The following is a 288,358-nucleotide window of genomic DNA, read 5'->3' as shown; positions in this document are numbered from 1 at the left end:
CCAGCGACGCAAACCCAGAAGGAGCTCCGAAACGGAGCCCCTTCCGGGGTTGCAGAATGGGTGCCCTAGGCGCCCTGTCGCGGCCCCAATACGTCATAACCACGCCACCTCATTTGGAGGTGGTGCGGTCATGACATAGTGATGGCGGCGGCCGTGTGGAACGGCCGCTGCCATTTTCTATGCGCAGAGCACGTACTAGGGTTAGGGGGGTGCGGAAGCACCGCCCCTTCCTAACCCTAGTACGCGCTGGTCGCGTACTTTAAGGCCCGTTTGTAACAGTCCTTAATCACAGACAGTAGAATAAATAATGGCATTAAGAGTCTCATGCACTCCAGCCCAGCATTTTTCATGTTTTCTGGAAATTTTATTTTCCTGTAGAAAATCCCTGTGGCTGCAACAACCAGAGCTTTGTTAAGACACAAAAATGTAAACTTGCAATGTTATTCATTCTTTTGTATTTATGCTTAAAGTACTACATAATGTTGTGATTGACAAAGCCAGACCGCATTTATGTACACATTGTGAAAAGTGAATTGTGTCCCTTTGTACCAGAAATTATACAGGAACACTCACAGATATGCACACTCTTAAATTCAGGTCTGGCAGCTACTGAAAGGCACTGTTTATGTACAACAAACTGGCTTTCTAAATAATGATTCAATCAGTGCATTTTAAGAGACAAATAAGTAAAGTATATTAAATATCAACAGGTATGTGGGATTTCACTCTCTAGAGACAGGGTGCATCTATACAGTAGAAATAAAGCAGTTTGATACCACTTTAACTGCCATGGCTTCATTCTACAGAATGGCAGAGAAGGCTAAAGACCTAAGTCAGAATCCCAAGATTCTGTAGAATGGAGCTACAGTACTTAATCCACAATCCTATGAACTCTTATTCAGATAAAAATCTTAATGTCCACAGAAATCTGCATTTGGATAAAATGATACAAGACACCTAGATCCTGCCTACATGACTATTAACAAAATAATAGTATCTACGAAGTTTAAGTACACATTTAAGCAATCCTGAGGTCTGAAATCTGTTAATTAATACATTCATGCAAACTGTATCTTGCTTTTCCACCCATAGTAGGGAAGTGATGTGCAAAAGTAGTTACTTTTCAAGGCAGCCAAAACAAAATCTAGCAGCAATAATCCCAATTTAAACCCACAGTGCTAGCATTCATGGGGTGGGTCACAAGTGTGATGGAGCTAAGAACATTTAGTAGTCCATCCTGATCACTCAGTCATGGATCTTCAACTGTTTGAAAGCCAGAGAGTTACAAACATTCAGTACTGCCTATGTCATAGCATACACATTTTCTATCACTGTTTGCATACTGATGCTAGTACAAATGTTGTATAATTTGGGCTATCTTTTGGTTTTTCTCTCTTGATACATAGTTATACTTTCCAATTACTGTATCTTTGTAGATCTTTCCTCTTCCAAGTTTAACATTTCTGGAACCTCATTTTCTTATATTTCATTCAAATATTTCAGCCACAATGCTAAATGCTGGTCATTGCCTTATATATATATTTAAAAATATGTTGGAAAATCTTCTCCATACATATGAAAATCATGAAGCACCTTGGAAAGAGATGTTTTACATCTAATGGCTGCATATGAAAAATAATGTTTTATATATACTGTTGTATCCATGAACACAAATATTATATCTTTTCAAGATAGGCTGGTAGTCATGTAGTTATCAACTATATTAAGAATAATAAACAGTGTTCTGGGGAATACAAAAAAATTGTTCAGAAGTAGAGAAAGCAAAAATCAACACCAGAAATGCTAGCCAGAGATAACACAAATATTTTTATTAATGGCATACAATCTCTTTTTTTTTCCCTTATTAAAACCATTACTGTGCACATTCTTTCATGTTGTTTGAATCTGTACTGTGGTCACATCCAAGACATTAATTTTCTCTCACAAGACAAGATGTCCTTTGTAGATATTTGATTCCCACTCACAGACTTTGCTTCTCTTTTCTTTAACGTGTGCCTTAAGATCAAATACAAAATGTGCAAAAGACATCAGCAAGATCTAAAAAGCTGGCCTTATTACTTTCAGCAACAGATTTGACTGTATTATAGGATAACGTCTCTCTTTCTTTTCCTGTATGTGAGAAGGAATTGGATGACCTTTGTAACAATTAAATAAAACTTAAGTGTAGTCCAGCAAAAGTTCAGCAATTTTAATTCCTATTGAATTTCCAATTTAAATCAACAGAACACTCAACACTTATAACTCTTGGGTCATCTCTATTAGTTTTACAGAAAATAGATTCTCCCAAATTTCTTTCATAAATTTAACCAAACTATCATAAGGCAGCAACTGGTTCAAAATCCAATATTATTGATTTCAGTACATATTCAAAATATAGGTTGAGTCTCCCTTATCCAAAATGCTTGCAACCAGAAGTGTTTTGGATTTTGGGGGGGGGGGTTGGCTACATTTGCATATGCAGAATGAGATATCTTGGAGAAAGGACCCAAGTCTAAATAGGGAATTCATTTATGTTTTGTATATAGCTTATAAGAGAGCCAGCTTGGCATAGTGGTTTGAGCGTTGGATTACGACTCTGGAGACCAGGGTTTGATTCCCAGCTTGCCCATGAAACTCACTGTGTGACCATAGACAAGTCATATTCTCTCAGCCTCAGGGGAAGCAATAGCAAACTTCCTCTGAACAAATCTTGTCAAGAAAACTCCATGATAGGTTTGCTTTATATATAAAAAGTAAAAAATGTAAAATCCTTAAAAATACTAAGTTAAAAATATAAAACCATTAAAAACCTACCAAAGCAATGCCCACTAAGACGCCTCTCTGGGTGCAATTACATATTGAAAGCCTACTTGAAAGAAACGTTTTCATCTGCCAGCAAAATGATTTGTAAAGTATAATTTAGAGGTGAGAAGAGATTTCATACAAGGCTTACCCTTACTAATTGCAATAGGATTCTCAAAGTTAGAAAAGGTCAATCTAAAGTAAAAAAGAAGAGTGGATACATTTCCTTTGTACAAACAGTGAAAGTGAGTCTTAAGCCTTATGGAACTCACTTTCAATAAAGTTCCTCTGTTATCATAAACAAGCTGCAAACAACTCTTTAGTAATATGAATGCTGTTGAATGCAGTATTTCTTTCCTATTTGGCCTGTTTCAAAATCTCAGCTTTGTCTGCTTGGATATCACCCCATGGTTTGCAAAAACAATGAAATTTAAAGTCCACACAGCAAAACCCATCGACATCATAGGGATATATGAGGATGCAAGCTAAGCAAATGTTCCTGCGCATATCTATTTAGTGAAGTACATTGGGTCATGAACCTATCACAAGGAGTGGGCTGCATGAGTTCACTGGTATCTATAAAAACGATGAGTAATTTCTTGGATGGAACCCATGTATTGTCCAAAAGGGGAAAAATGAACTTAGTGGGAGATCTCTTTGGATACTGTTAACTAGAATCAGACATGATCAGATTAATTACTCAGAATAATAAAATAGAAATCATGATGGGTAAACTATTGGGAATGAAATGAGGGAAAACAATAGAAAGGTTTCCACATCGTCTCTTTCGATTTATTATAACAAACAGAGAGAGATTTCTACCTACTTCACTTAAGTATCGGATTATTAATAAAGTTCATATGCGCTGAGGACCCTCCACATATCTTGCTGAAGTATAAATACAGCAGTTCCTTCTACAATTCATCTTCTGTGAGAGTGATAGATATACCACATGGAGTGGTGGTGTCCTAGCAACAACATGTTCTCACTAAGCTAGAAGTACAGAAATCAGTCAAATACAAGACAGTGAGAAGATTAAATGTCATAACGGACAGCATGCGAATAATACTAAACAGTTTGCCAATTTAGTTTACTTTTTTAGTATAATCACAAACACTTCATATCTTTTGGAAGTGATTAATGTAGTGGCAATTGATGGTAACCAGGAAGATAGTGTGGATATTTTGTTGTTGTTCAAATTTTTGTCTGTGTCTTTGGAGTAACACTGAACACCTATTAAATTCCGACAAGCTAGATGAAAAAGTATATTTTTCTCTAATGATGTCTCCTTACAATGTGTTGCATGATAGTTATGAAATGAGTCATGAATGTTTAGACATTTGGGTTCTATTTGTCACAACTATGGAAAATGCCTAGAGACAGTTACTTCACTCTTGCTCATCCAGTTGCATTTTGACAAGCACTTAGGCTTAGGGCTTGATTACCAAATACAAGGAGTAATGATTCTAGCACTCAGCCATACATTTGTACATTACTGTACTGTTTGCATGGCAGCCATGCTGTAGATTAGATGTGGTGCAACAGGCATTTTAGAAGAAAGATGTTCTTAGTTTATGGCCCTTTATACAAGTCTGTTGCAGAGTTTCTTCATGTTGAAATGTCCATTTCTCCCAAAATTGCTTTCTTATCTTTTTTTTCTCTCACTTTGCTATTGACCAAACCATCCTAGGTTTGTTAATGATTTTTTCCCCTGCTTGGGTGGGTGAGGCAGTCAGTCCACATTTTAATCTGTAGTTTAAAGAACTGTTCAAAGTGATGAACCCAAGGTCCCAAACATGTTCATCACCTTGGGTAGTTTAATGTTTGATCTAACACCCAGATTCAATATCCGACTGACATGCATGGTCATATCATGACACAACATGATTCAGTAGCAAAGGCAATAAAAGTAAGCAAAGTTGAAGGCAATAGCAAAAGAAGAAGACACTACAGTTGCATAGACTTAAGGATGCCACAGCCCTGACTTAGCAAGATCTCAAAAGATCTGTTAATAACAGAGTGTGTTGGAGGTCTCTCATTTATGGAGTCACCACAAGTCAGAGGCAACTTGGCCCAGGAGCAGATGGAGGGAAGAAGCCAGCTTACCTCCAGGATTCCTGATTTGTGGGGAGAGTGCACTGACAGCACCACTAGCTCCAACAATGACCTGACAACTGACTGGCAGACAGCACCACCACCCTCCCACTGTAAGGAAGGACCCACCATAATGTGGCATTCAGATTACAAACTACAACACACCATTATTTTTTTACCACTCCACTGCAAATGCATGTGCATGAGTGCATGGATGCTTCACCACCAACTGCCCCTTATCCCACCCAGTCACCAGCTCATTGGATGCCTCACATGATTGGCTGCTTAACTGCACGATTGATCAACCATACAGTGCATCAGTGACACATTGGCACAGCACAATCATGGTGCCCCCCTGTACATACTTCCTTTCTCCCCCATCCCCCACCCCCTTTTGGATTGAGCAGTTCGTTAATGCATTAATTACCAGTAAATCTGTTGTGTTTTTGGTAACCTGACATGTTTGTCTTCATTTTGCTCCACTTGATATGCAATGGTTCAACATTGCAGCTGATCACTCATGCACTTATGTGATTGATTCGAAGGTGAATAACTAGCAATGGCATCAGTAGGTCACCTGATCCAGGGCACCTGCTCATTATCACTTCCACTGCACCTCCCCTGTTTCCGTATTGCCATGCCATCCGACACTGATGCAACAGTTCAGTTTTTCCTGAAGCAAACCGGGATTTATTTTATTCCAGTGTCAAACCCTGGAGCATGACTTGATTCCATTTTCCTCTCATTTTGGCCATGTGTCTTGTCTAACAAATAATTCTGAAACAGGACATTTCTTTCAAACCATGTGAACAGTCCCTTGATAGTCATTAACAACAACAAGGGATATTTTTCTTTCTGCATGTCAGGAACAACAGATCTCAGGTTTGCCTTTGCTGCATACAGTAAAAATTACCAAATTAATATTTCTGTATTGCTTGTGACAAATTTCTCAAGAATTATTTGGACCCGTATCATATCTAAGAGTGAAAAGACATCATAACTGGTCATTGCTTCTCTTGCAAAGAATCTGGAAAAAGGCCCATGATCCCCATATGTCATTTATTTAATATCACATGTGAGATCTTACATGGTTGCTTTGATGTTGGGTTGAATTTCTAAACTTCTAAGAGATGTGTGAACAAAGGAAACGAAGGACCATCCACCCTGAGAATGGCAGCTGGTGTTACAATGATTAAATATATAACAGCAATGGCAGTTGAGGGTTTTGTCTTAGCATGTAAAGGAAATTTACAGTGGCACAGTGAATAGAATATTATAACTCCTTCCATTTCTCTCTGGCAACATAACTGGATAAATGGCTTCTGAAGCACAATGCTGCAGCATCTTTATTTTTGTTATAATTAAATAACTTCAATCATTCCTAAAGTTAACACACAGAACTGAATAACTCAAAACAGCTTCCAGTATTTTACTGTATGGCAGTATTTTTTTAAGTCTATAATAATATTTTCAGACTGACTGCACCCCTTTTCCACAGGGTTCTGTAGTAACTGCAACAATTTGTGGTGACTTACTAAATTTGCTCTTCAGAGGACATACATAAAATGCATTAAGCCCAACATTCATTAGGCAACTTTGTTAAGGTCAGATCAATTGCTGATTACTAAATCTATCATTCTACTCCTCTGTGAAAATTGTTAGCTAAAGGCCAGCTCACATTATAATTGAGGGGCTTTCTTTTGTGTCCCATAGCAATGTAACATTAGACTCTCATTCTTACAGGGGAGGATGAATAATTCCCACAGTTGTTTTCCTGCCACAGAGAAGACTAATATTTCTATACAGTTCTTATCTAGTATTCGTACATCCCAACGACTTTCAGGAAATAATACTGCACATAAATATAATGTGTTCTATAGTTTTCTGTGAGTTTTTCGGGCTATGTGGCCATGTTCTATAAGAGTTTATTCCTGATGTTTCGCCAGTATCTGTGGCTGGCATCTTCAGAGATTGCTAACCTGAAAGAGAGTAGGTATATATATACTGCGTGGCTCTGGGTGAAGAGTGATTCCCATGTTAAATCTGTATATTGTTCTGTTGTTGGTGGCCTCCTCGGGGTAGGAGGATAATGTGTTTTGTTTGTTTGTTTTTGGGCATGAGAATGGTACATAAAATGAAACAAAACATTATTGCTCACCATGTGTTTTTTGTAGGGAAAATGTTGCTGCTTTTTGCACAAAATGTTGTATTTATTTTTTGGGTTGGTTCTGACATCAGTTTCTTTCCAGCATCAGGTTAAAACATGGTTCATTATTAAAGCCTTTGGATTCATTAGGCTATTTCAACTTGTTAACTTATTTTCATATGGTTTCTTACTATTCAAATTCAAATTATTTTATCTTTTAAAATCTGGAATTATTTTAAATTGTTTTAAACTGTTCACATTGTTTTATTGTTTTACTCATGATAAACGGCAGGATGTAAATATTAAAATTAAAATTAATAAATCAATGACTGAAGACCCTATGCATGTGGTGGATACCTTGTTTGTATATTGTTACCACTGCATCCTCAGCATCTTAAATCTACTATCTCTGTAGGGCTAATGAAGGGATTCTCTGTCCTCTCTCCTTCCAAATCCCTCCAGGCTACCTAAAAGCACGCTTTAGAGCAAAGTGAGGCCCATGAGGTGTTTTTGTGTCCACCTACCCAGCAGTTACAATATGTTTTGTTTTTTTTGCTCCAGGTCCTTTATTGTTTTGTTCCAGAAAGCCACCAAATGCACTCTAGGGGATATGGATGACAATTCTACTACATTTGGCATGGGATGCATTTTCACTACATCCTGCAGCACTTCATTTGCCCCTAATCTCCAAACTATTATGGGGCATGGGGAGCATTTCCACCATATTTTGCAGCCTTCTTGGTGAATTTAGTTACAGTAAAGTCCAGGAACCGCAGCAGCCAAACGGCGCATTTCCCGGACACTGCAAAGAAGGAGCGTGAAAATCACACTCCTTCCTGCGCCCCAGAAGCGACGCCGCAAGTGCCAAAGCACGCACTCATGGCGTCATTTCCGGGGCGCGACATGCGGACGCAGCGCCTCCGCTATGTCAAGATGGCGGCGGCCATGTGGAACAGCCGCCGCCATTTCATATGGACTCAGTCCGTACAAGGGTTAGGGACGTCTGGAAGAGACACCCCTTTCTAACCCTAGTACGGACTGAGTCCGTGCTAGGGTGCCCGTTTGTAACGGGCCTTTAACATGATAAAAAGGCCACATATCCTTATTTTATATTTGGTTGTTTGAGAGAGAGAAAAAGAGGGGGGGCAGGGAGCAGGTGCAACACTCCATATTCTCCCTGGGGGTTAATGAGACCATGTAGCCTTCCACAGTTGCCCACCCCTGCTCTAGAGCAATGGCTCCCAATCTTTGATCCTCCAGATCATTTTGGAATTCAGCCACCATAATTCCTGACTGTTAGCCAAGTTGGGTGGGGCTCCCGGGACTTGAAGTCCCAAACAAATGTTGGAAACCACTACTCTAGAAGATCATTCTTCACAATGGAGTACTATACATGGGTTTCCAGCTAACCCAACAATTATGTGAAGCAGGCCTGGGCAGCTGGGACCAAATGTCCTTCTCCAAGTCACTTTCTGTCTGCCTCTTGTTTTCCAAAATAGAGGTTAAATTATGTTTCTCCCATTCCTCTCCTACTTACCCATAGAAGCCTTTTATTTGGTGTTTTTTTCATATATACAGTGAAAAACACATAGATCTACAGCATTACAAGTTCTTCTTCCAATTTACTATGTTCATTATAACATCTGCAAAGGAACCTGCTTGTATGATTCAAAAACAGGATATTCAGCATATGGAAAGAGTTCTCATGCTGTACACACCCTTTTCAGACCTTCCAAGAAACACAAACTATACTACCATCCCCACCATCTCACTTCATGAACACATGAAGAACATTTGCAAAGGCCTATAGTGAAACTAATTATAATTTTTATTGAATTCAAAAGCCTTGTTGTTTTTATTCCCAAACCCAACTGTATTCCAAAGCAGATTTGAACCAAGTGTTTACAAGACAGCAAGCATATTAACTTTACTAGAACTGTAAGTGGAGTAGGATGGTATATGTCTCAAACAGCATTTACAACATCAGCTGTTGATAGAAATAAAGTTAGGAACAATGAGGTAACTGGATTGAGGTTTTCCAGGAAAATGTGCTGATGGAGCAGATCTTGTTAACAGGGTGGGCTCCTCTTCTCCCTGGTGTGCTTCCCACAGATTTCATATGGCTTCTTTAGTGACCCCCTTTTTTAAACTGAAATCTGAAGTCTAAAACTCTTATTGTGGAGGATGAGAATTCCATGTTCTTAGATTTATGCTATGTATTAAGTACTTAAGCAAACATATGAGTAGAGTCATGTTTTGAAAGGATACTATAAGCATAAAGGCTTTTAAGAAATAAGAACTGTAAAACAGCAGTATCCTTCCCATGTCCTTTTCTACACATTATTTATTTGCTTCATTTTGAAGTTTATTGCTGGTGTTTTTACAGTCCTTTCACCTGGTGTTTAAGCTTACAGGCAATACCTTGAGGAATTTTCTTTCATGTGTATTGCCAGTATGAAAAGACAGGCAGCCAAATTCCTATATGGCCAGAACTTCCATCTAAGGTAACCCCCAGATGTAGTGAGTTTGGCGCTAGTATACTCTCTCAGGCTTTACTTCGTGAATGAAGATTCAGGAAGGACTCATCCTGCGCTTTCTACTAGCGCGTTGATGACTAAAAAGGCCAATCTGAGATCAACACGTCCGGTTGCAGAAAGCACAGCAGAAAGTCTCCTTGGGTGATGCTTCCGGGATGCAGTTCTTTCTGCGTTGTCATTTCTCTTTGAGACTCGTTCGGCGTGAGCTTTCAAAAAAGGCTGCAGCATCGTGGATAGTGTATCTCCATGCCTCCCGATGTGAGGCCAGGGCGGACCATTGCTGGTGATCAATTTGGCTGAGCCTGAGATGTTGTTTCAGGGAGTCTTTGCATCTCTTCTTTTGAGCACCCCTCTTACGCTGACTTGTGGCGAGGTCACCGTAGAATACTATTTTTGGGAGGTGATGATCCTTCATCCTAGAAACATGTCCTGCCCAGCACAGCTGTGTCCTCAATAGCATGGCTTCAATGCTGGTGATCCCTGCTTGCTCAAGGACAGCAACATTTGTCACATAGTCAGTCCAGTGTATATTTAGAATTGTGCATAAACAGCGCTGATAAAAGCATTCAAGGAGTCGTATGTGTTGGCGATAGGTGACCCATGTTTCAGACCCATAGAGGAAAATAGACAGTACAATGGCTCTATACACACTGATTTTTGTGCTTCGGCTCAAGTGTTTGTTACTCCAGACTCTTTTGTGAAGCCTTCCGAATGCACTATAAGCCTTTGCTAGTCTGTGATCGATCTCTTTATCAATCTTGGCGTCTGAGGAGATGATGCTTCCAAGGTAGGTGAACTGCTGGATGGACTTAAGCACAGATGTGCCTACAGTGATGTGAGGATGGTAGTGTTCTTCCTGTGGTGACGGCTGGTAGAGAACTTCCGTTTTCTTCAGACTGACTTCCAGCCCAAAGAGCTCTGCAGCTGTTGCAAAACAAGATGTTAGGCGCTGCAGAGCTGCTTCCGTATGGGCAATGAGGGAAGCATCGTCAGCAAAAAGCAGCTCACAGACTAGATAGTTTAGAGTCTTAGTGCGAGCCCTCAGACGGTTTAAGTTAAACAGGCTATCGTCAATACGGTAACGTATATAAATGCCATCTTCTTCTTTGAGATCTGCCGTAGCCCTTTGGAACGTCATGCTGAAGAAGATTGTAAATAGAGCTGGAGCGAGAACACAACCTTGTTTCACACCATTAGTTATTAGAAAGGGCTCCAAGAGAGTGTCGCCATATCTGACTTGACCCTGCTGGCCTTCATGTAGCGGCTAATCATTTGGAGGATTTGGGGGGGGGGGGCACCTAGTATCCAGGATCTGCCACAGACCTTTCACTCACAGTGTGAAGACTTTGGTGAGGTCAACAAATGTTACATAGAATTCTTTGTTCTGCTCTCTACATTTCTCTTGCAGTTGTCTAAGGGCAAATAACATGTCTGTAGTGCTCCTATTAGCTCTAAAGCCACATTGGCTTTCAGGGAGAAGTTCTTCTGCAATCGCAGGAACTAATCTGTTCAGCAGTATCCTTGCGAGGATTTTTCCAACGATGGAGAGTAGTGTTATACCTCGATAGTTTGAGCAATTGGATTTTGCTCCTGTTTTCTTATACAGGGTGATGATGACTGCATCTCGGAGATCTGATGGCAGTTCACCTTATTCCCAGCAACTCACAAGGAGCTTGTGGAGTTTAGCATGGAGTACATGACCTCCATGTTTCCAAGCTTCAGGTAGAATTCCATCAATCCTGGCTGCCTTGCCATTTTTCATCTGTTGTATGGCCTTAAGGGTCTCTTCCAAAGTGGGAGCTATGTCCAATTCATTTTTCATCAGTTGTTGTGTCATATGTTGAATAGTTGAGTCTTCGACTACTCAGTTGGCACTAAAGAGGCTTTGGAAATGTTCAGCCCATTGGTTCAGAATGGAAGCTTTATCTGTGATTAGTGTTTGACCATCTGTACTGTATAGGGAGCTTTGGATCTGATACGTAGGTCCAAACACTGCTTTAAGAGCTTCGTAAAATCCTCTGGAATCACCCAAATCTGCACAACATTGTGTCTTTTCTGCTAAATTGATCCACCACTTGTTCTGAAGGTCTCTGAGTTTTTGTTGGAGTTGACTACATGCGAGGCGAAAGGCTGCTTTTTTACATGGCAGGATGGCTGGGTGAGGTGTGCCTGGTGAGCAGTTCTCTTCTTTGCCAACAGCTCCTGGATCTCTTGGTTGTTTTCATCAAACCAGTCTTGATTTTTCTTGAATGAGAATCCTAAGGATTCTTCTGCAGATTGCAGGATGCTATTTTTGATATGTGGCCAAAGCGCTGTAGGAGAAGGGTCTACAGGATGGTCTTCACGTTTCGTTTGCAAATTTGCCTGGAAGTTGTCTCTCATGGCAGCTTGTTGAAGATTGTTGACTTAAACTTAAAATGAAGATTTAGTTTACATCTTACGAGGCAATAATGTTTGACATTCTGCACTGGGCATCACTCGGGTATGACGGACATCGCGAATATTTCTCTGGCGCACTAGGATATAGTCAATGAGATGCCAGTGTTTGGATTGGGGATGCATCCAGGTTGTCTTCAAGCTATCTTTCTGCTGAAAGATGGTGTTTGTAATAGTCAGCTGCTGTTCTGCACAAAACTCTAGCAGGAGGAGTCCGTTATCATTACAGTTTCCAACACCATGCTTGCCTAAAACACCTTTCCAGGCTTCGAAGTTCTTTCCTACTCTGGCATTGAAGTCACCAAGGATAATGATTTTGTCTTCTGCAGGGACTTTTTGTATAAGGTGGCATCGGTCTCAGTAGAATTTGTCTTTCTCTACAGGGTCAGCTTACATAGTTGGGGCATATATACTGAAGAGAACAACATGTGGGAGGTGTAAGGAGATAATGTGATCAGTGTCCTGTTGGCAAGGTTTAGAGTTTGAAAAGTACGCATATCCAGGTAGATTTATTTTTAATCAAAAATGCTCTCTATTGAAAGAGAAATAGGTCACTTTATGAAAATATATAACCAATTATGGCTTCTCTGATGCACTATAACACTACCAGAATAAAATGATTAAGGCAAATGTTCTACAACCTTAATGTAGTCTGCTTTCATTTAATGAGCAACAGCTTGTTCAAGCCTCAACACAGACATGGAGGACAGAGAAGCTAAAAGGAGAAGGGTCACTTGGTATGAAGCTGGAGGCTTTCACAGACAGAATCCATAATTATTTGTGGGGTTTTGGGGCTATATGGCCATGTTCTGGAAGAGTTTATTCCTGATGTTTCACCAGCATCTGTGGCTGACATCTTTAGAGAATGCTGGCATGGGAGTGAGTGGTGTGTTTGTGTGTGCGCGCGCGCACTGTGTGACCCTTGGTTGAGAGGAAATGGTTTATATGTTAATCTTTGGAGTTTATCGCACAGAGCTTGTAGAACAGGACCGGAGTGGAATGAGAGGGGGTAGGAAGGGAACGGAATGGAGAAAGAATGCATTTTACCACATGGGAGAACACCGCCAATGCCGCCGGAAGTCCCCAAACTGTTCCCCACCCATCTCACAGCCACCGATTTTCAAGAACTGTTCAGAATCGTTCTTGAAAATTGGCTGCCGTGGGATGGATGGGGAACGGATTGGAGACTTCCGGCAGCATTGGTGACATTCTCCCGTGCAGTACAGCACACCCGCGCCATACGCGGCTTGAGTATATGCGCCCATGTTTCCAATGGGGCTCCAGCATAGGCGGAATTCGCCTTACGCGGCGGGATCCGGAACGGATCCCCTGCGTAAGGCGAGGACCGACTGTAATATGCGTTCTTTCCTTGTTCCATTCTCTTCCCGCCCCCTTTCGTTCTGCTCCGGTCCCGTTCTACAAGTCCCACGCAATAAACCCCTCTGTGTTGGTTTTTTGTTGAATGATACCCTGAGGCCTTGCCATTCAACAACAGACCAACACAGAGATTAACATGTAAATAATTCCTCTCAGCCACGGGTCACACAGAATATATATACCCCACTCACTTCCATGCCAGCATTCTCTGAAGATGCCAGCCACAGATGCTGGTGAAACATCAGGAATAAACTCTTCCAGAACACAGCTACATATCCCAAAAGCCACACAAAAAAACTATCACTTGGGTATTTTTCGGAGAACCAATCTCTAGTGTTCCAGTATGGACCAACAACATGAAACAGAGTGTCTCATTTTCTAAATATAGGTTGCTGCCACAGTGCAAACTTAATGCAGTTTGACAACTCTTTAACTCTCATGACTCCATCTTATGAAATCCTAGGATTTGTAGATTGTTGTAGCACCAGAAGTCTATAACAGAGATGGCTAAATGTCTCACCAACATTACAAATCTCAGAATTCCATAGCATTGAGTGATGGCAGTTAAGGTGGTATCAAATTGCATTAATTCTGCAGTGCATATGCAGCTCTAGATGTCTGTTGTGGAATTGATGTCTTCTATCAACTCACATAGGGGTTTTTTTAACAATAGAAAGTTAACTGCAGTTGCAACTAGTATTATTCCTTTTAAATGAAGTTTGAACTAGTGAAATGCTGGAATCTCCATTTAGAACTGACATCAGATAAGGTTTGTTGAAGTATACACTGTTTCATTGGTTGAAGTGTACACTGTTTCACATCCACTGGTTTCAATTTATCCTAAATTAGTGGATTATAGCCATAGACCTTGCTGGACTGGATGGCCCTTGCGGTCTCTTCCAACTCTATGATTCTATGATTCAATGAGGAATCAAATGTTCTTTTAAAAAAAACGAACACTGTTCAAGCAGGCCTGTAGCTGTTGTGGAGGACTAGGTGCCCCTTTAATCCCACAGCTTTTACATGCAGCAATTAAATTTAGTACATATTTTTAAAGAAACCAATAGCAAGATCTTTGTTTCTGTTCTTAAACAATAGTGGTGCTGCAGTGGACTCTGCCTATTAAATCATGTGACATGGGTCAGGAAGCACAATATAAAATGTAAGGAAGCACAGATGAAATCATATAACTTTGTGGAGAAATAAAAGTGAACTTTAACAGGATAAACTATTCAAAAATATGTAGAAAAGTGATAGAAAATAGTATATACTATATGAAATATCTTGCTATAAAAGTTGCAATGTAAAGATATCCATTTTTCCATACTCAAATTAATTTGTGTATTTCCCTCTTGTGAAAATATTTGGTCCTACAAAACCTGAAGCTATACCTAAGCCTAAACTACATTTACATGAAGTTTTACATTTACATGAAGTTTTTTAAAATTGTTTCTTACTAAAATTCTGCTAAAAGAACTGAGAATTGCAGCAAAAGAATTGTGACAACATTGAACATTTGTAACCACAACCCAACACCAAAGAATATTATTTTTGGAGTAAGAGATTTAAAAAATTAGACATGCCGATTTCATCCACGTTCTCACACTGCCTTGGGAGGCAACGTGCACAATAAAATCCCATGTTATTATAATATAAGCAGTCCCGTCCATCTGTGCCTACACAGAGTTCAGTCTGGTGTAGGATTGCAGCTGAACTGACATTATATATGCTTGGTCTACTAAAGCTAAAACAGTTTTGCTCTAAAAGAGCATTTTAAGGATTGCAATTATTTTAACCTAAATTTTCTATTCACCAATTCATCACTGCACAGATTGGTAAGATTTTATTCTCTCCTCTGTTTAGCTCATTAATAAATATGATATAAAACAAGACACACACCGTAAAGCATTCAGTTCAGTGAAAAGTATTTTAGAGCCACTTCATAAAAATATGTTTATTCCTAGTTAATCAGTCTCTGGTATTACTAATATCTACTTCTTTAATCAGCAGATTGGTTTATTTCCCCTATATCACTCATAAGAATCTTAATTTTGTGCTTCAACAACAAAGAGGTTAAATAAACATAATTTGCTCAAATAATTCAGTACAGTGGGCCCTTGGGAGCCACTGGGGTTTGGTTCCAGGATACAAAAATCCGTGGGTGCTAAAATCCCATTAAATACAATGGCATAGTGAAATGGCACCCCTTATATAAAACGGCAAAATCAAGGTTTCCTTTTTGGAATGTATGTATGTTTAAAATAATTTCAAGCCTTGGATGGTTGAATGCATAGATTAAAAAAATCCATGGATATGGAGGGCTGGTTGTATTACTTGATATGTACACTGCGCCCTTGCTTTACGCATTCCGGACTCCCCTGTGTAAAGCAATTACCACCTATGCTCAAGCCCCATTTAAATGAATGGGACTCATGCACGCAACAGCGTGGCGGTGTGCGTGTGCCACAGGCACACACCCCATTAGTCCCTATGAGATGTGCTGCCCCTTTTCCCTGCGCAGGCGCACTGTAATATAATGCAATTCAATGCTATAGCAGGTAAAAAAAATCATTCAATAAAAATGAGTCTTTTATGCTACTTTTCTGTAACAAAATACTAACTTCTATAAAAGTTTGTACATAATAAATTGCAAATTCAATGTCTACAAAAGGAGGACTAAACAAGGCAGACTGCTGTGCATATGTATTTTTCCATTGAGAATTTCACTTTAAACTGTGAAGGGTGCACTGTTATACAAAAAATAGGCAAGCATCTGCCACACTCAAAGACAATATGTCTAATTCTACATGTGTATGACAGTCATACTAACTCACATGTACATCTCGCCCTAGTTGTGTATGCTTCAAATTAACAAAAAGAAATGATAAATATAAATACTCCGGGAGGTGGGGGGAACCACAGAGACTGTGAAACAACCAGCTCCGGATGCCTTTTTTGTGACAGTGATTTGAACATACACAATGATGGTATTTCTTTCACTAGCCAATCAGTGAAAATGATGTCTTTTGAAGAAGACTATCACTCCAACAATGTTGTTTCTGAACTCTGACTCAGGAAAACATAAAAAGAATAGGAAACACACCATCCTGTCCCCAATTGAACGCCAAGTATTTATGTAGCCATGTCATAGTTTAGGGCTGCATGATTGCACTATACTTTGGCATTTACTCAGTTTTTATAAATGGCAGATACTTGAATTCCATGCACGATCCCAAAGGACACCTGAATGAGACCATTCTTTTCCAATTAAACTAAACCAAGCAAACACATAGTAAGTAATTCAGGGGTGTTGTCTGATATAATTTTTTCCAGACCACAGTGAACTCCACAGTCTGTTAACTATGTCATTATTATTCCTTTTCATTATTTGTTCTTTAAACCTTCTCCTGTGACATAGTCAAGGATTGGAAGTAGTAATGGATAGGCAATGGCATGATTACAAAAATATGATGTTATACTGGTGCTGCAGTTTGAACCATCATGTTCATTTAAAGCCAAATTCATTAATACAGCTATATAATTTCTGTATCCTAGATTAAGGGTATGAAATTGCTAGAGAGGAATAAATATCAAGAAGCGCTAAGAGTGAGTTTCTCATTATGAAGCACAATGCCATTGCTGAAACCTAAATAATGCTGAGTGACAGAGTCTTCCTCAAGAGCATGAAATGTGTTCAGTTTTAAGCAAAAAGCTACATTTGATACCATCTCCTAGAGGTTTTTAGTAATTCCAGAGGTTATCTTCTTACTTCTTGAGTAATATTGACTTCCAGTGAAGTTATGATTCAAGCCCAAGACAGATCCAGAATGGCAATAGCAAATCTCCTCTGAAGAAACCTGCCAGGAGAACCCCATGATAGGGTCGCCTTAGGGTCTCTGTAAATTGGAAATGAGTTGAAAGCACAACAACACAAATTAAATAAATTTAAAAGATTAATAGCAAAACTTAGCATAAACAAACAAGCTATATAAAAATACCCCAAAGAAAACCTTCTCCCAATCAAGCCATAATTGGCTATTGCTGCTGCTGCTGCTGCTGCTGTTACTACCACCCTATGACAGAAGAAATGTTTCAGTCAGTAAAGGAAAGATGAGAAGCAAAAGAAAAGAGAGAATTACTGCAACAATCAGTGCAGAGAAACAGAAGCTGGCAATGAAAAAGGAAGACCAAGAGACCTCTTCTGAAAAATCTATAAATTCCAAGGGAAATTTAAAGCAAGGGAAGGCATGCTCCATGATCAAAATAGGAATATAATACGCAGCCATGATGAAATAAAGACAATGAAAACAATACACAGAATAGCTATATAAAAAATGTGAAAGAATAAATGACACATGGGAAGAAGAAACATACAAAGATGAACCCCAAATTTTGGAAAGAGAAGTGAAAGCTGCACTAAAAGTAATTGGGAAGAATAAATCACCAGGAACAGATGACATACTAATGGAATTGCTACAGTCTAAGGAGACAGAATCAGAATCAATTTCAGTCCCAGTTAAAATCTGCCAAGAAATATGGAAAACAAAAGAGTGGCCCACAGATTGGAAGTGATCAGTATACATTCCCATCCACAAAAAAAGGAGATACAGAAGATTGCAATGATTATAGGACCAGTGTACTATTTCCCCATGAAGGCAAAGTCATACTGACAATTCTGCAGCAAAGACTCCTCCCATATATGGAGTGAGAAATCCAAGAGGTGCAAGCTGGTTTCAAGAAAGGAAGAGACACTAGGAATCACATTGTAAACATAGAATGGATAATGGAGTTCACAAGGGAATTCCAGAAGAAAATGTGGAATAAAACATGCACTTTATTGATTACAACAAAGCCTTTGACTGCATAGATCATAAAAAAGTTATGGAATGGTCTTAAAAGGAAGGGGAGTGTTGCCACATCTGACTGTGCTGATGCATAACCTGTACTTAGAACAAGAGTCTGCCATTAGAATACGGAGAAACAGAATGGTTCTCAGTCAGCAAATGGGTAATGCAAGGCTGCACTTTATCACCCTATTTGTTCAACATGTATGCAGAAAATATTCTATGCAGAGCAGACTTAGACTCAGAGGAATGGAGACTAAAGATCAGAGGAAGGAACATCAACAACCTAAGATATGTAGGAGACACCATACTACTATCAGAAAACAACAAGACTTGGGAAGTGCTAAGTTAAACTTAATGTTGAAACTAAGAAAACAAAACTATGACCACTGCAGATCTACATGAATTTATTATACATGAAGAGGGAATTGAAATAATCAAAGATTTCCCATACCATGGATCAAACATTGATCAGAATGGAGATTGCAATCAAGAAATCAGAAGAAGACTAGGAATGGGAAGGGCATCTATGAAAGAACTAGACAAGATCCTGAAGTGCAAAGATAAAACTGAACACCAAAGTTAGCATCATCTGAGCCACTGTATTCCCCTCACCATGTATGAGTGTGAAAGCTGGACAGTGAAGAAAGTGTATATAAAGAAAACTCATTTGAGATGTGGTGCTTGAGAAGAGTGCTGAGATACTGTGGATGGCCAAAAAGACAAACAAATAGTTTCAACAACAGATCTAGCCTGAAATCTCCCTAGAACCAAGAAAACCGTGCTGTGAATGTTATACTTTGACCACATCACAAGAAGGCAGGTCTCATTAAAAATACAATAATACTAACAAAGGTGGAAGACGGTAGAAAGAGAGGAAGACTACATGTCTAAATGTTAGACTCAATCAAGGAAGTCATAGTCCTGGACCTGCAGGACCTGAGTAGAGTGGTTTATGATGGGGGACTTGGAGATGTCTCATTCATAGGGGCACTATGAGTCCAAATCAACTGGAAGGCAGTTAACAACAACAACAGCAACATATTGGCTCATAATATTTTGGAGGAGTTCTATGATTAAAATAACACTTGGAAATTGTAGTGCATGAATAGTCTGGAAGCCTTTGTATAAGTAACTGCACACTAGCTTTGTTCATTATGGGGCATTCTGGCCTCTATTTGGCTTCTGGAATGTAAAGGAGGAAAGGTTCTTATCCATTCCAGTGGCTTTGCTCATCAAATGGTTGTCAATCTGTCTGTTTCTCTGTCTGTCTGTTCAGTTAGGATTCCCATTGTTGTGGACCAGACAAGGCAGTATTTAACACACTCTCTCTTTAATTTATATCAAATGGAAAGCAGGATTAGACTCAGAAGAAAAAGGCATGAAAACTGAGGGAAGGAACATCAACAATTTGAGATATGCAGATGGCACTATATATTATTTGCAATAAAATAAAATAAAATAGCAGAACTTTTGAATGAAAATTAAGGAAGAAAGTACAAAAGCAGAGTTACTGCTGAATATGAAGAAAACAAAAATAATGATGATAGATGATTTACATAACTTTAGAGCGAGTATCAAAGACACTGAAAAAGTTAAAGTTTTCCTATCCCTTGGCTCAGTCATTAATCAAAACAGAGACTGTAGTCAAGAAGTCAGAAAATGACTAAGACCTGGGAAGGCAGACATGAAGGAACTCGATAAGATCCTCAAGTGTAAAGTTTTATCACTAAAATATCAGTGTCTGATGCATCCAGGCCATACTATTTCCAATTACTGTCTATGAGTGTGAAAGATGAGCAGTGAAGAAAGCTAATAGGAAGAGAATCAACTCCTTTGAATCATGGTGCTAGAGGAGCTAAAAAAACCAAATCAATGGGTCTCAGAGGAAATCAAGCCTGAACTCCCACTAAAAACCAAGGCCCATTATAAACGGGCACCCTAGGACGGATTCAGTCCGTGCTAGGGTTAGAAAGGGGCGTCTCTTCCAGACGCCCCTAACCCTAGCACGGACTGAGTCCATAACAAATGGCGGCAGCCGTTCCACACGGCCGACGCCATCTTGACGTAACGGACGCTCTGCGTCTGCACGTCACGCCCCGGAAATGACGCTGCGAGTGCGCGACTAGCGCCTTGTGGCGTCTCTTCCGGGGAGCAAGAAGGAGCGCGATTTTCGCACTCCTTCTTGGCAGTGTCCGGGAACCGCGCCATTTGGCTGCTGCGGTTCTCAGATGCTGCAACCGCCGGCGGCACGAGACGGCCCCTTCTGGGCCATCTGTAACACGCCCAAGTTGATTAAACTGAGGCAGTTGCACTTTGGACATATTATGGAAAAACATGACTTACTAGAAGAGACAATAATACTTGGTAAAGTAGAAGGCTGTTGGAAAAGAGGAAGACCACTCTACAAGTAGATTGACTCATTCAAGAAAGCAATGGCCCTGATTTTGCAAGACCTGAGCAAGGCAGTTGATGACAGGGATCTTGGAGGTGTCTCATTTATAGAGTCACCATAAGTTGAAGTCAGCTTGACAGAAAATGACAACAACTCTATTTAATTTGTTTGTTAACTACTCCCCCTTCCAGACACTTATCCACACACTTCTTGCTTGTACTTGGAAACCACAGTTCCATAATCTGTGTGGAATATAAATCATTTATTGGTAGTGTGGGTTCCCATTACAATCAGAAATTGTGTGGATGGTTGGCAAGAGCTGGTGCTTCAGAGACTGGAGCTGCTGCCACACTGTACAAACAAAGCACTTTGACACCACTTTAACTGTTTTGACTTAAGGCTATCGAATTCTGGGATTTGTAAATCTGTGAGATATTTAGCTTTTCCTCTCAAAGTACTCTTGTGCCCCCCAGGTTCCAAATTTCAGACTCCCATAGCACTGAGCCATGGGAGTTAAAGTGGTATCAAACTGCTTTATTTCTGCAGTGTGGCAGCAGTCCCCAAAGTCTTATACTGTTCATCCATAGTTACTGAGACTGTACAAAATGTATACTTTGGAGAAGTTTTTTTCAATTATAACCAAGTAAGGGTTTGAAGTAATTAAGTTCAGAGCAGATGTCTGGTCTGGTCTGGTCTGATGAATACTGACCTCACTGGTATAAAAATCGGACATGAGCTCAACCTACATCTCATTATTAATTATAAGTGGTATAAGAGTTTCCTTAAGAATGCCCAACTCATAATAAAAATGAATCTTAAGAGAAATGAAATGAAAAATATTGTATTTGCTGAAGGGAAGTGAAATTGGTGAACCTGAATTTATCAGCCCGGATTCTCTTGAATTCAGTCTTAATTGAAATCATGGGTTATTTTCCCATTTCAGCCATTACAGAAGAATACCATAGCTAGAAAGGTAAGTTGTCCTCCAGTTATTGTTACCATGAATGGAGCCCCATGTACCTGCTTTGTATACATTTTAACTTTGCAAGGAAATATGAGACAACCACTGCTCTTAGATTTTTACAGCCTTTTGACCTTGGTTTTTAGATTTTTTCTTCTCCTTAAGCATGTTGTGTGTATACACATACACCAGGGGTAGGCAACCTGCGGCCCGCGGGCCGGATGTGGCCCAGCAAGGCCTTGGGACCGGCCCCAGCCCGGTCCTGCCGCCGATTGCCGCCGGGGCCTTTGGCATCTTGCGCGAGGGGCATGGTGGGGCAATTGTCTATAGAAGCCTCAGAAACATGCATTTATATTAACATTTTTTTAAAAATGGGCAAATTTTTTCCCGTGTCCTCCATTTTTTATTTAAAAAGTGCCCTCCATTTGAAAATTTTGTCCTACATTTGTCCCAGCTTATTTATTTAATTTTCTAAAAAATTATTTAATTATTTATTTTTTGGCTTCGGCCCCCCAGTTGTCTGAGGGACAGCAACCCGGCCCCCGGCTCAAAAGGGTTGCCTACCCCTGACATACACCTATATCAAGCTATACAGACTGACAGATACAAAAATCTGTAAGCACGCATGCATGCATGCATGCATACTCATACCTCTGCAAAAATATGAATTACAATTAATGGATGTGAGACAGTAGATTCTCATCTCCAAAAGCCTATGTCACAACAAGTTACAAATTGCAGTTGGTCCATCTGGAAAATGCAGGAAATGTATATCTATTGGCAATATAAATGGCACTGAAACACTAACATTACAGCCTTGATTATTCAGATGTAAAAATAATGACAATTTTCCAGTACAATAGAGGGTATGTGGAACACATTTTCTTTCTAGCTTTTGATAGCTGTTCAGCTCTGGTGTCATATTAATATTTGTTGCCAATGTTTTTCAAAGTATCTCTTCAAAGTCAACCTCTGACTGAGGGGAGGGGGGGACATCCAGCACAGGAAATGTTGTTTCACTAAGCTTGACATTTACTGCAAAGTAACAAATGTATGCACTAAATTTATGAGTCATCATGAGCCATCCATTAAACATTAAGGTTATGCTTTTACAACTGGCCTTCATCAAGATTTTTCATCTTGTAGCCAAAGTGTCATCTTTTCTAATGACTCATGATGAAGAATCATTCCAGTTAACTCAATTTTGCTGGGTCAGGTGAATTTTCTTGTTTCTTCTTAGCACTCTTAAAAGAGTGTCTATTAGCAGCCTATTTTCTTTTTGTATACATCAACTATATCAGTGCTGTCCAAGAAATGACCGATTTTATGATGAAAGAAAAAGAGGACACATCTGCTTAAAATTACCCAGATTGCTAGTACAAAGCTGATAAGGTGTTTGTTTGCCCTAATGTTAAGAGTATAACAAGCATAAATTATCTTTCTCTTTTTCTAGAGATGTGAAGAGTTCTTTATCACAAAGGAGTGATATGCATCTTACTTGTTGTAGGTGATATTAACTCTTACTTGTAGCAACTATTACTAAACACAATATTTAAATTATTAGGATCCGGGAGTGAATAAAGAAAGTAAAAAAAATTCATACAACATTCCTCCTGGTAAATGTTCTTGTAGCATTCATAGTAATAAAGAAGACAACCAAACATATGGTTCATCATATCTCAAGATATTCTCTTGGATCTGAGACTCTATACATAGACTGCATTCAGATGATCAGACAAGAATCCAACATGTAATAAGCTTTGTGTATCTGAATTGAGTTGTTTCAAATTCTTCCTTTATATGAACAGAGAAATAAGCTCAGAAGATACATTTAAATCTGAAATCTAAAGTACAGGTTGAGTTTTCCTTATCTGAAATGTTTGGGACCAGAAGTGTTTTATGTTTCAGCTTTTTAAAAAAATTATTTTGGAATATCTACAAAATGAGATATCGTGGAGATGAAACCCAAGACTAAACATGGAATTCATTTATGATTTGTATACACCTTGTATACATACATTGAAGGTAATTTTATACATGGTATTTTTAAATAATTATGTACATGAAACAAGGTCTGTGTATACTTAATCATCAGGAAGCCAGGGCATCAATCTCAGCTGGGTATGTGGACAATTTTGGATTTTGGAGTATTCTGAATCCAGAATTCCAGATAAGGGATACTCAACCTGTATGCTCAAGAGCTTTAAAACAAGCCAAGAGAAGGAAGGCAATTTAAAAATATGATATTATGGTATCTCTGGAAGGGCAGCTTTGAAAAATCTTAAAGAGTAAAGATACACAACTGAGCACTAAAGTTAGAAACGTCTAACCCACTGTATTCCCCATCACCATGTAGCTATGAAAGCTGGGCAGAAAATCAATTCGTTTGACATGTGGTGCTGGAGAAGAGTGCCGAGGATACTATGGACAACCAAAAAGACAAACAAATAGGTCCCTGAATGGATCAAGCCTAAACTCTTCCTGGAGGCCAAGATGATTAAACTGAGGCTGTTGTACTTTGGCCACATCATGAAAAGGCACGATTCATTAGAAAAGACAATAATACTGGGAAAGGTAGAGGGTGAGAAAGAGATGAAGGCTACATGCTAGATGGATAGACTCAAACAGGGAAGCCATAGGTCTGAATCTACAGGACCTAAGCAGAGAAGTGGAGGACAGGGAGGTTTGGAGATGTCTCATCCACAGGATCAACTCAAGGGCAGTTAAGAACAACATACAACAACAACCATTGTTTTCCTGCTGAAACATAATATGAACTTTTGATTAATCTGTTTTCTGTAATGTTTCCCCATTCACACAAAGGGGGAAGCAAAATAACTGCAAACAAAAATAGAAGACTCATTCTTATATAAGTTTAATAAGCAAAGGTTTGATCACCTGAAACTGGTTGTAGTCTTGGTTTCATACTTTATCAGTTCAATAAATTGTGGGATTGTAATTATATTAAGACCATCCAATGTTTCCTAGTCTTAAGTGCAAGGTCCCAACTTAAATGGATGTTAGTAATGGACCCATATTTATTGTCACAAACTAGCAAACTAGAAGGATCTATGGGGCCACAAGATTGTTTTAATACGTATGTGTCTTGTTCTTTTAAATTGATGTATGTTTTAACTGATGTTGTGTTTTTAACTGAAAAATATTTGTTGATCTGTTGTTGTTCCCCACCTCAATCCATGGGGATAAGTGGATAAGAAAGTGTTGTTGCTGCTGTTGTTGCTGTTGTTGTTAGGCTATAGCATCTTAAGGGTAATAAGGGAAAAGACTGTTCACTATGTGCAAAGGTTTTCCTTTCTTCCAGTTTACCAGTCTTGAGGAGACAGCATAACCATGAGAAGGCTGTTTCCAGATGCACACCTCCAAAAGCTGCTGGAAGTGGCTGAAAAAACCACTTTTTAAAAAGGGCTGGGCAATCCGTAGCTCTCCAAATGTTGTTGGTCTATAACTCTCACATTTGGTGATCTCTCACCTTTGGCTATTTCAGTTAGGACTGATGAATGTTTCAGTCCAATAATAACTTGAAAAAAGGTAAAGGTAGTCCCTTGACATGAATGTCTAGCAGTAACCAACTGTAGGGGGCGGTGTGCATCTCTGTTAGCTGAAGAGCCAGCATTGTCTGAGGACTGCTCTGGTGGTCATGTGGCGAGCATGACTGCACCAAATGCTGTTACTGTCCCATCAAAGTGGTACCTATTTATCTACTTGCATATGTATGCTTTCAAATTGCTAGGTTGACAGAAACTGGGACTAGTGACAGGAGCTCACCATCATGCAGCACTTGGACCTCAAACTGCCAACCTTCCAATCTTCCGATCACCAGAATTGATATCTTAACACTAAGCCACCACATCCCACAATATCTTGAAAGCCAGACACTATCCACTCCAACTTTAAAGTTATGTTTTCCAGCTTTTTAATAAATGGTTGCCAAAAAGCAGTCCAATTACTTCTTTTTGCTTTGCATGGTTATAAGCTATTTTTTTGTTTGATATGTTATTTTCTTGCCTGACTAATGTTTAGAGGGCATGCTAACCTTTCAATATATATAATACATTCATAGGGAAAACAACAGTATTACACTGGAGAATTTTAGTCAAATGCAGGTATAGCTTGTTTACTATGGGCCTTTAAATTTCAAGGACAAAGCTGAATACTGAAAAAGGATAATTAAATAGTTGATGTCTATCCCTATCAAATTTGTTATCCAGGCAACATGATTCACTCTCTTCTACAGAGCCTTCAGGAGGGGCTAAAAGCCTTATTAAAAATAAAATAAAAACCCTGAATGTGAGCCAAAGGGCTGTCACTATGAGTATGGAGAAAGGGAGAAATTTTTAGAGGCCATTGCACATACTGTCATCTATCCTGCTCTTATTCAACAAAATTAGACCCAAGGGACTATGTATCAAACTGAAAATATCCAGCAGATAATTAATGAAGAGCAGGTTCAGCCCCAGTTTCAAAAACATGTTTACAATTCTAGTTGCTTTTTCAGAGTCATTATGGAGAACCTGTCAACTTTTTAGAAGAAGCAGAGTGAGAAAATCCACATCGTTTCTGGGTTCTGCCACAATATAAGATATTAAATCTTATATTGTTTCTGGCAGACATTATACCCAGTTAACTTTCTAAAGAAACCACCACAACCTGTGCTATATGTCTGAAAGAAAATTGTGGATAAAAACTCATTTTCAGCATTATACCTTAGATGCTTTCCACATTAGGACATATTCCCTCCTCCTGATTTAACTCTTTAAAATTTGCTGATTGTGGTAATAATGGTCAGAGTAGGCAAGGAATTAACAGACTGGTATCTTTAAATGCGAGTTTGAAAGATATCTTTAAACCTCCCATATGAGCCTGCTCAAACCACTGGGATTCTCAGTGAACGCCTTATAAAGCTAGGTCAGTGTGTAAACATAACAGCAGTGGAATTGCTGAATTTGGTGTCACCCGATGTGTGTGTGTGTATGGGGAGGGGGTGAACTATCTTGCCTAGCTGCTAGGTCACCCAGACTGCTGCTGAGGGGGTCAGCAGCCTCTGGAGCACCCATTCAGGGCCTGGTGCGACTGCTATCTGAGCAGCCACTCTTGACCCTGAAGGCAGTCCCTCCAGAAAAGTCTTCAGGGTCTAGCACAGTTGCTCCAAGATCAGCTATAAATAATAAATATAAAACTTTTATTTGTATACCGCTTTTCCTTCTAATCAAAGCGGTTCACACTGTGCTGGTTATGTGACATATGTCACAATACAAAGCAATACAGTACATTAGTAATTTCATCAACAATTTTACACAATTCAATATAAAATCTGGAGCCACATATAAAACTATTAGAGGCTATCAGTTGTGGTTGGACATCCTGATCTTGATAAGGGTATTCTATCTTTAAAGAGAATCAGGAGGGTATGCTTTCTGAAAAAGATAGATTTTCAGTGCCTTCTTGAAGGCTTCCAATGTGGAACAAAGTCGGATCTTTTCGGGAAGGGCATTCCAATGAGTGGGGGCTGTCGTCGTATAGGCTCTCTGATGAGTTGCTACTAATTTTACCCTGGGGTACTCAAGTAAATATGTCCCCATTGTTCTGAGGGTGCGGAGCGGATTATGTAGGGAGAGGCGCTCCCTCAAGTAACTCGGGCCCAGGCCATGTAGGGCTTTATAGGTAATAACCAACACTTTGTATTGCGCCCGGAAGCTAATAGGCAGCCAGTGGAGAGATTTTAATGTAGGTGTTATATGGTCCGATCTTGAAGTACCCATGACCAATCTGGCTGCAGCATTCTGAACTAATTGAAGCTTCCGAACCTGGTACAAAGGTAGCCCCATGTAGAGCACATTACAGAAATCCAAGTGAGAGGCTACCAGTGCATGTACTACCGTTTCAAGGTCCTTTCGATCCAGACAGGGACGCAGTTGGCATATCAGCCGAAGCTGGTACCAAGCACTCCTGGCCATCGCATCTACTTGAGATGGCAACTGTAGAGATGAGTCCAGGAGTACTCTCAAACTGCGAACTTTATCCTTTAGGGAAAGCATAAGCCCATCAAGGATAGGGTGGCAAATTTCCCTATCTGTATTAGGGGCACCTATCACAAGTACCTCTGTTTTCTCTGGATTCAGCTTGAGTTTGTTTTTCCTCATCCAGCCCATTACTGACTCAAGGCAGGCATCCAGAGGGGAGGTGCCATCCTTAGTCACTGTATCAGTCGGAGACATGGAGAGATAGATCTGGGTGTCATCAGCATACTGATACCACCGTGCTCCATGCTTCCAGATGATCTCTCCCAGCGGCTTCATGTAAATGTTAAATAGCGTGGGGGATAGGATGGCGCCCTGAGGAATGCCAGATGTCAGCTCCCTTTTACGAAAGCAACTATCCCCCAGCCTCACCGACTGGAACCTTCCCGAGAGGTAGGACCGGAACCACTGGAGCGCAGTGCCCCCGATACCCAACTCTCCCAGGCGTTCCAGAAGGATACCATGGTCGATGGTATCGAAGGCCGCTGAGATGTCCAAAAGCACTAACAGGGACACATTTCCCCTGTCAATGCCTAGATGGAGACCATCGACTAAGACGACCATGGCAGTCTCGACTCCATGTCCCGCTCTGAAGCCAGTTTGAAATGGACCCTGAAGAGAGCTTCCCCCAAGCAGCTGCTGCTATTGGGAGGGGTGGCACTGTGGCCTATGGGGGCCTAGTTAGGGTCTGGTTTGACTGCTTGACACACTCATGCAGTAGCCATGCAGTCCTTTAGGTGCACCACTCCACTGGGTGATACCCCCCTCTGGGGTATCACCCAGTGTGGTCTGTACCCCTTGCGCCCATCTCATGACACTTCTGTGTTACAGAGCTTTCTTGGTAGCAATACCCTAACTGTGGAAGCTGGGCTGATTCCATCACATCTGAGCTTCCAGGAGGCCACTAAAACAGTGCTGATCCTTTGTCTTTTAAACTCTTCTGGCTGTTTTAATGGATTGGTTTAAAATTATTTTAAAGGTGGTTTTTTATTTTGTTTTGAAAGTTTTGTCTATGATTTTTTTTAAATGTTTTTATCTATTGTGAATCCCCTTGAGAACTGTGATGAGGTGATATTTTAGTGCAATAGACAGACAGACAGATAACCAAATCTAGGTCAGCCATAGTCAAGAATAAGCAGTGGCAGAGCTCTAATTTAGAAAGCAAAAGGATCAAACAAGTGTGGATGCTGAATTATTCTCCAGATCCTCTTTCCCAGCTGCTTTGCTTCCAGCTGATAGCTATCCTGTGGACAAAATGTTTACCCAGGGGACAAATAACAAGGATGTCTACTCTAGGCAGAAATAGTTCAGCATTCCTCCCCCCACCTCCATTTCATTTGCTTATTAAATCAGATCACCACCACTCTACCACCCACATTCATATCTTATACATAAGATTCACACTTTCATACCCACTTTGGCTGTAATTACCAAAAGGCAGCCTTGTTTTTTCAGACACTTTTACTATTCAAAAATGTGCATTTGTAGCTCATTGGGCTAAAAGATAAACTTTAAAAATGGTAAACCTTAGTCCTAAACAAGAAGTCTGTCTTTTTTGTGAGGTACATTTGTCTACACACTGTTCAATGACCATCAGACTGGACTGGACTGGAATGACTGGTTCAAAAATTTAGACACATGCACACATATACATGCATGTACACACAATGAGAGATTGAGTGAGAGGGACAGCAATAACAGAAACATGATATATGATTAGTTTTAACTCTCATGTGCAACTTGGTGATACAATATGACTGTCAGAAATCTAAGTAAAAGTGTCAAAACCAGAAATAAGATAATTGTGTACAGTGCTGCCTCAGTTATGATGGAATTGGTTATGACACATTTTGGTTAAGCCTTTAGGAAAAGAAGGTCCAATCTAGGCTAATGTCGGGATGTTTCATAATTTCATTTAGGCCCCATACAGACTGCCAAAATAAAGCTGCTTCAGGTCACTTTGGAGGTATGCTGTTTAAATGATACAAGCGTCCTAAGAGTCCAGAAGCTGTGCCAAAGCCATGCTCCAGTTATTAGGACCGGAACGTGGCTTTGGCGTGGTTTACAGCCCCTTAGGCCACTTGTGTCATTTGAACAGCATACCTCCAAAGTGACCTGAAGCAGCTTTATTTTGGCCTGTCTGTATGGGGCCTTAGAGTACAGTTCAAAAGAAGCTGACTTGCTCAGATGCTCCACTTCTAAAGTACCCATGATAATGCAGTCATTCTTCATAGTCCACAATTCTCCAAATGTTGTCATGCAGTCAACAATGTATATAAAAATAAACAGTGTAAAGTAAAATATGCTTAGAAAAGCATACTTTGAGAGAAAATATGTTTAGAAATGCATACTTTGTGAAAAATACATTAAATACCAATATTTATGCAGATGTGTTGCTGTTAAAAGAAGAATTAAACAAGATTAATGCAGAAATGGAAGAGGAGAAATTTATGACTGAGCTCATGAAACTGATTCATTCATATCCCAATATGCTAAGCCAAAGAAATAATTATAACACTTTGAAGAACAAACCTCAGGTACAAATAAGTGCTTCCAGATTGAAACTACTGGTATGTTTCCTACACAAATGGACCTAGAAGATAGGGATCTAGAAACCCCAAGTTGCCATGTTAGACATACTTGTGGTTGCAGTAAGGTTGACAGATCTCAGGGCCTGACCCTGAGGGTCCAGTTCTCACAGTTATCTCCAGGCCTGAGATGAAGGTGCAAATTCTCCAGTTTTGAGGAGCACAGGGCAAGGGGAAAGGACTGTTTTCACATCTCCAGATCAGCTGGTAGAATAGCAGCTTGGTACAATTTGCAAGCCTTATTTGATTTATTGCTGCAACTTGCATAGACCATCCAATGCATTCATGTATTTAGTTAGTTTTCTTTTTCTTTTCCAGTTGCTGTGGCACAAGGGCTCGCCCTGCCCGCTCCCCCAATCTGCTCTGCATCCATATTTTGGAAAAAAGCAAACAGATTAAATGTCCCTTTTCTTGTCGCCTTGAATAAGTGAGGAGGCATAGCTCCCTCATTTTACTTTGATCTGGGAACATCCGCTTTAGTTAAAATTTCTGTCTTAATTTCCAGACAGGAAAATCTGTTCTTTCTGTGTGTCTCTCTGTGTTTGACAAGCTGTGAGCAATAATAATAATAATAATAATAATAATAATAATAATATGTTTTATTTATATACCGCTATTCCAAAGATCATAGCGGTGAACAGCAAGTAAGCTAATTAGCAAGTAAGCTAATGGTAGTTGGTACTTAATGCATAAAAAGGTAAAGGTATTCCTCATTGACAAGGTTGTCTAGCCGTGTCTGACCATAGGGGGCAGTGCTCATCTCTGTTATTAAGCCAAAGAGTCAGCATTATCAGAGAGTACTTTAATCATGTGGCCAGCATGATTGCACATAATGCTGTTTAATGCATAAAGTTTAATAAAATCATCATAGGCCATCCTTAGGTCTCAGGTTTTGGCCTGGAAACCTCAGATCTTGGGGCAATCCTTAACTAGCAACCCCAGTTATGACTAGCATACAGCTAATGGTGCTGCTTTCTCAAGAAGTGGGCCAAAATGCCAGAAACAATGGATGATGGACAAAAACTGGCAGAGTTGAGGCACAGTTGTCCCTTTCTTGGTTTTGTTGACCAGAATCTGACATTATAAGAGTGTAACGTGGCTGTTGGCTCATCAGGATTCCAGCACGTGTTTTTTAAAAGATGGCAATCCAAGATTATAATTGGTTTCTGTGAAAGAATGAAAGAATTAATGTGGTCGTGACCTATAGAAAAGAAGTTGTTTTCTTTAATCATTTATTTTATATCCATAAATCATTATGTTAGATTTGCTATAGATTCTTGTTAATATTTCATTCAACATAGTATCCAGATAAGCCAAAAAAGAGAAGAAGCGAGCTCCACTTGGCCAATTACGCTTTCCCCTCAAAGTAAATAAAGTTATCTGAATACCTGACAGTCTGCTGTTGCAATTATAGATAGGGCGCTGTAATTTAAAGTGAGAATTTCTTTAATATGTTAATTGCATATGCCAGAACACCTTCTCTATTACGTTTTCTATATTTAATTAGCTGGTACAGTTTCACTGTGCCCCAGTGCTTGTTTTAGATACTTTCTGTGAGACAATGGGCTCATGTAGTTGTTTTTCAAAGTCACAAAAATGAGCTGAATCTAATTATGCTGGCAGAAGAAGGCATCTCTTAATCCCCAAATTTCTCTTTCATCCTAATTATGGGATTAAGTGCATATGATCTGGGGCTTTGCTACAAATTCATTATGGTTTTCAGTAATTTTGTTCCTGCACCAAAATTGGAGAAACAGGAAGCAACAGGAGGAGTCTAATTATCTTGGTAAGAGGTAATGGAAGATATAGAAGGAAGGGACCAATATAATAGCTCCCTAGCTGTTCCTAATGGTCTGTCAAAGACAATCAAACTTCACAGTATGACTCCCAGTTAGATATATACTACTGACCAAGCTTCTGCTTGATCATGAAAGAAAATATAGGAGCTTGGTGTTTTATAGTAAGAGCTGTAATTTCACTTTTGTATGCCTTAGAGACTAATTGATTCATTGTGGCTGAACTTGACAAGGACATGAACTAGTGACCGCTGCATCTGATGCCTGGATTGAGTCTGGGATAATACAAACCAGAAATATCAGTAACATTAAATTACCCCCACCACCACTGTTTATTGGTATGAAACAAACAATAACAAAATATAAATATGATTAAGGCTACGATTATTCATGGGATGTAAGTTACATTTTTTTAAAAAAACATACTTGTACTTCTATCAACAGAGAACTTTTTGTGTATCATTAGCTAAGTTACAGAGAAACTCTTAGTTGTCAGGAAAGCTTTCCAGCCTCAAATCTATATAGCCCTGGAGAACCCTCTAAAGGGACACTCATGTTGACCAGCACTAGAACTAGTCATTGAGTTAAACTTTGAGAGTCAAGTTTAGGTAAAATTTCCACCCACCAGGAGGGGAAAAAAAGACTTGTGTAAACCTATCTAATGAGCTAGACCAAAGGCCCACATCTGAAGAATGGAAGAAAAAGAATGAGACTGTAAAGGTATTGGAAATCTAGATCACCTTTGGCTTAGACCAACACTTCTGTAATAACTTGAGTTATGATATTGGTTGAAATTTCTGAGCCTTTTCAAAGCTTCCTGGGTGTTTTTTAGTCCATGCTTTGTTCCATTGTTGGATGTTTTCCTTGAGATTACTCCAACCATAACATTTGTAATTTTTGAGAGGGCATGCCCTCACAAAAAAAGATTTGTTTTTAACTTAAGCTTGAAGGGTTGTTTTTTGGGGTCTTCTTTAGCTATTGCTAACCCTTTCTTGCCTGTCAAACTGCAGGGGCAAGGGGGGGAAAAGTATCCAAGCAATGATCAGTCCATTACATTCAGAAAATATTTGGGTCAATATATAAACATATACAGCTAAATTTCTCAAATTAGACTTTTCTGAAGCAATAAAATAGTGACTATATTGTTCATAATACTGACAAAGAAATGTCCTTTATGGGATATCCAGTGGATGGAAATGGCAAGCTCTATATTTTTACTACTTTCAATGCATTCATTTAATTCATTTATTTTTATTCATTATTCATTGTCCACATAGAATGCCTCTAAAATTAGTATCCGGGAGGATTTTGGCTCAAGATGAAGATTCTAAGTGATCTCCGAACTATACCTACACTGGTTAACGGTAGTTTTCAAAGAAGTAGCTGTGTTAATCTCTTGCAGTATAAAAAAGAGGGAAGTAAGAAAAGAAAAAAAATGTGGTAGCACCTTCGAGACTAACTGGTTTTTAAAAACCATTTAGTCTTAAAGGTGCTGCTAAATGTCTTTCTTTCTCTCTCTCCTCCATTTTAATACTTGTTACAACTGTTTGCTATATTTATTACAGAAGATTACACAAGCCTGAAAGACTGAGAGTCATTAAAATTTTAAAATATATGCTGGTTTTATAGGAATTTGGCATTCTAATCCAAAAATGATGTTAGATTGGCTCCATTATGTATAGTTTTTCCTCTGCAATTTGCTTTGGTATTTTTGTGATGTAATATGTGACTCAATGTAATGATCCTACAAAGAGTAAGAAAGGGGTTAAAGTCTTCTAATAGACTTTCGAAACACTTTAATTTTATAATTTGAAACATAAAAATCTGTTCAAAAGCACTAAAAAAAATTGTTCTGGAACATCAACGTCTGCAATTAATCAAAGCTGAGTAACAAATTGATAAAAATATCAAAGTTGTGAAAGAACTGTATGTGGTATGACATTTGTATTTTTTTTTAATCTAGTGCCCAAAATTACATTAAAAACAGCTACAATATTGAAAAGAAGTTTTTTCATTGCAGGCCTGAATTATTGGTTTGACAGAAACATTTCTTCATAAACCAGAATACAGAATATTCACAAAGATAATTGATTTACTGCAGTTAAATAGAAGTATGTCTCAAAACAATCAAATTGTCACTTTCAGACATATCTAATAAATAACCAACCTCCTCTTTTAAAAAAGCAAACATTTAGAATGGTCAATGTTATATAAGTTCTCTGTTTACCACTGCATATAATAACACCCTATAATAAAGGATTGTGCAGATGTAAAACAATAAGTCATTGACAAAGAGACTTCTTGCAGTGTTCTCAACTGGAACTTGTTTAGATTTTCCCCCCAATTTGCACAGTAATACAATAAATAAAAACAACCTTAAAATTGTGCAAAAAATGCTGTAATAGGGGACCTTTCTGTGCACAATCTGAATGTGGTTGATTGGCACATAAAACAGCCTTTTCTGCACAGAAAACATTTTTTTTCTGTGCAGAAAATAGTATATGAAAATTTTGTACAGAATGAGTACCGAACTATGAATAGGCATGGTTTTTGAATAGCATGGTTTTCAAAGACTTTCTTGTGGTGGAAAGAAAATTGCTAAAATTAATCTCTGGTCTAATCTACACCTCAGAAATAATGCAGTTTGGCACCTCTTTAACTGCCATGGCTCAATGCTATGTTATTCTGGGATTTGTAGTTTTGTTAGATATTTAGCCTTCTGTGTAAACCTATAATGTTTAACACTATCTAGTTTTTCACCCATTTTTTCCAAAAGTGAATTATCAAATTATCAGAATTTGCAGAATTAGTTTCCAAATTGCACACTTACAAAATAAACACCACCATCACCTAAGCCTCACCCAAACACAGCAAGGCTGACTAACTGTATTTGGAAGTAAATGAAATAATATCCATTAGGGTTCCTAGGGGAGATGGGGAGGAGGAGGACTGTTAGATCTTTACATCCACCATCTAATATTACCCACCTGCATGAATTCAACACCATTTCATGTCTTTTATATAAGACATCCATACAAAAGAACTCTCAACACTGACCTTACCAAATTAAACAAATGGGTGACATGGATAGTGACACAAACACTAACTGAATGTGGTTGACTCTACTTGTAATGTATTGGCACTGATGTAACAAATGAAGTTCAGCATCTGAAAAAGAACTTTCTTTTAATTAAAGGGCAACTCCAGCTGTCAGCTTTCTCAGAAACACTACAGTACAGCTGCTGATGCTGGGCTCTGAGATAAAACAGCTCATTCAGCAGTACAGGGGGTGATTTATAATATTCTGTTACTAGATTAGAGCAATAAATTATAACAGCAGTATACTTCTGGGAGGTCCTATTTTTCAACAGAGTTTTTGTTTGTTTGTTTCAACTATTCTTTTATTCATTTTTCAAACCAATGATAATAAGCATGTCATGTTATTAACAAAGATTGTGACAGGACATGGATGATCCTTTATTCTAGTTAACAATGTCCTGCTGAAAGCAATCTGATTAACGAAAATATCATCTTAAGAGAAACTGGGTGGATAAAATACTTTGAGAAGGACTAATACAAAAAATTTTAGGAGTCATGAAATCATTTTATGGAAATGTCTCCTTTTCAGCTCTGAAAGACTAGCGTATATGGGCTGGATCCAACTATTCAGCTGTAACTGCTTTCACAATTACTTGAGCAGGAACTGAAATAAAAGTATAATCCTATGGATGTTTACTTCTCAGCAAGTCCAGTGGAGCATATTCCTAGTAAATCCAATGGATATTCCCAAATAAATCTCCATTAGAATTCAGGATCACAGCATAATGCTACTAAGATTGAGTGCAAAGCAAGTCCCATGGTTTATACTAGGGATCACTCATGAGAAAGTGTGCATATGATGGCACTGGCAGTCTGCATCTAGAAGAATGGTGTGGTCCTCCCTCCCACTATGGAGAGCCCCGCATTGCTACTTGCTTGCAGATCCATTTCATAGAAGCACAGATACATTTCTGGGTGCTAGTCCAATGAGTTTATTTTAGTAACTGAAGTAATAAATTTCTGGCTCATAGTGAAGGTTCTAATCCTCCCTAATTCCAATTAAACAGCTGTCCCATCTGGGGATAACAAAAAGCTTTAAGGCTTTGGGCTTATATGCTCTAGGCTCTGTCTTTATACCAGAAACCTTCTTCTAGGTTTCCCAGTGAGCTTTCCCATTCTTCACCCCTTCCCACTGGCCCAGCCACCTCCTGGTTATTCTCTGATAAGGTGTCTCTCCTACAATGCTCTTGCTCCCACTCTGGTCTCTTCTGCCTCCCCCACCTGGCCCTTCTCCTACAGATTTCTCAGTAGCCTCTGCTCCTGTCCAGCACCATTCCATGGAGGCTTCCTCTTCTTTCTTCTTCTGTCCATTAACACCCACTCCTGTTTCCAACATTGCCATACTGACAACTCCTTCTTCACTTCTCTTGCTAGCAGTATAGCTCCATCTCTCCCCTTCTTCTGCTCGGCCTGCCCCTCTTGGTCTCATCCTGTCTGTAGCTACCTTGCTCAATGCTTTCCGCATCCACCTCCTTGCTCTTTACCTGTCACCTGGATGGTGTTAGAGTCCTGCTTCCATTACTGCAGATGGCAAGGTCAAAGACTGGAGACAGAGGGACTTGTCCAACAATAGGTGGAGGGCTACAGATTTGCTCACCACTGCAACAGAAAAATGGAGTGTTCGCATACACACACACACACACACACACACACACACACAGTGATCTTGTAATTTTTGAAATCATTTTCAGTGAGCCACATAAAACAACAAATTTCATAAAATTCATAACAGTAACAAATGTAAAAACATTTGTAACTCACCAGGAGGATTCTAAACCATGTCTAAAGAGCCCCGAACAAAGGTATATGCTACCCAAAGGCTTCAATCTTATACTTGATTACCTGAAAGCAAGCCCAACTAAACACAACAGAATGTATCTCTGAGTAGCCTGGTCTAGAACTGTACTGAAATCTGTATGTACAATTGCATAGCCTTCATAAATTTCAGTTGGTAAAGATTATACCCTACACTAAAACATTTACTTTAGAGAATATGTTCTCTTACTTAGAAAAAGGTAGAAAGCTGGCTTATAATGACTTAGACCATTGGTCCATCTAGGTTCCCTGGCTTTAGGTAAGATTTTTTTTCTACCTTAGAAGTACACAGAGATTCCTGATATTCCATAGTGGTCTCCCATCCAAGTGATAACCAGACCTTGTTTAGCTTCTGAAATACCATGAGGCTATCCGTTCAGAGTCATATGATGCTTTAAAGTCACCCTGGCCCAGTATAGCAACAGTTTATTGCTGTATTGAATTTATTATGTGCTGTCTTAGAAGCCCAGAAGAATATGGAAGAGATATGCAGCAATTGGTATCTTTATTTATTATTATGAATATCTAAAGAACTGAAGGGAATTAAATCTTTCCTATTTGACTTATTCTCTTTAGTTTTACTCTATAGTTCTATATAATTCTACACTCTACTTGTTGTTCTTATTTTGTACCCTGGATATTTCCTGTATCAGTGCATCTAAAGGAAAATAAATCAAGACTGTGCATATACGATTAGTTTTGTTATTAACTGCTGTCAAGTCAACTTCAATTTATGGGATCCCAATGAATGACAGACTTCCAAGTCACCCTGTTATCAACAACGCTGCTCATTTAAATCAATTTAAATGCACCAAAAGAAAACTATATTAGTAAAAGAGGGGAATTATTCCTTTGACCCACATACACAATTCCTATCATGACATTTATGAGGAAAAATTTGGGTGATTTGCTTAATAACAGCCCATAATCATTATTTTATGCAATACAGTTAAGTAGAGAGAAGGTCAGCATGAGCAAACATCTGTGTTTCATAACAGATAAGTACAGATTTTGAAAGACTGTCTGTAAGGCAAAGTTCCCAACACAATTTAAACTACTGCAAGACTTTCACACTTTTTTGATGATCCATAAACTAGTTCAAAATTAGTGTATAAATTCTCTTGATAGTGTTCTAGACATCTGCACCCAAAACACTACCTATTTTCAAAAATTAGTAAGAGTTTTGCTAATCATCCTCATTTCAGTTAACAAATGTAAACAAACGGTGATCTAAATTCTTCACTTTGATCCTTCTAAAGCTTTCAGTAAAATGATTTTAAAACTAAAAATCAGTTGTATTGGACCAAAAACATATAAATATATTAACATTCATTGTAATGATCCAACAGGCAAAAAAAAAAAAAAAATCAAGTTATAAATGTTTTTTCTTTGGTTTATACAAGTGGGCCAATGCTTTTATGTAAAGACCGGACAATAAGCATGCAGACCTTGAATCCCTGTGTTTTGATTTCAGTGTATTTGCTCAGAAATTTGAAAGGTGTTTGTACATTACAGTCTATTCTCATCTGAAACACCCTTATTCAACAGTCATTTCAACATCTCTATAAGAATCCATTTAAAATTCTTCTGTGAAAATGCATTCTTCAAAAAGCCATTATCTCATGCTCCATTACGAAAGAAGAAAGCACACGTTATGAGTTCACAAACCCTGAATCCATTTTAACCATTTATGGAGGAGTTTTCAGGAGCATTTTATTGAAAACCATGCAGATTTCCTACTGAATAAACAGGTACATTCCATAGGAACTGCAATTGTATATGCGTTCTTTTATTTATTTGACTTTTACCCCACATTTTTACAAGAACCAATCTGATTTACAACATATGGAAGAAACATGCAGTTTGCAAAACAAGGCAGTTTACAACACAATTAACAAACAAACAGAAATAAAAACATAGTAAGTTATACTGTATTGTTTAACTACAATTCAATAAGGTATTGTGTAAAACACAACTGATTCACAGTCAACTGATCAGTTGTCAATTAGTTCAGTCCTGACTTTGTACAATAGTGTTTCCCCTCAGATCTCCACATCTCCACAGGTTATATCTCAGTTGCTGTCCTCCATCTAATCTCATAGGGTCACTTTCCCACAACACTCTCAACTGTGGCATTTTGCCATTCTTTTCAATGGGCTGGACATTTGTCCTTTCACCGTTTGTATTTGTTGTTGTTGTAAGCCCTCAAGTCCTTTCTGACTTATGATGGCTTTAAGGCATTTTTTTGGCAAGATTTGTTCAGAGAGGATTTGGCATTACCTTCCTCTGAGACACTGACTTGTTCCAGTAGGTTTTTACGCACAAGTGGAGATGGGAACTCTGCTCTCCAGTGCCATAGCTCAGTTCTCAAACCACTACTTCATGCTGGCTCTCTAGACAAGTAACACCAGGAAAAACCAAGAAAGTGACATCTTTCATATAGCTTCACACAATACATGCACTGAACCACATGGTTTGCAGTTGCAAGTTGTCTGTCTGATTTTTGCTTCCCAGGGTTCTTTAGACTGACTCTTTCCACAGATTTTAAAGACAAGATAAGTTTTTATGGGACAGTACAGCCTTTCAGATAGTCTGGTCTCCAATAGTATAGGTCTTTATAGGACATAGCCAGCACCTTGGATTGTTCCTGAAAAGAAGACTGTTCAGTTGTTGTCACTATGCCTTCTGCCACTGAAAGCAAACTCCTGAGATCTTATCAGTAATTCAACAAATTTATTTTAAAAACCCAGGCAGAATTTCCAACTCCTTTACAGTTGTGATGATTTCAGCACTCTGGATAGGTCCCAGCATGAACCTGTGTAGACTAGATACTCTCAAGGATTAATTCTCTGTAGATCACATCCACTGAAGAAACTTTCCATTTAAAGGATCATGACCCTGAAATCTGTAGTGAACCAAAGTAAAGCCATATTGCCAATAGATTAGAGCCAGTAGAGACTAGAAGCTACTTTGGCTAGTTTAGTATATAAGAAATACCATTGCAGCGGTGAGAATGTGAGGATCTGCTATTCCCACCATGAAATGTATCATTTTCTGTTGCATTTGTGCAACTTGGACTAACCAGTGCTAATGAAATGAATACCCTAATGTTGACTGTTAAAACTAACTCTGAATAGATACTTTCATTTATTCAAATCATAGGAACCTTACTACCAAACACATTTAGCCTTCTCTATCATCACTATGCAAGTTTATACATCCTTGATCTATGCTAATGAAGTTGTTCTTGTTTGCTCCTTTTGCATACTGCAAGGACTGACTGCTCTGGAGGAAGAGGAGATTATTTGACCAAAGGTATTATCTTTCCACACAAATTAAGGGTTTGACACACTGTCCAAATTAATTTGGGGTTGGTATGGGGTTGAGATCTCATTTTCTCCCTCCTGTTAGCACCACTAGTCCTGATCATCAGTCTGGTTGCAGCATTTTGGATCAGCTGGAGTTTTTGAGCTTTCTTTGACAGCAGACCAATACAGTAATCTAAATTATGGTACACTTCACCATAGTCAAATCAGAAATCTCTACAAATGGCGATAGCTGGTGCACTGGCTTTAATCATGCAGACGGCTGCTTGGCCACTGAAGAAAATGGGAAAACCAGGCTCAGCGCTAAACCAAGAAGCACACCCAAATTACAAACACATGTCATCAAGGGTAGATTCCTGTCTTAATTCTGCTTGACTTGAACATGAAGCTTATACATGACTAATCAACTGATGAACAGAAGTTAGCTGCATAGAATAGTGTCCCAAAGTTTGTTAAAAGTATCTCAAACAATATAACATGATCCTACACAACAAGCTGACAGAACACCATTTAATCATCAGAAAGGTGTATGACTATTTTACAATATTATTAATAGCCTCCAAGGGCACATAAGGAAGTATTGGCACAGATACAAGACTGCCAGGATAAGCCTGCGATTTTATTTTAAAGACAAAGGAACATGAGGGATTGCCAGCGATGCCTAAATTTAAAGAGCAGACAGAATCATTTTACTGGTTACATCTTTGCCCGAGGGACACCATCCATTGCATTTGGCATTGTTTTTGTTGCAGGTACTCTTTTTAAAAATGACAGAAATTTGTACATCATCTGAACCACAAAATATATTTTTGCACTGTTTTACCACCTGCAATAACAATTTTGTCATTTATGCTATTCAGTGTAAAGGTCAAAAAGTCTATTTGGGAAGATAACAAGGTATATTTTTAAAAAATAGGGGAACAGCTTTGTAAATACAGAACCATAGAGTAGGAGCCCCTTTAGTGGCTCATTTGTGGAACACAATCACTGTGCAGTAGACCTATGATTTTGGCTATTTGAGTGGATAACTACCAAATGATGATAGGATTTTGCTGTATTTCTGTTTTGAACACATAACCTCAGCACAGCACTTATCCTTCAGCTGAGCTCTCTCATACCATGATTGGGTACCTACATGGGTTAAAGAAGTCTCATCCAATTTATTTTGTTGCAGCAGTTTGCTACATGTCTACTCAGAAATAAGTTTCATAGAGTTCTGTGAAGCTTACCTTCAGGTTAAATTTGTACAGGACTGAAGCCTTTATAACTTGGAAGTTATTTACTTATTTATTGAATTTTTACCCCACCTTTCTCCCAGTATGTAATCCAAGTTGGCTATTTGAAGTGGTTCTCATATTAAAGGACAAAAAGATAAACTAGCAAGTCACAGTTGGCCCCTGGTAGCCACTGGGATTTGATTCCAGGACGGACACACACACACCCATGGATACCATAATCCATGGATGCTCAAATCACATTAAATACAATGCTGTCCCTTTTATAAAATGGCAAAATCAAAGTTTGCTTTTCAGAATTTTCTTTTTGAATATTTTTCATCCATAGATGAATCCCTGAGTATGGAGGGCCAACTGTACTAAGATTTCAGTCCCATACATGTACAATCCCAATGAAGAAAGTAGGACTTAGCTCAGGTTTGCACAGTATTGCACAGTAAATCATACATAGCATTCAGGCATAAACTATTATTTCACTCAGGGATAAGCAACTCTATTTCTGGATTAAAATATTATTGCCCATGCAGTGTTTTCTAAGCAGAAAAATGCTGTTATCTGTGCAAAACAATCATGTGCAAATTTTGCGCGGAATAAGACCTGTACTGCATTGATTCTTCTCAGTTCAGGATTCTTCTCATCAGGGTTTCTCAACACTTGATACACATGTTTTCAACCATTTCCCAAATATTTTTGAATATTCTTCCATCCCTATTATATGTAGGCGGCTGAGGCTGAAACAATAAGATCATTACACTGCCAAGCTTGGAATGGGGGAGACTGCAGGAAATATTTTGGCTGATATACCTTATTGGTTCTCTGGCAGTTTCCCCTCCCTCCAGATAATCAGAAGGTGAACAAAAACCCAGGGCTACTTTATCTGTAGCTCAGCTGGAGTAACTAGCCAACTAACCAGTGACTGTACCATAGGAAGACCCCAAACTATCTGTTGCCAATGTAAAGCAGTAAAATGAAAAAGAAGCAGTAAATATATAAAGACTGTCATGTTCTTTATAGTGTGAATGGAGTTACAACTGTGGTGGGAAAGTAAACCTGGTTTAATGCAAAACAGATGTGTGTGTTATATATTTACTTTCACAAAATAACTATCTTTTTTTAAAAGGGGGGGACCCCTAGAAATCAGGTTACATGAGTCTGTTTTTCCCTAAAGATAAATAACAGACTAGTTCACTGTTCCTCATGCATTACTAACCTAGCCCATCAATTTTATTTACCTTTGTAATCTACTCACTACTACTACTAGATGGAGAAGAATACAAATTAGGACCACTTACTCATTTCTCTCCAAAATGACGACAAGTTGCTCTCTCTCAGCATGTATAAGAAATTTCAGTCTTGCTGGGTGAATCTGAAAAAAAGAAATGGAAGAGTACTTCTCTTATTGAAAAATTAAAAAAAATGTAGACACCACTGCTTTATAACAGGTAACAAAAACCACAAGTCCATCCCTTCTGTAAGAATGCAAACTATAACTGGATCATCAGGAGAATGAGTTTTAAAGTCAAATTAACAGCAAAGGAAATAAAGTAATAGTGGGGTTTGATTTCCTTCTGCTTTTCAACAGTGTGTGGCATCGTGGCAATATTTCTTTTCTTTGGCAACTATTTTAAATTTGTGGTGGACAGTCACAGAAACACTTGAATATGTTAATTTTATTGATTTAGCATTTCACAGATGAACTGATATGTGCCTGAAGTACAGACTGAGGGACTAATAACTTTATATTGCTTCAGAGCTCAGAATGACTGATTGACAGGATACTCGTGAACTATGAAAAACAATTTACAAAATTGGAATTGGTGTTTGTGTGCCTTCCAGTCATTTCCAACTTATGGCAACCTTAAGGCAACTTAAGGGTTTTCTTGGAAAGATTTGTTCAGAGGAGGAGATTTGCCATTGCTAACTGGTACCTGTAATAACAACAATAATAAAAAAGATTTGTTAGAGAATGGTGCATCTACATTTCTGTGTCTACACACATGATGAAACAAACCTGAAAGTATTTGACAGTTTCAGATACTGGTCCTGGTCCAGAGAGACTGAAAGTGAGTTTTAAAAGTGACTGCATGCTTGTAGAGAACCAGTTTGTTGTTGTACGTCTTCAAGTCATTTCCAACATATTGTGACCTTAGCACAGGGCTTTCATGGCAAATTTAATCAAAGGGGCTTTGCCATTGCCATCCTTTGAGGCTGAAAGAATGTGACTGGCCCAAAGTCACTCAATAGGTTTACATGGCCGAGCTCAGATTTGAACCCTGGTTTCCAGAGTCATAGTCCAACACTCAAACCACTACATCTACACTTACCACTACACTTGAAAGACCCAATGCTTATGTCTAAACTTATATATGTAAGTAAACATGGTCTCTGGATCAATACAAAACACAGTTTTACTTTCCTCTTTTTGTAAAACTAGCCTATCATGAGCAGAAATTGTACACGGCAAAGACACAGTAGAAGGCTGTTTTTTATGTCATGTATTCTTTTCCTCTCTAAAATAGGCATCTTTTGGTTTGAACTGCTTTTGGTTCTATATTATAGTTTTATATTAAGGATATCCCATGACTCTGGAAATGAGGTTTCCCTGGAGAAAGACATATGGGACTGAGAATTTCTGATGATTCATATGTACTAATATCTTTGTCTTCATTGCTCTCTTCATGAGATAATTACACCACAACTGGGAATGGGAACCAAGAGTTTGTTTACTCAGCACTTCCTATGACCTTGTTTTCCAGAGGAAGCTGCATTTTGAAAGATCCATAAGCACTGGGCTCCACAGGTTTCCATTCACACAGTTAAAGCATTAGCATCATGAGATGAGGGGGAGGATCTCATTCTTTTATATTTTGGGTAATTATCTTCCCTAGGGCTGTGTGGGAGAAGACAAGAAGAGCAGGTTCTCCTAGTTGAATGAGAGTTTGGGGGAAACAGTTATCAGAAGTCAAGATTTCCCATGAACTTTTTAAAAAATGGCAATCTAGCAAAAATGCAGATGTATCTGGGAGACAATTAACATTGCTTAGGCTTAAAAAAAAGAATTATGGCTATATCTACACCTCTATTTTTTACAGTTGTGCATATTCAGAAACACCTTTTATTAGCCATGAACTGCTAGGTTAAGCTAGGCTACAGCATTTGAGTGATCCAAGAAAAAATTGGATCCTTCTATCATGCTAAATAAATACTTTAAGCCATTCACTAGGCATTCACCAGTGATGTAGACTCAAGCCAAATGATTGGGACTCAAATCGGACTCAGCTTCAGTTACTTGATTTGGATTCGACTCAGTAATAAATGGCACATTGACTCAACTCAGTGTGCAACTTGTATATTTTTAGTGACTTACTTGCTGACATCATTCACTTGAAGCATCAGGCAAGACCTGTCCCCAAAACTGAGGCACATTTCTCAGAAAGGAACAGCAAGTGCATTAGGCAATGGGCCTGAGGCAGAAGGAGCCTTTTAAAGTTTTTGAAAAGTTTTAGTAGGCTCCTCTGATATGTCATGGGGACAGGCTTCTGAATAAAGCCCCTTTCTCAAGCTCATTGCTTAAGACATTTGCTGTTCCCGTCCAAGACACACCCTGCCTCCATTTTTTTTTTCTTTAAAAAGCTGCCTCACAGACATGAGACTCAACTTGAGACTTAACTTGAAAGTAACTTGCAAGGACTTGAGACTCAACTTGAGACTTGAAGGTAGAGACTTGAGACTTGACTTGAGACTTTGGCTAAAAGACTTGAATATATCACTGGCATTAATTAGGCACTACTTGTTTCCAGAGGCAATTTCTGAGCATCAGTTTAATATTAGGTAAATGGTTCCAAGACCGCAAAGATATAAATATTGTACGCCTTAGAAGAGATAAAGGAATTAATCTAATGCACTAGCATAATAAATTTTTACAGGTTGGAGACACTCAATCTAACATGAAGAGTGACAAGAATGGTTATTCATGAGTTCTTAAGAAATATTCAGAGTAAAATAATAATTATTAAGTTCCATTAAATATTGTAATATGCTTCCACACTCCCATAAGAAAAGGCATATTGTCTTTGATGAGAAACCAGTATGTTGAAGGTACTTTAAGATATTAGACTGCTTTATATCAGCTTACCAACAGCAGAGGTCATTCTGAAGAACAACGTGCTGAATATGTACACATTTCAGAGGTTCCACATAGGTCATTAGAATAAGCCATGAAATCCAGGACAGTACAACATACACAAGACAAGAGATTGTGCTGACCTTAAAAGGACATGATACGCAAGTCACAAACAATTACATCAGGATCAGAGTGCTGAACCTTCTGCATAGAATGTTTCAAATTATATATCATATTAATTATCTTGCAAAAAGAATGCAAACTGAAAACTTTTAAAACATTTTGCCAAACACAGATTAGTTTTGACTCAGAAAATATATGTATCTTTTTCTGCTTTAAATGCTAAAAGCTTCACCTTATACTCAAAATAAGTATATGCACTGCTAGTTCATGCAAAAGATTGGAAACATTTTGAGATCATGGATTAATTTAGGCCTGGTACAGATTGGCACTTTGCACCAGTCTGGAGCCTAAATTAGGGTTATGTAGTGCTGGGCGTCCACACATGTCCAGCCCTACTGTCGGCGCACTAGCACCATCATTCCACACGCTCGTCCATATGGGGCACGCAACAATGCCATCCATGCAGTGCAGCGTGGCATCATTGTTGCATGCAAGCATGCCAATGGCATCCCTGGGACCAGGTTCTTTTTAGGGATCCCAGAGGCCACAGTGTTTGTCTGCTGTGGCCTCCATCCAGGGGAGAAAGGAGTGGTGTCCAATCTGTACAGCCCCTTAATTATCAAAGGGCTCAGCTGGTTTGACTGGATATTGGCAGGCAGAATAGTCATGGGTCAAGTCTTAATTGGAAACTCCCATACGTACCTCCAAGCACATGCAGAGCATCAGTAAGACATTTGCAATGCCACTAACTTCAAACAGATATAGATCTGTTCTCTTGTGCATGGTGGAATTGCAGTGAATCAAACCAGGGAATGACTGGTTTCTAGTGGATTTAGGCTTTTCCCACATGGAAAATTTTCTACACCACTAATAATTTTGGTTTCCCCGACCTGCAACTTTTCAAGCTCTACAGTTTCTTTCTTGAGATATGCAACAAGGACTGGTTGGTCCATTACAACTGTAGCTGATTTGTACAACACACTGTTAGTGGCTACATTAATATTAATAATCCCTAGCATGATGTTGCCCTTTACAATGCCACCACCCCTTGAGCTGATCTTTGCATTGATCTGCCCATGACAGCCACAAGTTCTCAAGCTCAGTTTTTAATTTAAGAAAGGGTTGATATAGTCCTATCCTCATTAATTCATTTGATTTCTTGACAGCACTGGAACAGCAAAGGGTTGATTGCAATCAATTTGTACTATGACCCCAAAATAATAAGGTAGCCAAATATAACTCAGTTCTGTTCATCTGATTTCATATTCTAATCCAAGCTGAATTTGTTTCAACAGCTTTTGAATGAGTAATAGAGACAGTTTGCTTCTCTGAATGAACTCTCAAGGTCAGGCAGCTGAATGCATTGTTAAGTTGCTTATTTGGCTTTATTCACCTGGTATTCTCTCCTCCTAGACATTCACCCTTTACTCCAAGCCAATTACTAGGTTCCATCACACAGGTTTCATGGCACAATCACTTCAAAAATAATCCTGCCTTTCTAAATATCTCTCTGTAAAACTGTGAAGAATGTCTCTTACATAAACCAATACATACTCTGAGATCACGGATGAAATCTCATTTCTCCTTATTTTAAAAAATAACAACATTGCTTTATCTGTTTTTCTACTTATCTCATTTATCACCTTCACCAAAGACAATGCAAATTTAAAAGAGAGAAAGGTTAGTTGCTTCAATGTAGCCTAAATTCTAGCCAATGCAAATGTAGAGTGCCCATCCAGCCTGACTCCATAACTGTAGTTACACATCAGAAAAGGAAATTTTGTTTTCAAGACTGTGGTTCTGAGGTGCATTATGTTTACATGTGGTAGATGGATGGTCCACTGGAAATATTGATTTTGACAGCTTTCTAGTAACAAATAAAGTAAAGACAATCTTTATCAGCTCGAGGACAGAAATACACAATTTCAAGTAATTATCCAAAAGGATAAAGAAAGAAAAAACATGTTTGCTTGCTGAACTGACCACATGTTGAAAGTGAAAAAGTTTTAATCGCCTGGATGAAATTCTTTACAAAATTCACAATATTTTCTAATTCACTTTCTAAACAATATTTCCTTTACATTTGTATGCATGGAAATGTCACTTTATAAGCTATGATTCCACATTTAAAAACAGCCAGTTTTTTTCTTGCTGGCTGCTTTGTAAAATCTTTCTTTAAAAAAAATTAATTGGACTATAAAATCACTTATAATGTTGTAAATACTAAATTACTGTAAAAATATAGCTAGGTTAAAATTAGTTAATAATTCCATATTACCCAGTATGTTAATACTCTCATCCTTCCTCTTAAGTCTCCAAACGGAACCCACAGGGGAAGAACAGGTTGCTTGCCTGTAATTGTCTTTCTTTGAGTGGTCATCTGTGAACTTACACATGTTTAAAATTTAAAAGCTTAAAATTCACTTGCTTGTGTTACAACATTTAAAATAGGATGTGCCTCTTGTGAGGCACTGCAGAATACAGTTCCATGAGCAACTCTTGTCAACCCATGTTATGGATATACTACATAGACATCCTGAATATTCAAAGGACATCTGGTAGTCTACATTTGCTAAGCAGTTCTGGAGCTTGCTTACATTTTTATTTTTGGGTTCTCACTAAGACAAGCTGCCAGTGCTTTATAGGTTACAACGGAGGAACAAAATAACATTTAATGGGAAATTCCACAACTAGTTTTTTAAAAAAAAGAACCACCAAAAACCAAATTTTAGCCATCATTTTACTGCTTATCACATTTTGATTACTTCAGTACCATGAAGATTTGCTATTTGTTATAGCCCCACCAAAATCAAAATGCAGATAACGCATGCTGCAAAATCCCAGCAAATGAGCTCAGGGACAGAATATCTCTCCATGTGAGCACTTCAAATTAAACCCAAATAAGAAGCCATCCACGTCTTGGCTCACTGCTAATTGAAAATAAAACAGTTAAGCAACATAGCCTGTGTGATCTACCAGAAGGCTTTTACAGCCCAGATGTCCCAAAATGTGTTTTGAATTACCTCTTGCTCATTGTAAACAGTCAGATCGTCATTGTAGTATTTGTGTATTTATGAGGCACCATATTAGACCTCTTTTTACCTCCTGAATACCACTCGGAGCTTGGATTTGTTTTGCCAGTAAGCAGGTGATACAAATACTGTCTCTATATTTTATTGATACTCTGCAAATTATTTCTGTCCTGCAGTGCTATACATAAATCAAGATGCAATTGCAAAACAGATGTAGTATGAGTAACATACTGTTCTAAGTGTCCCAGAGTATCACAGTGAGAAAAGCTACACAGACTATATACACTCCAACATTTCACAGATGGAAAATAGGACACATGTGACCACTTTAGAGTGTAGTCAAGAAGGCAAAAGTTATTAATGAGGAAGAACAGGCAGGGGGTAAGAGAGGCTACAGCAGTTTACTTTTGCCTGAACCTATTGGGAAGGCCAAGAATCTATCTCCTGTTTCCCCTCCCCCCCCTGCTGAGTAAATAAATTGCAAATTATTTTTAAAGTCTGAACTCAGTAGGCAGCAGCTGAAATAAGCTGAGGACAAAGGGAGGAAGTGGGAGGAGGAAGAGAGAAATTGGGACATTTTAAAAGCAACTGAGGAATTTGACAGGGACAGTCCCAATTAATCCTCTGTCATTCCAATTTCTCAGCTGCTTTTAAAATGTCCCAATTTTGGTGTGTGTGTGTGTGGGAGAGGAATCCCATCGCTATATAATTTTGTAAAGAATGCTACTTGCATAGCAATATGATTAGCCAGTGGCACATGAAATACAATTGCTATCTTTTTATCGCCATGCTGCTATTGCCTGATAAGTGTGCAGAGAACCTTTCAATATTTTGGAAACCCTCTTCTGGATATGCCCTAGCTTGTCCACATCCTTCTTGAATTGTGCTGCCCAGAACTAGACACAGTACTCCAGGAAAGTCCTGACTAAAGCAGAATAGAGTGCAACTGTCTTTCCTAAATCGAGACACTATCTAGACACTATACAGTTGGCCTTCCACATTTGTGGCTTTGACTTTTGTGGACTTGATTATTCACGACTTGATTAATATGTTCTCTGTAGGAATCTCTAGGTCCTCCAGTGCGACTCTCTTGACCATAGAGTTACATGGGAGGACCTAGAAATTCCTTGACAAAACACTTCTCTAGGCATTTGTAGGTCCACCAGTATGATTCTATGGCCAATTTCTGCCACACGTTGACCACAGAGTTGTGCTGGGGGACCTAGTTTCCTAGAGAGAAGTTATCTCAATTAAACAAAAATAGGTTTGTTTTTTTAATTTCAGGTTTTTTCCTGTGCCCCTAGCCCTAGCAAATGTGAAGGGCCTACTGTACATTGATGCAGCCTAGACTGCATTGGCTTTTTTAGCCGCTGTATTACACTGCTGACTCATATTCAGCTTGTGGTCAACTAAGACTCCTAGATTCTTTTTACATGTACTGCTGTCAAGTCAGATATCCCCCATCCTATATCTATGCATTTCATCTTTTTTTCTGCCCCAGTGTACTACCTCTGGCCACTCCTTCTGGGCTATCTGTTTTGGCCCATTGATAAAGATGTTGAATAACACTGGGCCCAGGACAGAACCCCGTGGCACTGCACTGGTCACTTCTCTCCAGAATGGTGAAGAGCCATTGTTGAACACCCTTTGGGTTCTGTTGGTCAACCAGTTACAAATACACCTATAGTCTAGCCTACATTTTGCTAGCTTTTTTGCAAGAATATCACAGGGACTTTGTTGAAGACTTTACTGAAATTAGAGAAACACTATCTCCACAGCATTCCCAGGTGATAATTGCAGTCACTTAGTAACAATTGGGCACTTGGCTCCTTTGCATACAGTCAGACTCTTGAGATAATCAAATGATATATGATAGGGCACCTTTTCTATTGTGTCAGCATTGTCCGTGTGTGTGTGTGTGTGTGTGTGTGTGTGTGTGTGTGTGTGTTGTATTGCTGTTATTGTTATTTTTAAATCTGGACTTCAGGGACTGAAAAACTGGTTCTCTTTTTAACCATTCTCCTCTTGAGCAGTACATCAAAGCCTGGGCAGAGGAGAGAGAAAAAAAACTAAGAGTAACCAAATGTGGCATCATATGTGGGGAAGCAATCTGTTTTTTTCCTGTGACAGAAGGACAAGCCAGGATCAGGACAGAGCTAAAGACAATCAAAGGCTAAACTGACAGGCAATAAATACAGGTTAGTGATGGCGGCTCAGATGGCTGATCTGCAGAAGCCAAACAGTAGGTAGTGTGTGTGTGTGTGTGTATGGGAGGTTAATTTGTGACAAAACAACAGTACAGCAGACAGCACTGTGGAACTGAGGTCCAAGTAATGTCTCAATATTACCCAAGACAGTAGCTCCATTCTGGCCTCAGTATGGTGCTTTTATGTGAGACAACAGCCTCATTCTTCTCCATATGAGTGCCAAGCCTGGCTGTTAACAGATGTTTTAGGTGTCTATTTTAAGTCAGTGAGTTCATAATCCTCATGACCCTGTTTTAGCTGACTCTTCAGCTTGTGAAGATTAGCTCAAAATTTGAGAATGACAAGGTTCTGCTATTCTATGGCTTGAAGAAAGTCTGCTATCCTAAAAGAGAGGGTTCAAATCTCCAATACGTATTTTGGGGGAAATGGTACAGTGGCTCAGTTTTCAGCAAAAGACTATAGGAAAACGGGTGAAACAAATTTCTAATTCAATTTACCACATTCTCTCAGAAGTAACATGGAGCAGTAGGTTTTTGTTTTTAAAAGAAGAAGCACTGAGACAATTTCCCCATGGTCAGCTATTAGAAATTCCTAGGGAACAAGCGTGTTTCATTTGTTGCAGCACTGGTGGTGGGATACTGCTTTTACCTGAGAGCAGAGAGAAAAGAGAAAGAGAGGCATTTCTTAATCTGTTAGTCAACCTTTCTGAATTATTGAAAACTATGTTTAACCCATCACTGGCGTGTTACAGACCGCGGCCTGCACCCTCCCCTTTCCCTGGAGGATTGGGGCCAGAGAAGCCAAACTGGCAGCGCAGAAGCCCCAGTCTGGCTCTTCTCCAGGTCATGGAGAAGCAGCAAAATGCCGCTTCCCCATGGCCTGGAAAAGTGTTGTCCTTGAGGCTTCATGCCCCTGGACACCCTGGGAGCCAGAGCCAGGAGAGAAAGGGGCCGCTCAGCCCCTTTCTCCCTGGCATCATTCCCACAGCTATTTGGTGGTTGAAGTAATGAGGTGTGCCCACAGAAGGAGCTCCGTTTCGGAGCTCCTTCGTGCACCATGCCCAGGCCGCCCTAAGCAGCCTGGGGCGGCACGAAGATGTCATGCCCACGCCACCCCATTTGGATATGGCATGGCCGTGATGTCAGAATGGGGGCACCTGTGTACACAGGGCGCCTCCATTATGCCACCGCCAGCACGTATTAGGGCTAGGGAGCATGTACATGGTGCACACTCCCTAACCCTAATACTGGCACTGGTACACCGCTTTTTGGTGGTCTGTACCACGCCATTGATTCCTATGATTTTACTAGGCATTGTTCATACGCTTTATCTTCACAGTTAAACTTTATTAAAATCTGGAAAATTCATTTTGTGCTTCTAAAGAAAAATTGAGATTATTAGGAAACTGAATCCTGGCTGCAGTTCAGCCTTTTATGTTTTTCCTTTGGTTATGCAGAATCATTGAAAACATAAAGTTACTATTAATTGTAGGGTCTGGGGAGATGTTAATGTTAAAATTTTACTAAGAACAGGAACATTTGTTGCCTTTTAGGCCATTTGCTGGACCAGATATAAGAGAGAGAATGAGAGAGAGAGAGAAGATTACACAGCTTCTGTATTTTACACTAGGAGGGAAAACCAAAACCAAAACCCTAATGTGTCTTTCACTGCCAACATTCCTGGCCATGTCTTTCTACAAAATCCCCAGAAATGCAAAAAGTTTTCAATTTTAAATAATTTTCCAGCCTATTACTAGTAAAAATAGCTTAATAATTGCATTATTTTCTGCAAAATTATCAAGACTGAAGATGAGTGTTTCCATTATATGTAGAGTTTTGAAGAGGGCAGAACAGGACCAAATAATTCTGAGAGTTATTACTGCCTTCATTCCTAGAAATAATTTTCCAGTTTTGAAAAGGCAGAACTCAGTGTTAGCCAATGAAAGACAACCCTCTGAGAGGGAAGACTTCACTAAGGGCATTTGGCAAAATGAATCAAAAGAACCTTTGTTTCATTTACCAGATCCCTTCATATTTCCCTTTGCTGCTAGAAAGCAGTGTTTTCAAATGTGTAAAAATAGCTAGCCTATTTCAGTCATTGAGATTCTTTGTAATAGAATGTTCCACATCTTAAAGATTATGAATTTAAGAGTTAAACAGCATTTAATAAATAAAGGAGGAAATTTCTAAATTCATAATCTCTAAGACCCCAAACATCCTGTTTTAAAGAACTTTGTGTTTAAAAAAATAAGAAAGCTTTGGAGGTGAAGGACCTCAATTATGTTCTCTGTGGAAGCAAGACTCAGATTTCTATGTTGAACACATTGTTTGAGTAGGGAAAGTCCTTCTGTTTCTTGTCACTAGAGCATTAGGAAGCAGACATGGCATTCAGACAATAACCAGACAAAACTATGGGAAGACTCAAAATTGCAGAGATGCAAAATGACTGGTCATTAAATGCCCTTGTTGAAATATTTACTCAAGGCCTACTGAGCCTGAGATAAATATTGACACATACTCTCATTTTACAGGGGATACCTCTGGCCTTCCCAGTCCCCCATACCTCCATATCACTGGCTGCTTTATTTTACAAAATAAGGAACAACCAGGAAACTAAACAGTCAAATCACACTTGCTTTTGAAACTTCAAGGGTCAATTGCCTCCATCCCAGTAAAAATCAACATGGGAGTGGGATTTGGTTTGTTAAGACTGCAATCCTGTACCCACATAAAGCAATGAACTCAGTATGACTTGCTTCTAAGTAGAAGCTATAAATTTGCACTAGAAATCACTTAAGCACTTGTAAAAGTCTTTTAGACTCTTTTAGCTGTAACAGAGAGAGAAAATGACACACCTTTTTGTGGGATAGAGCCTAGTTTAGTAAATGCATGAAGTGTTAACTTGGTTGGCAGTCATGTGCATGACCACACACACACACATACACACAAGTACACAGGGTGAGATAAATAGTAAGCATTGACCATGAAATCCAACAGTTGTAAAATCTATGCTTTCAATTGAAATGTATATAAGATAAACACAGTCACCATTCACAACAGTAGTAACTGGCTATAACACAATTATACACAGTAATGAAGGTGCGCCAAGCACCTTTGTTGTTTTCACAATAATTATAAGACACAATAATTATAATTATATTAAGTATATAATTAATTATCATAATTAATATTGATATTACATTAATTAAAATCTCAATTAACTTTTAACTGTAATTCATCTGGAGTTGGTGAAGCAGACTAATTCATTTCCTCCTTTGTTTCTGTTTTGCTGTTCCCTCATGATGAGTAAGGTATTCTAGAGGTCGCTGCTGTTATTTTGCCTGTTGTAGGCAGACATAGATAACTGTAGTAGCATCCAAAGATATAGCCATGTTAGTCTGTAAAATCAGTATGTAAAGAGATCTTGTAGCATTTTGAGACTGACTGAAAGAAAGAAGTTGACCAAATGCATCTGAAGAAGTAGACTGCAGTCTATGAAAGCTCATGCTGCCAACTTCTTTCTTTCAGTTAGTCTCAAAGGTGCTATAAAATCTCTTTACATACTGGAGTAGCATCGGCTGAGGAGTATCCCATGCTTTCCCAGCTAAAGTTTTATTGCACCATTGATTTAAGACATAAGTCTACAACTTGGCAAATGAAAGTCTACATTTTCCCAGACTTTCTTTCACCACCCTCCCAATGCCAGTACTGTTTTAAAAAGCCTTCCAGGTAGACAGAGGACAAGGAGGAAACGAAGATAAGCAGGGTGGATAGAAAAGATTTTGTAAAAAGGAGCTTCTTTGTCAGAGGTTCTGTTGAGATATGTCTGTATACACATCCTCCCCAAACATTAGCTGTTCCAACTTTCACTCCCCAAACATTAGCTGTTTCAAGCTTAACTTTCTGGGTCACACCTTGTTGCACAGCAAATGACTGTCACCAAAAATGACTGCTGAGCAGCTTCACTCCTTATACAAACTACCATTGCCTCTTACAGATTCTGAGTTCTGAAGACAGATGCAAGGGTTCCTGCAGGAATAAAAGTGTAAGTTGCAACAGCTTTGATAGAATTCATTATATTATTGTTCCAATCATTTTCTCAATTCCATTTACATCTGATTTATCTTTCTACCATTTCCTCCACTACCTATCTGAGCATGTATATTTCAATATATTTAACTGGAATCAGTACATTTAACTGAAATTCTACATAACTTTTCATGCAGCTGGTACAGTGTAGCTATAGTCCATAAGCGTTTATGCCAGCTATGGACAAGTGCAGCTCAGAGGCTATGTTTGCACCTTTCATGTCCCCTGATAATTTCTGGCCCAAGGACTGGCCAGTCATATCCCCAAATGCCTTTAGGATGTATGATAGACTGATTTGGACCATTGAAAGGGGGGAGGTCCAGAGGGCCTTTTACCAAAATAAGAAATCACAGCTGGAGAAGAAGAAGAGGAAGAGGAGGAGGAGGAGGCAAAAGATTAAACACATTGATCAAGTGCTCCCTATAAAAGGCTTCTGGAAGCTATTGGTCATTACACAGAAGCATAGAATCATTGCGCAGTTGTTTTTGGTGAGGCAGATATGTTCAGGAGAGTTATTACAGCTCTGGGCTTATCTAGATTACCCCAAATTCCTCCCAAGCTGGCTGCATGCTGTTTACACTAACCAACCTCAAAACCCCAAATCAGCTGTTTAAACAATGCTCAGACCCAATTTCCACCCCTTGTCCCACTTTAAAAAGACTTACCTTTTCCTCCAGAATACCCAGAGCAAAATAAGGGGGCGATGCCAGGCTCCCTTCCCATGTGATCCCTGCAAGCATCCCTGCTGTGTCGCTCTGCAAGCGTGAGTCTGGGCATCTCAGTCTGACCTCAAAGCAACTCATGCCTGCCGCAGTGGCACTGGGCAGCTTGCAGGAACTTGCCCATTGTTTGTTGAAAACCCATGGCAGGTAAGAAAGGATTCAGGTGGAATTCAAGGCCAGAATACTGCAGGGCATCCCAGAGTATTCTGGCAAATGTAGACAAACTGTCTGTCATCTGGAAGTTGACTGGCCCAGGCTTATGCCATCATAAATCTGTTTACATTTAAGGTATGGAAGGGCTTTTAAAAAAAACACTTGTTACTCAGAAGGAGTGTTCAGAACAGTGAAAAAAAATAATTTTTGGGAGAGAGTGGGTGAAAAATAATTACCCTCCCCACCCCTAATCCTAGTGTAAAGCTGTAGAACTTTGCACTGGTTTATCCCCTGCCCTCTACTGTTGGAAGGGACAAGGTTCAGAGGGCCTTTTACCAAAATAAGAAATTACAGTTGGTTTTGAAGAAGAAGAAGATTAAACACATTGATCAAGTGCTCCCCATAAAAATATAAGAAGCACTGGGTAGGGTAAGCACCTCACTACTTAACTTCATGAGTCCCCTGGCTGTCAGGTCAGCTAGAGATCCTCCCTCTTGCACTTTGGTTGGGGAGGCTTTCATCTCCTTCATTCTGTCTTCACAGTGATGATGTGGGAGAAATAAAGCTGTTTTGATCAGTGTTCTGAAGATCCTTTTGTCCTTTGGGTGATGTTTATTCACCATAGGGATTCTAATGTAAAGAAGAACGTCAGCTCTCCAAGACAAAGGGCTCATCTACATTTGCCAGAACATCCCAGGCTGTTCCCAGAGTATTCTGGCCTTGAATTCCCCAGCAAATCCCCCTTCACCTGCTGATGATTTTTGACAAATGACGAGCAGCTGCTTTCCCATGCAAGCCGGTTAGTGCCACCACTGCAGGCGCAATTCACTCTGAGATCAAAACAATGTGCCCAGCTTTATTCTGATCTCACCCACAGAGCAACTTGAGAGGGACACTCACAGGGATTGCTATGGAAGGGAGCTGGCTATCACTGCCACATTTTGCTCCAAGTTTTCTGGAGAATTCAGAGAAAAAGTTGAGTATTTTAAATGTGGGACAATGGATGGAAACCCCAAATCAGGTCCAAATGTTGTTTAAACAGCCTGGTTCCAATTCAGGGTTTTGGGTCTGCATAATTTAAACAGCATGGAGTGAGCCCAGGGAGAATTCAGGGTTTATAAGTAATGTATACAAGCCCAAATCTTGGTCACCACACTTGAGTAACTGATCTCTATGTACCCATTATAGAAAAACAAGCCATTATTCAAAAACATAACATTAAAGTTGTCCTACAAGGTGCTTTTGGCCAAAGTTCTAAGGCACATGTTTAAAGATATGAGCAAATCTCTTTCAAATGAAACAGAAAAGATATACTGGAAATGCTGTGATCTTGCATTTCTGAGAACATAAGAAGGAGCATTTAACATTTATACAATACAACAAATAAGCACTAGCAGAAGTCTGCAAGGCATACATACCCGCACAGATATTTTGAGGAAGTTAATTTTATTTTAATAAATAAATAGTATACCCTTATTAGCTCTATCATGTCAATCTAGATAAGTCAATTACTCTCCATTGGTTTCTACAGACAAGACTATTATTATGTAATTACATCGCTGCATTTGTAGAAATTTCACCAGATTGGAGGGAAGGGGGATCCATACAACATTGCATTTAAGCATAATTCCTGTTTTCCCTATCAGTACTACTACTTTTCTCTGCTTTCCAAAAAACAAAAACAAAAAAAAAATTAAGAAAAAAAGAATGGAAGCACTGGATGATGTCTTCTGTTTGTTTAGTAGGCCTTCATTTGGAAGTATACTGAGTCACATTCCCATTTCCAAAACGAAAGCTCTCTCAGTGTAGTTAAGGCACACCCACTAATGATTATAAAACACTTCAGCTTACTGAAGGTGCTATATAAATGACAAATAGGATCAGGAAAAGTAATGTTTATTATTGCCTTCTGTGCTACATCCAGCACAGAAGGTTAGGCTAAGATGTTAGCCTTGTGAACTGGGGTATATTATACCTGATATCTCCCACTGTATCGTTAGGGTTTCCACAGGGAAAGTGCAGAGTGTACTTGGACACAGTGATAACATAAAACACACACTCTCTCTCACAAACATTGGTAACATAATTTTTAGAAGGTACACATGGTAGACCAAATGAATATATTGCATTACATTTTCTGTAGTTTGCAAGGACAGAATGGAAAAGGGAAGGACACATGAAAGCATAGTTGATAAATTTCTTTCTTATAGTAAAAGTCAATTCTCCTTCATTTGTGAAGGAGATGGTAATTCAAACTTTTAGGATCATTTATTTCAAATGACTTGAGTAGACACATGACATATACAAAACTGTTGACAGTAGTATTTTTATTATGTGATTGTTTAAACTTCTGTCATCTCAAAAATGTATCCTTCATGCTATCCTTTATGGAACCTATTACATCGTAGTTTGCATAAGAATTTCACACATTAAGGTAAATTTGGTTTTTTTAAATCTATAACTGCATCCTTAGAATTGGGAAAAAGTAGAATCCTGTTGGCCCCTCTTTGATAGAGGAAAGGAAAATACAGATGTCAGGACTACTACTCTAATGGTTAATAAAATTCTTTAGATCCATCTTTACAGACTTGTTTAAGTGCATCACAGTGCTTATAGAAATGTTGTTGTTATATTTATTTATATCCTGCCTTTCTCCCAATAATGGTACTCTAAATGGGTTCATAAAAGGAGATATCGTCCTTTCAAAAAACTTGGACCCAAGTAGTATAGGGCTTTATAGGTCTAAACCAGCACTTTGAATTGTGCCTGGAAACAGGCCAGTAGCCAGTGGAGCTGTTGCAACAAAGGAGTTGTGTGCTCCCTGTAGCCAGACCCAATTACCAATCTGGCTGCTGCTCTTTGCACTAACTGAAGTTTCTGAGCACTTTTCAAAGGCAGTCCCACATAGGGTGCATTGCAATAATCCAAAGAGGATGTAACCAAGGCATGTGTTACTGTGGCCAGATCTGACTTCTCCAGGAATTGGCACAGTTGGTATACAAGCTTTTCTTCAAATCTTTTGTTCAGCATGGGATTTGATAAGGCTAAAGGAACCATCAAACAACAGGTGGTAGAGACAGAGTTATTAGATCGAGCTAGCGCCTCAAATTTTATTGCTAGTGACTCCATTAGATATTTGGCAGCACCTATGGCATACTTAGCAAAACTCGAAGTATCTAAACACTGGAAAGCCCTTACTTTGGCACAATATCATGCCCTTCCCTCAGCTGTCCTTGAAGGCTGATATAAGAAGATCCCCTTCTCATATAGACTATGCCCCTGTAACTCTGGCCATATAGACACAACAGAGTGTGTACTACTTCAGAACTCATACTAGAAGGTCATCCGCCTCAGCCTTATTTCATCTTTATTGCATAAATACCAAAGAAACAGCAGTCAATTTTATACTTCTCCGTGATACAACATACTGTATAATGTTGCCAGATTTTGTGCAGCTGCAGTTAAATTCACCAGGCAATGACTTCCACAGCAAACTAGTACTGATCTTGCTATACTAGAATCTGTCTTGCTATACTTGCTATATTGTCTTGCTATACTGGAATCTGAAAGGACACTTTAAATACTGATTTGAAACTGTTTTACCTTCTTTTACTCTGTATCCCCCTTTTTATCGGTGCTGTGGCTGTAAGAAAGATTCTATTCTATTCTGTTCAAGTCTTGTGAATTTTTAATTGTTATTTTTGTAAGCCTTCTTGACTCGCATGGCTGAGGAAGAGGCAGAAAACAAATAAATACAAGAAACACAAGTGAGAGAACAGGAGATATCTAGTTTGGAGAAGAGTAGTTAAAAGGTGAAATGATAGTCATGTTCAAATATTTGTAAGAGTGTCATAATGAGGATGAAGTAAGCTTATTTTCTGCTGCCTAGAGACTAGAAGCTGAAGCAATGGATTCAAATTACATGAAAAGAAATTCCACCTAAACATTGGGAAGAACTTTTTTACTGTAAGAGCTGTTCCACAATGGAACAGCACATCTTGGAAGGGGGTACTGGACTCTCCATTTTTGGAGATCTTTAAACAGTGAATAGATGGGCATTTTTTAGGAATGTTTTAGTTCTATATTCCTGCATGGCAGTGGGTTGGACTGGATGACCATAGTGGTCCCTTCTAACTCTCAAGATCACATGATTCCATAATTCAAAATAAACTATGAAGGTTATCACAAACAGATGAGATAGGGACGGGATCGCTTCCCCATCCTTATCCCATCCATGACTGCGATAACACGAAAGGCTTTCAAATCATAGTGCCAATCCTGCCATTAACCTATCATGAAAGTGGCATTGCAATAACATGAACTTCTGTTAATGAAAAATGCAGCCAATATTGCTTTAATGACAGGTTAATGATGGGATCTGTGCAATGTCATCTGAAAGTCTTTTGCACAGTCATAGACAATTGCACTTTCCAGATGGGTTAATGATGAGATCTGCTTGATGTCATCCGAAAGTCCTTCCCATAATCATGTGGGAAGGACATGACAAGGATGGGATAACCTCGATATGATAACCTCCATTGACAATGACAGTTCAAAAGGCTAAAATAAAACTGAAAACAGACTCTTAAACTCTAGTTGAAATGTTCTCACAGCTTAATTTCAAGACAAGACAACACACGAGCCAGTAATTTTTCATAATAAGTTCAATGTATTTAAACAATCATTGATGGAACAAACCAAAACTGTGGTTTCTTTAAGATGTCAGAATCCTGGATTATATACACACACAAACTATGGTTGCCAATGCAGCAGCGCTACCTTCCCTGAGATTTAAGGGCTTAAACCTGCACCCAACGATGGTTCTTGTGACAGAGGCAACGGTTTACAAGGGGACAAGGATTTGTAAGCTGTTCTAAAGGTAGAAATATTACCTGGGAGTCATGGGAGACACCTGTTTTACCTTGTGTTAAAGCATTCACATGAGGCTATATAGCATCAAGACAGACAGGAAACAGTCAGTGCCAGTAGATACAGACTAGCCAAGAAAGAGTTAAAGTTCTTCATTAAAAACCATAGTACTTTAGAGAGTGTAATGTACCATAACTATATCAAATTAGCTGTAGCTTTTAAACTGTTAAGGTCATGCTGCGTTCCAGACATTTGGTGTATTCCTAAGATCAAAACCATTTTTATGATGGAAAGTCTTAATACCTGCATTAAAAGAACATAACATTGCATTACACACTGCTACAGAGGATCACATTAATTGGCTAGGATTCTGCAGGTCTAACGCTCAGATACTACCCCATAGTTGGAAGATCAAAAGAAACTAGTTACAAAGGCAATCTGAGTACCACCACCCTTATTTGTAATACTTTGGCATTCTCATCTGGTGCATTAAAATCAATGATGAGATCAAGTTAGCCCAGACCACTATGAGACCAGACCAGCATCTTCACTGGCCAAATAGAACATGATTTCATCCAAGTCTTTCAGTGTTTCAAAGGCATGGTGAAAGAGACATTTACTTAGCATAGCCATTTTGCAATAATTGGATTAAGTCAGGGCCACTTCATTAGTTATTCCTGCATGCCAGATTAAACAATTAAGATGCAAAAAAGGATTAAAGACTTCAGCTACATAAACTTTTACCATGTCCAAAGTGGTAAAAATTAAAATCCAAATCAAATAAGTTAGTATGATGGAAATCAGTGCACATTTGGCTCATTTATATCAGGAAGCTTCCAGGTAAGGCCTTTACCAGGCAATAACCATGTCTCATTCATGGAATTTGACCAAGAGGAAGGAACAGTTTCAGATGATATCATCTGCCACTTGTAACCCTCTGGGTTTTTCCCCTACTACTTCATTTTCTTTTTTCTGCTACTTTTTTCCTTCTATAAAAATATAAATTAAGGTGGAAAAGGCAGAAAAACAGTGTAAAGTGTATTACTCGTAACATTAAGAGTTAGAAACATCCTCCATAGTTCTTATTAATATATTGTTGTTGTTGTTGTTGCATGTATTTGTATTTCACTTCCCCTCCCCCCCAAATTGGGACCCAAAGTGGCTTATAGTCTAAAAGCACAGTACAATTAAAAACTTACAAAAGTGACAATTAAAATGGAATCAAACTGTAAAAATGGAATTAAACTATTAAAATGGAATTAAGCTATTATATATATTTGAATAACAGGCCAAAACACCTCTGAACCAGTTCGCACTTCCTCCATTCACAAAGCTAGAAATTCATCACACAATACAATTGTTGTCAGTGATAAAAATGCTTAAGATATTTTTTAGTTTTTATAGCAAAATATACACAGAACACACAGCAAAACTCATATCAGCACCATCTTGAGAAAAAACACAGAAACAAGCACATGTATGTTTTTCTTTTTTGGTGGCCAGACACGCAACTAAAACAGGGAGAAGAAAGAGGCATTGTGATCACTAAAGGTGGTTTCCATGGGCCTCAGGTGGGTAGGAATGTGCTGTGTTGAATTATTCATTTCTGCAAGGGAGAATGAGTAATTTAATCAATTTTCCCCCTGTTGCCTGATGCCTTAAAAAACGACGCAGATAGGGTTGCCATATCCTGGTTTCTGGCAGGACATTCACATTTTAACCATTTTGAATGTCCCATCCCGGGTTGGAGCCACTCTCAGCTCCCGGCGCCTTCCTCTTCTGCCTCCTGCTGCGCTTTTAGCGCGACAGCGGCAGCATGATCCAAGGCCTAGGTGACTTGCTAGGCCTTAGCTCAAGAAGGAGCTAGGGGCAGGGCACTAAAGAACGAAGCCACTGCTGTGGCACTGGCAAGCCCCAAAGCCCCATAGCAGCGTAGCCACAGCAAGGAGAAAGAAATTGGCAGCATGAGCTTTCCTAGACTAAAGTCCGTTTTGTCAGATGCATTAGTCTCACAGGTACAACAAGATCTCTGTATCTTTGAATTCTACTTCCTGAGATGTATTATGTTTGTTGTTGTGTGCCTTCTGTCTAGGAACAATGTCAAAATCTCCTCCATTTTTGTTGTAAATAAGGATTTATATTGTTTTTTAAAATAATTAATGTTTTTGGCTTCTAGTTGGTTGTGTCCTCCATTTTTCTTGAATGTCCTACATTTCCAGGCAAATTTTATCCTACATTTGTCCTACATTTTACCCTACATTTTTTCTATGTTTTGTCCCAGTTTGGTGGTAGCAAATTATGGTAACCCTACTTGCAGAGGAAAGAAAGTCTCTAGCAGATAGGCAGGAGTAGTACTCCCCTTTTGCCAATCTCATGTGACATTAGGATGGTGGGAGGAGAAATGAGTGACATTCCATGTCTGGCTGCATAGAATCATAGAATCTTAGAGTTGGAAGGAACCTCACGGGCAATCTAGTTCAATCTCCTACCATGCACAACTAAAGTATTCCTGAAAGATGTCCACTCTATCTCTGTTTAAAGACCTCCAAAGTTGGAGAGTCCACCACCCTCTGAGGCCGTCTCCTGGAGAAAATTTTAATAATAATAATAATAATAATAATAATAATTCGTTTTATTTATATACCGCTATTCCAAAGATCATAGCAGTGAACAGCAAGTAAGCTAATTAGCAAGTAAGCTAATTTGCCCCCAACAGTCTGGGTACTCATTTTAGCGACCTCGGAAGGATGCAAGCCTGAGTCAAGCTTGGGCTTGAGCTTGATACTAAATTCCAAATGAGGTATGATCAAAGCATTCTCCAGGTGGTATACCATGTGTGTGAGAGAGAGAGTGGGGAGAGAAAGAGAGAGAATCATGGAAGGCTATAGCAATAGCTGTCTATGATCATCTCTAGGCTCCCTCACTCACCCCTGTAAAATATTGTAAAGGTATAGGGGAAGCTGAGGGAGGACTGGGAGAGGCTATAGCCCTTCATGATCCTCTCTTTGGAACTACTTGCTGAATCCCTGCCCAATACTCAGGGGAGGCTGGGAGGGGATCAGATCACTTATAGCCCTCCAAAATCTTCTCCTGCCTTCCTTCCACCCATCTTAGATCAAGGGAAGTTATAGTGCCATTTTATTCTGCTTTGGTCAGTCTCCACCTGGAATACTGTGTCTAATTCTGGGCACCACAATTCAAAAAGGATGTTGAGAAACTGGAGCATGTCCAAAGGAGAGTGGCTAAAATGGTGTAGGGTCTGGAAACCATGCCTTATGAAGAAGGACTTAGGGAGCTGGGTATGTTTAGCCTGGAGAAGAGAAAATTAAGAGGTGATATGATAGCCCTGTTTAAATATTTGAAGGGATGTCATATTGAGGAGAGAACAACCTTGTTTCCTGCTGTTCCAGAGAACAGGACCTGGAACAATGGATGCAAGCTCCAGGAAAAGAGATTCTACTTCAACATTAGGAGGAACGTCCTGACAGTAAGTACTGTTCGACAGTGGAACACATTCCCTCAGAGTGTGGTAGAGTCTCCCTCCTTGGAAGTCTTTAAACAGAGGCTGGATGGCCATAATAATAATAATAATAATAATAATAATAATAATAATAATAATAATAAGTTTTATTTTTATACCGCTTTTCCGAGGTGATCAAAGCGGTTCACAGAATCAATAAAAATTAATACATCATAAAAACAACATGCAATAAGACAAGCAAGATGGTGGTCAGGAGGAAGGCTTGCCTTCTTAGCAGGCAGAGGCCTGTTGTTGCTGGCCTGCTTCTCTCCCCCTCAAGATGGTGGTCGGGAGGAGGGCTCGTCTTCTTTGCAGGCAGAGGCCTGTTGTTGCTGGCCTGCTTCTCTCTCCCTCAAGATGGCGGTCGGGAGGAGGGCTTTACTTCTTAGCAGGCAGAGGCCTGTTGTTGCTGGCCTGCTTCTCTCCCCTTCAAGATGGTGGGTATGCTTTGATTGAGAGTTCCTGCATGGCAGGGGATTAGACTGGATGGCCCTTGAGGTCTCTTCCAACTCTATGATTCTATGACCCCCTATGTAATATTAGAAGGGAGGTTGGATGAGGACTGAGGAGGCTATAGCCTTCTCACCTCTGTTATGATAGCTGATTCATGATAATGCAGATATTATTGTCATGTGTCTGCTACTGGAACACAGCCTGTGTTGATCCTCCTCACTGATCTGTCTCCCTTATTTGGGAAACAGGGAAAAGGTTAGTCTGGAGTGGGGTGGTGGGAATCGTCAAGGACTGAAAGGGAAAAAAACATGAAATGAGCTTAAAGAAAGTTTTCTGCATTGGCATTTCCAGACTGTAAAAAAAACCTTTTCATTCTCACCTCTCAAGTATACAAATATTATTTCCATCCCTATATGTTGAGGAAAGCAGCAGTAGAATGTTTAGGGTTTCTGCTTATTCTACATGTGCTTATTGTTTTAAAATTTTTAATCTCCATTCCATTTTTTTTACAAAGTGGATAACAAAAGAAAACACTTTTAAAAATCACCTCGAATACAGAATAAAATGACTCAGTTTCAGAAGAGATGGTGCTCTCTTTGCATTGTACATACATTAAGATCTCAGTTTCTTACACTACAGAATCTGCCCACAGCAGAAGAAACACAGAAGTCCGTCCCGTTCAGTTGTAGGAATAATTGATTCTGTCACTTTATAGCCTTTTAGTTCCCATGAATTAAGAGTTACTAGCATTCTTCCCCTGAGTCTTACCAGCTTTTAGGATTTACAAGCTCCACTTGTTTCAGCAATACAGCTAGTAAGGTTCTTGATCTGGTGCTTATGCTGAAAGATCCTTGCGGCTTGGCAACTCTTTTCCCAGGTGAAATTACAGACTCTCTTTGCAGCCAGTGCTTTTTCACAAAGCAATTTTACTGAGATTTTTAGTGCTTTGTGAAGACGGCCTATGGTCTGAAAAGCAGAATTTTCACTTGGAAAAACTCTAGATTGCAAATAAATTGGAAAGGTCTCATAATATTATGGTCTGAAAAATAGCATTTTCCCTTTGAAAAACCCTAAATTGCAGATAAATTGGAAAGGTCTCATAATAATTTGAAGTAATCACCTTGGTTAAATCTTTATGTCTCTTTTAAAATTACAGATATGTCTCTCAACAAAATCTATGTTTTAGGCCAAGATGAAACCTGTAACCTGTAACAAGTATGGAAATCGCCATTTCCAAGTTCTCAGAAAAGTATTAAAGATTTCTAACCCCCCCCCCAAAAAAGACCCTAGTTGTTATGTAATAGTGAAATCTGAAAAATGAGGTTAGATTAGAATATGTCTGTTCTTGTATTTTCTCCCTCCAAGGACCTCATACCAGTTTGGGGGGCGGCCGGGGGGGGGGAGACTGCATTTTCAGGGAATCAGCACTTGCCAATTTGTGGAGAGAAAAGGTAAGATAAAAGAGATAAGCATCCAGGAACAGAAGAAGATGATCTTTGAAAACTTCCTAAGAACTGTGTAATTAAATAAAAATGCGAAAAACGATACTACGTCATTATTAGCATGAAACAAAGAGCAGAGTGTGAAATGAAAAAAAAATCTTACATGATGAAACAGGATCTCGCTCAATGCTAAAGACTTTCAGATACTTCCCTATGACTAATGCTAGCACCTTAACTTGCTTGCTTTTGATCAATAATGTAATGTGAGAAGCTCATTATACACTGTCCCCCTCTTTCAACCTATTCTACATTGTTGATTTACCCATGACTTGAATTTAATCATTTTTATATTAGGCTTCTATTGTTGGAAACCATTTTTAATGTTCACCTTGAATTGTGAACCATCTGGAAAGTGTTTTAATAATCCGAATACCTATATCTCTGTTTTCTGAAAAGTCCTCCACTATAACCCCTTCAACAGACTACAATCACTAAATCTGGAAATCTCTGAAGTACATCTATTTCTAATTAAATGACCTAAAAATAGAAATATGTAGATAACTAATATAGTTATGTTATCTTAATTAAGATCCTACGCAGTTCTCTAGATGTATGAACATATCTCTTTGGTGAATGCTGATCTTTTTAAAATATAGCAACTATTCATTCAGGTGGGAAACACACTAATGAAGAGAAACTGCACTCACATAATGTTTGCCTTCATAATAAAAAAGAAATCACTATTTATCTTTTAGAATTCACAGTTTATCATCTAAAGGCAAAACACAGCAAAATCAAATAGCCCTATTAAGGTAACAGTCTTATGCACACCAAGAGAAACCCTGCTGAACATTGTGGATTTTATTTCCTAATAGGATTTCATACAAGTTCAGAAAAGAACCCTACTGTATAATGGTGGAATTGACCAAAATGTGCGCTTTGCATGTGGTGAAATCAAGAGGAGCAGAAGCTGATGGTTTATTATTCTACATATTCTTCAGTGGGCTTCTGTTTTATGCTGCTAACTCATTGGTTGTTACTCTTGAAATAATTTTATTAAACAAATAACAAAATTAAACAATGCAATTTAAACCTGCATTTTCTAGTCCAGGAAAGATGTAAAAGGAAGTCAGAAATTATCAATAAAAATTAGCTTAATAAGCTGGCCCTTCCCTTACACAGGGGATCTGTTCCAGACACCCCCCGCCCCCCCCACACATATATAAGGGAAATTCAGTGTATGCTCACGCCCCATTGCAAACAATGGGGCATGTCCTTGTGGTGCGGGACGGTGAAGCACGCACACCATGGGCACTCACACTATTTGTTGGGTTGCTGTGTGGCTTCAGTGTATGCTTGAAGCCGCATATGGTGCACCAGCGGGCAAACTGTATAAGAAAAAAAAACTTTCAGATGTATTACCCTGACCCAAATCATTTGGTAAAGAAAACATGTAACTTTCATTCTTCTCTAAGCAACAAACAACTTCACTAAACAATTCATCCCAAACTGTAATATGGAGGGATGTATGGACACTAGGGATGTAATAGGTATTTGACAATTGCCCAAATGTGATCAAAATTTGGTGATCTCAACCATTTGGGAACCACTGATGGGAAGATAAATTAGCACTTGGAAAGTTCCTGCTACTTGCAGGGACTTTTTTTCCCTTTGTGCCACAGCAAAACAGCAGTTTTGTTAATTCTGTGCAGCCTTAAAAGCTGCACAGTTGGAATACAGCACAACTTTCCAAGGCAAAATTGTGTATCTATACTAACTAAAACTGTATAATTTTTACAAGTGTTTCAATGGTTCAAACACTGAAAAGGGGTGAATGGAGTAGAACATTCTTTGAATGCTAAACCCTAAATCTACACACTTTAACTGTGAAAACTACAACAATTTCCCCCTCTGTTTCAATTTATACCCATCAAAGCTGCTCCTCTCTTGCCACCCCTTCCTCCACTGCCCTTTTATGGCTGTTATATTTGCTTTGTTTTTGTTTTTTGCACAACTTGCTTTCTGAACTCTCTGGGCTTTGGGATCCCCCTCTTTACTTTTTTTAAACTTTATTTTTTCTACTTTGTTTACAGCATAAAAGTTAACATTCATCTTCATTGTTATATAACAATTATATGACAATTGTTAAGATTAAATAAATTATAGGGTTCACTTCTTCCATTCAATCTTCCAATTTTTTGACCAAACATAGACTTTTCAGTCAATCCTACCATCACTCCTACCTCTCTCTTTCCTTTTCTTGTGACTTACCTGCATACTCAATTCTGGGTAGGCAGCTGAGAAAGAGTGGCAAGGGAAGGGGCACATGAGATGAGCAGCTTTTGTGGAAACTGAGTGAATTAGCAAAGATGAGAAGGAATCAAGGGATTAGAGTATGCAGGCATGTCAAGAGAAAAAAAAGGAGTGCAGATCAGAGCCCAGAATTCAGGGAGCCAGTTTAATTTAAAAAAAAAAAAACAGCTGAAAAAGAGCAGCAGGAGTATGGGACAGCAGAGAAACAACCTTGGTGAGGATGAAGCAAATTAGCAGGAGAACCAGAACAGGTGAGCAGGCCACGAAAGAAGAGGAGCCAGGGATTCAGAGCCTAGAGACTCCACTGTCTGGGAGTTCCTTAAACTAGAGGATGAAAAGTAATTTATGGGGATATTTGCTGCTAGCATTGGCCCTTCTATCAAGGAAGATTACAATCGCAGCCCCAAAGTCCCAGAATACAGTACACATTTATTTATTAATTTCTAGTATCTAATCCATCCATTCCTATGCTGTCTTGTCCCTCTTTCTCAAAAAAAATTGTGCAAAAAGAAATAGTCATGGCCAGTCGCAGACCTAGAACTGCACAGTTGTTATATAGGAAACTGTAGAGTTCTAAGTAAAACTGAGTGAGTTCCTTGAAAATACAGTTTTTAAATGTTGCAGTGAGCTTTCTAGCCTTTGCAAAAAAAAAAATAATAATAATCATGAATGTTTCAACACTCTGGGAAGAAACACTGATACCTTTTTAATGACATCCATTGGGAAGAATTTCCATCCTGTGTGGACACACAGAGAGAGACAGTAATGTCATAAACAATGGGTAAAAATTAGGGTTGCCAACTATGGCTAAGGAAATAATTTTTTTGTTAATGTTTCGTAGCATCTGTAGCTCAGGCTTCACAACACTAGCACTCAGCCAGTTTCTATGCTTGGTCCAGAGTTATGTTATTAAACTGAAAACTCTTTCACAGCAGGCATTAGACACATGTATGGAAAGTGCAAAAGAGACCAATTTCATCCTTTGGCAGCCTCTTGCAATGTCTCAAAACATAGACCCATCTCTGATATATGTTCTGCTCTTTGGGAATAATTTGTTTCCTTGCTGTAAAACAGAGTAGTCATCATATAACTCGTCAATGTCAATTTTAGTGTGGAAAGCTGTGGCATGTTTCAACATCATATAATTTCTCCAGATATTCAGTGCAACATAGTGTCTCAGGGGCTTCCTCTTTGAATTTTCTATTATTAGCTAGAGACACATTATACAAAATGACTGTGTTCATTTCTATGTACTCAAGAAGGCCTTTTCTTCTGCACAATTCAAGGATGCAGGCCTTCAGGGCAATAACCAGATCAAAACGCTCTAACAACCCTTCTTTCAGGATCAGACCCAAGGTTCCATGGAGTCCTTCAGGACTGGGTTCTTGGTAGAAATCAGTAATACAGGATCAGGTCTAAAGTCAGGACTAGGCTCTCAGAAGAAATAAGTAGTGCTGAATAAGATCCCAAATTGCAATGAGGTCTTTCAGGATCAGGCTCCTAGAGGAAGTGAGTGGTGAATCAGGTCCGGTCACAGAAAGCACCTTCAGGTTGGTATTTCAGAGCGGCTAAATGGGGTTAGACCGGGCTACACCATAATAAAATCCTTCAGGATCTGGTCCAAGCATAGCCTACTTCATGGATATGTCAAGCTAAACTTGAAAGGTTGAATGAAGAAAGAGCCTAGTCCACTGCTCAGTGGATGGTCAATACTCAGCTCTTCTTCTCTCACACTGCTGGCTGTCCCTGCAGCTCTACAAGTCTTGTAACTCCAATTGCCAACATTCACTGAGGCCTCATTGCCATGTTTTCCCCTTCTCTTTATTCACTGTTAACCTCCAACAGCTTCCTGTTTCAGCCTACTGAGACAACAGGCTAGTGTCAGACCATCTCAAGAGGTCCTTGGCTGAATTCCTGGTCGTTTCAGACCAAACCTGAACACTACAACAAATACAGACCCAACCAGGGTTCTCAGATCTAAGGACCTAGCTCCTCTTCTCCAGTCCTTAGGATAAGTGAAGGAGATCTCAGGGTGAGAGAAGTGCCTTGTAAAGATGTGGTTGGCTTCACAGCTGCAGTTGCTGTAGACTCTCCAGAGGCTCTGCCTGAGGAAAATACTAAACTGCCTCAGCAGACGCTGCCTCAGGAGTTGCTAAATATTGTATTATAATGGTCCCATTTATGCTATGATATCAACTGGTCTGAAAACTGGTTTAAAGGGGGGGGGTCGTTCATACTTGCACCAATTGTCTCTGACATGATTTGCGAGGGAGGGTGCAAAACCCACTTAAACTGGTTTTTTTGAATCCGAGGCATTTACTGCTTTTTTTCAAAAGCAACAATTTTTTTTTGAAGGAGACTCCAATGGGAACAATCCCATTCGGAGCATCCCACTGCTGTCTCCGCTCTTCCTCCTCATCCTTCCTCCTCCTCCTCTTCCCCCTGCCCCTTGCACCTTCTGTGTTTTCCTTTGTCCTCCTTCCTCCTCTTCCAGTCCCCCCACAGCTGACTTGTCTTCCTTTGTCCTCCCCCCTCCTCTTACTCCCCCCTCCAGCCACAATCAAATATCTAGTGGCATTTTATCCCTATCGGCATTCCCCTCCCCAAGTGTGAATGGCAATAGGGATAAAATCCTATGGAGAGATTCAATCATGGCAAACATAAGTCGGAACTTCTATTCAGTATCACATCAATGATGCGATTTGAATATCTTCAGTGCAAAAATGTAAGTGTGAATGAGCCCAATGTATTGGCTCTTCCTATATTGTTATTAATTTTCCCATTCTATTCCTCCCTCTCCTTACCCTAACTGATTGAAACCACAGTACAATTTCCTTTCTTAGTTAAATGTTTCTTCCGCCCCACTCCCCACAATTCCTGGTTTAATGAGGTCCCTCCCTTCTCTGTCCTCTTCCCTAGTTGCACTTACCATCTTCCTCTTTTCCATTATCCCTCTCTCTTATTCTCTCCCCCCTCCCAGGTGCCCAATTATGACTACCTATATCTTTTCCATGCTTCCCCATTCTTTTTTTCTTATTCCTCCCTCCTCACATTCTTTAGGTATGTTCAGTATCATTCCTTCTCTCACCATTTCCAATACCAGTTTCATTTATATACCACTTCATACTGCACTGAGCAGTCTCTAAGTGATATACAACTGTAAGCTAATGGCCCCCAACAATCTGGGTACTCATTTTAGCAACCTAAGAAGGATGCAAGACAGATAACACATTCTCCCGGTTCAGGCTGAAGCTGAGCCATGCACACCTAAAGCGGCCCAAACCCAGCCAAAAAATAAGCATAAAAAGCACTCCTTGCTGGCAGTCCATTGTGGACTGAGCTGATGGCTAGCCTCAGGCCCATGGCTTCTGGTTACCACGGTCCCAAACTGCTCAAGGCACGCTTGCAGTTGGAATAGCCAGAAGCCACTCCAAGCCACCTGTCAGCTTAAGGCATTGGAAATCTTTCTTTGTTTGAACTACATCTCCCAAAAGACCTTAAAAGGGTGCTCGCAGTGGTGTCACAAACAGAAATAGGAAAGGTTTGGGGACAGTTCCCCCCTCCCCTCCTCAGTGTAGAGTTTGGAAAACTTTATTTCCAACTGGACAAATATTTTCTAATTAATTAGTCCTCTTTTCTATTATTTGAATATACTCTGAGCAACTGTGCTTGAGGCTTAACATACTGTCCTTGATTAGATCACCAGGACCTGCCCCCTCTGACAGGGACTGCCTCTCCCTCTCAGATTTTGGCCCTGAAAATCTCAAGGCCTAGGATGCTCCTGACCGGGCAATCTTACAAGATAGCATATTGTTCCACTATGTTACAATAAACAGTCAAATAAAAGACTTACCTGTGGATAAAAATTCTTTATTGGTTTCCACTGTTCACCATCCATGAAGTAAGGGACTATTATTTCATACTGCTCTGGTTTGTTCTTCGGAGCCCATTGCCTGGAGAATTTTAGTTTGCTGTCTGCTTCCTCTCCTAGGATAAAATTAAGAAGTGCTTCATGTTAGTAAAAGCACAGTATATTGCTAAATGAAATAATTTGATAATAAAATAAACCAACGCTACATCTTATTATCCTCTCCTAGGATAAAATTAAGTATGTGCCTCATGTTAGTAAAAGTGCAGTATATTGCTAAACTGATAATGTAATAAACCAATGCTACACCTTATTATCACTAATTGGGAAATTACTAAATGACATTGTAATTAAATAGATGTTCATGCAGTCTGTCTTTTCAGTTTCACTTTCTGTGTCGGATCAGCTTTCACAGTAGAATTGGAAAAGTTTGTATGCGATGAAATCTTTTGATGCCACAATTGTGGCAGTCCTGGAAGAACTGTCCAAAGCACTCCTCAGTCAAAATTTGGGAATCAGTTTCAGTTGTTGAAGTCTAAAGAAATGGGCAACATGTTGGCTCAGTTCTGTCTTAACCTGGCTGACACACAGGGTTGCCACATGAATAAAGTATAGGGCTGCTGTCCTTTCAATGGTTTTGTAAAAGAGGGAATTTCCACAGGTGTTGTGGAACATTTTATGCTTTTATTTCATCTAACAGATCTAAAGAGGTAGTAATTGTCTTCTTATATCAGGAAATTATGCATGTTTCCTCAAACGATCACTCCCTGCCCATGCAGATTCAGAAATGCTACTATCTTGTTGATGGTGGTGATGGGAAAATGCTAATCTCTTATCACTAGAAGATTGCTGGTAGTGGAAGAGCCTAAAGCCTTTTCTAACCTCAGTGATCCTGCCTGTAAGAAGGTGGTTTTCCCATCACTTATTAACAACACGAAAAAAACCAGCAATCTTTCTGCTGTGTATGATGTGCACACAGGTGTGCGTGTGAGGGGGAAACATATGTTTGGAATCTGCCTGAACCACAGGTCAGGGAATTTTCCAAGCTAGCCTTCTCAGAACACACACACTAACTCACTCTTACTTCAAGGACCCACTTGGAAGCTAGGGACTGCTGAAGAAAACTGCTCAGGATCTGATGGCTTTCCCTCCTGATGGTAGCAAAAAAGACTTTTTACTGCCTTCCTTCACTGCTACTGTTCCCACAGTCTTCTAAAAAAACAACATATTATTATTATTAACCTTTATTTATAAAGCGCTGTAAATTTACACAGCGCTGTACATAAATTATATATATAATTATATATGCAACATATGTAGCTATGTTGCTGCCTACTCTTGCATAGTTAAGGTGTTAGTGAGTTCTACTGGTGTACTGAAACAAGATGATCTTGGCGTAGGGTTGCCATAAGTCAGGACCTCCAAACCGGGACAAATGTAGGACAAAATTTTAAAATGTAGGACTTTTAAAAATGGAGGATACACGAAAAATGGGTGATTTTTTTTTTAGTGTTAATATAAATGTGGAGGGGAACAGGCAGGGTAAAGGAGCCTTGCTTCAGCGAAGCTCCTTGGCCCTGCCTGTCCACCAGAGGGGGCCAGGTGGGGAAGGGATCCTCCCCTCAGGGAGGCTTTCTTTCCCCGCCTGGGCTCTGTCCCTGCTGGCGAAGCCAAGGCGGGGAAAGAATCCTCGCTGAGGGGAAGATTCTTTCCCCTCCTGGGCTCCGTTCTCGGTGGTGGAGCCCAGGGGGGAAAGAAGTCTGGCCTCAGCGAGGCTTCTTTCCCTCCCTCGGCTCTGGTGGAGCCAAAGAGGGGAGGGAAGCCCCCCCGCCAAAGGAGAGAGGCCTACACAGGCCTCTCTCTTTCCCCCGCCCCCGCTGTTGCAGACTTTGCAACAAAGCCTGGGGGGCGGGGGAAATCCCAGGGGTGGGGGCAATCCAGGGCGAGACCGTGTGGACCCGCCCAAAACCGGGAAAGTCCCGCCCACAGGTGGGATATGGCAACCCTATCTTGGCGTCATGTGTATGCATATTTATGGCCCCTGGATTCCAGTCAATGCTAAATGTGTATGCACATATATGGACCCTGGGGCAAAAAAATATTGTACACTCTGATCTAGACCTAATGCAGCCTGGTTTCAGGCCAAGGTTCAGATCTAAAACAGTCTTGGCTGTCCTGCAAAAAGAACTCCAGGGGAGACACAGTGGGAATGTATCTCCATTAATGATCCAATGAATACCATCTATTATCATATCTTACTGGCAGGAATTTTCAGACAGAAATGGAGTATGGGACTGGACAGATATTATCACATTAAATTGTTTTGCATGTGTGTGTGTGTGTTGTGTAATTTTAAGTCATTTTTGACTTGTGGGGAGCCTAAGGCAAACCTATCATGGGATTTTCTTTGCAAGATTTGTTCATAGGAGGTTTGCCATTGCTTTCTCTGAGGCTGAGAGCATGTGTCCTTCCCAAGGTCATCCAGTGGGTTTCATGGCCAAGCCAGGAATCAAACCCTGGTCTCCAGAGTTGTTGTCCTACACTCAAACCACTACACCATCTTTGTTCTATATATAGTCAGTCTATATACACTGATTTTTTATACACGGATTCAAGCATCCACGGTTTGAAAATATTCCAAAAAAGTATAAATTTCAATATCAAACCTTGATTTTCCATTTTTTACAAGGGGCACCATTTTGCTATGTCATTATATTTAATGGGACTTGAGCATCCACAGATTTTGTTATCCACGGGCGATCTTGGAACCAAACCCCCCAGTGTATACTCAGTGATGGTTTTGCTAGTTCTCTGAAATACAGCGTACAGCCCCTGGGATTCATTGGTGGTCTCCCATCCTAACCAGAACTGACCCTGCTTAGCTTCCAAGACCAGACAGGGTCTGGTGCCTTGACAATATTTAGACCCTTTTACCAATAAGCAGTGTAGTGGCTTGAGCACTGGACTATCTGGAGACAATGGTTCAAATCCCAGTTTGGCCACATAAACCCACTGGGTGATCTTGGGTAAGTCATACTCTCTCAGCCTCAGAGAATGGTAATGACAACCTCCCTCTGATGAAACATGTGAAGAAAACCCCACAGTAGGGTTGCCTTAGTGTCACCATAAGTCAGACACTACTTGAAGGCACACAATGACAACAACAAGTAAACATAATTTCTTCCACCTGCATAGTTCATTTCATGTTATTCAGTGGACAATAGACTTCAGTCTGGATTTCCCCATTCAGCTGTATGATTCTGTTTAGAAACAAGTGGGGGGATCATGTATGTCACTGTATCCACAGGTTCCTCTTGGCAATTCAAGTCTAGTTCACTCTGAAATGATAAACCTCTGTTGGGATTGTGCCACTTCAGACTGCTGATGTGATTAAATGTTCAGTTATTTAAATATATTCCTTCCACATTAAAAAAAAAAAGTATGCTGGGGGTAGGATTATTCATGGCATACAGGTTTCAATATTGTAAAGGACAATTCAACCAAATGGTAGACATTGCAAGTTTATTACAACAGACATTCTATTACAGCTATAATTCTCAAAAGACATCTGAATGACAATTAAGAAATTTAAACACCACTATCAAAATATCCTAGAAAGGACAACAATTTTTGTTGCTCTTGTTGTGTGCCTTCAAAACATTTATGACTTATGGCGACCCTAAGGTGGACCTATCACAGAGTTTTCTTGGTAAGATTTGTACATTTAAAGAAAAAAGTCATACAACAACAACAACAACAACAAAACAATCCAAACAACAAAACAGTATCACCTTATGTTAATTGTTCTGCTCTGTTTAATAATAATAATAATAATAATAATAATAAATTTTATTTTTATACCGCTTTTCCGGAAGATCTCTTACTCTGCACATGTTCATCTCCCAGTTACAGAAGCTACTAGATTTATTTAGCACAAAGGTTTTAACAATAAAAATGTCTGAGATCAGATTGTTATTTCTCCTTTTAACAATTTATTCTTCTCCAGTTGTGCTCCATTTAACAAGCTAAAGATTTTTTTTTTCACAGCAGAATTAATTTTCAATTATCTCAGTGGCTCCAAAAACCTTTCATCTAGTGCATGCAAATCACAAAGCACTGAAGATCCCTAGGTGTCCAAGATGCACATTAGTAAAAGAAGCATCTCAAAGAGAGGAGATGTAAGCCCTGACTGAGCTAGCGCAGCATGCTCGACCAATCCAGCTTAGTTAGATTAATACTGCTGTGCCAAAAAAGCAAGATGTATGTAATATGCTAGTAGTTTCTGAACTGTATTCCCTACTTCCTCATCACACTAATAATATTATATCTGGCCCAGAAACAAATTTATGCACTTTTACTCACACAGAGTTTAATAGGACAAGCAAGCATATGTTTACCTTTCTGCCACTGAAATGGACCTAAGGCTAAGTAACTTAGACTGGATTAGCTAAATTTCAACTTTCAGTTTTAGAATTTTGTACATATATGTATAAATGCATATACATAGTGCAAAATCATAAATGACTACAACTGAGCTTATGCATGCATGCAGGCGGAAGTCCTATAGGAATCCAAAGTACATGCTAAAGGAATCTCAGCTACATATGAGATTGCAATTGCTACAACATAAAATATAGTAAAAGAGTCAAGTCAGCTTTGCAGTTTGTAAACTATTATGCTTTCTGTTCTATTTTTTTCTAAAGTGAACCCAGATGGTTAGAAAATAAAATTTATTCTAGAATGTCTTAGAACCGGATATAATGCATACCTTTAAACATATTCATGGTATCTCAAGTATTTTGTCAATACGCTACACTTTTCCCTATTTGATCATATCTAGCAGTAATACTAAATCTAAACTCATTCCTATAAAGTACATTTAATATATGATTCACACTACCAAGCAAGCAGCAGTATTCACAGAGTGGGAAGAAGCAGGTTAATTTCTATGCACCATCTTTAGTACTGATCAAGTATGTATTCATGCATTCAAGCTAGTTATGCGCCAAGCTTGAGAAATGATGGGACAGTTGCCTTTCCAGATTCTCTTCCACCACAACTAGATCTACCATGCAGCAAAATGGGGCAAGTGCCTCTGGTGACTATCTGGAACATGTGGCAGACCAGGCACTTACATCCTTGTGCTAGTGCTACCACTTCTTTCCACAATTGCCACCAATCCTTCAGGTTGCAAAGGGATCTTGTAGCACCTTTGAGACTAACTTAGCCCATTATCACAACAGGCTAGTAAGGCATCCCGAAAGATTTTTGGGTGAAATGCAAACATATCAGGCTGTGGACAATAATTATCACACCTTTCTTCAAAAGTGTAATGGTGCTGCTTCTGTCCCAGGCTCTGCCTTCTGCATGCAGGCCTCCATTGTACTGACTCCCTGCTCTAACCCCTTCCCAGAATGCCCTTTGGTCTGTATTTATTTCTATTTATTTTATTTTTAGCACAGTTGTGCAATCATGGCAATCCATTACGTTTAAAAAAGGAAAAGAAAAACATCCTGCTTGGGAATGGTGAGGAAGAAAGGGGGAAAGAAGCATAATCATAATCACTTGCACCATGTGACTGCCTGAATATTAGAACTTCAGCAGGAAGAACTTATCACAAAGTGAAAAAAACAGAGGGACTGAGAGGCATTGACAGGTTCTGCCTATCAATGAGAAAGAATACTCCAACAGTGGATGGACTATAGACCATCTATCAGACATATCCAGCATCATGTGATAAAGTTCAGCCACAGATACTGCTATCTTGCTCTAATTCCTCTTTTCAACACTCATGTGATTAAAGTCCTAAGAGAAAGAAGTTGACAGCATAAACTTTCATAGGTTTAGGTTTGCTTCATCAGATGCAACTACAAAAGTTTATGCTACCAACATCTTTCTCTCAATTAGTATTAAAGGTCCTACAAGCTCCCTTTTCATACTGACCCAGACTAATACAGCTATGACTTTGAATACAGGTTGCATCTATCATGAATAGATTGGTGATGCTTCTGCAGACTATGCAACCCCTTCTTGAACAGACTGCTTGAAAAGAAGTCACTGAAATTTATTGCCTTTCTGCATGTATTGTTGACAAAATCAGAGAGGATCTACTTAAAATCACAATAAAGAAATGGAAATAGTTGAAGAACTCCTGCATCTTGGATCTAACGTTCATCAGAATGGAGACTATGGTTAAGAAATCAGAAGAAGACTAGGAATGGCAAGGGCAGCTATGAAAGAACTAGACAAGTATCCTAAAGAGTAAAGACATACAACTGAACATTAAAGTTAAAATCGTCCAAGTCATAGTACTCCCCATTACCATATACAGATGTGGGAGCAGGACAGTGGAAAAAAGCAGATAAGAAGAAAATCAACTCATTTGAGATGTGGTGCTGGAAAAGAGTCTTATCCAAAGGCTGGCCATGAGTTGGGGTCGACTTGGGGGCAGTTAACAATAACAGAAAAACCACAGTTCTTCTGCTGAATAACTCCTAAACTCAAGGGAAATGCAGACTTGTCCCCAAGAATTAAATTGGGAATCAAAAAAGAATGTGGGAGATGCATTGCCCTTTCTGTATGACACTATTACTTTACATTCTTAAACAAATAACATAGTTATTTAACATGATACATAACAGATTCATTGAATCAGCACCTCATCTCCATCAAATCTCTCCAAGACACTTCAACTTCATGCTCATTTCCATTAAATTATCAACATGGTTTAGGAATAGTTGATCTTTCAAGTTTTTCCACACTACATAACAAAAATACTTCACACATCTTTACCCTTCTCAACCTGACTTTTCTAAGTGTAACATAAATTCCATATCATATTGTATCAAATGTGAAGAATCAATAAAGCACAATCTATTTTATACAGAAGAACCAAGAGAGACAATCCTGCTGTCCAGTTAAATGCATGCTACAAATATTTAGCCCTGAAAGTTAACCTTGGATTTTCCCAAAAGAATGAATCAATTGTCCAGGTGCCATTAAAAGTGAATTGTGATGGGAACCTCCCTGAGAAAGAAAGTGCAGTGTTTTTGCTGTGAAATGAGAAATTTGGGGCTCTGCTGCAGGTTTTTTTACAGATCACTAGAGCAGATACAACCACTTCATTTTCACTACAGCTACTTTACTTGATTCCTAAATGTTATCCTACTTGGAGAACCTCATAAACTTTATCTTCAAAAACCAAAAAGATTATCTCTTTATTATTTTTTTCAGAGCTGAATTTATTAGCATACAACATTTATTAAGACATCTGCAGTCCCATGCAGAAGGATTCACTCTCCTTTCACTTTTTTGTTCTATTACAATCTCAAATTGAAGTAGAATTAAAGAGCTTGGTTTCCACATGAATGTACACAAAGTATTCAACACTATGAAGATGCAAAATAAATTTCCTATGGCACAAATGTGAAGTAAACAAAACAGCCAAACTATTTGCTTCTTGTCTGCATACAGTGGACCCTTGTTATACGCTGGGGTTTGGTTCCAAGATCCCCCGTGTATAAAAAAATCCGTGTATGCTCAAGTCCCATTACATATAATGACATAGCAAAATGGTGTCCCTTATAAAAAATGGAAAATCAAGGTAAATGTATACTTTTTCGGAACATTTTCAATCCGTGTATAAAAAATCCGTGTATAAGAAGGGCCGACTGTATTTATATTCACCTTCTGGATATACTGTATATGTGGTAAAAGTATTTTGGTGGCAAGAACAGCTGCGAGTCTTTTAGAGTAAGTCTCCATCAGCCTAGTGCCACTGGATCCTGCAATATCTACCTATTCTTCTAGACAAAATTGCCCCAATTCTGTCATATTGGGTGGAAACTGTTGGTGAAGAGCAGCTTTCAAATCTTAATAATAATAATAATAATAATAATAATAATAATATTTATATTATACTTAATCTCTTTGAATCCAAGCTGATTACAACAATAAAAGAGAATACAGTTAAAATTCTAAAACCTCTATTCCCCCCCCCAGTATAAAAACATAGTAATACTAAAAAGAGATTAAACCAGACAGATATTAAAATAGTAGTATAAAATCACAGTTAAAATCAATGGAAATGTATAGCAGGGACCAGATAGGATGGAAAAAGAGATGGATAAAAGGGGAGAGAAGTGGAGGGGGGCATAGATACTCAATTTGATTGAGGTCAAGACTTTGACTAGGTCTTTAGAAGATTCTAGTTCATATTTTTAAACCACTGAAATTGAAATTAAATTAGGTACTGGTGAGGAACTGATTGCTAAAATGTATAAACTGTTATTGAAATCTGAAATGGAAGGGAACAGGGAAAAGAGTGTATAGAGAAATAGGCTGAAAAAATGGTTCCCCAATTCAAATGGAACAATGAGAAAAGATGTGGACAGAAGCATGAAATGTACACTGAGTTATGATTTGAGGGGGAAATTTTATAAGATGATGTATAGATGGTATTTAACACTGGATAGGCTATCAAAAATATGTAAAAATAGTTCAAGTAAATGTTGGAAAAGTAAACAAAACACTGGGACCTCCTATCGCATGTGGAGGACTTGTGATGAAGTGCAGAAATATTTAACTCATATTCATTCAAGATATTTTTAAAGTTAAAATACAGTTGAAAACAGAGTCTTTTCTGCTAGGAATGTTAAATGAACAAATTGAATATATTATTACTGCAGAAAGAATAGAGTATGCCAAAAGGTAGAAAGATGTTACTATTCCTACAAAAGACTGGCTGATAAAGACATTTGAACTTGCTGAAATGGACAAATTGACAATGTTGAAGAAAGATTAGTAATTGTTTATTACTTTTTTGCAACACTATTGGAACCATACATCCATTTTAGGTTTGTGTGTAGTACAAGTATAAATTATTATATAAAAGAAGCATAGTAATAGTGCAATATAACTATCAGTTTAAAGTGAGAAGTCAGTAGTGTAGGTATTCACTGTTTTTATTTGTTGCTTAGGTGAGTTTGTGGTTTGTTATTATATGTGTAAATGCATTTTAGATATATGTATAAAAATGTATGTGGTTATGTTTATGTTTAATAAAATTATTAAATTAAAATATTTTTAAACCACTCCAATTTTACTTTGGCTGTCTGCTTAGGGTTATTGTCCTGCTAGAAGGTGGACATCTGCCCCAGATCTAGGTCCCTTACAGATAAAACAGGTTTTTCTCTGTAATAAAAATATTAGGCTCCATCCATCTTAATGTCAATCCTAAACAGTTTCCCATTTCCTGTCAGGAAAAAAAACAACACAACATCATGATGATGTCTCTAATCATGTGTTCTCAGGGCAAAGGAGATTATTGGCTTTGCGTCACATAGATCATTTTGCAGCACAGCCAGAAAGTTGTTTTGGTCTCATCAAACTTGAGATCCCTTTTCCTCATGTTTACAGTGTCTCCCATATGCTATTTTGCAAACAGGTTTTAGTCTTTGCTTCAGCAATGGTTTTCTTCTCACCACACTTCCATAAAGCCCAGCTTTGTGGAGTGTCCAGATGATAATTGTCTTAGGGAGAATATTTCTTATCTCAATGAGGATCTCTTTATTTACTTCAGAGTTATCTTTAGGCTCCTGGTTCCTTGTCTGACTATAGCCTGTCTCATTCAGTCACTTGATTTTGGTCAATATTTTGCCTTAAATGCTATTTATACGTTATTATTAGATGACAGTATTTGCAATTGCAGCAAATATTAATTTATAAGCCATCTGCTGAAGGAGCTTTAGCCTCTCCCATGTTATTAGAGGTATTAATTGGATCTCTGAAGAAATCTAAATCTTGAATAATTCTTTATATATATTAGTGAGAATGTTGTGAACTTAATGTTCAAATGATGGAATTGAGAAAAACAAAGAATTAGAACATCCCGTATAACTTAATATTAAATAACGTAATTTGCAGGGGGTGGAGGATAGTTGTTTCTGGCTCCCCACTGCATGAGATGACTGCCTCGCTCAGCTTAGATTTTTTAGATTCAAAAGGTATTTCATTTACATACAATAATGTTCCAGTATAACAAAAGCGTAATGCTGAACATTAAGGAAAAAAATGACTACTGAATATCTATAAGAACTCATGATAGAGAACAAGAAAATTGAAATACTCAGGCTTGCCATATCTTGGTTCAAACATTGATCAGAATGGAGACTGCAGTCAAGAAATCAGATGAAGACTAAGATTGGGAAGAGCAGCTATGAAAGAACTGGACAAGATCCTAAAGTGAAAAGATATATCTCTGAATACTAAAGTGAATATCGTCCAAGCCATTGAATTCCCCATCTCCATGTACGGTTGTGAGAGCTGGAGAGTGAAGAAAGTGGATAGAAAGAAAATCAACTCATTTGAGGTGTGGTGTTGGAGAAGAGTGCTGAGGATACTGTGAATGGCCAAGACGACAAGCAAATGGATTCTAGAACAGATAAAGCCCAAACTCTCCCTGGAAGCCAAAACTAAACTGTTTTATTCTGGTCACATCATGAGAATGCATGAATAATTAGAAAAGACACTGATGCTAGGAGAGACAGGGGCTGTGCAGACCTCCCCTAAGGGGTGGTCTGCAGCTGATTCCATTTTCACTGGATCAGGGCTGTGGCAACTGTACACCCTGCCTCCAATCTAGCCTTTGCAGGGCGCAAAAGGGAGCCACCTTTTTGCAGCTCCTTTTTTTGCCCTGCAAAGGGTGCAATAGCTACAGCACCGTGGCTTTACGATGCTCCTTTGATGCTGTGTCATGCAGACACAGTGCCAGAGGAATTCTTTGATGCCACACGCTGTGTGGAGCGGTGCACGGTATCACGCTGCCCTGGGATAGGAGTTGGGGCATGCATCATGTGGTGATCCACAGGATCACCAAGAGTCAAGGTCGACTTAAGGGCAGTTAACAACAACAACAACAGCAACAACAACACATAAATAAAGCAGGAAAAAACACAAAAGGAGAAAAAATATCCATATATGGTATAAGTTTCCATAAAAGTTGATCAAATGTCCAAATCTAAGTCTATTTGTAAATTGCATCTATATATTATTCTTTCAGTTCTTGCAAGTGTTGTTAGATCTTCTATTCATTGGATCACAATGGGCATAGCAAAATGATGTCCCTTGTATAAAATGGCAAAATCAAGATTTGCTTTTTGGATTTGTTTTTTTTTCTAATATTTTCAAGTTGAGGATGGTTGAATCCAGACAGTATGGGCATGGACGGCTGACTGGATCAATCTTTTAGCAATCCAAAGGGCACACAAATCCACTTCCCTTAGCCATTTGTTAATTTCCAAGCTACAGATAACTAATTCAAAAGAAGATGCACCTCTCTTAATATCAAGGTACTCTTCAAAACTAAATTTAATTGTGTGATTACTTCCCTAGAGATAATTATACCTAAATAATAACAGAATCTGGGCAATATCAAAATTACTATGCTTTAAATATGTCAGAGCCCATCTTGTCTCCCACTGGCAGCATTTTTTTACTTGGACCAGTTAACTGAATACCCAGATATTTTACCAAAATTATTAATAAGTCAAAACAGGGACCCACTGCTTGGGCTTTGAAATGAATGACAAAAAATAATTTCCAAAAATGACATTTTAAAACTTTGAACTGACATGCACAAATCCACTGAGCCTGGGATTTTGTCTCACAGTACATGCTAGCAATTCCTAGCACATGTTGAATATCAGAAGAGACAGTGGACATCCCAGCCTTGTATCCCATTTTAATGTAAAAAAGGATGACGGGGGCGGGGAATATTGGTCATAACTTGTGCTCTTGGTGCTGAATATAAAAAGTTTATCTATTTCAAAAATATTTATACCCAAATAGAGGCTAATTTTGCCTAGGCTAATTTTAGGAAACTCAATTTATTGGCTAATTTGGTATAATTCCATATAAAATTAACCAGTACTGTGAAAATAAATGGACCAGTACTTTATTAAAGGTCTTCTCAGCATCTAAAGAAATAATGACAGGCTTATCAGTTTCATCCAAATGCAATGAAGCAATGAAGTCCACAACCAATCAAATATTATCATCTTCCTGCCAGAGTATAGATGAATCATGGCTGGTCAGGACTTACAAAGATTAAATGGATTTTTGTAATGTACAGTGGGCCCTTCCCTTACGCGATGTAAGGGAAATACGGCGCAGTGTATGGTGGAGCCCCATTAAAAACAATGGGGCTCGTGCCCTCGGTGCAGCACATGCACCATGGGGGCATGCACCATTGCTTCTTCCGGCGCAGCTTTTAGCATATGCTGAAAGCCACGTGTGGCATGCCCACGTATGACACGGGTGCACTGTATTATCTAACATAGCTTCATTATTTTGATATCAACATTAAATAAGGATATAGGGAGGTAGTAAGCATAGTGAGTATGATTCTTGCCAAGTTTAGATAAGGGTAAAGTATAGGCATCTTCATTTGATGATGAAGAGAGGGTGCCAGATTTTCAAATACCTTTGCAAAGCTGGAGCAGTCTTGGTGCTAACAGACTGAAAAAAGCACTGTACCATTCAATTGGAAACCCATCAGGTCCAAAACACTTTCAATTTCTCATACCTGCTATAACACTGATAATTTCCTTTGAATGCAGAGGTCCCAAAAGAAATTGAAGTTGTGATGTGCTAAAATGGGGAAGGTTAATATGAGAAAAAGGAAGTCTCCGTTTCCTGTTGGTGAATTTCATTATCAAAGCTGTAAAGATTCACATAAAATTTGTCTTGATCAGATTAGTGGCAAAACCAGACCTGTTCACTCTAATATATGCCACTACAGTGGAATGAAAAAGCACCATCTGAACTTCATACAACCCACCTGCCCCATAGAGAGACATCATTTTACACAAATAGAGCCTCTATGGGGTCACTACATGCTCTTGAGCTTGATGGCTATCTTCTCATATTCTTCAGATGTTCATGTGAGCATCACAGGGAAATGTGAACTGGTCTTGGGGACACAACCTTAAGCATCAAAACAATTCTAAATGTTACAAAGGTATACAGTGCTCACAGCTACCTTCCAGTTTAACTCAGAAGAGTCCTGAAAACTCAGCATACACCCTACATACAACAACGCCTCTACCACCATTATTCAGTAAGAGCTTCACTACATCAGGTCTTGGGGATGAAAGAGATGGTCAAAATAAACAGGTTTCTGGCCAGTTTCAAGGTGGGGCATTTAGATGATGCATGTCTTGAAGCCAGCCAGAAAGCACACCCAAGCCACACTACTGGGGAAAAAGCCCGACTAAAAAGGAGCTAGATTTTTCCGCTTCTTCTCAAAATGATCATATTGAATGGTACACGCATAAATGCACCAATGCCAAGGCTGCTCTAAAGGGGTTTTTTTGCCAAACCCTAACCCTAATTGTTCATATAAACACCCTGCTGCAGGAGTATATTTCAAAGGGATGGAGGGGCCGTACCCAAGTGGTGGGAGTGGTGATGCCCAAAAGAGAAACCATGACACCTCTCATGAAGATGAATACAACATATACAAAACAGACAGTCAAAGAGAAAGCATGGGGTGAAGGGGTGTGAAGGGAGCATGACTGTACCTTGCCAGACACCTCTGCTCCGATGCTCTGTCCTGGTGAATTGCTGCACATGCAACAGCCGTCCAATGGGACAGCCATCCAATGGGATCACAGTCGCCAGCAATTTGCTCCTGTGATGGTGTGCAGGGATGGTGGGGGGAATAGTAAAAGTACCCAGCAGCACAGCTTGAAGCCATGCTATGTGGTCATGGTGTGTGCACTCCAGCCACCTTCGGGGCAGGCAGTGCAGGCATTGCAGGCGGTGGGGTTTCAATGTGGCTTCAAAAAAGGCAGCTTTAAACCACTTTTTCCTACCTGTCTGTTTCACTCCTTAGGTAAATCACAAAAGATCTCATTGTTTTGCATCAGATTTTAGAGGTAATTTATTTAGCCAAGAGGATGTGCATAGTCATGCGCCCACTGACCCTAGAAATAAGGACATACCAGAGGCTTTGCTTGGCCAATTATTTGGTTACAGATAATTTATACCCATCCCTGGCTATGAGCTGAATGAATAACATAGACAGACAGACAGACAGACAGATCCTTAGCTATGAAGTAGACAAGTTCCCATTTGTATATCAAAAGGACTGGGTTTACTGTAGCAAAAATTATCTATACTTCTACTATAATGATTTTATAAATAATGGGTTAACTGGACTGTAAACAAAAACAAGAAAGCATACCATCTAAACATCATGTCCTAACCATGACACTTTTGATAATAACCTAGAAGACTACAACATAAAAATTGACAGGACATCTGAGATAAATGGTATTTATATGATACAAGGAGGCATACCAATATGAAATAAAGTCCGCAAAGCTGAACTGCATAAAAAGATACAGAGAGAAGAAGGTGTTTCAGCTACATAGAGTCATAAAGTCAAAAAGTAAAACAGAATCCATAACAAGTCTACAAAAATGGGAGGAGAATGCAAGTAGATGTCAAAGTAAGGGATGAAGAAGTATCTGTAAAATTCAAACCATATTGCTACTCTTGCTGTAGCACTGAAAACCTCTGTGAAAATGCTATCAGAGGTGTCTTTGAGATTATCTAGAAATCAAATGATTTCGAACTGACTTTCAAAAGTGTATTCAGTCATATTCAGGCCCCAGTGATTGCAGCTAAAGTTTGCCCTTTCTTCCTCAAAAGATTTGCTAATTAGCACATCCTTGATTTTTTTTTAAAGGGTAAATTATCTTATTCATTTATATCTTGTATTTTAGTTCTATAACAAAATTAATAGTCTTGTAAAAAAAATTAGAACATTAAATATCTACTAAAGCTCTTCACAAGCCTGAGGACAGAACAGCAGCTAGATGACTCCATGCATTTTTGAATTTAATTTTAAGTTCACTTCTGCTTCTAATCAAACATATCCTCTCTCTAACTTGACAGGGCTGCTAACTTCAAACTAATCTACATGAAGGTTTGTTGCATGTCCATTTGATCTTCTATGTTGCTGGAATTCATAAGACATGACTGCTCATATGAGAAAGAGCAGCTTTAAGTATTATTGCTCCCGTTAGCTAAGGGCTTTTTTAAACAAAACAAAAAAACCATGCAGTATTGTAAATCTATAATTCAAAGAAATGTTCACTGTCCTCACTTGCACTTTTGTGAATTATTTCTTCCTAAATTATTACATGCTGACGTAAAAGTTGCAAGAAACTGTTCATTCAAATTCCATATATTTATTTTATAAAAGTAATGTCTGAAACTCTAAAATGAACATGGGAATTTAACATTGTTAATCTATATTTCAGTGATGAAGGAAGGCCATGATGACTAATTTTGTTGCTTGGCCAGCTGAATGTACTAGCATATTGGGAAGAGAATGAACAGTCTTCAGTACATATAAAAGCATCCATTGTTGCACATGCCTCCTTAAAAGTTGGATCTTAATCTCTCAATTTCTGCAGTATACATTTTGGAAGGCTGCAAGTCTGTACACAATAAAGTGCTTCATTCTGGAAGACACATGACTCCATCAGTTATTCAAGCACATGTTTGGCACTGGGTGAAAGAACAGAACTTACTTAAGTCAAACATTCTGAAGCTTGATATGTCTTTTAAACCATACCTGGTTTAATGTAACATCTTTTAGATTGTTTTCACTATTATATTATATTATATTATATTGACTTGGAACCATTACCGTATATACTTGTGCATAAGCCTCCTGTATAAGTCAAAAGCAGTTTGGGGGCCAAAATCATGGATTTTGATACCACCCATAATAGGTCCAGGGTCAAACACTGGGGCATGTTACAAAAGATCTAAAGGGAGAAACAAAGCACCATTTCCCTCCCTACATCTCCCTCTCTGGACCTCTCCCAAGGGTCATAGGCTCGGCATGGGAAATGGGGAAACAGACCTTGGCACACACATTCTCCCTTCCTTCCTCCCTCCCTCTCTCTCTCTTCCCTTTACCAAAAGCATCTCCAAGGCTCATGGCTTGCAAAATGGAGTAGAACCCCCCCCCCTCTGTTCTTCACCCTAAGTATTTCCAAGGCTCATGGCTTGCAAAAGGGGGGATAGACTCTCTCTCTCTCTCTCCCCCCCCCTCTCCTCTTGACCCCCAGGATTTCCAAAACTCATGGCTTGCAAGGGGAGCAGACCTCTCTCTATTTCTCTCTCTCTTCCCTTCACTCCCAAGATTTCCAAGGCTCGTGGCTTGCAAAGGGGTGGACAAGCCTGGGCATACTTTCTCTCTGTGTCCCTTGCTGTTTGTTAGCTGGCTGCAAGGGAAGGCTGAGGGGTAACAGAGAGAGAGAGAGAGAGAGAAAGGAGTGCACGCCGGGACTCAAATGGGGAGCTGTTTAAAGATCCCTCGCTACAGAGGAAGGTAGGCACTTCTTTTAGGAACTTTATAAGAAGTATTAACTTATTGCCCCGTATATAAGTCTACCCAAGATTTTGGAGTTCATTTGGGGGCATAAATTTCTTGACTTATAGCCGAGTATATATGGTATTCAGGAATGTTAAAGAAGAAAGTACAAAGACAGGCTTACTGCTGAATAAAAAGCAAACAAAAATAATGACCAAGGAGGATCTAAATAAATTCAACCTAGATAACAAGGAAATTGAAATAAAGACTCCCTTCGTCTTGGATGAAATATTGACCAGAACAGAGAGTGCAGTCAAGAAATCAAAAGAAGACTAGGAATGGGAAGGGCAACTATGAAAGAGCTAGATAAGATCCTAAAGAACAATGATATAAAACTGAACACTAACGTTAAAATCATCCAAGCCATTCTATTCGCCATCACCAAATATGGATGTGAGAGCTAGATAGTGAAGAAACCAGATAGGAGAAAAAACAACTCATTTGAGATGTGGTGCTAGAGAGGAGTGCTGAGGATACCACAGACACCACAAAGACAAACAAATGGGTCCTAGAACCAATGAGGCCTAAACTCTCCATGGAAGCCAAGATGACAAAACTGAGGCTGTTGTATTTTGGCCACATCATGAGAAGGCATGAATCATTAGAAAAGACAATAATGCTAGGAAAGGTAGAAGGTAGTAGAAAGAGAAGAAGACTGCATGCTAGATGGCTGAATCAGGGATGTCACAGGCCTGAATTTACAAGACCTAAGCAGAGCAGTGGAGGATGGGGGTCTCGGGGATGCTTCATCTACAGGGTCGCTGTGAGTTGTGTGTGGTTGACTCAGAGGCAGTTAACAACAGTAACAAATATTAACATTGCTAAACTATATCCTGGAATTTGTTCTGATATACTGTATCCAACATTTTGGATGGTAACCCATGCCAAAACATGAGACACATGTATTCGAAGAAAATTCTCATAGCTGAGGTTCTCAAAACACATGGGCTATATACCAGCTTGTTTGTAACTGTGCATTTTCCCAGCAAAATAACTAGATAACAAATGCAAAACAAACACATGGATTACCTTTTAACTCATGGTTAACACAGTACATTATGGCACTTTTTTTTTTGTCCAATTAAAGTAGGCATTGGTGTATCTGGTGCATCCAATGGTGCATCCAATTCCCAATGTTCAAACTTCATCTAGATTATTTGAGCAGACTCTGTGCCAAAAAAACTGGTAAAAGCTTAGAAACAAGCAAAATTTCACTTCTACCATTTCAAGAACTTGGCTTATCTTAATATCTTAATACTGTACTGATAATACTCATAGTGTGAAAAGCTGTGAAGTACTGGGGGAGGGGGGATATTTTTCTCAAGCATTTATGTGATACCTGGTTCTCTGTCTTTGATCTAAAAAGCATTCAGATTTTTTGGGAGGATGCTCAGTTGCAGAACACTTCTGAAATACAGCACACTCCCAGTGTAAAGAAAACAGTCCACATCATGAGAGCACAAAATGCTGAAAACATCTTCTCTTCCCAATGACTTATGGTTCTCCTTATGATAAGTTATGCTCATTTAAACACAAACAAATCTGAATTTGGCCCTTTGGGAGACTAAAGATAAAATCTATCTTAGGACCTATCCTTAAAACTCTGTTCTCCAAGCATTCCACCATGATGTTGCTAGAAGTTCTTTAAGCCCATGTAAGAAAGTTCAGTTCTTTCTTGACAAATGTACCTTTTGAAAATTTACAGCTGTGATTAGGAGCTGGGCTTCTGATGGGCACACAAATGGCTGCTTTACCTCCTCAGTATTTAATTTGTGCAAACAAAAGCTGCCACATGTGGAAAATATGCCCCCAAAGTAGTAATTGGAATGCAATTAACATTTCTAGAACACTGGGATGTGAAAAGCCATACGCGCATGCAGCAGATAGAAGCCCACTATTAAGTCGCTGAGTACACTGCATATGATGAAACTCCCATTTTCATTCAGTTTCATGGAGATGAAACAATGTCCCTGCTTACGGTTTTAATACGTGCCTGATTAGAATATTTTGTGCAACAGTTGGCAACAGATGCAAGAAGCATGTCTGCCAACTTCCACTTCCAAATCTGTGCGCCTTGCTGTATGTTATTAGCCAGCACAATTAACAGGCCATGAAGTGTTCTGCCTGTTGCCATATTAGATCATAGATTTAAGAAGAGAAAGAATGTGTTTATTCAATCTGTGTTTTCACTGTGTCGAATTTTCAGATATGCAAACAATACATCCAAGTCTTCCTCATTCTCGCTCATGTTCCAGACCAAAAATGACACTGAAATGAAATCATTTTAATAGTATCATGCTTTCGAGGCATTAAATATGATGCTAGCTTAGGTCTGAAAGGAACATGTGGAGACTATTGTATGCTGTGTCTGAGATATTGCAAAAGTCACTTACTGCACAATCATAAACAAATCTACACCATTATTGTGTATTTTTATTGACAATGTTTTGCACTGAAGTGACATATTATTCAAGATTTACTCATAGTTTGACTATGAAATATACTCATTAGTTATAATCTAGGACTCATGAATGGTCATAACACTCATATAGGTCTTAACTACCCATATTTAAAATGAGTTCACAGACTGGAATTGGAATGTACTAAACTAGTTTGTTGTTGTTGTGTGCCTTCAAGGTGTTTCTGACCTATACTGACCCTAACATGAACCTATTGTGAAGTTTTCTTGGCAAGTTAATTCAGATGGGGTTTGCCATTGCCATCCTCTCAGGCTGAGAATAATCTGATGTGGGGAATCAGTCCTTTTTGTTTCAAATGTATCATTTGTGCACACTAGCTACAACTTTTTTTTCTTGGAAACCCTCTGTGGATTCTATGGAAGACTAGGACTCAGAACAATGGATGTGCAGTACAGGAAAAAGATTGCACCTGAACATTAGGGAGAACTTCCTGAGAGTAAGAGCTGTTCGACAGTGGAACACACACCTTCAGAGGGTGGTGCAATCTCCTTCTTTGGAGGTCTTTAAACAGAGGCTGGATGCCCATCTGTCAGGAGTGCTTTGGTTCTGTATTCCTGCATGGCAGGGGGTTGGACTGGATGGCCCTTGTAGTCTCTTCCAACCTCTATAATTCTATGACTGGCATCCAACAACTCATGGACCAACATCAGTCCACAGACCAACAATTTGAGCAGCACTGCCCTGAACTATTCAGCATTTGAAGTTTTCTTTCTTGTTACAGATCAGAGGGGCAGCTTTTTACCACATCTAAAGTAGTCCATTAGAAATTCTGTGCAGCTATGCACCACTGGCAATGCTAGCAGTAGTGGAAGCAGAAACATCAACAAGATAAGGAAAAGGGAAAAGATGGGGGGAAGCATTTTGAGTTAGGGAGCCTCCAAAGGTAGAGAGAAGCAAGCCTCTGTGCCTCACAAATGTGTTCCAATAGGAAACAGCTGATCAGATATTCAGCAAGAGTCATCTCTGTCCTCTGGGACAAAAACCATTTATCTAATTCTACATGAGAATCAAACTGTTAGTGCAGTTTGCTTTTGCTCAAGCCCACTGGGAAGTGCAAGACTCTGCCTCCTTCTGTCCGGGAAAGCTGCCAACAGACAGCTGATAAGAGTGTGCCAGGCAATGGTAAACAAAAGCAAGCCTTTACTGCAGCAAAGAAACAGTTCCAAATACCAGTCCAGTGTCCGATAGAGCAAAACCAAAAGCCAGTCCAGGGTTCCAGAGGACAGTTCCACAAGTCCAGTCCAGAGTCAATAGTGCCAGAGAATAGATCAACGAGTCTGGTCCAAGGTCAAGAGGTCTAGGTCTATCCAAGGTCTAGTAAGAAAGGAGTCCGGCAACAAAGTCCGAGGGATCAGAGAGAGCAACTTTCACCACAGGAATGCATACAGACTCTGACTAAGACGCTCGGCGTCTGCCAGGTGTTTATATCAGGCCAGCTCCTTATCGCAGCTGCTGGGTGATTAATGAGCGTTTCTCAGCTAACCTTCGGGAACGTCGAAGGCACACCCTTTCAGTCCTTCTTTGGTTGAAGGTAGGTACCACAGTATCTTCATCCTCTATGTCTCCCAGGCCTGGAACCTCTGCTAGGGAAAGGCTGGGCTGCTGAGTCACAGAGTCCACTGGAGGTGATTCAACCAGGCTAGGGCCTGGCTGAGCCAATTCTCCAGGAGCTGGGAGAGCAGAGCTGGGACCTGGCAGGGCAGACCTGGGGCCTGGCTCAGCCTCAGGTTCCCCCTGCACCTGAGAGGCCAAGTTCTCCTCCAAATCCTCCTCGTGACTGGCCATGACATCTTTTTCCTCTGCTGCTGAGTTCAGTGCAAACTACTTTTGCACTTTGAACTCTGTTTTCATCAAGTGAAGTAAGTTGAGGACAAAGAGGGAAAGCGGGAAGAGAAGAGAATGAGACATTTTAAAAACTGCTGAAAAAGTGAGATGGCAAAGGATTGATCTCAACAGTTCCTGCCAAATCAGAACAGCTAGAGCATATATCATGGAATCACAGAGTTGGAAGGGATCCCAAAGGGTATTAGTTCAACCCCCTGCCATAGACAGCTAAAGCATTCCTCCAATTGTCACACCACTTGTTTTCTCCAAAGGTTAAAACTAGCATACTAGTTGACCTCTCAGTCATCAATATTATAATTGAGTTAATATATAAAGTTGCCAAACTTGCAGCCCATCAATATATGAACAGAATATGAATTAGGCCAAGTGTCGGCAGTGAATAACTGCAAGCTTCAGGCCTACATTAAACAAATAATGTGCTTTAAGAAATATGTTTAATGGACTAGTTTACCTAAACCCATTAAAATTAGATATTATAACAGCAGCTCAATAAATGACAAGTGGAGCTTTTTTTAAAAAAAAAAAAAAAAGGTAAGAGCTCTTGAAGCAAATAAAATGCATGGCTTCAAGCCTCTGCTGATCTCAGCACTTGTTTAGTGTTCTTTTTCTTGAGTTTATCTGATTCTGGAACCAACCTGCAAGACTGGTGTTGTTCTGCATTTTGCCCATATCTCCTTAGTGCTCCAAATGGCAATTTATTCAAAGTTGGCTTTGACTTCCTAAATATACATAAGAATAATTAGCAGTGGGACTGGAGTGATAAAAAATAAATAAAGAGGTCCTTTATGGAATAAAGGAGAGGTAGGGTGGTTGCCTTCAGATGCAGTATAGGGTATTTCTTCCACTATTAATCAGTTCTTAAGCATTCCCTCAGAACTATTTAAATTAATTGCATAAAATGTTGAGGCAGTTAACAAATGTTTTGTTATATGCTTATTCCATGTGCAAACTGGCCGTTTTGTTTTAATATTTCAGGTGCGTTTTTTCTCTCTCTTAAACTAACGCTGATGGCATGCTGATCATATGATGAATTCTACATGCCAGCTATATTGCCTTGAAGCATTTTAAGAGAATAAAGAAAAGTACATTAAGAACTGAATTGCAGAAGTACACATGCTTACCAAGATGTAAGATTTTCATCTATCAGCAGTGACACTGATGAATCAGCAGATACTCATCCTACTCTGTTATGTAAACTTCACACTCCATTAATGTAATCTAGATTTCAATTTCTGTATAATAATCAATTAATCAAACATATAATTGCATTAGATAGTTCCATGGGCACTTGCTTACATATTTCATCATATTCCAAAAATAAATAGATGTTTTACAAGAACTGTATTGTAGAGTACTATTTACACCATAAGGGATATGCTCCTTTAAACCACATGCTTTGTGTCAAGACATTTCACAAGAGATTCATCTTGCCACAATTCTGTTAGTAAAAAGAACACAGAAACATACTAGTTTGGGAGCATTCAATTATTGCACATATCTGAAATAACATCAAAGTGCTGTTTTTGCCATTGACGGTCCCTCTTGCTTTCTTCCGCATTCCTCCTTAACCTCGCCCTCTTGCCCTATGCCCAGTGTGCCTTTCAATTTTTTAAACTTTTAATGAAGTTCTGGAGTTATGCTAATGCAATTTAATTTTAAAAAGAAAAGAACCAAGAAAACAGGAAATAGTGAGGGGGAGAGAGGATGGAAGAAGAGCTGAGGCAATGACACCATGTGAGTGCCAATATTGGAACTGCCACACCTGTGGACAACAGCCTTATTGGGAGCTTATTGACAGGTTTTTCCCATCCGTAAAATGGGACACTCTAATGCTTCACAGGCACAACAACAATGAGACAGAGACCACGTTGTGTGATAAAGATTTTCAAAAATGCTATTTTCCAACTTCAGTTGAGATTTAAAAGCCTCGTGACAATGTCATAAGTGAGACCTAATACAGAGATGTACATGAAGAGATATCTAAAACAGTGCCTTTGAAGCTATCTGGTATGGGGAATTTGTGGAACCTGACAAAGTTTTTTTTCTTCCAGTCAAGCACTTTTTTCCTTTCAGTCTACTAGACATCAGTACCTTATTTCTGACCTTTGATTTCAAATGTTCCTTTCTTTCCTAGAAATTTGGCAGGGAATACCATGTGATGGCTTATGGGCCAGCACTAGTCTACTGCTCTAGAATACTGTAAATGATAATGAGCTCTACTCCTAGTTTATCAAAGAGAAACACTTTCAGCAATAAGGACCAGGTGTTCCATTGTCCTCTTTTTTCAAAATCTAAACAGTCAAAATCTCAGGTTCTTCTAGTTAGTTCCCTTTCAAATGGTGGCCCTCCTGATAGATTGAGGGGCTGTGTAAGCCATTAAGGAAGCCACTAGACAGACAGACAGACAGACATATGGCATTCTGTTCTAGCCTCTAAATAACTGTGACTAAGCAGGGATTCGCTGGCTTTTCAAAGGTTGTTCAACTAGTTTCAAAATAGAAGGAGTACTCTTCTGGTCTAAAGAACCACATTTTAGCAGTGCTGGTTTTGTTTGTTTGTTTGTTTTGTTTTGTTTTTTGTGGACTGAGCTTCAGTTTGTTGTGCTTATCCAGCCCATTACTGTAGATAGGCACCCAAAGCCTCACCTGGATCTGTAAAGAAGGGGAGACAAAAATATGTGTGTCATCGGTACAGTGATGATAACATACTCCAAATCTATGAATAATCCCATTTAGCTCCAAATTGCTGAATGATCCCATTTAGCAACATTATATAGATGTTGAAAAGTACTGGGGATAACATTAAACATTTTAGAACCCTGGGCAAACATACCATGGGGTCAAGCAGACATCTAGCAGGACCACCTTTCGGAAAATTAAAATCCAGGTAAGAGTGGAACTGCTGCAAAACGTTTCCACCCAGGTCCAGCTGTGATGGCCTTTTCAAATGGTGGATAATATTGAACGCCATCAAGAAGTCAGTGAGAATAAAAAGGCTTGCATTTCCCCTATCTTCCACTTGACAGAGGTAAACTCACAGAGTAACCAAGACTGTTTCAGTGCCAAAACTAGGCCTAAAAACCAAGCTTAGAAAATCAGTCCATTCAAGAGAGCCTGGATATGATCACTCAACATGCACTTGAGTGTACAACCCCCAAGCAGACACTTGCAATTCATATAATTACAATCTCTCAAGTCCAGTTATGTGTTCCGTGGGTGGCTAAACTACTGTCTCCTTTAATGATGCTGTACGTAAATATTCCCTTGTTTTAAAAACCAGTCTCCCCTTCTTGCCTTATGTAATCATCTATAAGAATACAGACTACACACTCAGCCAAACCATGAACTTTGTCAGGCTCCACAAACTCAAATCTATCCAAAAGAAAACTAGACAATGCTATACACACTTTTATAGGTTTATCTGGGGGGGGGGGGGGATTCAGGAACTGGGTCACAATTTTGCCCTTAAAATGTCCTGCAAACATGTCACAGCACACAACTGATGGCTCTCCTGTGTCACCATTAGTGAGTAACTGTATAAGTTCACAATAGATAAAAGAAACTCCAGCCGATGTCTTTGAGAGTGGACTATAGTGATGGAATTTCTTCTTTACCAACATAAGTGCTGCAGAGGAGGCTCAGTGGTGAGCTCTTACAAGTGACCCATTATATTACCTCTGAGTTTTCCTCAGCTTGTATTCTACATATGTACGTCAGGCCATTTTTAAAGAAACTTTTACTGAGTGTGCATTTTCTAATTCAAAAGATGCAAGTGTGGAAGCTTCTTCAATATAGACTAAGTACAAACTGTTTTTCTTTTTAAGGAAAAAAAAGAAAGAATACAGCTTTGCAGATACATGCACCCAAGCTATTAGCCTAGCAATTTGTATTTTAGTTTAGACAACAGCATTGACACTTTAGATAATTTTGTTAGTACTGAGCAGAAAGCAGCACTGGTAAACCACTTCTGAATGCCTTATTACCTTGAAAAGCCTATGAGGAGATTAGTCTGCTCACCTACCAATAAATTAAAGAAGAAGAAAAATCCTAAAAACCAAGCCTTGAAAAACTTGTTAAACAAAGCTACTTTTCTGGAATTACAAAAATATGTATTTGGGGTTATTATTATTTTGCTTTGTTTTGCAATAAAGAAAGTATTGCAACAATTATGTAGAACACACAATAAGAACTAAAACCATGGAATCCTCTAATTTAAGACTGTAAATTAATTGTTCCAAGATTTGACAGAATGGAAAAGAAAATATTCATTATTTCATTTTCATATTTTGTAATACAAGAGCCATTTTAACCTTCTTGCAAAGAAGCTACTCCCCCCCCCCCCCAAAAAAAAACCCTTGCATTTAGTCACAAGAACTTACCAGTGATAAATGGACATCTTCCCCATCTCCTACTTTCTCTCTGCACAGAGAAGGTCCATTTTTCACAGAAAATGTAAGGGGTTTAATTTGTGCTAGGTTTCATTCCAGGGGCTACACTGTTTCAAAACCATATTGAATTGTTGATAATACAGTCCTTCCAAATATTCAAAGCCAGGCATACAAATAATGTGATCTATAGGTCAGCATGGCATTATGGTTTGAGTGTTGGACTATGAATCTGGAGACCAGAGTTGGATTCCCTGCTCAGCCATGAAACCCAGGAGGTGATCTTGGGCAAGTCACATGCTCCCAGCCTCAGGGGAGGGCAATGGCAAAGGTACTCTGAACAAATCATGCCCAGAAAACTCCATAATAGGATCTTAGGGACATCATAAGTCTCTCTTTCTGTGACTGCTTCATCCCTTTCACTTCTCTGTTTGCAGGTCAGGGCCTCATGGATCCATCAGTGCAGTCAACCATGGATCACTTTCTGGACCTTTGGTGACCACAGGTTAGGACCCCCAGCTAAACACTGATGGAACATACTATGCTGCTACCAGATGGCAGCTGTAATTTTGCTGGCTTCTTGGCACACTACCCATATTAAAACACTGACTAACACCCCAGCCTCATGAAGACGCTCTCTTGGCCAGTTCCTCACATCTCCTTTCTGGTTCCTAGCCGGCACACACCACACTGTAAAACTCCTGCCACCATCCATATGGTTATTGCATTTCTACTCTGCACCATGTCCACAAGTTTTGCATTTCTTCTCTGACAGAGAAGACTAAACATCTCACAATACTACCATCCCCAAAGTTCCACAGCATTGAGTGATGGCAGTTAAAGTGGTATGAAACTGGATTATTGCTGCAGTGCAGACACAGCCCAAGGTGATGCTTGTTCATAAGGGTCCAAGACACACTGCAGAAATAATCCAGTTTGAGACTGCTATAACTGTCTGGCCTCAATGCCACAGGAATTTGGGGAACTGTAGTTTTGTGAGACATTGAACCTTCTGTCAGAGAGCTCTGCTGCCACAACAAACTACAATTCCCAGGATTCCCTAGCCCTCAGCCAGGGCTGTCTCAAGTTAAATTATTTCTGCAGTGTGCTTTAGACCAGAGTGAGTGAATTGCATTCCAGAACTGAGGGGCAGTTGAGGGAAATCATGCTCCAAAACACACTGCAGAAATAACCCGGGTTGAGACCACTGCCCTGGCTGGGTGCTAGGGAATCCTGGGAACTGTAGTTTATTGTGGCACCAGAGGTCTCTGACAGAGAAAAAGGCTCAATGTATCCTAAAACTACAGTGGTAGAATTCAAAGATACAGCTGTTTGTGGAATCAATAGGTAGATAGAAGCACCTCTGTCGCACCTTTGAGACTCACTGAAAGAAAGACGTTGGCAGCATGAGCTTAGACTTCGACCTACTTGCCCAGATGCTTTTGGTGGAGTGGAAAGCCAGGGACAGACATATAAGTGCCATAGGTATAGAATTCAAAGATAAAACCGTGTTAGTCTCTGGAATCAGTAGGTAGAAAGAACTAGTTACACCTTTGACATCCATGAACGAAAGACGTTGGCAGCATGAGCTATTGTAGACTTCAGCCTACTTCCTGAGATGCTTTTGATGGAGTGGAAGGCCAGGGTCAGACATATATATCCCATAGGTATAGAATTCAATGATACATCTGACTTAGTCTGTGGAATCAGTATGTAGAGAGAACATGTAGAAAGAAAGAAGTTGGCTGCATGAGCTTTCCTAGACTTCAGCCTACTTCCTCAGATGGGTTTGGAGACTACAGTTCCCAGAATTCCCTCGCATTGAGCCAGGGTAGTTAAAGCGGCCTCAAAGTGGATTATACTTCTGCAGTGTGTACCTGAGGAGGAGGGGGAGGAGGAAGAGGTGGAGACAGAGGCTTTGGGGCAGGTCCTTCTTGGCTGGCTCGCCTCACAACAAGCCACCTCCTTTCCACTCCACTTCCACTCCCTGCAAGAAGGAGCCTCCAGTGGGTTTCCCGCCGGCTGCTGGCTTTTGCCTCCCTTCCTCCTCCATTCTCACACACAAAGCTTGTGGGGTGGACTACTGGGATGCCAAGAAGGCTAAACGGGGGAAAGAAAGTGGCCAGGATGACCAGACTCCTCCTCTGACTCTAAGAGAAACTCCAAAGCGTCCCCTATTTGGAGCAGAAGCATGGAATAGATATTTCCAGGAATGTTGTCCTCCATTCTGCGGTGTCCTTGTCCTCCTTTTAGGGTTAGTGGTGCTCTTTAAGGGCTTTGGGACTTCAGCTCCCAGACTCCCAGGCTATTGGCCAACAATGGCTGAGGCATCTGGGAGTTGGAGTCCAAAAATCTCTTACAGGGTATAGCTTGAGGACCACTGGACTGTTAGGGTCACCCTGGGCGAGGAGGTGCCCAAACTGCCCTTTGAGATTCTTTTTTTGGACTTCAGCTCCCAGAAGCCTCAGCCAGCCAATAACCTAGGATTCTGGGAGCTGAAGTCCTAAATCCTTTAAAAGAGCACAGTTTGGGGACCACTAACCCTAAAACGGTGTGCTCTTTTAAGAGATTTGGGACTTCAGCTCCCAGAAGCCTCAGCCCTGGTGTCCAATAGCCTGGGATTCTGGGAGCTGAAGTCCCAAATCCCTTAAAAGAGCACAGTTTGGGGGACCACTGGGCTGGAGCAAAAACCAGGCGGGACTTAGCTAAAGGGGGAATGTGGGAGATGTAGGTTTCTTTCCTCCCGGCGGCCAGCCACCCCCTTTTGTTGCAGGACGTTGGAAAAGTCCTTCCACCAGGAGCACCTCTTTGCCAAAACTCAAATGATTGTTTGTAAAAAAAAGCCTTGCCCAACTTACCTTGAGCCCCAGCGGCTGGTGCAAAGAAGGAGCTGGTCAGGAAGAGGAGGCACAGGAGGCAGAGCTGGGCTGGAGGGAGACATAGTGCAGCAGCAGCAGCGGGGAGGCCTTGCTGGGACATCTCAGCCCCAAGGCTGCTGGAGCTGGAGCAAACCCTTCTTCACTTCAGCCAGTTAGGACTGCAAACTCTCAGGATGTGAATGGTTTCCTGCAGGCAAGGAACTCCCCATCCCCTCCTGCTCCTCCTGCAAAGGAGGAGGATGAGCTGGGCTTTGCTTTCATAGTATTAGTTTATTTTATTTTATTTATTGTAAACTCTTTGTCCTTTTTGATTATTAATTTTTTTCCTTTTTGTTTTTTGGCAAGCTCCCCTCGGATGACCGTTGCTGCGAGCCCTGATCGTTCCTGAAAGGAGGAGGCAGCAGCAGGAGGCCTGTGTGAAAAAGTAACCCTTTGCCAACACTGGGATCCAGTTCTCGTTACAATGGAACAAATTATTGTCTGCTTGGCGTTGCCATGCTGGGTCCTAGCGCCTTTTTTGTGCTCCATAAAAGAAGATCAGAGTCCCCCCCCCCCCCATGAGACACAGAGAAAAGGGACTTGCCAATATTTGAGTTCCTTTGGAAGGAGACTCGCTCATTTGGGATTCATTTTAAAACTGGCTGTAAAAATATATCTCTCCCCTCCAGCGAGGATGACTATTCTGTTTTGTCTCAAACGTCTCGCCTTCTCTAGTTCTTGCCTCCTGTGGTTTTGCTGGGTGGCTCCTCCAAAAGGATTTTCTGGAGGGAAAAAGTGGCTTCTAACTTTGTAAAAAGGCAATCACCATCATCATCATCATCATTTGCTGTGTGGATCCAAAAGGATTTTTCTGGAGAAAAAAGTGGCTTCTAAACTTTGCAAAAAGGGTTATTATTATTGTTGTTGTTATTATTATTATTTACATTTTTGCAAAGTTAGAAGCCAGCCTTTTCTCTAGGAAAAAATGTTTGGAGTCACTCAGCAAAACCATGTGTGGCTCCAAAAGGATTTTTCTAGAGAAAAGGCGGGTGTCTAACTTTGCAAAAAGGGAAATGTTGTTATTATTATAACATATATTATTATAAAGGTTGTTATTAAAACTCCTTTTGGAGCCACACAGGAAAACCATTTGAGGCAAGAGATTATTTTATAATTATTATAATAATTATAATTATTTCTCCCAACATTGGGCCTCAAAATGGAATAATTGTTTGGTGACATTAGACTTGCCTTGCTTAAGTCAAATGCCCCTTTCCATTTGCATGGCTTTTTAAAAAATGCAACAAATTAAGTATTGGGTCTTGGAGATGTCTCCTCCAAAGGGTTGCCATGTGTTGTGGTTGACTCAAAGGCAAGTAACAAGAACAGCAACAACAAATATTTCCCTCTGGTTTTGTTAAAATATAATCCCCTTTTCTACACTGTCACAGCTGTCAGGCTGGATCCACACTGCAAAATTAAGGCAGTTTGGCACTGCTTTAACTGCCATTGCTCCATGCAATGGAATTCTGAGAATTGTAGTTTGTTGTAGCACTAAAGATCTCTGGTGTCATGCCTCAGTGCTATGGGATTCTGGGAACTGTAGTTTGTTGTGGCACCAGAGCTCTGAAATACCATGGCCGAGCAGAAGTCTCAAGCTGGATCTTCTCGTATGATATTGGTTCTCTCTCTTGAATCTTGGGCTGCATTCGCATGGCAGAAATAATCCAGTTTGACACCACTTTAGCTGCCATGGCTCAGTGCTATGGAATTCAGGGAATTGTACTGTGAGCTATTTAGCCTTCCCTGTCAGAGACCTCTGGTGCCACCACAAACTATAAATCCTAGGATTCCATCGCATGGAGTCATGGCAGTTAATGTAGTGTCAAACTGCATTATTTCTACAGTGCAGATGCAGCCTCAGAGAAATGAAAAGATGCTATTTCTAACTCCTAATCACCTATCAGGGAAACCTTTTGTAAATGGATGATGTTTGCAATCCTTCCTCCTTCCCCCAAGAGGGACCAAAAAATACAATCTTTAATAATTTGGAAGATTAGTTCCCATAAGTGGATCTGAAGAAGTAGGTTTTATATGTGTGTGGGAACACATTCACTTTGTAATTTGTATATAAATCCATCTAAATCCACTTGGAACAGGTCCTGGAGATAGTGCTATTTTACCATTGGTCCTAGCAGCATCAGAATTCTTCCCATGAAAAATCAGACAATTTATTGGGCGTGCTGGTAATTTTTAATGCAAGATATTTGACTAGCTCTGAATATATTTCTTTTATTCTGAAAAATACAAATCAAGAATGGTTCATATGGTTCACTGGTACCTTTGTGACCACGAATCACCCATTTGGGCTTCAAAAGATTTAGCCTAAGGACCTTGATACAGGAGTGTAGCTATGGGGGAGAAAGACAAAATGAGAGCATTGCCCTCAAATAAAAATTCTGCCTTCCAAATGCAATTTTCCTTCAATCCTCAAATTTCTAGCCTTGCACAGAGTGAGACACTGAACATTATACACAGCTAGACTCTTCATGTATGCACTTTCCCTCACTAACTTTGCCCACCCTATTTTCTTTGGATGCCAAAACTGTATTACTAAATTCTCAACGGAAGTTTTAAGTTTCTGCAACGCCAGAAATGTGGGTAATGGAGGACAATTTCATTTGGTGTGGTGGAATTGGGGAGAGGGACATGTCCCCATTTTGTCCTTCCCCTCCCCATAGTTACAGCCCTGCTTTAACACTTAACAGAAGTGCTGGTGTTGTTGTGTGATCATTGTTCCAACCCAGTGAAAGTCCTGTGGGCCTGTTGCATCCAAAGAGGGTAGAAGGCAACAACAGTGCCCCTTCTCCTGTAACCATTTTTACTCTCTGGTTGTTGGCAGTGTGGACTTATATCACCTTTACCTCTGGAAGGAATGCTGTTGACAAAGGTTTGCCAGTGAAAAAGGCAGGAATATTGAATATTCCTTAACATTGATCTTAACTCCTTACTTTTACTCAAAATTTTGTATCTCAATTGATGTCCTTTTTAGTTTTGAGCTTCCTGTCTGGTCTTGGAAGCTAAGCAGGGTCAGCTCTGGTTAATACTTGGATATGAGATTGGGGAAAAATACCTAGGACGGTGCTGTAGGCTATATTCAGAGGAAGGAACTGGCAAACACCTGTGAGTATTCCTTGCCTGAGAAAACCCTATGAAATTCATGGGATCACCATAAGATTTGAAGGCACATACAGACACAATGGTAGAGAGGGACCTAGCTTCCTTGTGTTCTCCATCCTGTAGCAGACAATGAAACAATTCACTAAAAAGTGATATGCTGCCTTTCTGTAAATTCACAGGTTAAATTATGATTTGAAAACCTGCTCTGGAGGGTTTTTCCAGCCCACTATCACAAGTGTTAGGCACATGGGAGAGGGCTGCTCTGCTTACGTTTCTGCAAGTGCTGTGACCAACTTTGGGCACTATTATAGTTAAGGAAGACCAATGTCTAATGTGCATTGTAGAAATAATGCAGTTTAACACCACTTTTAATTGCCATGGCTCCATGCTATGGAATCCTGGGATTTATAGTTCTTTGAGATATTTAGCCATCTCTGTCAGAAAGCTCTCATGGCACATAAACTACAAGTCACAGAATTTCATATCATGGCATTTAAAGCAGTGTCAAATTGTACATTAGACCCAAGTTCCCAAGTAATGCAAGTCAGAAGACCTAGATAATTCTAAACTATTAGAATGAATAATAAAACAAACACTGCAAATATCATGGTATGAGGACTTTGCTGCCTTAGGCGAGAGACAATATGTCTTCTTCTCATTCCACGTACAAAACCCAATGGGATTTGTCAGCTGAATTTACTTCAGTATTGGTGATGAGAGGAGGGTCTTCACAGAAGATAAAAGGTTACTTTAGAGGACAAAGAGCATAGTGCAACACACACACATTTGCCCATAAATACCGCACTACCAGTCCCCACCCACTTAAGCATCTGTCACCTGAGTGGCTACCTCACATTTGCTAAAAACAAACTATATTGGAAGTTTAGTTTAGTTTAGTTCTGACACAAAAGGGGATAAATAAGTTTCTGGATATAAAATTTAGCTTTATTCACAACATAGCAGCAAATGCAGTAAACATCTTTATGTCCATTAGACTTTATATTAAGTTAAAACTGTATGTCAAAAGTTGATATGGCTGAATTTTTGAAAGGGTCATTTACAGATTCACATTTTCCTTCTTGTGGAATCCCTATTTCGGGCCTAATTGAGCCAAGCGGCTTGTAACTCCCCCAAAACCACATGGGGATGACAGTTAATTTCAAACCACCATTATTACATTATCCAAATTGAGAGACTTGCTTTTTACAGAAATAGTGTGAAAATGAGCTGCAGGAGTGATAATGAGTTTGTTTTTGTCTGTGAGAGCTCATTAAAAATATGAAATGACCTTTTGTCAAGAAAAGATAGTTTATCATTTCAGGCTTGCTTTGCTCAGGGACTCCTTACACTCAAAATAAAAGTTAGATATATTTTCTAGACTATTTGTGCATATACCTTTAAAATGCATTTTAAACTTAGTGTATGGTGTTGAATAATTAACTGAATATCTGTGTTCTGTTAGGACTGACATTGTGTTAAGTGTGTATAGGCATATGACAAAATCTTGCTATTACTTCCAGTTAATCATAAATCCAATGGACTGGCTCCTTTGTATCATGTGCCTTCAAGTTGGTTCTGACTTATGGCACTGGGTTTTCTTGGCAAGATTTGTTCAGAGGGAGTTTGCCATTGCCTTTGCATGTTACATCTTCTCTGCCTACTAAACTATGGCATATAAAGCCCAGTTAATTACGTCTGAACCAGATCATAATTGATTACAAGATTTAGATCTAAAAAAATTCAGAGAATTCTTTCAAGTGGGCAAAAACATAACTGAATTTGAGTGCCATTATTTGTGACTACTGTGTATACTCATATAACTCTAGAAATTTGAGTCAAAAAATTGACCCAAAAAACCTGAGTCGACTTATCCACGGGTTAATGCAAGTGCTGTACCTTAACTTAAAACAGGATCCATCTCCCTCTTTGAGTAGAGTGGCAAAAAATAAGAGCTTAGTTCATCCTGGGAAAACTTAAAAGAAGCACCAACCTCTTCTATTCTCTCCACTGTGTTGCTACTTCTGGTTTTTTTGAATGCTTGGACAAGAAAATTGAAACATTCTTTGGCATCATTTTCCTTTCCTTCATTCTTTACATCCTTTGTTGCATGCCCTAAATTTTACCCTCGACTTATACATTGGTCATATCAAAATTCATAATTTTGGCCCCAAAACATGCCCTCAACTTATACATGAGATTGACTTTGAATCATAGAATCACAGAGTTGGAAGAGACCGCAAGGGCCATCCAATCCAACCCCCTGCCATGCAGGAAATCTAAATCAAAGCATCCCCGACAAATGGCCATCCAGCCTCTGTTTGAAGACCTCCAAGAAGGGAGACTCCACTACACTCCAAGGGAGTGTGTTCCACTGTCGGACAGCCCTTACTGTCAGGAAGTTCCTCCTAATGTTGAGGTGGAATTTCTTTTCCTGCAGTTTGTATCCATTGTTCCGCGTTTTAGTCTCTGGAGCAGCAGAAAACAAGCTTGCTCCCTCCTCAATATGACATCCCTTCAGATATTTAAACAGGGCTATCATATCACCTCTAAACCTTCTCTTCTCCAGGCTAAACATACCCAGCTCCCTAAGGCATTCCTCGTAGGGCATGGCTTCCACCATTTTAGTCGCCCTCCTTTGGACACGCTCCAGTTTCTCCACATCCTTTTTGAATTGTGGTGCCTAGAACTGGACACAGTATTGCTGGTGAGGCCTGACCAAAGTAGAATAGAGTGGCACTATTACTTCCCTTGATCTAGACACTATACTTCTATTGATGCAGCCTAAAATCGCATTGTCCTCATTAGCTGCCGCACCACACTGTTGACTCAGGTTCAACTTGTGGTCTACTTGGACTCCTAGATGCCTTTCACACGTAGTCTCGTTCAGCCAGCTTTGGCCCAGCTTTCTAGTCTTTTCAGGTCATTTTGAATGTTGATCCTGTCCTCTGGGGTATTAGCTACTTCCCCTAATTTGGTGTCATCTGCAAATTTGATAAGTATGCCCCCAATTTTGTCCTCCAAGTCATTGATAAAAATGTTGAATAGCACTGGGCCCAGGACAAACCCCTTTGGGACCCCACTGGTCACTTCTCTCCAGGATGAAAAGGAGCCATTGTTGAGCACCCTTTGGCTTCGGCCGCACAACCAATTACAAATCCATGTAACAGTTGCGTTGTCCAGCCCACATTTTACAAGCTTGTTTGCAAGAATGTCATGGGGAACTTTGTCAAAGGCCTTACTGAAATCAAGATATACTATATCCACAGCATTCCCTTCATCTAACAAGCTGATAATTTTATCAAAAAAAAAAACGAGATCAGGTTTGTCTGGCATGACTCCTTTCTCTGAAACCCATGTTGACTCATTGTGATTATGAAATTGCCTTCTAAATGTTCACAGACTCTGTTTAATGATCTGCTGTTGAATCTTTCCTGGTATTGATGTCAGACTAACTGGATGATAATTATTTGGATCTTCTTTTTTCCGCTTTTTGAAGATGGGGACAACATTTGCCCTCCTCCAGTCTGCTGGGACTTCTCCTGTTCTCCAGGAGTTCTCAAAGATTATTGCCAATGGTTTCGATATTATATTTGCCAGTTCTTTTAATACCCTTGGATGTAGTTCATCTGGTCCTGGAGACTTATATTCATTTAGGTTAAACAGGTATTCCTGTACTATCTCTTTACTTATTCTGTGCTGAAATTCCCCTATTCTTCCTCTGCTCCATTTTCCTCAGGTTGAACACCCTTTTCCTTTTCTGAGAAGATTGAGGCAAAGAAAGTGTTGAGTAATTCTGCCTTTTCTCTGTCCCGTTCGCATTTTGCCATCTTCTCCACACAGTGACCCTACCGTTTCCTTCTTCTTCCTTTTCTTGCAGACATATCCAAAAAAGCCCTTTTTATTGTTTTTAACCTCTCTAGCAAGCCTGAGTTCATTCTGCGCTTTAGCTTTTCTGACTTTACCCATACACGTGCTCGCTATTTGTTTGAATATATACAGTATATTCTTCAGAATTGAAAATATTTTCCTATTCCCCGACTAAAATCCTGTGGGCCTCCCTCTTCCGTGGCCAAGAGGTTGGGCTAAGGGGCTTTTAATTCTGTTGTTTTATTGACTGTTTTTATTGATTGTATGGTTTGCCTTGTTGTATTTGTATTTCTTTATTGTTTATGGCACCATTGTTTTTAACCTATGTTGTAAGCCACCCTGATCGAGGGAAGGAGCGGGATATAAATAAAAATTTTATTTATTATTTATTATTTATTCTATATTTTTAGAATGTTGATGTTTACAAGCAACTCAGTAAAAGTTACTATTCTCAAGACAGCAATGATTTAACTAATAAATTTCACAGGCAGATCTTTCCTGTCCTGGTTTGATATGTACCCAAGTGAGCACCCAGTCAGTCCAAAGAAGCAAGCCAGACAAAAGTTGAGATAGTTCAAGGCATCACAGGTTCTCAGCAGTGAAATTAATATTAATAATTATATATTAAAAGGACAGGCAAATACAGCAGTCAAGATAGTCCAGGTCAAAGCACAGAAAAGTGATTTTGCCAAGGTCAGGAGCTAAAGAAGGATAAACTGAAGAAGAATCCAAAGGAAACGCCCAAGTCCAGGAGCCAAAGCAGTTAGCAGACCGCAGAATAACACAGTCTAAATAAAGTGCTCAAAACCAACAAATTATTGCCTTGCCTTGGGTAATTTGCAGCTGGTTGTCAGGGAAGTGCCACTGGAACTGATTAAGTTGGCGTCTGCCTTATATGGTTTCCTTGTAGTCAAACAATCCTTTGTAGCTAGATTTGCTCCAGTGGACATTTCTTCCTTAGAAAGTGAAGGGCTCATGCTAGAAGAGCCAAGTTCTGCCATTCCTGGCACTTAGAAAGGACTTCCAACTGGAGCCTTCAGCCCCTACTCTCATTCCTGCTAAGGCCTATCATCCTCCATTCCTCCACATGTGATGACTCCTCAAAGCATGATGTTGTGCACAGTGTAGGTTTATTATAAAGTACAGTGGGCCCTCAACATTCGCTGGGATTAGGGTCGAAGGACCACTGTGAAAGTGAGGAAATAGCAAATAAAAAAACTGTGTATTTAACTTGAAATAACACCTCTCTAGGAATCTCTAGGTCCTCCAGCACAACATTTACCACAGAACCATGCTGGAAGACCTACCAATGCTTAGAGAAGAGTTTTCTCTAGTAATCTCTAAGGCCTCCAGCACAACCTTGTGGTCAGTTTCCAGCTGAGTTGTGCTTGAGGACCTAGAGATTTTTTAGAGAAAACATATTAATCAAATCTGCAAATAATCAAATCCACAAAAGTCAAAACCACAAATGTGGAGGGCTGACTGTACTGTATGCTATATTTCAGAGGAAGGAACTGACAAAACCACCTCCAAGTATTCCTTCCCTAAGAAAACCCTACAAACTTCATGAGGTTGCTTTAAGTCAAGAGGCAACTTCAGTGCACGCACACACACAGAGTAGCTTCCCTACTCTTAACTTGGGTGTATTTTAGGGGTGAAACAGTCAAAAATAGCCGGTTTCCTGGTAGACTGGGGGCATAGCATTCAGACAGCAGCACACCCCAAGTCTGCTGGGAAGCTGCATGGCTGACCACATGTGTAGCAGATCCATGGCATCCCAGTGGCACAGTGTTTACACATGCTGTGCCAAAGAAATGCTGAAAAAATGCTGCTGTGGTGGCAAAGGTGCCCTTTCCCCAATGCAAAAAGGAGTGGATTTCTGCCACTCCTTTTTGCACTGGGGAAATATTGGGTTGGGGGCAAGACCAAGTGAGCAAAGGGGCAGCAGCATGCCAGTCTTTACCCACCATCTGTTTCACCCCTTAATCTTCAAGCAAGCATACACTGGACATGAGCCATTGATTTGAGCTATAACTGATATGTTCTCTTGCCTGGGAAAAAGTCCCATTGAACTCAGTGGGTTTTACTTCTAAGTAGGCATCATTGTCATCATACTATTAAATGTTGAAATGGTTGGGCAGCCATTTTAACTGTGTGCTATCCCCCCCCCCCCCCCTAAAAAATGACAGCAGGATTTGGATTTCAGAAGAGAATGTTTGCCAAACTTTTTTTCTTATTACCACGATAAAGTACTGTAAACTTATATTCAATATAAATAAAACTGACAGAGGCATTGTTATTTAAGTATTATGAAAAGAATCCTGGAATGCTATTGTTATAATCATTTGGTAACAGCCTGCCTCAGAATGAGACCACATTAAGAATGAAAAAATTTAATTAAGCAGCACTTCCAAGATGTCACCAAGCATAATTTCGATTAGAAAGAACTAGAGCATCAAGTGCATATATTTTAAAGTTTGAATATCCCCCTACTTTATACTTGCTGAAGACCTTGATGATGTGGGAGCAATATGAATTTCAGCCCTTTTGAGCCTCTGTGGAGCTTCCCTTCTACATCGGACCAGAATTATTCCAGTTGAATTGCTCAGTCAGAGCACATTCTTACTCATGCACATTAAACTGGCTGTGGTAACAACCCAGGTTTGTTCTGAAAAGTTAAAATCAGTGTTGCAGTGAAGCATTGAATAATCCCCACCTGTCTGGATACTTTATTTGTTACATGTATTTTTCCTTTTCCATAGAGGACTACCTGTAGTTCCGACACACAATTTCCCTTCTAGGCTACCTAGAGGACTGGATCTGTTTATCTTCAGTGCTATGATTGTAGCAAATGTTTGATATCACCTGTATCACCTCCTTTCAACAATGTCACCCAGTTATTGAGGCCTGATAGGCAAAATATCCCATGATGTGCCCCACAATGTAAAGCAGGAGTGCCTAATCTTTTAACCCTTCTTGAATCCTTGAGTAAGGATGGGGAAAGGATATAATAAAATGAGAATTATATTTGTATCACATTGCTATTACATTTCTCTGCCATTCTGGCTTAGGAGGTTAGACTGGCAGCTCCCTGGTTATCTAGAGGTGAAACCAGTGCCCTCCAGTTTAGACTGGCACCTTTCTTGTTATCTTTCTGCCAATGGGGTTAAGGCTTTAAAAGTTTCAGCAGGCCTTTGAAGACTGTCCACTCACCGGGACTGGTCCTTGCAGAACGGTGCTATATTGTCTATCTGTGTTTTATTAAAGCTTTAAGAGCTCCAGGGGGAGGCTTTCTCTTGGTCCTGCCACCATCATAGGCTCAGTTTGTGAGAACACAAGAGAGAGCCTTCTCGGTGGCTGCTCTTACTCTTACCCTTTAGAACTCTCTTCTGCAAGAGCTCCATGCAAGTTAGCCCCTTCCATGCTTTCCTTTTGCTGGTAGGCAAAGACTTTTTTTAAGTGGGTGCATGTGCATATATATATATATTCAACAAAGCAGGTTTTAATGTTTTATTTGGATGTTTTATCTTTCTTTTCGTTATCTTCTAAATAAGTTTATATTGTCTTTAAATATATATATATATATATATATATATATATATATATATACTGTATATATATATATTCATTCTTGTTTTTGTTTTTAAAATGACTCTTTCTGGAAGCTACCATGGTCCCACTTTGGCAGAAAGGCAGGATACAAATGAATAAATCACACACACACACACACACACACACACTTGTTAATAACTCAATAAAATCAAAGAAAAGAAATCATTTAATGTCTTTGTTATCAATGGCTATCAAGTTGACTTGGTCTCATGGTGACCCTATGAATGAGAGGCCTCCAAGTCCCCCTGTCATCGACTGCCTTGCTCAGGTCTTGCAGACTCAGGCCAGTAGCTCGCTTGATGAATCTATCTATCTGGAATGTGGTCATCCACTTTTACTATTGCCTTCTACCTTATGTTATTGTCTCTTCTAGTGATGCCTTAGGTCATATTATTCCTTATTATAAGAATACAGAGTAGAGGGAGGAATTGTGTTGCCCTCCAATTGTGTTGGATGGCAATTCCTAACCCCTTCAGTCCTTCACTATGCTAGTTGGGGTTGCTGGGAATTACAGTTCAATAACATTTTGTGGGCTACACAATTCTTATCCCTGTTCTAGAGTATGTTAGAACTGGAAAAAAATATTGACATATAATCAAAGGCTACCAGTTTATACCATAGAGACTTTTTTTCTGCTACCCTACTCTTTGCCCAGCCAACTGCAGAAATATCTTTTCTGAACTTCTTATCTAAATTACAGCTCATCTCCCAAGCCAAAATTGGTTTTCAACACCTTCAAGATACTATTCTTGTCTTTTGGGGTTTTTGCCAGCAGGGTTTTCCACCCTAGTATTTTGATGGCACAGTAGCCCATACCCCAGCTGTCCCGATTTCGACAGCAAAGACATTCCTGATCAATCTTCTGTTGCCTCACCTTTACAGTTGCTTTTACCCTGTTCCAGTTTCTCTCTCCTCTCCCACTCTCCCTCTTTGTCCTCTAGCTTACTTCAGTTGTTGCAGGCTTAGTTCAAAGAGCAAAAGTGTCTTGCGTTCATTTATCTTGCATACAGTCTAGCCCTTCCAAGTATATACAGGCAAAAACAAACTGCTACAGCCTCTCCTAGTTTGGCCATTCTTTGTTGTTAATAAGTCTTCATCACACTCTAATATTGCTTGACTACATGTGTCCTGGTTTGCATCTGTGAAACCTTGGAGGGTATAGCATCCTATCTCTCCGCTCTTATCATAGTAGTCCTGTAATTTTTTCCCTTTGCTATTGTGTGATTGTTTCTGAAGGACTGCTCATGTTTACTTGCATCAAAACTTTATTATAAATTTTTTTTTCTTGCCCTCACTTTCTATCTGTGAAAACCTTTTTTTTTTCTTTAACTGGCAGATTACCAGTAACATTAAGCACTTTTAACACTGTCACTTTTCTTTCAAACACAAAGCAGCTATTACTGCTGAGAAGAGATGATCAAACAGTATAATGAATATGGGAAACTGCAACTACACATGACAGCTGAAACCTACAGTTGTTTATTAAAATCTCTTGATGCACAGAGGAACATTTGATTTTGAACCAGGCTCAGGATCCTCCCAGCAGTGCTAGAAATGCCAGTTACTCTTGTTAGCTTCTGCCTCCAGCTAAGATGACTTGTTAGCATCAGGGCCTTCTGGTCCAGAACTGTAAAAGGGCAATACATTACACAGGGCAAAACATTTAAGCAATGCTACTCTGTGATGCAGAACCAAGATCTCTTCTGTTACATCTACAAGCTTTCCAGGGCCAACCCTGGGTTCAAACCCTGGTCTCCAAAGGCATAGTCCAGCGCTCAAACCAATCCACCATACTGGCTCATGGAACATTAATTAATTTCATGTTTAGACATGGATTCCATCTGCAAGATAAGTTATCATTATTATTATTTGTATTTTATTTATTTATACCCCACCATCCACCTGATATAGGGACTCGAGGCGGCTAAAGTATATAAAGATATTCCAAAGACTTGTGGGGGGAGGATCCAAAACCCAAAACACTTCTGGTCCCAAGCATATCAGAAAAGGGAGACTCAACCTGTATGATGATGACTCTATAGCGATGATCCCCCAAACTTAATCCTCCTGATGTTTTGGACTTCAACTCCCAGAAGCCTCAACCTACTTGGCCAGAAGTCAGGAATGTTGGGAGCTGAAGTTCAAAACATCTGGAGGAGCAAAGTTTGGGAATCACAGCCCTAGAGTTTCGCTGCATCCCCATACCGCCTATTACTCAAGGTGACAGAGTGCTCCCAGTCGTTGAGCGTCAGGTTTTCGGTGACATTGTTTAAGATGGCCAACTCATGCTTCAGCTGCTGCTCCATGGCAATGTGGACCAGGTGCATCTGCCGCACATCCACGGTGGCATTGCTGATCAAGACCTGCAGGTCCTGGATACGGGTGTGGTGGATGCCCAGGTCGTAGGACAGAGTCCGGTTCATGCTGCCCACCTCGCCTCCCACTTCGGTCAACTGGTCACTCAGGCGCTCCACGTGGGAGGCGGCGGCTGTTCCCCTCCACCGAGAGTCTGTATATCCTGCAAGCACCAGATGTGGTCCAGGAATTCCCCTTTCGAGGAATGCTGCATTGCCTTCAGCTGAAGATCTCGGAAGGTTCCGTTCAACCGGTTCATGGTCTCAGTCAGCGCTTTGAGATCCTCTGGGGAACTCTGAGGTTGGGAAACTGCTAAGGAGAGAAGGAGACTTCTCAAACTGGGAGAAAATGGAAAACCCATTCTGCACCACCAGTGCAGAAAACGAGGCCAACATGAATAGAAAAGAGTGTGTGCATTCCCACCTTAGTCAGCATGGCATGATGGTCTGAGTGTTGGACGAGGACTGAGGAGACCAAGGTTCGAATAACATCTCAGTCATGAAAACCCATGGACGACCATGGAAAAGTCACACTCTCTCAACCTCAGAGGACGGCCTCCCACAGAACCAAAGCACCCTCAACAGATGGCCATCCAACCTCTGTTTAAAGACCTCCAAAGGAGACTCCACCACTCTCCGAGGGACCAGTGTTCTCCCTGTCAGGAAGTTCCTCCCAATGTTTAGGTGGAATCTCTTTTCCTGGAGCTTGCATCCCTTGCTCGGTGTCCTATTCCTTGGAACAACAGAAAACAACATTGCTCCAACGTTTTTCCTTTCCTAAAGCCAAAGGCAAAGAAGGACCAAATACTAGGTTGTAGGAGATGACACATTTTCTATAATTGGTTCACTATTTATATAGTACTTATGGAGCTGATGGCCTAAATGTCCTAAAGGCATCAGATCCCATCTGAGTCGGGAAGCTAAACAGGTTCAGTTCCAGTTAGTACTTGGATGGAAAACTGCCAATTAATTCCAGGTCATGTAGACTATATTTCAGAGGAAGGAACTGGCAAAACCACCTCTGTGTATTCCTTGCCTAAAAATTCCTATGAAATTCATGGGGTCACCATAAGTAAACAGGTGACTTGAAGGCACACGGACAAATTTGTGTAGTTAGTCCAGTCAGTGTATTTTGAGTGTGGCTGGACCCTAACTAATCACTTAAATTGCTTTTGACCAAAGGTCATTGCACAGCACAACAATATAACAATACATACAACAATATAACAATATAAAAATACATGGAAATTATATCTAAAATGCAGGTATCTCGTATCTATTCTAAACAAACAAGCAACAATTGTCATTATGCATTAAAATTTTGTCAAATATAGTCATCACCTTTACAGTTTATGGCTATCTCTGTTATATACTTATTCCTGACTTTTTTAGCTGCTAAGGAAAACAAAGCTACTTTCCAGGTTACATATTTATTCAGGTCCAATAGAAGATAAAAAATCATGTCCTGTGGATTTTGACTGGCACTGGTTTCTACTATAGGTGTAATGAACCTTTCTCTTGGTTCTTGGTAGAGAGGACAAAATAACAAGTAATGAACAAGGTCCTCTACCTCTCGACAACCATATACACAAGTACGTTCTTTTGGAGGAATACCTCTATATCTTCCGTCTCTGTATGCTGTATCCATCATATTTTATCTTAATTCAGTAAAAGCTTTCCGTAAATTTGCAAATGTTAAACTAACAAAATAATCTGGAAAAATACAAAACTTCTTGAGGACATGAGGACAGATAAGCGGTATGGAGATCTTTTTCTATCAATGTTTCACTTATGTTCTTAATAGTCTTTATCTGCGCTTCCAATTGGAGTTCATTAATTTCAGCTAATGAAATTCCTTATTTGATAATTAATTGTGCGCCCTGATGTACCCAGTTCTTGTTGGGCATGCTGTTATTCAATTCTATCAAATGTTTTTTTTGGAAATCTATTATTATCCATCCTCTGAGCTTTGAGCCAATAACATAAAATTCTCTTATCTATAAAGCTTTCTATACTAAGCATGTTGGTTTCCAATCTAAGCATGGCAGTTGGTGTGTCTCTGGGGAGGCCCAGCAACGACCTCAAGAAGTAATTCTAGGGGGGGGGGTTCCAGGTTTATGTTTGGTTTACCTGTGGTACCCCAAACCTCTGCCCCATATAGAAACTGTGCCATTATTTTGGCTTTATATACTATTAAGGCAGGATTTACTAAAGCCTGTTACAGACTGCCAAAATAAAGCTGCTTCGGGTCTCTTTGGAGGTATGCTATTTAAATGATGCATGGGTCCTAAGAGTCCGGAGGTCGCGCCAAAGCCCCACTCCATTCCTAAGCACTGGAGGGCAGCTTTGGTGCAGCTTCTGGATTCTTAGGGTGCATGCGTCATTTAAACAGCATACCTCCAAAGAGACCCGAAGCAGCTTTATTTTGGCAGTCTGTAACAGGCCTAAGTTTCCCCCTCTAGTTGCCGCAAACTTTAATGTAGCTTTTGCCGATATATAGGATTCTACTTTTAAATTTAACAGTTGTTCCTTCCAAGATGTTGTGTCTGAATAAACTAGGCCTAAATATCTAAAAGATTTTACTTGACTTATAACATTTCCATCTAAGTGCAAAACATGTTTTTTGGGGCGTCTTCCAAAGACCATAACCTGGGTTTTGTCATAATTAATTGTCAATTTGTTATTTTTACAGTATGTGGAGAGTTTTGCAAGAAGTCTCCTTAGACCTACCTTCGTTCTAGAAATCAATACAACGTCATCCGCATACATTAACAAAGAAATTTTGGTATCAAGAATTGTGACGGGGCGTATTGCAAACCCTCCAAGATCTTTTACAATGTCATTAATAAAAAAATTAAATAAGAAAGGAGCTAAAATGCAACCTTGTTTAACTCCTACAGATGCAACAATCTTTGGAGTAAGATGTCCTACCAGGTCCACTTTAACCTGTAACGATGTATCAGAATACAATGACTTTACAAGAAATAATAAACGATGGTCAATATTTGTTTTTTCCAATTTCTGCCACAACAAACATCTAGAAATTGAATCAAAAGCAGATTTCAAGTCAACAAAGGCAACATACAATTTTTGTTTCAGGTTATGAACATATTTACACATGAGAAAGTTCAACACAAAGCACAAATCAATTGTTGACTTCCCCTTTTGGAAACCAGCTTGTACTTCTTTCAATTGATTATTACTAACTGCCCAGTCTTCAATTTTTTCCAAGAGGTACCTAGCATATAATTTAGAAGCAATATCCAAGAGACTAATGGGCCTGTAATTGGCTGGGTCTTTCCTGTCACCTTTTTTATATATTGGGGCAATAATACTCAATTTCCAACCTTCTGGAATGCATCCAGAGCGATTTATATAAGTAAATAATTTTGCTAGGATCGGGGACCAGTATTCCAGTTTTGCCCTATATAATTCAATTGGTATCATGTCCTCACCGGGTGCTTTGTTAGTAGATTGTTTGGCGATGATTCTTTTAATCTGATGCACAGTGACATCGGACCATTCGGGGGTATCTAGTGGTTTGGCAAGACAAATTGATTGTGATGGGTCATATTGAGATTTATAGATGTTGGAGAAATGCCTCTCCCAGTCTCTTCCTTGCACTGCAGCCTCCAGTACATATTTTGATGTTCTGGAGCCATGGGCTATTAAACACCAAAAATTTTGTGAGTCTTTTTGAATAGTTGCCTCTCCTAGTTCTTTCCATTGTGCTTCATGGTATTTTTGTTTCTTTTCTTTAAGTAATTTTTTTTATAATTTTGCCGTAATTGGGCTATCTGTTTTGAGGTGTTTCCTTTGATACCCTTTGTCTTCAATTTTCTAATTTCATTAACTAGACTTTTTTAAAAACTCTTTACATTCCTGGTCAAACCATGTCTTAGGTTTGGTTCTGGTATTTTGGGGCACATAGGTTGAACATAATAAAGGTTTTATTTGCGATATTAAATCCTGATATGCGTCTACAATCTGATTTGGTTCTTGCAGGATATTTTCCCTGAGTTTCACAAATTTAGGGGAGTCGAGGGACTTACAGATCTTCTCCTGAAGTTTACCATTCCATTTTAACCTCTTGCTGCTCAGAATCTCATATTGGGTTTGGTCTGTTACTTTTAATATTTTGTTTGGTGGCATTTGAGGGAGCGACAGTTCAAGTGGAAAATGGTCATTCTCAGCTCTTGTAACTACTTTAAATGTATTTCTATCAATTGAAGTGTTGTTAGAGGTTAATATATAATCAATGGTGCTGAAATGGCCTCTGGGGGAAATGTATGTAAAATTACCCGCATGGTCTCCCACACCATGCCCATTACACAGCAACAAGTTATGTTTCATTATAAGTTCACAAAGGTGCTTACCAGCTTGATTGTGAATTGTGTCCATGGAAGCTCTCAGGTAAATTTCAGGAGTGTTGTCAAGAGCTAACTCAAATGCCATTTTACTTGGGGAATTGACACTTATACGGGCATTAAAGTCACCACCTATAATCACCTAGGAGTTAGGGGTTAGGCTGTCTATCTCTTCAAGCACATGATCAAGAGTTTCCCACAGAAAACTGTTATTGGTGTTGGATTTTAAAGGAGTAATATAAGTACAGACTAAGTAGACCGTTTCAGGAAAAATGTTGGTAATGGATAAGACTAAGAAATTTGGGGAGGATAATGATGGATGTTGGAGAACTGAGCCTAACAGTGTGGTTGAAATTAATATTGCTAAACCTCCAGTTGGTCTACCAAACTTTATAGTTTTTAAGGCTGGGGCCACGTATGTTGAGAATCCTTGTAAGGTGAGTTCGCCCCCATTTTGAACCCATGTTTCTTGTAGGAAAATGATTTCATATGTCTGTAGGAATGCCAAAAAATTATCATCTTGGACCTTATTTTGCCAACCTGCAATGTTCCATGAAATAAGTCTGGTTGGGGTAGCAATAGGTCAGGGGAGTTCTCCTTGATACTTACACAATTTAGATGGTGAATGGATTTCATTAGTTGTTACTACAAGATTGTTACCCTTTCTAAAGTAAAACCGGATGTCATCAGATTTTGATTTATTATTTGGTGAAGTCTTGTTGATGGTGTTGTTTCCTGTTTCTAGCTGTTTTGTATGCCCAGTTGAGATCTTATTTATCTGGGTATTGGGAAGTTCACTATTTATATATTCTGCGTCACAAAGCTTATTTAATTGAGCTTGTAGTGATTGGAGAAACCCATGTTTTTCTTCTCGTTCATTGAGAACTTTAAGAGAATTTCTTTAAAAAGTATTCGTTCCACAAAACCCCCTTTAAAAAGGTGATTTCTTCTCTCCCTTCCAGCAGCTAGCGAAATATTTTTCACAGATTTCTCGAATGACAATAAAAGACAAGTCGAATAATTACGCTAATTACTTTGCATTTCAAACTCAATTGCCATGTCAAAAGGAAGTTTGGCACATTTCCCTGCCCTCAGGCTTCCAATCTAAAGAGACAAGAGACAAAAGGAGAAGGGAATGGCAGTGGGGAAGGGGAAAAGTTCAGTAGATCTTCATTCTCCCAGTTCACCCTAGAAATTCACTGGCTGACCTTGGGCAAGTCACATGCTCTCAGCTTCAACTCCAACTCTGCACCTCTCCCATGGTGATGCTAAGGTCATGCAGTAATAATAATAATAATAATAATAATAATTGGCAAGGAGAGTGCAGAATATCCATGAATGAGAGAGTGTGACTTACCCAATGTCACCCTGTGGATTTACATGGCTGAGCTGGGATCAGGACTCTAGCCTCCCAGTTCACGCTAGAAATTCACTGGCTGACCTTGGGCAAGTCACATGCTCTCAGCTTCAACTCCAACTCCTAAGTATTCCTTCATGGTAGAAGAGGGGGTGTTGGATGACCTCTTGGAATCCCTTCGAATGCTAGGTTTTATCCATCATGGCAGAATTCCTGCCATTGCACCCCACCCTGCCCCTTCTTCCCTTTTGTGAGGGTCACACTCTCTCAGCCTCAGAGGCAGGGCATGACCAACTCTGCACTTTTCCCATGGTGATACTAAGGTCATGCAATAATAATAATAATAATAATAATAATAATAATAATTGGCAAGGGGAGTGTACATTCTCTCAGCCTCAGAGGCAGGGCATGACAAACCTCTCTCCAGCTCTCTCAAGGTGATGCTAAGGCAAACCTACTTTTATTTTGCATTTTATTATATCTATATCTATATCTATATCTATCTATCTATCTATCTATCTATCTATCTATCTATCTGGCAAGGAGAGTTCAAAATATCAATGAATAAGAGTGTGTGATGCATCCAAAAAGAGCATGGCATGAAGGGCAGAATGTCTTATCTACCACCAACACACAAAATGCCTTCCCTTTTGTTCTCTTTTGTTTTTCAAAGTGAAGCTGTGAGTGAGCAAAGATGCGGGGGGGGGGGGAATCACCCTAACAAAGGAAACAGCCTCTGGTAAAACCCAGGATGAATGGTAGCTTTTCTTATGCAAAATACCCAAATCCTGTAGGTCGAATTTGTCAGCTGAAAGTTTCTTCTCTTCTCTTCATTTGGAAATGATTAAAAATCAAAATTCTTACTCATGATCGAGAAGTGATCAGAATTTCTTCTCTATAAAATGCTTTCGAAATTTTCGAATTAGACATATTTCTACTAATTTTCGAATTTTGGAGAATATTCTTTACATCCCTACAAGCAACTCTGAAATCTCATTGTTCCCTATCTTAACCTGATTTCTCTAGGGAAGTAATGAATTGTTTTATTATTCCTGTTTTTAAAAAAATGTTTACTAGTTCTGCATCCATTCAGACCTTTCATGTCCAACAGCCCTTTTAAACTGGTTTATCACTTCCCATAAGGTCCCAGTATTTTCACCTTGGGCTAGTCACCATCTCTCACCCAGTTTTACTTTACAGGATTGTTATGAGATTAAAAGAGTGGAACTGTGTATTATACCACTTGGAGCGTCTTAGAGGAAAAGGAGGATATAAATGTAATAAAGGAAATAAGTAAAAATAAAATATCCATTAGCAATCTCATTAGTGTAACAGATTAGCAGGAGACACCTTTGGTAGTGGAGATAGCAGAGGATGGGTTGCAAAGGTTGAGTGGAAGTAAAAATGTAATAATTGCACAGCAAACATCTCACATGTGCTAATACAGCTTCAGTGGTATATTATCCACAGACAATGTATAGAGGTTTTCTTTTGTGGGGGAGGATTGGTAAATATTGCCAGCCAGTGTATTTTCAGGACAAACCCATTGTTAAATTGAACTGGATCCCATGCTTTCCCTTAATAAACTATTCATTTCTTCTCCAAGAGTAGGTGAGAGAGGAGACTGGGCAATAGCATTAGTAGAAGAAGCAGTTATGAAATGCAGAGTTTCAGCTTTGTTCCAGGCCTCAGGCTGAAATCCTGCCTGCTTAATTCAGAATAAGTTACTTTTGAGAAGGTATGTGTAAGAGTGTGATGTTAGTGAATGAAAAGTATTGATTGGTTCACACCTGCAGACTTGCAGATAGGAGGTGATGGAACTATAGAGACAAAAAGCAGTCAGGATTATTGATAGCGTAAACCTGTATAGTAACATGGAATTAGATATTTCAGACATGCCTTTTTTTCCATAGTGAAAAGTGAACACACATGGCAGCGACTGAAAAAGTAATGTTTCCAGGCTCTGGACTATTTCATGCCCCCCTATGCACAATTCATTGTAATTTATTTATATCACAATTTGCTCAATAAACTATCCACCTTGCATGACCGGAAGTTGAGTGTCTCCTCTATCAACCATTACTTTAATCTCTCCTTGCTGTCCATGTCCTTTGAGACACAATCAATAAAATGCCAATTAGTAAACATTTAAGAGAATGTGACATTTGGAAATTTCAACTTGATAAAATTAATTGCATAATTAAAATTGTATGCATTTTATTTACATTATTACTTAACAAAATTTAAACCAGCAAGCAAATTTATTTTTTTCTAGTATCAACTGCAAATATATAGTACATATACAGCCCCCAACCAAATTGCATATATATTTAGTAACACTTTGCAGTTAAGTGGGTATTTATTACTAATTCTTTTGGGAATAATAAACGAAATGATGAATTAACAGATGCAACATTTAAGAGCTGGCTTATTTACTATTTTCAGGGAAAACAGAGTTCAATTTTTAGTTATTAAAACAAATGTACAGCCCTAAAATAAAGAAAATCAAATTGCAAACTATCTAGAAACCTACAATTTTCTCTTCCCTTCTTCTCTTTAAATTCATGGTTTGGTTTTAAAATGAAACATTATTATGGCGGGTTATAGAGCGCCGCTTTGAGGCGGTATCCCGCCGGCGCCATTTGCTCTGTGAGGGAGCTGCAGCAGCCACACCGCGCAGCTCCCGCGCGGAGCAAAAAAGAAGCTCCATTTTGGAGCTTTTTGCGGCACCTCTATGACGTCGCGAGGTGCCTGGGGTGGACTCGCGACGTCATAGACGCTGCGTGACGTCCGGACGCACAGCGTCCGATACGTAAAGATGGCGGCACCCGTATGAACAGGGCGCTGCCATCTTGTACGTATTCTATACGTACTAGGGTTAGGGGGGTGCGGAAGCACCGCCCCTTCCTAACCCTAGTATGTATAGAATACGTACTAAATGGCGGTGTGTAACCCGTCAATGTTTTGTTAAAAGGCATGCTATCCCCCCCCCAAATAACCATATATAGATCCAGAGAAAATAGAAGGTTTGCAATTCCATTTTGGGAGGTTCTAAACTGTCATGAAATAAATCTGTGGCTATTAATTATGTTCTTTAGACTGAATAGAAGTTTGCATTTAATTGTCCATTTGTTAATATATAGTTGGTGTAAAATGTTGAAAGAAGACATGTTAGGGAATGACAGATCCAAATATCTTGTTTTAATATGTTGCCTATCCATTTTCAGCTTAGTAAAGTGTCATTAGTAAATAATAAGCACTGCTTGTTCCTATTAAAGCAAGGTTACTTATCCCTCCCCAAAACAAGATTTATTATACTTCCTTACTTTTTGACCTTAGACCAATCTTTGTAGAACTGTTTATGTTGTCATTTGTACAAATTGCACATCTGCACATTTTTTTGTCACGTCATTTTGCATCTGGTAGGCAGATGATACTCCTTGTTATCTGACTCCATAGGTCACTGAAAATGCATATTGAGCAATTCTGTCTCCTACAGTTTGGTACAATGCCAAAGCCAGTTAAGGAAGGAGAAATGCTTAATTTGTTAGCTGAGCTTTGAAAAAATATATCCAGAAATGAGTAGAATTGCTAAATCGTATTGATCTTAAAAGAACATGGTTATCTATAAATGGAAGTTGCATACAGTGTTTTTGCAACAACAAATCTTAAGGAGAGGGAGCACTTGGACATAAAATATAAAGCTTTTTACTTCTTTAGTTTAATCACTATTTGAAACAAGAATAACTGATAACAACAAATAATCATGCCTTTCAGAAATGGTTATTAATATTTCATATTATGAAGCTCAAGAACGGTCAGTGAACAAAATATACCTCAAATATTATATACCAGTTGCTGCCAGAGAAGTCATCAACCTTTAATATGAAATAAAAGTGGATAGCCTTTAAAAGCTACACTAGTTATTGGAACTGCTTTTTTGTAGATTTACTTTATGGATTTAATATAATTTTTGAAAACCACAAACTCGGTAGGTAGGACAATGTCCCTATTGTGGGCCAGAAAGATATTACACCACTGCCATGAAAAGAACAAATGGAAAACTGGTTCCTATGGCATTACTGTCATGTTTAAATGGTACACTGGGCCCTTGGTATCCACTGGGGTTTGGTTTCAGGATCCCCTGTAGATACCAAAATCCATGGACGCTCAAGTTCCATGAAATATATTGGCATGGTAAAATGGTGCCCCTTAGATAAATGGCAAAATCATGATTTGCTTTTTGGAATTTATATATTAGCTCCACGCCACGCCACTTTTGATACTACAGCTTGCCTGAGAAAGTGCCCACAGATAGGACAGAAGGCAGAGATTTAAGCCATATTAAGACAGAGGATATTCAGCATTTCTCATCCACTTGGCCCCTTTTCTGTTGAAAATAGACTCCTAATACCACCCCTCCCAATAAACACACTGATTGACGTAGAGTCGTGTTTAAACAGCTCTGTGGCCATCCAGTCTACTTCAGCGAGCCCCTTTCCCCACGTTGTGCAATAAGGAATCATTATAATACTGGCCTTATATTGTTCTTGTAAGGATTTCTGACACATCTACGTGATACAAATATTAAATATTCTGGCTTATAGTTTATGTTTTCAATGAAACATTGCAGAATATTTAATCAATGCGCATGTGTACATATTTAATGGAGAGAGTGATAAAACAGACACCAGCTGAGCCAATGTGGTGTAGTGGTTTGAGTGTTGGACTGTGACTCTGGAGATCAGGGTCCAGTTCTGTGCTCCAGCATAAAACCCACTGGGTGACTTTGGGCAAATCACACTCTTTCAGTCTCAGAGAATGGCAATGGCAAACCCACTCTGAGGAAACTTACCACGTAAAAAATGAATCGGAGGCACACAGCAACAATGGCTGGACTGGCAGTTGCTTCTCCCAGTAGTATATTCATTTAATATTAAATGTTCATGAATAGTCTGTTAGTAGCTGAGATCCAGCATGGTGTAGTGGTTTCAACATTGGACTAAGAATCTAGAGACCAGAGTTGGAATCCCTGCTCAGCCATAGAAACCCTGGGTGATCTTGGGCAAGTCACACTCTCTCAGCTTCAGAAGAAGGCAAAGAAAAAACCTTTCTGAACAAATCTTGCCAAGAAAGCCCTGTGATAGTTTCACCATAGGTCAGAAATTATTTGAAGGCACATAACAACTATAGCAGCTGCATAACAGATTTGCTGTGTTCAAAATTATTCACAGAATAGTCATGAACACTGGCAAGAAGACAGCATCTCCACCATACCTAAGGCAACTGTTTATTTTGGGGGCCCAGGTCTTGGTATGTAACATACATAGCTCTGTCCAGTAATGAAGGGGAACAACTAAGCATCCAAGAAAGCACTGATGAGAGGTGCTATTGTTGCTGATGCCCAGCATGTGCCAATTGAGACAGTTTCTTTATTAAGCTAATAATAGGACTGGCTCCAACAGACACAGAACTGCCATGTCAGTAACAGCAGAACAACACAAAGTTCAAGAGACAAACAAGGAAACCATGTACTGTGTTTCTAGTTTATTGAGAGGCTCTGATCTTAAAAGAACCAAAACCTAATTAAGACTCTTAAAACAGAATTACAGCCATTCTTTTCTTTCCCTTGATAGGGTGGAAAACACAACAGTGTCACAAGACAAGATTTTTCCCTCTGTGGCAATGGTCTAGCTGGGGAACTTTATGACAACGACTCAAAGAGCTTGTTCCCACTAGGGGAAACCCCGCGTTCTGAATCGATTTCATTAGGCAGCGTTCCCATTAGGATTCGGTTTAAATCTAGAACAGTTCTAGACCAACCCGGAATCGTTCCCACAAGAAATCGAATCCAGAAGCGTGTTAAAATTTAAATCCGTGTTTTCCTCATTTAACGCGTGTTAAAAAAACACTAGGGTCCTACCTAGTGTTTTTCCCTTGATTCGAGTTAGGAACCGGAGTATTTAGATGAGAACGATAGCATTTGAATCGGGCTAGAAGGATGGGAGGAGCTGACTGCGATGGGGGCTGTAATTGGGGGAGTTGCCCTTTCTGTCCCCATCCGTCGTGGCTGTCGCCATTTTTGCTTCCCTCACCCCTTTGTCCGCTGTGGTCTTTCAATAAGAGATAAGGATTATTTTTATTTTTTATTTTAATGGTTTACAGGCGCTTAATCTCTTCAGCGCTTTAAGCGCCTGAAGTCCCGGCTGCTCCAGCGCCTGCATCTGCAAAGGACTACAAGGCTTCTCCCGGTGGATTGCAACCTCCCCTCTGTGTGGAGAGAGCCCATTTCTAACGGAGGAGAGGCAGGAAGGGAAGGCTCCTCTCAAAGAGGCATTCCCTGCCCGCTTGGGCTCTGATCTCGCCCAGGCAGGGAAGGGAAGGCTCCTCGCGAGGAGGCCTCTGTCTCGCCCGACAGGGAAGGGTTGATCAATGGGGGGCGTGTCTCATGGGGATGCTTTGACAGAGAGTTCCTGCGTGGCAGAAGGGAGGGATTGGACTAGAAAGGCTCTTCCTGGGTCCCTTCCAACTCTCAGATTCTAAGGTCTATCCACCCAGCCTTGTTTTAGCTTGGTAGGTAGCGGCCCCTTTTCTGCTTCCTTCTTGCCATGCAGGAACTCCCTAATCAAAGGGCTCAAGCAGAGGCTGGGTGGGCATGTGTCATTGGGATGCTTTGACAGAGAGTTCCTGCGTGGCAGAAGGGAGATGGACTAGAAGGCTTTTCTTGGGGTCCTTCCAACTCTTAGATTCTAAGGTCTATCCACCCCCCTCTGTTTTAGCTTGGAACTAGGGTCCCCCTTCTCTGCCTCCTTCTGCATGCGGAAACTCCCTAATCAAGGGAGTTTCCTAATCAAAGGGAGTCTCGCCCTAATCAATGGGGGGGATAGAGCTTCTTCCTCTCTTTCTCAAACGGAATCTGCCTTCTTCCCTCCAACCTGGAAAGAGAATTTTGGAAGAGTGCCTCCCCTGCTTTTCCAGCAGCCTCTTCATTGATCTGAAGGGACATGAACGGGGATGCTGCCCTGGAAAACCTATCCCATAGTTCCTCGGAGAGAGCTTTGGTTCCTAATATTCCGCATTGCCAGCAGCCTCCTTCTCATTGATCTCTGTGGCTCTCTGAAGGGATTCTGCCTGGCGCTGGGAGACATGAAGCGGGGTGCTGCCCTGGAAAACCTATCCCATAGTTCCTTGGAGAGAGCTGTTTCCTACTAAATTCGCATTGCCAGCAGCTCCTCTCTATTGATCTCTGTGGGCTCCTGAAGGATTCTGCCTGGGCTGTCTGAGGAGACATGAAGCGGGGGATGCTGCCCTGGAAAACTATCCATAGTTTCCTCTGGAGAGAGCTTTGGTTTCCTACTAAATTCGCTGCCAGCAGCCTCCTTCTCATGATCTCTTGGGCTCTCTGACGGGATATGCTGGCTGTTGAGGGAGGACATGGGGATGCTGCCCTGGAAAACCTATCCCATAGTTCCTCTGGAGAGAGCTTTGGTTTCCTACTAAATTCGCATTGCCAGAAGCATCCCCCATTGATCTCTGTGGGCTCTCTGAAGGGATTCTGCCTGGCTGTCTGAGGAGACATGAAGCGGGGATGCTGCCCTGGAAAACCTATCCCATAGTTCCTCTGGAGAGAGCTTTGGTTTCCTACTAAATTCGGAGGGAAAATGTATATAATAAGGCAGACAGCGCTTGTGACGTTTGATCGTTTAAGCGCCTTGATTGGTCCATTTAAAAAAAAAACCGCCAAAAATAAATCGAATCAGAAACGGTCACAGAGATGGAAACGATGTCATAGATAAATCGATTCAGATTAATGCGGGTTACCGTTACGCCATTCTGACGTAGTATTGATTGACAACTCCAAATAAGGTATGGAGGAGAAGAATCGCTTTATTTAAACACCGATTTCATGCCAAGTGAGAACGCTTACTGAACGCTTGCAGGTAAAAAATCCGAATTAAACAAGCAGATGGGAACGATGAATAAAGCGATTCTGAAAGCGGGATAACAACTGTGTTATTTTAATTCGATTTTATTAAAAACGTTTTATTTTAATTCGTATCAAATCCTAAGTGGGAACAAGCTCAAATAGTCTGACTGGCTGGCCTCATCTTTGATGGATTTTCATCATGAATGTCTCTACTTTTATTCTGCCATGAATTTAAGGATTTTTAAAAGATTGTTAATCTTCATCTTTCGATGTTTTTTAAATAAGTGCTTGCACTTCTATTTGTATATTCATATACAGTATTACATCTTGTAATATTTAATTGCATTAAATATAATAATATTACATATTTTATTAAACATTCTATAATTAGGATTGTACATTACCCTGGAGCCCCTTTGAGTAGTGAAAAGCAATATAAAAATATTTTTCTACAAGAGGAAAATAACAACATCAGTTCTAGTCACCTTAGCCAAAACACAGTCTAGGTAGGACTACTGTCGTAATGTATATACTCTTCCTTTGTGGACCTAAGCGTGTGCTCAGTAACAAGGTTATGGAAGTTCAAATTAAAAATAGTAATCTACTTTAATTATGTTTTAACTTTTGTACTATGAGGTTTTTTTAATTGTATCGTGCTTTTAAAACATTGTACTCCACCTTGTCCCATGCTCTCAGAGAGAGGTAGAATATAAATATAAATATTAATATAATATAAATATGGAGGAAGCGCCAAAGCAATATATTATTTCCAGCCAAAGATTTACCTTAGACATGCTGTTTGCTAACTATATTCCAAACCGATTATGAGGAGGACTTTTAATCTGAAATTGCCATGCATTTTATCTTCACACATGGGAAATTATTGATGAATATATATGTGTATTCACCTTAGCAAAAGCTGTTAAATGGGTGTTGGGGTGTGCAGAGCTAAATCAAGGAAAGAGATGAATAAAGCTTAAATGTCACAAACATTTATGAAAGGATTCAAAGCAATTCTCAAAATGCTATGCCACTTCAAATGTCAGCAGAATGGATAAAGCATGATCCTCTAGACTGGATTTGTGCAGCTGTTAAATTCTCCTGTGAAGAGGCAGAAGAGTATGGGTACCGGTCATGAAACAAAACTCAGAATAGGGCCACGCTAAAAGGTTCTTTGCATTAACTTTTCAGTTAACCAACTGGTGTCTGGTTTACAAGTCTTCAAGACCAATTAAGATGGAAATAGTGGGGTTTTTCAGGAAGAAGTCTTTCTTTTTATTACATAGTAACTATAGCCTCCTTTTCAAATGGTGGCTATATGAAGCAATGATGATTTTACTGATATACAGTATTATTTATTTATTATTATATTTATATTGTAACCATGTATAAGTATTATCTCCTTATTTGACCAGTCTTTTGTTTCTACTTACTGTGTCAGGCAGGAGTTAATTTAATCAAAAATTATATTTTATTTAATTTAATTAAAACTGAATTCTACCCAAAATGTAGTTATGTATAGGTCTGAAAGTCTGGTGGGGAACCTGGTACTGATCGAGTTCAACTCTTCTGAACACTGAAGTATCAACTTTGGGATTCTTCTAAAACCATCCCTGTGCATTGCAAATTCGAACATGAACACTTTCCATAAATCCTTCTGATAAGAAGTTTGTGGTCTTTTCAACACTCTTAAAATCTATTTTAGCGAGATGGCATGGTAAGACCTAGGCTAGCATCTTTTTCAGTAGTTGAGTTCAAGCTGGATGGTATGATTGCATAACTGTTAGGGATTCTGTGCCTTGAAAGCCCTTTGGTTCAAGTGCTGGTAGGCTGGAATGGTAGATTGTCTTTGTGTTTGTGTATGTTTGTGTGTGTGTGTGTTTGTGTGTATTTTCAGATATAGCTATCGCAAACAAGCTGTGTCATTGTAGTTACCTTTAACAATGGAGGATCAGGAACTTGCTAGCTTCAAGATGTCCCCACTGTATAAACAATACACAAATGAACCAATGGCTACACTGCATGTTTGTCAGTATGCAATACATCTACTCCCTTTTTCAATTAGCTGGACTGCATGGACAGTGTGTATTCTGCCAACATGTCAGCGTATACCGTCATGATGCAAACCTGCCATTTATAGCCTTACAGCATGCACAGTGATGTTCTCCATGCATCACAGCTTTAAAGGCTTCATTTTCTTCAAATTCCCAAACAGAAATCAAGGTGCAGTGCCTTATGAAACCTTTTATGTTGGTGTTGGTTTTAACCTATAAAGCCCTAAATGGCTTGGGCCCAGGGTACTTGGAGGACCGCCTCTCTCCACATAATCCGCCCCGCACACTTAGATCATCCGGGACAAACCTGTTAGAGGTTCCTAGAACACATCTTGTAAGGACCTCACAGAGGGCTTTTACCATCGTTGCCCCGTCTTCCTGGAATAAGCTCCCCTTAGAGCTTCGCTCTGCCGCCTCATTAGATTCTTTTAAGAAGAATTTAAAAACATACTTATTTAGATTGGCCTTCCCTCTTTAGTTTAATTGATTTTCCTCTGCCCTTTGTTTTTCTCCTTTGACTCCGAAATATTTGTGATTGATTGTTTGTACCCTGATATGTGTATTTTTTTGACTCCTGTTCCTATTTTTGTAGTAATGTTTTAATTTTTTATATTCTAATTTAATTTGTATTGTAAACGCTATTGTAACTGTTTTTAACATTTGTAAGCCGCCTTGATCTTTTTTGGAAAGGCGGGGTATAAATAAAATTTATTATTATTATTATTATTATTATTATTATTATTATTATTATTTATACTTCAGAGACCACTTCCTTCCATTAAGACCTAAAAGGGCTGGATGTATCTTGTTACTCCCATTCATGATGCACTACAAATGTCAAGGAAACACAGAGGCATTTTGGTAGTTTTATGTAGTTCGCCCCCAATGGATGCTCACAGGAAACAAAGCTTCAAAATAGCCAGAAGAAGAAGGCATTGATTGTACAATGACCAGGACCATCAAAGCTATTTTGCTGCCTGAGGCCAATTGGTAAATATTGTCCCGTATCCCATCCCAAAGTCAAGGTGATTAGCACCTAAAAGCCACTTGAGCCATTCTGGGTCTTGAGGCAAAAAATTCCACAAATACGTAGCTGCCCTCACTTCCTATACATATACTGTACAATAAACTTTTTAAAAACTAACAATCTGCTACCCTTCCATTAGTACTTTAAATCAGTTCTCGGAAGCAACTACCTCACTCAGTTTAATGGGAGGATTGGCCGTTAATGGCTAAAGTTGACCTTATAATGCTGGTCATGGGAAACAGTATTTGAGGCTATTGCCACATTGCAGAAATAAATCAGTATGACAACACTTTAATTGTTATGGCTCCATCCTGTGAAATCCAGAGATCTGTAGTTTGATGAAGTATTCAGCCTGGTCTGTCAGAGAGCTCTGGTGCCTCACCAAACTACAAAACCAAATTACAAATACAGAGCCATGACAGTTAGAGTGGTGTCAAACTGGTTTATTTATGCAGTGTGGACACACCTTTCGTCTGTTCATTTCTGCAGGTCCTGCACATCTAGGACAGCATGGGATATATAGACAAATAATGCACACAACCGGTAAAAAGCAACATCCTTGCTTCCTGTAACATTTATCCAAACAACTCTGTTATTCATATGATACCAAAGGCTTCTGAATGTTCTGACTATATAGAGCAAGGAAGAGTCATACATATACGATCAGCAACTACTGTAGCTGATGTATGGGAAGCAGAGTGTTGGTATTTTCTGATAGTCTACATCATATTATAAAGCATCTATGAAGTAAGAACAGATACATGTGGCACAGAAGCAGGTAAAAATAAAACAACATAACTGCAATATTTTCACAATAGGATCTAGGAAAACTCTACTGTGGTGTCAAAAGACATGAATTTCATTATCGTTTGTGACAATGGCAGTGAAATAAAATAACTGTCTTCCAAAAAACATATAGAATTTAGTCCTTTTTTCTACTCAGACTTTATTTCTTCTTTATATAATCTTTATTGCTCAATGTACAAATAAAATTTTCAAATATTTCTGAAGCAAACATTACAGATGTTTTTCATTATGTTATCTTTATACAATCAATTTTTTTAGTCACTACCACTCTGTAGATTTATGCCATTCAAAATAACAATAATAAATAAATGCCATTTCTACAAATATATCACTCCAAGTAATGCCTAGCAAAATTATATGGTTTAGCAAAGAACATGTTTCAGAGGAATTGTTAGCTAAGTTTTAAAAGGCTGTTTTTACAATAACAGGTAACCACCTTATTTGGGTTTACTATAAAAATAGAAATATGCTCATTCAGAGGTCTAAAATATTGGTCCCGGTGCTATGTTAACCATTAATTTAAAACTAATGCAGAAATGATTAGACAATAATGGTATTTTAGCTAGTTTCTAACCAGAGCAAAAATGATATACATTCTTCTTTCCATTCAAAACACTACATTTATACTCGAAGGCCTTAAATAAGTGGGATGTATGGGAATCATATTTATGCAGGAGGCATGCTTACATATGCCCGCATGTATGATACACAAAGTTGGCTTTGTGGTTGAAAAACCTTTTTAAAGCATAAATACTTTGTTGCCTTCAACAATTGCATAAAACTGTTTTAAAGTTGATATTTCCATGGCTTTTGACCACTGGAATATAATCCAGTGATTTTTCTAGAAACAACTAGATTTTCGTTTTTTAAAAAATCAATCTCTCATCTTTGTTTATGGATTTAACAACAAATAAAGCCTCCATGTCATTAAGGTCATGCTATCTTTGTATGGCTTTTTAATTATCAAAGACATCCAAGGTCCAAGCAGAATGATGTTCCTGGGAATCTTTAGTCATTCTGTATTCCTTTGAAGAAGCTGGTCCAGTAACTGCTACAAGGAGAACAAATAAAAAAAGCAACCTGTAATGTCACACATTTTATATTACTAGACCTTATAGACAAGAGAAGAGGATGAGACACAGAGTTGCTTATGGCAGCAGCCATGCATATGTTATAACATCTGACATTTGCTATAAGATGTGTGCTTATAACTCAGTAGTGGAACACATAGTATGATGAAAAAGGTCCTACGTTCAATTTGTGGTAGGACTGGGAAAGATTTAGATATGTAATTCTACAGATCTACTGTAAATCAGTGTAATACAGAATGCAATAGTTTGACTTGGTATAAAACAGCTTATGTTCCTTCCTCATTACTTGACAAAGAATATACCTGGCATGGAATCAGAAATATTTACACAAACAGGTTTTAGTGGTTGTTCATACAGAGATTAGGGATGTATATTTGACTATTTCAGCTTCATGAAGGCAAATATTTGCTCCCCATTGTGGGAGGAAAGAAACATTTCTGTGCACTTCTCCTCTTGCATTTGAACATCCCAAGGTATTCTGGAGAAATGATTCTGCACATAAATACATGTGGGGTTTTTTGCACAAAAAATATATTTTTTCTGCAAAATACATATTTTTCAGATAAAATACAGCTACATTTTGTGCAAAATTGTAGTTCTTTGCAAAAAAAGGGGAATGTTTCACAGAAAATATATGCAGCTATCTGGAAACAGTGTATTTTGGGGAGAAAAAGCATATTTGGAGACAAAAAGTAGATTTTTTATCAATTTGTTTTCAAAAGCCCATATGGTTGTTGTTGGTTTTTTTTTTACAAAATCAAGTGGTTTTTTGCACAGAAACATGATTTTTGCACAAAAAATATGCACCTATTTGGAAAGAGTATTTTCTGTCCAGAAAATGCATTCTCTGGACAAAAAAACCTAAATAATTTTCATGTCAACAGCCCTTTGGAGAGGTGGGATATAAATAAAACTTTATTGTTGTTATTATTATTATTATTATTTGTATTTTTGTGAAGAATAAATTTTTGAAACACTTCATGGGATGTGATATTGGGCAAAAAACATCAGAATATTTTTTTCATTGTGTTATGCTTGCTCACTAGGATTCTCAAGTGTAAAAAGACCCATTTTTGTCTGGGAAATAAATAAAGGTGAGTACTCTCTCCATCTCTAATACAGCTTGCAAAAATGTCCTCAGTTTAGAGGGTAAGTATCTGAATCTCTTAGCCTGGCAGTGTAGCAGTTACATGAGGAGATTTTAAATAATGACACAGCCACAAACATATATACAGATGCATGTCCAGGCAAAGTAATACAATGTTCTGACTTAGTTCTTTCCCCAAGAACTAAGAAAGGGGTGGGTGGGTCAGGGATTGTTTGTTCTCCTATTTGTGGGTACTGCAATTGTGTGGCAGGAACAAGAATATGGGATGACAGCTTGAAGAAGAAAGCCAAACTTATTGACCTATTGAGTGACAAGGTTTATTTTAATTAATTAATTAATTAATTAATTAATTTTTATCCCGCCTTTCTCCCAAAGTGGGACCCAAGGTGGCTAACATACATACAATTGTACAATTAAAGTCGTAAAAATATAAAAATTACAAACATAAAATTTAAAAACATACAAAGTTAAAATTAACAATCCGAGACCATCCCTCTCATCCCCTAATAAAACCAAGCCTGCCAGATGTCAATATTTAATTTATTTATTTTAAGGTTGTGTATGATCAGAGAATTATTACCTTTTTGAACACCTCAACTCTCATCCTATTGCTCTGTAAGATAACCCGTTTCTGCTTCTCTTCTTGTTTCTTCTTCACTTCAGGCAGATTATTATAAATTCTGAAAAATAATAAAATTATTATATTTGGTTTAGGCTATCAGGTAGTGGCTGGGAGTGTTCAATCTTATAGCAACATATAGCAATACAGCAAGTACATTTCTATACCGTTGATCAGTTATTTAACACTTATTGGTCGACTAGCACTCCCTAAGCTGTTTACAGTGTGTAAGCCAATTGCCCCCAACAAGCTGGATACTTATTTTGTTGAAAAGCCTCTCCTGGCACTAGAATGGCTCGGTGGGGGGGGGGGGGGGTTGTGGCAAAAAATCCCCCCATACCCTTGGTGGGGGGACACTTTGGGGCAAAAATCTTGTGTAACATCAACATATAACAAACATTTTAAAAATTGACCCCTCCCTCATGGGCCATACCTTGCCCACCACTCATCTAGATTAATATGAAGAATGGACAAAAAAGGCAAATAACTGAGATTCCAAATTCCTGGGGTACCATCGCCCAAGCCATCAGAAAAAATACAAAAACTCCTGATTGTTGAGACACCCTTTCCTGTTGAAGATGAGAAAAAAATGTGAATATTCTTTACACCTGGGGAGAGCAATTATTAGCCCAGCAAAGATGAAAGAAAACTCCATAGTCAAACAAATATTGGGCCAGCCCAATCAGTCCAGGACCCATGATGAAATGGTTTTAGAACATAAAATACATAAATCAAGATCAAGACAGAAGAAGGAGTAAAATGCAACATATAATATTTCTTACCTTTTTGATCGCATATGCATCTCCTTTTCTGAAATGAACCGTTCTTTTGGCTTGAATAGATTATCTAGGAATTGCAAAACAGAGACTACATTACACACATGATATATAATGGGAACTTGGTATCTCCTGCTGTTTGGTTCTAGAACCCTCCATGGATACCAAAATCCGTGGATGTTCAAGTACCATTAAATACAATGGATAGTTAAATTATATCCTTTATATAAATTAGAAAAATCCAGGTTTGCTTTTTTGAATTTGCATATCTTTTGTATATTTTCAAGCTATGGATGTTTGAATCCCTGGATATAGAATCCAAGGATATGGAGGTCTGACTAGAATAGGCTTCAATAGGGCAATTACTTGCTTTGCTTCTTCTGTATGAATTGTAGCAACTGACTGAAAGCCAATGATTAATCCCAACTGGAACAGACCCACTAAAATCATAGTAACTTAATGAGTGAATAATTGATAAGTCAACATTTGAATAAATCTATTGATTAATTGGGACTAACAACTGGAGTTCAGCTTCTGAGATCACCACAAAGCTCAAAATGTTATTTTTTTGAAAGGAATTTGTTACTTGGTGGCCTATTTTTTTTGTTGATGTTGCTTATTATTTGAAGAACAAGACATTACTAACTTGTTGGGGAAATGGAGAAAGACAAACCTGCAGTGCTTGGTTATAACAGCATGTCAACAGTAAATAATGCAATAAAGATTGAGCTGGAAAAGAATAAGATTCTGTTGTAGGTGATCCTACTGTAGTTGGGTGTGCTTATGTACAGCAGGCAAAGTAAACAGCAGCTGCCTCCAGAATCCTTTATTGAGCATGCATGAAGTGCAAAACAGAAAGAAAAGGAGATAGCAGATAAGCTTTCTTCACCTGCTACCGCATATTGGAAAAAAACACTGATCTATATGTTTTGTCACCAAAATGTAAATCATAAGAAAAGTTGAGGCTGCTGAAAATAAAATTATTATCCCAGGATGTATTTTGGAAGAAGCTTTCAAGTGATCTCTAGATGATTTAAATGTTTATGCTTACTTATGCAAGGCTTACTTGGCAGGGTGGTTTCAGTTCACATGAAGCATAATGTTAGTTCTGAATAAAAAGTTTGCTGAGACATGTTAAACTGCTAACATGTTTAACATGTTAAACTGCTTTTCTCTTTTGCCAAATCCGGACAGTTGGAGAATACGCAACGATATTGTGTATTCTTTTTCTTTTTAAAAAGGAAACAAAGATTAGAAACATAAGAATTCCTAACATCCTACCAAGTCAGATCATTGGTTCCTCTAGCCAGTATTCTTTAAATTGCCTGACAGTGGCTCTCCAAGGTTTCATGCCTGAGCTTTTTGAAGTCCTACTTGGCAATATCATGCTAGTCAACTCTAAACCCTGTTCTTCAGCTTTCATAGTTCACCCCTCCTCTGCCCTGGCTCTAACCAAGAGGTGAGGATTTAGCATCCTCATCCCACCCTTTTCAGGAATTTGGATTATAATATCAGAAAGTGATGAAACTGTACATTTTTATCAGAAACATGAGTATGTTTAAAAAGTGCATAACAAATAAGCGTGCTAAGACTTGAGTTCATGTACTGAGTTAGGGTGGAGGGAGCCACATGGGAAGATTGGCTCTGTCTTAAAATATGATGCTATTATATCACAGAAAGACCCAATGGACATGCCGAATTGCAAGCCAAATAACAGGATCCCCCCTCCCATGGGCAGTGCTCCATGAATCAACATGGCTCTTGATTTAAAACAATGTTCTACATCACTGACAAATCAAGAAAGCAGTGAGGTATTTTAAGACATTTCCTGGCTGTGAAGCAGTGCAAGAATTTTACATTGAACATTCATAGGGCCAGAGACCCACATCAAAAATTAACTTGAGAGACAGACTGAGTGGGGCAAGGAGACATTTGGAATCACTGGGCTTTATATTAATTTGTAACATATAAAAGGCTTTTACACAATTCACAGAGACTAACTCCAGAACAAAGCCATTTAAGAATATGGAAGACCAGTGCACAATAAATGCTCTTAACAGCCTATGTCTAACCGTGATTCATTTCCTTAGAAATAAATCTCACTAATTTCAACAAGACAGTTGTGAATTATGATGTTTAGGGTTGCGGTAATTCAGGCCCTGTCTGCATGGGTCAAATAAAATATCTTCCCTTATCTTCTCAGTGAAGAGTCTAGATTACACATGGCCCAAGCCCTGGTACCAGTTTGAGCAGTCCAGACTATGTTTGAATAGTTCAGCACCAGAACTGGAGTATACTGTCCTTAAAACAGATTAAGAAATCTCACTATTTGCTTCCCAGAAGATCCAGAGCCCTTTTTTGCAATACTAGGTGATGCTGACACACATATCCCACTGTGCCACTCAGTGCTGCCACTATTGCAGCTCATCACTCCAGAATGTGGGGCCCAAGCACGTGATCTACACTATTCTGACTTCAGAGCAAGTGATGTGCCATAGTGGGTGGCACAGTGGGACATGCATATGAACAGCTGCCTAGTGTCACAATTGAGGGCCCCGGGTAACAAGAAGAGGTTGGGGCAGTTCCAATGCAGACACATTCTCAATCTATGATGTTGATGATGATGATGATGATGAGGATGATGATTAACCTTTATTTGTAAAGCGCTGTAAATTTACACAGCGCTGTACATACAATCTTTTTAATTGGACGGTTCCCTGATCTCAGGCTTACAATCTAAAAAGACACGACACAAAAGGAGAAGGGAGTGGTGGAGGGGAAGGGGCCTCTATAGTAGGATAATACATATAAAATACATAGCAATACAGGAAATGATTCAATAAAACAGATAACAAAAGAACATCAAATAGCAAGTGACAATTATGCAATGCCTGGGAAGGCTGCCCTGAACAGGATGGTCTTCAACTCCGTTTTGAAGCTGGTTAAAGAAGTGATGGCTTTTGCTTGTGGGGGAAGAAGGTTCCAGGCATGAGGGGCAGCAAATGAAAAGGGGCGAATCTGAGATGGGGCAGAGGAAATCCTGGGCTGGGACAGCAGACCTTGACTACCTGAATGGAGGGCCCTAGTGGGAAGGTGAGGAGAAATAAGTTCTGATAAGTAAGGCGGGGCCAGCCCATGGAGGGCTTTAAACGTTGACAGCAGGAGCTTATACTGAATGTGGAAAGGGAGGGGGAGCCAATGAAGGGATGCCAAGACAGGAGAGATATGGTCAAAGTGGTGGGCGGATGTGATAATGCGTGCAGCTGAATGCTGGGCAGAAATTAAAGGACGGAGGTGAGAAAGAGGAAGCCCAGCCAGGAGGATGTTACAGTAATCAAGTCGTGAGACCACTAGGGCATGGACCAGGATCTTGGCAGTGGAGGCAGAGAGATATGGTCGAATTTTGGCAATATTGTATAAAAAGAATCTACAAGCCTTGGCTGTGGTCTGGATCTGAGGGATACATGACAGAGAAGAATCAAAGATAAAACCTGGACTGGTTGAATAGAAATGTTGTCCATAGAGAAAGAAAAGGAGTGCTGAAGGGTGGACTTAGGGTCCTGTTCAGTGCCATAGGGCTTATTCCAAGGTACCACACAACTGAATCCATGCACACTTGTTATGGCAGGACACCTCTTTGAACTTAGTGACATTTGCATAAAACCCCATGGCTGCAGTGTACTTACGTACATTTAGAAAATGTGCCAACATTCTGAGTACAAGTAAACCTACTTATCACTGAGCAAACACATTCACTATCAAGCTGCCTGCATGGCAGTTCTAGACACTTAAAAAGAATTGTTCAAAAAACACAGTGGGACTTAATCTGGAGTAAATAAGAAAGTCTCTGGTCCTAACCAGACTCAATTTCCATTTAAATCTACTCACTGCTAAGTTTTTGACACGGACCTGTCAACAATAGAGCAGCTGTCCCTAAATTAGAGGCTCCCATTGTGGGCTGGGCTGGGAGCTCAAATCAGGTGACCAATACAGCAAGGAAAAGGCCTCAAATCATCATCTAGACCAGTGCAGGGGATACATGTATGCAGGGAATAAGGATAAAGGGATAAGGCCCAACAGAATTGACAGTACTCTCCATAACAATTTTTGTGTGTGGTTATTTTGATCTTATTTTAAACAAAGAAACAGATTGGGTTAGCTGAGCAGGTACAGGTTTACAAATCCTTATTTTACTTTTATTTTAAATATATATTATTGTTTTTAATCTAGTAAGTATATTATTGCTAAACAATATTACAAAATTATGTTCCATTACCCGCTCAGTGAATTTATCAACAAAGCGGCAGAGACAAACTCCATTTTATTCCTGTAGCCATGATAGTGCTATGATTTAATTAATTATTGATTTAATTAGTGCTATGATTAAGCTACCTGCACCACTATCCTCATCTCCAGGGTTCAAAACTATGAAGCTGCACTATTAAATCCTAAACTAAAATTTATTCTAGTTTGAAACAAGATGTTATTATGTATGGGTTAATAGACTGGAAATGATTCAATATTTTGTGTCTTCACAAAAAAGGAGACACAAAAGAATGCAGAAACTATAGGACATAGCATTAATCTCCAATGCAAATAAAATTATGCTCAAAAGTCTGCAGCATAGACTTCTGTCATGTTATGGAAAGAGAAATCCCAGAGCTGCAAGCTATTTTCAGGAAAGGAAGAGGCACTAGGGACCACATAGCAATCATACGATGAATAATGGTGTGCACCAGGGAATTAAAAAAAAATCTGCATGTGCTTCACTGACTACAGCAAAGCCTTTGACTGCACAGGTAATGAAAAACTATGGAATACTCTTAAAAGAAATGGGAATGCCACTACGTTTGACAGTTCTGGTGAGAAATCTGCATTTAGGACAAGCAGCTACTGTTAGAATATGGAGATTCAGAATAATTCCCAGTTGGCAAAGTGGTCAGACAAAGCTGTATCTTTTCACCCTATTTGTACAACTTATATTCAGAAAATATCATATGAAGAACAAGTTTAGACTCAGAAGGCAGAGGAGGAGTGAAGATAGGAAGAAGGAATATCAACAATGTTAAGATGTGGAGACAACACCATACTACTATAATCAAACATCTCAGACTTGGAACAATCACTAAGGAAGGTAAAAGAAGAAAGAGCAAAGGTAGGCTTACTGCTGAACACAAAGTCAACAAAAATAATGACTGTGGATGATCTACATAAATTCAATCTAGATAATGAGAAAATCAAAATAGTTAAGATTTTCCATAATTTAAATCAAACATTGATCAGAACAGAGACAGCAATCAAGAAATAAGAAAATTAGTTATGAGAAGGGCAGCTGTGAAAGAACTAGACAAGATTATAAAGAGTAAAGATGTATTTGGGCCACATCATGAGAAGGCATAATCATTAGAAAGGACAGTGATGCTAGGAAGGGTAGAAGTTAGTAGAAAGAAAAGAAGACTGAACACCAGATGGATAGACTCAATCAGGGAGGTCATGGGCCTGAATTTACAGAACCTAAGCAGAGAAGTGGCAGACAGGGGGCCATGGGCTTGAAGCAGCAGGACCTGAGCAGAGCAGTATTAAATAGGTTGACTCAAGGCAGTTAACAAATAAAAACAATGGGTTTAAACAAATGGAGACTTAGGTCAGCTTAGAAGAAGGTCATTCTCACTTAGAAGATGGCAGTGGCAAACCTCCTCTGAATAAATAAATCTTACAAGAAAACCTTATAATAGAGTCACCATAAGTCAGAATCGACTTGAAGGAACATAACAACAAACAATAATATGAAAATGCCACACAGCTCTTTCTGATTTTTTCTGGCATACACTAGCTTGAAAATCTGTATGTACATTAAAGATAGTAAAAAGCCACAGTGCTGCTTGGTTTGATACAGATGTCAGCTCAGCATCCACTACCCTGAATATAGATCTTCTCTCTGCAGGTTCTGTTCCCAACTTTTAAAGACACCACATGTGTTTCATGGATATTTATGGGGGTTACCCCAGGCAACCAATGAATACAAGCATTTAAACGAGCCACACCTAGTATCTCAATTACATTCCATTTAGTATTTTCCTGAGAGAGGGGGTGACTGCTTTTAGTTTAAAAGCAGTTCCATTTGCACAACTCAATAGGCGTACTTCCCATTTTACAGTATATTGATACCATTTTAAGACAAAGGGGAAAAGGTGGGGGGGGACAAAGATGGAGCGAGCATGCATTTTTCAGATGCTTAAAAAAAAGAACCACCATAACACATCTTACATCCATCCCTGCAGGTGTTTCAGCTCAAACACATTTGCACAAACAACTAGTAAACCAATGCACTTAATGTCTACCTGTCTTCTCAGTCATCCCTCAAATGTGCTGTTTAGCTCCTCTGTTCCTAGAAGCTTTTGTTAGCTGTTAAAGAACAGTGGTTATAAATCAAACAGTGTTTGTTCATTCTGCATAATCCATCGGGGGATATGCTTCTGGATAGCCAGTGTGATGGGTCTCTTTAAGTAAGGTTTCCAACTAAGATGAAATAACCCAGTCTTGTCTTGTTTTTTTAATAGTCATCATCATCATCATCATCTTTAACAGGAACTTGATCTGCCTTAATCAGTGGGTGAACATTTGCACATCATGGAAAAGGAAATTGTGGTTTAATATCAGTAAAGTAAGTAGGATCTAAAAGCATAGCATGATCCTGGTTTCAAATCATGGTTAGTAAATCAGCGTTAAGCAATAGTTTCAATTTCCTACCTAACTAGAAAATGTGGTTTATTTCAAAGTGTATAAATGTGCTGCAGCTGGCTCATGAGAGGACAGGTGGGGTATACAGGCCCAAAATTTGCCCCCCCCCCCACACACAATGCATTATCCTAGTTCATAAAAGTAAAGCAACTAAACAGAAATCTAGTTGTGATTCTGCTTCAGTACTGAGGAAATGGGGAATAAATTGTAACACAAGAGTGACCATTAAATCCAGAACCCTGAAGTATACACCCCCATTGTGAGAAAATCCGTATAACAAACAAGACAGGCAATGCTGTCCAAAGAGTATAAAAACCATCCTTAGGGAATGACATTTGTAAGATTGTCATAAATAAGGTTCTTTGACCATAAAATAAAAAACAATCTGAGGAGAATAGAAGAAAATAGCTTCCAAGTTGTCAAGTTTAAAAGATATTCAGGTGAAGGCATAAAAAGTAAACATGTAAATAAGAGAAAGTTAATCCATGTTTTATTCAGATCTTTTAACCTTGCTGAGATTCTGGTTTTTAGAAAATATCCTGTGCAGCAGTAATTTATTTGCAACAATCCCCAAATGACACAAGGAAGCTCCACCAAGATCTTAAGAGTAGCAGACCAAAGTAGATAGCTAATCTTCATAATGTATTTTAACAAATGCTAATACGGGCTCTAAAGAATGGAAATGAATGAGGAGCAAAACACATTTACTAGCAGGAAAGCCACTTAAAGCCATAGGAAAGACAGGCTGGGAAAAGAGGAAAATAGGAGGAGGTTGGATTCCTGCCCACAGAGAAAATAGCTGATTCGCAGCAGTGAAGACTTATGAGCATTTTGTCCTTAGTTTCTAAAGGAATAGCTGATGTGGTTGAAGAAGCATCTCTGGAGATTGCATTCTTTGTTCTGGAACCCCTTCCCTCTTGTGTTAAACATATAGAGAATACCTGGCAGTGATTATTCAGTAGTGCAGTCTGCACACACCCAACAACATTCCTCTTTGTGTCATCACTTTTCTTGTCTCAAAGCCCAGTTTGGGATTAGTTAACGCTGGTTCAAGATGTCCTAATATTGTGGCTTGCAGTATTGTGAAGCCACAAGTACCCTCTCTCTGCCACCAGAAATTCCCCTTATCAGATTTCAGGAGCGATGCTATAAGGCCTAAAAACCTTTAGTGCTGTGCACTCATGTACCAGAGAGCCAGCATGGTGTAGCCATGGTTTGAGTATTGGACTAGGACATTGGGAGACTGGAGTTCAAATCCCCACTCAGCTATGGAAACCTGCTTGGTGATCTTGGGCAAATCACATTCTCTCAGCCTAAAGACTGGCAAAGGCAAACCACATCTGAGTATTCCTTACCCCAGAAAACCTGATGTAATTCATGGGGCAGCCATACATTGACAGGCAACTTGAAGATGCATGCATGTGCATGCGCACACATACAATTGCCACATGAACACAATGGTGGTCTCCCATTGAAGTACTAACCAGAGCTGACCCTGTTTAGCTTCTAAAATCAGGCATGTTTTGGTACCATTTGGTTAATTAAGTCCTTAAAGTGATTATTTTAGGCATAATCTGTGAGATAGCCAGATAGAACACAGTAGTGCCGTATAAGTAAATTGTGCTTTGAGAAACCCACAGGCAGGAAAGGACCTCCAGTATCCAAAGATGATGACTCAAATGTATTTAGGAGCACATGTTAACAGACAGAGAACAAGATGAGAACAAGAATCTTTCTGGTGGATGAGGACTTGATTGAAGCCGGTATAACAACTTTCCCCAATGTTGCACAAGGAGGTATTCTGTACCTCTTTATGCAACGTTTTTGGCAAGCTTCACAACTGCTGCCAGGCAGTCAAGTTCCACCCTCCCTGAAATCTCCTCTCATCACCTGGCTGGTTGCCTTCACCGTCTCCTTCTCCTGGCCTTGCTTATCTTTCAGCCTCCTGGACCTCAGTGTATGCTCCCAAAACTGTTACACTCTGCCTAGTGGTGTCACTGGGTTGGCATCACCAGGTTTGGTAATTCATGGTATTACACACACAGCACATGACCTCCTCCCACACCACATCATGCAGAATCCTTATTAATATTTTTTTTGTATTCAAGTTACTCATATATTGTAATTCCCATATATCACTGGATGTAATGGCAATAGTTGTGACCTAAACAACTAGCAAGATTAAAATTATACCTTTAAATTACACTATCATGCGCACAGCCTAAATGTATTTACATGTACATAGTTTCATATGGTTAAAGTGAACATTTGGTAAGATGTGATATGCGGCTTTCAGCATACACTGAAAGCTGTGAGGGAGTGCACGGGGTGCAAGGGGTAGCACATCCTATTGAGATTAATGGGGTGCACGCTGCCACATGCACAAGCCTCATTACTTTCAATGGGGCTTGAGCATACGCATTTTTTTACGGGGGGGGGGGGGGGGTCCGGAATGGATCCCCTGCGTAAAAAAACGAGCACTGTATATTTTTTAAATTTAAACATTTATTGTTTTTTAAAAATATTAAAATTAATTAATTTTAAAAAACTTGGTTCATCTCCTTTCTCTTACCACTGAGCCTCACCATCTCTCTAGATTCAAGTTTTAAAAGGACACAGACAAATGCCACAGCCCATATCTGCCAAAACGCACTGTTTTGGGGAGAAATGGTGTCACTCCCCTTAGGATGTCACCTGGGGTGGTCAGCTCTCCCCACACCCTCCCAATGGCACCCTAACTCAGCAGGCTTTAATGCAAACTCAGGCAACAACTGAAAAGATATCAGAAGACCCTCTTAGGTGATCAGTATATAAAGCATTAAGATAAATAAAATGACAAAATAAATTATGGAAAGCAGCATTGTGTAGTAGTTTGATGCTGGAATAAGACTCTGGGAGACAAAATTTCAAATCCCTGCTGAACCATGGTAATCTACTGGGTGACCTCTCAGCCTTAGATGAAGGCAAAGGCAAACCTCCTGTGAATAAATCTTTCCAATAAAACCCTATCAAATGGTTGCTGTATGTCAGAGTCAATTTGAAGGCATATAACACACACACACGTGCACGCACGCATGCACACACACACACACACACAGGATTTTTAAAAAATCCTATCTGAATAGCGGATGTCCATTAAGCAGAAATAAAACAGATTGTAGAATGATGCAGTGACACTATTGAAAAAAAAATGCTATGAAGCAATATATCTAATTTGTTTATAATTTGCTTTTAATATCTGTATAAGACAACACCAAAAGAGGTGCATAATGATCTGTGGTATTGTTGTTGTGTGTTTTCAAATTGTTTCCAATTTATGGGAATGCTAAGGCAAACATATTTATGGGAACTCTAAGGCAAACAGGGTTTTCTGGGGCTGAGTGTGACTCACCCAAGGTCACTCAGTGGGTTTTCATGGTTGAGTACAGAATCAAACCCTGATCTCCAGAGTTGTAGTCCAGCATTCAAACCACTACACTTTGCTGGTTCTCAATAAATAATACATATATATCTTTCTACAAGGAATGTGTCTGTACAACCTAAACAATTATTAGATCCATGAAAGGAGTGTCAGAACATCTGAAACTTCGCAACAGCAATTACTTGATACACCAAAGAGACAGTCAATTCTCTACCTTCTAAGTACCCATGAAAATATGGATTTCAGGTGTTCATTATGCAACAGATCCATAGCAAGTCAAGAATAAGCAACATATATCAAATTCAAGACTGTGTGGCAGCTTTATAATTCTCTATATTGTAGTTTTCAGTAAGAAAACAATTTCCCTGAAGGGATGGAATTGAGGTATATTAATGCACACAACTGCAAAAGCATATGCTTTTGCACATTTAAAAAAAATATCTACAAATGTCTGTATACACTAAGATCACAAAGCTGTTCATTATGAGGATTTAAGGTACCATTAACAGCTGGTAGCCCTGGCACTGAAGTAATTACATCATGGTTTTTGAGATTTAAATTCAGTTATTTGAACATTATTGCTATTCTGTTCATCACAGTGTGGTCTCTAATTTGTTCAGTGTAGTCCACAGCAAAGTAGTCTGTTTTAGACTAATTAGTTTTCTTGAAATTATACATTTTAAAAAATCGTATAATAGAAAGGCTAGTAGAAATGTTTCAGGTTGTTTGCCACTAGACTGCTCTTATGATGATAAAAGTCTTTGCTGGCTAAACATGCTAATTTTTCTAAAATACTTTTGGCACCTTGTGAAATCCTCTGCATAGTTTACAAATGCATCTAGGAAGATTTAAAAAAGATAACATGATAAACAGGAACTGCATAAATAATGGCATTTATATGATAGTGGGTGTTGATTGCTGTTTCTCATATTCATTAAAATAACAATATTGGTAAAATAGACTGTGTGCTTCATGTGTGATCTATTGTTCCTATATTCTCAGAAAACATTTTATCCCATTCATGCTAAATAGAAGAGAATTGGTTTCCTGGGGGCCTTTATTTCACTGTCTCAGCAACAGTGAAATAAAAACTGTGAGAAGGACAGCATAATTCTAAAAGTGTTCATTTTTTACTCCAGTTTGTTTGTGATCCCATAGATAGAAATTCCAAAGAAAATGGTCTGCCCCATTCAGTGGCTATCAAGGAAGCCCTTGTACGCATGATGCAGGTACACATGGCAAATAATACTGTAATAATAATAAAATGTATTTATGTTTCCCCGCCTCTCCTGGTGGATCAAAGCGGGGTTACAGACTAAATAAACAGCACACAGTGTTTACATAAAAATTCAATTATACAACCATTCAACTGGCTTGAATGGTTGTATACCTGTTTGTGTAAGAGTGTACCCCTCTCGTAAAATGTAAAGAAACACTAGACAGAGATGCATGCTTATATATAATCCTGGGAACATTATATAATGTAACACAGTTGCTGATATATTTAGTGATTCGTTAATTACGTTTATGTCCTGTCATTTCTCCCAATGGACTCAAGGGCCCTGTACAGATGGGCCTGATAGCCCGTCCTGGCGACATATTAGGGTTGCTTCAGGGCACTGCTTATATACCCCCCGCAACCCTATTATGTCGCCAGAATGTCAAAATGGCGGCGCCCTGTCTACATGGGCGCTGCCATTTTGACGTAATGGCTGCGTCGCATCCAAATGGCACAGTGCGGCCGTTACATCCTGGCGCCTCTGCAGGGCACTTGTGGCGCCCTTTTAGCGGCGCCGGAAGGAGCTTCAAAACGGAGCTCCTTTTGCTGCTTGTATCGCTGGCACAGCCTTTACATGGCTGCGCCAGCGATACAAAAGAGAAAGGGGCCGAGCAGCCCCTTTCTCTCTTTCCTCACCGCTGTTGGGGTGTCCTGGGGCATGAACCCCAAGAACACCCCTTTTCAGGCCGCAGGGAAGCGGCGTTTTCCTGCTTCCCCGAGGCCTGGAAAAGCGACAGATCGGGGCCTCTGGGGCTGCTGCTGTGGCCGCTGAGGCCCCGATCCATTGGGGAAAGGGGCGGATGCAGGCCGCCCCTAATGGGTGGTCTGTATCCTGCCAAGGTGACTTTCCTTCTTCTATCTTGATTCCTTGCAACCACAAACTTTTGAATTTGTTATACACTAATATTTACATTCTGTGACAGTATTATTTTAATACAGATTTTGTATTTTTTTCTGACAGCTAATCTTGAAAGCTAAGCAGGGTCAACCATGGTTAGTACTTAGATGGGATCAACAAAGGAATACAAGGTGCTGTGGGCTTTATTTCAGAGAAAAACAGTGGGAAACTACCTCTGACTGTTCCTTGCCTAAGAAAATCCTATGCAATTCATGGGGTAACCTCAAGTCAACATAGATCAGGCTGACGGAGGGTAACTCCACTAAGATCACCATGTGTTTCACAAAACAATGAGGTCAAGATGTGGATCTCCGATATCCCTTTCAAACACTCTAACCACAACATTACACTGGCTCTTAGTACACTGGAATTCTAATGACAGGAAGTGAAACAGGTGTCCATTGCTAGTTCCTCATTGTTTCCAGAGAAAAATTAATTACCTCTCCCAATCTGGATACAGAGAAAGGAGCTGCTGTGGCAGAAATAGACTGCAGAATAAGACCTGCTTTTTGGAGGATAATGATTGCAAATGGGCATTAGGATAGAGTGGGCCAGTGCTTGGAAAGCAACTTTTAAAAGATATCAGCCAGTGTATACATCGAGCACAAAGTAGCTGTTACTTATATTTACAATTTGCTATATTTTCAGTGCGCTTAAAACATTTCTTCACTTTCCCGTTTTTCAAAGTACCCAAAATAATCCCTATTGTTTTTTTAAAACCCAGCAGTGGAATACTGCAACATGTCAGCCTTTGCTACAAAGCATACTGATGTAACCTAAGAGAGTATTAAAAATATACAGAGGGCAGGTGGCCAGATAGGTAGAATTTGATTAATAATGGAAAGATGTTGAGATTATGCACAGTGCACAGTACCACCTCTCATGTTATAGCACTGACATGGAGTGACCACAAGTCAACAGGTGACTTTATCATGGAAAAAATATACTCAAAATGCTGCATTCAAAATACAGCTCTGCTCTGCCTCAGAAGTTCCTCAAAGAGCATGCTGTTTAATTTGCCAGAAGTTGCCTCACCTCAAATTCCTGCATATTAGTCAAAAGTAAAACACCGCACAGAGAAACACGTCCACAAACATTCCTCAAACAACTTCGCCACCTGTTTCCTGTGCTCAGAAAAACAGTAAAAAACAACACAACAACGCAAAAAAAATTTTATGCTGATCGGAAGTTTTAAAAAGTCTTGTGTTGCTCCTAGGCTGTGGAACTCCCTCCGAAGGGGAGCTTGGTTGTCCCCTCTCTTTTTCTCTGTTAACACGTATGCAAAACAAAACAAAAACAAACAAGCTTCATTATATACCGCTTCATACCGCCTAAGCAGTGTCTAAGTGGTTTACAACTGTAAGCTAATTTGCCCCCAACAATCTGGATACTCATTTTAGTGACCTCGGAAGGATGCAAGTCTGAGTCAAGCTTGAGCCCTTTTGCTGGTTTTGAACTCGCAACCTTATGGTTTTGAGTAAGTGGCTGCAGTACAGGCATTTAACCACTGCACTACCAGGGCTCCTCTCCTTCTTATTTAAACAAACCTCTGGCCTTTAACTGGTTGAGGCAGAAAGATAGGCAATGGGAATCGGCTGTTCTGTACCCTTTTGTCAAATTTATGGGGAAATCATCAAGATGTTTGTCATTGCAACAAAAATTCTTTGAGGGTATGAAATGGGATATAAATATCCCACAGCTCTAGCTGTGTTTTTCCACCCTCTCTGTGTAACCCTCAAACACTGTCTGAGCCACTCTCCATTTTCCATGGACCTCTCTTCAGAACTGGTAATTATAGCCCTCTTTAACTCTGATTTCTCTCTATCCAACCTTCCACACCTTTCTTTCTGATGATTCTTAAGGCTGCATTGGTTTTTTCATGTTTGCAGGTACCCTTGCACATTTCTAAACAAAACCCTTCTGTTCACTAAATCTGGAATGCTCCCTGCAATTAGTACTGGCATACACAGGTGGACAAAAATCTCAGTGTTACCCTCGTCTCACTTGCCTCCTTTTAAGAGATAATTTCCACACAACTTCATAACAGATGCTGGCACTGTTGGTGGGGACCCCCCAATATCCCCTCCCCTTTTAGGCTAACTTTAAGCTTACTGAAATCAGTTTTATTGAGATCCAGAGTGAGTGGCTACATTTGGCTTCCCCTTTCCTCTATAAAACAAATCTCAAGAGTACATGGTCTCTTCCACCCAAGGCTTGCCTTATTTCCACCCCACTGACAGTTCATCTCTGTTGGTTAGGATTAAATCCAAAATAGCTGATCCTCTTTCTGCTTCCTCTACCTTTTGCACAATGAAACTGTTTGAAAGGCTAGTAAGGAATTACACTTTTGATGAAATGTGACTTCCAACAAATATTAGGGTGGTTGAAATCTCTATTACTACTATATATACATTTTCAAATATTTAGCCATCTTCACTCTGGCTGGGGCTCTATAGGGGACACCCACAATGAGGTCACTGTAGTTTCTGTCTCCTTTAATTCTTACCCAAAAGTTCTCAACACTTTCCCCAAGCTCCTCACAAGTGTACACATCCTATAACACTACTCCCTTTCCTTTCCTATTTGGTCTGTTTCTCTGGCGTAGTTTATACCATTACTACATTCTAATCATGAGACTCATTCCACCAGGTTTCAGTGATGCCTATTAAATCATATTTGGCTTCTTGTGTTCAAACTTCAAGTTCATTTTGTTTATTTTCAGTGCTCTGTGCATTAGTGTGTGGACATGTGTATATGTGTAGACACACCTAAGACCATGGATCATTCTCTCAATCTGATTTGTGTTTTTTCTGCCCATTTTTGGGCTCTTGTACAGTTGGTCCAATTCTCCGTGTATCACTGAGACTATTGTCCCTATTACTTATTATTGCCCTGCCCTCTGGAATACTGCCCCCCCCCCATGTAACTTAGTTTAAAGTCATCCTGATCAGATTTTCAAGACTCCTAGCAAAATTAAATAGTTATTTCCAAACTCCAGCATTGGTCCAACAGCCCCATGTCACACTATACATCTTTTGGGGGCTTTGTAATTGCTGGGCAATGCTTTAATTCCTCTTAGAGAAAACAAATATAGCCTTTGTTTTTCTCCAACTTTTCTATTCCTATAATATCATGTGTAAAGCAATCCAAAAATAGTTTACATTGCTGAAGCTGGGACTTAATTTGCAAAGGACAAGTAGAATGCCAGCTCAAATCAACCATGGGGCCAGCATTTGATGTGGTAGGTGCTCAGTGGCTCTGTCTTTCTATATGTTACTTTTTCTGTCCTCTCAATGAGATGCATTGTCTCTTCTTGCTGCTATAAAGGGTTCAGAAGATTCCATAGGACAAACATAGAAATGTATTGAACAGACACCCACAAAAACACATCAGCTTCCAGGCCATGATACAGCACCACTTGGTAAAAACAGAACCAAGTTCTTAGAGGATCTTGCTCTAAAGAAGCCAGAATACAAATGGATGCAGATTGATAGGCAAGGCCAATTTGAAGGGGGACATACATCTTGATATAAACTGAAAGACTACATACTGGGATTTTTTTAAAAGTGAAATGTACAAAATATTCAATAAGCAGGTTTCCATCCCATCACTATATGCCCTATGCTTCTCTGTTTTTTGAATACTTGTTTTATTGCTATTGTTATGAAAGAACATATAGTTCTCTGAAGACCAAGAAAACTGCAGATAAATCATACTTGGCCTGATTCTTCTAGCTTTCCCCTGTGTTACAGTGAAACTCTACACAAAGAAAAGGTTGGACATGGATAAAGAGGAAGTTGCTTCAACACAGGATACATTATTGCTTTTCCCCAAGTGGTTCTTCTTTCCTGAGATTGGACTTGTCTGTGCTTGAATGCATTCTCAGCTTCATGATCTCATTTTTACATCTAAAATGTCACAATTCCATTCTATCTAGGATTTCAACAGCACAATATTTGCTTCCAAGAAAATTTGAGGAGGGGAGAGATTTCAAGGTTATACTCTTCTTTTCAGCTCAGCAAGCAGAGTAGAAGTGAGATCATGAAACTCCTGCCTCCCATATTCCAGTTTTGCAGTCAGAGCCAATATATAAGGTCCCATACAGACAGGCCAAAATATAGCTGCTTCAGGTCACTTTGGAGGTATGCTGTTTAAATGATGCATGTGTCCTAAGAGTCCAGAAGCCACGCCAAAGCCACGCTCCAGTCCTAAGCTTGTTCCATTCTGTGACCGCCCTCTGACCTAATTCCCTCCCCTGAACTTGACCCTTTGTCCTGCTCCTTCCTTCTCCTCCTCCTGCTCCATTACCCAATTTGCCCTTCATGGCCCCCTTCTTTCCCCCGGTTCCTTCATCCTCCCCCCCCATCTCTTGGCACCCTTTCTCCAAGGCTCTTTCCTTCTCCTGCTCCTGCTCCGTTACTCCGATTTCCCTTGGCACCCTTTCAAGGATCCTTCCTCCTCCTCCTCTTGCTCCATTACCCCCGATCGCCCTTTGGCACCCTTCCTCCAGCTCCTTCCTCCTCCTCCTCTTGCTCCGTTACCCCAATTGCCCTTTCCATCCTTCCACGGCTCCTTCTTCCTCCTCCTCCTCCTCTTGCTCCGTTATCCCCGATCGCCCTTTCAATCCTTCCTCTGGCTCCTTCCTTCTCCTCTTCCTCCTGATGCTGCCCTCCATGGCACCCTTCTTTCCCCTGTCTCCTTCCTCCTCCTTCTCCGATGAAGGGGAGGAATGTTCTGCCCTCTGCCCTCCCTCTGCCCTAAATCCCTCCCCTGAACTTGACCCAATCATGATCGGGGACAAGTTCATATTCGCCGGACCTGTTTTTTCCCAGAAGATACAGCGTTTACTCTGTTTTCAAAAGACCCGCGCTAAGGGGCATTTGCCCCTCAATGGGTGTGCAAGCCTCGGATTCGCTTCTGGGAGATTCGGGGCAAATATGAATTTCCCGTGGTTAATCCAGGTTCTGATCCAGGGTAAAAGGTAGTCTGAATGGCCCCTAAGTAGAATTTATTTTAAAGTTTTACAACTTTATGTTTATGTTAAAGTTTATTTTCTGATTCACACACAACAGAGAGGGAAGAATTGGTTAAAGAGAGATGGAATGTTGGTTCATTCTTCTGCTGTGCAGAAAGAGAGAGAAGCATTACATGAATGTTTGTCTCTTTGCACAGCAAACTGCTTCTTCATGTGTTGAGTATGAATCTTTTTGCATTGATGGGATAGCTCAATGAATGGATAAGTGATCAAACAAACACTGCACCTCAAGCCAGGTTGCAAAATGGAAGTAATGATTTCCTATTTAACAGTGCTGTCATGATTAAATATAGCAAAATGTTAAAGAAATGTATTTAATACCCAGTAGATATAGTAGTTGCTGTCATCCTGAGAATAGTTAAAAATTCATAAACTAAATATTATACTGTTATGAAAAGCAAGGTGAGATAGATGAATTATGGGTAAAGTTTCTTGTTTTAACATTCCTTTTTACTAATAATAACAGGAGAGAAACTGTTGTGGCTTGAATAATTATTGAATATTACAAGTTTATTACTCTTTTTAGAAAATAAAATTTATCTTTGGCAAATGTGCATGGAGAAGTTCAAATTGTTCCTAAGAACACCGTTTGCATTTGCATTTGCATTTATAGGCTTTGCAGAGTAATCTAAAAGCAATATTTTTCTCTTGCTGCTCAGTCTCTGTATATGTCTTAATATTTTGTGTTGCAGGGCATATATGCCTCAGAGATTAATTATTTCCTTGACTAAGAATATATTTTATTTTCTTGGATTAAAATTTATATTAGGTATCTTCACAGTTCTTTCCAGATTGTACAGCAAGAGGCCAAATTGCCATATGATGTGTTACCAAACATATTGTTTTCAGTGGCTTTCATGTGTGCCATAAAATGGTCTTCAGTTTGACTCTACAATGTAGAATGGGGTGGAATTCCAAAGCTTCCAGATGTTGCCGAACTGTGACCCTTAGCATTCCTCATTATCAGTTATGTTGATCAAAGGATCTGGGAGTCACAGTTCAACATCTGGAGGGCTACACAATTCCCATTCCAGTTCTATGTGATAAGCCAGATTGAGGGCCACGTTGCAGTAGCTGTGGAGGTAATTGAAAATGAAGGGTTTGCTGGCACTTATGTAGATGCTTTTTCCTTGGAATAGGTTGGGGTGTGCCAGAGAAGTAAAGAAAGTACCCAAATTACATACAGGTATCTATCAATTGTGGAGGTATCTAACTGGTGTTGAATGCACATGGGGCTGACCAGTAGGAACAATTCCAGCCCCACAGCTCATTCCACAGAGTTTAGAAAGGATCCTTTGACCCTCCAGAAAGGCTTTTGGGTGGCACAAGCAAGCTGAAAAGGTGAGGAGATGAAAAGGAAATTTCCTTCTACCCATAGTAGGGATCTACAACATTTCTTAGAGGGAAAAAATTTGAAATAATCTATTAACATTGTGAAAAATCATAATGTCATATTTGGGCCATCAAGGCATCATTTTTAGCATTGGCCCCAAACTGGAGTTAAAATTCAGGAGGGTGATGCTCCCAATATCTACCTTAGTTTAATCAAAATGTCAGTGGCAGTTGATTTCAGATGAAAGGTAAGTCATCTTTAGATTTCCATCAATTTGTAACTGTAGCAGGGGGCACCTTGAAACAACTTCCTTTAGGGAGTTCTCCTGCCAAGTTTCATCAGCAGAGAAATGAAGATTCAGTGCTTATATTTTCTCTCTTCTCTGCTGAATTACAGATGAACAAGAATTTACCAAAGTTACAAAGTCAAGCAAAGAAAAGGGATTTTTCATCCTTTTACTTTTATTTCTCAATCTTGCCATGGATTATGATTCTTCACACATTCAATGACAAATTCCTAAATAGATTGGTCCACTGAATAAATTTAAGAATACAGGCATGTTTTCAATGCACATTGTGTGTATTTGGAAATGTCTTTTAAGCATTGGCATCCTCATTGTTCTGACATGCATTTGCTTCTCATACTGCTTATACTCCATGTTTCTTCTCAAGATTATTTGTAAGACTATTTGGGGGGCTCTATTTCTCCCTTGTTTCTGTAAGAGCATTGGTTGTGTTGTTGTTGTTTAGTGTGCAGGGGAAAAGCTATCCTGGATGGCCCCTTCCTACTTGCTGACAGCCCTTAAATCAGGGGAGGGCAGCTGAATAAGGACCAGAGGCAATAGTCCCTCAGGCCCTCCCCTACAAGTCCAAATAGCTATTTTTTTTTCTGCAGACCTTCTCAAAATGGTGACAAGATGGTGACAAGAAATTATATTGTGCCACTTCCTGTTAACACTTTGAGATGGAGTACAGATATTTCAGGTAGTACAGGATTCTGGGGTATTTGTGAGAGTGGGAGTATTTTCACATGTTTTTACATGTTTGGGGACAGTGTCTGCAAATTGCACCAAATTTTAAAAAGGGGGGCAGGCTTCAGGGATCCTAAAAGTGGTATGTACACTTTGTAGGCAGCAGCCAACAGGCTGCACTATCACTAACCATGTCTTAAGCCATGCCCCCATCATTCTGCCATCCCCCAGGGCCAGACAAGGTAGACAGGATATCTTTCAACTAAAAAATACCACTGTTGGCAAATCTGTTTTATCACCCCACACAAGATGCAATATATGTGCACACAAAGGTGGAAAATGAGCCATCGTGTAGGCAGATAAATCAGTATATTTTGCAGCCTGTTCACAGTGTGTGTGTGTGTGTGTGTGTGTACAAATACAATGTTTATGGGAACCATGCTTCCTTATAAGAAATTGCGGGGAATGGCTCTGTGCCCTTTGAAAACCAGCCCCATACTCTGCATACATTTATTGCGTAGATTTACATGTCTGAAAAATAATTACTTTGTAGAGATTATGCAGACCAGGCTTGAAAACAAAATCTCTCTCTCTCTCTCTCTCTCTCTCTTTCTGTGTGTGTGTGTGTGTGTGTGTTTGTATGGATTTGAGTGTGTGTGTGAGAGAGACCACACAGACATGGTGGAGGTATGCACTGAACACATTCAAAATGACATGGTCTGATCTATCCCATTGTTCAGCTATTTTTGATCCCTACAGATAGATTGCTGGAAATCAATTTGATGAAAGATAACAAAATGGGATGTACTGCTTAAATATCCCTAATGTATCAAATCATTTCTGATTTGGAAGCTAAGCAGGCTCAGCCCTGGTTAACACTTGGATGGGAGACTGTCAACAAATACCAGGTGCTGTGGGTTATATTTCAGAGGAAAGAACTGGCAAAACCACCTCTAAATATTCCTTGCCTAAGAAAACCCTATGAAATTCATGGGGTTGTCATAGGTTGATATGCAACCTTAAGACATGCACACACACACCAAAATAGGTGCCCCAATGTCCTCCCATTACCTGGCACTTCAAGTGATGGTGGACAGCTGTTCATACACATGTCTTGCTGTGCCACCTGCTGCCACAGCTAGTCACTCCCTCTGAGGCCAAAAATGAAGTGCCAAGCATTGATCACATGGCTGGGCACCTTTTCCTGATATTAGAGACAGCAACTTGTAGTGGTGAATGGCAGTGTAGAACATGTTGTAAATAGCTGCCCGCTATCACTTTAGAAGGATCCAGAAGAACCAGAGCAAGACTTTTTTAAAATTGGCATATGGCTGGATCAGTGCCAAATAGGCTGGATGTTCTCCAGATAGTTTGCACCAGAAACAGGGACTGCGCTCTGTGTCATCAGGACTACTCATTGTGAGGATAAGGGGGGATGTGGTATTTTGCCTATGTAGACACTGCCTAAGACAATGTAACAGTACAGTGAATAATAGAGCATAGTGTACGGATTGGATTTGATGGTCCATTAGGCCCCTTCCAACTTTATGATTCTATGAAGATTATCACACTAGGGCTTACCATCAGTCAATCGCCCCTGGATCGTTGGGACAGTGTGCGTGTAAGAATGCCTGGAGCAATTCCTTAGTGTCATGGAACCGTCAGCTCCCTCTAGCATCATGGAATCATTCAGGAAAAGTGAATTTCCTCTTAATGCAAAGTTTCAGTTAAGAGGAAATTTACTCTCCCTGAATGATTCCATGATGCTAGAGGGAGCTGATGATTCCATGACGCTGAGGAAGCGCGCCAGGCGATCATACATGCGCGCTTCCCCAACGATCCAGGGATGACTGACTGACGGTAAGTCCTAGTGTGATAATCTTATATGGTAATACTTTAGAGGCCAAAGAGGTGGATTTAGAGTGGAGGGACATGGATGCAAATCCCTACCAAGGGCTGATGTTTACTGGACAGCTGTGGACTATCTTTCAGCCTACTCCACAGGATTGTTATAAAGATAAACATACCTCCCTGAGCTCCTTAGAGGGAAGGCAAGATGAATGGCTTGTGGGAAGCTTAGTGTAAGTTCATGCAGAAGGTTTCAGGTTCAACCCTTGGCATCTCATGTAAAAGTGTGAAAGACTCTTTTTTGAAAACATTGCTACTGCCAATCAATATAGACAGTACTGAGTGAGTTGGAACAGTGGTTTGAGTCAGTATAAAGAAACCTCCTATGCTCCTAGGAAAACTTTAATATATTTTAATAACTGTCTGATTTGTCAAGGAAGCTTTCCATTATTTGAGGTAGGACACAGTACATCAGCTATAAATCTAACACATAAATTGCAAACGTGCTTTCTTTGTTGAATAATCTATTTATATGGATTATTCAGTGGTAAAAACATAAATTTCAAGCTGCTGAAAAGATTAGTATGGTGATTAAGAAGTTAAAATCTGATAACCCCTGGGATGATTAAATATTCTAAACAGTTTCAGGAGCAATTAACTCATAGATTTTTTTTTATTATTTTTATTTTTGCAACACAGAGAGTTTTAAGAAAACACCACCAATGTAGATAGATGCCTACAGGCAAACTATGTAAACATGAAGGATTACAGGAGAGAATGCAGGAACATTCATTTACTTGGCTTCTACACTTCCAAAATAAAAACAACAACAGAGTGACTAAAGTGTGCAGAAACCACTAGGAGGAATTTGAACAATTCTGAGCAAATCTAAAACTAATATCTTATAGTGGCCTTTATCAACAATATTTAGCATATTGTTAGCTATGAAAACATACTGTTGGCTATGGTATTAAGTAGTGAAGACCACCATTCAATTTACAATTCAGTATACCTGTTAGGTAATGATCTCTGTATGACATGTTTTAACTTTGAAAAGTAAGATTTGGGCTTCTTTAGGCACAACTAGTCACTTGAGGAATGATGCCCTCCAGCTGTCCAGGGGTCCTTTCACACTATACTATTTTAGTACTGTGAATCTACTTTTAACTTCCATAACCACACCCTATGGAATCCTGGGATTTATAGTTCGGTGAGGCATTAGAGCTTTTTGGCTGAGAATTCTAAATGATCTTCCCTAAACTGCCATTTCCAGGATCCCACAGGATGGAACCATGGTAGTTAAGGTGGAATGATAGGGCTATAATTGTGTAGTATGAAGGGGGCCAGTAGTGACAATTTTTTGAAACAAGAGTGCAGCTCTCCCTGTACTGTTTAATATTTTTTTAAAAAGACATGAAAAGCCCCAGAAATGATCTCTCTCCCTTTTCTTTTTTTTTGGGGGGGGGGATTTGTTGCATTTTTGGCAGACTGTGCAATCCCTGGAGGGCTCCAGGAGCAGAACTTTGGCTACTGGATCTAACACAATTTTCTATCCCTCCCCTAGGACATGTGAGGGCAACTTGTGGCCCTTCAGATGTTGCTGGACTACAGCTATAGTTCGCCCTTGGTATTTGCTGAGGTTTGATTCTGGGACCCATGGATGCTCAAGTCCCGCTAAATAAATTGGCATAGTAAAATGGTGTCCCTTATATAAAATAGCAAATCAAAGTGTGCTATTTTGAATATATATATTTTGAATATTTTGAAGCTGTGGATGCTTGAATCCGTGGATAAAGAATTCACGGATACAGAGGGCTGATTGTAGAATCGTTCATCAGCGTTGGCACTGCTGGTTAGAGTTGATAGGACTTGTAATTCCAACTATATCTGGAGGGTCACAGGTTTCCTACCCCAACCCTGCTCTAGGAGCTAAGTGGAGGGGCAAGTTCTGTGAGGTACTGAACTACCTTGAGATGTAATATTTTCTGAAGGAATATCTGATACCCTGTGGGCAAAACTGGCAGACTGATGATTTCACTGCCAGCAGTGCCAACCAACCTAACAGTGCCAACTGGCCTAACATCAAGCCCTCACTTTGCTGTGCCACTGGCTAGAAAACTTGAATCAGTTTAACCAGGATTGACAATTGAGAGTTGGAGGAGACAGTTGGACAAGTCAGCGGAGAGTGAATGTATAATGGATGCTTAAATTGACATAACTCAGGCCGAATATCATAACTCAAGGTCTGACATAACTCAGGCCAAATATCATTATATGATTAGAACTAAGTAGTGGAACTTGACTATTAAAGATTTACTATTCTACAGGATATAATAAACTACATTAATCCTTTTGTTATTTTGTTAACTCTGTCTCAGATTGTCTTCTTTCACCCTGAATCAAGAGGTGGTCATGCTTACTATAAAAAACACAAAGCTAACACACAAATTTATCCACACTGAGATCACCTAGATGCCCAGAAACCCAATCCAGGAACAAGGAGAATGGGGGCAGGGGAACAAGCACAGGGTAAGTGGCAGGATTCCTTAGGGATTGGAACTGCAGGGCCAGCCTGGTATCCTTAAACACAACATCTCTGACTAAATCTCAGTCCTCTCTGACTGGAATCTGAGACAGGAAACAGAAATGGTAAGAGGAAGAAAATTGATCTCCCCTGCCTTGCTTTGCTCTGCCCTTGTTTCCTATCTCAAGGAAAGAAGATTTCCCAGTTGTGCCAGGATGGCATTCTGATCTTGAGAATCAGCCGTGGAAGGATGGTAAAGAAAAATATGGAAGATCAAGAAGAATGGACAAATTAAAGTCTATTGCTATGGCTCAACTGGCAATGATAGAATTTAGATGGTCTTTATGGACAACTGCCCAACCCTCCTCAAAAGTTACAGTGAAACAGAAATAACCTCCTGAAAATATCTAAACGTAGAAATGATGAATGCACTATAGCAAGATGATTTATATTATAAATTATAAGCACAAGCAGTACAGATAATTATAGTGTATAGAGAGAAAAGCTGTGGGTGGATGTTTTAAAGTTAAAGATTTCTTTTAAAGAATAACCTAAACTAATCTGCAATCGCTCAAGAATGACCGTATTTATCCTTAAAGATCAAGCTTTTAAATGTTTTAAGAAAACAAGCTTTTTAATTTAAGAAAACTGTTTGGTAGAAAAGTATTTGAACCATAAGCTCTATCACTTTGCCTGTTTTCTGGCTTTTTCTTTTATTTAAAAGGAAGCAGACTATTCATATTTTCCCCAGAAGTAAAAAGATTTAGGGAGATTACAATGAGATGTATCACCAGGGGGTAGCATGCCCTGCTTCCTGTGGTAAAACAATGGAATGCTCTTAAATTGTATGGTCAGAAAAACTAAAGGAAAAAAACTTTAAGCACTCAATCCCTATCAATTCCTATTGCTATGCTGTTAAGAAAGCTACTGTCAGTATTTTCTGAACATAATTTCCTTCTGAGCATACTCTCTGCAATCCTAACCAACTGTATATGTTCTTGAAATTCTGGATAACAATCATGCATCTGGTGGACAATAGTCTATATAACTATGTTGATACAATAAAGAAGCCACAGGACCCTTTACTGTTTTTGCAGCACTAGACGATTATAGGGGAAAAGAAGACTGAAGTGACATATTGGAAACATCTTTGAATGTGTTATAGATTGATATGAACATGGCATTTAGTCTCACCACAGACGACATCAGCAAATGGAACAACATCTCCAAGATTGGACAATTTCCACCAAACATTAACAAAGGAATAGCGTGTATGCTATCAAATTCTGTGATAGATTTTAATGGAAGCACCCATAAAGTCAACTTACCACTGAGAGGATGAGGAATGGTATATTGTTTCTTCTTACTTGTAATGGAAGATGATGAAAGCTTGTGAGAAGTATCAGCTCCTTGTTTCTTTAATGAACCATCACCTTGCTGGGCTTTCCTCAGTTGTATTATCTGTTGGAGTTTTTTGAGCCGTTCTTGAGAACGGCAAATAAAATGAGGCTTGTGAACTTCCAGAGCCTCCTTAAGGAAAGAGAAATTATATTGATTTAGGATGAGTGACAGAGAAATGTCATGAAATCATTTTTTTTTCCTGGATCAGTCCTGTGACAATTCTATTTCTCGAGTTTAAACAGTAGCATCTAACATTCATCAAACTGGGTAGCAAAAATTTTAGAAATGGAAACTGAATTGATGTACTTTGATGAAGAGGTCGGTAACACACTGCCCATGGGCCCATATGCATCTGGCTGATAACTGTAGTTTGTTTGTCAGTGGTGGCAAAAGAAGCACAACTTTTCTATTACTTTTGCTGTAACAACATTGAATTCTGGCAGCATTGTGAGGGAAAAATTCTAAAAACAAAGATCTTCCACTTAAATATAAGGTGAATTGGGAGTCTACATATTGTTTTGAAGCTAATAATTGTTCTTGGTGGAAACCTCCCAGGAAAGCTAATCAGCTTCAGAACAAGGTGCATCCTTCACACACACACCTAGGGAAGTGCCTACTCCTATTTTAATGTTATACTGCTTGGCCGTATGGGTCCTTGCACTGGAACAAAGAAAATGTATATTATAAACCATTTTAGTTGTCAAGCTCAACACTCAGCAACATTAGAAAACTAGAGCACCCCCTCCCCCCACAATGGACAAGAAATCTTTCTTCAGTGACCTGACAACCTACTATAGATTAGGGATGGAAAGAATATTTGCTGATACGTACTTATTTCCTGGCTGAAAAATCGGCAACAGGGAGAAAACAATAGAAATTATTTATCCTAGCATGCAAGGGTGAAATAATTGAATATTTGTATCTCCACTGTAGGCTTTGAAAGATTGAGAACTACCAAACTATATGTAAAGTAGATGCTAACATCTATAATTAGGAAAAAACGACTAATTATATCCTACATTCCATTATATAATAAAGTATGCAAAACAATGAAACTAATTGCTTGTGAAGAAATACTGGATAAACATACATAATGAGATGCAATGTCTTAAAAATAAATATTCCTCTCCTTCCTGAATTGTTCTTATTAAACATAGTAGACTTGATTCAAGCTAAATTGACCTCAAGTATGATTAGTGTAATTCTATATATATTAGTGTAATTCTATGGCACTAGCTAAATGTTGGAGATCCAGGGTAATCCCTTCCATGGACGATTGGAAAACAAGGGTATATGGTTTTTTCACTATGGATAGTCTGACTATGTACTCAGCAGGGAAAACTAATCAAGAATTTGAAAACAAATGGAAAAATGCTGCCAATTTCTTTCTTTGAGTTAGTCTCAAGGGTGCAACAAAATTTCTCTACATAATGTTTCTACAGAGGTATTCTACCTGTTGTCTCTTCTGATATAAGTGAAAGTTCCCTTGCAGGATGGTATGTACTTAACATTTTAAGTAGTATTGTTCATGGTTAATATTAGGAGTAGGAGAGAGATGTAGAAGAGGGCATGAGCAGTAGAGATTCAGGGATGTCCAATGTCAAAGTTTAACCCTGATTTGAGAATTGGTTTATACATAAGGGCCATTAAAGTCTCTATCTGATGCAAAAATTAAAACTATTTAAAGCCCTTAACATCATAATAATTCCTTTCTTAAAGGTAGATCTTCAAGGTCTATTTATTTTACAAGTCAGAACTAGTAGATCAAAAGCAGCTGACTGAATTGCTGAGCTTTTAACTCAAAAATAAAAAAAGCCTTCCCTGTTCCAAAGGGCTCATTACATCCATGCACGGCTTATGAAGCAGCTAAGCATTTCTGCTGTCAGAATGCAGAAGACAGTGATCTTTTCTGCTCCTTCCTCCCCTTAAAATCCCCTATGTTCCCTGCAGAATTGGTTCTGTTGGTTGGGGGACTCTCTGGAATAACAGAGAAGACAGTATAAGAGATGCAGAGGAACAGGAGGAGCCCACCTTCTGCTGACCAGCTCATCTGGAGAACAACTGGGAACAACAAGAAGGGTAAAGTGTATTCCATCTGATAAACCCATCTTCGTCCCACAACAGGATTTCCTCATACATGTGTGCCTCAACATTCAGACATGCTAATTAAGTCTGTGTACAATCAGAAATCAAAACCATGCTAAATACAAAATAAACAGGTGAGAACAAACACATGCTATGGAAAACAGATTGTTTTACCAATTACGGGAGCACCTCTTCTAAAACTGTGCTGAATTTATTACCTGACTGGAGCTTCAATAGCACATCCCTGCTCTTAAATCTCTTTGGTCCAAAACACATTGCAGAAATAATCCAATTTGAGACCACTTTAACTGTCCTGGCTCTGTGCTAGGAAATTTTGGGAACTATAGTTTTGTGAGATATTTATCCTTCTTTGTCAAGAGAGCTCTGGTGCCACAATAAACTACAGTTCCCAGGATCCCCTAGTACTGAGCCAGGACAGTTATTCAGGTGTGGTATATAGCAGGTTCGGTGCTGAACTGGACAGATGTTATTCAGGCAGTTTATCCTAGAACCAGGAATGAGACCCTGGGTCATCATGACTACTTGCTGTGGAAATGGATGAAGGATATTTTATTTGGCCCATGAAGACAGGGCCTGAGATTGGCCAGAAACATGCTGATTAGTCCTAACTAGAGTAAACTGCTGAATCAATTCTCAAATGGTAAGTTGGCAGATAGGTAAATACAAGTGATACAATAGATCTGCTCTGGTCAAAACTAATAAGAAGATTTTGTCCACTGGTTACGTGGATTCATTTCAGTCTGGTTTACAGACCAGGCTTCTGACTGAAACTGACCTGGGGCCCATTCACATTATAATGCTGTTATTCCACTTTAATTGCCATGGCTCCATCCTTTGGAGTCCTGGGGTTTGTGGTTTTTGGAGGCACTAGAGCTCTCTGACTGAGAAATCTAAATGCCCCTCCCAAAACTGCAGTTCTCGGGATTCTATAGGATGGAACAATGGCAAATAAAATGGAATAATACTGTTATAACTCTGTAGTGTGAATAAGGATCAGGTCACCCTGTTGTATGGCCTATGCTAAAGGAAAGACAAGGAGGCCTTGCTAGTTCTCAAGGACTGCTTTGCAGTTGTGAAGCAGCCTGTTCGTTTTAGATCCTAAACTTAATTATTTTATTGGGATGGGAAAGGGAAAGGGGACTTTTGGTGACCATGATTCTTATTTCATTTTTGAAACATTCAACTAAGATCTTTCTTTCACCCTGGCCATTCACCTCTGTAGTTTCATGGTTTACAGCTGGTTCTGCATTCCAGATATGTTAGTGCAAAACAAAGCTAAATAAAACAAACAAACAAAAAACACTGCTCAGCACTGCAGAAAAGGTCCTGTGAAGATTATCATCAGTCCAGGATTCTTTTCATCAGGGTTTCTTGAAAATACATTTTTTTACAATTTTTTGAACATTTCAAATATTCTTTCCATCCCTATTGAAAAATACAACAATTGCAAAAATATTCATAGAATATTACATACTTTGGAAATCACGCACAGGCATCATATGGCACTGTGTACATTAGTCATAGCCTTGAGCTTTTAAAGATGTATGAATGTTGAGGCACTAGCACACAAAGGGTTGTTGAAGTTTCAGAAGCATGCTCTTCAATTGGAGCTAGCTGTATGCATAAAAATCAGGAATATGAACCTCAGTGATCTCTTGAAGGCTTACAAAGATTTAAGGTGCAGCTAGCATATCAATAAGAAATTCAGAGAGAACAGGAATACGGGATGAAGAAGAGATTGGTGCAAAATGAGGCAAAAAAACACTGGGGTGCAAAATGCCAACCAGAAAACTGGAAAATGCTGAAGTTGCAAGAGACTTCCAATTCCCATTTTCTGCATATCTTGCAGACGAATTGGTTTTTATACAGTTAAGGGCAGGTTCAAGTAACTTCTCAATTTTGCAGATAAAAAAGAGAGAGAGAGGAAAATAAAAATTTAAAAAGTGACTTTCTACCCTACTGGGTTTTCAAGAAAATAACCATCACTGAACTAAGAATTAACAGAGAAAACATTTTGATATTTTACCCTGAGTGTCAGTGGGTTTGCAGGAATTTTCTCAGGCTCAGAGCAGACCTTTGGCTGCTGGAAAGCTTCATGTTTCTCATGAGGAACATCTGGTTCATGAGCCGTGGAGGTTCTTACCCTGCCGACTGTCTCGTTCTTCTCACTTTCCTTGTGCTCTTTTAACTTGATAGCTGAGCCATAGAATATGTAATCACCTTAAAAAGAGATAAATGTTTACTAAGGGAATAAAGATAATTTGTATCTGGGTTCTTCTTGACAGTTTAGAATTTAGAGAAAAAGATCAAGGTATATATGGAGAATTCATTAAGCTGAGGAGTACTGCTTTGTGCTGGTATGATGCAAGATGTTTCTCATATGAAACCCATCTCATGAGCTGTCAGAATTAATTTGATCCTTCTCCCTCAGCTGGAGGCCTCTGGGATGAAAACTAAAGCCATGTATACATATGCAGGAAAACAAGCTATGAGAATCCTGAGATGATTCACGTGTAGCAGGTAGAAGGTGGCATGTTTTTATAATACTGTTTTTTAAAAAAACCCTTCAAGTTAGCCTTGGCTTCAACAGAGGGAAAGAACAGATGCAGAAATATTCCATCCATTATGCTGGAAGAGCAGCTCCCAAACAATCACCTAGGAGTAGCCATTCAGTCAGGCCTCCTGTATTATCCACACATCTACTTGGGAAATATTATCACAGGTTCTAATCACACAACCCACAACATTAGAGGCACTTTCACTTGCTCATACTCTAATGTGATATATGCCATTCTCTGTCACAATATCCTTTAGTATTGGGCAAACAGGCCAGTATCTACACCAGAGGATAAATGGACATAAACTGGATATCAGGAATGGGAATACACAAAAACCAGTTGCAGAACACGTCAATCTTCCTGGGCATTCCATCTCTGACCTCAGGCCAGCAATCCTTGAACAAAAAACTTTAAAGGCAGATTGGAAAGAGAAATAGCCAAATTAGAATATATCAACAAATTCCAGTCCATCAAGAGTGGGTTGAACAGAGCTAATGGTACCTAGCATACCATATATTAAAATACTGCCTAACACCGTAATCTCACAAAGAATCCCTTGGCCAGTTCATGACATCTCCTTTCTATTCTCAGCCTGCACACACCACATTTCAAAACTCCCTCTATGATTCATATAGTCATCTACCTACCCTGCCCTTAGCAACATCTTTCCTCCTGCCTTTGTCCCTCAACAACCAAAGTTAAAACTGAACTTGTCACCTCATTGCCATAGCTACAAATTTTGCATTTCTATGGCTATTCATAGTGTCGTTATAAAGCTCCTTCCCAGGCACCAGTTCATGCATCTGAGGAAGTAGACGAAGTCTGCAAACGCTTATGTTACAAGTTTTTTCACACATTCTCAAAGGTGCTACAAGAGCAACCAGGACAGTATAAGGAAATTTTTATTGTAAAGTTTTTAAAATGTTTCCATCTTGAGAACTGCTTTAGGTCCCTTTCTGGGAGAAAAGTGGCATAAAAATAAATAAATATCCCTTTGCATACTGATGTTCCTATTCTAGACAGTTGTTATAAAAACTGTGGCCTAAATCCAATTTAGTCTCTTGTAAAGTGTGCTCACTGAATCAAGTAAACTTTCACAAGTGCTAATTTATAAATTCCCATGGTTTAAATCTCTAATCTGAACTAGTCACTAAATTAGACCTAGTGGTGGACTTTCCTTTTCCTTCTCTCCTTCTCTGCGTAATAGTCACCTCCTTTCTTGGGAATTCCAAACATAGGGGTTCAGGAGGGGAGAGGTGAGCTCTGACATGGGAGAAGTTGTCAACCTTTGTTATAGTTTCCTACTAACTATATGGTATTTATATTACTTTCTAGTGTACTTAAAACATTGAGAGATTAATTAAGTTTACACACTAATATACTGACATAAGATATTTCAGCCATCCATACATGGGTTAATATGCTTGCTTGTTCCAAAGTTGTGAACCTTTTTCAGATGAAATGAAAAACTATAGGTAATAAAAGACTTTCTTTGCTCCCTGTCAAAAAGGGGGAAACGTTGAGACATTATGCATGGCCATGTTTGTTCCCAGATTAATTGGCTGGGATGTGATTTTTCAGATTCTCCCAAAATCTCAGAAATCTGTACAAATGTACATGTATAGCAAGATACTGAATTTTCCTAATGTTATTATGAATACTTCCATATTAAAACTGTGTGGTAAGGAAGGAAGGAAGGAAGGAAGGAAGGAAGACACAACTAAAGAATAGTGACTTGCTATGAGCACATAAGTCTGAATCCTATTGGCCTGTCCCAGCTACAAAAAAAACACCAAAAACATTGCTGAACAAATCAACACATAGTCTACTAGACAAGGCTAACAATACATTTTAAGCCTTAGTGAATTAATGAGAGTAGGAGAGTTCATACTCTATGTCTCAACACTAGACTTTCTCAACTAGGGTTGCCTGGAACCCTAGGGTTCTTCAAGGGATTGCTGTGGATTCCACAAGAGATTATGACTGGAAAAAATGAAGTTTTTAAAGCTGTACATATAATCATTTTTATGAAGTGGTTCTGTGAAACCTGAACATTATTTCAAGATTTAAAAAGGCTGTTCTATACTAAACTACTTTTCAGTAGCCCATATGCTCTGATCCAATTTAGAGCTACTGCACTGATGATGTGATTACATATAGTATTATTCCCCAACTAAATTGAGGTTCCCTCCTACAGCTATGCAGTTCTTCCTTTTAAAATTCTTAACAGTATTGATTTGCATATTTAGCACTATTACTGTTAGATGAGAAACTAACAAACAAAATGCTCAGATATGACTTCAGCTCATTATAAATCTAATTCATCTAGCAAGTTTTAAAAAATCTAATTTCTTTACTTATAATCATGCTTGATTGCAATTTTATGATCAATATTTCTTGCATAATTTATAACCCCAAAGAGGAGTTTGTGTCCAAAAATGCAAATGAAAGCTTGCAAGCTTCTTGTTAGAAATACAGGATTAGTTTAGTGTAGCAAATTAAGTTCAAGGCACTGAGAAGCAAGACTCTCACAAGAGTGACAATAGGCCCATACTTCTTGCCAAATAGCATGATTTGAGGTATTAAATATCTGGGAAGAAAGGCTATTTCAGATGGTTTCAGATGATGAGTTGGAGTAAAGAAAATATACCTTTCCCCTTGTCAGCCTAGAAACATCAATTTTGTTCTTTTTGGAAAAACAACGAAACAGAGAGTAATCTACCCCCCCCTCCACAACTCCATCTGTTCTACCAAAGTTGCAGATTCACTCCCTTGTTCATCTTGGGCACATTTTTGCTGAGCCAAGATTCTGAAACTCTTCCCATCCAAGCAAAAGTTTGCATAACAATTGAAAACTGAGCATTTGTTAAAGATATTTCTCCAGACAAATAGCTACGTAAACATACCGGTGATCACAACCTGTTAAGTGGAAATTTATTGTAATATTGGAGTTTGTTTTTGTTGTTGTTGTGCCTTCCAGTTGTTTCCAACTTATGGTGACCCTAAAGCAAACCTATCACTGGGTTTTCTGAGGGCTGGGTGTGTGTGACTTGCCCAAGATTACCCAGTGAGTTTCCATGCCCAACTGGTGATTCAAACCCTGGTCTCCAGAGTTGTAATCCAACATTCAAGCCACTACACCATGCTGGCTGGGGCAGTACTGGAGTATCTTCATATACAGTATATATTTTTATAATAATAAATAAATAATAATAATAATAATAATAATAATAATTTATTTATTTATTATTTATTTATATTTTCTAATACAGACATATCTGTTTCTATAACTGCAGTGAAGGGGGGAGCTTTGTATGCCCTGACTCTGCTACCTGTATGAGGAGTCTTTGGACTAGGGAAAATATCAATCGGGGCCTGCTATAAGCATGAAGCGGGTCTCTAGAACAGGAGGGCTAGCTCTGCCAACAAATGGACACACTGGTCACACACACACCAAGCTGGTGTGTGATCTATCTCTGTCTGAAACAGGCTGACATGAATATGGATATATGGAGCAGAAATCCCTTTATGAAGACCTGTTCTTTACTACAGCATAAAATCTCAGGGAATTTTGGCCATATTCTCCTGATAACTATTTTTGCATTCCTGAAAATGAAACTGAAAATCAGCACATTTCTGCCCACCTGATATCTTTCACTATTAGTTATCTAGAATGGACAAAAGTTCTTATTACTCCAGGGATACCTTTTTCACCTTTTAATTCACCCCAGCATGGGGTTATGATTTGAATTAGTAAAAGAATAATAATCTGCTTTGGTGAGAAAAAGGTGGCAATCTATGGCTAAGTAAATATGTCAAAAAGACATAAAGTCTTCTATAGTACCACTGATATGGTTGGTCAATTTCACTCCTTTGGCAAGGGTTGATCTTCTGCCTCAAGTTCCTATTGCTTTCAGTGGCAGTGATAGCTACTTACATCATACCATATTTCTTTCTGATTGTCTGCATCCTCTAGACATGGCTGATGGAAAAGAAGATAACAACTGAATAAAAAGATGTGTATATGTGTTTTCAAGTCACCTGTCAATTTATGGCGGCTCCATAATTTCATAGGCTTTTCTTAGGCAAGGAATACTCAGGTGATTTTACCAGTTTCTTCCTCTGAAATATAGCCTACAGTACCTGGTATTTGTTGACAGTATCCATCCAAGTACTAACCAAGGTTGACCCTGCTTAGCTTCCAGGATCAGACAGGATCTGGTGCCATTAGAATACCATGAAGGAAATGGTGCTTTTAGAGATGTTTTATTTTAGAAATATTTTAATTTTGTAATATTAATGTTTTAGACTCTACACCATTTGGCAGGTTTTTGTTTTTATGTCATTTTGCTTTCTACTATATGTAAAGCGCTGTACAAATCCTACAGCACTCTATAAATAAATGTTAATAATAATAATAATAATAATAAGTAGTAGTAGTAGTGTTGGTAATAGAGAGAGGCAGAGGCTTCATGGATCAAGTGCACCTATCTCACCATGAACAAGATGTTTACTAAGCAGTAGAAGTTTAGTGCAAGGAATGTCTGAATTGGATATTAGATTCCAGCACAATGGAAGCACTCACTATCTTGAGCTAGCTTCTTTATCCTCCATTGTACTGCTAGTCTGCAAAATGGTAATACAGCTTATTGATTCCAAGAAGCTGCTGTGAGAATAAAGGAAACCACAAGTGAAAAGGGACTGTACATGATCAAGACAACTCAAGAATATAAACTGAACATCAAGTGGGGCTTCATTTACCAGGAAACCAAAGGAAATCTCCTGATGAGGCACTCTTTTACAGGAACATCCATATGAGTTGGCGGTAGAAGTAGAGTGTACAGTATAGTAAGGGGTTCAGTGGGTGGGACTCCCTGAAAAGTAACAAAGAGTAAAACATATGTGGGATCCATGTAGTCCTTGGGATAAATGATAAATTGGCCCCACATGTGCTTTATCCTTCCTTCCTTCCTTCCTTCCTTCCTTCCTTCCTTCCTTCCTTTCTTCCAAATTCTTATGAAGCTGGAAAGCACAGGACCAGAATATGCTAAAATGGGCAAAGGAAGCAGTACTGGTGAATTAATATGTTATTGTTTTAATATACAAACACTACATTCCTAAAAGTCAAAGGAATGACTTACCTTTAGGGAATGGATCTGTCCTGAGGTTAGCATTTTCATCCTGTGTTGTATTTGATGGAGCCTTGATATGACACCCACATTCAGAAATATATTTTTTTGCTCTTGCAAAGCTTTGGGCCTGACTCTCTTTGGACTCTAAAGTGCCTTTGGGTAGATGTTTGTCTTTCGAAGAAATTCTACCTTCCAGCATGCATTCTTCCTTGGATGATTGCTTCAGAAAAGAGGCAGATGTGGTTTCATGGTATGTGTCTCTTGCACACTGTTTTCTGTTACTTCCTGAGAATAGTTGTTCGCCTATTAAAAATTAAGGGGAGAAAAATCAAAGGAGGGAAACAGGTGTAGCAATGCTTAAAATATCACTTCACTCAAAGCTCTTTCTGCACAGTTCCTCTGAATGTTATTTGCATGTATCATTTATTTTTGTTATTAATGGGTTTAAATTCATTAATAAAGAAACACACCTTTGAAGCAGTGATGCCATGTCATTCCCACCAGAAAACTGTGGGAGATCATTAGCCTCTTTGCTTCCTTGTTCCCTAAACTGCTTTTAATCATGTCATGCCCCTTCCTAACAAGACTACCTGCAATTACAAATTAATAGCTTCCTAACCACCACATACATCGTTTTAATTTCCACAGCACAAGATTGTACACTATGCAAGTTTAACAAACCAATTGGGGAAAATAATTGTAACAAACACAGGACATGCTTCATAAAAGGCACATTATTATACAAAGCCAATTTTATTTTGCTTTTTTTTTTCAGTGCCTTTGTGTAGGTTTGATTCATGCATTCAGTTTCAGCTTGGATTTTTCTGCTTTCTTTCTGGCAGAGGTCTACACAGGAAAAACTCTGGCAGTACCACTGACATTAAATTTAGGTGAACAATTTAACCTGGTTCAGGAGAACAATTAAACTAAATAAGGAAAGGTTATTAACCAACACTGCTAAACACACAATTATGGGGATGACTCCTGCACAAGAGAAATGGCCAGAAAGCCCAGAACCACCCAAAATCCATTCCTTACAAGGTATGTTATCCAAGGAAAATTCATTTGTGAGGGACAATACTGTATACCAAAGGTCCCAGACAAAAGAAGGTTTCTTTTATTTCTCATTCTTCATGTGAATTTCCATGCAACTTTGGAATATAAGGAGCAGATACTGCCATCAGTTGCAACCCCAACAGAACTTGCTTTCAAACAAACCCATTTTATTGGGCAGTGCAATCAACAGGAGGAACTTCCCCAGAGGCATTGTAGAGCTCCTTCAGACAGTTTCTATTCCAAAAGCATTAATGCTATGGTCAGTAAGAACTGCATGGCTTGTGGTGCCCCACCACAACAACTAAATCCATGATTTCTACTAGCAGTATTTCTCTTCTAGGTATTACCAATGTACATAGTGGTCATTAAACTCCACATGTCCTTCTCCTAAGCTTAGCTTGTTAGTAACTGTGTGCATCTGGCTTGCTCCCAATGTCCTTCCCCAAAGACTGGTTAGTAAATCTGTATATATATGTGTATGTGTAAGAAATTAGTTGAAGATGGGGTTTGGGATGCACTGGGCAACATGGTATAGGTAGCAGTAAATAGCAAGCTTGAAAGCTTCATTTATGGAAATAAAAGTGCTTGGGATGGGAATGAAAATGCATGTTCTCCAGACTCACAAGCTACCTGTCAAAGTGCCTTGATGAATTGAAAGTTTTCCTGACATGTTTGCATAATTAAGGAGGGTTGTGAAATGCAAAGCAAGCAATGAGCTTCAACTGGGGTATTTATCTCAGCTCTAGTTTGATTCATACAATAGCAAAAGCCCCGAATGTGACCTTGGGCAGGCTTCAAAGCAGAACCATTGACCCATTACTTATGTTTCTACATTATGGACATAGAAAACAAATCATGACATCTCCTGAGTGCTGGATACTGGATGTCATAGACTACATGACGATTGTCCAAAACCTAAATTAATTCAAAATAGCCACTGTTAGTAAAAGTTCCAAGAGGATCTGCAAGAAAATAATGCAGAGAAGAATGCTTCTGTTCTGGATTTCAGCCAGCCATCTAGGCCTTTTTTTCATGAAAGTTGATTTCATTCTTCCACTTCCTCCACTCTGAACCCACTGAACACAATCCCCGAAGCCCCTTAGAAGCACCTCTCACTTTCTTCATGGGAAAAAGTATTACAAATCTCAGGTTTTCCTCAAACGATTGGATATCTCTCTGTGCTAAAGCATTTAATTTTGCTTCTGGAAGGTACTGATTTGGCCATATAAGGACTTGAACTTGGACAGTACTGTTATTATATATGATACCTGGTTGGGTGTACTGTTCATCTAATCTAGGATAGTCTTTTTACATTCCTGTGTTAACATCCCTGAAGCAATGTATCCCTATAATTCACACTGTTATATCTCCATACAAATAGATGAAAACAGCTTTACTTTTTGCCTCTTTTCCTCACTCTACTGCAGCTTCTAAAACTTATCTAATTTACTGTCTCCTTCAAGAATATTATCCCAGTGGGAGTAGCAAGGAGTCACTAGCTGGTTCAACAATCTTCTTAGTAATGGAATTAGCGTATGTTGCCCTTTAATTACAGCAGCTAAGTTAAGTTAAAATAAAACTTTTTTTAAATAGGGGAAACCCATGAAGAAGCTCATTCTGTCTGGGAATAAGAGTTCTCTCCAGCTGTGATTTCTATTAAATTGTGATCGTTTCACAGCAAACTCCTTTTGCAAGCAGAGTTGGTTCAAGTTCTCTGGAGCCACACAGCTGGAGTCCTCATTCCATGTAATCATTCACTTTCCTGTCTCCTATGTAAGATAAATTCTAAAATTAAGACTGCACAATCCACATCTCTTTCATGGACCAGTAAAAGATAACAGGCCTTGGGCACAGAAGCATAGCCCAGTGGGCTTCCCTGGGAAAAGACAGAGAGCAGAAATGTATGTGTGTGAGACAGAAAAAATGGTGAAGAACTGCAAAACCATAGGGAGACAGCGCGGTAACCTTTTCAGCAAAAGAATGTTAAAAGGCAATGGCACACACACACACACACACAAAGAAAAATGGTATTCTTAGAAATCTGTAAGTGTTTCCAAACAGGAGACTGTGGTAATATGACACAGTCTGACACCTTGCATTTGCCTGCAGCAATGGCAAAATCAAACATTATGATTTATAACAGCACAGATACAGGAAACAAGTGCAATCCAATCTGAGCATTTGTCAATTTACCAAGAACTAAGAGTAGGAAATACTTATTGGAGAAGTTGATGTTAGCCCCATTGAAAGCTAAGATGAGTTGGTTCTAGATGAAACTAATTCAGGTGACCATATCAGTCAGGTCTTGAATTGACCTATGTATACTGATACCCATGAGGTAGGCTGCTTGCAGTCAACTTTTAAGAATGAGCTTTCAGAGCAAGCATTTGATATGTTTATGTATATGTGTGTCCACTTAAAAGCACATTGCATGAGATAATGCACAATCTCATATACATTTGATGACTGATACATATATTATTTACCTTCTTTATATTAAAACAACCAGTATTTTTAAAAAAGATCAGCAAGCACCTATGAATTCTTATAGCTTATGAATATTGAGGGTAGTTGGCCCAAAGAATACCAAGGGAGTCAGGTAAAGACAGAGGGGAAAAAAAGGGAAATGAGGTTAGGAAAAGAATACTTCACCTGCTCAAGCCCCTATATCTAGAGCAAGTATCCTGAAAACAGAGATTAGGATCAATGGCATTTGGGAGACTTTTCCCCATCCCAGTCTCCATAAACGTTTCCCCCTATACATATTGCAATGAAGCACACAAATTTTAGCACTATATTGGTCAGCAGGGAAGACTGCAAGAACACTGGAAAAACATCTTTGCACATATCACATGCCATGAACACACCACAAACAGTGTGCATATTCAATGGGGGTGGTCTGTCTGCTTTGGGTTTTACTCCAGACTTTCCAAGGCAATGAATCAATTTTTGTGGAGAGTTCTGCACCATAGACAGTGCCTTTAAAAGTTCATACCTAAAGTTCAAAACTTAAAACCTGGGTGGGATTCACTACTCCACAGACATGGAAAGAACCAACTGCCCCTGATTACACGGATCCTGTTCCAGGCTGGCTGGAGGACTGAAGTGGGTCCCTAACATTAGGGGGCAGAGAAATACAGTGGGTCCTTGTTATCCACTGGGGTTTGGTTCAAGGATCCCCTGTGGATAACAAAATCCATGGATGCTCAAGTCCCATTAAATACAATGGATAGTAAAATGGTGCCCCTTATATAAAATTGATAATCAAGGCTTGCTATTCGGAATTTATACCTTTTAAAAAATATTTTCAAGTGTGGATGGTTGAATCCTTGGATGAAAAATCCATGGATAAGGAGGGCCGACTGTACTAGAACATTTGTCTTCTGGAACCTTACTTGATTTCTGTAATTCAAAACTCAGACTGTTTTGTACCAGTGTGGAAATGAAATGAGGCCACCCCCAACTAAGCAGGTAATACAGTCAGCCCTCCACATTTGCTGGGGTTAGGGGCCCTACAAAAGGAAAAAAATGTGAATAACTCTAGGGGGGCCCCAAACCATATTTAACATGTACAAAAAGTACAATTTGCAGCTGCAACCCACCACGGATGCCTTTGAAGCAGCGGGTTTCCCTCACAAGGCACAAGTGGGTGGATGGTGGAACTTGCCACCATATTCATTGCTGCCCTACAGCATTGTTTAATAGGAACTTACAATCCTTCTTCATAGTTTCTCAGTCTCACAAGGCTTCCAATCCATATTAAAAATGGCATAGGGCAGCAGGAAATAATCCATGAATAATCAGATTTCCAAAAGTCAGTTGTCAATATGTGGAGGACCAATTGTATAGCTGAAAAAGCAAGAGGGGCAGGGCACTGAGAACCTCTGATGTTCTAGGACCTGAAATGCTGGGCCGACAGAATGAGGAGGCAGGAGTTCCATGGCAAAACACACTGGTGTTATTTTTGTTTCATTTAATTAGGAAGACTTATGGGGCTTATGTGTTTGGGGACACATACAGCTTGCAGATCACACCTTTCCCATGCCAGGGGCCCATTAAAACTACACAGTTATAGGATTATTATTCCACTTTAACTTCCATGGTTCCATCTTATGGAATCCTGGGCTTTGTAGTTTGTTCAGGCACTGGGGTGCTCTGGCTGAGCACTCTAAATGCCTTTCTCTAAACTGGCAATCCCAGGTTTCCATAGGACAGAACCATGGCAGTTAAAGTGGAATAATAGTGCAATAATTGTGTAGTGTGAATGGGGTTCCAGTCTAAAGGAATAGAAACTGTGCAAACTATAGATGTCTGTGGCTGAGACTGTCACAAGGGAGAGAAATAGATGGTTGGAAGATAGGGGAAACTGGCTTGTACATCCTGCTGAGAGTCTCACAGTATGTCATTCTAGTGTGAGGAGGACATTACACATCAAACCCAGCCTCCTTGGATTATAGGGATATTGAAAGAGGAAGAAAAGGAGAAAATAATTCAATGTGAAGTTGAAAGCTTTCATGGCCAGCATCCATAGTTTTCTGAGTGTTTTTCAGGTTATATGGTCACATTTTAGAAGAATTTATTCCTGACATTTCGCCTGCATCTGTGGCATCTGCATCTTCAGAGGTTGGTGGCATGGAAGTGTGTGGAATATATATACCTGTGGGACTCTTAGTTTAAACTGGGCTCTACTGGCCAATGGTCACGCTAGCTCAGACATTAGAAGAGCCACCAGGCGCAGAAAAAAACATGAGAGTGAGGACAAACAACCTTCCAAAGGGAAGGTATTTTGGATAGAATAGGGAAACTGATGGGGAAACACAACCTCCAAATGATCTACAGACCGACCAGAAAAATCTAGCAAATGCTGCACTCAGCAAAGGACAGGAGAGACCTTCGCATGGCTGCAGGGGTTTACTGCATACCATGGAGCTGTGGACAAGTCTACATAGGGACCACCAAATGCAGCGTTCAAATACGAATCAAGCTACACAAGAGACACTGCAGACTGGGCCAGCCAGAAAAGTCAGCAGTTGCAGAACATGTTATAAACCAACTGGTGCACAGAATGCTATTTGGAAAACTGAACTTCTGGACCATGCCAACAACTACCAGATCAGAATGCACAGGGCGGCCACTGAAAGCCACAAACACTAAGCCAACTTCAACAGGGAAGAAGAAACGCTGAAAGCAAACAGAGAACCTCTACAGACTGGTGCTATAAGCCGATGTGGGAGCGGCATGGCATATGCACACCAGCCGCCCCTATACTTCTGTCATGCTGCATGCCCAACTGCACAGTGGGGGTGTCATAGTGCATGATTTAAATGCACTGTGCCAAAGAAGCGCCAAAAAGCCAACACTCCTGCAGATAGGGTGCCCTTTTCACAGCGTGAAAAGAAGCCACTTTTAGTGGCTTCTTTTTGAGCCACAGAAAGGCCAAATTGGGTGTACAGTTGCCATGGCCCTGATCTGACGAGGAAAGGGGCAGCATGGAGCCAGCCCTTAGGGGCTGTCTGTTGAGCCCCCAAATTTGGCTATCAGTACCAAAAAGCACCAAAATCAAGAGTCAGCACAAGGAAATGAGCACCACCCAAGCTCAAGGGGTTTCCCCACAGAAAATGGATTACCAATTAAATAGACATAAATCCCGCTTGCATCTCCCCCTCAGAACACACTTCCAGGCTGTGCCATTCAACAGCGTATAACACACTAACTATCTCCACCATTAACATGTAAACCACTTCATCCCAAATAAGGGTCCCACAGGTATATTTACTGCACACACTTCCATGCCACCAACCTCTGAAGATGGCTGCCACAGATGCAGGTGAAACGTCAGAAATAAATTCTTCCAGAACATGGCCTCACAGCCTGAAAAACATGCAGAAAACTATGAGAAAGGAACCTTTTGCCTTTCCCCAACTGTGTAATATGCTAAACGCTTTGGTTCCATCTGAACATGCTGTACAGTATACCATGGGGAAATGATGACAGGGAATGGGGTAAAGAAAAAAGCTCACTCCTCCTTTTAAGCTACTCCTGAAACTCCTTTCTCATTTTCCTTAAACAGCACTATAAACTGCAAGTCTTGCTGGGGGCTCTGAACAAAAGTGCTTCTTCTAGGGAATAAGGCTACAACATAGCAGGTCCCACAAGTATAAAATGGGTGATCATTACAGGGGATTGTTGGGGATTTTCTAATGGTGTCCATTGCATGCTGGTCAAAGTAATATCTTTTGACATGGTACATGGGGCTGCACCAGTGCCAAACATCCAGACACAGCAGCCTGGTAACCCCAGAAGTAGAGCCACAGATAAGTCAAGTTGTCCAATTAAACAGACACTCTTTTAGTATGCTGGTTTTTAAAAAGAAACCTATCTATTATTGATTTAAATACTGCACCCCGAATATGAAAGTTTTAAAATATCATCTGGCTGTTCATACAAAGGCCAGAGTCTACTTCAATTAAATTCTATGCTGGAACACAGTGAAGAAATGTCTACATGTCTAAATATCATGGAATTGTAGGCAGGCAGGCAGGCAGCAGAAGGTTTGCTTGTATCTTGCCCACTCTGGCAAGTTGTTAAATGCAGGAATGCAATCTAACAGATCTCTAGGGAGCCGACCTTCCCAGGGGAGAAAGTTTAGAACATGCATTCATAGATAGTTGTAAAACAAGGCAGCATTCCTATCCTGTGGTTGTTTAGTCGCTGACTGCTAATGGCATAGTGGTAGTTTACTTTGAAAATCAATTAAAATAGGGATATATTAGAGGTGGCTCTCCACTAGTGTTAAGCATCAGTTAGAAATAAAGCTTTAAATTGAACCCAGCACCACAGCCATTTTTGGACAAATATATGAAAGCACTGAGTAAATTTTGGAACTGAATTTTGTACATATTTCTTTATAACATTACCAATTTAATATTTTTTTTTTGAAACTGAATATGGACCAATATCTGGCTCATATTTTTCCTATAAACAGTCACAAAGAGCCAAAATAATATACAAAGAGCTGTCAATTATTTATTATAAAGGATGTAGATACAAACAATATAAAGGAAGCAAAAAGAAAGTGCTTGAAAAGCTGAGATCATGCATCCCATTTTCATATTCTGGGAACATTTTCAGGGTATTGTTTGGGGAATCAGGCATGTATCTCTCATTAAGAATATCGAGAGTGGTATTTCTAGCTCTCCAAACAACAAACTGGAAATATATGCAACCCACGGAGAACAGCTAGAATTGCAATTGGATGGAGACTGAGTTTTGCTATTATCCTAGTTGAAAAAAGACTTTAAGGCTAATGAAAAAAGACAAGGCAGACTAATGGAGAAGGAAGCATATGAGAACAAAACAGTTCAGAAAGAAAGTAGGATGCTTCCATTAGCAAAATGTCAACAATATCTATTTGGGATGCCAAAAATTCTCACCCCATCCCATTTAATGCTTCAAAGTTTGGAGTATGCAAAATAAATCCATGCTATATGTTTTTCCTCTTTTGTCCAAGATAAACTAACCATACCTCGAACCATCTTTGTTGCCTTTCCCAAGATGGCTTTTTGATCATGCTGTAGAAAAGTAATCTCTTTTACAAAGCAAACACTGGCAGGCAGCTGGTCTTTACGTTGTGCAGGTTTCTGTTGAATTTTGTGAAGGAAAATGCTTGTTAAGAAAAAGACAGTATGACTCATTTATGGGTCTTCATTCTTCCTTAAAAGAAAGCAATATGGAGTGAAATGAAGATGCCCATAAGTCCTTTCTCATTATAGGAACCGTTTTCTTACACAATAAACCCATACTCAGGAGGATATCATTATTCCTTCAAGTCAGCAATGCGGCTTTCCAAGACACCACATTGGAGTTTATCAGACAAGGGAAATGGGAAATATAATCCAATGACACTCTGAACGCAATCATGGGGTTTAATGTTATTGTGTGATAACCCACTACATGCAAATTTGGGCAATGGGAAGTCAGTCCGAGCGCAATCATGGGGTTTCACGTTATTGCGTGATAGACTACCACATGCAAATTCGGGCAATGGCAAGCTATTTTCGGGCAGTGGGAAGCCAGTTTGAATGCAATTCGCATTCATGTAAATTCGCTGAACTAGCGAATTCATGTGAATGCGTTCTGGCCCCACTTTCTTTTCATTTGAAATTAAGAGAAATTCCTCACATGTGATAAAGTCCATTATGTCTCTGCCTCCTCACTAACCAACCATCCTTCTGTGTCCCCTGAGCATGTCCAGTCATTATGGGATGTTTAGCCCTCTCTCCCCCCCTTAGGGGATGCCTTCCTCAAGGCATTTTATCCTTCTGCAAAATCTAAACAGTTTCCCTAAACAGGATGACACCATTTTTTCTGTATAGACAACCATACCTAGAGAAAGAATTCACTATTGGTGTACTGCAGGGGTAGGAAACCTGTAATTGGTGGTGTAGCTGTGTGGTGGGGTGGTGAATGAAAATATTGCTTCCCCAAGTAAGAATAATGCCCCCTCCCAAAATTTCCTGCATTTCCAGCATTGCAGTAACTTCAAACTTCAGTTCAGCATTTAGAAAAATAGTTTAAACCAACTGTTTCTTTACCTCAGAGAAAAGAGACAAAGGGGCTATGCAGACCAGCAGTTTGGGCTGGCTTGGGGTGGAGTCAGGGCATAGTGTTTACACAATGCACATCCCGGCTCCTTTCCCAGGGTAGCGTGACGCCATGTGCCACACCACACGGTGCATGGTATCATGGCGCTCCTCCGGCGCTGTGTACAGACGATATAGCACTGAAGGAACACCGCCAATCCGCAGCAACACGGCAATAGTGTTCCTTCCAGGGCACAAAAAGGAGCCACTTTTGTAGCTCCTTTTTAAACCCTGGAAAGCCAGATTGGGGCCACGGCGTTTGGTTGCAGCAGCCCCAATTGGGCTGTAAAAGGGTTGTACAGCCCCTCTGTGACCAAGTAAATGCAACAAATGGAAAATCCTAGGTGTGAATGATTTTCAGTGTCTCATTCTCTGTAATGTTAGAAATTTGGGAAAATCTACCTGGAAAAGAATTTATGTTGGGGGGGGGGGGCAGCAATGTTCTCATTTTGCACTCCCTGTTCTATACCCCACCTCTAACTCTCTGGAAGTTGGTCTACTATTTTTCCTGATATTGATCCACCAGATGGATAAGTAATTGCTTAATTAAACAGATTATGAGTACTGAGTTGGATCCAGACATAGAACAGATTACAGTAGAGTAGGATATCAATTAGAATCAACTGGTTACATCCATGTTCCATTGATTTTTGTGGGTCTGTAGTCTATATAGGACTAAGTCTGGAGCGAGATAATTTTTTTTTTACAATATTAGTCATTATATTTGTATTTATGTTTAATGATCCGTAGTCTCTCCCCCACACAACATATTTTGCTTGGCCAGGCTTCTTCTCTGCTTCCTCAAAGGGTAGGAATACTGTAGGTCTAATGGTTTGAAGTTGCAGGAGAGTAGATTTCAGTTGAACATTAAAAGGAACGTATTGATAGTAAGAGCGGTTCAGAAATGGAATCAATTGCCTAGAGAGGTGGTGGGGTCTCCTTCTCTAGATGTCTTCAAAAAGAGGCTAGACAGCTTGCCTGCTGTGGATGCTTTATCTGAAAATACTACAGTGAGAGGGGGTTGTATTCAATGGTCCATTAAGTCCTTTCCAATTCTATGAGTCTATTATTCCTGTACTAATCAAAATTCATTTATGCATTCAGATCATGTATAAAATAGCACCATACACACAACATTAGGAATTAGGGAATCTCCCCCCACCCCCAATCCACAGTACTTTTCAACCTTTGAACTGACTAAGAACTCAGCAAGAACATATGTGTATTGCGATCCCAGTCAATATGAATGCATTGTTTGATAAATTCCTTTGAAAGCATCTGGCTTGCTATTAGGACCAGCCTGTAATAGGGATTCTTTTAGTTGATTCATGAATATTTAGTCATTAACAATCTGCAATGGAATTGCAAATATAAATACAAAACCAAGAAAAGGCACAATGCATTCAGACCTAGACTTCACCCCTAAAAATACTATTAAAGTATGACTTTGTTTTTCTAGTCTCATCTCTATTAGATCCAGTCCTCTGCAAAAATATATTCAGCTCAAGTTAATGCCTTGGGGTAGTAATTTTCCTTGCATTTCAAAACTACAAGGACAACTTTAAGGAAAGCTGGGATAAACCATTCAGGTCTTCTTATAGGAACCGAATGCAACATATTTGAATTAACTTGATACAGCCACTAAATTGTTAGGGTGATGTAATAATTTTAACTGCAGAACTGAATGGGCAAATATGTACTGGTGGCGCAGTGGTTAAATGCCTGTACTGCAGCCACTCACTGAAAACTACAAGGTTGCAAGTTCAAGACCAGCAAAAGGGCTCAAGCTCGACTCAGGCTTGCATCCTTCCAAGGTAGCTAAAATGAGTACCCAGATTGTTGAGGGCAAATTAGCTTACAGTTGTAAACCGCTTAGACACTGCTTAGCCGGTATGAAGCGGTATATAAATGAAGCTTGTTTGTTTTGTTTATTTATACTCCTTGTCTCTCAATAAACAGGTAGAAAATAATAATCAGATTTTACTGCATTTTTGAATGAGAGTAGTCACCTTCGAAGAGTGTTTTAGCATTTTAGAGCTGGGTATGTTTGCTGCCTTGAGTCCCTGTATTGGGAGAAAGGTGGGATATAAGAAAATAATAATAATAATAATAATAATAATAATAATAAGTTTCATGTGGAGAAGAGAAGGTAAAGAGGTGACATGATAGCCATGTTTAAATATTTGAAAGAATGTCATATTGAGGATGGAGCAAACTTGTTTCCTGCTGCTCCAGACGCTAGGACATGGAGTAATGGATGCAAACTACAGGAAAAGAGATTCCACTGAAACATTAGGAAGAATTTTCTAATGTTAAGAGAAGTTCTACATCCCTGCCTTGGAATGTGATGGAGTGTCCGTCTTTAAAGGTTTTTATAGAGAGGCTGGTTGGTCATCTGTTGGGAGTACTTTGATTGTGTATTCCTGCATGGTAGGGAGTTGGATTGGATGCCCTCGTGGTCTCTTCCAGCTCTATGATTCTATGATTCTATTCACAACATTAGCTGGTCTGGATTTTTGCCTTTTCTCCCTCAAAAGTGAGCCCAGTTCTGCTGAAGCTGAGATGTGAGGCAAAATTTACAATTGGTATTCTGCTGAATTTTTTCTCAAGAAATAAACCTGCTACTGCATTTTAGCCAATGAGTGATTAATATGACATTTTGGGAGCCTTATAATTTTAAAACTGTAGAACATTTAGTGATTTTTGCACTGCAATATATATATATATATGAATGTTACATGCACACGCACACACACCATGTGCAGCTAAATTGCATTGCTATTAAAGGGTTAAGGTGACAGTTCACAACTATAAATTCTAGAACAGTTCAAACACGTTAAAGAAGATGGGAAATTGTATTTTTAACAACTTTTGCCTACACTGAAAGTGGAAAGTGGGAAAGTGTGGACTGGAGGCAGGACAGAAGGTTGGGGAATGGGAGTTGGCATAGATATGAAGGTAATGCTGGCAGTGAGAATAGGAACGGTAAAGATCCTTTTTCAGAGGTCTCATTCTATGGCATCCTGGGTATTGCACTTCCATGAGGTTATTTAGAATTTCCTGCTAGAGAGCTTCAATACCTTATGAAACTACAAATCCCTAAATTCCACAGGATTCATGGGCATGGAGCAGTTACAATGAGAACAAATGCTGTAACTGTGCAGTGCGAAAAAAGACCACAGATACTGACTTTCAGTCTGTAATCCATCCTATATCCACTTAGCAAGAATAAGCCTTATTAAACTCAATGGTACTTACATACATCGCATTACACTGTTAACTGACTTCTTAAAAAGAACGAGATTTAATGTTAAAGGTGAGAAGCCATATACACATATTCAGAGGAAATAGGTTCTAGGTTCATTTCTGAAAATGAGCCAGTTCCCTTTTCAGAGCATAGGTACAGTTACAGTATTTCAGATGTGCCAAGCATGACCCCAAACACCATGGAATCTTTATTCCTGGGGAAACTATGCTGGTTGAATATCTGTACCTCCTGCAGCTGTTAAAGGCACAGGAGCTCTGTGAGAAGAAATGATGCAAAAGCACAAGAGTCATGGGTATGCCCAAAATACCTCTGGCAGTAGACTGTGCACATCTGCATTTTGTTGTTGTTATCTACTCTTGAGTTGACATTGACTCATGGCTACTGTTTGGATGAAGTCTCTCCAAGATACCCTGTCCTCAACTGTTTTGCTCAGATCCTGCAGGCTCAAACCTATGGCCTCTCTGAGTGAGTCCAACGATTTGGCATGTGATCTCCCTCTCTTGCCTTCTACCTTTTCCAGCATCATAGCCTTTTCTAATGATTCATGTCTTCTCATGATGTGGCCAAAGTATGATACCCTCAATTTAGTCATCCTAGCTTCCAGGGATAGTTTGGGTTTAATTTGTTCTGGAGCCCATTTGTTTTTCTTCTTGGCCATTCATGGTATCCTCAGCACTCTTCTTCAGCACCACATCTCAAATGAGTTTATTTTATTTCTGTTGGCTTTCTTTGCTGTCCAGCTTTCACATCCATACATGGGAATGGGGAATGCAATGGCTTGGACAATCCTCATTTTAGTGTTTAGCATTATATCTTTACACTTTAGGATCATGTTCAGTTCTTTCATAGTTGCCCTTCCCAATCCTAGCCTTCTTCTAATTTCTTGACTGCAGTCTCCATTCTGATTGTTTGATTCAAGGTATGGGAACTCTTTGACTATTTCAATTTTCTCGTGATCTAGGATGAATTCTTGTAGATCTTCTGTGAATCTAAAGCCTCATCTGCATTGCATAAATAATATAGTTTGATGCTGCTTTAACTGCCATGGCTCAATGCTATGGAGTTCTGAGAATTGTAGTTTTGTGAAATATTTAGCCTTCTATTAGAGAGCTCTGGTTCCACAACATGCTACAGATCCCAGGATTCCACAGCAATGAACCATGGCTGTTTAAACTGGTATCAAGTAACATTATTAATGCAGTGCAGATGAGATCTAAGAAAACCCAACAATCTGTTTCCTATTTATAAAGTAACTTTGAAAGGAGTGCTTCTGAGCAGGAAATTGGTGATGTGTGTGCATGCAGGCTAACCAAACCTTTTAGGATCCGCCACATGATGTGCCTAAAAAATATACAATCTGTATAATATGCAAATGTGTGGCTTCCTAAATTGGAAGCACTATGCTATGATAACCCTAAGAATGAGAAATTCCTGGTGTGTCTAGTAAAGATGAAGAGGACCATAAAGTGTGAGCAAGGCTGAAAAGACATGAGTTAAGGAAAAAGAAAGACCAGCAAGGGGAGAAGAGAATGGAGGAAAGCAAAGAAACAGCAATAGGGTTGAGTGGGATAATGGACTTGGAGCCCAAGCAAAGCTGGGTACCTTTTGCTATCACAATTGTGATAACAAGAATTTTTATCTGTCGAAAGAAGCAGAAATATTACCAGAAGATAGATCCATGATTCCTGGCAATGAAAATGCTAAGAGCCTATTAATCACAAACCGCTGTGCTAGCTTGTTTGCACACCTAATGCTAACTGATGTCAGGAATGTGAGTCAGCAGTTTGGTGGTGGGCGACCGGGGGGGGGGAATGATGACAAAACATTTTAATTGTTCTTGTTAGTTGCATATGTGTACTCTGGCTAACTGAGGTTTTATTGTTTCTGTCAGGTGAAATAAAGCCACACGCACAGATTCAAAGCTAAGAGAGTATTGCACTAAGGGGTTGCTAATCGGAAACACCTAAGTACACAATAGTTGGGCCAACAGGCATATGATCCTACTTTTAAAACAACTCAGACCCAGTTGTAAGAATCAAAGTGCCAAATTATGAGTCACTCAGTCCAGATTCAAATTATGTCACCAGAGCTATAGTGATTTTTTGTCTGGAGCATCTAATTCCTTGTGGTAGACAGGTGCATGATGAGAGAAAGCTCAACTTGGCTCAAGTCTGTGCCATATGAGCAATGCATACAGTGTGTGTGTGCACGCACGCACATGTGGTGCCCTCTAATTTTGCACACTGATCTCCCATCATTTTGTATCAGTACTGGGATGAATGAGATACAGCTGCTGTTTCCAGCAACAGTCCCCTCTGCTTAGTTTTTCTCTTCAGCTATTGAGATCTTCCACTCTTTAGAGATGCTTCCAAACAGTGCTGTTCAAAGTGGTAGTCCATGGACCAATGCTAGTCCCCAAACCATCAGTTGTCAGTCCTTGCCGAGATTCTGGGAAGTAGGGGGAAACAACTGTAGCCAATGGGCACAAATATGGTACTAATCCCTGGCACATTGAGGGAGTGAATGCCACTCTCCCACATTAGATAGTTTGAGATGCACTGGTCCAAAGCATACAAAATTAGACTGAAAGACACAGGCCCAAGGACATTAGATGCATTTCATAAGTAACTAGGATTGGAACCCAGTCTCTTCAGTTGAATCTTCAGTGGTTCTGTGGTCATTTTGGACTTCATCTTCCAGAAGCCTTAGCAAGCTTGGAGAACAGTCAGGAATTCTGGGATTGGAGGACCAAAGTTTGGGAACCACTACATCTAACCTGTGGATGAGCAATGCCACTGTGACCATGGACCAATTTTCTGTTCTAGAACATCCTGGAAGCTAGACGGATAGCCAAAAACAAAAATTGGAAGTGCCCATAAATGTACTTCTGTTTTTAAAAAGCTGGTATTTTTCAATGTTGGGGAGTCTGTAAACTACGTATTTAAAGGTTAAAGTATTGTTTCTGGAGAATCCAGGATAGGCTATTACCCTTTGGGACAGACAGAAAAAGAGCAATCGGGGAAATCCAGAGGGTCAGTGGGCACAAAAATAATGAATGGGGCACAATTTCTATCACTACTCTGGTTTAATTTCTCTATGTGCTGCCTTCACTATCCGGATCAATGCCTCTTGCTGCTGCCCTGTGCTGACTCCATTTTAAGAATTCAGAATGCAGTTGAAAAATGGTGACAGTACACAGCAACAGCAGTGCCCACAGAAATAACTGCTGGAGCAGGGGTGAGGGGCAAAACATCAAGCTAATTTGTGGGTTAAGTTGACAGGAATAGTTTCAGAGACCTGAACCAACCACTGAAGTTTATACAACCCTAGTGGAAGAAGAGTACATTTTCTACAAACATGACAACATCACACATCAAACTTTTACCCGTCACTCAGCTGTCTTCTTTTATAAATTATATGAAGACAGATTATATGAAACTGGACTTAAGGGAGCCCCACAGTGAGCAAATCCATAATTGATTTCCACTTTGTGAAACACCCATTCTAAAATGTTTATACTGTATGTCTGACATTCATGCTTCACTGTTTCAAACTTGATTCTACTTGCATGCCTCTCTAGTCATATGGGTACCTAAATTTTCATAATTGTTGCTATACATGAATCCAAATTACAACCAAATTAGTTCCCACTCTTTTAAAGCTGACTTGAAAACATTTCTTCTTCTTTTTATGGCTTTCTTTCCCCATTGCCTCCTCAAGGATGTTAAATGTTAGGTCTCTGTGTTATGGTTTCCTTCCATGCCAGAAATCTCTAGGGCAGGATTCCCAAAGTGGGCCATATGCCCTCTCAGGCTTGTGGGAAAATCCAGGGAGACAGTGAGAGAAAAGGGGGTGGCAGGGGAGCCTCCAGTCAAAGTATTGGCATACAGAAAGACAAGGGGAACTAGCAGCCTTTAGGACCATTGGGGGCAGGGGGGCTAAGGCATTAGAACACATGGCAGTGTGCAAGAAGTGCTGACAAAAAAGAGCACTCACATTTGGGACCCTGCTTAAGCTTTATGAGTTTTGCTGGAACGTGGGTGGCAGGTTGGAGCTGCGTTGCTGCTCCTGCTTTCTTTCATCAGACAGGCCAAAGAAGAGGTACCAGAAGAAACAATGAGTGGAGGACAATGACTTGAATCTGTGTGGGGAAGTCACATCTCTGGGGAAGCAGAGGGATTACTTTTAAACAATATGATTGTACATGAAGTTTTTGCTTAATGAGCACTGGTTTCTGAATTAGTGCTTAAAACAACATACAGATGGAGAAATAGGAGAAAAAAGTGGTTGAAGGTGTTGACATTTACACTGAGTTATGACCCTAAAGGAGGGGTAGGCAACCTGCGGCCCGCGGGCTGGATGCAGCCCGGCAAGGCCTTGGGACCAGCCCCAGCCTGGTCCTGCCGCCGATTGCCACCGGGGCCTTTGGGGGGCAATTGTCTATAGAAGCCTCAGAAACATGCATTTATATTAACATTTTTTAAAAAACCAGCAAATTTTTTCGTGTGTCCTCCATTTTTTTTTAAAAAAAAAGTGTCTTCCATTTGAAAATTTTGTCCTACATTTGTCCTGGTTTATTTATATATGTAATTTTTTAAAAAAATTATTTAATTATTTATTTTTTGGCTTTGGCCCCCCAGTTGTCTGAGGGACAGCAACCCGGCCCCCGGCTCAAAAAGATTGCCTACCCCTGCCCTAAAGAAATTTTTCATATGATAATGTATCATTGGTATTTGACTCCAGGGAGATTATCTAAGATGTATAAAGGGTCTGCTAATGTCTGTTGGAAACGTGAACTGGTGGGGACTTTTTATCATATGTGGTGGACTTGTAGGAAAGTGAAAAACAATAGGAATCAGATTCACAGTCTGATTCAGGATGTTTTGAAGATAAAACTCTTAATAAACCCAGCATTCTCTTTATTGGGATTGCTGGAAGAACAAATCTAGAAAAAATATGGAAGAATGATACAATATATGATTATGGCAGCTAGGTTGTTATATGCTCAGAAATGGAAAGACGCAATAATTCCAACACGAGGACTGGTAGATGATATTGAATGACCTTGCTGAAATGCAAGAGGTAGCTATCTGAATTAGAGAAAAGTCAATGAGTAATTTTACAAAAGACTAAGAACCAGTAGATGTCTTTATTTGGGAACAAGAGGGAACATTAACAACAGTGGGATTTGAAGTTTAGGAGACGTAAATAAGTGGTAGAAATACAGTAACAAGATGTTTTGTAATGCAGCAGAAGAAATAAGATATCATATCATGTAGAACCATTGGTAGGAAAGTTGAGAAGTCACTGTTTCACTTTTCCTCCCTGTTGCTGTTCTTACATGTGTATTTGTTTGTAATTTCTTTCTTGGTAGCTCCATGTGTGTGTGTGTTTTTTCCCCTATTTGTATATTTCTATATATCATTTCATAATATGGAAAATTCTTCTTAATATTTTTTTATTTAAAAAGGCGTTTGCTACCATATCTTTTATCTAGAAAACAGGCATTATTGCCAGAGCTTGGAAAAATGACTTTAGACTACAATACCTAGAATACTCCAACCAACATGCCATCAGTTATACCAGGGGGGTTCTGGGAGCTGTAGACCACTTGTCCAAGTTCTTATTATTTCCTAACTCACAAAGGGGCAACCATCTGCAAATGGTAAATTCTTTCATTTTTCTGAACCTGAGCCATATCTTCTACAAATTGGGGCTTAAAGCCTTGATCTGTTGGCAATACCCAGTCCTCCCTTATGTGATCATACAACTATCCATGTAATCTCGAAAAAGGTAATTATATGGATATTTTAACATATCCATTGAAAAGAAATGCCAAATTATACCTATTATTTATGTTTTCAGCTAATACAGATTTTAGCAACATTATATTAAGGCGTTTTGATTCAAGGAACCAGCAGATCAAAATCCTGGTCCTCTTAGTAATCATTTTCCCTCCTGCCCAAAAAGAATTTCCATTAAATGATTAAAAATACATGAAAAAGTTTCATTTCATTTATGCTTTAAGATACTATCTATGGAACCATCTGTAAAACATAAATCAAAGAAAATAATAATAATAATAATAATAATAATAATAATAATATTTAATGTTCCAATTTAAACAAAATAAACTTAAAAACAGTTTTATCACCATCCTGAAAAAAATATTATTTTCACAGCTTACCTGATGTTTAAGAGACATCTGGTAAGCATCATCCCACTACCCAGTTACTATGTTGACTTAAGGTAGGACAATGAAAGACAGTGAACAGATTTTAAAAAGACACAACATTGTCAATTGGGAGCAAATATTATGACATAAGAGAGTGCTGATGTCAATGTAGTATCCATGAGAATAGGGATGAAACAGTTTGTGATGTCATCCACAATCACTAAAATGTGAGTGAGTGGTCAAAAGCTCTGGTTTTAAGTAACTTTGCTTGCAAATAATGAAGTACAGGTCAACGACTCTTCGTCAATGTTTGTCCTTCAGATATTACAAATGTTTAGCTCATTTAAGTGTGGCTATATGAAAAGCCAGCCAAAGGTTTTCTTGTGAATTATAATATAACCTTCATGGGCCATAATGTTCATAGAACAAAATAAATAGTACCCAACAAAATAGTGGTTCACATAATTCTTGCAAAGACATACTTGGTGTGTATGTGGAATTTCTGTTCTTATCCAATACTTTACTCCTTGACTTGTGTCATGGGGTGAGGGAACCCTTCAGAATATAATCCCAGTAGCATACAACTGAGAGATGGGATTGAAAATAATTACATTCGTTCATAAAACTGACATTATGTTTGTGACTCATGCACTGTGTCATCTGAAACTAGTCACTATTAATTAAAAATATTTGAGAGAAAGGAAATGTGAGCTTTATTATGTTTTTGATGCTCGGGAGAAAAAAAGAATGTTAAATAATCTTCATTTCACATTGAAACAGAATGCTTCCATTACCACCTTTCTCTTTCTGTCTCTCTCTCTCTCTCTCTCTCTCTCATATATATATATATATATATATGCATGCTACTCACAGATCCACTCAAGCAACATCTACCTATTCATCACACTAAAAAAATGTTATCAGGACTTAGAGATCAGTCACTTTATATCTTCTCCAAAGGCAGAGAGACATGTTCCTAACTGACAGATCTTCAGCTGCCACCTGCTATTAAGCTTCACTGTTCAATTGTAAGTCAAACTCTGTTTGCAAACTGTGGAGTCTACTGTCAGGAAATGTGACAATAAAAATTAAATGGAAAGCACTGGATGAAATAAAATTGTAGAAACCTGTCACTTATGCAAAAAGGTTTGCATATTCAATAGAACAGTACTACTGATTCAGAACTATATAAAGTTTATCTCAGCTTGTTTCAGAAGCTTTTAAGTCAAGGTTGTTAAAGTCAATGAACACCAATGTGTTTTAGCCACACTCTGAATACTTCAGCCACACTACTTTTTTCAAGGATTTCTTCACTCACCTAACCTCTTTACACCAGAGGTAATAGCCTACATACTTTTTACATAACACTGTGCTGAAATTACAAACCTTCAAATGTCTTTGCAGCTTTGAAACTGAGTTCTTTCCATTTCATGTTACCTTTCCTTTGCCCAAACCTTCCCTTTGCCTAAACAAGTGAGAGTGCAGTGAATTAAGCAGACTGCTATCACAAACTGATCATGTTTAAAAACAAAATGCAACAATAATTAAAGATAATCTGGTTTGATTTAATATAGCAATTTTGGTGTTCTTAGCGTTGACTTAACTGAGATTGTCATACTATGGACATACCATGAGAAGACATGACTCCTTAGAAAACAGATTAATGCTTGATAGGATAAAAGGTAGTAAGAAATGAAGAAAACCACATTAAAAATGGAGAAGCTCAATCAAGGAAATCGCACAACCCTGAATTTGCAAGACCTGAACCAGGTTAATAACAGGGCTAGGGTCAACACAAATCAAAGTCAACTTGATGACAATTAACAATGACAAGCTTTGACTATCGGATGTATTCTTTGGTCTTTTGTAATCTTAGCCTTGCTATAGTATTGATGTAGTATTCAAGCTCACAGGACCCACTTTTTAATTTCAATTAGAACTCCTAAATCCACCAATATGGAGCTAAGTGCAAAAGACATACGTGAGCAAAACTCACAGTTAAAGAATACTAAGCCCTATATTTGTTAAGAAGGACAGGATTCTGCCCCCTCACCAATGACCTTTACACTAAGGGATGGCTACATTTCTGTCTTGTTTGATTATAAAGTACGGTAGTTCACTGTTGTTTATTTCAATGCCATACTGGGGTGGGGTGGGAGGTGGGGAGATACAATAAATCTAAATTTTTAAAAAATTATGAATAATGTTTCCAGTGCATACATGTATTTAAGCCTGGTAATTAGCATAAAATTATAAGAAGAGTAACCATATGCAAAAATGTATATTTAAAATATAGGGGGGAAGGACTCAAGGTCTCCCCACTTCCAGGGTTCAGGATGGCTGGTTAAGACTTCTCTTTCCAGAAAATGTGTGAACAGTTAGTTACACAAAGACTCTAATCCTATTTTATGCTGGATTGCACAGTCAGTTATGGAACAGGGTACTGATTTCCCTCACTGCATAATAATTGATTAGTTCTCCATCACGAAGTCAATAATGAGGGAGAGGGGGATGCATGTATACCTGGGGAATGATTGGAATGCTCTTATGTAACTTTATGTATTTTGATGTTGTCTTTCAGTGGACATGAAAATGGTCTTCACAGGTTCAGTCAAGTACCCTGCTAGCTGATAGAACTTTAAATTGATTAAGTTCTGTCACACAAAAGGGACCAATCTGGTTCAGCAAACTTTAGAACTCTACAAGATCACGCTTCTGCCAAAATGGTTATATGAAGCACCACTGTGGGCTTTGGTCAATTTAGCTTCACTAGAAAAAGCACAAAATAAATTTTTATGCAGGCTCCTGGCATTTCCCATCTCTACAAAATTGGCACTGCTCCAAGCAGAACTGGGCATAATGACAATCAAAGCAGAAGCTCTTATATTAACCCTTCTTTTTGTTGTTGTTGTTATTGTTGTTGTTAAAAATAATTTTCAAGCAGGCATCAGAGTTTCTTCTGATCATTTTGGAAGAGATGGGCCAAGGCTCACGAAGCATAAAATGCAGCTGGTTGCCATGAATTTGGGATTTTCTGTCTCTTTTCTTTTGACTCAAGATTTTGATAGAGCTGCTCCAGAGACTCAAAGATACTGAGATTTAATCACAGGTGACTGAGATGAAGTCTTTCCAATCCAATAATTTTTATGCTTTGTTTATTCCATTGTATTTATCCTTTCCAAAATACCTGATAGATCTATCAAATATTAAAATGAGGGTAGTCTTTATGCAAGCAATATTAAATGTTCTTCCACTGGCAGATTGGATCGGTTCCTAAGAAGGAATGAGTATGTGGTTGTGATTCCGTGTCAAAAGAAGGCTCAATTCATGTTCCGCCTGAATGCTCTATGTACAGCAATTTTAGAAACAACCACATTTATCCTTTGTTAAGACCACTGAAAGGAAGGTCATCTCTTTTAAAGGGTTTCTTTTTGTTGTCTGATGCATGTGTATCATTTATTTAGAGCATCAAAATTATTGTCAAGGCTTTACAAATACATGCTATAATGTCTAAAGAGAATAAGAAAAATTAATCTACTTTTAAAGATTAATTAGCAGAAATGTAATTCTACTGATTCCCCCTTCCCTTATATTTGTGTATAATGGCTATTTGCTAAAACACAATAAACTGGTATTGGATTCTCAAATTCCCTTCTTTCTTTTCTTCATTTCATCTTAAGGCTTTGGCTATATCAATCAACCAGATTCTTAGCACAAGCTGTATTTTTATTATTCTTTCATCATTTTACTATCTTGTTTCACTACTATAGTAAAATAGTTGCTCCATTTTAGAATCTTAGCATCACAGAGTTGGAAGAGACCACAAGAGGCAGCATCACATCATTCTTCACAAGGGAAAGATCCCATAATCTGTATGGGGAGAAGGCCAGTATTGGAAAAGTGCCCATCTGGAGGTCTGAAACTTCCTACCCCAAATTTTCATACTGGATAACAGCTGAGTTGATCCTACCGAAAGAGAATCCAAGGAAATACAAATGAGAAGCAATGCCAGCTGTTTACTAAAGTGATTTAAGGGTAACAACAGCTGTTACAGCTGCAGTGAGGAACATCATTGCCTGGGCCGGAAGGAGCAGAAAGAAATACAATAACAAACTTAATGGACGGGGGGGGGGGGGGGGGGGCAGGAGACTACATAAAAAAGACGTTAGTTCTATGACTGTGATTGAAAAACAGAACCAGTACTATAAGCATATGACACAATGTAAGTATGACATAATAGGACAGTTTCAATTTGTTAATGCTTCTGAGTTTATTTTGAAATTCTCCACCAAGCAAGGTAACCCTTGGATAGTATGCATAAAATTATACAGAGACTGAAACTAAAAATTAACAGAGGCACAAAAACTATTCTGTTATGTGTGCATTTTGTTAAGGAAAAAGCAACATGGGATATACAATGAGTGAAATAAAACATGTATGTGAGAGTCAGGATGACTCAGCAGAAGCAATTAGGAACCACACAGGTGTATAAGGTAATGCAATTAACAAGTCCTAAATGCCAAGGACAGAAATGCAAAGTGGATAATTGAACACACCTGAGAATTGTTAAGTGGTCAAGGCTGAGATGATGAAATCATTAATTATGGGATGAACCAAGAGAACCAATGAGAATGGTGTACACGCCCACTGGGTGGAAACAGAAAACAGTGGGTGGTATCTTGCATTGACTATAATAATGACTATGAATCCCAATGTATTTTGTGGGTAGTAGTGGAGGAGTATTGGATAGTTTTGGAGCTGTATATAGTAGAATAAAGTAGATCTTTTATATAAGACTACTGAGTTGTCTGGTGTCTTGGGTGAAGCTACAAGAGCCAGCTGGATCCTGAAGAAGTGTGAAGACTTCTGTGGAAGCAAGAGTGAGAAGGCTTGGAGAGTTTGTCAGGGTCTTCAGGCTATTCTCTGTAACTCTGCTGCTTTTGAGCAAAGCTTTAACCACTGACCAAAACTGGTCAGCGCCGGTGCGTAACAAGGTGGTGAGTTCGAGCCAGAGGTGAAGAGCTACAACTCCCATCATCCCTGACACATTTTTGGTTAAGAAATAACTTCAGTCCCTAATAGCTCTTGCCTTTTCTGACTCTAATTAATTGGCATCTGCGTTTCAGGCTTCCATTTTCTTTCCCCTCCCCTCAGGAATCTCAAATGTATCAAAAGATATGAGATAGCCTGCCTTTGGGCAGCATAGCTTGAGATGTATCAAAAAGCAGGGAAACAGTGTTCATCTCCCACACTTACCATCAAGCCTGCATTGCTGCAAGTTATTAAAGTGCACAGCCAAGCTATATTTGATATGCAGATTAGACTGGATCCCTCCCATATTTCATTTCAAGGTATAACTCAACAGCAGTACTAATGAAAGCTTGTGACTATTACTCATTTCCCACAATTTGTCACTTCTAAATGGCTGACATGTAATTGACTACTCATTACTTTTTTGGTCCCAACAAGAAAGGCCATGACCTTTGAGTCATTATTAATTAGCTCTATTAATAATGTTCCAAGCAGAATGAAGGCAGTAAGGTTACTAAAATATCTTATTACTGGATGGAAATCATTCAAAGGGCACAATCACGTTTTAGGCCAGAACATATGAAGCTGCTTCATCATGTGCAAGTATATCAGTCCAACAACCCCAAGACTGTCTATTTTGAAAGGAAGCAACTCTCCAAGATTACAGTGATCTGTGCAAATACTGTATCTGGTAAGAATTATGTATTGAATCATGGTCTACAACTGCCACCTTTCCAAAAGCTGTGCTTGAGATTTGCTTTGTATCTGTATGTGAAACCAAAAGGCCTAAATCCTATTATTAGCCCTGACTGGAACAGACCCATTGAATTAATTGGATTTACCATGTGTTGACTTGATGGTGTTACTGGGAGGTGGGGTGGGATGGAGTGGGGTGGACTGCACCACATGACACCTCAGAGGAGTTAGCATGAATTTTTATAGACTTAAGTCTACTTCCTCAGATGCATTTGGAAGTAGACGTAAATCTACGAAAGCTCATGCTGCCAGCTTCTTTCTTTCAGTTAGTCTCAAAGGTACTACAAGCTCTCTCTGCATACTGATTCTACAGACTAACATGGCTATATCTCTGAATTTTACCTCAGAGGAGGGTCATTCTTGGTGCTGAAGGGTAAAACACATGCCCTTCCCAACTGCTCCATCACTAAGCTTTCTCCCTGGAGAGGAAGCCTGGCAACAAAGCAGTGGTTCACCCCCAGCCCGGGTGAATGTGCCCCTTCTGTCCCCTCCCACTGCCTCACTTGTTCAACCAGGACAACACAGCATTGGGGAGGAGCAAAGGAGTCTGCTGCCACCTGCCCACCCTTCCAGGGTCTGGCCATACAGTGGGCAACTGGGTGGCTGGGGAGCAGGTGAGCAAGTTAGCAGGAGGGGTTGGGAAGCCACACACAGCCCATTGGCATCCCTCTATACTGAGTGACACCATAGCTAGTGATGCCAATGTGTTGACTCACTATTCAACAATTGATTCAATGGGTCTACTCTAGTTGGACTAACAAACACTAAAATAGTTAATGTACAATAATGAGTTGGCTAACAGTATGTGAGGTTTCTTATTCCAGGATTTCCCTGATACAACACATCATATGAGCTGTATTTAAGGAGGAAAGATTATATTATTTGCCATGTAGCTTTATCATGTTTGGACAAGAACCTAGCTTATTTGGTAGTCGCTAATGTAGTTTAGATCACCTCTCACAATGACCTACCCCAAACCAAACTTTTTGAGCTCAGACAAGTAGCATCTAAGAACGTAAACTGGTTCCTATTGGAACTACAGATAGCGGCAAGGGTGTTTTGCTTATCCACAAGTAGTCCTCTGATTAAAATGAATTTTCTCCGGGATCTCACAATGTAGCAGTAAAAGTGAGGTACATGATAGAATAATTGCACCTCCCCTTGTCTTAGAGGTGCCATGAATGGCAAAGTGAGTTCCATTCATGGATGAGCAGATGGTTCTCAGCATTTTACTTTCTTGGAGTGTAGTGGAGTCTCCTTCCTTGGAGGTCTTTCAACAGAGGCTGGATGGCCATCTGTCAGGGATGCTTTGATTGAGATTTCCTGCATGGCAGGGGATTGGACTGGATGCCCTTGCGGTCTCTTCCAACTACATAATTCTATGATTCTTGTGATAAGCTTGCTGGGGGAAAAGTGGCTTCTTGTTTCCTATTACTTTCAGGAGACCTATGAAGACATATCCTTAAAGACTTACTAGGTAACAAGCCCTTTGAAAAACTTCATGCAATCTGTAATATTTTAAGTCATCCAAAAGGATAAAAATAACTTAACATGAATATAAGTAGGCCTCATTTGACTCAATTATTAGAATATAGGCTATCTATTTTATTTTTTAGATTCAGTTATCTCTAGCTCACCAGCCATTTCTCTGAGTTGTTGGACTAAAGGGGGATTAACTTCAGTCACTGGATCCTGGTATATTGATCCCATCTCAAATGATTTCCACAACAGCTTATAATTCTATTTTTGAAGCAATGTCAGTTTGATTTGGGGCTGACCAGGTCAATTTAATTCCTTTGGAGGAAAAGACTAACTTCTATCATATCTGTCTTTTCATCATTTACTTTGGATATATGTGTTCCTAGCTGTGTTCTACATTTTCAAACGGAACAGTCAAACTACCCCTGCTACTTCATCCATCTTAATAATTAATGCACTTTGAAGATAATAAAACCTATTCACAATCACCAGGAGCACAGCTTCAGACAAATGTGGAAAAGTCTGAAATACTTCTCTGCCTTTGGGGTTAGTTTTGCTTACCTAATTTTCATCTTCCACTTACTATTTTTGGGGAACCTAGCACCTGAGCTTGAAGCTGTCCCTTTTTTAAAAAAAGCTTCAAGAACAAACTGTTCCCCATTAGGTTCAGCATATTTTCTATATTTACTTTTAGTGATATCTGCTGGTATTTAGAAGCTTGGTTTGCAGCAATAAATTAAAGTATATACACATCTTTATATTAGGCACAGTCCCATGCAAACAGTTTTTTGGTCTTGTGTTAAACAGAGTACTGCATGACCACAAAAGTCAACAAAATTTTATTTTTAAAAAATCATGCAGAGTTAGCAAATATAATAATAATCTCCAAGTGAAACTATAACAGAACTCTTAAACAGTGTTTCATACTGGAGTAAGAACTCCAGAATGGAATAGCTCCTTTCCAGGGGATAATAGTCAATGTGATCTGAGATGGTTAAAGAAAAATGCCCTCTGCCAATCCTGCATTGCAAAATATGAGTTACTTAACATAGGAGCATTTTATTTTATAATTCCTTTATCCCTAACTGACAGAAGCAATATGAACATATTTTTTTCTTTGTGCCAGCTCTAAAATTATTAATGTTTGCCCTTACCACTATCTGAATTAAATTCTAAATTGCTAAATTTCTCACAATTCTTTCCTAATTCCTGACTCTTGTGTTCTCTGTCTCTGGGGATTATCAGACGAGGGACATCCTGCCCCTATCTTGTCACGTTCCTGTCATTCCTGTGCAATCAAAAGGACTTTCAGACAGGATTCATGCTTATCCCATCTGGGAAATGTGAATAACAACAATCACACGAAAGGCTTTCAGATGAAGTTGTGCAGAACCCATCATTATCCCGCCATTAACCTGTCATTAAAGTGACGCTGGCATGCGTTTTGCATTAAGAGAAGTTCACGTTAATGCACTGTCGCTTTAATGACAGGTTAATGGTGGGATCAGCACTACAATTTGAGACCTTTCAAACCATCGCAATCATGGATAGGTTAAGGACAGGATAAGGGTGGGGAAGCAGTCTCATCCCTATTCCATCCCTGTGTGAAAATCTCCTCTGTCTCATTCACACACCAAGAAAGAGAGATGTCTTGTGCCACTGGAGATCATGAGGTGACTTAAAGCACAGTCCTAACTGGCCCAGATGGCCAAAGGCCAATGGAGGTGGCATTAATCCCTCTCAGTCTAAGGATGTTGGAAATTCCTTTGGATTGCCTTCTCTCTGGACTAACATGTGGCTGTGATCTTGGGCTGGAAGGGTTTTGAATCTTGCATAGCTTATCTAATCCTTCATGCCACCCTCTTTTTTACTTTGTTTCAATACTTCCACAAGAACATCCAAGCCAACTGAATAGTTCTACTGGCAGAAAGTCACATCTAATCTTGGCTATATCCACACTCCATAAACAATCCTCTTTGATACCTCTTTAACTGCCATGGCTTAGTGCTATGAGATTTTGGGAATTCCACAGCATTAAGCCATGGCAATTAAAGTGGTGTCAAACCGGATTATTTCCACAGTGTGGGGTGCAGCCCTTAGCTCCCTACAACTGGAACTTCTTTAGAGTTTTCAATGAAAGAAGGAGAAAAAGCAGAGGAGAGAATTTCATTATCAGCACTCAATTCAGGATCTAAAACTGTAAACCAGTTTGTTATAGGGATTCCTGCATTAGTTGGCTCAATATTATTATTTTTCTCCCAGATATACAGTGGGCCCTTGGTATCTGCTGGAATCTGCTTCCAGGACCCCTGTGGATACTCAAATCCATGGATGTTCAAGTCCCATTAAATACAGTGGCAGAGTGAAATGGTGTCTTATACAAAATGGCAAAAAACAGGTTTGCATTTGTAATTTATATTATTTTTTGATATTTTCAGCCTGTGGATGGTTGAATCCATGGATAAAAAATCTGTGGATAAGGAGGGCTGACTGTACATTCTGCTCTGTTTATCCATTCCTAGTTTAAGTGGATTCATCTTCTCTAGGTCTTTCTTTACCTCTCATTTAAAATTAGCCATTGGACTACATGAGGATAAATAAAGAAGAGGAGTAAACAAGTAGAAATAGGGTATGTCTTTTGCAAATAAACAATAAAGCATACAATACCAACATATAAAGTATAACATTTACTTTAATAATAAAACTTTAAACATTAAAATAATTAACCTAGGTACAATTTCTGCTTTAAAGTTGTATTCTTTAAAAAATGGAAGGAAAAACAAAACAAAACAAAAACGTTTCTGTCTGAATATTTTATTATTCCTGAGCAAAGTTTAACTGGCTTGTTTCTCATCTTTTTTTAAAAAAATGACAATGATTCTCATTCCCCTTCATGTAGGGTTTCATTACTGAACTCTCATTACACTTAGCAAACATTTCTTGAACAGTTAATGCTAAGTAGTTGTTGGGTTTTTTTTCTTCATGACAGTCTCTCTGAACAGAATTATTTCCATGAAATTTTCAGCAACAACAGCATCCCTTTGAAAAACATTAACTAGGAAGGGTGGGCTATATGAGAAATAGTTCTGTCACTACACAGATTTCTCTTAATAATGTTTAATATAACAGGGCAACCACTGAGATTTGAGCTCAGCAGCATCTGTTGGATGTATCAACATTATTAAAATGGATCTCACACACAGGCTTCTTTCAAAAGCATCTTTTTTTTAAAAAAAAGTACATTAGGTTAGGACAAACTGACACTAAGCACTGGAAGGGATCTGTAAACACTACATTCCCAAAGCTGACTGAGCATCTGACGCAGACAGGTTCCAGGTCAAGAACGAAGGAACACGGATCTGCCTTTTAACTTTCTGAAACTGCTCAGACAAGTCAGCTCAGTACTGCCTACTTCTCAGCACCTTTTTTTGGTCTTCCAGGAGACTCTTCTTTACATCTACTGCTGCATACTCTAAAAGATGTACATCCTACAAACTCTACAATGTGAATCAATCTTGAGGTCATAGAAAAGAGATTAAAGTGACAGGAGATCATCTAATGCAGGGGTGGGAATAGTGCAGTCCATGCCTGTCAACCCCCAAAAGTAAAGGTAAAATTAAAAGCAGTATATTTTGTCCCCACCCCCTCTAATCACCATATGGCATGCAAGAACACCCCAAATGTTTTGCCTCCTTTCCCCACCCAACCCTGAACTTGAAATGACATAACTTCTGCTGTGGAAAAACATACTGGCATGTGGTGCTGGGGAGTTGTTAGGGCAAAAAAAAAAAAAAAAAAAAAAAAAAAAGCCTTTTAGAGCTATGCCAAACTACTACATATTTTGTTCTTTTTTCTGATATATTGTAAAACACTAAATGCCTGATTATTAATTTTTTTAACAGGTTGCAAAGAGGGCATTATATTTTATATACCCCATTATTCTTGATTTTTATTGTACTGGGAGCACCTTTTTTGCCATTACCTTTAACTAAAGTAAAATTAGCACAGAAAATTAAAGGAAGTCAATGTGCAATTGGCCTTTCTGGTTAATATAAACAAATAGGGAGGCATGAGGTGGTATTAAACCTAAATCTGCAAGAAAGAAAAGACTTCAGCTTTGGATCCTGTACCGGGGCTCTTGACTTCCTGAAAGCAAACTTTCTTCTCTGTGCATGGGCCCATTCATAATATATATATCATTGTCAACATTGGAATACCATTAGGGACTTCAGTTCACAAAGGTATGATTTTACCATCTTCTTGTTCTAAAAATACCCACATAAACCCAAGTTGGCCTTCAGTATTATATTTTTAAGTCTTATCACAGTTTGGAAGACACATTTACATCAGTGGAAATGCGACAGTTTCACTCAGGGAGAAATCAAATGTTGACTTAGTGGACCACTGTTTGCATAATGGAACCAACCTTCCTTCCTTCCTTCCTTCCTTCCCATGTGACCTCCCATCTTCTCTGAAAGAAATTCAGGGGGACTTGGTGAGTAGAAGGGGAATCTCACCTTCCCCATTCTGCTGAGAGAAGCCTCCTCTCAGTGGAGGTGTATCCTGCATCCTGCTGGTTACCCACAAACCTAAGGAGCGGCATCCTTCATTGATATGGTGTGCAGGCCAACACTGTTCTATAAACTGTGCTGATTTAACAGATTTTGCTCACTAGCTCAAGTGTCAACCTGTAGTGGCAACATCCCTATTAATCCAGGGATGTAGATATGGGGGGAATGAGAGCATTGTCCTCTCTAAATAAGAATTCTGCCTCCTCAGATGAAATTTTTCTTTAGTCCTTGAATTTCTAGCATTGCAGTAACTTAAAACTCCAGTGGAATATTTAAAAATGCAGTGTATGCATCCACGAAGAGGGGCAGGATAAGGATAACAAGAGAATGCTAACACGGCTAATGTAGGAATCTAGGTATGAATGATTCAAAATGACTGTCTGTGTGCAGTGCTAATAATTTAGGAATTGAAGGAAAATGTCACTTGGTAGGGCAGAATTCTTATTTGGAGGAGCCGTGCGCTTATTTTGCAGCTCAAAACTCATGTGTTAATCCATCATAATCTAATAACTGGACATATTCTTTTGCATTAAGAATTCTTTGACATGTTATTTTTCATATTGGGCTCTACCAAAAAAAATAAAAAATAAATAAAAAAATTCAGGGCCCTGCCCATGTGCATTTGTAGGCAAAGAAAAAGAAAATTGGATTAATACATATAGATATTGTTACTAAAAGGTATGCTTGTGTAGTGGCTATATGAGAATTGGAACCCATGTACAAAACATAATATATAAAATGGTCCTCAAATTCACCCTGTGTTTATTGCATACAGAGGCATTTTTTAAAAATCCTACTGGCCCTGTTATATGGGTAATGTGATTTACTCTGTCCTGGATATCTGATCCAACAAGATTGAGTTTATTTAACCTACTCACCTTCATCATAGGTCCAGTGAGGCATGTGGGAAGACAATAAAGTGTGAGTGTCACTTGAATTTCCATCATTACTCTTCGTTGACCTTAAATGATCAAGTCCTTGAGGACTATCTGCAACTGACAGAGTCAGTGGAGAGGTATCTTTCCAGAGACATTCAGTCCCTAAAGATTCCTTTTCCAAAGTCTGTCTTCTAAGTGAATAGCTCTCCTTGAGATCTGCATTCCAAATTGCTTCTAGCAGTGGCTTGCCATGCTCTGGGAGCTTTGTCTTAAGTACTTCTGTGATTAACTCTCCATTAGCTAAACCATCCACTCCATCTGGTGTTAAACTGGGAGAACTGCAATTTAAACTGAAAGACACAACTGACCTATGAATTTTTTGGTTCCTAGTCTGAGGTTGATTGACAGGCACTGAGAGAGATTTGTCTACATAGTATATTGCATTTGGATTATGTTGGGAAATACTGAGGTGAAGACTTGAAGTAAAGGAAATTGGTGCTTCTTTGTTATGGTTGTTTCCAGGGGAGACCAGTCCATTCTCTTTGTTTTCTGTGTTAGAAATCCACCCACTCTTGCTCAGCTGTGGACAAGGTTCAGAAATCCTTATTTTGGTGGCATTTTTATTTTTACAACATCCTTGAGTGTCCAAAGGTCTACAAGGCTGATGCAGTCCAGTCCCCTTTGAAGCAGGAAGAGTGCTCATTGGCGATTTAATTTCCTGGCATTTCAAACAAGAAGAAGTATCCACCTGTGTTTTCCTGTTACAAGGTGGAACAACTTGTCGAGCAGTGATTGTGATGGAAGCAAAACCTTTCTTCTGCTTATGACATTGTCTTATCCCTTTGCTGTCAATGTCTGTTCCAAATGCACTGTCATCAGAAGTTATCTGAATGCCTAATCTTCTGGGAAGCAATATGAATGCTCTATTAATGTTGACTGAGCTATGATTAGCCAAAGATTGGTTCATGTGATAAGCATCAGACTGGGTGATTACTGACTGCATAGAGAAGGCAGCCTTGTTTTCTTTTGATTTATTCTCATTAATCATTTGTGAAATGAGTATAGATGAAATCATTTTTGCATTTGGTGATGGACAAGAGTCCTGAAAAGAAAAAGATCCAAATAATTAAAGAATTCTAAAAGAGTAAACACAAAGGAAAATGATTCTCAAAAGAATGTTTTGATAACATCTAATAGTTTTACACAAGGCTTCTTGTTACATTCTATGTGCTACAGCTTCACCTTAGATCAGTCTTTCTTTTTTTTAAAAAAAAAAGAATAGTAGCAAACCTTGGAAATACCCTCCTTCCAGCAAGAAGGAAAAAATGATCAATTTCATGCGCAAATTATACCATTGTAGAACTGTTTGTCTGAATGATTAATTGATTTGCTCTGTTGGGTGTATGGCCCTGTGTTTGTTTAACAATGTTTGTGCCAATGGTAACTGTCAATTTCAGATTATAACCTATGCCACACTGTGCTTTCATGCCAACCAGCTGAAATATTAAAGCGCTTTGAGCACTTACAGCCTCCAAGTGCATTGCAAAATCAATTACGTAGGTGGGCTATGATTTTCTATGGAGTGATTCTGTAGGAGTTCGGTCAGTGCTGTTGCACAAAAGCATCAAGTATGATTGGGGGAGGAGGATGACAATGTTTGCACTCTACCACCCACATCATGAATACATAGTACTACTATAATTTCTTAGAGTCCCATTTATTGCATTAGTGCCTTATTGTTTAGCATTCCTTCACTACACCAAACAGTAATAGCAGGGGAGGTGTATGCTCAATATGTATAGATGGTGACCTAGAATTAGATTTCAGACTATGACAGTCACCAAATCCCTTGACATAAACAGGATTTCCTTTAGACAATGTAGTTACCCTGGGACATCTTTCCTACATGCAGTTAAAATAACACACCACCAACATACTGCGCAAATTGTCCAGCAGTGGAAAACAAAGTCGATCAATTGGATGTAAGCGGGGGGGGGGATGCATTCAGCAGTGATTTCAGCCCTATGTTTTCATGTTCCTCCTTCTATCCAATCCTTCAATTCCATTTCATCTGAAAAAGGAATTTTCTATTTCAGCAGCAGCACCAACAACAAAACAGAGTCTGCATCAGGATTTTTGCCTTCTTTTTGCATTACACATTTCTAATGCTGGGCAGGTTCTTTATGCAGACCATATAACAGAGTAATACCTGCATACCTAAAAAAACCAGAAATACCTTGCTACATAGCTATGGCCTTGTTTGGGGAGCAACAACAATAAACAAACAAACAAAGGAAAGGTGGTTTCTGGGATTCATTTAGGCCAAAGATGGGCATCTGCCAGAGTTTAGGAGGCCTCAATGGTTCCCAAGCCCTAAAATGCCCCCCAACATTCCTTAGGGAGCATGAAGGGATTTCACATATTTTTGGCCCCAACATCTGGTCATTTCTTCTTTTTAAACAGGCTTCTCCTGAACCTGAAATGTCCTACGAAGTAAAAATGTGGTAAAATTCTCATGTCCCCAGAGAGCTTTGATGGCAATATATCTGTACCTACCTACCTACCTACCTACCTACCTATCTATCTATGGATCCTGAAAGGGTACCAGGGAATCACATGTGGCCCATGTGCTGACAGCAATCTTTGTTTCAATATGAGGAGTTTATTTTGAATATATTTGTCATACAACATTGTTGTACCTGTATTAAAGTTGCCATCTTTGGGTGTTCCATACCTGTGCCTTTCACATTATTTTGACATGCAGAAATGTTAGCACCTAAAATTTAAGTTTAAATTGGAGTGTGTGTGGGGGGGGTGTAATTTTTTTATTTTTGTACAACTTAATTTTTTAAGGTTTAGGAAAAGAGATTAAATGCTTAACTGCAGACACATTCAATGTGAGCTATTTCCCCCTCCTAATTCACTATGCACATCTGAAATAAGAAATTTTGAATTAATATTCCGTTTCACAATTTTACTAAAAGTCAGCATGGCTTGGGTTCTTTGTTCTCTCTTTGGATCTGTACAGGAATCTTAAATTATACTCTAACTTCAGCAGTCTAAGTTTCAGTAGGCTTCAAAGCAGGGATGGGATGAATATTTGAAAACATTTGAAGAATAAATTAAAAATCGGTCTCTGGAGTGTCAGGAAACCCTGATAAAGAGAATCATGGCCAGATGAAGAACCTTTATCCTGTACAAAAAAAGTGTACATTTTTTACACAGAACACAGCATCTTTTGTGCAGAAAGCTAATTTCCTGTAGAGAAATGTCACATTTTCTACAAAGATAGTGCCTTTTTTTTGGTGCCCTTCTCTGTATATGTTTGCAAAATAAATGCTGAATAATAGTCCTCAAAAACTGCAGTCGTCTACAACTATCATGCAGTGGGGACTGAAATGGTAAAATTATTCATTTGTGCCTATAAGAGTGAAATTTATAAATATGTAGATCTTTGTTCTGGTGCTTGTAAGCAAGAAAAAGCTTTCCAAGAAGACACATCAGCCTAATCAATATTGCTTTTTGGAATGTACAAGGAGACTGTTCAAGGAGATCTAGGATGGACTTTTAGCTTTTCGTGGGTAGTAGTGAAACCCAACATTTCCTTGCATCAAGAGCATTCTCACCCCTGGCATCACTTGGTGCAGGGTATGTGGTTTCTAATATGGAGGTGATGCAGGGCTTCCAGAGGCAGCGAGCAAGTCAGTATGACTGGGGGGGAGGGGGCACACTTGGCCTTCTTTGGTACCACTGTGTCATTCCCCTGATAAGGAGAACAACACAGTATCACCATGGTGGGGGCCCCTAACCGGGTACCACCCCTCTTCTGGGGTGTCACCTGGTGCAGTCTGCACCCCCTGCACTCCTATATTGATAACACTGCCTTGCATAAACCCATCATGCACCCCAGTACATGTCAAATATGATACATTAAATGCACAATGACATTTGAATGATGTTTTAAAAGCAGTAGATATGGGATACCTCAATTTGAAGCGTAGTGAGGGAGGGGTAACCTTGCCCATTTCCACAATGAACAAAAAAAACCACAAACTGGAAATCTGCTACAGCCACAAATAACAGTTTCTCTTCCAGGCCAAACAGTACCTTCAGAGGGAAGATTATCATTACTATTATGGAGTGGGAAGGATAAGTTGAACCTTCCTCATTTTGATGCACCCCATCTGTGTCTGTTTCTTCAAAAATAAAGTTATTTATTTATGATCACACATTAGCATTTAGGCAACTCTGGTCCCCATTCTTCTGACTAATAATAATAATAATAATAATAATAATAATAAAGTTTTATTTATATTTCTCGCCTCTCCCTGTGGATCGAGGCGGGATTACAACCAATAAAAGCCAACCGATACAATTACACAACCCATACTACATAAAATAATCAATTAAAATATGCCAAGATGCAATACAATCATCAACAAAGCCAAATCGTCATCTGTTTCTGTACTGTTGAATCAGGTGTAAAAAATTCTATAAGATCCACTATAAAAGATCAGGTGGATAGGCCCGCCGGAAGAGATCCATCTTAAGTGCCTTCTTAAAGACTTCTAAGGTGGTGATGAGACGGATCTCTTCTGGTAAGTTGTTCCAGAGTGTGGGGGCCGCGGCTGTGAATGCTTTACGGGAAGTTGTAATTAGTCTGGTCTTTGTATATTCCAATAAATTATTCCCGGATGTTCAGAGGAGACCTTGACATGCAAGACAATGTAGAAACATTTCCATAAATATAAAATGACTGAAAACCATTTGTGTTTCAGTTCCATCCAATGCTAAATGCAATTAAATGGAAATGATTGCAGAACAAACACTCTAATCAACTATTTCTGAGTGTCAAATACAGGTATTAGAATGTTGAATATCTGATTAGCTGGAACATCATCAACATCAAAATTTACAAAGGAGAATTCCAAGGAGAATTTTTCAATGAAAATTAATCTCAATTCTACATAAAAGCAGGCTGAAAAGAATAGTACCAATGCTCCCTAATTTCAACTGCCTTTTCCTCTTTCTTTCTGTCTGTGTGCCTGATACAATCTACAAAACAGTGACACCATGGAAATCCCATTGAAATGAATAGGGGCATCAATATTATTTTAACCAGACAGAATCTGGTTACAGAATCCCCCAGTGTCTTAATCGGGTGGGTAAAATCGTGAGAAGTGTAGCTGGATATGCACATGCTCATGTGCAGGGGTGAGAGTAGCATCTACTCCCTTTGTTCTTCACAGTGCAAAATGTTTTTGAAGTTCCCTGCATTTAAAAAAATCAGCATTCAATGCAGTATAAAAGAATGATGCAGCACAGTGAGGGAGAAGCAACGAGGAAAAGAAAGCAGTCAGGCCAGCATGATGTGTGCATATACTTGCAGATGAATAAAGGTAACAATCCATAACCACTTTGTTGTGGCTGCCATTGTTGTGTAGTATTTATAAAACTGTAGCAATGAATGAGAAATCCCATAATGACAGCACAAGGTCAAAAAACAACAACAACAACACACTACCACTTACAAGTAACTAGGATTCTAAACCAAGAGATTTAATTGTTTTTCTCAACTACAAAGATAACTAACAAAGTCATAGATGGCAGTTAGTTCAAGGTTGATTGTCTAACTGTGAAAGTGGGACCATTAAGGCTGTTTACCTTGTGTTAGGCAGTGATAAATTATTGTTCACTATTTCTGCACTTTGTCCCATTTTATCATAGATATTATTCAGCCAACCTAGTAAGTAATGCTTAATGTATGGCCTACAAACAAGACCTGTGCTCAACCCTCTGCGCAAGAGCTCAGAAGAAACATTCTGAGGCCAAATTTGCATGCCAATAGTATCCTCATGACAGCTAATACAGGGAGTCATTCATAAGGCGATGCCACTGGCAGTGAATGGTGACCAACAAGTAGATACACTTATAGGCAGAAACTGCACGATGGCAACAACAACAACAACAACAAGAAAACCTCAAAGGAAGCTAGAGTTAATACATTATGTAAAAATGCAACTAATGACTGGCCACCACCAGCATTCACTATGGGCTGCCTTTTCTGCAATTCATGAGCAGTACTTTCTTCTTCCACCATCTCACCCCATGAGCCAACAGTCACACACTAAATTTGCCAGCAAATAACTGATCCAGTGCTCGTGCAAGGACAAACTAAGGGAATGAGTAGGGACATCCTATTTCTGGCAAAGCTCAGGCTGGGAAAATCTCAAGGCTGAAGTACAGGCAGCACAAGGCCTAAACCAAGGGAACAAACAGAGCAGTTAATTCAGATGAGGCTTATCTGCAAACAGGGTCAAAATAATTCAGAGTCTAGCATAAAGGGGGTCTGATATAACAGCACTCATGAGCCAACCCCCCTCCCCCAAAAACAAACAAAAAACAAACAAACCAACAAGCGTGAGCAAGGATTAGAACCAGTATATGGGCATTGCTGCCAGCAGCTTTCCTTTTCCAGAACTGAGGATCAGTAGTTCTCAGAGAATCCCCTACACTTTAGGTGTATGCATTTAGGAAAGAGGGGCCTTACTTATGAATTTTACATGTGCAAAGATTTTCTTGACAGATAGGCACTTCTTCAAAGATTACCTTGCTTGTCTTCCTGGAACTGACAGCTCCTTAAGCTTGGAAGTTATCCTGACTCAAGGCAGAGACCCTCATCCCTCCTGCCAAAGGCTGAGGGTTATTGGGATGGCCTATCCTCTGTCACCTGGCAAGCTGTGGTTCATTTTTATTGGAAGTGTCACCCAGGAGGGATGTGATAAAGGGTTATTTTATGAAAAGTTTGCCAGTTGACCATGTCTTTTAGAACAGAACTCAGAAACATTACTAAAAGAATAAAGACACTCATTTGCCTTTTTGAAAGAATAATGAGTAACATAACACATCAGTGTTTTTACTTTTTAAATAGCAAAGGACAATACCACAGTATACTGTTATAGTACTATTATTCCACTTTTACTGCAATGGTTGCCTCCTTGCCATGCTTTGCTGGTTTCTTCTTCCTTTCCTGCTTCAGACAGCACTTGGTTTTGGCCTCTGGGAGAAGAAAAGGGGCCCATTCCTAGCTGGTAAATGTCCTGCATGGTTTCTTTTTCTACACCAGGGTAATGGCACAATGTATGGCTCCCCAATAACACAAATGATGCTGTACCTCAAATGCCACAGGACTGGGCTTTAAATGTTACATGAAAACTGACTTTGACAAATACGTTTCTTTTGGCATTTTTCAGACGGAGGCATAGCATTTGCTTTTGTGCAACACAGTAAGCCCATAGGCTATGTTTTCTGAAAGACAACTGATACTCTGCATAAAATCTGCCAAGCCCCTTGACTTGTAACACTGAACCAGCAATGTTTGTCAAGAATATGTTTTTCCTTCCAGCATGCATGGTGCTTTCCTTTCTCAGGAACGTGAAAGGTATATGAATTAATAAATATGCTGCCAGCAGAATTGTAACATCTAGCCGCCACTTTACTTTTCGGCTGAGTAAGTGAAATCCAACTAAACACAGAGCAAAAGGTAACATGCTGCATACAGATAAATCATAATTTTCAAAACATCAATGCATGCCATTGACTAACTCAATGGAAGCTGCTTCTTTGTCTAGTTTGACTCTTTTTACCTTTGTCCAGTTTGACTCTTTCTTTGCAGCTTTATAATACTGAACAGTTTTAGGTGCTTCCCAAGCATTAGTTCTGTGCTGATTTTCTCTGATTCCTAATTTAAAAAAAGGAAAGATAGGTTACTTGAAATCACACAATAGTACAGGAAAGTTCATTTCTATGCATAAAAGTGAGTAGGACTAACAGATATGATCTGGGATGCAATTTTCTGAGAAATCATAATATCTCTTTGCTCACACATGACGTAGATAAAATCCCACAGGGGATCCCTTGGTGTCACTTGTACATCTATCAGCAACAAATTCGCACTTTCGACTGAGAATATTTTGGTGTTTAAGGATTCTGTGGATGGACTTTGTTTCAGGATGGATGTCTGAGTTCTGTGGGTTTTTTAATTTTAAAAGAATGAACATGTAAAATACCTTTTGTACGGTTAGAGCTTCATATAGACTATTCAGGAATTTTCAATCTAGTTTATCTAGCTCAGAGTTTTCTACTTTGACTGGCAGTTTCTCCACAATGTCTTATATAGAGATTGGACTTTTCCTTAGCCTTATGCACTAGGCTGCATCTGCACTGAAAAATAATACAGTTTGACACCAATTTAACTGCCATGGATCCATGCTATAGAATTCAGAGACTTGTACTTTTATGAGATATTTAGCCTTCTCTGTAAGAGCACTCTGATGCCACACCAAACTACAAATCCCAGGATTTCATAGCATTGAGCCACAGAAGTTAAAGCAGTGTCAAACTGCATTATTTCTGCAGTGCAGAGGCAGCCCTAGATACTGGAAAGCAAGGAAACCTGCAACTTCAACCAGGCTAAGCTGAAAATATTTTGCTGCTTGAAGCCAAGGACAAAATGTTGCTCCTTCCACCATCCATGTACGAAAAAGAAAAGAAAAACCTGGCAACTGAATCTTACTATAATGCCAGATGTGTGATAGCATCCTCTATCACAACTGGCAATGGCAGGAGAGTTTTGGTGGGATAGCTGCAAAGAAGAGTTCCATCCTTCAAGAGAGGGACATACTCAGGAAGAACGGCTTGAGGTTAGAGGCAGTCATGGCTCTTCCCACCCCAAACATCTGCTGCCTTTGGTGAGAGCCTCCTTTTTCCTGATGTGAAGTCCAGCCTTGCCTGGAACAAACTATTTAATGTTCTGTTTTTGGCCCCCATTGTTAAGGCTGTAAATTCCTTGGGAAATGTAACTGTTCTCTTAAGAATCTTACGTACATGAATATTAATCTAGAATCCAAGATAGAAGATTTATTCCTCTCTCACTGTAAAATCCAAGAGAGAGGATTTATTTCCCTGTCTGTCAGATGCACAGAGAGACTTTGGTTACCTTATAAATAGTAGAAGGGGGGGAAAGAAAACCTCACCTTCATAGATTCCATGGCTCATATTTCACTAAAAATTTAGAGACCACACAAGATAAATAAATTGTAGATTCAAAGGCAGCTGAACAGTCACAGCTAAAGATCCTGGATGGCTCCAGACAATGTTTTCAGCCTCTTGCTGCACTGGCAAAAGTATATCAGTAACATCTAATACTGAGTGGAATGTTTATTCAATATGTTACCATGACAGTTGGACTAAGATTCTCCCTTTAGAGCTTGCATGATAAGAAATGGCAATCACTTTGGTTTGGTTTTGATGTCTCAGGAAGCTTTTGAAGCAGAAAGTTAACCCACAAAGCTAGAAGGTCAATCTGAAATTGAACTGAAATCTGGGGCAATTCCTCCTCTATAGGGAGACAACAATTGGGTGACTGATAAATTAAATTAATCTATTTTCAAAGTGCCCCCCCCCCCAGTTATTGGAGGCAGTTGGTTGCAATCATATGAACAACTCAAGTAAACACCATTGTGTGTGTATATGTCTTCAAACCACCTGTCAACGTAAGGTGACCCCATGAATTTCATAAGGTTTTCTTAAGATAGGAATGTTCAGAGATGGTTTTACCAGTTCCTTCCTCTGAACTATAGCCTACACCATCTGGCATTCATTAGTGGTCTCCCATCCAAGTACTAACCAGGGCTGACCTTGCTTAGCTTCCAAGATCATTCAAGATCTGGCATCTTTATAGAGTATTTAGACAGAAGCACTATTTTGTTGTTGTTGTCGTGTGCCTTCAAGTCATTTCTGTCTTAGGGCAACCCTAAGGCAAACCTATCACGTGGTTTTCTTGGCAAGATTTCTTCAAAGGAAGTTGGGTTTTTGCCTTTCTCTGAGGCTGAGAGAAAGTGACTTGCTCAAGGTCACTTAATAGGCTTCTGCTGATGAGCTGGAATTCAAACACTAGTCTCCAGAGTGGTAGTCAAACCACTACTCCATGCTGGCTTGACAGAAGTACCTTTACTACCAAGTAAATATGCATAGAGAGCCAGTGTGATGTAATGCTTTGAGCATTGGGCAATGACTTTGGAAATCAGGGATCAATGGCCTGCTCAGCCATGGAAATACACTGGGTGACCTTAGGCGAGTCACACACTCTCAACCCCATAAAATCCCATGATAGGTTCACTTTTGGGTTGCAATAAGTCAGAAATGACTTGAAGGCACACAACAGCAGCAAGAACAACAACAACAACAACAACAACTATGCATAGGTTTGCACTGTCAGATTCCTTTAACTGGGGCCCAGCTCTAAATTGCATGCCCACAGTCATGTATCAAAAGACAATCCTAACTCAAAGGTGTGCTAACTCTAAAAACCTCTTGTGGTAACTGAACTGACCTTATGGCTGCATAACTCCTTTCTCTTGGCTGATTCTAGAGCTTAGCCAGCAGTTGAGCCAAAAAGGGGTGGAGAAAGGGCAGAGCTTTTGGACACAGCTCAGGGGCATAACCACTATGTCAGTGCAAATCTAGGACAGTCAAAAAATAAGATTGCCAGATTGAAAACTGGAGCAGGCTCCCATAACATTAATGGTTGTGTGGACCCAGTGTGGAATAGTGGTTTGAGTGTTGGACTACAACTCTGGAGACCAGGGTTCGATTCCCAGTTCAGCCATAAAAGTCACTGGGTGACCCTGGGTAAGTCACACTCTCTCAACCTGAGAGGATGGCAATGGCAAGCCTCCTCTGAACAACTCTTGCCATGAAAATCCCAGGTTTGCCATAGGGTTGCCATAAGTCAGAAATGACTTGAAGGTACACAATAACAACAAGAGAATTACAGCAAATGTTGGTTATTACCAAACCAGGTAACAAGCAAAACCTGCTGAAATTTTATACAGTAATTAAAGGTACAGGAGCTCTTTCCAGTTTTCACTTTGGCAATCCTATAAATAAATTCCAAAATTCCTCTAGAAGAAATTTGGACTCAAAATAACTTCTGCAAGCCCAGTACAGCTGGTCTTCATCCAACTAGGTGAGTTAAAAGGGGACTCAACCTTTATTTGAAAGTCTCTATTGGACAGGAGCTTGAACAAGACTAAATCACAGCAGCAGTTTTCAAAGAGATAGCTGTGTTAATCTGTTGTAGTATGAAAGGTAAAAATAGGGGAAGGAGAGTAAAGGACTCAAGTAGCACCTTTAAGACTAATAGATTTATTTTAGCATGAGCTTTTGTCCATTTTTTTTCAGTTGCACTGTTAAGGTGAAATTAAAGCCACATGTTTTTATTCCCAGTTGTGGGAATAGGATGGAATGTAATAAGATACAGAAAAATTCTATTTGTGACCCTGGACATAAATCTTCTAAGAGTTGTGTGAGATAATGTCAGACTTTCAAGCAGCTGGCAGTGGCAGCATAATCAGATGGCTAGTTCAGAAATCAGCTCTTAAATTGAGCTGATAAACTCACAAAGCCTTGCCTAGAATTAGGTATTGGGTACAAAAAAACCAAAACCTAATACTTGTGAAAGTATAAATGTATATACTATGAATATGTTCAGGCTTCTGTACTCTGTTCCCTTTTGAGGGCAAAACAACAGCACTCGGTAGAACTTGCTGCTTCCAAGGGTGAAATCCACTGTCGCATACTGTGAAGACAAAAAACCTGGTGGAAGAAAAGGGAGACAAGAGTTTCTTCTGTGCATTCCCTCATACTAGAATACTTAGCCTCACATCTGGTCTCTACTGCTGTTGTTCAAATGTTTTGGTTGCTAACATGCATCCAAAGGCCAGCATCTGTGTAGCTGATTTTTGCAAGTGCTTTCCCTTTCAGGCATCTTGAAACTGTAATATTTAGGCCTGCAGGGTTCCTGATAGCACAGGCTGCACTCCTGGTGTTCAAAGTCTGATAGATGCAGCTCCAAGAAGGAAATTTGGTGTCGCGGAAAAGGCAGTGTACCAGTGAGCAACAAAACTGATTTTTAAAAAATCTGAATGCCACTCCTCCAATCATATTACCTCTTGCAACAGTAAATAACAATGCAGGATTAATATCCAGTTTCCATACATTCTTTCCATATTCTCAAAAAAACCCATCCCAATTGCAATGCATGCCAATAAATGTAACCAGCTAATACAAGATTATAGAAGCTATCGCAGTCACATTATAATACTAAACTGTAACTAGATTCTATTTTGGCTTTTCCAGAACATGTCTGAAGCTCTTCAAAAGCCTGCAAAACCATTTTGAGTACAGACCACAGAGGAAACAGAAAATGAGTCTGTGTGTACCATGAGTACCAGAGAGCCCTGAAATACCATGGTCTTGAGTGACAACCCTGGAATGACTAGATGTCTTTTACAAGCTGGAAAGATTCATTGTGAGTACAAAATGTTCACGATAAGTTCAACCTTCTACTTTAAAATTCTTCTTATGGACTTATTAATATGATGCAAGTGATAGTCTTCTAGAAGCAAAGCTGAGGGGCTAACCCTGTCACAACCACTTACATGGAAAAGAATCAGTACATTTTTAAAAAATGAAAATGGGATAATTTATGGCAGAAAAAGAAAATGGAAGGAAGCAGTTTCTGCTCACCAATGCGTTTACGGTTAGAGTTCCCCTAGGCTTGAGACCTGGCATGTTCTTTGGAAGACTGTGCCCTCCAACTGTCCTGATTTGACAGGTACAGTCCTGATTAATTCTCTGTCATCCCACATTTTCAACTGGTTTAACAAATTCTCCTCCTCTGCTCCTTGTCCTCATCTTACTTCAGATGCTGGAAACAGAGTTCAATGTGCAAAAATAGTTTGCCCTGAGTTAATTCACCAGAGGAGAGATGAGAGGAGCAAGTGCAATCTTACCCTTCCTCGTAGACTCAGGCAAAAGCAAACCCCTGCAGCCTTTCGAAGCTTGTATGTTCTTCCTCATTAATAATTTTTTGCTTTCTTGACCACATTGTGATATTGCTTTGCCACTTATGTCCTGGTTTTTATCTATCACACTGGGGAAAAGCCGTTATTATAAAGGCATTTTCCTGACAAAATCACAAGATCTTGGCTAAGATTTTCAGACAAGGTTGCAATTAGAGAGGACTTATCCCAGGGAGAAACAGGAGTGCTCCAGCAACAAACCAGTCATGGGATTTCCCTGTGAATGGTTTGTTGCTTGAGCATTCAAATTTCTTCCTTCTCTAATTGCGATGTGTCTGAAAATCTTTGCCATGATCTTGTGACTTGGCTGGGAAAATGCCTTTTTAATCCCAGCTTAAATCCCATCTTTCCCCCAGTGTGATAAAGTCCTATGAAATGTTGGAAGGTATGGAAGACATTCCTTCAAACTTCATGCTGGGAAGGGAAAGCATAACGTATATCCAACCAGAACCACACTTGTCTCTTACTTTTGCAGGTTGAGCTTTAAGCAGGAACTTCTCTAGTTTGAACTTCACCAAAAGAAGGAATTAGCTAGAACTAGGATGTAACACATCAATAACAACAACATTGCATGCAATATGTTACTTTTGGGGCTAACAAAGGCATGACACTCATTTTAAGAAATGGTTTACCAACTGGTAACATAGTAATTTTAAGAGTGCAGAGAGTGACATCTATCATATCAAAACATTCTTTTGAGGGTGATTGGGGGGAATTTAGGGCCTTCTCTCTATTTTTATGTTTGTAAAAAATAAATAATAGTAACATGTTAGGAACATTTTACTTGTAAAATAGCAAATTTTTAATGCTAATGCATTACTTTTCAACATTTCGGTCTGTGACACTCACTAGAAAATGAAATGACCTTGATATAAGTCAAAGAAAGGAAACTAAGGTATGGGTTGTGTTCTTCTCCCTTTCTGTAAAACATAATGAAAGCCATTAATGGGTCTTACACATCTTGAAGCAATAACTGCCTGCCTGCAGAGAAGATTATAGAGTTTGACCTGAAACAGACAATTATGCTCCATTCGGTTATCACAATCCTTAAAGGTAGCTCCCATTTGATGTCAGGGACTTATCAAGGTGCTGTCAAGAGTATTACTTGTTTAGGGTCCATCTATAGTAGGCCCTCAGCAGAAAGAAATGCCAGGCCTTATTCTACAGAAAATATATTTGTTCTAAATATGTTTACTAGGACATAATTCAGGTAAATTCTCAACCCCCACCAGTTCTAATTTTCAGATTGTAATCCTGTAAAAAGCATGTTATTATTGCTGTTGTTCTGTGTCTTCAAGCCATTTCTGACTTATATGACCCTAAGAAAACCTGTCACAGGGTTTTCTTGGCAAGATTTGTTCAGAGGGAGCTTTGCCTTTGCCTCCCTCTGAGGCTGAAATAATGCCCTAGGTCACCCAGTGGGTTTCCATGGCTGAGCAGGGATTTGAACCCTGGTTTCCATTAGCCATTGCTTATTACTGAGATAGACCAATGGTCTAATACAGTGATGTCCAAACTCTGGCCCTCCAGTTGTTTTGGACTTCAACTCCCAGAAGCCTCAGCCACATTGGCCAATGGTTTGGGATTCTGGGAGCTGAAGTCCAAAACACCTGGAGGGCCAGAGTTTGGACATCACTGGTCTAATACAATATTAAGATGATTCCAGTGTTACAGAGTTGTAGCTTCCTATTCTAGTCTTAGCCTTATTATTCATATATATTCTTAGCCATATACATTATGAAACTCTTATATGAAAGCTGAGTCAGATGAAGCAAATTCTGTTATTATGATTGGGAAGGATTGGGAGAGTAGGTTTTTCAGCGTATGCTCCAAAAACAGCTCGGCGGATTGACCTGAAATTTGACAATGTAGAAGAAGTCAGTCTGAGACTGGTCTGTGCTCATTTTGAGAAACACTAAGAAATGGCTCATTTACAGGTGTTTAAAGTTTTATGAGTGACCTCTAGCACTGGGAGAGGTATTCTCTTTTCCCCCTTAGAGTTTCCTGGGCTTAGATTTGCCAGATGATTTCTTCAATCATGCAGCTTCTTCCAGGAAAAAGAAAAAAGATCTGGTGCATGCTGTGCCCCAGTAATAGTATAAAGTGCTCCTCTTTTTAATTTAAAAATTGTCTTATTATTTAATTTATTTATACCCCACCTTTCTCTCAGTAATGAGACTCAAGGTAGCTAACTACAGGGTGTATTGAAAAACAATACAGATTAAAACTATACAAAAGCTTCATTAAAATATGTTTTTTTTAAAAAAACAGTTAAATCAAAACATTAAACATCAATACATTAAAATTCATTAAAATAATATACAAATCTTAAAGCAGCATCACACAGTGTTAAAAGTCTGATCCACTCAGCTTCCAAAAATCTAGTGGTATAAAAATATCTTATAATATAATAATAACTTTATTACAGCCATTTGGCCAGCACAATTACAAAATTCCAATTAAAAACATAACTTAATTTTATACCATAGGTTCATGTACAGGCAGATTGGATAAAAATATCTTAATTTGCTGGTGGAAGTACAGCAAGGACAGGGCCATTCTCCCAAAGGAATGAGTTCCAAGGTCTGGGAGCAGCCACGAAGTGGGCCTTCTTCCTTATTTCCTCCAAACAAGCCTGAGAACATGGAGACTCATTTTAATTTAATTGGTTTGGATCCATTTTATCAAGCAGACATCACAAGCTCTGTCCTGAACTTACTGTTATGTAGGAGAGAGCTGTATACAAAAGGAGGGAGTATTGCTGGTTAGCCCTGAGATAGGACAGAGTATGTGGAACAATGGTAGCTGGTCATCCCCATGAAATGTTATTCTGTACCTTAGAGGAGTTATTCAAGGCTCTGAATCTATTTTAGAAAACCTTGGATATTGCCTGTAAAGTTGGGACTCAAACCCAGAACCTTTTCCATTAACAGGGGCATCACTTACACAAGAGGTGGGCAAACTCAGCAGCTCTGAGAGCCAATTTTCTGTTCCTGGGTGAGTATTTGGGATACATAGACTGCCAAAAATGAAATAAACAACAACAAATCAGGAGTAGGTTTTTTCATTTCAAAATTGGGCATTTGTTTATGTTCAACTATGTGAGGGTGCAGTGGTCTCCAACCCAGTTAAGTGAAAGGGTGAAACACTGCTTTCTGAGACTCTTAGAAGAGAGGGAACAAGCAATTTTTGGGGCCAGGAATTTTTTTGTCTGGAGTTGTTTTGTTGTTGTTGTGTGCCTTTGAGTCATTTCCAACCTACGGAGACCCTAAGGTATTCCTGGCAAGATTTGTTCAGGGGAGGTTTTCCATTACCTTCCTCTGAGGCTGAGAAAATGTGATTTGCCCAAGGTCACCTAGTGAGTTTGATGGCTGAGCAGGGGATCAAACCTTGGTTTCCAGAGTCATTGTTCAACACTCAGACCACTATGCTACACAGGTAGGGGGTTGTGAAAACATCCACATATAGTTTCAGGACTTCAATTTGCTCCCCCCCCCCCTCTGATTTAGACAAAATGGATGTGATTGGAGGCAGTGTGGTGTAGTGGTTTTAGTGTTGGATTAGGGCTCTGAAGAATTGAAAGTTCCAAATCCCTGCTCAACCACTGGGGGATCTTGGGGAAGTCACACTCAGCCATAGAGAAAAGCAATGGTAAACCTCAATTAAACAAATCTTGCCAAGAAACCCCTATGATAAGGTTGCCATAAATCAGAATCAATGTAAAGGTACATAAGAACAACAAATGGAACCATATGCTATAGTTAGTTCCAGATGTGCTGGCTAACTGTCAAAAGCAGAATGTTGGACCTAAGTCTGAGATGTTTCAGTTTCCTGTATGACATGTTCAAACTGTTGGTGTAATATGTCTTTAAACAACAGAAAAATATTTCGATTGACAGGTGATAGTTGAGAGTAGAGGGTTGAAATGTTCGTTTGATTGAGAGTTATGGTTGAAGCAGCAGTGTGTAGTTTATTGCTCTATGTGTGTGGTCTAGGTTTGGAGATGTGAAACAGACTTTGAAGTTAATTATAACTCAGAGAGGTGTATATATTTATGTAAATTTGCAGCCCTATATAAATAAAGCTTAATAATAATAATAATAATAATAATAATAATAATAATAAATGTATGCCATATTATATTGTATATATATTATAATTGAAAATAAAAGCCTCTGGGAACTTTGGATGAATCAACTGTCTTTGATTGTTTTCTTTTAAGTAGGAAAAGTGGTCAGTGTATTGCCAATACCAATAGCTGGGGCTTTTGCTTTTATATTCTGCTGTGTACATTGTTTTTGGTTGTAGCTGGATGATTTTTACCCAGACTGCACTAGGAGTTGGCCTTGTCTCAAATATGTTACTGGCTGACACAAACTACAATTTAAGTTACTGTTCCATCTTCTCAGTAACCAACCAATATAAAATTCAAATTTTCTGTCCTTCATACTCCTTTTCTCTCTCCCTATCTACCATTCATTTCAACTCCTTCCTTCCTTCCAACCTTTCTGTCCAACCAAGTCCCACTTCCACATATTTCTATTGTACTGCGCAAGTGAGGATCTGCTGCTGTTGACATAAGTCCCATTCAAAGGATGTGGCCCAGCCTTGTGCCACAGGATGTGTTAACCAAAGAGGAACTGGTCAAGCTCAGCTCTGAGATTCACTTGAAATTGGAAACGCTTCTATAACAAAGCTATGTGCAAGTGAATTGCGCAAGTAACCCCAGTTTGCTTGCAGTAACATCCCAATTGGCAGTACGTTATTGAATTTGTTATATGGGATAATAATGTAGATCTGTGATGAGAGAGGAATTTGTGCAGAAATCAAAGAACTGTGTAGTATCATGAGGTCCAACCAATCAGCTATATGATGCTCTCCCCCCCCCCCCTTCTCTAGCTTCTAAGATAAAGGACTTTATCACATGTGGCTTTTAAACTGCCATTAAAGTTGTAAAACAGCACCTTTGGCAATACATGTTACACGACACAATCTCTGTCTTGTCACTGCCTTGACTCAAAGCGTTGTTAGAAAGCACATTGTCATTGATGGAGGGAAACCCATTCAACAACGTCCCAAATGTGCTCTTGTAGCATTAGTCCTCAGTTGTGAGAAGTTCCTCCTGTGGCAGTTCCAGTATTGGGCAGTCATGTGGTGTCAGTGTCTCCTCTTCTCTCCCTGTGCCCCCTCTGCCTCAATATTCCCAAGCAGTTGGTTTTCTTTTAAAAAAAAAAAAACTAAAATTTTATTATCTTTTTTTTGGTGTGTGTTTATTTACAATCATACTTCTGGAATTGCATTAACGTGAAAGGCACACTGGGTAGGGCATAGGACAGAAAGGTGGGATTCGGGAGGAGAGGGAAGACAATACAAAGACTCAGTCATGCTATTGAAAACACTGTCATCCAGAATGCTCCCAAACCAGTTGCTTTTATTGTATCCAGTTGCTTTTACTAAGTGAGAATGGATCTCATGTGATAAACCTCAGAGAATCAGTCATGAGCCACATTTATTTTCCCATGCAACATGAAGGAGAGAGACCTGTTTTCTAAAAGAGGCCAATCCCTAGGTCCCAGCTACAGTACTTATGTGCTGTGTGTGTAGCGTTTCAGATAGTATACCCTGAGACATCTTTATTCTCTTAGGCATTTTAAATGAAATGAATTTTTTAGCTCTGATGGGAAAAGAAGCTGCACTTTAAACACTCTACTTGAGTCATTCATTCTGCTGCCTGAATTAGTTTTGAAGTGGTACTGTATCTGGAATTTAATTGTAGATTTAATTCATCAGTATTTTAATTATGTGATTGTATGTTATTAGAATGTCTAGCTGTGAACTGCCTGGGGATAGATTTGTATGAAGAATAATGTACAAATACATTAAAATAAAATATAATAAAATAACTGTGGATTTAGATTGAATTATCCAACGATCAAAAGCACTCAACTGTCTTATAGCTCCACCCATACCGGTTGAATAAAAATTTCAGTCCTTCAGCACTGAGCATTAGCTTTCAAAGAGATCTGAACTTGCAAACAGGTTATGAGTAAAATTTGAAATCAGTTATTTATTTCTTTGAATAGGAACAGGTGACAGAATAGTTTGCGATCTTTCTTTGCTCTATATGTTTTGCTTCTAATATGCTATCTGACACCATGGATTGATTTAATCTTGCAAATAATCTATTTTTTCCCATTTCACTGCAATAGGTTAGGAAGCACAGATGATTTCTAAGATTAAACAAAGCACAATTGTATAGCAGTAAAGAGGAATGTAAGCAGATTTTGTGCTTATCTCCTGTTTCAACAAAGGATATCTGGTAATTGCTTTTTTATAACTTGAGCTTTACATTTGAAAGTGAGGAGAGCATAGAGATGCATGCTTTTTGCAGCTTAAATATTGAAGTCATAGATCCTTAACTTTCTATTCTGATAGTGAGCCAAACTATCAACCGATTTTAATGCAGTACATACACACACACACACACACACAAATGACAAAGGGAATGGCAAAGGATAACGCTTTGGATCAGCACCAAATTGAGTCTGGTTTACAATCTGCAATTGGAATCAAAATAAAAGTCCTAAATTATTAGCCATTTGTGTCCCAGATAGATCAGACGAGGCAACAACTCCAGCTTTTTTTTTGAAAGAAGCAAGAGACTTGTTGCTTAGCAACAAATAAAATACTCACAATTGTATGTTCTCTCTCTCACACACAAAAAGAAACTTGAACCCTCAATCACTGCATTCAAACACAAAGAAACAGAAGACAGATAGAGAGAGGTTAATGCCATTTTTTAAATCCATTCACTTTCTTAGGGACTTCCCTCTTGCATCATTTGATGGTCTTCTCATGAAACCATTAGGTGTTTTCAACATCTACATGAAGCCGTTTGGAGAGGCCATTCAGATCTTTGGGACTGGATGTCGTCAGTATGCTGATGGTACCCAGCTCTATCTCTCCTTTACAACTGATGCCAAGAAGGCTGTGGAAGTACTAAATCATTGTCTGAATGCAATAATAATAAACTAATAATAATTTTTTATTTATATTCCGCCTACTCCAATTAGGACAGAGGCAGCTTACAGTAAAACAATCAAAACTTAGTAAAATAACAATATACAACAGTCCCAAGTTCTACACCCCCTTAAAATAACATTAAATCACAGTTATATTAAAAATTCATACTAAAAAGATTAATTAAAACAAATAAACCGGAGGATGGAGTGCGAGAAAATCGATACGCTTCATAATAGTCTACTCAATGGGTGGATGAACTATTCTGGAAAGAACTGAATGTGGATGAGTAGACTTGAGACTTAATCCATACAAGATGGAAGTGCTACTGATCAGTAGGAATACCAACATGGGATTGAGATTGCACCTTGTTCTGAATGAGGTTGCTGTCTCTCTGAAAGATCGTGTTTGTAGCTTGAAGGTTCCCTTGGAGCACTGTTCCTGCAAAGCCAGGTTGCTGCAGTGGCCAGGAGTGCTTTTGTCCAGCTTTGGCTGGTGTGCCAGCTGAGGCTTCTATTGAGAAAGACAGATCTGGCCACAGTGGTTCATGCCTTAATTAACTCTCAGTTAAACTACTATAGTGCACTCTATTGTGGGGCTGCCCTTGAAAAATGTTTGAAAGCTACAGCTAGTGCAAAATGCAGCAGCCAGTCTGGTGTCAGGTGAGCATTTTAGAAACCAAGTAACACCAGTCCTGCAAGAACTAAACTGGTTTCCACTTTACTTCCAAGGCCATGCAAGGTGCTGGTATTGACCTACAGAGCCAAGATATCTGAAAGCCCACTGCTTCCCATATGAGCCTGCCAGAAATCTGAGATCTTCAGAGGAGGCCCTGTTGTGTGTCCCAACAACTCAAGAGGTTAGGCTGGTGGGTACTTATAACAGGGCTTTCTTTGTACTGGCACCTCAACTGTGGAACTCCTTAGCCATGAACATTAGGCTAGCCCCCTCTTTCATTACCTTCCAGCGGTCAGACAAAACAGTGCTGTTCCATACGGACATTCAATGTCTGAAATTGCTATTTTAATGATTTCAAAATTGGATTCTAGGATTGTTTTTAGACTGCTTTTAGGAATTTTTAAAGAGTGTTTTAAATTAAATAATTTTTTACCCGAAAACACTATAACAAAGAGGCAGTATTAGTTAGCTAGAGTTGAGAAGTTACTTTTTTTAAACTACAAAAGACAGAATCCCCCTGTAAGCCTAGCCATTATAGAAAAGTCCTAGCAATTTTAGAACAAATTTTAACAAACAGCACACACAAACACACACACACCAGGAAAGGTATTTGGTCTTGATCCAGTGGTGCTCTCTGGAGCTGTGAATGTTGGGAGACTCCATGTTATGCTTGCCTGGACCTTTAGATTGCAGTTGAACCCAGTGGTTGAGGCTAACATACAAATGAAACCTACCAGTTTTTCACTAATTTATAAATACAGTTATGCAAAACCTGAGTTCTACCATTTCCATTAATGAAGAATAAATCCTAAAGCATGTATACAAACTGGGGAAAGCTGGGGAGAACAAACAGAAAGAGTTTTCTTAGAGGTTATTCTCTTTGCCCCACAGGGAAAGAAGCAAAAAATACTATGGACAAATAACATATGTTATATTGAAATGTTAACTGTAAATGTACAGCAAATACATAGTCCAGTTCCAGCTAAACACAATACTAATCGTAACAGCCAGGAAAGCTGTGTTAATAAGCCAGCACTGCCAGAAGCAACTGTATATTGGGTTTTGACTCATTTCTTCAGAAGTTCACCCAGCCTTTGGCTGGTATAAATTGATTCATCACAAAGGGACAGATTCAGGTCATTGTAAGGTAGTGGGGCTACTTACTCTTTAAGGACTCTTTCAGAAAGGAACTAAATGCAGAACAGTGCATTTCAAAGTAACATGATAATAAGAATTATGTAAATATAACTTTTTAAAAAATCTGCTTTGCTATGTACTATTCATTTACTGGATCTTATACATGACAAAGCATGGGGCAAGTAATAGCCTAGGCTTGAAATAATGTCTTAAGAGACAGTCACTTTAAGTCTGGACAATTATGGGCTTATTCACACTACACAATTATAGTTCTATTATTCCTTCAACTGTCATGGTTCCATCCTATGGAATACTGAGATTTGCACTTTAGGGGCAGGCATTTGGAAATCTTAACCAGAGAGTTCTAGAGCCATACCAAATTGTCGACCCCAGGATTCCATAGGATGGAAACATGGCAGTAAAAATGGAATAATAATGCTATAACTGTGTAATATGAATATGCTTTACGTCATCATGTGGTCTGCTGAACTGTTGTTTTTAAATATTGGTTTATTAGTTTGTTATTATTATTATTATTATTATTTATCTGTATTCCCCTTTTCCTCCAAAATTGGGGTTCAAAATGGTCTCCCTGGGAAGGGAGTTCCACAGTCTAGGGGCAGCCACTGAGAAGGCCCTCTCTTGTGTCTCCACCAACCATACCTGAGATGGAGGTAGGACTGAGATAAGGGCCCCTTCTGGGGATCTCAGACCCAGGCTGGGTCATACAGGGAGATACAGTCTGCTAAATAGCCTGGATTTCAGCCATATATGGCTTACAGGTCATAACAAGTATTTGAAACCTGCACAGAAACAAAGTGGCAGCCAGTGAAGCTGTTTCAACAGGGGCATAGTGTGGTCTCTGTAACCCACCCCAGTTAACATCTGGCTGCAGCTCTTTGAATTAACTGCAGTTTCCAAACTCTCTTCAAAGGCAGCTCCAAGAGCATATTACAGTAGTCCAAATGAGATATAACCAAGGCATGTATCACCATGGCCAGAGCCGGCATTTCAAGGAATGGGCATAGTTGGCTCACAAGTTTTAAATGTGCAAAAGCACTCCTGGTCTCTGCAAAGACCTGGGCCTTCAAGTTCACAGCTGAGTCCAGGAGGATCCCCAAACTGTGAACCTGCATCTTCAGGGGGAGTGTAACCCCATCTAACACCATATCTCCATTCCCTGATCTGCCTTCCGACAGTGAGAAGCCATGGTGGCATCTGGAAATTTTAGAGTAAGCTCTCTTTGCCATCTATGGATGTGACACCTTTTTAAAGATGGCTCCTTTTATGGTACTGAAACAATAGTGAGACAGTGAAAATAGAGTTGTTTTTAGAAGAGATTCTTATATCTAAACATGGGCTTCTTCACCACACATGGGATTGCTTCACGTTAATCTTCCAATACTATTAAATAAATAAGGAGTTTATCACATGAAGGTCCTTCCCCGTGCTAAACGTCTTGCAAGCGCCCTCCCAAACATCTCGTAAGTGTGTGATCCCCCATGGCACTATGGAGTGGAGTTGCGGCTTCCGTTCCGTTCCCGTCATGCACTCATAACCGGGGGAGCCTCCTGGAGTGCTTTTCTTATTAACAGGATAAATTGTTAATAAGAAAAGTGCTCCAGGAGGCTCCCCCGGTTCCGAGTGCATGATGGGAACAGAGCAGCAGCCGTGATTCCACTTCTGTAGTGCCATGGGGGATCACACCTATCTGCACTGATTATTTCCCTTTTGTTCTATCAAATTTCCCTGTTTTCTAGGACAACTGGAAATATACAAGGAAGATCTACAGCAGAAGTGCAAAACAGAAGAGACTTCCATTCATCACACTTATTAAATTTAATCCTGAAAAACATACATTTTAAAAAATAAATGGAACAGCGGCATGCTTCCATTCAGTGCTACAGTTCCTGTTGTTGTTGCTGCTGCTGTTGTTCTGAGCCTTCAGGTTTTTTCCAACTTATGGAGACTTGAAGGTGAACTTTTTCTTGGCAAGATTTGTTCAGAGGAGGTTTGCCATTGCCTTCTCCTGAGGTTGAGGGCATGTGACTTTCCCATAGTCTGCCAGTGGGTTTCATGGCCAAGCTGGAAGTTGAAGCCTGGTCTCCAGACTCCTAGTCCAATGCTCAAATCACTACACCTCTACTACAGTAAATTTCTGATACTGATAATCATGATAACTATTATACCAGGAGTTCCATATTTTAAGTGGATTTCAACAAGATAGGTCACTAACTGTAGTGATTCAGTACTCATATTCTAGCAAGAAACTCTAGGATGGCAGCATAAATATCACAGTTAATTGACAACTGAAGATTTGTTCAACTCAGTGACACATATCATACCATTCTTTAAGGGTCTTTCTTATACATCCAGTAGGACTAATCATGACTTCTAAACTTAACAAGTGTGGAATGAAAAAATGGTTATCCTTGTGGAGTAGATCAATGCCTACCAATCCCACCTTCATGTAGAAACAAAAAAATTCAAAATGGTTTGCTAAGGGCACTGTCTGTATTCAGCTCTGACTTCTTTTGATGATGTCACATTTGATTCTTCACTCATCTTTTCTTTGTTTCTACGCCCAAGTTTTCTCAATTCAAGCTGGCACCTGACTCCACATAAATTTACTACTAGGAAGCAATTACAAAACTTACTTACATTATGCTTCACTGAAGCAACAAATGTTCATCCTGGTAGGAATTTCAACAATGTAGAACTTCTTTTAGATTAAGAGACACAACTATTTGCATTGCAGCTATGTATTACCACTGTGTCTGCAAACCAATTATATGGAACCACTAAAATACATTATCTTCATTTTTATTTAATATAATGATACTCTACTTTTGGGGTGCAAACCCTACTGTGGAAATTTACAATAAAAATGCAAAAAACAAAACAATTGACACAAAACATATTAAAACACTTATGGGATGCCAGCAAATCAATCAGTCAGTATACACTGAAGAAGAAGGGAGAGGAGGAGAAGACTTTAGAATTTTCCACTTGAAGGATGAAAGAAAACATGTCATGCAGAATTTTCAAGACAAAAAATGTACACCTGTGAAGCCATCATCAAAAGAGATTCTGCCCTTCATACCTAGAGTCAGAAGCAATTCTGGATGGAGTTGAGAGTTGGAACTGGAGTTGGCAGAAATGTGCCAATTCAGACTCTGGCTTCAAAATATAAAGTTAGAATATTTTAATAATATATGATAAATGCATAATTTTTACTTATATTTTACATTATTTAAAAGTTGTTATATTCCTAGTTTGTTTCATGTTTACACTTTCATAGGAATCTAGGCATATTTTTGTGTTTAGAAATGTTAATTAAATAAGTACATTTTCTCTTCTATCAATCTAAGTAGCCTAAGTGGTGGTGACGAAATGCTACCATTTTATTACACTACATTAGTTATTATTACTTAATATACGTTTTCCAATTTTGAAAGAGTTAGGATTAAAGTCACACAGTAGAAAAACAGAAGAGTCAGAGTTGGAGGTATGACATATACAGTATATACTGAACTATAAGTTGACCTCATGTATAAGTCGAGGTCAGGTTTTGGGGCCAAAATTATGAATTTTGCCATGACCCGTGGATAGGTTGAGGGTAAAACCTAGAAGTTCCTTTGGTGTGTGTATGTGTGTATATAGCAAGAGAGACTCTCACTGAGCCTTTTCTTCATTGCTTCAACTTTCATTTCAGTCAGTTGCGCAGGTTGGAGGGGGACTCTTAAACAAACAGCAATATCAATCAGTCACCCAGGACTCTTTCTGCTTGGCTCTTTCTTCCTAAACTCTTTTCTGCACTGCATGGGGAAATTTGAAAGAGCTGCTATCACGTTTCCATAGTAACCCATAAATAAGTCAACCTGGGATTTTGGGGTCAATTTTTGGGCATTTTTAAAAAGACTTATAAATGAGTATATACGGTAAATTCCATAGCCCTACTGGTAACTGCCAACCTCACCGGTGGATCTGTAAGCAAAGCATATGAGGCCAAGCTATGGTTGCTAAGAGGACAAAACCAGATTGTACTGTGCCTGGCAGCAAATAGGTAATCAGTACAACTGATTCTAATTTTGTGTGATAAGATCAAACTATCCCACCTGCACAAGTATCTTAGTGACTAAATTTCATATAAGCTTAAGTTTCTAGACTGTTTTCAAAGGAAAACTTACTCAGAAAGCTTTACAGTGGTAGTCCAGTATAGATTTAAGCACTATGGCTATACTCAAGCCAGATATTTGACTTTCTCCAAATAGGGTCACACTTGATGAACCCGTTTAAGCTAGTAATAGGTCTTTCTGAACACCAGACACCAATGCCACCATAAATAATATGGATTTGAAGAGTTTTTCCAACTATGACAACTGAATTTTCAAGAACATTTCTCATTAGGATGTTTTGCTCTCAACTGTGATACATTTTTCTTTATGTGCAATATTTTCATCATTTCTTCCTTACTAGTTATAGGGCTTTCACACGACAAGTTTGGCTCCCTATCCTATCCCCAAACCATTAGGGAGATGATATTCAAGGAAGTCATGAAACACAAGCCATATGAGAACAGTATCTAAAATTCATGCTAATATCATTCTAAAAATACACACACCTGAACTGAAATTTAAAATGTCACTGTAGAATACCATTCCCATAATGGTATTCCACTTATTGCACTTTAAATCTCAAAACACTACTCTTGTAGTGTGCAAAAAAAAGGTGAAAAGGGCTACACAACAACAACACATTTTAAAAAAACCTAATCCCAGGCCATTCTGGCACTGTATTCTTAAGGACCTACAATGTCATAGGGTTACTTGCTAACATAGAGGTGGACAAAGTGCTTCTCATGGGCTGCGTGCCTCCGAACCACACCAGTCCTTCAAAGTCACAAACCCCACAAAAAAAAATCCATGACATTTTTTGCCCCTCACAATATGAGGTCATACAAAAATGCTCCCAGCCCCAGAAACACTCCAGAATAGCATATTGTTACCAAATACCTCCACTCTTCTTTGTAGTCCCTCTCAAAATGGTGAGAGGAAGTTACTTCTCATGACTGCCTATGGACATTTTGAAAGGGACTGCAGAGAAAGAAGAAGGTATCTAGGCTTGCTGTGGAGATGTGGACTGCAGAGGATGGTCTGGGAGGAAATTGACTTTTGGTCCCTATGGAATTGCCCACCCCTCTGTTAAAGCTTTGGGACAAATGGTAGTTACAGATAGGTTTTGGATAGCACTTTGTCTAGGTTGTATGGTTGAGAGACCAAGATGGTATATAGAGATCCCTTTCTCTTAAACTATGCACTCTTACTACGCATATTTTTCTTAAAACAATGGTAAGGTGGGGGGGAAGAAAGATTGATTGCTGTTACCCATACATGACACCAGTATTATCAAACATTTATGCTGGACAAAGGCCCAAAACAGATGGACAAAAAGGACTGCGGCAGGACTACATCAGTGCCGTTTGTGCCGGGACTAAATAATAATTGTAAGCCGCTCTGATAGCCTTTAGGGCTAAAGGGCGGGGTATAAATGTCAGGGATGATGGGAGTTGTAGCTCTTCACCTCTGGCTTGAACTCACCACCTGGTTGTGCACCGCGCTGACCAGTTTTGGCCAGTGGTTATAGCTTAGCAAGAGTTACAGAGAACAGGCTGAAGACCCCAACAAAACTCTCCTAGCCTTCTCTCTCTTGCTTCCACAGAAGTCTTCACCCTTCTTCAGGATCCAGCTGGTTCTTGTAGCTTCACCCAAGACACCAGACAACTCAGTAGTCTTAAATAAAAGATCTACTTTATTCTACTATATACAGCTCCAAAACTATTCAACACAACAATACTCTACTCCTCACTCTACTACAACCCACAAAATACATTGGGATGCATAGTCATTATTATAGTCAATGCATGGTACCACCCACTGTTGTCTGTTTCCACCCAGTAGGCGTGTTCATCATTCTCATTGGTTCTCTTGGTTCATCCTACAATTAATGATTTCATCATCTCAGCCTTGACCACTTAACAATTGTCAGGTGTGTCCAATTATCCACTTTACATTTCTTGTCCTTGGCATTCAGGACTTGTTAATTGTATTACCATTTACACCTGTGTGGTTCTCAATTGGCTTCTGCTGAGTCACCCTGACTCTCACATACATGTTTTATTTCATTTACTGTATAACCCATGTTGCTTTTTCCTTAACAATAAATACCATAAATAATTAAATAAGTCCTGAACTGGGCTGCTGGAAAGAATGGATTCTTTCCCTTCCTTTTGCCATCCCCTCCAACTCACAGAAAGAGGTTAGGCACAGCCACTAATGTCCTGGTTGCCTTACTAGTGTGTATTCACAATCTAAGTCTGCTCAGGCCCTCACTCAAATCATTCTCTGTCCAGTTCAATCCCCTCCAAATTCAGCTGTGGCAAAATGTGGTATTTGTTCAGCCGGGGGGATCCAGATCTTCTAATTCCACAACCTGTTCCTTTGTAACAAGAAAATATATGCCAGTGCTGATCATTACAATGAAGTACTTAATTGCTCAAAAGCACTGAACTTCAAGCACTGTGTTCTGCAGTGACACTATTGCAAATTAAAATCCCACTAATTAAAGCCACCTTGAGTGGATTAACCTGAAGTTCAGGAATTACTTTGATTTTAATTAAACATAAAGAGCAAGCTCGAATAATGTGAATGGCTTGCCAGACACACAGAATAGGGAAAGCTAAGGCTTACTTCTGTTTTGTTCAGACCTTATAATGCATTCTATTTTTTTCTTGTCCTAACAGCACGTATTAATGTTATGTAAGGTCACATAGTCTTCAGCAAAAGCTACAATAACAGACACAACAGGAGAGTTAAGGCAACTCAGCCGTAATGGAATTTCTGTGCTTTTGAAGTTGCATCACCTCCTTAATCAGAACAACATGCCATGTTTGCTAGAGTTAACAAAAAAAAGTTATATAAAAATATTTGTTTAAGGCATTCATGAAATGAAAAGCTCACATTCTGAAAAACACAGCCATATCAATACAGATAGTGTGCTTTTCAACCTCCCCCCCCCTCCAAAAATTGTTTGGGTTACATGGACAAATTGATAAACCTAAGAACTCTTACTCGGATGGGTACCACCACCATTAAAAGTGTACTAGCTGTTCTACAAACACAACTGCCAGCATGAAGCATGGTATGCATGGAGCAATTGGTTTAATGGAAAACTTGGAACAATATTAATGAGAGGCTAACTTAGCTCTGTCTCATTTTTTAATGGAGTTGTTCCAGTTGGTACAATTCACCTACAGGGAGAGTATGCTTAAAACAATCAGTCTCATGCTGTGGTATATTGCAAACCACTTTCTTTGCAGCTGGCCACTCAGTTAGGAAGCTAGACTTTACTTTGTTTATACTGTAACTCTGAAAAGTAATTACATTCAGGTAGACTGGAGAAGTATTGAGGTCTATTGCAAAAGCAATGAAATCTATGAAAACCTCCTGATGCTCTGTGTGACACATCAAGGGATATTGATAAACCCTATTATTAAATCCCATAGGAATGAATCTGACAAGACAATAGACATTACTGGTTTCCATTAGAAAATGTCCAGTTTCTCTGAAAGAAATCAGGAAGGATGTAAGGAGCAATGATAATCTATGGAAAAGAGACAGGTTTCTCTCTTTCTTTGGACTGATATCACATTCTTTATTCCATGAATGCACAGACTGCATTATTTACAACAGCTATGAAGATATCCATATAGGTAAAACTGAGCTACATGTATGAAAAATGAACAGCTGCTAGGATGCAGAGTTCCCCACCTAATTATTATATTATAGGTTAAAAAAGTTCAGTGAATCTAGATGAAGGAGATGAATCTAGTTCAGTACTCAGATATTTTAATATTTATATTCACCTCCCAAAGTCACAGCTGAAAGAAAAAGGCATATGAGGTCAGTGTATCTTATCTTTGTCTTCAATTACTTTTTGAACATTCTTGTTGCAAATTTAAACTAAGGAGTTTCTGTTTCAGTCCAGCTATTCAAGACTTACTTAAAATTACTATAAAGGGTAAATTCTTATGGGAGCAACAGAGTTGCTACACTGTTGTGGTAACATAGGGATGCAGAAGCTATTTAAGAGATGTAGGATCGCCTAAGAGGCAAAGAAATGCAAGCTCACATCTCTTAAAAGGTTTCCTGCATCACTTGAGAGGCAAATAGATGAGATCTCACACTTCTTAAATGCTTCCTACACCCTTGGTTACCAGACCACTGTGACAAGCATGCTGCTCTCATAAGAACTGATAACTTGGCATTTGACATGGACATCATTTCTCAATGTCTGATATTGTATTCTTTCTGTACTATTGGAACCAAGAATCACACTGCTCATGTTCTACAAAAAAAAGGGGGGGCTAGCATAATCTAGGATACATCGTGGTAAAGAAAACTCCTGCATATTACTTGAAAAGGAACTAAATAATTATGAAGGACATTGAGATGAATCTAAAGCAACAAAGAAGCAGACCATTGCTGGGATGAGCTGCTTGAGAAGGTAGATAGCATGTGACTTAAATGGTTACAAAAGCACAATTTAAAAAAAAAAAGCAGTTCTAGGATTTGTGTGTGAACACACAGAGGGGAAAAACACAATTGGCAGGAATAGACATCACAGTTCAATGACCAAATTGCTGCTGCTGACAAAGAAATGTCTTGGTAACTCACTATAAATGGAGTTAGTGGCATTCATTCTGCTTTTGTGAGGAAATGACAGTGTAGAACAGCCTGTCACGACGATGTTGTATGGCACTGAAATGATTGCAATGCATTTTTACATTGTTGGATCTTTCTACATAGCCATTCCATTCTGACAACACTTGAGAGAAATAACTGAACCAATGGAAACTGAAGAGAGTTGTGTTATTTCCTTTAAAGCCACCGTCAACACTGCAAAACAGGATGTTTCCATTTTCTCTGCTATGCACCTGTCAGATGAAAGTAAGGCAAAAATAATAATAAACATCAAATAATTAACACATTACAAAAAGAGACATCTCTACTTTCAGCCATTCACTTTCATCTCAGGTATTAGGAGAGACAGGTTAAGGGAAGGAAACAATGACAGGGGCACTGAGGCTGTGATAATTCCAGAAGCAGTCAATGAAAGATTGGAGAAAGAAAGGAAGATGCTGCATAAGTGAAGACAGGCCCATTTCAGACTGTTCACCTGAGAGTCCAGCATTAGAAAGAAGATAAAGCAGTACAGGCAGACAATGTGATCCACCAAAGCCATCCTCGCATCTTTTTCATTGTAAATCAGTGCTGTGAAATGCAAGGCGCACCCTTTGGGCACCTAGCAGGGGCCATGTACCACTCTAGAGCCCTTTGCTAATGTCTGTCCTCAGCCCCAATTTTCCTCTACTCCAATCAGCACCCTATTTAAAAGTTTACAATGCTGTAATACAGGGTTACTCCTGTAGATTGCGGAGTGCAGTCAGCCCTCTGTATCCATGGATTCTTTATCCACAGATTCAAGCACCCATGGTTTGAAAATATTAAAGAATATATAAATTTCAAAAAAAAATAAATCTTGATTTTGCCATTTTAAATAGGGGACATCATTTTTGCTATGCCATTGTATTCAATGGGACATGAGCATCCAGGGATTTTGGTATCCACGGGGAATCCTGGAAACCCAAAAACCATGCAGATATAAGGGCCCACTTGATTATACCTTTAATGATTCATGTTCTACATTGAGATTTTATTAAAATACAGTGGTTAAATCGGGATACGAATACCCAGCTCTTAGCCTTTTTGGGATACGAAAAAATCCATATGGATTTTATTGTTTCGGTTACGGAACGTTTTTCGAGGTTAAGAAAAAAACGCCGGCGTGTTTAAATGGTAGCCGCGTGTCAACAAAGAGAGCAGATAGCCGCGGCTTTTTTCCCATTAGAGGGCCTATGGGCAATTCGGGTTTACCGAAGGTTTTTTTTCGGGTTAAGCAATCAAGCCGCGTGGAAAATGAATTTAATTTTAGTAAAAAGAGAGGCACCCACTGTAGATATATTATAAAAGAAGTATAAATTATATAGGATTAATTTTTGTTTATCAGTTTGAAGCTTTTATTAAATATTTGCTAAATTGTCGGGCGGGGTAGGAACTTTTTGCGCTTTTGGCTGGTGGGCCGGGGTTGCTGTTCCCTTCAGACAACTCGGAATCGGGTGGCCCCCGAAAAAATTAAGCCGGGGGGGAGTGGTGTGGAGTTGGGGGGCTTTTTCCCACCCTTTCTTGTCCTCTGCCCTTGTGTGCGGGGCCACATGCCAGTGGGCGGAGTCTTTCCACCCCCTCCAGGGCGAGAAGCGCTTCCCACACCGGGGGGACGCTTCATCCACCGGAAGCTCCCCCCTCCCTCTCTAGGATTGATGCTACAACGTGTGATTTCCAGGTTATGGGAAGGAAGGAGGGTATAAGGAGTAGTCAGGTAGGACCCTTTAAGGATCATAGGAAGGAGGAGTAAGGCACTAAGGACGAGGCGGAGGCATGGTACTGTGCCCGCCTCTCCTTTCAGTTCTTTTTCTGGTCAAACACCCACCGCATTTCAAAACTACACCCAACAGCACATTTTGTGGCATTTGACATGGCTTTACTAACTGGCCTCTTCATATTTAGAGGTTATTCCATAACCAACCCCTTGGGTTTAACACTCGCATGGTTTAACATGGCTATGCATATTGAAATGTCATGGTGGTTTCACCATTCTTGCACCAACGTGTACTTCTCAGAAGTGTGTACTTGGTCACGGACCTTTGGTTTTTCTTCACTGCGCATGAGTTTGTAAAATCACAGCAATTTACATTGGCCTTGCCTCAGAGGCTTTCTGATCTCAATATCACCATTAAGAAAACCAAAAACACACGAGAAAAGGCGGAATTTGGAAGTACACTCTCTTGGCTCAGAAAGTGCGTGCATGCCTCTCAAGCTGAATCATATCTCATCATCATCTATCACGCTATCACTGTCCAACAGGGGATTGTGCATAAAAGCACGCAAAACACCTTTGGAGTGAACTCTCTGGTAAGAAACAGTTGCTGCATGCCTCAAGCGGACTCATATCATTCATTTTCATTCCTCATCTCACCCACACACACACACACGCACTAAAATTCTTGGAGGTGTAGTTTTTACGTTTTGGCTTTTAAGAGAGGCAGGGCGGAATAAGTTGCTACAGTTCTTTGGAGTGTTTGCCTGGTTCGAACGTGCCTGTGCTCTTTAGTGACTTGCTCTAGTGTGAGCCTCCTCCTTGGGTGTTGTTTGAGTTGTCCTGCATGCCTTCTCAGCTGACTCATATCATCTCATCCACACCACCACCACCACCACCACCACCACCACAACCACACAACACTATCATGTTCAAGCAAGGGGGACTTGTTAGCACTTAAGCACACAAATAAAATTTAAAAAACCTTGAGGCCTTGGCCACTCACCACTCCTCCTTCTGCTCCCCTCATTTTTTCTTCTGCTCCTCTTTTCTTCCTTTGTCTTCTTCTTCCTCTTTTCGTCTTCCTTCTGCTCCCCCTCCTCTTCCTCCTTCTCTTCCCCCTCCTCCTCTCTCTCTTTCTCTCCTCCCCCCTCTCCTCCTCTTACTCCTCTTCCTCTTCCTCCCCTCTCCATGCACCTGTGGCCTGGGGGTGGGAGAGGAGAGGAGGTGGGCAGGTGGGGAGGCAGGGAGGGTAGCGTGGGGCCGGGGGGGGGAGGGCAGGGCGGGTAGCGTGGGGGCCGCGTGGAGGCAGGGAGGGCAGCGCGGGGCCACGCGGGGAGGCTGGAGGGTAGCGGGCCGTGGGGGGGCAGGAGGGCGGTTGGGAGCTTCCCCCTTTGCCTCCTCTGCCCCGGCCACGCGGCCCTCCTCTTCACTCCTCTGCGCGGTGGAGGAGGGAGGGCAGCGCGGTCGTGCGGCCCCAGCTGGGGAGGCGGTGGCAGCAGGACCAGGCTGGGGGTTGCCGACCCCTGTTGTAGGGCATTGTCATTTCCTAACCTGATAAGCATACACCATTCTCCCCACTATCTTCTTAAATGATGTACTGAGCTCAATATGATTCATTTTTGAATACTGGATTGTGCTGTACATTTATTAAGGACTAAATAAACTTTAGTTGACTTCTGTGCACTTCTCTGTGTATTCTATAAGGTCCAGAGATTGTAAACGTTACTTGATTACTACTCCCAGAATCCTGTTTTATTGAGCATATGTGAACAGCAAAATGGAGAGAAAATGAGAGCGCAGATAAGCCTGCCTCACCAGTTACAACCAGCATGTTTAAAAATGCATAAATCTATGACTGGTCACCAAAATGCAAATCATAAGGCAACTGGAGACTGGTGGGGGAGGATTTCTGGAAGCATTCTAGAAGAAGCTTGCAAGTGGTCTCTAGAAGGCTCAAACTGTTTTTGTTTACTTATGCAAGGGTTACTTGGTGTTCCCCATATGCATATTGTTAGTTTTGAATAAAATATGTTGAACTGCTTTTTTAAAAAATGGTGTAGCAACGTATTCCTATTATTTCTATGTTATTTCTGCCTCTGGTACCAAAGTTTCTGTTAAAGAAGGAATGCCCAGGAATCCATCTACTTTGTAAATTAAGGTACAGTATACCTTTATTGTAATTATGGTGAAAGTTTACTAATTAATAAGAGGAAACTTTAATATATGTTATTTTAATTTTAAATGTTGATGCATTTTAATTTTAGGTTTTGGTGTATTTTATTTCAGAAAAAACAGCACAAGCAACATTTTACAATGGCTGTTGTAAAATGCATGCTTGCCAGGTTTCTGATGATAAAGAGCCAAAGCAAGCTAAAAGATTCTTTTGGCCATGCCAGTCTACATTATTCAATATGCAAAAGATCTGTGCTTTTTCCTCTTTCATTTTTGTTAACAAACTGATATGCTGCTGCTTGAATAGAATGGAATATCATATTAGGTACTGATTACATTATAGACCTCATAAATAGCTTGAGAAAAGAGGCGGCATAAAACTTTAAATATTTTTCATTTTTTACACACAAAAAAGCCTTCAGCTCATGAAAGTAGAGCTTACTAAGCTATTAGGGAGAATCACTGTATCTCAAAAGTCCTTACAATTGTCAAGCATCTTTGAAAGCATTAGGCATTTTCCTCTATCCTTTGTACTAAGACAAGTGACAATCAAACGGTGATTGGCCTATCTTACATTTTAACTGCTTTTTTTCTTCAGGTGTACAGAGGATTATAGATGGCAGTGGGATAATGGTAAGTGACCATCTGGATTCAACCAAAGACCCTTCTTGTTCTGTTTCCCATAGCAGTCAAGTGGGCACCTTTGCAACGTTCGAAAGCAGAAAAATAATCTACCAGATCAACCCTATTCATCTAGGCTGAAGGAATGGTCAATTTATTTCCAGTCTATTTCCATTTTGCATGTATTTGGTTATGAGTCTATTCCATTCCATTTTCTGTGAATGTTAGTTTAAGATAACACATGAAAACTGATCAATACACTCAAAGAACTCTAAAAAGTTAATGTGCCAGGGTTTACATTTGCTGAAACCATGTTGATTTTTTTCCAAGAGTTGTTCTTCTATGCCCATAATATTTTTTCTTCATTGACATTTTCCAACAATTATCCACGTACTCTTTAAAAACTCTTGGGTGGATTAATTAACAGAATAGACTAAATTTGGTTGCCAACTCTGAGGCCTGGAAATATTCCTAAAGAGTACATATAGAATATGACCTATACTAAGATATAATGAAGAAAACTATGTATATTAGAATGTATGTGTGAGAGTTAATGAGGAAAAAGAGACAGGTTGATGCTGGCCAGGGTAACCTGGATGGGGCTACCATCCAGTAACTTGCCTGGGTTAAACAAACTGAACAATTCAAAACATATAACTGTGACAAAATGGAATATAATTAGTGCCAAGCTTCAGCAGTAATTTTCATCATTCTACCTGAAGAGTCAATTTCACATAATAACCTATTACAGTTGGCCCCCTGTATCTTCTTAATATTATTTGTTTTCCCCTTCTGATTGTTCTCTAGCTGTTGGTTAAACATAGCACAACACTGCTGTCTAATTAAAGTATCTGATTTTAGAAGACTACCTTCAGGGTCTCGATTGCCCAAACCTTGCCATAAATAAGAAAGGTCAACAAATTAGCTGTGAAAATTAGGTTGATATCCAAGTATCATATGTCACCTGCTTTTTCCACTTCCATATCTCCTTGCCAAGATATCTTAAGGCAATATGTGTGTCATGCAGTTAGCGAGATGCCCTCTGTGCCACCTAGAATGTTTCCAATTACTCCACAAATGTAGCTAGCAAGCGTGTTGAATGAGGTATAGAACAGTGGGTTCCACATCCTTTCAGGAACAGTTTAACAGACAACCAAAGCATAAAAATTGTTTCACCAACAAGCTGGAACATTTGGCACATAAACTCATCCAACTTTCATACCATTTATCTTAGATTTTTGGGGTGACCAAAGCTCCCAGCTGCAAACTCTAGATGCAAGTTAACTGCCAGTGCTTTATCCCAGTTACTGAAGTCTGCAAGACTACCAACTCCTGCTGCTCTACCAGAAGAGCTCTATTATCCCTGCCCTCTGGTGTGCGCATCTAGATTCTTACTCAGTTCCACTCTGCAAGGAGCACGGCAGGGAAAGCACTTATGCTTAGAAGCTCAGCACTAATAGACTTCTGCCACAGCTGCAGCCTGGTTCAAAGGGGCGGAAAGAGACAGTTAGAGCAAAGAAATAAACAGAGGAAAGGAAAATGCCAAAAAATGAAAGATTTTAGAGGAAAAATTACATGTGGAAGGAGGGTTTCAGGAAAAGACCTAATGTTGGGGGGGGGGGGGGAATAATGAACAGACAGATATGGGGGAAAAAGTGGTGTTTCTCTTCACAGTTTTTTCTTTCCATATAAGAAGGGAGATAAAGAGTGCTTGAGGCAGGTGATATAGAAGCAACATTTTTTCTCAAGGAGTTAACACATGCTCTGCAGAAGTGTAATGCCCAGTAAAGCCATCTCTTTGGAATATTGTCATTTGCTACCTATTTGTATGGTGTAATTTGGCGCGTCTTTTGGCTGACCAAAATGATGCTCATCAGCACTGAATGGGGACGGCTTGGCGCTGGGGGGGCGGACCGGGGCCATTTTGAGGATGATTTGCTGTGCGATAAAATTCATTTTTCCCGGTCATGCGTGGCTCCAAGCATCCCCTTCCCATTCCCATAACGGGGAAAACAATGTGTGCTATAAGCTTCATAGTCATCAAGGTCATTTTTAAAGAGTGCAGGGCAAAATTATCCCTAGACGAAAAGCGAAAGCAACAAATGGTTGTCTTTCTTTCTTTCTTTCTTTCTTTCTATCTATTCTTTTCTACTTCAGGTAATGGACAAACTTCTCTCAGGCCTATTCGAAGTATACTGTTGCCATTTGAGGTGACTGAATGGAGCAGTGGTTCTCAAACTGTGGGGTGGGAGCCCCAGGGGGACACAATAGCTGCTGGGGGGGGGGGGGCAAGAGAAGTCCGTTTGCAAGTACAGTACAGCAAATGTGAAAAAGAAGACAAGGCTGTGTGTGTGTGTGTGTGTGTGTGTGTGTGTGCGCACCATTGAGGATTGACGGGTTTCTGTCAAAGTGATGTTAAGCATCTTCTCCCATTAGCCTTCATCCAACCTCAGACATAGCAAAAAACCAGCTGTCCTTTTTAAAATGCATTTCCCACTCAGCTTCTCAGTACATTTTGTCCTTGTTGCAATAAGCACATGCCACAAGACAGTTTCTCAGATGGGGGGGGATGGGAACTAAAGAGAGGGAGCAGAGAACACGAATGCTAAGCGTTAAGGTGGAAGGCATGTGCAGCGTGTTAGCAGCACAAGCAGCCTGTATGTGTGAGAGAGGTGCTATCAATAGTACAGGTGCTGTCTGTGAGGTGAACAAAAATGCACACTACACAAACAAAATATTTTTATTCATATACTACATCAAGGGGGGACAGCATCTGCATGCAAATGGCAAGGCGGTCACAGGGGCAAAAAGGCTGAGAACCACTGAACTAGAGGACTATTGAGAGGCTTCCTAATTTTGCATCTACTGGATGAGATTCTATTGCCCAGTCCATGTCCAATATGATATTTCAGATTGCAAAATACAATGGCACAAAGGAACAGTGAAAGTAGAAGAAACAGAATGATACTGGTTATCATAGAATCATAGAATCAGAGTTGGAAGAGACCACATGGGCCATCCAGTCCAACCCCCTGCCATGCAGGAAATCCATATCAAAGCATCCCCGACAGATGGCCAGATCCAGCCTCCGCTTACAGACCTCCAAAGAAGGAGACTCCACCACACTCCAAGGGAGTTTGTTCCACTGTCCAACAGCCCTTGCTGTCAGGAAGTTCCTCCTAATGTTGAGATGGAATCTCTTTTCCTGTAGCTTGCATCCATTGTTCCTGGTCCTGTTCTCTGGAGCAGCAGAAAACAAGCTTGTTCCCTCCTCGATGTGACACCCCTTCAAATATTTAAACAGGGCAATCATATCACCTCTTAATCTTCTTTTCTCCAGGCTAAACATCCCCAGCTCCCTAAGTCGTTACTCATAGGGCATGGTTTCCAGACCCTTCACCATTTTAGTCGCCCTCCTTTGGACACGCTCCAGTTTCTCAATGTGCTTTTTGAATTGTGGTGCCCAGAACTGGACACAATATTCCAGGTGAGGCCTGACCAAGGCAGAATACAGTGGCACTATTAATTCTCTTGATCTAGACACTATACTTTTATTGATGCAGCCTAAAATTGCATTGGACTTTTTAGCTGCTGCATCGCATTGTTGACTCATGTTCAACTTGTGGTCTAAATGGACTCCAAGATCCCTTTCACATGTAGTCTCATTCAGCCACGTGTCCCCCATCCTATATCTGTGCATTTTATTTTTCTGCCCTAAGTGCAGTACCTTACATTTCTCCGTGTTGAATTTCATTTTGTTAGCTTTGGCCCAGTTTGCTAGTCTGTTCAGGTAATTTTGAATCTTGATCCTGTCCTCTGGAGTATCAGCTATTCCTCCTAATTTGGTGTCATCTGCAAATTTGATAAGTATGCTCCCAATTCTGTCATCCAGGTCATTGATAAAGATGTTGAGTAACATTGGCCCCAGGACAGAGCCCTGTGGGACCCCACTGGTCACTTCTCTCCAGGATGAAAAGGTGCCATTGTCGAGCACCCTTTGGCTTCAGCCAGTCAACCAGTTACAAATCCATGTAACAGTTACTTTGTCTAGCCCACATTTTACAAGCTTGTTTGCAAGAATGTCATGGGAAACCTTGTCAAAGGCCTTACTGAAATCAAGATATACTATATTCATAGCATTCCCTTCATCTACCAAGCTAGTAATTTTATCAAAGAAAGAGATTAGATTTGTCTGGCATGACTTGTTTCTCTGAAACCCATGTTGACTCATTGTGATTATGGAATTGCCTTCTAAATGTTCACAGATTCTCTGTTTAATGATCTGCTCTAGAATCTTTCCTGGTATTATGTCAGACTAACTGGACGATAATTGCTGGGATCCTCTTTTTTCCCCTTTTTGAAGATGGGGACAACGTTTGCCCTCCTCCAGTCTGCTGGGACTTCTCCTATTCTCCAGGAGTTTTCAAAGATTATTGCCAATGGCTCCGATATTACATTTGCCAGTTCTTTTAATATCCTTGGATGTAGTTCATCTGGTCCTGGAGACTTAAATTTATTTAAATTAACAAGGTATTCCTCTACTATCTCTTTACTTATTCTGTACTGAAATTCCCATAATCTGTCCTCTGCTCCATTATCCTCAGATTGAGCACCCTTTTCCTTTTCTGAGAACACTGAGGCAAAGAAGGCATTGAGTACCAAGAGCTTCGTAATCCCTTTTGATGTTCTGAAGGCTGTGTCTTGTAGTATCATTGGTTCCCATGTGGACCAAAAGGAAGGAGTATTGGTCAGTAGGCTTGACCAGTCTTGTCAGCTTCTCTGTCACATCACGGATCTTTGCCCCGGGGAGACAACACACCTCTCGAGACATCTTGTCAGGCCTACAAATCACTGCTTCTGTACCCCTCAGCAAGGAGTCCCCCACTACTTTCTCAGTGGGGAAAAGCACAGCTTAGAAAAGTACTCTAAAATGATAATAATGAAAACATTCTTGTTTCTCAAAAATCATTAAAATAGTTACTTTTTAGTTTCTTGTAAAAAACACCTCAAGCTACAAGGCACTCAACTGTGGTACAAAACACAGTTTCCTCCTGCCCACCTCACTGTCATCTCTGCACTCACAAGAGACTACCAAGCAACTGCATGAAGTATCGCACAAGCCAGCACTGCAACCACATACTCTCCGTTCTCCACCATTTATGAAGACCACATTTTTAACAACAAAAGGAACATTTAAAATTACAGTTACATGGCAAAAGAAGGGATGTTGTCCTTAATTAAGTTATAACTGTAGTGCAACTAAGGGGCTATACAGACTACCCTTTTCCTGGCTGGATCGGGGCTGCAGCACCCTTATGCCTTGGCTGAAATCCGGCTCCTTATTGTGCCCTCCAAAGGGCGCTATAGCTATGGCAGCGCAGCTGTATGGCATCCCTTCGGCACTGTATCATGTAGATTCAGCCATCTGGAAGGGCGCACGGCATCATGACAACCTAGGGGTAGAGACAGGGCATCCAGCATCAGGACACTGCACCCTGCCCACACGCTGGCACAAAGTGCTGGTCTGTATAGGGCCTTAATTACACAATTGTTATTGGTCAAAAGAATTAAGTACAAATAACCAGTTATTTGTAATCAGCTATTTCCACGCTCTGAGAAAAGCAGAAGCTAGAACTCCACAAACACACAGTCAAGACAAAAAACAAGAAAATGCAAGTACATGTTAGGCTTGTGAGATCCACTTTGTTTTGTTTTCTAACTTGCTCCTTGAGAGCCATCAGCTGCAGCCAGGTGCAAAACTGTCATTCAGGTGATCAAGATGTATGTTCACAATTAAGGGACAAGGTGCCCCCTGGCACGGGCTCAGTGCAGGAACTGTGCTCAGATCCAGAACCATGATCACTCGTCCTTTCATATAATATCCATTCCTGGTTCACCCATGTGTTCTTTTACAACAACCAAATTTAGAAGAAAAATGCTTTTCAGTTGTTGCTTTTCAAAGGCTGTGATTCAGAGGCTCTTGAAGCTCTACTGCAAATCATTCAAGAATCTAGCAGCGGTAAGTTCTGTCCACCATGTTCAAGCAGATATATTATTGTTAAGAGACAGAATGACCTAAGTACTGAGGCTATCTTTTTACAGAATTGGAGCATGCATGCCTGGAGGAATAGAATAACAGAGTTGGAAGGGATTGCAAGCAATGTACTGCCATGCAGGAACTAAAGCACTCCTGAAAAATTTCCACCCACCTCTGTTTAAATGTCCATCTGCCTGTGAAGAAGGAGAGTCTCTTACCCCCTAAGGCAGTCTATTTTGCTGTTGAAAAGTTCTTACAGTAAAGAAGTTCTTCCTAATGATTAGGTGGAATCTCTTCTCTTGTCATTGGAATCCATTGGTTCTTGTTTTAATCTCTGCAGCAACAGAAATGAAGGTCATACCATCCTCTACATGACAGAAGACAAAGTGAGCTTTTTTCCTGCTGCTCTAGAATACACCTCAGGTAGGCCTGGGCAATGCATTTCTTTCCAATGCAAGTAGTCTTTAGCCAGGCAGCCACAGATATGACTACCAGCTAAGCCTGTAATAATGGAAATTCATTTGACCCAGTCATCAACTTCCCCTTTTATATTTTCCCACACGAGTCAAGTATCAGATAATGACACCCTTGTTCTAAGGCAGGAATGGGAATTGTGCAGGCTCCGTATGTTCTTGGATTGCAACTCCCAGCTTTCCTCATCACTGGCTATGGTTATGCTGTCTAGGACAAGGGAATTCAGCTCAAAGCAACAACCCACATGATTCCCATTTGTGATCTAAGGAATAAGAAATGTGTTAGAGAATTGGTAGCCCTCAGTATGTACTGTCATATAGAACTGTATCTGAATGAGCCCAGCCAAAGATTCTGCTTTATGTAAGAAGTTGAATCCATCAAGGGAAGCCATGGATATATATTCTGGTAAGTTTACACATTGTAGTTATGGTCTACAAAGTGGTTGTAGTTATGGTCTTTGGAGTGAACCAAGAGAACTGAACTGAACAGAACTGAAGCCATTTTGATTTTTCTAAACCTTTGCTTTCTGCTATTTGTTATTCTGGGTTTTGCTATTGCTATTCCAGGTTTTGCCCGGTATTATAAAAATCAGGGCTGCATGGTTAATTCCCCATAGATTCCAAGCTCAGCCATATAGTACGACATTCAGCAGCATTAAAAGCTTGAGTGCTGCTCTGAGAGAAAGATTCCATGGTGATGAAACTGTAAAAAAGCCAGAGTATGCGGATTTTTTGAAGTCAACTGAGGATCTTGTGGGTGTGAAATTGTAGGCAATTACATTTGATCACTGTGTCAGACATATCTGCTGAATTTATTCAAATTTGCTATAGAAATTGTTCTGAAGTACTTCAGAATACCAAGGGCCCTGATTAAAGCAAATTGTGTCTCAATATGCAATGCTGCAGGAGGAAAAAAGAATCTAGTCCAATGAGAGCTGTACATGATTAGAAAATGTCAAACCAGAAAAACAACAACAAATTAAAGAAATGAAATGACTAAGAAAATATTACTTCTGTCTCAGAGCCTTTCAGATGCCAAAAATCAGCAGTAGACTGGAAACAATAAAGAGAGATTTATATTATGTAAATTATTTACAAAATATAATACTGTGTAAAGAGATGTATGTAAAGAGAGCTACAAGGAAAACAAAGACAAATGATTACGATCAACTTCAAATAATTTCTGAAGGAGGTAATGTAATCTGACAATACCACAAAAACTGAAAATAAATGATGTGTGTGTATGTATACACAGCACACACATATCAACATTAACTCCGTATCCGTATCATTGCCCTCAAAATTGTAAAATACTAGCGATCACCTTACCCATTACCAACTCTAAAGCCTGATGTACAAATTAAGGTTAGTTTTTCTCTATGATCCCCACTAATAGTAAGTTTGTGAGCTTTTAATTGTATTTTTGTAAGTTTTTAATTGTAAATTTTTAGACTGTAAGCCACTTTGGGTCCCAATTTTGGGGGGAAAGCAGGATACAAATTAATATAATTAATAAATAACAACAACAACAATTGATAACTCATTATTTATTTGTTACATTTACATTATGCCTCTCCTTCAATGAATTCAAAGTAGTATACATGATTTTCCTCTTTTTCATAACAATCCTGCAGGTGAGGCTGAGAAACAGTAATTGGCCCAAGATCACCCACTGACTTTAATGACTGACCGGGGACTTGAACCTGGATCCTTGAAATCTTAGTCCAACACTTTGGACAAAGCTTTAAAAATTTTAGACTACAAATCTCATCATGCCTCGCCATTGGCCATGGGGCTGCTGCTTCTGGAAGCTGAGATCAAAAACATCTGGAAAGCCAGTGTTTTCCTGCTCAAGCCTGTACCAACTTCAAGCAGAGTATAAATTAATCTAATGAACAGACTGGGTCTGAGTCGGCAGGCCACAGGTATTCCTTTGTGACATCTTAGTGGACCCTTCACACTAATAATCACAACTATGATTCCACTTTAACTGCCATGGAATTCTAGGATTTGCAATTTAGAGGTGAGTACTTAGAATTTTCAGCCAGAGAGCTCTAGTGTTTCACCAAACCACAAAATCTAGGATTCTATAGGCTAGAATAGGGTTGCCATAAGTCAGGACCTCCAAACCAGGACAAATGTAAGACAACATTTTCAAATGTAGGACACATTTTTAAATGGAGGACATGCAGAAAAACTGAATGATTTTTTAAAAATGTTAATATAAATGCATGTTTCTTAGGCATGATCAAAATGGAGGACATTTTGGCATTATTCCTAGACAGATGGCAGAAATGTACTTCCCTTTCTGGCCAAACCACCCCCCTCCATTCCAAACAGCACATTTGGGCATTGAACATGGCTTTATTTAACATGGCCTCTTGCATATTTCAGAGGCTTATAAATAAGGGAGTTAGATAGAGGGGGGTTAGATGGGCATGGGCTTAAATTCTAAAGCACCAGAGTCATTCTCTCTGCAGGGCTCTCAGACTACATACACACTGCAGAAATAACCCAGTTTGACACTACTTTAACTGCCCTGGCTCAATGCTATGGAATTCTGGGAAATGTAGTTTGTTGCGGCTCCAGAGCAGAGTTCTGCTTGTTCAGTGCCAGGAGCTGATCTGCCTGTGTAGTTGGGCTATCCGTGAATTTCACAAACCGCTCGGATTCCCAGTGATTGGGCAGTATATAAATAAATCCTATTATTATTATTATTATTATTATTATTAAATAAGGGGGTTAGAGAGGGGGGAGTAGATAGAGAGGGGTTGGAGGGGGTTTAGATGGAGAGAAGGAGGAGGAGGTAGATAGAAGGGGGTTAGAGAGGGCTTAGCTAAAGTGGGGTAACAGGGGGAGAGAGAGTCAGAGAGAGGGTTAGAGAGGAGAGGGGTGTGTGTTTGGGGGGCCTTGGGGAGGCCTTGGGGAGGGGGCTTCCAATGTCCGACGGGGGCGAGCCTGGGAGGAGCCTGGGGCCCAGAAGGGGCGTGGAAGGTGCCCTCTTGCCTCTCCCAGGTGCCAGCCTCTTCTGAGCCTTGCCGAGGCCTCTTCCTCCTCTTCTTCTCCGACGGCTGGGTCCCTGAGGCGCCCCTCCCCTTTGGTGAGGCAGCTTTCCTGGTGCTTCAGAGCCCCTTCCTTGCAAGAGAAGGAGGAGGAGGGCTGGCCAATAGGGGGCAAGGCAGTGCAGCAAAGCCCACCCTCTGCCAGCTCCAGCCCTGCTGCATTCCCTCAGCTCATCACAGTATAGGGATGCAGCAGGGCCAGGAGCCGGGCAGCCACCCGGGACCTGAAGAGGGCGGGACGGGACTGGGACCACCCCCTAGAAAGCGGGGCAGTCACGCCTCCCGCCAGGTTATGACAACCCTAGGCTAGAACCATAGCAGTGAAAGTGTAATCATAGGGCTATACAGGTCTACCTCAGTTATACACATAGATGTGCTCGTGGGCATTGCTTCTTTATCAGAAAATTTGGCACCAGAGGCAGAAATAACATCAAAAGAACAAGAATGGGTCTCATTCTCAGGTGGCAGGGGAACCCTTGGATGTTGCTCCTTGGATGTCCTTCAGGTCCGTGGCTGATAGGTTGAGGACCATCAGGTGGCATGGGGGTTGCCTGATGTTTGGATTGATAGCCCCATGCTGGAACAAGCCTGCTGCAGCTGTAACCACTGAAATTGTGGCCACTGAAATTTTCAGGTAGAGGTGAATTTTGAAGTGCTGGCCCTCACTATTACAATCCCTTTACTGACAGTCTCAAAAACATCCCAAAACCCTACGTGGCTGTGTCAGTCAAGATCTTTCAGACTACATAATTATACCATTATGAATCCACTTTAATTGCCATGGTTCCATCCTATGGAATTCTGAGATCAGTCATTTAGAGAGGGGTATTTAGATTGCTCAATTAGAAAGTTCTAGCATCTCACCAAAATAACTCTAAGATTTCATACAATGTGACCATGGCAATTGGAGTACAATCATAGGGCTATAAATGTTACTGTGAAAGGATCCCTGGTCTTTTGTATAACTAATGAGTCTTGCCCACTCAAGACCAAGCTGCTGAAGACCAATAGGTCTTGTTCATAACAATACATTGTATTTGAGAAAGCCCACTTCCCCTTCAGCTGTTGTGAGAATTGCAGCCAAACTCAAGAGCAAGGGAGTTGGAGTGAAGCATATAATGTCACAGTCCCTACTAATAAAAAGTGCTAGGTCTTAAACCTGTGAACCCTGTCTCTACTACACCACTGAAATTTATGGTTCCCAATCAAGTTTGTATCTGTGTGCCTTGTTTCTGTGTGCCTATACCTTCCACTCACTCTTGTACTACTAACTGCCTACATTTGGTCTTATGTTATGATCATGTAACAATTAATAAGCATTTTTCTCTGAACTTGTTCTAATACATATTCAAAATGGTAAGAAAAATCAGAATTATTTTAAAAGACATATTTTAAAAGGCATTGTATGCCAAAAACATCATACAAAAAGCTGGATTGGACTCAGAGGAGAGGCATGAAAATTTGAGGGAAGCAACATCAACAGTCTAAGGCATGCAGATGACACCACACTACTAGCAGAAAATATCAGAGATATTGAAGAAAGTCAAGGCAGGAAGGAAGGACAAAAGCAGGTTTACAGCTGAACATGAAAAAAACAAAAATTATAACCACAGCCAATTCTACAAAATTTAAAAGTAGATGATGAAGAGATTGAAATAGTACAATATTTTCCCAACTTGGACTCAATGAATCATCAATTAGAGCAGAGACTGCAATCAAGAAATCAGAAGACTAGGACTTTGAAGGGCAGCTATGAAGAAACTGGACAAGATCTTGAAATGTAAAGATAAATCATTGAATACTAAAGTTAGGATTCACCACGCCATCATATTTTCCATTTCTATGTATGGTGTGAGAACTGGACAGTGAAGAAAGCTGATAGGAAAAAAATTAAACTCATTTGTCATATGGTGCTGGAAAAGTGATGAGGATATCATGGAATGCTAAAAAGACCATTGGATGGGTCCTAGAGTAGATTAGGCCCAAATTCTCCCTGGAAGCAAAGATTATTAAACTGAGGTGGTCATATTTTTTGGTCATATCATCAGAAGAAAGAACTCACTAGAAAAGACTATAATGTTTGGTAAAGTAAAGGGCATTAGGAAAAGAGGAAGGCCACATTTCAGATGGATAGACTCAATCAAAGAAACCACGGGCATGAATCTGTAGGAGCTGAGCAGAGAAGTTGAGGAGAGGGTGACTCTCTCATTATAGGGTTGCCATGCATCGAAGTTGACTTGAAAGCAGTAAACAACAATGAAAATAAAATTTAAAGGTGACAATTTTTTTTTAATGGAGGAATGGGTGTGAATGTCAGTCCTTCCACACAAGAAAGACACAACAATTTCTTCTTTGAATAGTACGCAGAAAGAACAAATCATCCACATATTGATCATCAACAAATATTTCAAAAGTACGCCCACTACTTTAAACCCATATCTAGCAGTGCCTCAAGGTAACTTGCCTTTATGATGATGGGGAATTGCTTATCTCACCTGACAGAAAGGAACCACCAACAACCTCATTATCTTTTGCAAGAAGCCACAGGCATTTCAATAAAATCTCATGATCACCCCAATGAAAGGCTACTAAAATAGCTAATAAAATCAGCATGGATAGTTGACCTCTGCCCACTGCCAGAAGGATGGCATTAAACAAAGATAGGAAAGGATTCAATATCCATAATGCAATTACAGTAGAATGAACCTACAGCTGTGCCATCACTACCGATGGCCAAACAGTCACAGCAGGAGTACCAGCTTGCCAAGTCTGGGAAAGTGGTTCAGATGTGAGTGTGGCTGTCAAGCGCTCAATACTCACATATTTACGGTGATGTCACAACACAAGCAGATACACAGAATACTGTTTTGGGAATAACCACTCAAAAAAGGAAAGGTGGATCTCCAGTGAAGCTTTGTTTCCTTCTTCAAGGAACAGGTGAGCATAGCTTGGCTAAAGAATAATGCAAATATCCCACAGTGAGAATTACTCAGGGAACTATTGCTTTGCTAATGCATACGCTGGACATTATTTCCACAGGTAGTCATGGGAACATATTCTGCTACTGGGAACAAGGGAGATATTTACAGTTTGGACTACTGTAACACACTATACATCAGGCTGACTTTGGAAACTGTTCAAAGATGGTTTGAAATGCTGCAGTCAGAATGCTGACTTGGGCCATTTATAGAGAGGATATAACTTGTGAAGTCAAAGACTTTCATGGCCAGCATCCATAGTTTTTTGTGGGGTTTTTTGGGCTATGTGGCCAAGAGAAAGCCTTCCTCTGAAGATCTTAGTGTTCTTGCAGGTTCGTATGGGGAGATACAGTGTTTCAGATAGTCTGCACCCAAGCTGCTTAGCTTCATAGATCATGACCAGCACTTTGAATTGTGCCTGGAAATGAACCAGTAGCCAGTGAAGGTGTTTTAACAAAGAAGCACCTAGACCGGGCTTTATAGTCTAATGGTTATTCCAGTTCAGACATCAGAAGGGCTCCCAGACACAGAAAATCCCAGAGGAGTGAAGACGAACAACCACCCAAGGGAAGGTATTTTTACCATACATCAAAGGAGTCACAGACAGAATAGGGGACCTGGTGAGCAAACACAACCTCCAAATGGTTTACAAACCAACCAAGAAAATCCAGCAATTGCTGCGCTCAGCAAAGGGCAAGAGAGATCCTCTCACAGCCGCAGGCGTTTACCGCATACCATACAATTGTGGACAAGTCTACATAGGGACCACCAAATGCAGTGTACAAACATGAATCTAGGAGCACGAGAGACAATGCAGACATAGGGGCGTTACAGATGTGCCTAAAAGTACGTGCTCAGCACGTACTAGGGTTAGAAAGGGGCATCCCTTCCGGATGCCCCCAACCCTAGCACGTGATCAGCACGTACAAAATGGCAGCACCTGTTCCACACAGGGGCTGCCATGACGACATCACGAACGCGCCTCCAAACGATGCGGCGTGGACGTAACGTTGTCACGCCACGAGAGGGCGCATAGAGCGCCTTTTCCGCAGCGCGAGAAGGAGCTCCAAAACGGAACTCCTTTTGCTGTTTGCGTCGCTGGTGCAGCCTTCAGACAGCTGCACCAGCAACGCAAGGGAGAAAGGGACCGAGCGGCCCCTTTCTCCTCCTCCCTGCCATCGCCGGGTGTCCTTGGGGCTTGAAGCCCCAAGGAAAGCCCTTTCCAGGCCGTGGGGAAGCGGCCTTTTGCTGCTTCCCCACGGCCTGGAAAATGGTGGATTGGGGCCTCGGAGGCTGCTGTTCTGGCAGCTGAGGCCCCAATACAGCAGGGAAAGGGGCAAGTGCAGGCCGCCCCAAACGGGCGGTCTGTAACACACCCGAGTCAGCTGGAAAAATCAGCAGTAGCAGAAGACGTTATAAACCATCATGGGCATAAAATACTGTTTGATAACACTGAAATTGTGAACCATGCCAACAACTCAGAATGCACAGGGAAGCCATTGAAATCCATAAATATCTGGATAATTTCAACCAGAATGAAGAAACCCTTAAAGTGAACCAAGTTTGGCTACCAGTCCTGAAAAATAGCAAAATCAGGACTCGGCGTTCCCAGCAAACAATGATCAACAATTAGCAGACACTAATCTTCTTTGCGTATCCTCCCACCCTGAGGCCCTGCCATCAACAACAGAACACTTGTCCCTACCCAGGGTCACACAGTGTGTGTGTATATATATCCAACTCTCTTCCATGCCAGCATTCTCTGAAGATGCCAGCCACAGATGTTGGTGAAATGTCAGTAATAAACTCTTCTAGAACATGGCCACATAGCCTGAAAAACCCACAAAAAACTAACTTCTTTGTTAAAACATCTTCACTGGCTCCTGGTTTGTTTCTATGCACAATTCAAAGTGCTGGTCATGATCTATAAAACTATACAGCTTGGGTACAGACTATCTGAAACCCTGTATCTCCCCATATGAACCTGCAAGAACGCTAAGGTCTTCAAAGGAGGCTTTCTCTTGGTCCCACCACAATCTCAGTCTTGCTTGGTGAGGACACAAGAGAGAGCCTTCTCAGTGGCTGCTCCCATCCTTTGGAGGCTCCCATCCACCAGAGGCTAGGCTGGCACTTTCCCTGCTTTCCTTTCACTGGCAGGCAAAGACATTTTTATTCAAGCGGGCTTGAATATCAAGTGTAAGTAGGGGGACTGTTTATGGCAGATGTTTTGTTTGTCTTTTAAAATTATAGTTGTTTTTGAAATCATTTTAATGTTTGAGGTGGTTTTAACTGTTTTTAAATTTTATTGTAAATGTTTTTTTAATTTGCTATTTCTAGAAGCTGCCTTGTGTCCCACTCTGGAAGAAAAGTGACACATAAAGGCTATAAACAAGCAAACAAACAAATAATCCTAACCACACAATGTTGGTAATACAAACATTTGAAATGTCCTGCAGAGTCATGTTTTATAGTGCAGCCCTAGACATGCTTATTAATGATTTCTATGGGACTAATACACTAAGAATTCAACCTCGTCCAAAATGGTTCTCAAAGAAGTAGAAAAAATGAAAATTCAGGCAAGGGGTGCCTAGGGGTGATACACTATTCATACATTCTCAGATTATTCACTTTTATTTTGTACCCTCACTTCCATGGAATTACTATATTTTTATAGGCTAAGTAAGATTTGATAGAAGGATAGGCACATTAGGATAGATCGTAATGACACAATCCTAAACAGGTTGACTCACAAAGGAATCTGTGAGTTCAATGAGGCTTGCTATTTACTGTAGTCTGTAGCCTACAACTGTAGGATATCTTCATCCTGATTGGTGAGAAGTGACAGTCTCTTGCTGTCAAGTAAGAGTGCTTTTTAATGTCTGCTCATCACCAGACTATATTCCTTTTGTAGATGTTACTGACAGAGCTCATATATTACAAGCTCTGTTTTATCTGTCTTATACCGTACAGAGGATAATGTAAAAGAATACAAAGTGAAAGAGGCACTTTGCCAAAAAGACCAGCTAAATCCATTCAAGTATTATGATTACAGATATAGCTCTAACAGCTTGCTTCAAAACTACACTGCATAGCAACTGGGTTGCAGTTTTTCCTTGTATAGGAGTTACAAAAAATCCAAAGTCAGTCATGTAAAATACAGGCTGCACTCATATTATAGAACTGTTTTCATTAATAGTGTCTTGCCATAAATTATTGTTTCATGCTACTTCAAGACACCAATATTAGGGGTATTTTCTAAGGCATAGTTGTACTTATTTAAAAAATAAGTTGTCCCTTGGCATGAAGAAAGGAGGCTGTCATACAGCAAAAAATCTGAGAAAACATAAATACATTTTAAGCAGGGTGTATGCTAATGCTATACTTAGGAAAGGAAATTAAGCCTCCTTCAATTTGTTTTCTTGTCTAGGGAGTTATATATTTCAATCTTTTTCTTTAATGGAGTAAAATCTATTTTGCAAGTTGGCATGTGAGTGGTACTGAATTAATGCAAACCCATTATTTACATGTTGAGATGCTTGTCTTTGCTCTCACAAAGCATATGGGGAAATGTTAACAAGTTCAGTAGTGTTGACTAACAAATCAAAACCTTCAGGAGAGTTCCCCCCCCCCCAAAAAAAATCTCTGATTAATGGAGATAGATGCCTAACACCACTCCCCTACTGTTTTGCATCTCATAGACACAGCATCTGTCTTTTTTGCCACTGTAAAACCAAGATTCATTATTAAAATTGCTTTCAAATGATGTATAGCTGAGCATGTGTCCTGTGACACAATTCCTCTAGAAAGCAATTAAACTGTATGAAAAACATTCCTGTAAGTAGAGTGACATTTGGTAGCAACCACTTGATACAACCTGAGTTGCCTTAAGTTTATTATGCATACTCATACTCAAGACACACATACAAAATTCCATCACAAAGCTGTTATTTGGATTAATTTCTGGTATCGGGATCCAGTTCATTTCTCTCCAATTTGCTATAATGTCCTACGATTTTGGCTTGCATCACAAATAGCTTCATTTATTAATATCACTTGATTTTACTTTAGTAATTATTTATATTCATTGCTATTCATTAAAGACAGGGCTGAATAAAAGTTTTATTTAAAAACCCCAAAACTAAATACAAACAACACAGTACAAAAACAAAATTGTTTTTAAAACACTGAAAGCCTTATTGAATTTCCTCTGAGTCTTTAATTAACAAGAAGAAATTATAATTTATGCTTTTAGTAGTTTAATTTTATTTAATTATAATGGGAAAAAAGATTGATGTATCTTCAAGATCTGGATTCTTTATCTCGTACGTGGGAATTCCATTTTGTTAAACTCAGTGAGACTTGCATTTCCACAATCAAGTATAAGATTGCTCTGTCAAAGCCTGCTCTAAATGCAGAAACCAGCCATGGCAGCAGCCAGTTGTCTTTTCTAAAGTTCATCAAATGTGGTATCAACCGAAACACAGACTCACTCAAAAACAGTGTTTCAGGTACTGAAGCGGAAAGCCTCAAAAACTTGTACAAAACTTACCAAGGCAACACGGTCTCCCCCAGGAGGAGTGGTTAATCATGAAGCAAATCTGAGATACAAAGGACCTTCTTTCTTGGTTGCAGGCTGTGAGGGGCTTTGCCCTCCTTAAATCCATCTGGCTATGTGTTACGCAGCTCAAGAAGACAGGTTTTCTTTCCTGAGAAGGCATCTTTTCTTGTCTAAGCTATAAAACAGCTTCCCTTTCTTTGCTCTCACTAGGCCAACACAGTCACTTGTTGCAATGGTAACAGGGGAAGCCAGGATCTGCCTTCTTCTGGCTGGCATGAATAATTAACTATTTTTCCTCCCCACCTCCCCTCATTAGCATTCCATCCAAGTGACACAAATGAAACAATTCATTTCTTCTTTTTGTCCGCAGAAGCTCACTGGATTAATGAGGGTTATCTAGGAAGATAAGGCCCCAGGCCTACGGATTTCATTTAGCCGGATTGGTTAGAATCCGTGCCTCTAAATGTGGAGCCTCCTTTGCCAGCATATCAATTCAGGCTGCTGCATATTTCACCCCCATCCCATCCCTCCTCAACCTTCTGCTGGCAGAAGATCTTACGTTCCACCAGCAAGGAGATCTATTGGGCTGAAACCGCATGAATCTTTCATCCCTGCAACTTTAATATTTCAGCTGCTAGTGTGCTCAATTTCTAGGTACCTTGTTAAGGAACCAAGCTAAAGATAGAAGGAGGAGTACCCAAATGCTTGCCTTGAGCTTATATACTTTCCCCTTGATGTAAAAGGATTGAGAGAATGAGAGAGAGAGAGAGAGAGAGAGAGATCCAGGGGTGCTGTGTTGGCCATATAGCAAAGTACAGTAATGTCCAAAATCCACAAAACAGGGCCAACCAAAAATGCATAAAATACATGTTGCAAGCTTTCAAAGCTCCACTGGCTTCTTCATCAGGCAAAGGTGTTAAAAATTATTCAGCTGAAACAAAACGTCAATGATAGTCACAGGCCCGCGTTTTGTCAAGATATTCGCAATGTTGTTCTGAGTTAAGATGGCAGGCAGGAAGAGAGAGACATGTAAATAAAGAGGGGATTCTTATCTGAGACATTTATTCAAATGAGAGAGAAAAGTCAACAGCCTGTGAAGTAGCGCTCTCTCTCTCTCTCTGCCTGTGTGGGTGTCAGCAACGGGGAACATGTAGTCTCTCCATGTTACTGGACTGCATCTCCCCTCATCCCCTCCTTTTAGCTATGCTAGCTAGGTAAATACAGTCCAACAAGCATCCAGACTGTTGTGGGTTTCTAGATCCTACTGTAAATATAAGGTTGTTGTTTTTCCTTAAAAGGGGGGTTGGGTGTATTTAGTTTAGGATAGTTTAGTGTAGGGTTATAACTTTGTATGCTATGTGTGTAACTGAGTGGTTTTTATTCTATATGCTTTATATTTCAAAATGTAATTTTAAAGCCTTAAAAAAAAAAGCAGGGGCCCATGCCTGCTGCAGAATTACAATGCTATGATTCCACTTTAATTGCCATGGTTCCATCCAATGGAATCCTTGACTGGCAGTTTAGGGAGGACCACCTAGAACTCCCACCCAGAGACTTCTAGTGCATCACCAGACAACCAGTCCCAGGATTCCATAGGATGGAACCATGGCAATTAAAGTGGAATAACTATATAATGTGACTGGACCCATTGTCTTCTTTATGGGACCAGAACCACCAGAACCAGAGGAGAATCCAGAATGTCAAGAGGAGCAGTATTTTTAATTCAAAATAATTTTAAAATAATTCAAATAAAAATATTCATAACCTTTATGACAATTAGCTACTACAGAAATGCAAATACTTAAATGAGTTAGATCAATGAATGGGCTCTTAAAAATTCAAAATATGGATATTATCTTTTATATGCTATATGTTATGTATATAAATTACCAAGCAATATAAATGTACCTCTCTGATCTTGTTCCTTGTGCTTCATAACATTGATAAAAGCCAATCACATGGTTGCAAAAATGTGATCATCTATTTCACCTGTTTAGTTTGGCATGTCATTTTTCTCTCAGAATTTATCTCCAGACCCCAGGTATTGTACAAGTTAGCTATTTAGGAACCAAAAACAAAAAATGTAAAAGAGTAGTATTTGGGAATCTGGAGGCAAAGTTTGGAAAAGCCTAAAAATTTAACGAGGTGGCACAATGATGCAATCAAGTCAGAGACAAAACTTGAAGGAATCTGCTCAGCCAGAAGTGAAATAAAGGTGGAACCTGGTAGAATCCACCACATTAAGCCCAAACTTTGCCAGAATCATGGTTTTATTTGCTTTGCAGAAATTTGACAGAATTTTATTATTAGACAAAGATCTGACTTATGGCTAAAGGCATGAAGCAAAAACAACAACAAAATGAGGAACACTTTTAAATTTGTGAATGTATCAGTATACTCATTTATGGTAAATAAATGATGTTGGCTAAACAGCATTATTTCATCAAACCACACATTCATGACCAGGGCTTGGAATGTAGTGCCAGCAGGAACATTTGACTTGTTTATATACTGAATAATCTCCTCAGAAGCATCATTTTATCAAACAAAAAATGGGAAATGTTGTTTGGTAGTGGACTCTACATGCTAAGAATCTCATTACTGTTGTGTTTAAAGCATGTTTTTAGCCATATTGGCTGGTAGCTTCCATGTCAGTGAGTGGAGAATCTGTTCTAGTTTTCATTCAGATTTTGAAGGAACAAGATTCCCTACTTGGTCATGAAATTCACTGCAAGACCATGGGCAAATCATATGCTCTCAGCCTTAGAGTAAGGCAATGGCAACCCCCATCTGAACAAATCTTGCAAAGAAAACCCCATGATAGGTTTACCTTAGGGTTATCATAAGTCAGAAATGACTTGAAGGCACATAACAATAACAAAATCCAATGTGTGAAGCCTGATCCTCAAAATAGTTTTAGGACCATGGAAAGCTTCTTTACATTAACCAAGAACTGGATTTACCACCCCAGTGGCATAGAAACCAGCAGCCAATGGCAGCTCCTAGTCCTTAAGGTTGTCAAGGAGGTGGGAAGCTATATCTGAGAAATCTAAGAAAGAAAATGTAGAGAATAGATGGGAAAGGTTTTCTCTGACCAGAAGGAATGGCTTCAGTTGCAGTGCGCACAAAGCTATTTGTCCTTTGCAGGGCAGAATGAAAGAGAGCAAGGAAGACTCTACACAACAGCATGTTCAGAGCTTTTCCTAAATTTGATTTAGTTTATTTTTTATCCAAGTCAACTTTTGGCATGCAACACTAGTGACTTTAGTCTGACTTTGAACAGTTCTTGTGAGTCACACGTGTTGACTTTCAAGTGTAAAACTGGAGGGAGGCTGTATGCCAGCAGTGTGTACATGGATGTCTGATTGGCATGAAATCTGTTATTGTCTTGGCCACATGGATCAGGATGAGCTGCAGCCCCAGGGTTTTGTTTTGGTTTTTTTTTTAATCCCTGCAGACAGAAACCTGTACTTACCCAGGAAATATTTTGATTTGTATTTATTTTAATAAATGTTCATATAAGGTTACTTGAATAACTTATTAAACCACTAATTGGTAATGTGTTTATTTGTGTTTTAAACATCACTGTATCTCTGCTGTATTTACATGTGCCACTCTGTATCATCTCTGCCTTATATAGTCAAAACCTATATATACTAAATCCTCAAAGGTTAGCCTATTGACTTTAGTGGAACTTATGCCCAGGTAAACACTCTTTACACGACCCTCCCTTTGTCTTGACAAGAAAAGTGGAAAAGTCAGTTATTCTTTCCAGTGACCAAAGTATCATAGGAGAAGCCAAAAGAAGGAGGCAAGCAGAGAAAGCTAACTTACTGAGATTCTTTGGCCCCAGATTCTCCCTCACACACTGGCAGTAGCCTCAAAGAACCTTTGCCAAGTCAGCCAATGTCATAACTCACCCCCTGGATGAATCCTATGAAGAGCAGGAAGATGTCATAACTCACTCCCTGGACAACCCAGTTGAGGAGGAGGAGGAAAGAGTAGAGTGCCAGGGAGCTGCAATTCTTGCTCATAATGTTCTCCCAGAGTCTGCAGAGCCAGCAGAGGCTGCAGCCCACAAAAGATCACATGCCCCCATCCTTCAGTGAATGCAGGAGAGAAGTGTCACAACAAGCTCAGATTAAATACTAAGGAGCCTATTGCATGAGGTTAAGACAGTGGCTTACCTTTCCCAAATTTGGGAGGCAGCTGGGTCCTATCACATAGAAATCGCCACCGAATCACCACCCAGGTACATCCCAGATGCATCCCAGGTCCTGTAAGCTGCTTCAGCAGCCATTTTGAAAAGTCAAAAGCTTCCATGTTGAAAAAGACATCTAAAAATGGCCGCTGAAGCAACTTATAGGAGCCGGCTGCATCCAGGACAGACCCGGTCAGCAATTTGGTGACTATTTCTGTGTGATAGGACCCAGCTGCCTCCTGAATTAGCACTGAATTGGGAAAGGTAGGCCAGGGTTTTAACCTCATGCTGTAGGGCCCTAAACACTGAACACATTAGGTACCAATGAGCCACAGGTGATTTTGGAGGAACTGCCTATAAATATCCTTGTATTTCTCTCCCAGCCTTAGTGTTGATAAATGTCCTATCTGCTGACACTACTCTTTTGTGCTCCTATTTTGGACTACTCTGTTTACTCTCTGCTGCCTTGTATACTTGGACTTCTGGACTGGCTAATGACAACCCTTGTCTTCTCCTGCTCAGATAACCAGTGACTGACTTGGACTGGACTGATCATTCGACATCTCCTACTTGCTCCCTTGGGCACTTGCTGATTTGTGTTGAGGACAATCAGTCCTGCCCCCTGGATTACTCAAAGGGAGAAGTACCTTCATACCTGCTGCCACCATCTCCCTATTTGCCCTTGCTAGGGAACATCCCCACCTCTCACCCTGCACAAGTCAGGCCAGTCCTTTGTCTTAGTCATGTTATATGTGTTTGCTTCTAGGCTGGGAAAGTGAAAAAGAAGCCAGTCCCAACAACAACAACAAAAACAACATGCACATTGTCTGAACCCAATGCAGTCTCAAAGCTTAGAGCCAGGGCACAGACCACATGTAAAAATAACAAAAAGTAGTTTACAGAGGAAAGAATCAGGATAATAGGTCATCTTGTCCATCCTGTAGAGGCAGGAGGAACTTCTATAATTGTTTGTATTCAGTCGATTTTATTGTAAGCCATCCCGTGATTCTTGGCTATAGGGTGGGATAGAAATATTTTTAATAAATAAATAAATTACTGTAGTTTTTTGTGGGGTTTTTGGGCTATGTAGCCATGTTCTAAAAAAGTTTGTTCCTGGCGTTTCACCAGCATCTGTGGCTGGTATCTTCAGAGAATAATACATTACCTATTTTTGTTTGCTTGTTTCAGGAGTCAGTAAATGTTATTTGTCAGCCTAGTGCAAGAAACAATGCTGATTTCAACCCCATGTAGATTAGTCTCCAGTCTGGTGTAGCCGTTTGAGTGTTGGATTAGGACCCCAGAAAACCAAGGTTCCTACTCAGCCATGGGAAACCACTGAGCCACCCTCTCTAAGCCTTAGAGGAAAACAATGGCACCCTTCCTTTGAATAAATCTTGCCCAGAAAACCTGATGGTAGCATCACCATAAGTCAATGGCACACAATAACGACAATGGAAGAATGAGTTATGCAAGATCAGCATATTCTCTTAATGTCGTAAGTGTGTTTAAATAATATTTGGTATGTATATATTTAATTTGTGAAGACTGAGCACAATCTTATATACAGCCTGTAGACAGACAGAAGGACAGAGCAGAAAAGACAAACAGAATTCATAGCAGCAACATATACATCAACAAAGCTTAGCCGGTTAGTCAGAAACTACAACAGGAATCTCTCTTTCTTCCTCTGTACATGTTCCTCTTTACATTAATTACAAGACCAAATCTTTGTATTGAAGGAAAATCACTTCCTTCTACCCACAGATGCTGTGTCCACTGTCTAGACAAGGATTTGACTGCAGTCATCCATGTGTTTATAACTATTCCAGCATTAATGTTGTGCAGTGATTCCCACCCCCATCCCCTCTGAGGCATACATGAAAAACAAATGTCTGCAAAATAGGAAGAAGACAGATTGCAGTCTACTGATACACTGTTGGGTGGTGTAAGTAAATTGGCAAGACTTTCAATTGTTTAACAACTGTGGTGGTGGGGATGATGACTCTATATTAGACAGTTACTATCCTTGATCTGTATTAACTCAGACAGGTTTTTTACTTGCATATTCAAGTGATCCAAGTTTGAATATGGATGTAACCAATTACAAATGACTAGTGACTTGAAATTCTTTTACCCAAATAAGGGGAAAATAATAAATGTCATTAAAGAGTGGCTACTTGTAATTAATTTTTCTTCCTTCAATAAGGAAGGCATAATTACATTGCAATTACATTTGCAACTTAACAGTGGATCACTTCATGTCTTTTGAAGTGAGAGGCCACAATGATACAATGGCCTGCATTTGTTGTTTGTAATTTGGACCAGATGCTGTCTAATGTTAGAAGCTAAGGAGGGTCAGCTCAGGTTAGTTCTTGGATAGGAAACTGCCAATGAATTATAGCCTATATTTTAGAGGAAGGAAATGGCAAAAATACCTCTGAATATTCCTTGCCTAAGAAAACCGTATGAAATTCTTAGGGTTGTTGTAAGTCAACTGGTGACTTGAAGGAGAGCACAGACTCACACAGTCACACTCACACTCACATGAAGAACTACCCTCTGATTTAGCTGTAAACTTTAAGATTTTCAATTTGTAAAAACCTCACAAAGATGAGCATGTAGCCATGTAGGTAATTTGTGTGGTATGAAGTGGTATGAGAATCATGCAGCAGCAGATTGGCAAAATGTTTCCTGTCTTTTTTAAAATCCAAACTCCTCCCTCCTTAAACCACCTCTAAATATTTGTTGGCCAAGAAATCTCTATGAAATTCATGGGGTTGCCATAAATCAATGGGTGACTTGAAGACAGATATACACATAATTTGTTAGCCCAAACTAATAGACCCACTAACAGAGCTGACCCATTGGTTTATGTAGTTGTTGACTTGCCAATTTCCCATTTATTCAGTGCGTCAGTTCTAATTGGAATAACAACTGGGACTAGATATTTAGGTCTGTACTGGGTTCAACTTCTGAATTGGCAGTCCATTAAGCAAGCAAGTGATTTAATGGTGATAGAAGGGCATTATATCACATCATCTATAGAGCCTATCTTTTGCTTCAGATGGAATTCTACCTCTACGTGGTAAATTTGTCTTACCACCTGAAATGCCTTTACTTCCGACATGGCTTCCTCCAGGTCTACTAGAGGTAACTTCTTCATTGAGAACTCAGATTTGTTCAGAATTTAAAATTTACATCCTTCCCTCCCCCCCTCCCTCATTCTCCTGAACAGTTGTGAGAGAAATAACTGCACTCTGTTAAAATCTGAGGTTTAATTTAATCAAAGACTGCATTTATAAAGCAGTTTGCAGTGTCCCAGAAGCCTGTGACATAGAAAATGGACTAAATCAAATTAGCATTCTATATAAAGAGACATGTGCCTGCCTACTGCTTAATGATTATGCTCATAACCCATTTGTACAAAAGAGGATAATAATTTACTTTTTGTCTTGTTATAGTTCCCCACAATAAATAAGAGAAAACATAAATCAAATCAGCGTTTATAGTCTAAAAAGATAAGACACCTGAAATAGCCTCCATTTATGAATTTATTTTTCTCCTGAAAGCCTTTAAATTTAATACAAGCCATTTAATTGTCTAGTAAACATTTCCCTTCTAATTTGCTCACAGCAATTTAACAGAAATATATGCCACAGGAGAAGAGTGGAATTAATGTCACCGTCTATGGATGTAGTCTGGGTCATAGCTTGGTTTTTAAAGAGCTTTCTTTTCCTTCCCCTCCCTAAAAAATCATATCTTTGTGACAGTACACAGTCCAGAAAGTTAATATCTCTGATTATGTTAGGATAAAGGAAATTTCCAGGGTCAGGCTTACAGGATACGTTATGAAAAAGGAAGCATGGGGGATGGATTTTCTTTTTGTCTCTGTGAATCAATCATTATCTAATTGTGTTTATTACATATCAGATATAAAACACATACCTATATGTGGCTTCCACTGTTGCATTCCCCTGCCCTAACCTCTGCAATTTTCTTTTCCTCTTGGAGTCTTAATTCTCAGAAGGCATTCCCCTGAAAGTTGCTGGGAGCTGATGAAAAGCAGCTGGAAATGCAGGAACCATAATATGTTTGACATACCCTTTTTAAAAGCTATGGAAACCCCTGGAGGAATAGCTGTTCCTTTGTGTCCAGCTGGCTGATTGATTGGACCATAAACATTGCTTTGGACCTCTTTGACACTTTAAGGCCCACAACGAAGTCTTCCCTTCATGCACATTATTTGGGTTCTTTTTCTGCCTGTGGAAGAGGATTTGTAACTGCAACAGCAGACTCTGGCCATCTATCCTTCTGATCTCCAGGCAGTAAGCATAGATCTCAACCACATAACCTTTAAACTCAATTTTTCCCATATCGGATCACACAATTCAAGGCAGGTATGGCCCTATGCAGATGTTCTAACCAGTGAATGAAAACCAAAACAAGCAGAAGGTTTACAGTGTAAACTAATGAAGAAGGGAGGGAAACAATAAGGAAAACTATAAATCCTCAATACTAAATGAAATTATTACTGTACAGACACATCTACTAGGGAGGAACACTCTGATGAAGGTTTTTCTTACAGTCAGACCCACCACCTTGCAGATCTACCTGAACAGGCCCACACAATTACAAATACAATCAAAGAAGAAAAGTAAGGATCTAGTGGTTAATTACGTATTGGGAGACACAGTACATTGCATTTGTAAGAGATTTAATGTATTAGTTATCCACCTGTAGGTTATTGAATAGAATGGTATATTACCACATACAGTTACTCCTAATCCCTTACCAGGGATTCTACTATTGTTAATTCAAGCTGTCCTATGATTTGAGTAAGCAATGGTGATGTTTGCTTTGTGTTATTTGTATTGAATGTACTGTGTAGACTAGGTAGATTGTGTTACTAATGCTTATTAACCGTATGCATTTAGAAGTATGGAATGGCAGAGTGATATACTTATCTGGAATTGAAATTTATGCAATGCTGATGAAGACTATTATAAGTCGAAACAGCCACACATTACTCCAGAGGTAGCCGTCCGAAAGATTTCTACCATGGTTCTATTGTTGAAAGCATTTAACTATTGAAGGATATTGCCATCAATCTAATGCTGTCTTTGCTACAAGGGCTACGTATAGTTATTCTTATAGGTTTTGGATTGGATTGTTTCTGCAACAGCAGGATATTGCCACTGCTGATATTCTAAAGGCTTCACCCTCATTATTTGGACTATCATTTGCCACTGCTGATATTTTGAAGACTTCACTCTCATCATTGGGACTATTAATTGTCAGTAAAAAGAATTATTTCCTACAGCCGGCTTAAAGTTTACAGCTTATTTAGGACTTGTTTATCACTCTTGAGCTTTATCATTTGCTATACATATGCACATATATATTTTGCAAGAAAATGTTTTGTCTTTATTATAATAATTTCATTTAGTATTGAGGATTTATAGTTTTCCTTACTGTTTCCCTCCCTTCTTTGTTACTAACCAGTGAATGGTCATGACAAAATTTAGACAGTGTGCATTCCATAATCCAGTCATATGGGAGACATATGGGAGGATGGGAGACACATTGCTGAATGAAAGTACATGTGAAAGAAATCTAGGAGTCCAAGTAGACCATAAGTTGAACATGAGTCAACAGTGTGATGCGGCAGCTAAAAAGGCCAATGCAATTCTAGGCTGCATCAATAAAAGTATAGTGTCTAGATCAAGAGAAGTAATAGTGCAACTGTATTCTGCTCTGGTCAGGCCCCACCTGGAATATTGTGTCCAGTTCTGGGCACCACAATTCAAAAAGGACATTGAGAAACTGGAGCGTGTCCAGAGGAGGGTGACTAAAATGGTGAAAGGTCTGGAAACCTTGCCCTATGAGGAACGACTCAGGGAGCTGGGGATGTTGAGCCTGGAGGAGAGAAGGTTAAGAGGTGATATGATAGCCCTGTTTAAATATTTGAAAGGATGTCACATTGAGGAGGGAGCAAGCTTGTTTTCTGCTGCTCCAGAGAACAGGACCCGGAACAATGGATGCAAGCTACAGGAAAAGAGATTCCACCTCAACATTAGGAAGAACTTCCTGACAGTAAGGCCTGTTGGACAGTGGAACAAACTCCCCCGGAGTGTAGTGGAGTCTCCTTCCTTGGAGGTCTTTAAGCAAAGGCTAGATGGCCATCTGTTGGGGATGCTTTGATTTGGATTTCCTGCATGGAAGGGGGTTGGACTGGATGGCCCTTGTGGTCTCTTCCAACTCTATGATTCTATGATTCTATGGCCGGTTACATACCGGCAGTTGGGACGTCCGGAGGACGTCCAATTTTAAAAAAGGGGCGTCTCTTCTAGACGCCCCTGAGTCTAGTACGGAATGTGTCCGTACAATATGGCGCCGGCCCTTCTACATGGCCGGCGCCATATTGACGTATCGGACGCTGAGCGTCCGAATGTCGCGCAGCCCTAATGACGTCACGAATGCGCCCTTGGCACTTCGCGACGTCATCAGTGCGCCGCGGAAAGAAGCTCCATTTTGGAGCTTCTTTTTTGCTCCCTGCGGGAGCCGCGCGATATGGCTGCTGAGGCTCCCGCGCGGAGCAAGCAGCGGCGGCGGCAGACCGCCTCAAAGCGGCGGTCTAGAACCCGCCCTTATTTCTTACTCTATAGTACACATAAGATATGAATCCAAAGGAATGTCTGTATAGGCCTGATATGGACCAGATGAATTACATCCAAGAGTATTAAAAGAACTGCCAAATGTAATCTCAGAGCCATTGGCAATAATCTTTGAGAACTCCTGGAGAACAGGAGAAGTGCCAGCAGACTGGAGGAGCGCAAACGTTGTCCCCATCTTCAAAAAGGGGAAAAAGGAGGATCCCAACAATTATCGTCCAGTTAGTCTGACATCTTTAACAGGAAAGATTCTAGAACAGATCATCAAACAGAGAGTCTGTGAACATCTAGATAGCAATTCCATAATCACAAAAAGTCAACATGTGTTTCAGAGAAACAAGTCACATCTGACAAACCTGATTTCTCTTTTTGATAAAATTACCAGCTTGTTAGATGAAGGGAATGCTATGGATATAGTATATCTTGATTTCAGTAAGGCCTTTGACTAAGTCGGGTTACAGACCGCCCGTTTGGGGCAGCCTGCACCTGCCCCTTTCCCCGGTGTATCGGGGCCTCAGCTGCCAGACTGGCAGCCTCCAAGGCCCCGATCTGCCGCTTTGCAGGCTGCGGGGAAGCAGCAAAAGGGGTGTCCTTGAGGCTTCAAGGGGCGGGGAGGAGGAGCAAGGGGTCGCTTGGCCCCTTTCTCCCTTGCGTCGCTGGGCGCAGCCGTCTGAAGGCTGGCCCAGCAACGCAAAGCAGGAAGGAGCTCCGAAATGGAGCTCCTTCTGGGGTCGCGCAAAAGACGCCATAGGCGCCGTGGCATGGCCCCAATACATCACAACCGCGCCGCCTCATTTGACATATTGATGGCAGTGGCCGTATGGAACGGCCGCTGCCATTTTGTGCGCGTGGAGCGCGTACTAGGGTTAGGGGGTACGGAAGCACCGCCCCTTTCTAACCCTAGTACATGCTCTGCGCGTACTATATGGCCCATTTGTAACGGGCCAAAGTTTCCCATGACATTCTTGCAAACAAGCTCGTAAAATGTGGGCTAGGCAAGGTAACTGTTACATAGATTTGTAATTGGTTGACTGACTGAAGCCAAAGGGTGCTCAACAATGGCTCCCTTTCATCCTGGAGAGAAGTGACCAGTGGGGTCCTACAGGGGTCTGTCCTGGGCCCAGTCCTATTCAACATCTTTATCAATGACTTGGATGACAGTATTGGGGACATACTCATCAAATTTGCAGATGGCACCAAATTAGGAAGAATAGCTAATACCCCAAAGGACAGGATCATAATTCAAAATGACCTGAATAGACTAGAAAGCTGGGCCAAAGCTAACAAAATGAAATTCAACATGGAGAAATGTAAGGTACTGCACTTAGGACAGAAAAATTAAATGCACAGAAATAGGATGGGTGACAACTGGCTGAATGAAACTACATGTGAAAGGGATCTAGGAGTTCAAGTAGACCACAAGTTGAACATGAGTGAACAATGCAACGCGGCAGCTAAAAAGGCCAATGCAATTTTAGGCTGCATCAATAAAAGTATAGTGTCTAGATCAAGTGAAGTAATGGTGCCATCATATTCTGCTCTGGTCTGGCCACACCTGGAATATTGTGTCCAGTTCTGGGCACCACAATTTAAAAAGGATGGGGAGAAACTGGAGCATGTCCAAAGGAGAGCGACTAAAATGCTGAAGGGTCTGGAAACCATGTCCTGTGAGGAACCACTTAGGGAGCTGGGGATGTTCAGCCTGGAGAAGGTTAAGAGGTGATATGATAATCCTATTTAAATATTTGAAGGGATGTCATATTGAGGAGGGAGTGCCCTTGTTTTCTGCTGCTGCAGAGAACAGGACCCGGAACAATGGATGCAAGCTCCAGGAAAAGAGATTCCACCTCAACATTAGGAAGAACTTCCTGACAGTAAGAGCTGTCCGACAGTGGAACACATTCCCTCAGAGTGTAGTGGAATCTCCCTCCTTGGAGGTTGTTAAACAGAGGCTGGATGGCCATCTGTCGGGGATGCTTTGATTTGGATTTCCTGCATGGCAGGGGGTTGGACTGGAAGGCTCTTGCAGTCTCTTCCAACTCTGATTCTATGTATGACACAAATTTTAAAACTGTGGAATGCTAGGAGCAAATCAAATGGAACCTCAAGGAATACAAACAGGGCCTATCCCCTGCTATAGACAGCAGTTTAAAGAAGTCTTGCTGTCCCATTGCAGTATTAGCTGTTGTCTTTATCCAGGGCCTGCTCTAGGTATTTGGCCACCCTAGGCGAGAAATATTTTGGCACTCTTCCACGCACATGGAAGGTGGATGATGTACCATGTGACTGTACCAAGACACAGAGGGGTGCACATTTATGTTTTGGCAATTGTACAAAGAAACCATCATACAGTAGCTTGCTTTTACATCGCTTGCTGTAATGCGTTTTCACTTTAATATTGTTTAATTACGCAAAAATCATACCAAAAAAAAGCTGTAAAGCCACCTCTAAATTTTGCTGCCCTAGGTGGCTACCTAGTTCACCTATATGGATGAGCCAGCCCTGTCTTTATCCATCCCTCTCCCCCTTGTGTCATCTGAAACAGCTTGCTTCACCTTACTGCATGGCTGTGCTAGCCTTTAACAAGGTTACACCATAGAAGAGAGGCATGAAAGTGACAGCAAAAGAACAAATCATAATGCAGTATAGGATACCACTTTTTTCATTAGCCCCAACCCCACCCCATGAATGGTATATATCTCCATCATTCATATATGGCACTTCATAAATATGCGAGCAATTAAATGCCTAAACAACCCCACAACATTAAGCCATACATTAAAAACAATTTAAGTGTTTGTTCTGCCTTTCATTGCATTTGGCAGTTTCTTCCTTCAGTGGGCAATATGGCAGCCTTCACCATGTACTATGATCCAGGGTGGTAAAATTCACATGAACTTGTTGCACGTCATATTTTCAGGTGTCACAAATGATTAAAGTCTTAAATTAATCATTTTGCAAATGTTAAATGTTATGAGTTAATTTTTCAGAGTCCTATTAAGGCTGCCAAGCCAAGCATTAATTGCTCAGTTCCTTAATCTCGTGTTTAAATTCTCCAGATTTTAAGGGTTACTTCAGCACTTACTGAAGTATTAGAACTGTTGAAGGGCAAGAGGCACTATATTTTAGACACCATGGATGAATCCAAAAGGCTGTGTAACAATGTGGATATATGATGCAGCTAATAGTTCAGAGATCCTGTGAAACAAGAGTGGCATCATTATCTGGCTGTCTTCTGATAACTTTCTCACATGGTTCAATAAAAGCAATTTACTACTGATAGTAGGAGCATCCCCTAGTCACTGAAATAACAAGTAAGACACATAATTCAATGTTTAAAACCTGTGCAGTTGCCGTGTTTATAGTTATTGCTTTGAAACTTGTTTGGCACAATTGGGCCCCAATGGCACAGCTGTGTATTTTCTGTGTCCCTTCTGAAAATTTACTCTAAACAAGAGGCACATCATGCAGAATGGGCATAGCACACTCAAATACAAGATAATCTTTTGATCTGCTTATTCTTTTTCATTCCAATATAATGACAATGCAGCTTTCTTCACAGCACAAGCTGAGGGCCACAGCTCCCTCTCTCTCTCCCTCCCTCTTTCTCACTAAAATTCTTCAATCTCATCAGGAGCTCTCCATCCTTGCCCTGTTATTTGCTTTAGTAGCAGACAGAACATTCCTCTGGGTTTCCAGAGGAAACCTTGGGCAAGGCAAGCCAGGACAGCTGCTGCATTTTAGCTGTGACAGGGGAGAGCAACATGACTAGCTATATGTGGTAATGTACTACACAGAAGCAAGGTAGAGGAAAAAGTGAATATGGAAGAGGGAGGGAGGGAAGGCTTACACTGCAAGGTTATACAGCACAGAGAAAAACAAAGCATACCTTCAGTGATGGAAAAGATCCATCCCAGTCCCAGTGACTGGTGCAGAATTGCTTCAGTACTGGGAGAGGATGCAGAAGAAATACCTGAAAATTCCTCTGGCTGAGTCTGCTGCTTGATTGGGAAAGCAGGAGAAGGCATCCCTTCTCATGGCCTGAGAAAGATCTTCAGATGACCTTAGTGCCCAGAGCCAAAGTGATTGCTATTTGAAAAATACTACAGATGATGACATTAATGCATAATTCAGGGGATGCTGCTGCTGCACTTCTGGAATGAAGTACAGTGTGAAGTAGAGGTTTAAGCATTGGACTACATTGGACTAAGGTTGAAATCCCTGTTCAGTTTTGGAAACACACTGGATTACCTTGGGCAAGTCACACACTCTCAGCCTCAGAGGAAGGCAAAAACAAAGACCCCTCTGAACAAATTTTGCCAAGGAAACCCCACAATAGATTCAACTTAGGGTTACCATAATTTAGAAATGATTTGAAGGCACACAACAACAACAACAACAAGATCAGTAGGAAACTCTGTGTGATATTCAAACTGCTCACAATATGAGAAATTCAGGAGTGGATCTCTCAGTTCTTCTTCTTCTTTTTAAAGGCTTATGAGTGCAGTGTTAACCTTTCCACTCAAACTCATGCCAAAGTTGATGTTAGATCTATAGGTAGTACAATACCAAACCTTTATTTCCTGCGCTGGTTAATAAAAGTTTGGAAGTATTTTTAAGTATTTTTGATTGCAAGCTTTCGTAGCTTAAGTTATCTAATGCCAACACTGATCATCACCTTTTTTTCCCCCAGAGCACTTTAGACTAATACTTCCCTGACAGTGATATCGTCCTCATTGAAATCCCCTATGGGATCCATTCCAACAGGTAAAGTGGTAAAACAAGATTGTGTATTGCACCTTTCTTTTTTAATTTTTTCATCAATAATATTGTATAAGATATTAACAATGTTAAATTCTTTGCCTCGTTAATTTGTGAGAAGAAAGTCCACCTGCTTCTATATGCAGATGATATGGTACTCCTCTCCTGTACTCAAATTGGATTTAGAAGAATCCTAGCTAATCTGGATGCAGATTGTCAATCAATTATGATAAGACCAAAGTTGTAGTCTTTAGAGATGGAACGAAGAATCACAATCGGCATATTGGACAACATAACACAGAACAGGTGACATTGTATCATTACTTGAATAAACTATGTGTTGCTTCTGGCTCATGGCAACCACATGTCAGGCCTACAAAACTCAAAACTTAGAAACTCACAAGTGCAATTCGTATGTTTTGGTATACCATAGCTTAAGGCAGGCAGATGTCTCCAATTTTGCATTTAATCAAACAAAAATGCCAGCTGCAGGCATTGTACAGATCTGGATTTGGGGGTTTTAAGTTGCTGCAGACTTGGATAGCATCCAGAATAGAATGTTAAGAACTGTCTTGGGAACTCCAAGATACAACCCAGTACAGTACCTGAGGCTAGAAATGGGATCACAACCCTGACTCATTAAGATCTCCCTGTTTATCTTTTACTTCTGGTTAAGACAGAAAGGAATGCCATAAAATTGCCTAACAAAACAATTGGCTCTTAGCACCTCAAAAGGAAAAACCTTGGTATCAAAATATCACATGTCTTCTTGATAATTTTCCTTTTTCAGAAACTCATTTTTCCCAGAAAGATAATTTATCAGCAAAGAAAGAATTTAAGTTACCTGCTAATGATATGTTCTTACAAGAATACTTTGCATTTCTTGCCAGTTAAAATCTCCCCATGGTATAATTTACTTAAACACCATACAGGCCCAGTAGACTATCTGTTTAAAACTGAAAAGTTTTTACATTAGCAAGGTTTTAGCTAATACCTTCCACAATTCTGGACAGCCAGTTAGCTAAACTCCTCCCTTATCACTTATGCTGCAGTTGCTGGATGAGGTTGAAGGCTTCCCCCACTATTTAGTTATCCTTTGTCAAGGGTATTGGGGGAAATACCTTTTGTAGTGTGAAAGCTGCGGTTCATCACCCTATAATGGCTACGGCAAAGTGCTCTCACGTGATGAGAGCTCAAGGGCTACAGTACATACTTTGTAATGTTATGGCCTCAGATTCAATTTCTGGCATCTCCACTTAAAAGAATCAAATAACATGTAATGTGACACTTTTCTGCACCAATTCATGCATAGTTGTTGCAAGTCAGGATAGACAATACTAGCCTGCATGGACTTGTTCGAACACAGCTTCATGCGTTCTGTATAAGATGTTTCTCTGTCATACAGGGAAATGGGAAATTGTTTTCCTCTATCAGGGACTTCACTTTCAAAGCCATTGAGAGGGTCACATGTTGGGATAAGGCTAACAGGTGGTATTCCCTGCACAACAGGCTGCTGGAGAGGACAGTTTTGACCTGAACATTTGGAGATGATTTTTGCTATTAAGTGGCAAGCCATATGCAGTCATAGAATCACAGGGTGCCCATCCCTGCTTTAGAGAGTTTTTAGATGTCCTGCTGTGCTGGGAGAAATGAAGGAGGAAAAAATGGAGACAGATATAGATCTGTGTTAAACAATATGCTGTAAGTCTGTGTGTTTCCTGCTTTACCCACCAATGTCCTTTTTGCCAGGAGCACACTCCGAGAGCATAGGGATTTCTCGGGTCGATTGTGCAGCCAGAAAACTGATCAAAGTGGTATGTTGATTTTCCAAATAAAGGGTACTTTTGAAAATTGCTAGTTTACTCCTTCTGCTCAGAAAGTTCTTATTTTTTAATCTTTCACATATTTGGCAGGGGAAGCCATCTTATTTATGGATACTTAACCCTTAGCCAAAAGCAACTCTAGATCTCTGAAGCAACAGAAAAGGTAAGTGATCAAGCAGCCACTGCAGCATAATGAAAGGGTAAAGACTTTCAAGAGAGCCTCAGATCATCCACCTAGGTTATATTTTCAGACATTAATGTATGCCTGTTGCATTCTGTATGAAATGTGATTTCTTCTCTATCTGTGAAGAATCAGATTAACACTTTCACACCCTGAGGGCTTTTGAAAAGTTTCAAAATTGTTATAGCATATTTGATCACTTTCTGAAACTGTCCTATGCCACATGAGACTTCCAGGCCAGGAACAACTCATTTTGCTAGCACAAAGTCCATTGCACTATAATACCATATATATTTGTGTACAAGTCGACCTTATGTATAAGTTGAGGGAAGGTTTTAGGGCCAAAATCACGGATTTTGATATGGTCCGTGGATAAGTCGAGGGTAGAATTTAGAAGACAGATTTTAAGATCGGTTTCAAAGTGGAAGTGGAGGGGAAAAAAGAGAAGCTTGGTTTTCAGAAGAAATGCAAGGAGGAGGAGGAAGAGGAGAAGCAAAGGTTTGGAGATCAGCTTGAAAGTGGGGGGAAATGGGGAAATGCAAAGATGAGGAAAGGTCTGGAGATTGGCTTGAAAGTGGAGGGGAAATAAGGAAATGAAAAGAGGAGGAGGAAAGGTTTGAAGATAGGATTAAGAAGGGAATCACTACACGCACACTCAGATTGGTGCTTCGCAGCTCTTTCAACAATTACTGCCAAGGTATATGCGGGTCAATCAGGGCTGCTTTTTAAAGGAGCTTTATGAGTAATATTACTGTTGTTGTTGTTGTTGTTGTTGTTGTTGTTGTTGTTAACTGTCCTCCAGTTGATCTCAACCCATGTTGACTGTATTGACCCGCATATAATTCGGCCCCAAATTTTAGGGTCAATTTTTGGGCATAAATTTCTTGACTTGTAGTCGAGAATATATGGTAGTTGTTTTCTTCAGGAATAAGAGTCTGATAGCACCTTAAAAACTCACAAGTTTTATTTGGCATGAGATTTTCCCAGACTTCAGCCTACTTTATCAGCTATCTTAACACCTTTTGTTGGTTTTGCTGCCCCCTCTAAAAAGATTTCTCTCATTTTCATTTCAAATGTGGTGCTAATATAGTGTGTGTGTTTGCTTGTTGCCCATTGAATTTCATGAGGTTTTCTTTGGCATTGAAATACTTAGAGATGGTACTGTCAGTTCCTTCCTCTGAAATATAGCCTACAATACATTACTCATGCAAAAAATAAATAAATCTTGAGGTGGAGAAATCTTTCATTGGCATTCAGTACTTTGACTTTCTGACCTAGGAAACTGTCCACTTCAGAAAATAAAATTGGGGAAGGGGAGGAGGAGAAGGAGGAGAAAACAACTTGAAGATCACAATGGCTCAACTTATGCTGCAACTGTTGCTAGGCAGGAAAGAGCTTCCCAGGGAGTTCTGATGGCTAGAAGGCCTGTTGTAAATTAAAAACTTAAAAACAGGTCAATTAGACTGAGTGATAGGATTATGTGCTGAGATTTGAAACAACAAAACAGCAATTTGGAGCATAATACACATTTTCAATTTCCACTCTTGTAGGCAGTTATTTTGAGGGTTTTCAAGACTTTTTTCCTTTCATTACATTGTTATTTTTACTTGTGAATGGCACTTTACTTGTGAATGGCACTTTAGTGGATAGTGTAAGTGCAAAGACTTGCCACAAGAAGATTGCATTCTAAACTAGATGATCAATGTTATCTTTTGGATTTTTTTAAATCAATGTTTTAATTTTTATTTTTATCAATGTTTTATTTTTGGATCTGTTACTGCTAAAATGTAGTTCCTGCACCCTGCTGCGAGCTATTCATTCCCTGTTTGTGTTTTCTTTTTCTTTAATGTATTAAAATGGTTGTGTTTTAACTGCCACAGCTCAGTACTTTTGGGAATTATAATTTCTCAAGTCATCAGCGCTCTCAGACATAGAAGGCTAAATGATTCACAAAACTACAGTTCCCACACTTCCATAGTATTATGCCATGGCAGTTAAAGCAGTGTCCACCTGCATTATTTCTGCAGTGTGGATGTATCCTGAGTCTGATATGCTAAATGTGAGATAAGCTAACCAATCCTCCTTGCCAAAAAAAAAAAAAAAAAAAAAACCATGAAAGATTCTCCTTAGGATCACCATAGGACAGAAATGACGTGAAGGCACACCACCATCACCAATACAAAATGATCCCCTTTCTAGGCATACGTGAGTCTTTATGTACCTACCAGCTCCATCCTATACATATCTACTTGATTCTTGAAGAACATCTTACTAGATTCTGTGGGTCTTGCCTCTGTATAGATTTACAGCCTCAGTGGCCCAAATAGCAACAAGGAACTGTATGACATCATCACTATTACAACCCATCCATTGAAGTACTAAGTGCACCAAGGGCTATGAGCCAGAATTAGTAAGATATATATATATATATATATATATATATATATATATATATAATGAACAAGTGCTGGAGTAGGAAGAAAGTGGCAAGAACAGATATTTATTTTTTTAAAATCCACAGGGCAATTTATAGCATATCGGACAAAAACAATTCATCATTTTAAAAATGGCTAAAAATCAGGAAAAACTGACAACTACAATTGCAAATTTACACATACTGCTATATCCAACACCATCACTTTTCTTCCTCCTATGTGATTTTTTAACATATTGCATTATGTGTTTTGGCTGACCAATGGAATTATTATTATTATTAACCTTTATTTATGAAGCGCTGTAAATTTACACAGCAATGTACATACAATCTTTTTAATTAGACGGTTCCCTGCCCTCGGGCTTACAATCTAAAAAGACATGACACAAAAGGAGAAGGGAGTGGTGGTGGGAAAGGGTAAGAGGTCCAGCAGTTCCTCTCTACCTCCGAGGCCTGGACCAAGGCAGATGGATTGGAGGGAGGGCTTGGCTTCATAATGGATGGTTAATCTTCTTCCAGGGAAAATACATACTCTCAAGTAGGATAATACATATACAGTACATATCATCACTCCTATGTGGATTTTGTATTTGATTTTATTTTTTATACATCATATGTTAACAGATGTTTTCATATGTTTTATACAAACTGGCTTGTGTTAAAATTTGATGCATGCTTCCAAACACCTGTGTTTTAAAAAAACTGGGGGGGAAAGAGACAATAATAAGCATTATGGGCGGTTGGCCCAATAGACTTTAGGGGGAAGGGGTTAAAAGAGTGCACTGAATTAGGAGGAGTAGATAAGAATTGGGTGAAGGAAGGAAATGTCCTAGTCAAAGTTCTGACACAAAGACAAAGGGCCCTTTCACACTCCCCAGTTATAGTACTCTGGTTCTTCTATAACTGCCATGGCAACATTTTATGAAATTCTGGAGTCTGTAGTCTGATGAGGACGTCTCTGGCAAACAATTTTACATACCCATCCCTAAACTGCCAGTCTCAAGGTTCCATAGGATGGATGCATGACAGTTAAAGTATATGTGTAGTTGCTATAACTGTACTTTAAAAGGCCCCAAAGTCTTTGTGTCTTAATGTATTATTTGTGGCTTAATACAGTCAGCCTATACCATATGTGGGCTTCCCTTATGCGGCTAGCTTACTGAAGCCGCAGTACAGTTTAATGAATGTTGCATGTGCCATGCTGCGCCACATCACACCACATGCACATGCCCCATTGTTTTCAATGGGGCACAAGCATACACGGTTTTCCCCTTACATGGGGAGGTTCAGAACAGATCCCCCCATAAGGAAAGGGCGGACTGTATATTACATAAAAATGTACCCATCCAAATCATGCTTTCATCAGTGTACATCAGATGGCTTGTCCGTGCAACTGTACTCCTCCACATGATGCAACTTCCTTCAGTTTCATTAGGACTATAAATACAATACTAGGAGAGGTGTAATTTAGTGAGTAGACTGTAGTTTTCACCATTCACAGTATATCTCCAGTCTCACACAGATAAACTTTAAAATATTCCCTTTGTATTGTAACTCATTTAAACTCCATCTTGATTTGCTTATGAGTGGTTTGTTGATTAAACAGGGTTTTATACCACCTTTTCAAGCAGTTATTTAATTAAGCACCTCTTTCAGTACACTGTTTCAGATGGGGTTGGCATGTGTGACAGTCTTTGGAAAGGAAGCAATCATAAACTCTAAGATGGGTTTATTCAGCTGTGGCATTTCTTAAGCTGATTTAAGCAAAACGTCAAAAATGAGTGAAAGTAATTAGTTTACTACACAGTTTAACTGCCTCACACATTCAGTAAAAGCTGGAGCAAACTAGTAAAACCTCATCCATCTCAAAGATCTGTCTTAGTCCCCAAATCAAATATTTCTTTGTTTTGTGCTGGTAGATTATCCATACTTTGTATGCAGGTCTAACCTAATCTTGGTATTTGTATAGACAGAGACTGATTCAGGTATTTTCTGTGTACAATAAACACAAGATTCTTAAGCACCGCTGTATAACCTGCGCTGTAGTTTGGGATCCTCATATTTTGATATCTCATATCTGGAGATGGCATGAGAGATTGATGACTTTTCAGGAACATTAGTTCAGGTTCCTGGAGGAAAAGGATAATTTTCCCTTAGGCATGTGTACATCCAGGTCAAGTCTAAAGTGCCCTTTCCTTTCCCCAAGTAATCTGCATTTCCTCCCGAAACTGAGTCAAAGGATCTCATCACACCTAAAGCGGTAACTCAGTCTCTCTCTGTTTACCCAAGTGTACCCCGTCCTCAGCTCAACTTATCCATCCATCCATCTATCTATCTCAAGGATATCCCGATCCAATCACTGTTAAAGCCATCAACCAGTCTAGAATCCCATTGTTGATTCATGGGGAAAGATATTCAGCCTTTGCTACCTGACCAGAGAGCCCATCACCTGGGGCTAATGTTAAAGTCTAAATATGGTTTCAAACCTATCCTCTGATCATATGGCCAGTAAACACCCCAACCCACATACATATCCACACTCTGGAATTTATCGCATTCAGGTTAGAACGGCCCCTGAGCGTTCTTAAAGGGACCATTCTGAGATGGGAGGCAGCAGGGAACGCTGTATATCACACAGTGAGAACGCCGCCGCTGCCGAGCATTCCCCTTCCATTCTGGGAGCATTCCCCAGGGCCGATTTTCGGGAACGCTTGAGAAAGCATTCCCGAAAATCGGCCCTCTAGAACACTTCCAGAATGGAAGGGGAATATTCAGCAGCGGTGGCAGCAGCATTTTCACTGTGCGATATACAGTGTTCCCCGGTGCCTCCCGTCCCCAGAACAGTCCCTTTAAGAACGCTCAGGGGCCGTTCTAACCTGAATGCGATAAACTCCTCTGTGTATGTTCTGTATCACCCTCAGACCTCCCAGTGTGAGCCACTCTAGCTTCCCATGGTCTTCTCATCAGACAGGTAATTATAACCTCACTGCAACCCCTAAAAACTCCATTATCCCCTTTCCATATTTCCATTTTTGTTAGCTCTGTATGCTGTGTTTGTTTGGATTGCTATCTTGTGTGTGTGATTGCGCTCTACATATTTTCTAAATATTTTTTTCATTCACCTGAAACCTGTAGTCCTCCCAGTTAGTACCGATATATATTGGCGCCAACATTCCAAAGGTTACCCAAGCCACTTACAAAGCTAATTTCCCCAACATTTGAAGTACCACTGACAGCTTGTGGGGACCTCCCAGTCCTGTTCTTTGGGTAACAAGATAGGGACTTTGTCCCCTTTTTGACCCATTACTCATGGGCATGATCTTATGGGAGAGTAGAGACTTTTCTAAGAAAAAAATATCTTTTTGGAAACATGATTGAAATGTTAACAGTAGTTGAACCAATCACAGATATCAATGAATCGTTATAAATTTTGGAAGCAGTATTGTAGCCAATAAAAGAGATCCTTTCCATGCTATCTCTTCATAGTCAGGAACACCAATAATCAAATTTCTATTGATTCCAACAACAAATATGCCTGTACCTACTGCCTTAGAAAATGGAATATACAGTGTAATTTATTGTACTGTATTGTAAATGGAACTTTAAAGTGCACTGTGTTATGGGAAACTAAATGCCAAACCATTTGGATTATGTTATGTGGAAAGAAATAATGGCTGGTAACTTGACAGAGCCCCCATTATTTCCTGAGATGCTAGAGCAGACACTGCCTTCTGGCTCTTACTGAAGCTTTTAAAGATTTTAAGTGCTTCGCTGATAGTTTGGTACACAATTATAGGTGGATTAGAGAAATTACTAATAGGGGATTTTTGCTCTAATCTTCTTTCAATTGTTAATATTAATTAAAGTGTGCCTTCCTCTTTCATTATGCCATAAACGTGAGCTATTTCTTAAGTGGGAACCCTATATTTTAAATTTACTGAATTCCTTTCTCCAACCTCAGCTCTGGAAAGAGCTATGAATACTGAGAGAAGTTTTAGTGGACAGATCAGGCATTCAACAAGACAAGAAAGAACAATTATCCCGCAATGTACTCAATATAATTCAAAAACTCATCTGACTCTCTCTTCCTTATAAGCTTACTTAACAAGGGACTTGAAATAAAATCAATTTCCACTGAATTATAACTCCTGAACTTGGTTCAACCTGTGATTTGCTTATGAATTCAAGGAACAAAACTATAAAGAGGTTAGTTGTTTGGGGGGTTTTAAAGCCAGCATTCCCTGACTAGGGTCCCTTTTCACAGTACATATGTGTAGTATTATAATTCCACTTGAATTTCCATGGTTGCATTCTATGGAATCCTGGGGATATGTAGTTAAGTGAGATTTCAGGTCTCTCTGGATGAGAATTTGGAATTTGTGTGCATGTGCCTTCAAGTTTCCTGTCAACTTATGGTGACTGCATGAATTTCATAAGGTTTTCTTAGGCAAGGAATACTCAGATGTGGTTTTGCCAATTGCTTCATCAATTAACTCAGCAGGGGGGTAAACAAAGGAGGGGACAGAGTCTTGTCCTTCCCAGTAGGTTCAGTCAAAAGCAAACTGCTGTATCATCTCCTGTTTTTTTCTCTTCATTATTCATTTTTGACATCTCAACCACACTCTGAAGCTGTCTGGCCACATGTGTATCAGCTTTCATCGTGAAATATTGGAGGATATGGTGTTGGGAGGGGACTGCAGTGACTGCAAGTTGACTTTTGCAAGGTGAGGGAAGACAGCAACCTTCACCCTGCTTTACAGAGTTTTATGATATCTCGTTCTGTTCCAAATTCTATTAAACATTAAAGTTACAGTATCTGTCCTAGATCCAATCTGGCAATGCTAGGTTATGCCTCAATAGCTGATGAGGTTTTGGTAACACCTTGGGAGGCTTTGACAAAGCATTACAAGATGCTGAAAGCTTTCTTGAAGCCCAGAGGCAAAAGGAAGTAGTGGAACAGCAGAAGGATCACAGGCAAAAAAAAGTGACATATTGTTTTTGTTGTTGCTTCTGCTGCTGTATTTAACAGTGGTCGCTGGGGTCTTTTGTCTCGCTTGCCAAAAAAATTGTTAGCAACGTCAGCATGCCTATTCTCACTAGCTTTTAGATTCCAAGTTACGTTAGAGGAGTTTAGGCACCATGTATACCTATGCTGACCTCACTTCCTGTTAAACACATCTTGCTCCTAACTATCCGAAACAAAGCCGCAATTGTATTTCCCAGTCAATATCCCAAATTCTAGATTGAACTTTATTATCTTCTCACATTTGATGAGAAATATAGATTTTCCCCTTTGGCAGAGCAAGCAAGAGGAAAACATTTTCCTTTGCAACAAATAATATCCACAAGAACATGAAATCCCTCTGTCATCTTATGCTAGCTCAGCTATAAACTTATAGAGAAAAATCCAGGGAACAAACAATTCTTTTGGATTTAATTATTACCATTCAACTTTAGCAGCTAAACATTTCCTTGTATGCAGTGTGCAAGAGGTTATCAAATGACTTTCCCCTCTTGTGATTGCAATCCTATACACACTTAGTTGGAAGCATATCCCATTCAGCTCAGTAGGGCTTGCATTGTTGTCCCAATACAAACAGGTCCATTGTGCCTTGGTCCCACCAGTTGATGGGACACCCTCCTTCCATACCAACTATCACTGCTCTGATCTCTCAGGGAAAGAAGAACAGTCAGCATCCTTTGGACTTAATCTCCTCTCCCACCAACCTTTTCTTTTTCTTTCTGTCATGTCTTTTTAGATTGTAAACTTGAACAAAGTAAACTGTTAAATTAACAATCTGCAAGATTTTTGGGGAGACCTGCTGGCTGAAGGGTGGCGTATAAATGCTCTAATAAGGAAACAAACAGCAACATTGTGGGGAAAGGTACCAACAGAGGAGGGTGTGGAGATACATGTGTCTGCTGCAGCTTTAGTTGTCATGGCTCTATCCTATAGAACAATGCGATTTGTAGCTCAATGCTTAGAATTTTCTGTTGGTGGACTCTAATGTAGCTCAGATGAGTGGATTATGACTCTCTAGCACAATAGTTCTTAACCCATGCTCCACAAGGCCCCAGGGACTGTGTAGGGATTCAGAGGATCCATGAAGTGGATGTTTTCTTAACTTCATTTGAAAAATGTGGTTAGATGCATTTGCCAGGGGGTGAGATCCATAGCATTCATCAGATCCTTATAAAAGTTCATGAACCCCTAGAGGTAAAGAGGCTTGATTCTGTCAGCCAGATGCAGCCATGAAAGTTTAAGTGACATTATAACATTGGCGGGGTACAGACCGCCGCTTTGCGGCGGTCTGCCGCCGCCGCCGGCTAGTCCATGGGGGAGCCGGAGCCTCCACACGGCCCGACTCCCGCGCGGACCGAAAAAGAAGCTCCAAAATGGGCGCACTCGCTACGTCACAAGGGACGCGACGCGTACGGACGCTCAGCGTCCGACACGCAAAGATGGCGCCGGCCATGTAGAAGGGCCGGCGCCATCTTGTATGGACGGAGTCCGTACTAGGCCCAGGGGCGTCTAAAAGAGACGCCCCTTTTTTAAAATGGGACGTCCGGAGGACGTCCCAAATGGCAATATAGAAAGCCCCATTATAACTATCATGTAGATGCATTCCAGACACAGACTGAACAAAGATCAAGCAAGGGAAAGAGGAATGTTTGCACCAACACAAAATGATCCTAATGTTTAATTAATATACAGTAAAATTGCTCAAGCACTTTCACCTTTTAATAATAATAACAATAGTAGTAGTAATAGTAATAAGGCTTGGTAGAACTGGTGAAAATCAGTTTCTGAAATGTTGCACAAGTCTAGAAGTGACACATGATTAGTGGAAGAGGAAGGAGGAAGAACACAAAAGAGGAAGGAAAACCTGAGATTTCAAGCAAGAGTTTGGATTTCAAGTTGGGAATGGTATTGTAGCAAGCATTACTGCAGAGAAGTTCATGAGGGGATACTCACCAGCTACAGTTATTGCCAGTCTGCAGACATCAGGAATGGTGAAAACTACCCCACTGAGAGCCAACAGGAGCCCCGTAATCTGTCCCAGGGCTAAACCACTGTTTGTAACTAAAGAGGGACAGAGGAGATGAAAACAAATTCTGTCACAGCTAGCCACCTGTTAAAGGCACAAACATCCCATCCAACTTTTTTTAAAGAAGATCAATGTCATCTTAAATTCAACTAATTTAGTATTTTTAGTATTGGAATGGGGGGCTGGGAACAGAATAATTCTTGAATTTTATTAGATTTCCTATGTATTTTATTGTTGTAACCTGCCCAGATTCCTTGTGATTGGGTGGGCTATAAATAAATCATTTATTCTTAGTATTATTAATTAAATGAATCCTCAAAGAAGGAGGCTGCAACAAACTTCCTTCAAGAATACCTTCTGTGGACCTGATATTATGAGTACATAACTTAAGTGCTATTGAGCCTTAATTAAATTACTGCCAGACTTTAAAAGATATTGGAAAAAAAGGAAAGCCCCAGTTAAGATGATTTGTTCTGAAGTGATTTAAAATGGAGAAGAAATATATACAACACCTCATTTAGATCTCAAAGAAAGAAAAGGTTAACTGAATAATTGGATGAGAACAGAAGAATTCATTTATCTTCTTTGCAGATAAAGTCAAGGTTGCTGCCTTAGTGTTGTTTTGTAGGAAGTGAAACCCTGAATGAACTATAACAACTTAGCATAACTTTTCTGATGACGTAACTCCATCAAGAAAATGAACCTTAAGGAATTTAACTCTGCAGCAACATTGTGTGGCAAAGAAGTATAACTGCTTGGTAAAACTTTAAGAGTAAGTTTGTACATGATAATGTACAGTTGATATTTGACTCCAGAAATATTGTGAAAGATGTATAAGAATTCTATGAATAAGTGTTGAAAGTGTGATCAAAAGATGGGGACTTCTTTTCACATGTGGCCGACATGTGAAAAAGCATACCGATATTGGATTCAGATACATTTGATGATGGAAGATACATAGGAGATTCCTATCCAGAAGAAACCCAAACTGTATTTGCTGAGAATGTTAGGTGAGCTATTAGAGAGAAACCACAGTAGACTTGTGCAGTATTTGATTACAGCTATGAGAAATGTATGGCCCGTTCCGCATGGGCATAAAGTGCGTCCTGGGTACGTACTAGGGTTAGGGAAAGTGCGTGCCTTACGCATGCACCTAACCCTAGTACGTCCCCAGGACGTACAAAATGGCAGCGCCCATTCCACACGGGGGCCGCCATGACTACGTCACAATCGTGCCGCCTCCAAACGGGGTGGCACAGAAGTGATGTTGTGGGGCTGCGTGAGGGCACCTGGGGCGCCCTTTCCACAGCCCTGGGAGGAGCTCTGTTTCGGAGCTCCTTCCACGATTTGCATCGCTGGTGCAGCCTCTACACGGCTGCGCCAGCGACGCAAATGAGGAAGGGGCCAAGTGGCCCCTTTCTCCGCGTCCCCACCACCGTTGGGTGTCCTTGGAGCATGAAGCCCCAAGGACACCCCTTTCCAGGCTACAGGGAAGCGGCCTTTTGCCGCTTCCCCGCGGCCTGGAAAGTGGCGGATTGGGGCCTCAGAGGCTGCCGCTGTGGCAGCTGAGGCCCTGATCTGGTGGGGAAAGGGCCAGTTACAGGCCGCCCCAAACGGGCGGTCTATAACACACCTATATAACCCAAAATGGAAGGACTCAGTGACACCAACTCAAAAAGATTGGTTGAAAAAGTTTAATGAGTATGGCGAGATGGATAAATTGACAGTGTTAATCAAGGAGAAAACGCTGATTACCTCTTTTTAAAGTGTGGGATTTTTTTTCATTGCATTTTAAAAATGAAAATGGGGATATTTGTCAACATGTAGATTTGAATAATAGTTACAACTCATTAGACATAGAAGGAAATATTTATTATCATTCAAAGTAAGTTAAACTATCAAGTATAACCAAGTGCCTTGGAGAAGGAAGTCAATATTTCTTTTCTCTGTTTATTTGCAGGGATACTTCTTTTTTTTTCATTGTTTGATTTATATGTTTTATATATGTAGAATAACCCATGCATTGATAAAAAATATTTTTTAAAAAGAAAGAAAATAAAGTGTTTAGAGGCAAAACTCGAAATATGCAGGTAAATTCAAATAAAAAAAGAACTAGAAACTCTAATTTCATATACGTTTCCCCCTTATGAATGAGCTCTGAATCGGATTGGCTACTACTGTAGCTAGAATTTCCATTTCTTACATTTTTCAATTTGGGCATTTTTTCATCTGCCTAAAGGTTATCATGGCTGATCTGCACAGCAGGATGCTGGTAAAGGCATAAGAACATAGGTAGGAAAAAATGGGCTAAATGCAAGCACAATGCTTCCCAGCTAGGATTGACAAACCAATTCAGCTAACAGATGTCTTCTTCTCTTTTAAATGGTAGTTTCCAGATTGAGGGAGGATGAGTTGGTCTACCTCCCTGTTCTCTTCCTATTAGTGAGAAAAGCCTCTTTTATTTGGATAGACGTGTGACACTTAAATTGGATTGCTGTAAAGGAGGCCTTTAATCCAGGTGGGTGCTTGGTTAAGCACTTCAAAACACCTTAGTAAGGAAGAATACTTACTAAGATGTTTTTCAGTGCTTTTAATGCTGTTTTAGATTTTCATTTAATATGCTTTACAGTGTTGAACTGTCCTTGTTTTCTGTACTCTTATTGTCATCTGTGGAGCCAGCATAGCATAGTGGTTTGATCACTGGACTGCAACTCTGGAGACCAGGGTTCAATTCCTCACTAGGACATGAAACCCACTGGGTGACCCTAGGCAAGGCACATATTCCCAGCCTCAGAGGAAGCCAATGACAAACCTCAGCTGAACAGATCTTGCCAAGAAAAACCCATGATAGGTTCACCTTGGTGTTGCTGTAGATTGGAAATGACTTGAATGCACACAACAGCAGCAAATTGTCTTCTGCCTTGGGTCCCATGGGGAGAAGCATACAAATCTACCATATATACAAAATTATAAGTCAACCTCATGTATAAGTTGAGGTCAGATTTTGGGGCCATGACCCATGGATAGGTTGAGGGTAAAATGTGAAGGCTCCTTTAGTATATGTATGTGTGCATATGGCAAGAGAGACTCTCCTTGAGGCTTTTTGCATCATCGTTTCAGCTTTCGTTTCAGCCAGACACACAGGCGGGAGTGGGACTCTTTAACAAACAGCAATATCAATCAATCACTCAGGACTCTTTCTACTTGGATCCAGAGAGAAATAAACTCCTCTCTGCACTGCATGGGGAAAACTGGAAGCGCTGCTATCACATTACCATAGTGACCTGTAAGCAAGTCAACCTAGAATTTTGAGGTCAATTTTTGGGCATATGTTTTTAGACTTATAGATGAGTATATTCCAGTTTTGAAAATTCAGAAATTCACACATGTGTGTGGACTGCGTGTGGGAGGAGTTCAGAAATCCATATATTCACACACATGGAGGTTGGAGAAAAAAAATGGAACAGCAATGGCAGTCTGGTTGTGCATACTGTGATTTATTGGATCAGGATGTGTTTCAAAGGGAGAACTGTGTGTATAGTTCCGCTGAACTCAACTTGGTGTGTATAGGCAGAGTAACTCACAGGTAAGCTGGATTTTTTTTTGTTAGTGTAGGTGCAGCCCTAGGTTACCTCAGACAACCTTATTTATTTATTTATTTATTTATTTATTTATTTATTTATTTCTATGCCACCTTTCTCCCTAATGAGTTTGTGGCTGGGAAGTAGTTGAACAACAAGACTTGCATGATTCAAAAAGCACTCTCTTAACTCTACCTGTGTCTTTCACACCCAGATGTGTAAATATGAAATGTTTTATCAAGCAGCAGAATTCAGCATGCTGAAAATTTCAACTCCTACATAGAAAGGCAGATATTTCAAGAGCCAATGAAATGAGTAAGCAGGGCAGATACAAACACTACTCTACAACAGTTGTTTTTTAGCCTGGAGTTCTCACCTCATATGGGACTTGGATAGAGGACTTGCTGCAAGTCCTCCATAATTCCATCCGTATGCCCCATCTATCTACACACACACATACACACACACACACACACAAATTGCATGATGCATAAGAGGCAAGCAAGCAGCATCCCTGGCTTAATCCTGGCCCCTATAGGATCAGGTGAACCTCATGCAGCAAAGATCAACATCATTGGGGTCTCATCTGTATTGCAGAAATAACACAATTTGACACTGCTTTAACTTCCATGGCTCAGTGGTATGGAATTCTGAGATTTATAGTTTATTGTCCCACCAGAACTCCATGACAGAGAAAACTAAATATCTCACACAACAGAATTCTATACCATTAGTAAAAGCCACGTCCAACTGGGCGGCTTACAACAGAGGGGATAATAGATGGTTCCCTGCCTTCATGCTTACAATCTAAAAAGACACGACACAAAAGGAGAAGGGAATGGTGGTGGGGAAGGGGATCAGGTCCAGCATTCTTCTCTCCCTCTGAGGCCTGGACCAAGGCAGATGGACTGGAGGGAGGGCTCTTTTTCTTAGATTAGACCTGTGTTGTAAAAACAGTAGTGTGCCATCTGAAAACTAAACTTTTTAAAATATTGTTTTTTCTCACAAAGGCCATCTTTATTTAAAGTAGTGCATTCCTTTCGGTTTGTACATCACTAATGTTTTTATGGAGATGCATAGCTCTGCTTTGCATCAGTGTTTTCAAGAGCCCTGTATGCTTGCTTGCTCGAAGGGGTTTCTCCTTATTACAAGAATAATTAAAATTGGATTTATGGCTTCACTAGGTAGATGAGAGAATGAGAGAGCTGCATAAAACAGAACACTGCACAGAACAGGAGGGATAACTCTCCAGTGGTTGATTGTCATATAGTTCTGTTTATTAGTTTGCCACGTTAATTGCAGGAAATTCATTGCTATCTAGAATAACTTGTTGTTTTGAGTATGTAGGTCTTCATTACAGTGAAAAGGGATATCAGCAACCTGCTAGTGAGCAACTGGAGACTTAAACAAGAAGCATTAATGTTCCTTGAAAACCAGAAATCTGTCTTTTCTCCCTTTGGAAGGTGATATGTTTAAACGTATGGAAGAGCAGAGAAACTGTGACCTTTCCAGCTCAAAAAATATTATTATTATTAGTTGCAGTGACCAGAATGTCACACAGTACTGCAGGCATGCTTACACCGTAGATTTCTAAGAAGAGTAATACGATGCTGACAGTTTTATTTTCAGCTCCTTTTTCTATAATCAGAAAAAAGCATGAAGACATTAGCTGTCTTGGCTGTTGTTTCTTGGCAACTACTATGAAGCGGCCAAGTGCTTCTGAGAGAGCCAATGTGGTGCAGGGGCTTGAATGTTGGACTAGGATTCCCCCAAACCAGGGTTTGAATCCCTGCTCAGCCACTGAAACCACTGTGTGACTTTGGGCAAGTTGCACTCTCTCATCATTACAGAAACACAATGGCAAACCCCTGAATAAATCTTGGAAGAAAACTCTGTGATAGGGTCAGCACAAGTTAGAGTCAGCTTGAAAGTATGTAAGAACAATATTACTTTTAAACACATCATTTAAAAAGGCAAAAATCCATGTTTAGTGCAAGTTGAAATTAAATACTTTCTATCTGTCATGGTTCATAGCCATTAATGGGCTTATCATTCATGAATTTGTCCATACTCTTTGAAAGCTGGTGGCTATTGATACACATTGTGGCAGTGAATTACACAAAGTCATTACAAAAATGACATACATTAATTGCTGAAAAGTGGAATCTATAATATCAGTGGCTTAAATTGTGCAGTCTTTTAAATTATAAATGTGTTCTTGCACCACATGAATTGATGTAACCAGCAAGGAAAAGGTATCCAAAATGACATTCTTTTTCATTTGTGATACAACATCTAAACCCCAGGCTGACATTTTCATCAAGGTATCCACTGGAGCCCTGATACCTCTTTATTGATTAACCCCACCATCTCAGATACCATCAATCATATATGTGTACAGTGTTAGTATTCCCCCCCCCCCCCAATACCCCTCAAAGTACACTTGCCTAAACTGAATCCAATTTGCCATTTTAATACTCATTTGAAGAGATCGTTTTGGATCACTTTGTATTCAGTTTTTGCTCTAGCAACTCTAAACAATTTGATGGAATCCACATATCTGGAGAACAGGAGAGATCCTTTAACTTCCTTCCCCTTGTCCTTCTTATCTCACCTATCTTATCTAGCTCCATTTCCTTCTCTCTTACCATCATTCTACTTACTCTAATATTTCACTTTATTTCACCATCCTTCCTCATATACCTTATTTCCTTTCCATCATTTACTCATTTGTCTTTACTTAGATTTTTCAACTTTCTATTATTGTTATGCTTATCGATACCACATCTACATAAATTGCTGTTACATTTTCCATTCCATATTAGGGATAAGAAAGTATTAGATAGATAGAATGAAAAGTGGGAGGCAGTAGGAAAAGATGAAGACTGTATTATAGGTTGATAGACTCAATGAAGGAAACCATGGCCTTGAGTCTGCAAGACCTGAGGAAGGCTGTTAATAATAGCATAATATAATAATAATAGAATAAAGGTCTCATTCAAAAGATTGTCATACATCAAAATCAACATAAAGGCAAATAACAGCAATCTCTTTTTATTTGTTTCTATGCCTTTCCTATTCCATCCCCTCTTAAAAGAAAATCTGCGGGTAGGCAAAAAGTTGTTACCTTATACACATTTCTAGAGTCGAGTAAGGTTACCATATGGTTGATTTTTAAAAAACTAAATAGGCTGCGGGGATTTCAGGACTGTCTTACCAAAAGAATCGTGCAGTGTGTACCTCTGGACAAGATGACAGAGGGAGCCTTCAGACCCAGCAGGCGTGACAAGAAGGATGTATGTGCTTTCTGGCCGGCTTATTAATTGCACGCTCATTGAAGAGAGGGAGACAAATGAGCTGCTGTGGGGGGTGCACTATTGTTAAATCTTAGAAAACATGTTTGACTGAAGGCAACATAGGGACAAATTGTGTGCGTACATGATGGGAGGCAAAGTGCATCCCAACCACTTTCAACTCTTTCTCTACACAATACTGTGTGTCACCAGCTTTCTTTAGGAGCATTTGTGGCTAGTAGACTTTCTGTGTCATGGCAGATGGTATGCCTGTTTGTCTAATAAAAAGTAAGCTTGCTTTGTCTGGGGAAATGAAGAGAGGTTAACTCTCTGGTTTAAGAAAACAGACACCTGTGTCCATCCAATTACAGAGCATGCTTTGCCAGCTGCCCTGTTCCTACCATAGTCAATCCCAAATGTTCAAAGCCACTTATGGGTGTTTGCTGTCCTGAACAAAGTGTACCCTCATGTCTCATTTCTTCCTGGCTCAGTTGCTCCTTCTTCCATCTGAGAAGAAAAACCAAACCAAAAAGGA

General features: G+C 39.7%; 2 protein-coding genes across 3 annotated transcripts in view; both read right to left on the bottom strand.

Moving 5' to 3' along the window:
* The window catches only part of ADAM12 (ADAM metallopeptidase domain 12), a 312,824-nt gene extending 211,945 nt beyond the window's left edge, over positions 1-100,879 (bottom strand). The window contains exons 1-3 of the mRNA XM_042459693.1: positions 100,423-100,879; positions 72,388-72,521; positions 42,782-42,855 (exon numbers count right to left, since the gene is read on the bottom strand). Of these exons, the coding sequence (XP_042315627.1) occupies positions 42,782-42,855; positions 72,388-72,521; positions 100,423-100,543 (329 nt within the window). The 5' untranslated portion in view covers positions 100,544-100,879. The remainder of the gene's footprint in view (positions 1-42,781; positions 42,856-72,387; positions 72,522-100,422) is intronic.
* Positions 100,880-131,147: 30,268 nt separating this feature from the next.
* C3H10orf90 (chromosome 3 C10orf90 homolog) lies at positions 131,148-254,127 on the bottom strand. Of its 2 annotated transcripts, none has more exons than XM_042459020.1 (9): positions 253,821-254,127; positions 209,317-209,411; positions 201,671-202,772; positions 169,824-170,117; positions 164,151-164,344; positions 159,946-160,147; positions 134,575-134,638; positions 133,754-133,853; positions 131,148-132,025 (listed from the first exon to the last, which is right to left on the bottom strand). In XM_042459020.1, exons 1-9 carry the CDS (start codon positions 253,987-253,989, stop codon positions 131,987-131,989), a joined length of 2,259 nt encoding a protein of 752 aa, XP_042314954.1. In that variant the 5' UTR covers positions 253,990-254,127; the 3' UTR covers positions 131,148-131,986. The 2 variants fall into 2 exon arrangements, with proteins under 2 accessions (XP_042314954.1, XP_042314955.1); XM_042459021.1 differs by lacking the exon at positions 253,821-254,127 and adding an exon at positions 210,706-210,786.
* Between the last annotated feature and the right edge of the window lie 34,231 nt (positions 254,128-288,358).

Source organism: Sceloporus undulatus, chromosome 3, assembly GCF_019175285.1.
Source record: "Sceloporus undulatus isolate JIND9_A2432 ecotype Alabama chromosome 3, SceUnd_v1.1, whole genome shotgun sequence".
In the NCBI taxonomy this organism is placed as follows: Eukaryota; Metazoa; Chordata; class Lepidosauria; order Squamata; family Phrynosomatidae; genus Sceloporus; species Sceloporus undulatus.
Note: the sequence above shows the minus strand (reverse complement) of the source record. Positions and strands in the feature narration are given on the sequence as shown.

Coding starts and splice junctions, on each gene's coding strand:
- C3H10orf90 (XM_042459020.1), bottom strand. CDS start 253,989: ATGCCTTCTCAGGAAAGAAAACCTGTCTTCTTGAGCTGCGTAACACAT. Junction 164,345..169,823: donor GACAGATCCATTCCCTAAAG/GTAAGTCATTCC, acceptor TCTCTTTTTAAG/GTGATTACATATTCTATGGC. Junction 133,854..134,574: donor ATGCATATGCGATCAAAAAG/GTAAGAAATATT, acceptor ATTATTTTTCAG/AATTTATAATAATCTGCCTG.